A 257,080-nucleotide genomic window follows, 5' to 3' on the forward strand; every position below is an offset into this window, starting at 1 on the left:
TATAAGTTCTTATAACATTATTACAAAATGTAACATATAACAAAATGTTCAAAACAATCTTATGATGGTGTAGCTACTTAAAAAAAAACTATAAACTTTATATAGCCTAACGTTCTAATTATATTCTAAATTATATTCTGGGTGCATTCTACATTATATCCTTACATTATATTTTGCGTGAAAAATGAGTAAAATGTCATAAGAAACATTTTTGTAGTTATAATTACAAGAAAACTGGACATTTCAACATTTTAGAAACATTTCAAAACAATGTTCCGACAGTGATTTAATAAACTGTTATCTGGGATTCTACAGCCTGCACACTTCTATTTGCTATTTAGCACTTGTAATCTTTTTAACTCTTCCTTTTCTTATATTCTGTCAATTAAGTTCTGCAATAAGCCTAATAAAGTAAGTAGGAATCAGTCAAATGGGACGAATATATGATATTATGATTAAACACAAAGTTACAAAAATCATAAAAAGTCCCCCAAAACTATTTTTATGCACCAGACAGATCAGAGATTTGCATGTGAACAAAAGTGCTGTGATCCTCTCATGCATCAGTGTTGGGAGGAACAGCAGACAGACAGAGAGAAAGAAAGAGGAAACAAGAATTTGGTTTCCTGAGGTACAAGTTTTAGTAATTTAGTTGTGTGTATGTGTGTGTGTATATGTGTATATATGTATATATGTATATATAAATACAGAGCCCTCCTTAAGTATTGGGACAGTAAAGACAAAATTTTTCTGTTTGCTGTGGAGTCAAGAAATCTGTAAATATGATTAAAAGATGAATATGAGACAAAACTACAGAATGTCACATTTTATTATTGGGTGATTCAACACAAAGATGTTTTACCAGCTAAGAAGATCAGTACTTTTAGAGTTTCATCTCCCTATCTGATGTGAGCAGAAGTATTGGAACAGTTGCCTCACAGGTCTTTCTAAGTGTTCAGCTGTGTCCTGTTGCATTAATTCTTTAGATATTAATAGCAGGGAATATGTTTTATCAGTTATATCCATTGCTTCTGCATTTTAAGTCCTGAATTCGATGATGAAACAAAAAACAGGGTGAAGAAAAAAGAAAAGAAAAGCAAGCAATTTGAATGCTAAAAGAAAAGAGGAAGTCAATTAGTACAGAACTAGAAACTACTGGCAACATCAGCAACCAACGACGACCTGATCGGTTGAGAAAAACAACAGTAATTGATGACAGACAAATCCTAAAAGCTGTAAAAATGAACCTTAAAATACATTTCTGTAAAATCACTAACAACCTCCAGAAAGCTGGGGTGATGCTCTAACAATCTACAGTCCGCAGGAGAATTTGACACAGGATTACAGAAACTACACAGCAAAATGCAAACCTCTGATCAGCACCAAAAATAGAAAAGGTATTTATAAAAATATAAAGCTAAGTGTCCTCCAAATGCTTATTTCATGTTTACTTTATTTAAATAAACAATTTTATATGAATTTAGTTTAACTTAACTGTAGAGATAAGAGAAGCATGGGCATCAACATTCAAAGGGTGACAACTTCTGAAATAGCTTAAATATGAGATATAGATATGTTTTCGACTTCTTTAACTTTATTGGTCACTACATAATCCATATACTATTATTTGTGTTATTTGTTTTACTTTACTCTTAGTAGGTGTGTCCAGACTTTGAACTGGTGCTAAAGACCAAAACAAAACAAAGACAGCAGGTTACCCAAGACCAGCTGGAGTTGATGGCTTCTTCTCCACTCTGAAATTTCAGGTCACTTCCAGTTTCGTTCTCATCCCTCTCATCCTCTCCCTGCATGGCAGCTGTTCTGATCACGATCTTCTCAGAATATTCAATATGCAAATGTCGCAGAATAATTTAGCCGAAGTTAGAAATAACTGCAGATGATCAGAGAGCAGATCTGTGTTTCAGCATGTTTATGAGAGGTCTTTCTATATTTACGTGCTACACTGGAGTAAACTGTGTGTTTGTGGTAATGTGAGAGGACCAAGTTCATGTGAGACCCTCAAGTTCACAGTCCAAACACACACATAAATTAAATTAACCATTCAAAAGACACAATAAATTATGAATAAAATACATTATAGAAAGAAAAGACAAGTGAAAACCTAAAGTTTATATTTTTGATTATATTTTTTCTAAAGTTTAAATGTCAGATTTTTCCCATGTATTTTTTTTTCGTGAAAAATTAAGCTTAATAAATTATAGACCTAGAAAGTCAGATAGAAAAGAACTTTCAAATCAGCAAAAATATACTGATAATATAAATAATAAACCTAATAAATAAATACATAATAAGAAGTTTTATTTCTACAGTTATTCATAGTGTTATTTATTTGTCTTAAAATACTATTATTTATTTATGCATGTAGCTTGTTGTTGTCGACTGTATATTCTACAGTAAAACAAACGAATAAATAAAAAATAAACAATTAAAAATGAAACGAAAAAAAACATAAAAAATAAGCTTACATAAAAGGAACATGTTGGGTTTTATTTTTATATGAGTACATATGTTACATAAAATAATAAAAAATTTAATTAGAGTCTGAAATTTGATTTTTTTTTTATGTATTGTGATGGGGAAATAAAATATAACTTCAAATAAAAAACTTTCAAATCAGCAAAAGGATAGTGAATATTGGAAATACAAATAATAAACTTAATAAATAAAAGCAATCAAAATAAAAAATATATAATAAACAAAATAAATAATGTAACCAAGTGGGTCAATTAAGAAATACTTTTGAGGAATTAGTCTACCATGTCAACTAATCCTATGCATTAATTATTTATTTTTTTGTTTATTATTAATATCATCATCATCATCATCATCATCATCATCACAATCACCAACGGCTTTTATTTTGAAAGCATGCGGTCTTTTCGTCACCGGATGCGCATCTTTTATCTCTTGTAGTCCGTTTCCGGTGCGGTGGTTTTGTTGTTGTTGTTGAGGCGCTATGGTTTGTCAGCGCGGCCTCAATCTTTTCCCGTGAGTTTTTGTCGTGTTCTGCGGGTTTCATGTTCCGCGCCGCCGAGATCAAGAGCTTCGGTAAAGCGGGAACCGGCTGGTATGTGTCTCATGTGTTTTGCCGTCGGTTTGTTCAGAGCCGATCATGATGTGTTTGATGTGTATCTCTGACCCGAACACACTCGCAATAAACTACGTTAACGTTACCATTGTATTATCACGTAGTTATTATATTTTACTATGCTACTCTTTAAAATGAAATTCCACAGTACATGATTATGGTAATAATTAATTACCGCAACTAACTTACCATGGTATTATGTTTAAAAATCCCTGTCATGTAAAACCTGAAAAAGATTAAAAAAAAAAAAAAAAAAAAACTGAGAAAATTATTTATTTTACTAATTAAAAAAGTGCATTAATAAATAATAAAACATTAATTTAAAAATAAAATGAATAATATGTCACAAAAAATAAATATATTTTTATCACAATAAAATCAAATATACGTTACTGCTGTTAACTCTAACTGACTAGAATTGCTATATTTAATAATCCTTACTCACTCATTATAAATAAATGGTTTTTCAAATGAGTTTTTCTTCATTTGCTCTTTTCTAATTTTTCTCTTAATTTCACTCATTCCGATTAGACATTATTGGGCAGATGATGGAAGAACATGTCCATGACCTGATGTTGGTTAATAAAATAAATAAGTATAAATTAATAAATCATAGAAAAGTTTGAAAATCTAAATTAGTCAAATAAATAATAGAAATTCATAGACAATTATGTAGCTATTGTGTGACATTGGAAATAATTTGAACAAAATCATGGATTTATTTTTTTAAGCAAATAAATATTTTACTGCTGTTTAGCTCTAAAATGATTAATTGACTAGGAATTGGTTTGTTAGAACGATTGCTATTAAATCATATTATATCATTCTAAATTCGGTCATAGTGAAATTCTTTCTTTTATTTTTTTCACCTACATTCACTCACTTTTGCAGACAATGGACCAGCTGGTCCATGCCCTGGTGACCATCCTAAACAAAGTCCCATTAATAATGCATAAATTGCTAGAAATTATTAATGCATAACAAATTTTAAAATCTGAAAACCAATAAAATAAATATCAAAAATCCTTAGAATTGCATTGAAGCTATGTATCGACTTAAAAAATTCCCTGTCATGTAAAACCTGAGAAAATTGTTTTATTTTATTAATTTTATAAGTCATTATGAACTTTCTTTCTATTTTTTTCACCTAAATTCACTCGTTCTGAGCACTTTTGGTAGACCAGCTGGTCCATGCCCTGGTGACCGTCCTAAACAAAGTCCCATTAAATAATACATAAATTACTAGAAAATGTTAATTCATAAGTAATAGAAAACATATAAAAACCAATCAAATAAATATAAAAAAAATCATAAAATATTAGAATAATAAAAATGTATAAACCATTACATGATGCATAATTTAAAAAAAAAAATTATTTATGATAAAGTACATGACTAGAAATTGCTTTGATAGTACAATCTTTAATAAATTATTATTTTAAATTAAAATCCAGTCATTATGACCAAATACATTTTCTTTCTCATTTGTCTCTATGATTTTCTCTTTTTTTCACCTAATTTCACTCTTTTGGACCAGGCACTTTCGGCGGACGATGGACGAGCTGGTCCATGACCTGGTGTCGGCTCTGGAGGAGAGTTCAGAACAAACCCGTGGAGGGTTTGGAGATGGTGGAGATCACGCTCTTGCTGTCAGTTGCCTGTTGAAACGCCAGGCCCGCAAGCGCCGTGGCCGTAAGCGTCGGTCCGATAACCCTCACCCGCCGTGGGACACCTGCCACCTGAGCGAAGGCTCCGAGTCCAGCCTTGAGGAGCAGAAAGACTACCGCTCATCCACGGCAGCAGGGGGCACTCACACCCGCGACAACAACAGCGACTCGGATGAGCAGCTGGGTGCCAAGCGGCGTACACCCCTCACTGACCCCGGCAGGGGGAAGAGGCCGCTGTGGCTGGATGACTTGAGCGGAGCGGATGCTTTGGGAACGCGCAGTTTGCGGAGGCGTCGGAAAGTCAAGCGCATGGCTGTGGACCCACCACTAGATGTCTCCACCATGCTGCTGCCGCCGTCCAGAGCAACCAACAGCAGGGAGGTGGGGTTCAGTCCAGAGGCCAAAGGGAGCGAATCAAACAAAAACAGGGTGAAGAAGAGGAAGTACACAACGCAGAGACTCGCACAGGAAGTGGCGGACGAAGGCGTGGTGGTAGAGAGCGAAGAGCCGGGACAAACGGCCAAAGATAAGATGGACTATGATGAGCAGAAAGGCTCAGATGAGGAGATGAGTGACAGGTGGTTAGTGTTCTTCTCTCCTGTTTAGACCCTCCTCTTCCTGTTTCTCATTCCAGGATCCTCCAATATGTTCTCTTTGCCGAATCTCTTTATCCATTAAGCATGTTTTATTAGATTGTAAATAAAAATAAAATGAATACAATTTTATTACACTAATTACTACACTATTTTATTACACTAATATTTTAATATACTAATATACACATATATTTATATTTACAATATAATATACAATAACAATCTTAATAGGCTTTAAAATAGGGCTTCTTATTGTTTATTCAAAATATATATTTTCTTTCATTTTCTTTTATAACCATGGACATGTTTTTAATGAAATTCACCCTTTTATTTGCCATGAATTGCTTAAAACGCTGTGTAATGTGTGTGATTGTAGTGAGACGAGCAGTGTGAGTAACAGCAGTGATGGGGGCCTGTACACAAACGACGAGGGAAGGCAAGGTGTGTGCACTCATCTCATATATTTTATAATCAGTGTTTATCAGGTCCAGAATGAAGAGCACGTGTTTGAGTGTTGTGTGCATGTTTCAGGCGATGATGAGCACAGTGACTGGTTCTATGAGGGCGAGCCGGGCGGGGCTTGTGGAGTCGCGGGTGTGGTGCCGTGGTGGGAGAAAGACTCTAACCAACTGGACCTCAATGACCCCATGTTCAACAGCATCCTGAGCGGAGCGTTCCCGTTAATGTCACAGGGAGCTCCAAGAGGTGAGAGTTCAGACACACAGTTCACAAGTTTGTCCACCAGAGGACAAAGCTGTACAACCCATAAAATCTTCATCTTATGTGAAAATCTAAATGTAAAAATAATACTTACATTTTATTAAATTTTACTCTGAAGTATTACAGTAGTTATAGTTTCTCATTTTGTTTTTTTTTCTTAATTGTCATTTTTATTTGGTAATAAAAAGGATAAAAGTTACAAAATGTTTCTTTAAAGGGGTGGTTGACTACTTTTTTTCTAGGCTTGGCTCTTATGGGATGCAGTGTATAATGTCTTAATGCTTCGCTTTAAAAAAAAATAATTTTTTTTTATATTTTACCTTCAGTCTATGCTGCTCTCTCTGTTGTTATTTGAACAGCTGGTTGACTTCCTGTTTCTGATACCAATCCCTTCTAAATACGCAGTGGGCTCAGATTGGATTGCTGGCCCAGTGTGTTGTGATTTGTTAACCATGTATTGCATGTTGTCCGGAAACATCACAGCCCTTACCATTACGGGCAATAGCTGCATATGATCCAGTTGAAAAGCTGGGCAACATAGCCTCGCCCCCTTTGTTGCATGTTCTCGGGGGCGGGGTTTATGTTAATTGCAGGGTTTTCTGATGTCACCAATCCATAAAGTAGCTTGTTGTATTTTCTACCAGTCGTTATTGTAGGCATTAAACAGCCTTCTCTTTAAAAGACAATATCTCCATTTGCATTGAACTTTCAGTGTCGTAAATTTGCAGATATTGTTTATGATCAAACAGCAAAAATACACACTAACTAAAGTTAAAAAAGTCAAATCACAATCAAACCACCCCTTTCATACTTGTTTTTTTGAACTGTGAAATTACCAAAGTAATATTTCTTTTGTTTTTATTTAGTAGTAACTTTTTTTTAATACGATTACTAATAGTATTCTTTCTATTATTATTCTCACTATTATAAAAAAAAAATATATATATATATATATATATATATTTTTTTTTCTATATTAAAATATTTATATATATATATATATATATATATATATAAATCTTTAATACTGAACTTTTGGAATACTGGAATACTACTATTATTTATTTTCTTGTTAAATATTGCAATAGTAATATTTCTTATTTGGTTTTTGTTAAGTAACATTTGTTTTTATTTAATATTAATAGTAATAATTATTATTAATTTCACTAGAAAAAATTAAGTTGCACTTTTGTTATCCTTTTTTAATTAACAGTGAATATTAAAATAGTAATATCTCTTATTTTGTTCCTACTTAGTAACTTCTATGTTTTTAATTAGAAAGTCGCAATGACAATTTTTATCAGAATCACAATTATATTTTTCCCCTAAATCGTGCAGCCTTAAAATGTGGTGTCTGGTAATGGTGTCTGTGTTTTAAGGAGGTCTATTATACCTGGAGAAAGTGGTTTATTCCTGTTCATTTAGCGCATGCAAGTTAATCTTTAGGTCTTGTCTCTGACTTGTTTTTAAGTCTAAGTGTTTTTCAGGGTTTCAAGCGCGGCTCGCGCGGCAGGCCTGTCTTCAGCAGTCACAGGTACGTCCACTTATCTAAAGTATGAACTCACTGTTTAATATATATGTATATGTAATAAATGTAATGTTCTTTCCCAAAAGGGAATCTCTCAAATAATTCCTGATCGATTACCGAGAATATCCCAGGCTCCTCATGAGTAAGTCCTGAAGTGTTTGACAGCTCAACATGGCGTTTGGCATTAAGATCATTAGGTTTAGTGTTTTTAAGCTGACTTATTCATTTATTAGAAATAATAAGATTTTTTTTATGCACCCATTGTTATTGTTTTATTTATTTATTTATTTATTTTTTCAATGAAAGATAAAATTGTCAAATTCATAAAGTACTTAAGTTGCTATATTGGCTAAATAAGAAAGATATATTTAATGATTTTTATTTATTTGACTTATTTAAATTACGTTAATTAAAATTAATCATTTTTATTTTAATGCAATGCATTTTTATTGAGTTATTTTTAATATTAATGTACTCAAACAATGATATAATATTTGTGTAATATATCAGTAACTTAATATCAGGCTTGTTTTAAGAGTTTGTTTGTCCTCTGCAGCTCGTGGTTCAGCTCCGGGGCCAGGAGAGACCAAGTAAGACGTGATTTGATAAATCGAAGCTTTATTGACTGTATGTTGAGTTTCAGGCCTTTGTAATAATCTCTTCTTGTCAAAATGTGTCTGACATATCTGCAGTTGCTTTGGGATTCTCGTAGCGACAGAAGCCACAGGAAAAGCTGCTCTTTAAAGACTCCTAGCAGGTAATAATATATATACTATGTAGTAATAAAAAGGCATCAGTTAGATTTTCTGTATCATTTTGCCATAGTCTCATTTCAAAATACATAATTTGAGCATATTTACCTAAGCAGTAAGAATCCTAATCTCTCCCTCTCTCTCTGAAGACAAAATAGTGGTCATCTTGGCTCTTTGTGTACTGGAGATATAAAGAGACGACGGAAAGTTGCGCCTGTGGGAGGCCCGTCATCCTCAGGTAACACAAACACACACACACACATTTGTTTGCCTTCACAGCTGTTGAATGATCTGAAATGTTTCTGTAAAGAGATGTCAGACCCATGTTCTGAATATTAAATGTAAATGGTGCCCTCTTCTTTAACACAAGCGCTTCGTGGAAACATGCGACTCTCGTGTCGTCAGGAAGAGACGGAGGCTTGTCGTTGTGTTAACGGTAAACTCAGTGACTGGATTGGGAGCTGAGCAGAAGATCGGTGCTGATCTCATTTCCTCATTAAAGAACATCATTTCCTGCTGTGATCTGTGATGCAGAGCACATGGCCATGGCCCTCAGGGGTCAGAGGTCACAGAGCTGAGATTACCAATTTCTCAGAAACTTGTTTATGAGGAGCAGGAACTGTGACGTGTAACATCAGGATTATTTGAAACACAACACTGAAGTTATGAGATTTTCAATGCAACCATGTGCAGAAACACTGATTTGCATGTTAACACTTTACAGTAAAGTCTGAGTTTGGATGCCATGAACTAAATATAGACAGCATGTCATGTTTTGGTCAGTCACACTATATTTAAAAAAAATTTTTCATAAATTTTATGGATTTACATAAATCATTACAGTGTAATTCTGATTAACTTGATGTAGTTGCTGTTGTTTTATTTTTAAAGCTGCTGAAAATTGTTATTAACCTAATAATTAATTCTAGAAACGTCATATATGAATACTGTAAAATGACCTGTTGCCACACTATAAGAAAAAATGTTTTAGAAACAATTTTCACTCAGAAATGGTTAGTAAATTTTGCAAATAATTTAAAAAACTTTTTTAATTTATCATGAAAATCTGAGGTAGAAAAACCAAAAAAATATTTTCTTGTAAAACATATTCCAATATTTTTTTGTTTTATTTAACACTTTAACATTAACCAAGATGAATAAATTCTGTGAAGGTATTGTTCTTTATTAGTGCATTTTAGCTATTGCATTAACTAAGATTAATATTTAGAACCTTACTGTAAAGTGTTTACAGTTTAGTTACATTATAAAATCTCTCTTTCTCATTTATATTTTTATATAAATATGAATTTATTTGGGGGGGGGGTCTGTATGTATACATTTATATACTGTATTAAATTCAATATTTACATTTGTATATTTACACTTTTACATTGCACATATCTTTTAAAAAATTGAAAGTTAATATTTTTGATGAACAAAACTTTTTATTGGACATTTGATCCGACAAGGACTGACTCTAGAGCCGCCTCACTGTCGACACACACACACACACCGACTCAATTCAACATGAATGTTAAAGCAAACAAATTACCTTCAGAAAAAAAACATTATTCACCCAAAAAGTATCATTATTTATTTTGTGGGTTTTTGAATGCACTTTACGCATGAGTTCGTCTAAAGATCTTACTTAAGGACTCTTTCAACCCATTAAGTGCATTACAAGAATCAATGAGCTTTACCGTTAATGCAGATTATCCCTTTCTCTCCGTGTCTCTCTCTCTCTCAGGTGTGGTGGGTGAGAGCACTGCTCCTCTGCCCGAGTCAAACGTGGGGAGCCGTATGCTGCAGAGTATGGGCTGGACCCCGGGGTCAGGCCTGGCCCCTGACGGCAGAGGCATCACGGAGCCCATTCGTGCGTCTCAGAGGCCGAAGGGAGCCGGACTGGGTTTCAACTGAGCTTGAGCCGAGAACAGAGAGAACAACTCATGCAGAGACAGCAGCTAGGGCCCACGGGCCGCCTTTCTCTCCGTTAACCTCACTGTTAACAGCAGCCAGCCAGCAGAGGGCAGCACTGAGGTGAAACGATGACTGACAGAATGAAGCCAAATAAGACACCAGCACTGGCCCTGACAAGGACTGACTCTAGAGCCGCCTCACTGCCGACACACACACACACACACACACACCGACTCAATTCAACACGAATGTTAAAGCAAACAAATTACCTTCAGAAAAAAAAACATTATTCACCCAAAAAGTATCATTACAGTCAAGAATTTGCCATTTTTAATGAAAATGTTTCTACAGTATCGGATGAGTTTGAGGAAATATTTAACTGGACAAATCATAGAGTAAATAAATAACAAATTACATTTTGCATAACAAAAAAATGAAGCCTGTATATAGGACCTTTTCATTTCACCTTCTTTCATGCTAATTAAGCACATTTCTCCCAACATTCGTTACTGTAATGCAAAAAAAGATTTTGTTAAAATGAGTTAATTATGTTCAGTATAATAGTGGCTGTCTTTATTTTTTCACATTGCAAAAATTATATGCGCTTAATTGTCATCAAAACTAACAATGGTACTAAAAACAGGCTTCATGCAAAATAGGATTTCTTATTATATTATTTTGATGTTGGTCAGTAATTCAACATCCTGTAGAAGTATTTTAATGAGCCTTTGGGTCCTTATCAGTGATGTCCATTACAAGCCAACAGCCAAACCTTAGCAGTTTTTTCCAAAACAATTTTTTAAAACTTTTACCACATAAAAACCAATGTGTTTTAGCAGAATCGATCAGTCCACATTATCGTCTGTCTCTTGTATTAATTTGATATTTGTACATCTGATGTCGCGGATTACATCATTTGTTTCCTTTTTTGGTAATTTAATTGTTTTTCACTTAATATTTTTTTACGTTTTTGAATCCTTTTTTTTGACATTTATGCAAATATCATGCACTAATAATGAATGTCAATACCTCAGCCAATCACATGCTCATGAAAACTGCATGTATGAAATGCTGAAACGATGCAGACTGCAGCAAGCGACCGCTTCTTTTTTACGTGACTCAACACACGCGTGTTTTAATAATGTTAATTAATGTTTAATAATGAGTCCACTTTGTTTATTTCCAGCGCGTATGATTCGACATTCAGTGAAATGTGTGTATTTCTCAACAGAGTTTGAGTAATGAATAGGATTAATTGACTGAATTGGCTTAGTTGAGATGGAATTAACCGTTCGAAGAGGTGACACACTCACTAATGACGACTGTCGTTTCTGGTTGTCACGAGGTAAAGATTACACCATTGTTGGGTAAACACTTCAATTCCTCTTACGAACAATCCCAGATGATTGGAGATGCTATTATCTTGTCAGAACGTTTAGGAATCCGCTCGCTAATACAGAAAGAGTCTTTGAGCCGAATGTGACATCACTTCCTCTCTGGTGTTTGAGCATTCCCTAAATAAGTGTTTTTTAAATTATGGTTTTGGGGACACTTTGTATTTTTAACCATGTCTACACTCCAAATGTATTCAAGTGGTTGTTGTTGACATGAACGAGGAGCATGTCGGGTTTGTATCTTCCTGTGATCTGTACAACATTCCAAACTCACTAACATGCCACATTTGGTTACACTTGCTCGTTTTTGCCAATTTGCATATTAGGAACCAAGTTGATATGGTCTGTGTGTGTGTTCTGAAGTCAAAGTGACATATTGGTCATATACTGTACAGTATGAAAGCGTTCTCTGTTCAAGGTTGAATCTTTGAATCCTTCCCATGATGCAGAGTTTTTATATCTGACTAGAAACAAAACTATGAAATTTAAGAAATCTAAAGAAATTAAAATAAACTTTAACTGGAATAAAATAAGTTTAATGTATTTTTTTATTATTATTTCAATTGACATTGCAACATCATTAATTTTTATTTTATTTTAGTAGATGTACTAGAATAAAAGAGAAAAAAGGAATAAAAACTAAAGACAAATAAAAATGTCAAAAACAAATTAACAAAATGTAATTAAAGTGACAACTCACAATTTATGTGTTAAAATAAAATTTAAAATAATTCAAATGTATAACATTTATTGCAAAATATTAATAAAAACTAATACTAATATTATCTGGCACTAAAACAATGTTGGTTCATAGTCATTAAAAAAATGTCATTTAAACATACTTTCAAGACGGCAAAAAAACAAAATGTGAAATTAGTCTCAGGATGTGAGGGAATTTTTTAAATAAAAAGGTTAATTATGAAATCATTTTTACAAATATTTTTGAAATGTTTTGTAAAAGTCTTCATTCCCTCCAAAAATCTTGACTCTATTTTAATAGAAAGAGCAGCTTGGACAATCTGTCAAACATCTCCTTTGTTGTTCTAATGCAAGAAGATCAGTCCTGTGGGTTTAAGAGACCATGAGGGGGAGTAGATGAACAACTTGATTAGGAGAATACTCAGTTATCATGCTGATTGTCTTCAGGGATGTGTTTTATGGTAATTATTTCATATTCTGTGTGTGTTTGTTGTGGACAGATCGATACTCTCATCAGTACAGCTGATCTGGAGAGGAATTATAACTCTGCAATCTAGCAGAAAATTAAACCAACAGACTCGATGGCTTTCTGTTCTGCTTAGCAGCTGATATGTAGGAGATTTATTCAAAGTATCCAGAGTCAGTGTGAATAACGGAATCCTGATTAGTTCTAAAATAGAATACAGTTCTTTTTTTTTTCTTTTTGTAAGACCATGCTCAAAATATGAATATTTAAGATATATTTCAGATGCATCGTGCACGTGAGGGTTAAAAAGCTGTGTCATCATCTGTCTGTGTGCGCGTGAGACAAACGAGATGAGAATCGTCTCAGTCAGAGGAAATCCAGCATGTAATCCTGCTCAGCTCATCACTTTGAGACCCGGGTTATGTAACGCTCAGCACACAGGTAACAACCGCCACTGATACTCACACATATCCACACAATTTCATAATAACAGGACGAGAGCATAGAAATGTGACCGTAAAGTACAGTACATCCACTAACCACCTGATGACTGTTGCACAAACCTGGAAAATATTTAGATTTCTTACAGTGTAGTATGATTTGATACATCTTAGGTGAGTAAAGGCATATAGATGATATCAGTCAGTTCGTCTTGAACCAGGGTTGATGCATTGAATGCTTGTGATGAAGACCTAATTACGGGATTTGCCAGGTTAGTGACATTTCATTTTTGAAAGAGGCCTGAGTGCAATGATGAACTGCCTTAAATTAAATTGAGTGTTTATTACTGTCCTTTTGTATACGCACTTTTTTCCCCCCTATTTAATACTGTAAAGCTGCTTTGACACAATCCATATAGTTAAAAGCACTATATAATTGGACTATATATCATTGCAATTATTAGCGAAATTGTATTTCATTAAGAATTTACTAATTTTCTGCTATTTATATGAAAGTAAAGCTTTCTTTACGCTACATAAATGAAGCTTTTTGGTTCACAAGATGTTAACTGATGGACTGGAGTGGTGTGGATAACTTATTGTGATGTTTTTATTAGCTGTTTGGACTCTCATTCTGACGGCACCCATTCAGATCCATTGTTAAGTAATGATAAATGTATCCAAATCTGTTCTCATTAGGAAACAAACATTCATTTCAACAAAAGGTGCTTAAATAAGCGGCTGTGCTCTCATGCAGCTTCCAGGACTTCTTCTATATGGGTTATAAAATGTTTTAAAAGACAGCATCAGTGATGCCATGGAGATATTTGCTCTTTGTGATGTTATGAACTGAGATCTGTGATGCAGTGGTCAGACCTGTCTGTCTGATCTGGATTTAGCTGTGATCTGGAGGGATGAGGAGGATGTTTAATGAGGAGCGTTTCCTGTTGTGTGGTCTGCAATGACAATGATGATGGTGAGAGAGTTGCAGAATCGAGCAAATATCAGACTTATAGACATAGAAAGCGTTGAGATCTTCTTTTGTTTTTCAGCTCAGTGTATGTTTGATCTCGTCACATGAGTGGACAGAGGCTTTTCCAGATAATACCACTGAAAACACTGTCTGTTTACCTCCTGCATAATAGAGGCTTTCTCATTTCAAATACAAAGTTACACTTGATCTCGCATAAACCTTATTGTTTCTTAAAAGTTTGCTGAGCTTTAGGCTAATTGTAGGAGATGATATCTTGTTTTAAACGCAATTTTGAAGACAAGAATTGCAATAATGTTTATAATGGAAATCTTTATGTAGCCTTAAGATCTACATCAGATATACATCAGATGTTTCTAAGCATATATAACGGGGTTGGAAGCTGGTTATAAAACATTAAAATTGTCTACACTAAAATTTCAGTACTGCCTTTAAAATATCACGTGTAGGCTAAATGATTAAAGTCGTTTTCGTGTTTTTCTTTCATTTAACTCTAAAAACTAAAGCTCCATCTCACCTGAGCAAGGTTTATGAATATTCGGTAGAACGCGCTCCGATTGGTCGATTGGCATTGAGGCGGGAACAAAGCTAGACGTGCATTCAATATTCATAAGCAGCACTGCCCAGGGTTTTTAGCGTTTGCGTTCGCTGCAGTCGCAGAAACGCAGTGAGGAGAAACAGACGAGCGTTATTACAGTAACACATCACAGGCGAAAAGAAGAGAGACATTTAGTATTTTTCTCAGGTTATGTTTTCATTATTAGCTGTCTAATGGACCTAGTGCAGTTTTTTCACCCGGAATCTTTTTTCTTTCCTTCTGAACAGAACAAGTAAGTAAATTTTTTATTATTATTATTACTGAATTTATTAACTTAATTTGGCCATCATTTACGCTTTTATATGTACTATCGTGTTGTACTCCTTTTGCTTTGCTGGAACTTAGCTAATTATATATAAAATATTGTAATTAGCCTAAAGTTTCCCCTTTATATATATACATACACACACACACATGCTAGGATATGCTATAATGGCTATAATGTTCTAGGACTGATTAAAATAAGATCTCATATTAATTGATATTATGTAGTAGCAATTATTTCAGTGCAAACTATACATTTTATTTAGGGGACATGTGACTTACATGAGTAACTTATCTACATGACATGTATTTGATTTATCCTATTGATTTATAACGATATGCATGTTGGAATATGATAGAGAGTGAAACCAGACATGTGATCATGAAAGATGTACATAGTCATAGTCATGTGTCATAATAGACACATTTTAAGAAGAAATGTAAATCCCCAGATACATATTCAGTTCAAGATTTATCTTATAATTTGACTATAAAAGATAAAATACTAGATGGATTAAACATGTTGTTCCATTAATAAGCAACTTGTTAATATATTAATAATAAATATTTTAGATGCACATTCCACTTGCAATCATCCGACTAAGATCACGAAGATGAAAGTTTCCAATTAGAACTAAAACTATACAAGAGAACATGTTCCTCAAAGACTTTTTATTATTTAACCTGTTGGTTTCTGGGTTCTTTAAAGCACCAGATGATGATCCTCACGTTTTTTTTAGAAACCATCATGCTTTAAAGGACCCAAAAATCAATATGTTGATTAGAAGAGCGTGTATTGTACCATCAGGTATTGATCAATCTTCATTTTGAATGGAGTAAATGATTACTGTACTGATCTACCCCACACTTTGAAAGAGTTGAGAAATTATGGAAAAACCACGACTATAATCCTACTGTATATTTACGTAAGAATGGAGACAGAGCACTTTAATAAGCACACGTTCTGGCAGCGTTCACCAACCGTCTTACAGCAATAGGATTTGAGATGTGTGATGGAGTCACAGGTAAAAAAAAAAAAACCTGATGGGCTTTAGGATCACGTTACTGGCCTGTGTGTGTGTGTGTGTGTGTGTGTGTGATGGAGTGATAAAACAGGTGTGTTCAGGTGCTGTGTGTGCTGTAAACATTACTTCTGACATAGTGGGAAATTTAGTTGTGCTGATAAAAAGAAAAAACACTAATTTGCTGTTGGAGTTCATTTCAGGGATTCATGCACTGCATGTGAAACAAATCCTAGGAAATTCAGTACAAGTGGTTTGTGGGTTCATCTAAATTGTCTTTTCGTGAACCATGGCTAATAAAAATACAAACATTATAAACATAAACAACTTGTAGAACATGCACAGCGTGACTAGCACAAGGTCAAAACACCATCAGGGTGATACACGTGAGCCTTTTACAGCTATTAATTTTAATGTTTAAACATTAAACAAGAGTTTGGGGTTGGTAAGTTTTTTAAGCTTGGCTGTGATGCCAAGCTGAATTTTCAGCATCGTTACTCTTCAGTGTCACATGATCCTTCAGAAATCGCGTTTCTAAAAATATGCTGATTTGTGTTGAAAACAGCTGTGCTGCTTAAAACAGCCAATCCATTTTTTAATTCTTTGATAAAAAGTAAAAAAATAAATAGTCTTTAAAATTTTAAATATCTCAATTTTTTTGCGCAAACTATGGAAAATATTTTGTTAAAAAAAAGGTAATTTGCTGTAAAATCTGAAATAAAATGACAATAATTCACTATGAAATATATGTATTTTCTTTCACATGGAGTTTAAGTATAAATTATATTGTGCAGTAAAATCATATATTTCTTTATACTATTTATATAGCTAGAGATTTGAATTAAAGTATTTTTTTATTTAGTTTGCTTAGAGTTAACATGTTTTTACTGCAGCATTTTACCTTTCTTTTACAGTGTGGTTGATAATAATCAAATGTATTGTAAAGATAAAGCAGACTTGCATTTGTCTCCTTTCTTAACTCTCATTATTCTCTTGATTTCTAAAGCTTTCTGGACATGATGTCGATCGATGGACACTGTCCTGCCTACATCAAGACGGAGCCATCGAGCCCTTCCTCCCTGACGGACAGTCTGATGCAGCACAGTCCCGGAGCGTCGTCGGACGCCGGGAGCAGCTACAGTTCAGTAGCTAAAGGCAAGCCAACAGGTCTGGACTCTCCCACTTCATACCCTGCGGCTGAGGCGGATCTTAGGCCCCCCGGCGCCCCTTGCAGGCAGCTGGAGGAAACACAGGAGAAGAGAGGATACGGGCTGACCTCGGGCCCCAAACGCCTGTGTCTGGTGTGTGGAGACGTTGCGTCTGGTTTTCACTATGGAGTGGCTTCCTGCGAGGCCTGCAAAGCATTCTTCAAACGCACTATTCAAGGTCAGGACACTAATCAGTTGTGTGTTTGTGTGTCCATCCTTCAGTGTTATTGAGTAGCATTGATATACTGTTATTGATTTGGTTAATACATTTTTTATTTTTGGTTAAAGCTTTAGAAAATGTAGGCTACTGTGTGTTTTTGTCATTTTTATTAGTGCCATTTTGGTGTTTTTATTTTAGTACCTCAACTTATACTAAACTAAAACAATGCTGCCTTGGCATCACGCTGAAATAAAATGATATATAAAGTTAGTTTGAGTTCTTTTGTTTCATTTCAATAAATGATAAATGTTTTTTTTATGGCTTTAGTTTTAGTGAAAGATGAGAACCCTGGTCTGTATTAAATATAATATTTATTGCATAGGAAGTGAAACTTTCTTTTGGTTCATGTTCATCTTGAAGATGTGAACACATTGCTCAGTATCCAGTGTGATGTGCTGCTTTGTTTATATACTACACATTTAGACAAATATAGGAGGTGGTTCATGTGTTTATATGTTTAGGGTCATTCAGTTTCTCAAATAAATGATTCTGTTTCAAATAAATGCATCATAAATGAAAAGTGCATCATGGTTTCCACAAAAATATGAAGCATCACAACTATTTTCAGCACTGATACTAATCAGAAATGTTTCTTGAGCAGTAAATCAGCACATTAGAATGATTTCCGAAGACCATGTTACTCTGAAGACTGGAGGAATGATGCTGGAAATACAGCTGTGCATCACAGGAATAAATTACATTTAAAAATGTATTGTGATTTTACTATATTTTGTTATTAAATAAATACATATTGTCTAGTTAGTTGCACAGGGGAAAGTGTGTCCGTGTGCATTTGGTACACAGTTTTTGCTAGATGAATATTTGGATGCTGATGATGGTCTGATTGTCTCTGTCAGGAAACATCGAGTACAGTTGCTCAGTCAGCAGAGACTGTGAGATCACTAAAAGAAGGAGGAAGTCCTGTCAGGCCTGCCGCTTCACTAAGTGTCTGTCTGTGGGGATGTTGCGAGAAGGTGAGAGCGTGCATGTGTGTGTGTTAATGAATCTCACAAGAAAATGAAGCCTGATTTACTGGATTTTTTTTTTATTTTTAGAACGTTTTTCATATGTTCAAATTGTATAATTTTAGAATAATATTTTTTTTCTGAGAATTGTGGGTGTTAATGTGCCTAATTGTCATAAAATCCTCTTTACTTTTATTTTATTTTTTTTTTTGCCATGTTCTTGACAAGTTTGGTGAGATTTCCTACATGCAGTGCAATAAATAACATGGTTGCACTTTATTTTACAGTACATGTACTTACATGTACTTATAGTGTACTTACAGTGTATTTATCTAAGAAAGTTCTGGTAATACAAGGTAACTACATGGGGTAGGGTTAGGTTTAGGGGTAGGCTCAGGGTTAGTACCTAGTTATTACAGAGTTATTGTAATTACTATAATGAGTACATAGTATGTACATGGGGAACAGGACTGTAAAATAACATGTATAACACTCAATGCAGGTTTTCTTGATGTTTTGCTGTGGAAGTGTCTGAGATTAAGCACACATATATCATGTGCTTTCACAAACACAACCGTCAAAAATAATAATTATACGCAGTCAGCAAATAGGCAAAGAGTGTTATATTATTGCAGGTGTGGAGTCACATTATTGCTGGCCTGATTTTATTTCAGTGCACCTGCTTTTTTTAAAGGTGCTGCCAAAAATGTATAAAATGTCCTGTTTCATGCAGCTGTTTATTTCAGTCAAGCTCTCTCTTTTTTTTTTGGACATAATGAGCAAGTTGTTTTTCTCATCCTAGAAACTATATGTGTGTGTGACTCAGGTGTGCGTTTGGACCGGCTGCGAGGGGGACGGCAGAAATATAAGAGGAGAATCGACTCTGACTCCAGTGTCTTCTTCAGTGTACAGCAACCTCACAGAAAACAACGTAAGAATGACACTGCACCTCAGCCATATACATCTGCGTCTTACTATAGGTGGCCAGAACATGTCCCGGTTTTGCCTATGCTTTCCTTTTTTCATGCACTCACATGCATGTATATATTTCAGAAAAAAAGTCATGTTTTATATAAATACATCTAAATATTTTCTAAATCTATATTGTATTTGTGTGCAAATGTACACAGTACACGCACATATATTATGTAAAAAAAAAATTTTTTTGGATGCAATTATTCGCGATTAATCATTTGACAGTACTACTTATCAACCTTTAAATATAGACCTACTATGTGCTACAAGGTTATTTATTGATGGTGTATTTCTTTTATTGAAGCCATCAGTTTGCATTATTTCAACATGTTTTAAATAATTGTGTTTAACGGTGGAATTCCTGGTAAAAACAAACAAAGAAACTACTTTACCCATGATGCTGTAAAGAAAATTCCACCAATCATCGCAGTTTGAGAACAAACCGCCTCAAAAAAGTGCTGAGCTCCGCCCAATTCAATTAAGCACCAGTAATAATGTAATCAAGTCAGTTTCCTCATGCTCTTTAAAATATAAGTATGTAAAAAAATGATGTGTGTATACTTATATTTTTATAATGTAATTTGCAATGGCTCATGGGATTGTAGTTCTTTCCTATTATTAATGGCGATAAGTAGACAGTCATGTACCTTTGTCTTTTTTTGCTTCAAATAAAAGTATTGTAATATTGTGATTCTCCTTCTAGCTGGTTGGCTTGGTTAATTGCCTATAGCACTTTTTTTTACATCCCAAAGGGAAAAATGAAAGGAAATGTTTTTTTCCAGAACCAGCGGTACTAAAAAAAAAAAAAGTGGGCAGACATTAAAGGGATAGTTCACCCAAAAATGAAAATTATTCCATTAATAACTCACCCTCATGTTGTTCCAAACCCGTGAGACCTCCGTTCATCTTCGGAACACAGTTTAAGATATTTTAGATTTAGTCCGAGAGCTTTCTGTCCCTCCATTGAAACTGTGTGTACGGTATACTGTCCATGTCCAGAAAGGTAAGAAAAACATCATCAAAGTAGTCCATGTGACATCAGAGGGTCAGTTAGAATTTGTTGAAGCATCAAAAATACATTTTGGTCCAAAAATAGCAAAAACTACGACCATCATTGTCTTCTCTTCCATGTCTGTTGTGAGAGAGAGTTCAAAACAAAGCAGTTTGTGGATCTTTTTGAACCAGTTCACCAAATCGAACTGAATCGAGTCAATCTTTTGTTTATTATCTGGCTCGGCTTGGTGTTCATCTTCAGTTCTCTCTTCACAGCAGTTCAGTCAGTGTACTGTTTGAGTAAATGCATTACTCCAGGATATTGGTTTGTTTGAACTCAGAGGGAGTGTCAGCCACATTAAAAAAGTTAACAGCTTAAGTCATTTGTGGATTAATGCGTATTGGAGACGCGAACCGTTTAAAACGATTCAGTTTGATTTGGTGAACTGGTTCAAGAAGATCCGGTTACATCGAGTGATTCGTTCTCGAACCGGATATCACAAACTGCTTTGTTTTGAACTCTCTCACAACAGACACGGAAGAGAAGACAATGCTGAATAAAGTCGTAGTTTTTGCTATTTTTGGAGCAAAATGTATTTCCTATGCTTAAAAAAATTCTAACTGACCCTCTGATGTCACATGGACTACTTTGATGATGTTTTTCTTACCTTTCTGGACATGTACAGTATGCCGTACACACAGTTTCAATGGAGGGACTGAGAGCTATCGGACTAAATCTAAAATATCTTAAACTGTGTTCTGAAGATAAACGGAGGTCTTACAGATTTGGAACGACATGAGGGTGAGTCATTAATGAAATAATTTTCATTTTTGGGTGAACTATCCCTTTAATGCACTCTATTAATACTTGCTGAAGGTAGTGAATGAAAATTTGTTTGACCAATAGCATGCAGGCATTGTACATAATCAACCAATCGTGGTGTTTGAGAAGGTAGGATCTACAGAGAACAAGCAAAGTAATGCAAATTTGTGTATATAATGTATGAGGACTATGGCAAGCATGTCAGAACCTGAACATTTTAGGCAATTTAGAAATCCATCCAGGACATGTCTGGGAAAAGGGATGTATGGTCGCCCTATATGTGTTATTAATATTCTGTGTTTCTTTCTGTTAGCATCCTGCAGCACTCAGGGGGAGAATAAGGTGGTGACCCTGTTGTTGGGGGCGGAGCCAGAGAAGCTGTGTGCCATGCCTGACCCCGCCCTCCCTGACAGTGACATCAAAGCCCTAACGACCCTGTGTGACCTCGCCGACAGAGAGCTGGTGCTCAACATCAGCTGGGCCAAACACATACCAGGTACTACCAGACCAAAGAGAAGTTAATTACACACACACGTAATATCTGCTATTTGTTTTGGATACACAGAGATAAAGTGCTGTTGGTTCGGATGCGTTTCTGTGTAACCTAACAACACAGACAAAGAATCTGTGACACTGGAATGTCAGATGAATTAGATGTTTTAGAGGAATGTGATTATGAAATGTCTTCCTGTACATAAGACATTGGTTCTTTTATCAGCTCTAAACACACACAAGTGTCTCGCTGTGGAGTTTCATTGATTCTTTAAATCAATTAAATCTAAAGTATTTACTACATACTTACTCTAATGTTTGCTTTATTTATTAGTAATTTTTAAAGGATGTCCTCAGTCCTCGTCCTCATAGGTTTCGACAGATTTAGCTAATTTTTACAAATGTATCTCAGTATCCACACACACACACACACACACACACACACACACACACACACACACACACACACACACACACACACACACACACACACTCAGAACTGGCCAGCACCTGTTTTTGTGTTGATACTGACCTCTGTAGTAATGCTTACAAAACAAACCACAAAACCAGGTGTGTGTGATTCTCCATAACATGTGACTGGTTATATGCCATAGTTTTGTGCACTGGATTACAGTATTTGATAAATAAACACAAATTATCGCATTTGAGAGAATGTAAGTGAATATTTCAATTTCATTAAATTATTTAGCTGCACAGATAATGTTTATAAACTTCATGTTTATAAAAGGTTGATCATATTGATCATATTGATTGGGAAATAAATTGTACAACAAAAATGTACACACATAATAATAAAAAAACTTTTCATTTTAGAAAATTTTTGGTCTAACAACCATTCATGTATTTTTTTTTTTTTTTTTTTTTTTTTTTTTTTTTTTTTTACACATATACACATTTTATATTATATATTATTACATATTAAAATAATATGTATATATATTTAATGTAATATATTTATATATTTTTACTACTTATATTTCTATTTTAGATTAATGTTAACTAAACAAACAAGCAACACTTGATTTAAAAAAAATGTAAACCTTTTTTTTTTTTTGGTTTAGTTCACTTCTGCAAACTGTTTTGTACCCAGAATATAATAAATGCTTGTGTGTGTGTGTGTGTGTGTGTGTGTGTGTGTGTGTGTGTGTGTGTGTGTGTGTGTGTGTGTGTGAGTGCGTGAGTGCGTGTCATCCAGATAAACCCTACGTTGTGAGGACCATATGTCCCTACAATGATAGTAAAACTTGAAATTTTTTACCTTTTAAATCATACTAAATAGTGTTTTTGAAAAAAGGTAAAAGATAAAAGTTTTTAGAGAGGCTTGTGTTTAGGGTTAGGGTTAGAAAACACAGTTTGTACAATATAAAAAGAATTATGGTTTTAAAAAGTCCCCACAAAACGTAAACCAACGTGTGTGCAGTTGTGTGTGTTCATGCCAACAGTGTGTGACAGCAGCATTGTCTATTGTATGTCTGAAGCAGGACGTACAATACAAGAGGACATTGCTGATTCAAATGACTCTGGGGTTGTTGTATTTGTGTTGTTTGAGTGTCACAAGGGCCCTTTGATTCCATTAACACGTTCCACAGACGTCGATACGGCTGTGTCTCCGGAGCTCAGCGTGAACAGCGGCGCTGCTTCATTTAGCCCGCGATCGATCAGCGCAGAGATCCAATCAGCTAATGAACGTCACTCAGGAGGAGAGCCAGCGAGAGATACGAGTCATTACGGCTGCTGATAAACATCAGTGAAAAATCTAATCAAAGCTGCTCTACACCCTCGCCACACCAAACTAATCACTGGCTTTTTAATTAAGTGTGAGAGAACGTGAATGAGAGAGATTTGTCCGTCTCTGAACCACAAAAACCTCTGTCACACACACAGAGAAGCTTTCCTTCCTAACAGAGGTCAGAGTTCAGTGTCAAATTAGCTCTAAAATTAGGTGGGTTTTATCTGTCACATTTAAAGGTCATTTTCATTCATCTGCTTCAACATCTCAGAGGCAGTTTGTTGTGCTTATTAGTTGTCTTTATTTAGATATTTGGTTGATTTTTTTTTTATATAGTTAAGTAATTAATTCAATAATTTAGTATTTACTTAACTAAATTTGAAAATTGAACCAGATTATCTTCAGACCATGCTAGCAAGAAGTTATGAAATTCAAGTTGATTTGTCAAACCATTCTTAATTAACATGCGAAAGAATTCCACGAAAAGCACGTAAAAAAAAAGAAAAAAAAAAGAGGCTATATCTCCGCAACGATTAGTCATATTGAGACCAAACTTGGTGTGTGTTATAACAAGCATGACCTGACACTACCTGCAGAGTTTCAGCACTGTGTCACCTAGTGGTCAGGAGATATGAAAAATTCATGTTTTTGCTTCTAACTTCTGAATGGTTGGGCCAAAAATGACAAAACTCTCTTTAGATTCGATTCATCATGCAAAGTTGAATGATCTTGGGCGAATGATATTTTGGGCATCAGCCATTTTGAATTTTGTCATAAAATGCTATAATTTACGAACGCATTGACATATCTTTACGAAGCTCAGTAAGCATCTTTGACACCATGCCCTGATGGTACAAAAAGTTTGAGTTCCTTTTGGTCAAAAGTTGTAATGAAATTTATAAAAATGCGTTTGCTTACATTAGCTTATTGTAATGGGCCTGATGTTGATAAATTCCTTGGATAATGCAGAGAATATTGATTCAACTTTTTGCCATAATTGACTGAACTTCCTGTCCACCATATTGTTTCATGTTGGAAACATACTTTTTCAGACTTCTCCTAGACCATCAGTCCGATTTGCAATAAATTTGACTCGGATCATCTTCAGACCATGCTGGCAAATAGTTTTGGATTTTTAATGTGGCTATACGAAACGGTTCTCGTTTAGCACGTCGTTTAGCACAACAGATGCCAAACTGCATCTGAGGGCTGTATCTCTGCAAAGCTTTGACATGTTTACATCAAACTAAATATGTACCATTGTCACCTCAAACTGATCATGCCACATCAATTTGGTATCAGCAATACCTATTGGTCAAAAGTGATAAGCCAAGAAATCATATTACTAGTGGTTGTATTTATGCTTTTTCAGCCATTTTGACTAAAATAATCTTAAAATGGTTTTAATTACTCATTCCTGCCAATATCTAAATCAGTTTGTTTAGATATTTATGTGATTGGTTATTTATTTAGTTTGTTTATCCTATTGGTTAATGACATTCTTTGTTTCTTTATATTTATGTGATTGGTTATTTATTTAGCTATTTATCTGATTTACTTATTTAGATGTTTACTATTACTTTTATAGTTAAGTACTTAGCTGAAAAGTTGGTTTAGTCATCTGATTATTTACTTATTTAGGTCATGATTAGTTTGTTTAGGAAATTAGTTGTTTGTTTAGATAGTTATGTGATTGGTTATTTATATTGGTTTGTTTATCTTATTAGTTGTTTTGAAAATTCAATATTTAGGTGATAGGTTATTTATTTAACTATTTATTTTTAGTCGTTTAACTGATCATGTACTTATTTAATTGTTTATTTACAAATTTAGGTATTTGGTTATTTGTCAAACTATTTATCTGATTATTTACTTATATAGGTGTTTGGTTTATTTGTGTAGTAGTTATTTATCCATGTTGTTTATTTTTAACATTTATACTTCTATTATTTCTTTAGCCAATTGCATGGATCATAAGTTTATTTAGTTAGTTGTTTTTTAAAGATACAGTTATCTGATCAGTCACTCCATCTCTTCTGTAGGTTTCTCCAGCCTCTGTCTGTCCGATCAGATGAGTCTCCTGCAGAGCGCGTGGATGGAGATCCTCATCCTGCGTGTGGCTTTCCGCTCGCTGCCCTGCGAGGACAAACTGGTGTTTGCAGAGGATTACATCATGGATGCTGAACAGGCCAAATCAGCAGGTCTGCTGGAGCTCCACAAGGCCATATTACAGCTGGTGCGCAGGTACAGGTCCATGAGGCTGGAGAGAGAAGAGTTTGTCACTCTGAAAGCCATCGCTCTCGCCAACTCAGGTAAAGATTGCACAGAACATTTCTGCATGGACTATTTAAAGGAATGGTTCAAAAAAGCCTTGATGCTGGCATGGTGTTGAAAAGTGAATAAATAAATAGATAAATAAAATAAAGGGATAGTTCACTTAAAAATAAAAGTTTCTGAAAATCTACTCACCTTCAGGCCATCCAAGATATAAATGAGTTTTTTTCTTCGTGGGAACAGATTTGGAGTAATTTAGCATTCCACAATTTGTTTGCCAATGGATTCTCTGCAGTGAATGGGTGCCGTCAGAATGAGAGTCCAAACAGCTGATAAAAACATCACAATAACCCACAAGTAATCCACAACACTCCAGTCCATCAGTTATGTTATCAGTTATCAGTGCACTTCTAAGACATTTCTGTCTTATGTTTATGTATTTATGTCTTATGGCTGCCCACTGTTCCATGTGTGTGTTCACCACACTTGGCCACACATCACATCACTCACTTCACTTAAAGTGAAAAGCTGCATGTTCCTAAAAAACAAATCCAGAGTTAAGGTAAAAATATGAGTCCTCTATTCATAATATTGCTTAATATTGAAGTTTGACATTAAAAACATCTTAATGATGAATTTGTTTATTACAAACATGCAGCTTTTCACTTCAGAAGATGTTCACTGATGGACTGGAGTGGTGTGGATTATTGTGATGTTTTTATCAGCTGTTTGGACTCTCATTCTGACGGCACCCATTCACTGCAGAGTATCAGCAACTGAAGTAATGCTACATTTCAACAAATCTTTTCCCACAAAGAAACAAACTCATCCTCATCTTGGATTGCATGAGGTTGAGCAAATTTTCATTATTGGGTGAACTATTCTTTTAAATGTATGTCAGTGCAAAAAATGGCTAATAGCAACTTTAACACATGCAGTATTTACAGTGAGTAGGGTTCAGAATCCAGGGACCTGAATGAGCTGATGTTTTGATTCCCGCTCTCAGACTCAATGCATATAGAAGACGTGGAGGCCGTTCAGGGTCTGCAGGACTCCCTCCATGAAGCTCTTCTGGATTATGAGTGTGTCCATCATGGGGAAGATCCTCGACGGACGGGGAAACTCATCATGACCCTTCCGCTCCTCCGCCAGACCTCTGCCAAAGCCGTGCGGCACTTCTGCAGCATCAGGCAGGACGGACGCGTCCCCATGCACAAACTCTTCCTGGAACTTCTGGAGGCAAATGTCTGATCCTTTACCTGATTGGACCGTCAAATAGAGGTGACACACCACTCCTGCACACGATTGGATGAAGGATTATTCACGAATCCAGGGAAAACAACAGCCGCTTGTCATTGTCATGACACCTAACAATAATACAGCATATTCTCAGACAAATACAGTTTGTTTTATATAGTTGAGGATGATAGATAACCAAAAAATGAAGTATCCAATATACCGTACTGTTCAAAAGTTTTTTTTTTAGGAAATTAGTCATTTTATTCAGCAAGGATGCATTAAATTGATCAAAAGTGTCAGTAAAGACACGCTGCAAAAGATTTATATTTCCGTTCTTTTGAACTTTCTATTCATCAAAGTATCCAAAATGTGTTATGGTTTCCACAAAAATATCATCAGAACATCTGTTTTCAACATAATCATAAATGTTTCTTGAGCTGCAGATCAGCATATTAGAATGATTTCTCAAGGATCACGTGACACTGAAATAGTGATGCTGAAAATTCAGATACAAAACAGTTATTTTAAATTATAATAATCTTTTACAATATTACAGATTTTTCAGTATTTTTGATCAAATAAATGCAGCCTTGGTGAGCATAAAATACTTTTTTATTTTTAAACAAATCACACCAAGCCCAAACATTTATGAGTGAGTGCTGGAAGTGAATAAATATTGTTAAATTATTGGAGAAACTAAATCTCAAGCTCGAAGGTGTTCAGTGTTTGCATTTTATTTATCTAAGTTATTCAAGACTTTTTTATCTTAATTTTTTTAATCAGTTTTCATAAGATTAGGTTTCATAAGTTTTATCACAGTAGAGAGTGTCAGCCTTGCCAAATAATAGTCAGTAATTGCTCCCCTCACACAGATATGAAGAAAAAAGTCTTAAGATCTACTACAGAATTTAAGTTAAAAGGGCTCAGAGGTGCAGTCTAGACACAAATATAACGTATAGATCAACAGCAATTAAGTGTAGAAACATCAGAGGCATACCAAAGCACCTTTATAAAAAAAAGTGACCTGATTAGCATAATAGATAACATACCAGTGAAGGATTTTTTTTTTTTGGTCTCCAGATGCTTATTTAGATCTGCACAACTAAAGCTTTTTGCAGCTTTTATTTATTCCATAATTGCCATGTTTTACCACATGACCCTAGCTCACCAAACTGGAAGGTTTTTGCTACATTTGATTTTACCGATTAACATTTTATCTTACAATTCTAATTTTTCCCTGCAGTTCTGACTTTTTTGTTTTTTAGAATCGCATGACATTAACTCGCAGTTGCATATGGAAAGGTATGAACTGCAAAGTAGAAACTTGCAAAAGTAGTGACTTTTATCAAAACTGGACTCTATAACTTGACAATGCGAGTTTATTTCTCATGATTCTGAGAGATAAAGTATAAACATTATAAATATCACATAATTCTGACTTTAATTAACAGAACTGCGTCTTTTTATCTTGCAGTTGTTTTATTCGCACAGTTCTCGGGGGAATAAAATGACCTTTCTTATTTTTTTTTTATCCTGTGGCGGAAACAGGCTTCCATAGTCATGCTTTTCTATGTTCAGATAATACATTTAATATGTTTACGGTAACAGAGGAAACAGTAGATACAAGTATGTGAGAGACAGAGAAATGTGTCTGTAAATATGAATAACAGAGCAGGCTGATCTCTTCTGTGTGTGATACTCACATTCTTCCTTCAGTCTCTGTGAGGAATTCTGCCTGTTATCTACCGTTCTGTGTGTGTTTTCACCGTTTCTGCTTGTGTAGGTTTGTGGATGTTGTATGACACTCAATTTTGTCTCCTCAGTATCTGTTTGATTATATGCAATAACTTTTTTTTAATAAATGTAAAACATGATAAAAATGTTCAACAATAATGCATTAAACGGCGGACTTCACTTTTATTCTGACGTGTGTGTTTTTCATCTATGATTTAAAGACTTGAGATGTTTTTCCAGCAGGAATTAAAACACTTCTGTTTGGAAAGCAAACAAACAGGGTTAAATTCACAGAAATCAAACTGATTATTCAGCTTATGAGCCGCATCACGTTCATTTGTGTTCAAACACAAAATGTCCAATTATTTATTTTGAAGATTATGGAAGTCTGATTGTTTTCTTCTGAAATCAAGTACTGCATGACAAAATATAAATAAACATACACAAGCATATATTTGACTTCAAACACAGAGATGAGTAAATATTCATGTACCGTAAAATTAATTAAAATAAACAATTACTCTGTTAGATATCATGGGTCCGGTGTGTTTTGGATATGCGCCATGGTGTTAATAGAGTATTTTAGGTGGTTACCAGGGTATTCTGGGTTGTTAACTGGTCTGTAGATCCATCTCAAGTTCCTCTCTCAGTGTATTTCTGAAGATTTTATTTTCTCTGAGAAAGAGAGATCAATGTAATGGCTGTTGTAGCTTTACATCTATGAATAATCAAGCTAATCGATGCAGATAAATTAGCAGGCTGTCAGATCCTCCACCTGCATCATTTCACAGGCCGTCACAAACGATCATCACATTAGTGTCTCCTCACTGAGAGACGCCACATGAGTCATTAATGAGGCTCGGATGAAAGTTGCTTACACTGGAAGAACCCTGCTGGAAGAACAGAATGTGTGTGTGTGTGTGTGTGTGTGTGTGTGGCTTGCAGGACCGATCCTGCTCTGAATTTCTGAAACTATCGCTATCTTTTTGTAGTTAGGATATTTTCTGAAGACTTTGAGTGGTGCATGTCTGTTTCAAAACTCACTGCTTTTAACCTTTTTCAGGCCTGGGACCCTGTTTGGACAAAAAGGCACCCTTGTTAAATGTAAAACTAAGTGTTGCATTTTAAGCATGGCTGATAATATAAAATATGACATTATATAAAGTGTTTACACTAATATGACACTTACAATGCAATTATAATAGACTGAGATGGACACTTGTAAAATAATCTTGGCTAAAGTTTATATATATATATATATATATATATATATATATATATATATAAACTTTAGCCAAGATTATTTTACAAGTGTCCATCTCAGTCTATTATAATTGCATATATATATATATATATATATATATATATATATATATATATATATATATATATATATATATATATATATATATATATATATATATATATATATATATATATATATATATATATATATACATACATTTATACATATACCGGTAAGTAAAGTAGTATTTTGCATGAATTGCATAAAATTTTAGTTTTTTTTTAAGTTTATACAGGCCTACACACACACATATATATAAACTTACAACATTTTTCACATTATCAGTTTATTCACTATAGTTTAGAAAATGGTAATAAAATATGACAGTAACTGTGTCAGACAGTTAAACTGTATCAGAAAAAATTCATCTTGATTATGTCAGATAACATGAATTTGGTTGAAAAGCTGTCAGCTGTTAAATTTTAGTACACAGATCATACCAATTTAGGTCAACCAGTTACCAAGCAATGCTTCGTTTGGTTCAGTCTGTGGTGTCAAAAGGTCACATTAGCAATTAAAGAAAAACACTTAAGCAAAACATGGTCAGGTCAAAGTGTCTGAATAATTTTTGGTCCCAAATTTATCAATTTTACTGGTAGTGCACAGAAGAAGTTTTGGGTATGTCACAGTTTACTTTATTTTGCTATCCTCACTTACATTAACTGTAGTGTCCTGCACCCACTAGTTTAAAAAATATGAAAACTAGAATATGGTATCTGAATAATTTCTGGTTTTACTATATATATATATATATATATATATATATATATATAATTCAGCGGATATCTACATACATAAAGTAGGCTTATTATATGAAATTAAGACCTATAGTTTATGGTCGCTTGCTAAAGTTTTGGCCTAAAAATTACACATGGACTTCATATGTGTGTGTGTCATAGCCTGTATATATATATATATATATATATATATATATATATATATATATATATATATATATATATATATATATATATATACACTCAGGATAATGAAGTCGGTGTATAATTTTTAGGCCAAATATTCAGCGAGCTACACTAAACTGGGTCTTATTTTCATGTAATAGTGCAGTGTTTAAAATCATTTATGCACGTATTTTTTTAGTCATAAATCGAAAACCGCGATTCTTAAAGCCGAACACTGCTGGCTGATTTCGCAAACAGAAGAGGGGAGCTCATCATAGTGCTGCTTTCTGTTTCTGTCAGGCTTTAAGTGAGTCAGTCTGTGATTAATTACATCTGCAGATGATTTTATCCCGGAGTGCATTAATTCACTAATAAAGCCTCGGTGTCTCAAACGCGCTCGAGTGAAACATGAACGCTGAGCCGTGAATTAATGGATTCGCATATATATATAAATGACAAATAATTTTTATATTTTTCATTTTTTAATTTTGGCTGAAGTTTTAGAAACTTTTGTTTTTTACTTTTTTATTTTATTTGTTCATTTTGTGTATTGTTTGTTTTTATTAAGTTTTAGTTTATTTATAGGCTTGGTATTTTAGTACTTTAAACAAAACAAAAAAACTGGCCTTGGCAATTAGCTAAAATTAGCTTTTTTGTATTTTATTATATTTTATTTGTTATTATTTATTTCAAATAATTATTTTTTTAAATGGTTTTAGCAACCAATATTCCTAACCCTATCAATAACCCTGTTTAGCATAAGTCTAACAAGTTGCCGTTTTATTGTCAAACACTTCAATGTTTCTGATTTGCAATGTTTCTTTTTACTTTGTCTTAAAATGTGTGTGTGTGTGTGTGTGTGTGTGTATGTATATATATATATATATATATATATAAATATTGTCAGATGTGGTAAACTGTCACCTGTTCAAACCATGTCTCAAATGTCTTGTGTAATAGTTGCTCTAAGCTTATGCTTCATTTTCATATTTTATGCTTACATAACTTCAGTTAATTTACAATTACAAAGAAAATTCTACAGGTGATGAATGTGGTGAAATGAAAAGATGTCAGCTTAAAAAAAAAATATATATATATATATAATATCTCGAAACGTAAGGTTACAGGGTAAAACTGTTTCTTTAGTGTTTAGAAATCCCATCTGAGGAAGAAAAGTGTGAATGAGACAGAAAGTGTATAGCAGGTAAGAAAAGAGTTTGTGTTCACTGGGTCATATCCTAATGACACTGTTTCACTGCGGTAACTGATCTCTCTGTCACCTTCTGTTACCAGAGCTCTGGAGTACAATTACAGCTGCAGAGACACCTAACACACACACACACACACACACACACACCTTGAAGCAACTGCACAGACCAAACAGCTTCAGTGAAGAAGTGTTTTCTGAACACGCAGCTGTAAAATGTTTAAGGTCAGCAATGACCATTATTTCACAGTTGATGTTTAAAGGAACACACACTTCTGGGGTCCCTGAGCCCCTATGAGAGGAACCACGGACACAGGCACCAGTGAGTAAAACTCCTGTCTCTCTCTGTGACGTTACTCTTATCATAAATTGTGTTTTATGACATGCTGTTCATTTGACCTCTGGGTTTGGACACAGATGAGATGTGTGCAGCTTTATCAAATGATTTATGTGTGTATCTGTTTGCATCAATGAATAAAACATTTTGCACATGTGCTGTGTGTCATTTGGACTAAAATAAAGAGATGAAGACGTCAGTCCATCAGATCCAACCTGGTTTCTGCTAGGAAAGAAAAAATAAAAATAATTGCTACTTTCTGTCTTATTTCTCAGAATTCAGATTTTATGTCTCACAATTCTGAGTTTAAAACTAATAAAAATTCACAGTTATCATTTTATTTATTTGATAACAATTGGTTTCATAAAAATGCTAATAAGCATGATTATGAACAACAGTCTAACATCCTCATCTGGAAGAGAGATCTCATTAAGGAGATCTCTGTCTGTGTGATTACTGCTATGAAAGATCAGGATGGATCCTTAGTGAAACTAGAGAGTCTCTTATCAGCTCTGAATAAAGCACTGCATAAACTTTTAATCACTTGTGTGATTTAGTGTGTTCAAGTCCTCCTGGGAAGCCACAAGGTTTAATTTGGATTTGTTTGTGTTTTTTTTTTAAGTTTTATTGTATGTTTTAGCCGTGATTCCAATCCACTTGCATTATAAGACTAACATATATATATTCCTTTCTTAATGATATTATAAAAGCAATATTCCTTGTAGTCTAGATTCCAGTAAAAATCATTGTACATGATGGTAATTTTACAGTACCATCTGCATCTATTATGATTTCATGATTCCACTTTTTGAAGTACTTTCTTTAGGGAGATAATTTTCATCACAAATGTAAGGAATTTGTTCCCAGTTTAACCCAAGCAGGCCAGATGAAATGCTTCATTATTTTTCAAAACCCTGAATGCTTTATTGAAAATATGCATACATAACACATCTCCTACACAACAATACAAAACAGTTCAATCACTTCTGAAATAACACATTTAATGCAAATGGATGCAGTTATCATGAAGGAAACCTCTCACATGTCTGATTCACAGTCAAACATGAGAGCAACACACCTGCAGTTAGCTGGAAAAGAAAGACCCTCTTGCATATGGTTAGTAGAGTACACAAAGCCCACAGTACAAGAGTAACAATACTACCCCCATCATCATATGCATTACTAATATGTCCACTGCTGTAAGAAGCAGGCTTGTTTTAGTTCTTTAAAACAACGAGGAGTAATAGCCAAATAAAACCTCTCTCAGATCAGCTAAATCGACAGCAAAGATGTGTCACAGTGCACAAGCATTAGCTTTGGTCCGAGCAGCGACCAATTATTGTTGAGATTTTATGCGCTTTTTTTTTTTTGCTTATGGCACAAAATGGTCCTCAAGTAAACAGGCAAAATTCAATGAAAACCAAAACAGGCAGATGTCACTGACCAATTCAAAGCCATTCTAACAGACTGTAACAGTTTGAATGTTAAATATCTCAGTTTGTGTTCTGCTGAAGAAACAAAGTCACCTACATCCTGGATGGCCTGGGGGTAAGCAGATAGACATCTTGTATGCCAGCATGCCTGCATTTTGTATTTACTTGCATTATCTTTGTGTAATATTAAAATTAGTTTGATGATCTAAATATATATATATATATATATATATATATATATATATATATATATATATATATATATATATATACACTTTTTATGTTTTCTCACCGACAGGAACTCAGAAACTCTAGCCTTAAAGAAGATACTGATTTTCTCACTACTAAATGAAACTGTATTTTGTGTGTTGTTCAGCGGATCACTCTCATTCCTGGCTAAAAGTATACTTTTTTTATTTTCGCTCATAACTACTGGAAAGAAATAGCGCAGACACTGAACAAGGCTGAACATTTCTGGTGCGCATTTGTCGAAAGGCAGATCGTTCAGTTGTTCTCATGCACTAAGCGTTCAGGTCATAATGGAAGTATACTGTGCTTTATATCAGATCTAAAGCAGTGCTCTGTTCCGTCTGTGATCTCAGGTGTGGAGGCTCCTGCTGCTGCGGGTGCAGGTGCGAGGGGTTCGCCATTCTACCATGAGCTGTGGTTCATTGTGTTGATGGCTGGAGTCGTGCTATTGCTGCTGGCTCTCATTCTGGTTATAGTTTTACAAAAGGCTCTCAATACAACGCCCTTTACCCGAGAACGGCCGCCCCTCCAGCGCCGCAGCCCACTGGCCGTCTGCTCACCCAGCAACTCCTACCAGGTGAGGCCAGAACATCCCTATATTACACTGTACAGGTTTCAACAGGCATGTGGACAGTGTGCGGAGTAGAAAGCGGAAAGATTCAGAACTACTTTTAGATTACTTTTAACCTACTATTAAATTGATTTAAAATAGGATAATCTTATACCATATTGATATAAAAAATACAGCGTGTAAAAAATATTTTTATAATCAACAACATGAAGTGCATTAAACACTACACTGTAAAATATTTCCAGGATTTCACAGCATGCAACTGTAATATTTCACAGTAAATTGCATTTTTATGAATTTACATGTTTTTACTGTGATATTCACAGTATAATACAGTTTAGCCTATAGGCTATATTACGTCAAGGTTTACCAAACTGGGTTTGTGAAGGAGTTGCAGGGGGTTCATGAGTTTACTTTCAATTATAAAAATGTTAAGTTAAAACAATTTTAAAATGAATAAAAACACATTTATACTAAATATTTTATATGTTTACCTGCATGTCATGTGACCATTAACCAATGTCACAGAACCAATGAACATGCAAATGTGATACCTTTATTTTAAAATCTCATGTGTGCTCCAAGTATATATATATATATATATATATATTAGGTGAAAGAGGTTCAGGTGACAAAAAATGCATTTTAATGTGTTTGGAATGGTCAAATAATGTGACTGATCTCTGTGTGAAGGTCCAGAAAACCAGAAGCCTTTCTGACTGTATAGAAGCAGTGGGCTGCTTTAGAAAGGAAAATTAAAAAGATGAAAAAGAGGAATCAGGAAGACTTAATAAAAAATGCGCTGTATAAATACGTTATATATATATTTTTTTATATAAATATAATTTGAGCACGGACAAGGATGACATTTGTTAATGCACAATTACCATTTATATCAACAAACTGTAGCCTACTGTGTAAGATTTCCATTCAAATTGAAGGCATAAATCCATAGGCTACCTGCTGCCGTTTGTTTTCAAAGCATAATCCAACCCGGAAGTGTCCTTAGGTCATAAACATAATATGGGTGCGACTAACAGAAACAGACTAATCATCAATTTGTCAAGCGTGTGATTTGCACCTATAAGAAGAAGGGTAAGGTGTTTGTCTGTGAAATAACACTGACAGGTTTGTTCCTCACAGTTCGACACGGTTCCAGAAACAGTGGGATCTCCGAACAGCGTCACACTGAAGGCCTTCATGGTGCACGCGGAGGTCAGACACTTATGCCGTAGCGGCGCCTAGTGGGGAAAAATAACCACCACAAATATAAGTTCTCCCTGCATATACAGTAATATGAAAACAGGAAGGGCAATTTTAATGTGCCCCCCCCCCCCCCCCCCCCCCCAATGTACCCCTATAAATTAATATATATATATATATATATATATACTGGTAATGTTTTATTAGATTTTCTTATTTATATTTTTTCATAATTTTGTTGTTTCTATCATTTTTTTCCCAAAATATTTATAGTTTTTCTTAACGTTAATTTTAAGAATTGTTGCCTTACTAACTAAAATAAATTATATATAAAAAATAAAACTATTAAATTTTATTTCAGTCAATGTTTATTTCAGGCAATTAAACTTTTTTTTTTTTTTTTAAGATTTTGTTTTATTTAGCAGTAGCTCTGCTTTAAACATAAACATTTATCAAATAAATATAGATCTAAATTAATGTACATCTAAAATGTATGCGTTTTCAATTAAAAATAATTGTTATAAATATGTGTACTATAGCATGAAATGATACATTTGAAACTCCACTTTGAAAAGGAACAATGAAATAATTGAATAAAGTTTATTTCATTTATTTATTATTATTATTAATTATTATGGGAAAATATTTTATGGATTTAGTTTTAAGGATTACTTTAGGATATAACCATGCATTAAGCATATTTATAAAATAAATACCAGATCTAAATGAACAGAAATGTAAAACTTAAGCTAATTGAATCTTGAATTTTATTTCCATTTTGAAATATTAATATAGTTATAAATGCAAAGCTTTAATTCACGAGCTCCGTCAGAAGATATTGCTCTAACAGTCGTTTAAAGAATTGCTGAAGCCTCTTCTCATGTTGTTCAGGAGGTGATTGAGAGTAAAGTGATGGAGGAGCATCGTTCTGCTGAGGGTGAGGGGGGTTTGGTGACCGTCTCAGGTCTGGACACACGAAACCCTTTACAGCGCAGCGTCAGCCAACTCATCGACAAGAAAGATGAGGAAGCATGGGAGCCGCACTTCAGACGCCTCGACAGTGGCCTGGTGAGAACATCACTTACTTCTGCTGGACAAATGCTTTTTTCCCTGAAATATGATTTTGATAACCTGTCATATGTTTGTCAGTTTGAAGGTGAGGAGTTTGTGGACACCATCAAAGGCTTCAGCACAGTCAGGAAGGAACACACCATGTTCACCGACACCAACTTTTGACCACATCAGCACTTTCTCCAAACATCATCTCAGAACCGCTCTGGGACTCACAGGACTCGTACCTGTGATACCGACAGGAGGAAACCGGACTATACAGCACACAAAAAATAAAAGTTCATTGACTTGAAATGAATAACTCTGTAAGATGGCAAACAAGCATTGTTTAACATTAGCTTAGAAAACTTAAGATCATGACTGGCACTTACAGACAACAGTAAAAAAGTTTTACTCAAAGACACAAATGCGCAGCAGGCTTGATGAACAGATGCTTTTATTTGAAAACTGCCCTGCTACATACAATGCATTGCTTATAAAATACTAATTCAAAAGGACCATTAATGCTGCATTAAAAATAAGGTCAGTTTCAATGTACAAAATTTCATGCATTCAAAAAGGCAACATTTCATTATTGCTTGTATAAATATATAACCTCTAGTTATTATAGTACGTGTACCCTGATTTACTGTGCACTGCTAATGTTTCTCAGAATCAGGCCACGACGGGCCGACGACACCAACAAGAGCTGTAGTCCAACACTTGACGCCAACGTTGTGTCCTACAAAACCATTCCCTTTGAGACCAGTTGAAAGTGCATGCAGCCACTTTTACTTTCTGAACGCTTTACAAACATGAAAACAATTTTGACCCTTTAATCAGAGCATTTGATAATTTCAGCCCACAGAACAGACTGATTTAGAGATATGTGAGATGCTTCAGTCTAAAGGAAAAATTCACTCATGTTCCAAACCTTTATGACTTTATTTTGTGGAATAAAAATAAATGATAAAAAGTGACTGAGCAGATGGATTTGAAATATAGCACATTATCCTTATGGACCCCTTTTATGCAAAGAAGAAATAAAATCATACAGGTTTTCAAGTGAAATAATCCTTTAAATGAAGTTCATCCAAAAATAAAAATTAGCTGAAAATGTACTCAACCTCAGTGCATTTTGATCACTTGCTCACCAGTGGATCCTCTGCAGTGAATGGGTGCCGTCATAATGGGTCCAAACAGCTGATAAAAACATCACAACAATGGACTCTCATTCTGACGGCACCCATTCACTGCAGAGGATCCACTGGTGAGCAAGTGATATAATGCAAAATTTCTCCAAAGCTGTTGTGATGTAGAAAAACTCATCTACATTTTAGATGGCCTGAGGGTGAGGAGATTTATATCAAATTTTCATTTTTGGGTGAATTACCGCTTTAAGGTGGTGCATCTACAAGACTCAACAAAATCTCAAGCTCTCCATCAAAAAGCGACATTCAGTTTACCTTACAGCCACACATACAAAAATATCACCTCCAATCTGTTTCAACAAAAACGAATAAACCAGAGACAATCGTTTAATCTTCTTACAGGACCTTAGTGAGGACAGCCAGACGTGTTTACTGCTGAGATCTCACAGATTTCACTCCAACTGGTAGCAAATACTTGTGCCGTTCAATATTAATACTGTTATAGAGAAAGGTTAGAAAGCTGGTCGAACAGAACAAAACCAGAGTAACTGGCAATGAAATAAATGTTGTGTTTAAATTCCACTAAATATGTTCACCATGACTGAACTATTTCCTTCCGAAATGATAAACGTTTCGATTTTGCAGCTACATAAACTTTTCCTACACAAATATTTGTACCTGCCTTTGCTGAAGAGATTCCTTTTAAATCATCTTATGATTTCCAAAAATCAGCAGTTTAAAACTTCCTAAAATTGCATTTCATCTGATGGAAAGATCGAAAGAGGGAAATCTTGCATCTAGATCTGCGCTGAAACAAACTGAATATGATGCAAAAGTGCATGATTTATGACAGCTGCAGAATCTGACAGTAACGGAAATGTGAACTGCATTAGGAAATAACCTAATACTGCACTCAAGCTCTCACACACAATAACATCGACACAAAACAAACCACATTCAGACAGAGAAATAAATGCCACTGCTGGGTCAGTTCTGTGCATGATTAGACAAGAACACCATCTGGAGAGATGAAGATGATCAGATGTCCGACGTACCGATGATATTAGCTGCTCCAGAATCTCTACGTGGGACACAAAACTGAAACAACAGACAGGAAATGATAGATCAGTAAAAGTCTGAAATGTATTACACGTTTGGGGTCAGCAAGGATGCATTTAATTGTTTAATAGTGACAGTAAAGCCATTTACTGAGCAGCAAATCAGCATATCAGAATGATTTCTGAAGGATCATATGACACTGATGACTGGAGTAGTGATGCTGAAAATTCATCTTGGCATCAAAGGAATAAATCACACTTTACAGTATTCAACAATAGTTATAAATTGTAATAATATTTCATAATATTACTGATTTTACTGTATTTTTCATCAAATAAATGCTGCCTTGGTGAGCAGTAGTTTATATTGTTGGGTTTTGCTGTAAATTATATATTATTACCTTATGAGACAAATGTTCACTAACACACATCACAGAGAAGACAACAAATACTACACACACACACACAGATGACAAAAATCTGTTTTACACACACTTGTGTGTCTAGGTGGGTTTACTTCTCTATGGCCAAAATACAAAATTATCTCCTTTGGGGATGTCTTTATTTGAAATATAATTATTTTAAATTTTTTGTCATTTTAGACTGTAGTCATTATTAGCGATATATTAAAGCAACACACCTGTTCTCTCACACCAGTGCTAGAGGTCAAAGGCAGCGAGAGCAGAAATGAAACACACAGGAGATCAATGAGGCTCAGACTGACAGTGATGGAGACTGACGAGTGATTCGGGAGTCTGATACCTTTGAGGATGTAGTCGGTGAGAAGAGCAGGAACTGTGTCACTGTCCTCACGCATGGCATGAAGAACTACAGAGAAACATAGAGACACAGTTATACATGTACAACACTACACACCCACAGCCTCGATAGTGTTCACATCCATAGTTTTAAACTGATTTAAGAAGCAGTAACATTATTAAACTAAAATAATAATAACAAAGTAATTTATAGAATTCAAATATGCACTACCACTCAAAAGTTTTTTTTTATTTGATCTATATTACAGTTAAAACAGTACTATTGTGAAATATTATTTAAAATAACCGTTTTCTATGTTAAAATCATTTAAAATAACTGTTTTGAAATGTATTCCTGTGTAGCAACAAACATTTCTGATTATTATCGATGTTGAAAAAAGTTTAGCTGATTTTGGAATAATTCTTTGATGAATAGAACGTTTAAAAGAACAGCACTGATTTGAAACAAAAACTCACTTCTGATCAATTTAATGCATCTTTGCTGAAAAGTATTGCTAAAAGTATTGCTTTCTTTCCAAAAACAAAAAAACCTACTGAACCAACTTTTGAACGGTATATTTTAATTGTATATTTAAATAATTCAAAATCAAATGTTTAAATTATTAATTAATATAATGACACAATCATTTATACTGTTCCAAGTTACAATTTGAAAGATTGTGTGAAGTTGCAGTATCTGAAGTTCACACAAGTGGCTGACCAAATTAGACTCAAATTAAAGTACAATTGTTATCAGATGACTGAAGGAATGTAATAGAGTTCATAAACTCACTCTTGGTCAGGATCTGCAGGTCTTCTACAGACGGCGCTCCGCTGCTCCTGTCGTACGGGATCACCGTCGTCAGATACTGAAAAACAGATAAAGGTGATTCGAAACATAAACACGAAGTCCACTTTTTAAAAAATTAGAGAACTTATGTAAAAAAAAAAAATAAAATCTTATTGAACAGATGTGTTTAAAGGGATACTCCACCCCAAAATGAAAATTTTGTCATTAATCCCTTTACCCCCATGTCGTTCCAAACCCGTAAAAGCGTTGTTCATCTTCGGAAAACATTATTTTGAATTATTATTTTGGAAAGGTATTTTGGATGAAAACCGGGAGGCTTGTTACCGTCCCATAGACTGCCAAGTGACTTACACTGTCAAGGTCCAGGAAAGAATGAAAGAAAACGACTTTATTTAACAATTCCTTTGTCAACAGTCTCCTCTGTGTCTCTCTACACAAAGTCATTATTTTAGTTTTCTTTGCTTACAAACAGTATTCTCATCGCTACATAACATTACGGTTGAACCACTGATGGCAGACGGATTATTTTGACGATGTCTTTCATACTTTTCTGGACCATGACAGCGTAACTTACTTAGCAGTCAATGGGACAGTAACAAGCCTCTTGAACGAACGAAGCTTTAACGGGTTTGGAACGACATTGGGGTAAGTGATTAATGACAAAATTTTAAAGCAGTATGAATTCAGCCAAATTATTGGATAGATGAACAGACGAGGGTTTGTGTAGATATTTGAAAATGTTCCAGTTCTAAAGGAATCTATGGAGAATTCTGCGGGTGTAGATTTTTTTTGTGTGGGCTTGCTAATGAGAAATTAGCATCCTTACGGTTCCTGGCACATGCGAGCGGTTGGATCTCTGTTCAGCGCCTGTGCTCTTTATCTTCCTCTTTTTCTTCAGCAGCTCTCGATGTTCTTTCTGTCGGTTCTGCACGTCGATGAGTGCCGAGATGAACGTGTTCTTCACCTCCTTCTCAAAGTCCAGCTCCTCCCTCACCGCCAGCTGATCGATCAGCTCCTCGGAGAAAGCCCGGATCTGCGTCTCCACTTCCTCCAGACGCTCCAGCAGCTCAGACACGCACAGGCCACGCAAGCCTGAGACCGAGACCAGCCAAAAGATCAAAGTCTGAAGTCATTCAAACACACGCTTATTTCCATTTCTACAGCACCGTTATTTCACAACACGCTCATTTCGACACTCCAGTTCTGTGTGAGATATAAAGATACGTGTGAACTTCCAACATAACAGCCCTCAAAGGTACTTAAACAGTTACCATTTTGGCAAAATACACTAGAATAATATCCTAATGCAGGGGTTCCCAAACTTTTTTTGAATCAGCTGAACCTCTCAGACATAAAATATTTACTTGAACATTCTGAGAAGTTATGTTAATAACTTTTCTCTGATGTTAGTTAATGATCAGATGGCATGCAAGTAAACAGATAGAATATATTAATAATTTTATTTATTCGTTTTTAAGTTACCTCCATATGGGGCTGCATGACTTGGCCAAAAATATAGCAATAATTGTTTGTCATATATTGTGACTGCGATTTGAACTGCAGTATGACATTTAACCTCATATGAAAACTATATATCTAAAAGTATAATTATATACATTTTATATCACAATTTTATTTAAGATATTAATTAATTGTGCAGCCTCTTCATTTAAATAAATGTAAGTAATATAATATAATATAAAAAGAACCATTTTAAAATCAATTAAATACTTTTGATCAACCCACAAACCCTCTGCAGCCATTTGGGAAAAATATTAACAGGCTCATATAAGTAACCATTTTATACAATTATTTAAGAAAACGGTCAGGAATAAAGAACTAAAACATATTAAGAGCAGTGAGAGGTTTTCTAGATTTCTATTGTTTTGATGTTTGATCAGTTAGAAAGACTGGCAACCATTACATTATATTTTTGTATCACTTGGATAAAATCCATAATTAATATTTATATATTAATCATTATCTAATTATCTGAGGCAGGGGTTCCCATAGTGGGAGATCATAAAAGAACTTGCAGGGGATTCTGAGTTAAGAATTTATATATTCTTCTTTGGGGAAGTCGTGGCCTAATGGTTAGAGAGTCGGACTCCCAATCGAAAGGTTGTGAGTTTGAGCCCCGGGCCGGCAGGAATTGTGGGTGGGGGGAGTGCATGTACAGTTCTCTCTCCACCTTCAATACCACGACTTAGGTGTCCTTGAGCAAGGCATCGAACCCCCAACTGCTCCCCGGGCGCCGCAGCTTAAATGGCTGCCCACTGCTCCGGGTGTGTGTTCACAGTGTGTGTGTGTGTTCACTGCTCTGTGTGTGTGCATTTCGGATGGGTTAAATGCAGAGCACAAATTCTGAGTATGGGTCACTTCACTATATATATATATATATATATATTAAAAAATATATATATTTAATATTTTTGTATAAAAAATGATTTTATATGATTTGTTATTTTATATATATATATATATATAAAAATAAACATTTTTTTATACAAAAACATTAAATGTAATTTTTTTTTTTTTATAAAAACAAATGAAAATAAAACAACAAAAATATTAAATATTTTATTTATTTACCTGCATGCCACATGACCATTAACCAACATCAGAAAACAAGACAAAAATTGAATTTTTTGAAATATTAATTTAAAGACTACTTCAAGTAAATATTTTAGGTCAAATGGCAAAAGCTGACAAAAGCTGTGAATACACACAGGCAGTACTTACGCTCCTCATAGCTGCTGCTGGATGCGGAGTGTGTGAGTGTGTGTAACTCTTGTGACATCAAGGAGAGGTCAAACTGAGATGGACTCTCGTGATCCTCATCATCTGGAGACTGTTGCATGATTTCTTCAATCTCCTCTATGACCTGATTAACACACAGTGTCAAGGAAAAGGTAATGCAAGTATCATAATGAAAATTATTATTGCATCAATGACTGGCCCTAACTGAAACTGTACCTGTTCTGCAGTGAACAGCGGCTCCTCGTTCACACATGCGATGATGATGGTGTGCATGTCCATCTGATCTCTGAGCTCCTCATCATCAGACACGTCAAGATCATTGACCTCCACACTCTGAAAACACACACACACACACATATACAGTGTGTCTGCACTGACTGATAGAAATGCATGGATGATTGGATGGACAGACGGATCTCACCTCTGGAGGCTGGAGGTTCAGTGTTGGCAGGTGTAGTGAACGTGTATGAGAGGTTTTCCAGTCCACTGGCATCACATTGCCATAGTTCTCTGTCAAAGTGTTCCATATCCTGCAAAATAAAGGAGAAAGACAGCATATACAAGATTTCATAAGGTTCATATATACATATAAAGTTCATATAAAGTTTTTGCTTCATACTCTTAATCCTGTAATAAAGCCTGGCGTGGAATAAAAGTCAGTTCCAAATGGAACAGTTTATTGTAACTTTATCCCAAAAAATAATAATAATAATAAAAAAGTTTGCGAGACATATTTGATGTCATGCTTCTGATATGCAAATATATGCAAATTGATGCAGTTGATGATATGTCTACGCCCAGAAACTGATCTTAAATTCTGATAGCTTGTAATAATGTAATTCACTAAGATTTAGCAAACAGCAAAGCAGACAATTTATGTAAAATATAAATATCAGCTGACACAATTGTATCTCTTAGTAATATGGCATAGTAAGATGATACTAATATTTTTTTTGATACTAATATACTAATATTTCGTTAAGCCCCGTAGTTTAATTTTTTTGTGAAATTAATAGGACCTTTTCAAAATACCCTAACAAAAATGGTACTCCAATGTTTTTCAAAGAATACCATGGTAAACTATGGTACTTGATTGTAGTGTAAATAAAGAATCACTGCCAAGATATGAAACCTTACCACTAATTCTAGCACAACCTCGCGTTATTTACTTTAAGCAATTAAAACTGGAGCAAGTATATTTATACAACCATATTTACTATTTAAAACATATGAAAAAAAATATATATTTTGAGTATGTTTTTGTCACTCACTCGTCATCGCGCAGCAGCTCGCGTTCACTCACTGCGCTCACAGAGACGCTCGTGCACGCGCTGCTGGAGAACGGGAAGCTCGCGCTCAGCGTCTCGTCGAAGGATGCGACGCTTTGAGTCTGCGGTGAATTCTCCGGTCCCACGGTCCAGCTGCTGTGTGAATCAGCCGCTTTGAATTCGTTAAAATCCTCCCAGTCTTCATCAAGCAGAGCCACCGGGGCCGCCATAACTGCGGCGGACGACGGCACACAGAGTACGCGCACGCACTAGAGGGGGGTGGGGCAACGCTGCCACGCAAACACGCGTAATCAAAGCCGCTTTTAAAACTTATTTACGAGGATCTCTTTTAAAACTTTGTACCTGTAAGAAAAAAAAGATATTGAAACTCGGACTGTTTGCTTTTTTCATAAATTTTTTATTTATTTGTTTGCTTATGTATTAATTTGAAAGGATTTTATGTAGCCTATGTGATTTTGCACGTTTTCTTTTTCGCTGTTTATCTCTGGTTTATGAATGAATGGTTTATTTATTTAGTGGTCTGACATCCATGTTCTGTATTAAATGATTACATAAAAAATACGATTTATTTTATTTTTACGGTTTTACTGTAATTATGGTTTTTATGTATGCATTTTAATTATTTGTATTTTTTTTAAATGTTTATTTTTCTAACTATATTAACTTTATTATGTTGTAATTATATCTGAGTTTACATATTATTTTAATAAAAAAAATTCAAATAATAAAAATAATGGAACAGACCAATCTAGAAATGTAATCAACAATAAATAAATACAATTAACTACAGTTTATATATATATATATATATATATATATATATATATATATATATATATATATATATATATATATATATATATATATATATATATTTTACAGTACCATCTGCATCTATTATGATTTCATGATTCCACTTTTTGAAGTACTTTCTTTAGGGAGATAATTTTCATCACAAATGTAAGGAATTTGTTCCCAGTTTAACCCAAGCAGGCCAGATGAAATGCTTCATTATTTTTCAAAACCCTGAATGCTTTATTGAAAATATGCATACATAACACATCTCCTACACAACAATACAAAACAGTTCAATCACTTCTGAAATAACACATTTAATGCAAATGGATGCAGTTATCATGAAGGAAACCTCTCACATGTCTGATTCACAGTCAAACATGAGAGCAACACACCTGCAGTTAGCTGGAAAAGAAAGACCCTCTTGCATATGGTTAGTAGAGTACACAAAGCCCACAGTACAAGAGTAACAATACTACCCCCATCATCATATGCATTACTAATATGTCCACTGCTGTAAGAAGCAGGCTTGTTTTAGTTCTTTAAAACAACGAGGAGTAATAGCCAAATAAAACCTCTCTCAGATCAGCTAAATCGACAGCAAAGATGTGTCACAGTGCACAAGCATTAGCTTTGGTCCGAGCAGCGACCAATTATTGTTGAGATTTTATGCGCTTTTTTTTTTGCTTATGGCACAAAATGGTCCTCAAGTAAACAGGCAAAATTCAATGAAAACCAAAACAGGCAGATGTCACTGACCAATTCAAAGCCATTCTATATCAAAATCCATTTACAAATCTTTAATAAGTGGAAAATCATCAAGTAATTGCTTTTTAGTCGGATTTCCACAAGCGGTCAAGTTGGCGAGGATAAAAATGTCTCTTTAATAAAGTGACCTAACTTTAGAAAAGTTTTTCTGGATACTTTGGATTTCCGATTGAACTTCCACCTGCGAGGCAAAGGCCGGGGTGTTTAGCACCATCTTATAACTGCGGAAAGCACATGTGGATGTCATTAAAACTATGGTTAATGCAACTATTTTTTTAAATGGAAAGAGCGCCAATAATGCTTAAATAAAAGTTTCTTTTAAAAAAGAGGAGACAATTTATCTGGTTATAGTTTAATATAATGATACAGAGAATAAAGTCAACCCCCCCAAAAAAAAGTTGAATAAAATGAAATATTGTAACCAAAGAAAGGAACAAAAACTTCCATAAAAACAGGCAGAAAAGCATTTCTTTTCAAACATTTAATATCAGTCCATAGCAAATATTTATCTCCAAAAATGGGATTCAAAAGCTGGATATTTGGTGTAAACAGCTCAGGGATTGTGACTGAGTGTATATTACTTAACTAGTATACAGGATGAAATGTAGTGCGGTCAGAGACGGTTTATTTTAACGCTGGTATGCCTGCTGCAAGAAACATCACACGGGGCTCTCAGCTCAAACGTTGCTGCATAGGTCATTTATACACTACAAAAATCTGACTGACAGTTTGAGTGTCACAGTATTTTTCTGTTTAAAGCTCAGTCAATTTAATTTTGTACTAATATAACAAAGTCTCTCCCGAACGCCGGTATGTGATGAAAACAAGGAACTTTGCGAACAGCTTTCTTAAAAAAAAAAAAAAAAAAAAGGTTCTCAAGTTTTTGTTCCACAGATGAAGTTCTCCGGCGCTTTGATCAGATTCTGTTTTCTGTTAAAATAAATCGTACGCCTAAACAAGGGACACACTCACGCTGGTGTGAAAACAGTGCCACATGCGAACGTATACCAACTTTAGGCACATTTGAACATTCACATACAAACACACACATACAAACACACACAAACACACACACACGGCTGTGCTACAGGAGGGATGCTGAAGCAGAATTCAGTCAAACATTTAAACTCTCTGTGACCTCTGACCCCTGCTGATGCATGACGTGGGAGTCCATCTGAAACCAATGCATTTGTGTTCTGAAATACAAAAAAAAAACAAAAAAAAAAAAACAACCTACAGCACTCCATCATCATCAACACTAAAGCCCAAGCTGATCAACTGCTAAAGGAACAAAAGAGAGAATTGCTAGGACTAGAATATATATATATTTTTAAAAAGTGCTTCATCCTCTGCTGCTGGAGGATCGAGAGCGAGAGACAGAGAAGAACACAGAGTGTGGGTTTATACACCCACCCGGGCGCTCCAGCTCTCGTCTTCAGGCCTAATGAAAGGGTAATAATGGGAACAGCCACGGGAATCCCGTGGAGGGAAAGAGATCAGATCCATCGGTATGGAAGCGGGTCGGATCAGCGTCAGGTCTCTGCTGCCTCCAGACTCTTGAAAGCCAGGTTCTGGATCTCTTTCGTGTTTGTACTCGTGCGTCGTTGTGGAGGAGGACAATGCTGTAATCGTGTTTTTCTCTGTTGGATTTCGCATTTGCGAAGTCATCTGTTCCAGGGCTGCCATCAACTGTCCATACTACTGCAACTCTCTGAGAAAATCAGAGAAAAATCAACTTTTATTCATCGACAGTGACTGTACAGACATTTATAATGTTACAAAAGATTCATTTCAAATAATGTCATTCTATTGAAGTTTGTATTTGTCAAAAATATGAAGCTGTACAACTGTTTTCAACATTTTAACATGTTTCTTAAGCAGCAAATCAGCACATTAAAATGATTTCTGAAGGATCATGTGACACTGAAGACTGGTGGAATGATGTTGAAAATACAGCTGTGCATCACAGAAATAAATTACATTTTAAAATATACGCAGTACACAACAGTTATATTAAATCGTAATAATAATAGCCATTTTACAGTTTTTTTACTGTATTTTTTTTATAAATACAACCTTGGTGAACACAAGAGACATATATATATATGAAAAAACAACTACAAAATTCTGAACAATAGTTGATCAAATAAGAGGGATTTACACACACACAAAGAAAACAACACCACCACAAAAACACTTTAAGATATGGTTATTAGATTTTTTTCTCCAGACTGTTCCTTAGGAGAGTGTTGTACTAACAAAATAAAAATCTATCCTTTTGTTAAATTATGACTAAGCAGTGCTACTATTCATTGGAACAAAAACTTCAGTCACATCAGAACAGTGAAAAAACTTGTTTGACAACATTTGAGCTTTTGTAAGTCTCATTCTCACTGACAAAATAGTCTCTGTTCCTTATATCAAAGAAGACGCTTGTTTATGCATTCATGACACAATCATACATAATGTTCTACTGGCTGAATGTCCAACAGCCTCAAATAAGATTCAACTGTAACTAAGTAGTTAAATCGTTTTTCAAAAATGTTTAAAGCCAACATAAAGGAGTCACAATCCATTTTATTTCTGTAACATGCATTTCAATATGAAACGGGCCATTCAATTAAATACATTACTTAAATGTAAAAAAAAACATGCAGAATGGTGTTTTCTTATTGCAATTAATTATTGCAAGAAAATTATTTTTTTAAAAATATGAAATAAACCCCCCCCCCCCCCCCCAAAAGTTATAATTTAATTATTTATAAAATGTACTGGAAGTTGTGAAGTTTTATACAGCAGGTGGTTGGAAGTCAGTTTATAAATAATAATACTTAATGACTATTTTCCTAATTTCGTTGCATGCAGGAAATACAATGACAATAAAGGCATTCAATGTATTTTATATTTTCCAAAAAAATAAAAACAAAATCTGTTATCAATTATAATTGTATAATTGTCTATATGACATATTTGGAAGTTAGAAAAATTTAACAAATTAATCTTATTTTCATATTAAAAATGTTTAAATAAGACAATGTTTTTTAATTGCATAATATATGCACAATGAGACCAGGAATGTGAATTAAGTCATGCTGAATTTAAGAACATTATTGAAACTCAATAATAAACTCAACTTAGATTATCCATGTTTGAATTATCATCAATGAATCTGAAGAATGGAACTCTCAGGGTTATTACACTTCCTGTTTGTTCTGTGATTGGATAGCATGTCTGTACCATTGAGGCCGTCCAGCTCTTGTGCTTCCAAGAAGGGTGCAGGTCCCCAGATACGGACTGTGCCATCGTCAGAAGCGCTGGCCATAAGACTGGGAATACAGGGGTTCCAGCTGACACAGTTCACTGTGCGTGTGTGTCCCGTCAACTCCATGATCGGCAGCTCACTGCGCTTGTGCCAGATATATACCTTATGATCTGAGAGACGGCATATATTGAGTGAGAACGATTCATAAGAAATGCACCTGAAGATGCTGAGGAATAAACCAAAGTACCTTCACTGCCGCTAGCGATGAAATCCTCGTTGTGTCCACCGAAGCAGGAGTGAATGGTGTAGAAGCCCTGTGACACACCCTGAAACTTCCTGACCAACACACGGTCCTGTAGGTCCCAGAGATGAACGCCCTGTTACCAACAAACATGACATTTGGTTAGGACAACTGTGTACCACAATGTCATTTATAGATGGTAAATAATGTACAGACAACATTGCAAATCAAATTTTCAAAATGTGAAAAATAATTGTAGGAATTATTCATAATATGTTTTAATTAATTATAAAACATCACACAGTTTGACCTAAAATAATAAATCCCATAAGAGTATCACTGCTGCAATAAAATAACACTATTCTCAAAAATAATTATTCTCCAAAAATAAATCACAATTCAAATAAAATATTATTAAAATTACTTAGAAAAATTAGAAATACAATTTTAATATTTAGCAATTTTTAACAATTATCATTACCAACTATTACACTATTTCAATTAATACTGCTGTAATAAAATAACACCAAATTCCGAATAGTTACGGAAAATTAATGAATTAGAAAAAATTTTAAATATCATTTTAATATCAATAATTTTAAATAATTATACCAAAATGTTTAATTACATAAATTGATTGAAAGGTAGCAAATATATAAGAAAATATAACTGCAGTAAAAAATTTGAAAATAATCAGAAAAATTCAAAATAAAAGTTTCCATTTATTATGTTTTTAAAAAACTATTCTTTTATTAAAAACATTAATAAAAAAATAAAGTAAACATTTTGGATATTGTAATAATAACGATGAAACACGTTTGAGTCACATCTGCTTACCTGATTTGCTACATTTAACAAAGCTAATCTTCCATTCTTAGAAACAGTGAAAGACATTATCGGATGATCCTCCTGAACTCTAGAGTACGAACAGAGAGAAGCGAAAGGTCAGACAGAGTTTTCAAAACTCATGATAATCGAGTTGAAGAGCTGCATACATGTTTCTGTCCGTTAGGTCCTCGAAACTGTATCCACGGATCCTCTGGTGCGTATCAGAGGCGAGAACAGTGCGGCCGTCGGCCATACACCACAGGCACTGCACACGCACGCCTTCCCATGACTCCAACAGGTTTCCTTCAAGATCCTGCCCAATCACATCCAACAAATCATTACTAAGGGTAGCCTGGCAAATCCTGTCAATCCAACCTCTTTAGTCCCGTTCTGAACTTACACACTGGTAAAACTGCCCTCTCTGTCCTCCCGTAACGAAGCGCTTGCCGTCAGGGTTCCAGGCAACGCTGGTCAGGCTGTCCTCATGAGACTGACTCATCTTTGTCCGCAGTTCTCCTGTCTGACCGTCAGGTGGAAAAGAGAGTCAGAGGTCAGTGCTGAGCTAAAGAAAAAAAAATGAAGTCTGTATCTAAAATGCTTGAGTGGAAAATCATGATTAGTGATTAGTAGTCAACCAATAAGGGTGGCCAAATGCCAAAATAAAGCTGATATTTATTACTAGATTTAATTCAAAAATAAAAATAAAAACACAATAGTTATATGAAATAAAAACGTATTTAAATAACTTGAATTTAAAAGAAAACTAAATTAATAATGTAATACAATTTAACAAAAAATAAAATGATTTTAAAAAAATCTAAAACTAATTTTTTATTATTTTTAATAAATATTTCATTACGTTTAAAGAAAATAACTATTGAATTTAAAGACAGCAAATAGGATAACACTGCTGCAATAAATTTAAATATGTTTGAAAATAATTTGGGAATTAATAAATATTTTAATAAAAATGATCATTTTAAAACACATATTTCTAAAACATTTTAATAATTTTTATTAATACATTTATATTCTGTCATGGCTGAAAACTATTTTGGATACTGTATATTGTAATAATAATGACAATTCTCTTAGTCACTTTCAACATACGCTTTTTGCAACACACTGACGAGCAAAGGTTGTGTTTTAAGCACCTAGTAGATGCTTGCCTTTGTCTTTGTCTATGTATTTTATATTTTCCAAGTAGCCACAGTGAATGATAGAAAATGTAAAATGAGCCTCAAATGTGGCTGAACGAGTAGTTTTAAACCTCCTATTATCCTTCCATTTTCTATCATCTTTACACCAATTGTACATCAGTAAACAATACACACTAAATTAGAGTCCACCATTACAATTGATAATACTTTAAAACAATTAAAAACAGGCAGTTTCTACCATGATTCTTCAATTGACAGAATATCCTGAGCTCAAAGAAAATCTGGGTAACTATGTGTTCAATGGGTGCTCTTCATCTTACACAATCATGACTTGAAATCAGCATTAGATCAGTGCAGATTTAGAAAATCTCTTGCTAGAACCCCAAAAATGCATATATCATTAAGTGTTTACCTGAATGTTCCATAGCCAGAGTTCGGAGCAGTCGTCAGGACCGCAGGCGATCAGGTAAACATCATCAGGACTCCAGGCAAGATACGACACACCGTACGCGTGACCCTCCAGAGTCCGTACCAGCTTGAGCTGATGCGAGTCCTGTGTGTGTGAGAGAGCACATTAGTCCATTTATTCGAGATGCTCAAACAAACAGAAAAATGTTCTGCTGCATGTGACAAATGTCTTCACTCACCGGCTCCACCTGCCAGATAATCACAGTCGTGTCTTTTGAGCCGGTGGCGAGTTTAGTGCCGTCGTTAGAAAACTTGCAGAACCAGACTTCATTGCAGTGCTCTGTGAGGATCTGCTGCGTGTAACAGGGAAACTGTTTCCTGCAGACACAAGTGCAGACGATACATGTGAAATCTCTGAGGATGGAAGGGTGCGTTAGACAGAGTAAACGAGGCACACCTGCTGCAGACGTGATCCAGGAGTAAGGACACGGAGTCCAGACTGGAGTCCAGTTTGGTGTTGTGATAAAGACAGCGATCTCTCTGCATCTCCACGGCCTGTCTGAGCAGCGTCTGCAGCCGCCGAGGGGGCAACATTACAGAGGGGGGCAGGTACGCTAAAAACACACACACACACACAATCATAAACACAGACATATGATATGAAATAATAGACAAATGAGTAATTAGCAAAAGACTGTCTATGAACGAGAAAAACTGCCATCACACAGTATGAGCTAAACCTGACAAATTATACATTCTAGGATGTCCTTAAACAATTAAAATTAAGTGAAGTAAAGCTTTCTAAAAATGCAAAACATTTATTTTAGGTGTCTTCATTCATTATAACATTCATAATTATGTCATTTTAATACTAAAAAGTTATAAATATTATATAAATCAGCAGGGAAAGAAAGTGGCAGCAGAAGTACGCTAAATCTGAAAAAAAAAAAAGTAAACCAATCTAAAATGCAAAAAGTTATTTTAAGGTGTCTAAATAGAAGTACTATAAAATAATATTATAAAAATTTGTTAAAATAATAAATTACACAAAAGTAACACAAAAAACTACTTACAATATAATTGTTTATTTATACAAGTTAGCAATAATTGTTTACTCTATATTAATGTGTATTTACATGTACTTATAGTAATAATAATAAATTATGCTTAATTACACGCAACAAACGCAAGAAAAAAAACTATATTAAATACAAATATTTAATTAATATTACTCAGTACTTAAACATTACTTTTGTTAATGGTGAGCAGAGTTGTCTATTTAGTTCAATAAATAATGGTTTAGATATCATGATATTTAGGCTATAAAATTATACATTTGGTTGGTTTGTATTGGTGATTTAATATGTAAATCATATGCATGTAGCCCATGAGACTGGCGCTTAGATCATAGTGCAGCGCAGTGAAAAAAAAAGGTTGAGAACCACTGGTCTAATTATACTCTATAAACGTTGTTTGAAAATAAAGTGTAATCACTATTCTAGATGCTAGAATAGGCAGAAAAATTACAAAGGTGGAAGGATGTGCAACTGGTCATAATCTGTATTGACAGCCTTTGGGTTTCCTGTGTCACCACTTCGTATTTATTTTGATATATTTTGCATCCCTAATAAAATCAATAGCTACGGTCTGCAAGTCTTTGGTATGTCTTGTAAATGTTTGTGTGGTTGCACACTCACTCTGGAGTTTGTCCAGTAATCTGCAGCGTGATCCAGCGCCTTTTCCCTCCCATTCAGCCTTTGCCTTCAGATCCTCAGGATGACTACACATCAGATACCTTAAAACACACAGCCAATCAGAGTGAGCCATTGACAGCTGTCACAGCCAATCACAGAGTGATTACCATTTTCTTTAGAGAACAATAGTAGGAAATTGGAAATAGAAGAGAAATAAATAAACTTTAATAAATCTTTAGCAATAACATATAAACCGTTCAGGATAGAGAAGTTGTTTATGAATATCAATAACGCGAGTATGTTAATGCACATGCATGCATTTGGTACCCGCTGAGCACGTGGATTCGATCGGTGTTGTATTTGAGTGGAGTCAACTCTCCTCTCAAAACCTGCAGAGCTTCCAGAACTTTTCCATCCTCCAAATACTCCAGATACTTCTGCTGTAATAGCAGAAACTTCATCCGCTGGAACCAAAGAGAGAGAGAGAAAAAAAGAATCACTTTCAGTAGCACTTTAGTGACTCATTTATCAAATGTGTGGCTGAATAGTCCACTTTATATTCACACAACAGTTACCATTAAAAACATGGTTAGAACTAAAAAGGCATAACACAGGGACACAGACAGGGTGAAAGCGAAGACAATTGGGTTTCACTTAAATCAACCAGACTCTGGTCTTCACTGAGAACTACAAACACTAATCTGGGCAGACTAGTTTTGACATAAAGGGGCACCAAGTTTAAACCTAAATATGACTTATTTTTTTACTGTTGTTACAAGCTAGCTAGTTAATAACCCTCTAATTACCCTAATTTAAGTGAACAGATGGTGCAACCTTAGCCAGAAAGATTACTACAACACTTGTTCCAGATGAAGCTTTCAGTATTAAAAGTGCACGCGTGTGAGTCCGGTGCTCTTACCACAATAGCGTTGGGTGAATGCATCAATGCTTTCAGCTCGTTGAGGTCGTTTTCAGCCTGTGTCCCACAAAGAAACAAAAGCGTCAGTTCAGCATTTTTTTGGGGGGGGGGGGGGGGGGGGTATCACTATCAACCATATAGGGTTTAGTTAAGTCATTTGAACTTTTTAAAAAATACTTAAAATTAAATTGGCCCCCAAAAGGATCTGGACACTTCAGTAATGCTTTAAATGTCTGAATGTCTTTGCATTAGATTAGAAAACCAAAAAGATCAAAAAGCAAAACACAGATTTGAATTCTAAAATCAATACACATATTGTTTTAACTAATGATGAAACCAATGAAAGTGAGGTAATTTTGACTTTGATTCCTCAATGCGCTATCACTTTAAAACTAATCAGCATTTTCTGAAAAAAGAAAAAGTATGTTTTTAAGTTTGCCTCTATATGCAGTCGAACGGGACAGGACAGGAGCAGAAAACTAGGAACAAATTAGATGGAAAAACAGGATTCAGCTTTGCCACTGTTAGTTCAGGGAGGGAGAAGACAAGGAAAAGTAAAAATAAACCCAAAACCCCGTCAGAAACGGCTGCTTCAGCGGTCCAAACAGCTCTTCGAGACAGAAGCACGATCAACTAAATGTGCAAACAATTTCTAGATTTTATCTTATCCCACCATGAGCTCTGAAAAGCATTTTCCTAAAGGTTGAGCATGATTGTTTTTTCTGCCTTTCATCTTAGAGCTTGGTTTTAATAGTCCAAACTCTCCGAAGTTCAGATGAGAGATGGTCAAATAAAATTGCTTCTTCTTGTATAAAGCATTACATAACTGGATTGTTTTTATTTCCACCAATTTAAATTACACTGCAGTCAGAAATATGAGTCCACTTTTCAAATGGCCCCAGACTCTCTTCTTTTAATTTGGTTATGAAGTAAACAGGAAAAGGAAAGACCTGAAACCATGTTCTGAAAAAATCACACTTGCGGTTAGAGAATAACTGCTGCATTAAAGGATCAACATTTTTAAGATACAGTCTTGGCAAAGCTTTTTCAGAGACAAGAATAAAACTCTATGCATGCAAATCCAGAAGGAATTAAGCTTTTTTTTTTTTACCACTTTCCATCGTACCCTCATTTCTATACACATTTACATGACCTTTGACCTACAGTTCACCCATCACTCAGCATGATCAGATCTTAGTAAACACTACTCATTTAGAACCCTATGCTTTCCACAACAGTATTATTAAAACAGTTTTTTAAGGAATATCACAATTTTCTGAAGTTTTAATTTAAACAATAAACCTCTCTTGGACACCACTTTGTTTGTCAAAAAATGAAAGGAATTAAAATGAAAGGAATTGTTCAAATTTAATTAGATTTTATTACAAAGGATGAATTAGACTAAATTGTTAAAGTTTTATATTAATTTATATTAGCACCATATTTGATAGATTTTGTATTTTATCATACAAAAAAAAGGTTTAAATGCAGGACTTATGGAAAAATATATGGAACTATTAGTGTTAAAATATAATAAATTAAGGAATTGTTAATTTTTATTTATTCAATTGATTATTAAAATTACAAATGACCTGCTTCTTGCGTCAGATAAAGGCTGCTTCTCATTGATGATTTTACTTGATCTTAGTGCAGCGTTTGACACCATAGATCATGACATACTCATAGATAAAACTATACAGGTAATCAAGGGCAGGCTCTAAGATGGTTTAGATCCTACCTGTCCGATCGCTTCCATTTTGTTTATTTAAATGGGGAGTCCTCTCATTTATCACCAGTAAAATATGGAGTGCCACAAGGATCTGTCCTAGGTCCTCTTCTATTTTCAATATACATGTTGCCCCTTGGTAATATTATTAGAAAATACGGGATTAGTTTCCACGGTTATGCTGATGATACTCAACTATATACATCAACAAGACCAGATGAACCTTCTAAATTATCTAAGCTAACAGAGTGTGTTAAAAATGTAAAAGATTGGATGACCAATAATTTTCTCCTACTAAATTCGGATAAGACGGAGATATTACTTATTGGACCTAAAAAAAATAAAAAAATAAATAAAAAAAAACAGTACACAGAATCTCTACAGTTTGCAACTAGACGGATGTACTGTTACTTCCTCTACAGTCAAATCTCTAGGTGTTATATTAGACAGCAACTTGTTTTTTGAAAACCATATTTCCCATGTTACAAAAACAGCATTCCTCCATCTTAGAAACATTGCAAAGCTACGAAATGTTACCCGTTTCTGATGCAGAAATGCTAGTTCATGCATTCATGACCTCTAGACTGGACTATTGTAATGCACTTCTAGGTGGTTGTCCTGCTTCTTCAATAAACAAGCTACAGGTAGTCCAAAATGCAGTGGCTAGAGTCCTTACCAGGTCAAGAAAATATGATCATATTACCCCAATTTTACAGTCTCTGCACTGGCTACTATCAGTAACAAATTATTATTACTTACCTATAAGGTCCTTATGGGCTTAGCTCATGCGTACCTATCTAGCCTTATACCACGTTACAACCCATCACGCTCCCTAAGGTCACAAAACACTCTCTCTGTTTAAATCTAGATTAAAAACGCATCTCTTTCGCCAAGCATTCGAATAATGCAGCACTTAAATTGTGACTGCTGTTGCATCTGATCAAATGTGCATTCTTATTCTTTAGCTTGGGTTAAACTAATTAATTTTACTTTGTTGGAAAAGCAGCTACGCTAATGATGTCTCTATTTGTTTCTCTGTTTTGTAACTTGGATTTACACAAGCTCCAGTCTGGATCCAGAACACCTGAGAAGAGATGATGCTGACCCTCAGAGGACCTCAGATGATGCTAACCCTGAAACAACATACAGAACTAACAAATATTGTTACTTTGCAATCACATTATAACTGTAGTTAATAATGTTCATCGTCTGGTTGACTATGTCTTGTATAATTTGTTTTTGAAAATTCCTGTCATTTGCACATAAACTGATCACCACTTTTAGGCTACTACTAAATATTGTGGAACTTAATTTTCTGTAAAGTTGCTTTGCAATGATTTGTATCGTAAAAAGCGCTATACAAATAAACTTGAATTGAATTGATTATTAAAATGCATTTAATCCAATGAAACAAAATTTTACTAATTAAAATGGTACAATACTAACAGAATTTGGGGGGGGGGGGCTAAATGAAATTTGGGAGATAATATGGATTTCTTAGTGCCCTGTTTATTGTTCTTCAATAATGTGAATATTTCCAAGTGTAGTAAGATATTTAATGAGGTAGAAAAAAGTAGCCACTTCCATTAGGAACTGACTTGATTGGTGAAATTGAAAGAAAAGGAAGTGACCTGTGGCCAAGTATGGTGACCCATACTCAGAATTTGTGCCTTGCATTTAACCCATCCAAGGGCACACATCAGTGAGTAGTGAACAAACACATACACCGTGAAGTGCGTGAACATATGCCCAGAGCAGTGGGCAGCCAATACAGTGGTGCCCAGGGAGCAGTTGAGGGTTCGGTGCCTTGCTCAAGGGTCTCACCTCAGTCGTGGTCCCTGTTGCACCTGAGACTCAAACCCGTGACCTTTGGGTTACAAGCCCAACTCTCTATCCATTAGGCCACTACTGCCCACAAAAGTGTGTTTGTTTATTATTACTTTATTTAGCACCATGCCAACTACCACAAGTAAAAAATAGACAAAGTAAATAAATATCAACACATAAAAAAATATGTCTGGTAAGAAATTATCTTTGATTAAAAATATCTAAAATAAAATCTGGACTCACTTCATCAAAACTGTCAATAAGATCCAAAAAAATTAAAACACTTTTCATAAGAATAGGAAAGTTTGGTTGAAAGTCAGCCAAAAAATAAAGACTAAATTTTCTTTACTATGTGCTGATACAGCATCATGAAAAACAAACCCAAGGAACGCAATTAAGAAAGTACTGGGCATGAAATTGTGTCAACTGTGACCAAAACAGGATAAAAGTGGCATAAACCGACAAAATCAGGACATTATATATGAAGTGTGGCAGGAGCTCACCTTGTCCCATTCGCCTTCCATGACATGGTTCCGGAATTTTGTGGCTGATGGATGCTCCAGTCTACAGCCAGATTCCTGCATCAACAAATCCACCGTCTGACTGGAAAGAGACAATACATGACAGTGCATTCAACACTTATTTTTCGAACCTTTATCAAAAACAGTAACTGAAGCTTGATTGTATGTATTTGTCGTCTTTGAGTAAAACAACAACTAAAAGCTCAAGCGTGCATCCCATCTGACATAAAAAGAAAGTTAAAAGACCAACTATCAACTTTTGAGTTCCTAGCATATGTTTCATAAAATCGATAACACACTCTGTCCTTGCTATATTATGAAAATAATCACAAGATGATAGGGTTCCGGGGGATTTTGTATGTACCTGCATCACTCGGCCACATCCAAACTAATATCAGTACTCTTATGTGTGTCATATTGCTTTATTATGGCGTGTAATGGTCCTATATTCAAAATTTAACATTTCTGTACATATATTTTTAGCTGAACAAAGCCAGGATAACACAGATGAGCTCAAACATACAGATAGAATTGATAGCAGTGATTGGGATGCTACAGACAGATGAAGGCTTCTAAAACAGAGTGAAAGTGTTTTGAATGCAGGGTCTGACAGAATGACGTCATGCTATGATTACAAAAGAGAGAGAGAGAGTGTGTGTGTGTATGTGTGTGAGGGGGAGGGGATGGGTGTTTTCAGTTCCCTTGATGCTTTAGTTTATCTAGTAGTCTAGATCTCGGAGTTGTGTGTTCAAGCACGCATATATGGATTGTTCTGGATTCACGTTTTGTGGTTTGAATCTGAAAAGCAGCTGATGGCTTTAGCAGATCTCCACTCAAATTAGATTCAAGCTTCTTCTAATGTAAACCAGCTGCTGCTACACACACATTCCACAGCCGCCATTAAAAGACAACCACACACAAAATGTCATAATTATTTGATAATGCGTAAACACACATATGTAATAAACCAGCGAATGGATGTTGATTTGTAATGAATTCATCTCTACGTTACTTTTGACACTATTAAAGCTAAAATATGTTTCTGGGCCCGACTAATTCTTGACACAGACGTGCATCTGTGATCGCATCTCTCTTTCATGTGTAACTGTATGATATTCTAGATTAAATTTTTGATATATGTATCTAATTTTCTGGGAGAATAAAGGTTTTGACTGTCACTGAACGCGATTTTTAAATCTCGATGTCGCGAGCTCGCTTCATTGGATCACATAACGGGTGCAAAATCTGGGATCTGTCAAACCAGAAATGACTCGGTCCGGGTGTGTACGACAACACTTACTTCAGCCCTAACCCGTTCAGATGCTGTCCGATGAGGCGGATCACGTCCTCCTCCGCCTGAGACAGACGCTTCTTCTTCTTCAGGGAACCCGAACCAGTCCCGGAGGCCCCCGAAGCCGAGCCTGCGTTGCTCTGGAGGCCGTTGGCATCCCCGTTCTGCGCGCTGGCCGGGTGGTTCTGCTCCTGTCCTGTCCCGTTCGACTGCATGTTGGTGCCGGTTCGGCTGAGGTGGGTCGCTGACGAAAGGCCTGCTGAAGCCCCGGGCTCTCCTACTCCCTCCGCCGCCGAGGATCGGTGCTTCTTCCGCGGGGGCGGCGACGCTCCACCGGTGTCCGAGTCGGAGGAGGAGGAAGCGGAGGCCAGAGTTTCCTCACCGAGAGCGGCCGTGGTTAGAAGCCGGTGAAGCCCGGGGGAGGGGAAAGAGGCCTCGGACTCCCGCGGTCCAGAGCGCGTTCGGTGCGAGGCTCGTTCGGTCGTGTTGTTGTTGTTGTTACTCTCCAAACAGCTGCTGCAGATCGAATGGCGTCCAGACGCTCTGACGTCACCGGACATTCCCCTGCTGCCTCACTTCCGGACGGCGCTCCCGCCAAAAGGGGGCGCACGCATTAAATTACCACCGACTCATAATTCATCAATAATTATGTTAATTTACCATTTATAGAGACTTTAACAGATTATCAGAGCACTGGATATATTCAAAATCTATAAAATTGTTTATGGTTGACAATAGCCCTTACAATCCTTTACTTATTAATGTTATCACATATAGCCACCTATCTATCTATCTATCTATCTATCTATCTATCTATCTATCTATCTATCTATCTATCTATCTATCTATCTATCTATCTATCTATCTATCTATCTATCTATCTATCTATCTATCTATCTATCTATCTATCTATCCTTCAAATGACAAGTGTTTCTACATTTTTCACTATATTACATTCATCACTAGATTTGTTTACTAGACTTCTGGTTACTAGACTTGTGTTGATTATTAAAATTCAATAAGAAGCTACTAAAATCTGTCTGTTTAATGTACATTTTTAGCTTTTTATTGGCTGTTTAATGTGCCCTTTTAGACATTAAATATTTTTTCTCATTCTGTCTAACAATAAAACACTGAGAACAGCATAAAGAGATCCACAATCTACAAATCCACACATAATTATCTGACCTATAACCAAGAGTTTCAAAGAGTAGTTTATACATAAAACATACTGAAAGTCATGAGTGAAAATGTGAGTTTATAAAACAAAAAGCATTAAATATCAGTCAGCTGGCTGGGTTTGAGTTATAGACCTGGATATGGTGATTATAAAAAATGCCACTGAGTAAAAAACTAAACAAAATAAAAAACTTTCTGACTGTATGTAAATTAGAATATTGTCTCAGTGTGATGTTTTCAGGTTAAGCTGTATGAAAAATAAAAATAGAGAATAAAAACTCTTGTCTTCTGTTGATGCTGCCATAGTAAGATATAAAATTATGAATGATATACAAAATTTGTCATGCTCTGTTAAAAGATGTGTATGTCTTTGATCTGATAGAATTTGAGTAGTGTTTTTATCTCCTGGTTGTGTTTGTTTGTGTCCACTTATTATAATAATATTTTCATCATGGTCTGCTTTATACTTTTTATGGGCTTGATATAGCCAACAATAACGTTTTCAATAATTACAGATGTAAATTCATAGTTTACATGGATGCATACATTCTATTAGCATTTTTAAAAAACAGAAAGTGTATAAAAGCATGCAGACCAGATGGTGAATTTTTGATCTGTATCAATGATGGAACATGTGTTAAAAAAAAAAAAAACAAATATTAGAAAATTTGCTGTCTTGTCAATAGAGTTGCTGTCTATTTGTTAGTGCATGTGCTGCAGACTTGTTGAGCTGTAGTGCTCATTTCTCCTTTTTGTGCCTTTTTCATTTAATAAAAAGTGGAAAAAGCCCAAAATAACATAAAATAAAATGTCAATGTCCTTCTCATCTTCAGTCGTCTCAGGATTTGTTTGGTATCTGATGTGGGAGAGAGACTGCAGTTGTCTTTGTGACAGGTTTGTCTTTGCCTTTCATAAAGAAAGTGAGCAGTTCTCCTTTTCCTTTTACATAGATGGGTCCTCTTCTGACAAAACGGAAACCGTACTCCTTCAGGATGTTATAGCAGTCCTCCACCACCTGGGGAGCACCAGCACCAGAAAAACAAAGACGTCTGTATCAGTGCCATTAAGAGATTTTTGAATCATAATATTAGAGCTTTAGGACAGTTCTGTTGCAAAAATTGCATTAGAGGTCTGAAGTTCAATTCAACATTGATTAAAAGATTCATGGGCATCATGACAAATTAAAATGTTCAAACCTGGTCTCCAGGTTTTATTTGATTTATTCTATTTATGTAAATTTAATGTATTTATTAAACATAATTCATAATGTAATTCGTTTATTTTGAATACAAATAAGAAATGTACGTACTGTATATTAATAAAAATTATTTGTATAGTATATAATAAAATATATATCCATCCATCTACTCTCCAAACCACTTATTCTCTATAATGTCATGGATAATAAAAATATAAATGTATATAATTTCTATAAAATTGTATAAATATATATTATTTTAAAAATGAAAATTGCTTTTTACTATATATTTTTATATTGGCTTGGCATATAAATATAATATAAGATAAATAATTATTAAATATCATCTTTCCTTTGTTTTAGTGAGAAATAGCATGGAAAATATTTGTCAAAAAGTTAAATATTTAAAACTTAAAATATTGAATGGGTGAAATATACGAAAAATACTGAGATAATATTGGGAAGTTATTATTATTATTTTTTAAATAAATGTATTCAGCTTATATCACCTGTATGTTACCCATAACCCCAGTGGACTCCATACGACTGGCCACATTTACAGTGTTTCCCCAAATATCGAAATGAGGTTTGCGAGCACCAATCACTCCAGCTAACACACCGCCCTTATTCAGACCTGACAATAAAACACACACAAACAACATGGTCAAAAAACATAAATATAACACATACTCTATTACATTGATATATAAGCAGAAGTAACACAGGTCTGTAGTTCAGGCAGATGTTTGCTGACCTATGCGCAGCATGAAGTTATTGAATGACTGTTTGTTTAGGTTTCCAAGTGTGACTTTCATAGCCAGAGCAAAGTCTGCCAAATCAGCCATAGCCAGAGCAAAGTCTGCCAAATCAGCAAAGTGTTGCCAGCGCTCCAGGATGGACTGATCCTCTAGCTGTATCACAAACACAAAATCAATAACTCAGACTACATTAGTGTAAGTATTACGTGTTATCATGTGTTGTGCAGCTGACCTTGCGCTCGGCGTATCTGTTGGTGTTGCTCTCCGGCGTCACGCCTGATGCAGCCATGTATGTGCTGCCGATGGTCTTGATCTTCGTAATGTGGCGAAACTCTGTGCGGTCCAGAAGCTACTCCGATTAAAATAACACATCATATGATTTTAAAGAGAACCTCTGCTGAACAAATTATGACATAAATGAAGAAATAAAGAACAAAGACAGTTGACACTCACACTGTCAAAGTCAGAGATGATCTCATTCAGGATTCGGAGGCATTCTATTCCTCCATTGTTTATACCCTCCTCCGTGTAAAAGTCAGAGAAGTTGGGAATAGAGGCGAACATCACGCCGATCTCATCATACGACTGACTGTAAAGTTCCTGCAGTAAACAAATTAACTTCAATAATGCACATTTATTAAGGACCGATCTAATTTAAAGATTACTCTTTTAATTCAGATTTTTTTTTTCCAAAAAGCATCTGAACTGTAAGATATAAAATCAAGAAGATTGCGAGAAAATAGTCCGAATTGTGAGATAAAAAGTTGCAATGACCTTTCTTATTTATTATTCCGTGGTGGAAACAAAAAAGTCAGAATTGCAAGATGTTAACACACAATTCTGAGAAAAAAAAAAAAGTCTAAACTGCAAGATGCAAACTTTAAATTCTGGGAAAAAAGTAACAATGAGATGTAAATGCAGAATTCTGAATAATGATGTAAACTTTAAGAGAAAAATGTAAAAATGCAAAATTTACACTTAGAATTCTGAGGAAAAAAGGCAGAATTATGAGATATAAGAAAAGTTATAAACTGATATAAACATGCAATTAAAAAAAAAATCTGAATTACGATATGTAAGCTTAGTATTTAGTGGGCAAAAGTCAAAACTGTGAGACAAACATTTTGCATTCTAAGAAAATTGACAAGATGTAAGCTCAAAATTCCAAGAAAAAAAGTCGGAATTGTGAGATGTACACTGAGAGTTCTGAGAAAAAAGTCAAAATTGCAAAACTTTAACTTAGAATTCTAAGAAAAAAAAAACAGAATTGTGAGATAAAAGAAAAGCTATTGTTCTAAACAGATATAAACTCACAATCCTGAAGTTAAAATTGTTACTCCATGGCAGAAACAAGCTTCCATACTCTACATACCTCATCTCGCATCTTGGTGCCCAGGAAGTGTTTGGCCACGTGTTCAGGAAGCATGTTAGTGACCAGCGCCTCGTTGTACGTTCTCATTTCATACACTTTCTCCTTCTGATCGTGAACCTCAATCTTCCACAGAAACAGTTTACGCGACTGTCTTTCCACCTGAGAGAAAAGAACAAAATTCAAATGAACATATTTGCCAAAAACAGAGTAGAGGAAATAAATGTGAGTTTTTAAAGCTATTGTTGGACATACATGACGTGCGTAGTAGTAGAAACTCATCATCATGATGATAATCATCACAGTCAGCAGATATCTGGTGGGAACCACTGAATAACTAAAGAGTCACAGAAAATAGTTTAACTGGGCAGAAAAGACTCTGTTCTGTATTTAAATTTAAGTCTATTACAAAAATATTAACCAGCACAACTAAAACAAATTAATTTTTCTTGAGCAGCAAATCAGCATATTATCATGTGACACTGAAGACTGAAGTAAATTCAGCTTTGCATCACTGGAATAATTGTAATTGTAAAATATATTCAAATAGAAAATAGTTATTTAAAAATAGAATAATATTTTACATGATTCCTGATTTTATTCTATTTTTGATCAGTTTTTATTCATATCGTCCAAGTACATCTGATGCTTGTCTCACCTGTAGTCCAGGTAGCGAATGAAATCGTAGATATTGTAAATGTACATCCAGCTGTGGATGTTTACGGCACCTGTTGCTATTGTAACCAACAGCATGAGTGCCAGCTTGACCAGATGGCTGAGCTGCACGAGCATGACGGTTGACACGAGCGACAGCACTGAGATGTATCCGTAGTGTTTGGGGTTCTCCGCGCATCCACCGTCTCCCAGAGACTCAAGCGTCACGCCGGACGAGGAGTTCAGCAGCACGAGAGGGGGCTGAACACAGCTCAGCTGAAGAAAAACGACGAGAAATGCAATATAACAGCATTAGAAGTCAGCCTGCATGACATCATACGAACGGAATGATTTACATGGTCAGTAATAATAATTGAAATGTAATGGATCAGTAACGAAAGGTGTGCTGTCTCACCATATCGGCCACCTCAGCCATGGTCAGAACAAATATGGCAGCCATGGCCCATGTGTTACGAGCCCAGCGTGTGCGGTCGATCCACTGCGAGAAAGACACCAGCCTCCGGGGGAAGACCTGATACACACACATCACGAGGTTACACAGACGCTCTCTCTCTCACACACACAGCGTTGCTATTATTAACTAAAACTAAGATTATTAAACGTAGTTTTTGTTAATTGAAAGCTGAAATAAAATAAAATATATATATTAGATAAAAAACTTAAAATTAAATTGATTTGAGTACTACAATGACTAATACTAAAATAAACTGGAATGAAAATAAATTCAAGCTAGCTAAACAGCAATATTTAAAAAACATTAAAATGACAAAAGCACATAGCAAAAATCACCAAAACTTAAATTAAAATTAAATATGCAAATATAAAAAGAACGGCTAATTCAAAATATTAATAAATACTTTAATTATATATAATTAAAATAACATAAAATACTAAATATATAAGATAAACTATGAATTACGCTAAGTAATGAATATAATATTTATTAAAATAAATAAAATACTAAAATAACATTGCTCTCTAATATCAATATGAGATTTAATTATGTGAATCAGATGAGAAACTTTCTAGATCAAAATTGGTCAACACTTAACCCCAAAATAAAAAGAAGTATACTTTACATTTAAATATAAATAATTTATATTTAATATAATAATATATTGTTAAATGAAGTGTGTTTTTAGAATATTAATTAACAAACCACATTACTGTGAAGAAAAAATACAAATTTTGGAAATGTAAAAATGACTGAAATTGTACATTTGTATAAATGCTGTGATTTTGGACTCACTTGAGGAAAGATGGCCGCTAGTGAACACAGAGTCAGAATCAGCAGTAACAGCTCACCAACAGCTAGAGTCACATAATTCACAATCAGCCTGGCAGAAATCAAGCATACATATGACAACATTACACAAGAGAAGTGTTAGTATCACCACTCATAATATCATACAGCAATCCATTTATTATGTTGTATTACAGTTTTTCTCAGTCACTTTGGTGCATTTCTCAAATCAGAAATGAAATTCTCAAAACTACTTGTACAACCTCCACATCATCTAGTCACTTATACACATCATAAAACCAGTTCCTCATTCTTTTGAACAAGTTGCGATTGATTTTGTACATTCATGCAATTGATAGCACACATTTATCTGCGGTTTCCTACATTATCAGTTGTTAATGTCATGTTGCTCAAAATTTATTAAATAGTTTTCTGTGCAATAGTCTTACCCCTCAAAACATCTAGTCTTTAGTTCATCATATAAGTCATTAAATGCAAAAGGGTTAATCTAGTTGTCATAAACTGCCAATCACACTTTTTATTTATATTTTTACACATTACAGTTTTTCTCAGTTGCTTTGGTACATTTCTCGAATCATCCTTGAGATTTGCAAAACAGTAAGTGCATTTCTCAGAACAACTCGTACAAATAGCAAAACACCATGGATTACCTGCAAAAGCCAGTCTCCTGCTCAAAATCCTTAGTTCATCTCTCAAAAATAAATATCTGTGTCAATGAACATGTCAGTGCCATCAGAATGACAAGTCCTTGTGTCATAGTTTATGGATAAGACAGTCAAATTGCTTAGTCATGTTGTCAGTATAACTGATGTATGTTCTGATGTAAACTATTGTATTGAACAGTATGCCATATGCTTATGTTTGCCATATAAAGTATCCATTTCAAAAGTATACATTTACACATAACTGTATGTGGGATATTGATTGAAAGAGACTGGATAGAATTCCCAGTTACACTTTTACTAGTGGTCTGACCAAAAAAATAATAATAATACTGTAAATAAAAAAATAAATCCTTTACAATGTTTTTGTGATATAGAAAAGGAAAAGGAAATATGGGCACAAAAATGAAAATAAGTCAGAATGTGTAACTCTTGTGATGTCCTCTGCCTATACAGTATAAGCTTTCCAACTGAAGATTCATGATATGAACCTTTGAGCTATTTCAGAGAAATGGTTTATCATTGGTTTATCATCTACATTCTCTTCATTAGTAAAGATTCACTTGCACAATTCATGCCAAATTGACAAAAAGTCTAATAATAATGTGTAAAAATAAAAATAAAAAGCGTGCTTGGCAGTTTATGGCAACTAGATTAACCATTTTGCATTTAATGACTTATACAATGAACTGACTATTGCACAGAAAACTAAATAATACATTTTGAGCAACATGACATTAGCAACTGATAATGTAGGAAACCGCAGATAAATGTGCGTAATCAATTGCATGAATGTACAAAAGCAATCACAACTTGTTCAAAAGAATGAAGAACTGGTTTTATGATGTGTATAAATGACTAGATGATGTGGAGGTTGTACAAGTAGTTTTGAGAATTTCATTTCTGTTTTGAAAAATGCACCAAAGTGACTGAGAAAAACTGTATTATTAGACTTTTGGTCAATTTGGCATGAATTGTGCAAGTGAATCTTTACTAATGAGGAGAATGTAGATGATAAACCAATGATAAACCATTTCTCTGAAGTAGCTCAAAGTTCATCTCATGAATCTTCAGTTAGAAAGCTTATACTGTATAGACAGAGGACAACACAAGAGTTACACATTCTGACAATTGACTTATTTTCATCTTTGTGGCCATATTTCTTTTTCGTTTTCTATATCACAATGACATTGTAAAGGTTTTTTTTATTGTTATTTTTTGGGTCAGACCACTAGTACTGTAAAAGTGTAACTGGGAATTATATTCAGCCCTTTCAATCAATATCCCACATACAGTAAAGTGTAAATCTATATGTTTGAAATGGGTATATGGATATATACTGTAAGCATATGGCATACTGTTCAGTACAGTAACTGTCATCCAAGCCAGTTGCCATAGTTTACATCAGAGCATCCCTCCAGAGTACACTGTTATACTGACAACATGACTAAGCAATTTGACTGTCTTATCCGTAAACTATGACACAAGACTTGTCATTCTGATGGCACTGACATGTTCATTGACACAGATATCTATTTTTGAGAAATGAACTAAAGATTTTGAGCAAGATACTGGCTTTTGCAGGTAATCCATTGTGTTTTGCTATTTGTACGAGTTGTTCTGAGAAATGCACTTACTGTTTTGCAAATCTCAAGGATGATTCGAGAAATGTACCAAAGCAACTGAGAAAAACTGTTTTAGTGATGAGTTATTTATGATCTTCACTCACTGTGGGTCTATGAGCATTTCCATGACTGAGGTGAAGATCAGAACGACACAACAACAGCTGAAAGCAACGCCCGTCCGTCTCTCCTTCTCTGCTGAGTAACGAGACTCTAGATCAGAGTCCTCAAACCTCAGAGACAGAACCGACGTCTTCCTCTCCTCCAGACTGAGAGAGAGACGGTGATGTGAGACAGGGCAAAAAGAAACCACTGGGATTGAAGTAAGAATAAATGGTGATTACGTCTCCTCTGTCTCTCTCTCCAGCAGAGCTTTATTCAGCAGCTGGTTTAGATGATCGCCCTCCATCCCTTCATTAGTCGTATTGGCCAAATGCAACTGCTGAGAAACCACACACAGGTCAAAGGTTCGAGACTGATAGACAGACAGACAGATGAATAGACAGAACGATATACAGACAGATGACAACAACAGACAGACAGACAGACAGACAGAGATAGATAGACAGACAGACAGACAGACAGACAGACAATAGATAGATAGATAGATAGATAGATAGATAGATAGATAGATAGATAGATAGACAGACAGACAGACAGACAGACAGACAGACAGACAGAGATAGATAGACAGACAGACAGACAGACAATAGATAGATAGATAGATAGATAGATAGATAGATAGATAGATAGATAGATAGATAGATAGATAGATAGATAGACAGACAGACAGACAGACAGACAGACAGACAGACAGACAATAGATAGATAGATAGATAGATAGATAGATAGATAGATAGATAGATAGATAGACAGACAGACAGACAGACAGACAGACAGACAGACAGACAGATAGATAGATAGATAGATAGATAGATAGATAGATAGATAGATAGATAGATAGATAGATAGATAGATAGATAGATAGATAGAAAGATAGATAGATAGATAGATAGATAGATAGATAGATAGATAGATAGATAGATAGATAGATAGATAGATAGATAGATTTCACCTGTGTTTCTGACTCCTCAGGTATGTTCTTTACTGACGTGTAGCTGCCGCTAGGTTTCGAGGTGTTGATCACCTGAAGAAAGTTTCAGATCAGTTATGAATGAGAACAGCAGATCAGAGAATAAGAAAGAGGATCATGATACGCACTGTGCCGTTGGTCACTCCGTTTGTTTTGGGAGTGTCTTTGGACACAAGCACCAGATACGTTTCGATGCCTTTCTCCAGAAGGTACTCGCAGCGCTCTCCTCCATTGCCCTCCTCCAGCTCAAACTCATCGTGCAAACAGTCCTTTGTGTTCTGAGAGATGTGCACACGCCTGCAGACAAGCAGAGAGAGAGAGAGAGTCAGCTGCACTGCAATTCACAAAGAAGAAACCAATGATTTAAATACAGATTGTAGTTCATCTCACCCCGGGATGCCTCCTGACTCCATCTTGTTTGCCACAGTAACATCAGTGGACCAGACATCAAATTGCCAGCGCCTCTGTCCCAGGACTCCACCCAGTACAGTACCCGTGTGCACACCTACACGCATGTCCACATCTGTCTGAGTTTTTTCACGCACATATCTGAGTACAAGTGAGAAACATATGAGCCAATAGGAATGTCTGCTTTATAGTTGTTCAGTTATTTAACTTAATTATAATATCTATATTCACATTTTGTAAAAAATACTAACAATTTGAATTACATATTTTTAATTACAAATCTGTATATATTATTTTATTTTCATTTTATATAAATGTACATATATATATATATATATATATATATATATATATATATATATATATATATATATATAAACTGTGAAAATTAAAACATAAAAACACATATACACAAAAAAAGTATATTGTATTTATTATATTGTAATTGCATATTTTATATATGTAATTGTATCTTGTATAACATGCAAATGCAATAGTATAAAAATTGTAATTGTGGTTGGAAGTAGGGTGGTTCCAACAGGGGTGAAAAAATATAAAAAATAATAAATGACATTTATTAAGTGTAACAATACAAACAGGTTTTCTGGGTAGGTTTAGGGTTAGGGGATAGAAAATATTGTTTGGTCAGTATAAAAGTAATTAAAGTCTATGGAAAGTCCCCACAATTCACAAAAACTTAACGTGTGTGTGTGTGCGAATAAAATTCATTTTCACAATTATATATATAATTCCCACGAAGCATGAAGAACAGAGGCTGCAGCAGAGAGCTCAAAATCTACTTTTATATCTACACTTTTATATCTAATTTTTAGTTGTGAAAGTGCAGCATTAAACTGATTAAGTGCCCTATTATAATTCATAGTTCAACAAATTCATCATCATAGTGTTTCTGCACATAAAGCTTCTTCCAGTCCCCATTCATTGTAGACCAAGCCCATCCCACTTTGATAAGTTTAGATAAAGCTTCTCACAGATGGTATGAATGAAAGATAAAACCCCTCCCATATGTCTTTTAGATAAAGCCCCACCCAGTGGGCGTGTACTTACGAGATGGCCTCCACCATAGACAGGCCCATCATAATGGAGCAGACCGCATGATCTTCACGGTAATCTGGCAAACCGCAGATACAGTAATAACAGTCTCCCAGAATCTTGATCCTCAGCTGGTGGTGTTGCTGTTAAAACACCATGAGAGTGGAATTTAGTGTTTTTTGTAGCCTTTGTACTGTTTATTTTATGCACAAATCCCCTATAACATATGAATTTGTACTATTTGTAGCCTTTCCTTTACAAGGTGGATGTACATAAATATGTAAAAAATGTGTGTTGGCTATTTTTACTCACTGCTGCTAGTTTATCAAAGCGAGCAAAGAGTTCGTTGAGTAGTTTGACGAGTTCTTTTGGAGTCACGACAGAAGACAGCTGTGTAAAACCTACAATGTCTGCAAAAAGGATACTGAGGAGAGAGTGGAGATGTTAGATCAATACTTCAGTGTGTTCAAAGAGTTTGAACAGCCTTGTTCTAAGTCAACATGAAATTAATGAATGAATCTGTAATGTGTAGTACTGGTATATGAAACATGATATTTAGAAATAAAAAAAGAGTTTAGGATTATCATAAGACACTCACTTTTTGTGATCTACTGGTGCAATGATGTAAATACAGGAAGGTTACATTCAGAAAAATGTATTTATGTATTTGATTTGCATATAAAATACATAACCCCAATTTTAACACAATCACACTAATACATTTAATGTGAAGCATATTTGTCAATCATACATTAATTAAACAGGTAAGAAAAAGGTAAGATTTCTACACTCAAAAAAATCATGGCAGTTTATAAAATACTTTGCGTATGTTTTATTATATTTAATAAAAATGCATTCATACAAATAGCTTAGAATTAGCATAAATCTTTTTATTGTGAAAACAATTGAATTTATTCAGTTAAAAATTATGACTAGCTGTGGAACAATCAAATATTGAACGAGTTAATTCAATTAACCCACCTCCCATTTTTTTATATAGATGTAAAAAGTGCACTTTTCAAACTTAAATTGTTATAATTCATGGATGCTTAGGAATACAGACCTAAGGTTAGACTCTATTTAAGAAGACAATCTGCAGATTATTGCAGGAATCATTTCAAAATATTAAAGTATCAAAAAAAAAGAACTTTAAATTTACTGTTAAGAAATTGCACTATACCATTTTTTTTTATTTTATATATAATAAATTGTTCTAAATATTTTTGAATCCAAAGTTGCTATAAAATGAAAGCCTCATGTCTAAATAAGTTATGTTCCAAATTTGAAGTTGATTTTAAAATTTTTTATTTAGGGTGTTATACCACAAACAGCCACTGGGTGCCATCAAAACTCCACTGAATTCTTTATGCATTTTTCTGTCAAAAATGTCTAAATATCTCTGTCATTATTATCTACCATAAAATAACCACCAAATATGGAATCTTGACACTCAGACCTTTCCAACAACATGTATTTTGTCAAGATTATAAAAAGTTTTGTATTATATTAAAGTACCTTTCCATGGTAATGCAATGTCTGATTTCAAAATGGTTTTCACAGGATGAATTTTGAGGCTTTAAGTTTTCAAATAATATGAAAGTTATGAGTATTACTAAGATATGTAATAGAGAAAAAATACAACGAAAAAAGAGAGCCAACAGCTGGTTGCCAAATGTACAGGTATATATTGAATGAGTAAATGTACAAATCTGAGTGAATCTTTTGGTGAACAGACTCAAAAGAATCACTGGTGAATCAAAATCAAGAAGCACTTAATAATAAATGAAGACAGGATAGCCATGAGTGGAGGACAGTTAGATTGAGTGCATTACCTGACGTTTTCGTGGCGGTACATATACATGGTGTTGAACTGCTGAGCATCTGATTTCTGATTGGCTCCTTTCTTCATTCCCTGAAGCATCTCATCTGCTATGTGCTTCGGCAAGATGGACAACAGCAATTCCTCCTATACATGCACAAAAAACATATAGTATATCAAAATATGTATCTACATGGTTGTGATTATGCACATTTTATCAATAATATAACAAATAAAGAATTGCAATGGCTTACGAATATTCATCAGGGCTAGATTCAAATGTATATTTCTAATTTAGTGGAGCTTCAACAGGTGTATCTAAAGTCTGAAATATTGTCCTGGCTCTAGTTCACAAGCAGAAGAGTGATGTGGGATTTCGGGAGTTTGATCGCAGAGCGCATTTGTCTCTTGATGCCGTTGCCATAGTGAGTTAAACCTGTCATCCCTGCTCTGATTGGCTGGATGCACTCAACTCCCAGAAGCCCCCACTGCTCCTATGGCATTCTGGGATTAATATGGTCTCTGGAGACCAGGTGACAACATGAGAAAGAAAGGGATGCTGACAGAAACTGCTGTACAGATAGATTGGTGTTAGCAAGTAAGGATTCCATTAACACTTAATAGCAAGTCTGCTAAATGCATAAATGTGAACTTCCCAGGGAACACACGTTAGGAGAAAGTTGTTAGCCTGAATGCAATGTAAGTCGCTTTGGATAAAAGAGTCTGCTAAATGCATAAATAAATAAATAAAAATAACTTTAAAGGTGATTTTTTCAGTATTTCGATTTTTTTGCACCCTCAGATTCCAGATTTTCAAATAGTTGTATCTCAGCTAAATATTGTCCTATCATAACAAACCATGCATCAACGGAAGGATTAATTATTCAGCTTTCAGAAGATGTATAAATCTCAATTTTTGTTGACAAGTAGCAGATAGTGGGGCTGCTTTGAAAAACTGTTTCAGAATGGTTAAAGGGTTAATTCACCCAAATAGCAAAATTATGTCATTAATAACTTACCCTCATGTTGTTCCAAACCCGTAAGACCTCCGTTTATCTTGGGAACACAGTTTAAGATATTTTAATTAAGTTATTAAGTAGTAATTTATTAATAGTAAGTTATTAATGACATAATTATGCTATTTGGGTGAACTAACCCTTGCAATTATAATTATAATAATTATAATTGCAATTGTTTGCAATTTTAAAAAGTTTTTAGATTTGTGACGCTATTACAACACTTACACATACACAAACATCACAAAATCCTTTGAAGCATACATCTTGCTATAATGCAGTCAAAGTTCACCAAAACTAACTTAAAATACTTTAACATTAATTCTAATAAAATATAAAAAAATATTAGTTTTAAAAAGCATTATTACTCTTTTTTAGTTTGTTTAATATGTACTAAAATAATAAAACAACAAAAACCAAACATAAATATATTATTTAATATATGTATAGTCTTATGCAGTTATTAAAAAACACTTTAATAAATATATACATTGCTATGCAGCTGTTAAAAAAAGTATGAATTTATAAGTCTTTATGCAGCTCTTAAAATAATTAATAAATGTCTTCATGTAGCTCTTAAATTAATTCATAAATACGTAAGTCTTCAATCATGCATTTGTTAAATAATTTAAGTGTTAATGTATCTGTTAAATAATTATTTTTAAAATATGTCTTCATGCAGCGGTTAAATAATTTGATAAAAATAAGTATTTATGAAGCTATTAAAAATAACTGAATGAACATTTGTACAAAATAATATTAAATTACTTATTTAAGAGCTCTGTAAAGACTTACAGCTGCGTAAAGACTTTTATATTATTTATTAAATGATTTAATATCTGCATAAGGACTTCTATAATTATTAAATCAGTAGTCTTTATGCTCTTAAATAAGTCATTCAATAAGCATTTGTGCATGATATAATATATTATATACGTCTTTGTGCAGACCTCAAATTATTGTTTAGCAAATATATCAGTCTTTATGCAAATCAATGTTACTTTTTGTCAATGTAACTAATGTCTGTATTGCACTTTAGTGATATATGTTTATATATAAAACAGATCATAAAACTAGGTTTAGTATGTACTGTGTGACCAACATAAAATAATGTGTGGTGGCAAATTTGGGCTCTTGGGTCTTTAGTGTTGCTGCTGTCACAATAACAGTAGCCTGGGGATTGACTTCATTACTGCAATAAGAGTGACAACAGAACACCTGCTCTCTCTCTCTGTGTGTGTGTGTGTGTGTGTGTGTGTGTGTACAGTGTGTCCTTGTCTCCAGTTCTGCTCAGATGTGCCAATAACAGGTAACAGGACACAAGGGCCTCAGAGCAGAGCTCCACCACTGAGCCCAATTAGAGCATCTCAGTGCGTTCATTACTCACACACTTCACATGGCACAAAATCCCTACAAAAAGCATCCGGTGCACTTAAAAACCTTTTTCATTCAAAAGAAAATTTGTATTTGGGAATGCATTTGTGCATGTACCTGTTGTTGACTCTGTTCCTTCAGCGTAAGATTGACTTCCAGAGATTGTTTGGCCTCGAGGAACGCTGTGCGGTATACACGGTCGGCCATGAAATATGACATCATGCCCACAAACATGGCAGCAAAATACAGCATCAGATTCGCCACCAGCTATGGGGAACAACACACTCACGTCACTTTTGTTAGAATACACACACTCCAGCCGCACAGAACATGGTCTTATTTACATGGAAAATAGAATGAGTGATGTTTTTGAGTCGTGATTGAGTCTGACCCATGACATCAGTGTGAAATCATCCTATCAGATCCTTCCATGAGCTCAATGTTAATAACCCTCTGCTGTCATGCATTACAGTTTTGGAGACTATCCCTAAAAAATACAGTATAATAATGTGAAATATTATTACAATTAAACATTTTTTGTAATTTAATGTAATTTATTCCTGTGATCAAAGCTGAATTTTCAGCATCATTACTCCAGTCTTCAGTGTCACATGATCCTTCAGAAATCATACTAATATGCTGATTTACTGCTCAAAAAACAATTCTTACTACTGTTGAAAACAGTTTTACTGTTTACTACAGTCAAACTATTGTTTAAGAATTATTGGGGCAGTTGTGGCCTTATGGTTAGAGAGTCTTATAACCCATAGGTTGTGGGTTCGAGTTTCTGTACTGACAGTCTGGTGGGGAGACAATCCCTGCTCCGGGTGTGTGTTCACGGGTTGTGTGTGTGTACTTGGATGGGTGAAATGCAAAGCACAAATTCTGAGTCATATCCTTTCCTTTCCTATTTGAGCATATATCTGAAATATCATTTTTTTGTACCATTATAAATGACTGTACTGTCACTTTTGATGATTTTTTGATGAGTCCTTGCTCAATAAAACTATTCATTTCTTTAAAATAAAAATAAAAAAACTTTCTGACCTGTAGTGCATCTGTAAATTATATATAAAAAAAATCGAATTTAATACGAAATTGAAAATAAAATATTATATGATAATATAATGTAAAATTATATTGTTTAAATATTATATAAAATAGCTACTATCATTGAATAGAACTATTTAATGTACTTGTCTATACTCTCATTTTTTTATTAATTTAATGCATCCCTGCTAAAAAAGTATTAATTTCTTTAAATAAAAACAAAAACCCTGACCAGTAGTGCATAAATAAATTAGAAAGATATCTACAAATTTTACTATAAAATTTAAGTAAAAAATTATATACAAATACAATTAAAAATAAAACACATTCATAAAATATTAAATAAAATACTATTAAAGATATTATAATTAACTCCATTTAAGTATGGTTTTCAGAAATTAAGCTATGGAAAGTCCCCACAATTCACAGAAACACTGTGTGTGTGTTACCTGTCTGATCAGCACTGTTAACTGCAGTTTGTCTTGGTGTCTTTGCGCTACGGTGAATCCCAGCAGTAGCGTGTGCGCGCAGCACGAGAGCGCGCTCAGGAGCGCGATGGTCGCGAGCGGCAGCGGGAGCGTGAGGAAGAAGGAGAAGAGGAAGAATGTCTGCCATCCAACGGTGTCACCGGCCGCGTAAAATCCCGCGAAGTTCAAACTGAAGTAACATAGCACATGGATCGTGATGAGCAGCCAGAGCGCGTACGGCACAAGGACACGGGACACGGAATCCGGCAGCAAACGGAACCGACACAAAATATAGAGCAGAATATCCGACGCGAGCCCACCTGCCGCCACCGCGAGCGTCTTCAGTTTATCATCAGAGTAAACCACCGCGCACATGATGACGACATAACCGTTAAAGAGTGCCGCGAACACGATCAGCACCAGTAACGTCTCCTGCCGCTGCCGCAGAAAATACGTCTGATAAACTTTCTCCAGAGACTCCGGTGCAAACTTAAGACGCATGAAACGCGGCAGAGAGCGCGAGCCGCCACGCACCGCCTTTATCTCGCTCACGCCTCCGCCAGTGTGCGGCTCTGTCACGGTAACCGGCCCGTCCTGAGTCCCGTTCACCGACATACTGAAGCTCTAGTAAAGTTTGACGTGTAATACTGCCGTCTGTAGAAGATCCGTCACGGTTGTCCGAGTTTATTCCGCTCGGGTTTGAGTAGAAACGCACCGGAGAGATTCAGTCTGTCATTCCTTAACGATCCCAGGCTCCTTTTCCATGACGAACACATCCCGAACTGCTCTTCCACATCCTAAAAATGCAACAATAACAGAACAGAAACTAATTAAAGCTCTAGTTTCCTTATTTATTTAATATTTTGTTAAAATTAGAAGATATCAAAACTAGTGCTGTCAAACTATTCATCGCATCCAGTCGCTTATAATATGTAGGCTGTATGTGTAAACTGTACAGGCTTATTAATTATGTAGGCTAAGCCTATATTTAAATACACACACATACGGTATATATTTTAAAACATTGTTTTTTTAATCAACACTTGAATATAAGTAGGTTAAATAAAAAATGAATAATTTTGAGCAAAAAGTTGAGAAAATCGCATTTTATCAAAAACTATCTGTATAATATTCAGTATGATTATCAAAGCATAAATCCAGGGAATCACTTCCATCAGTACCGCATAATTGTTTTATATGCATCTGTTTACATAAGAAATCGCTAATTTCTCTGTCCTGTTCATGTTTGTTTTTGTTCAGGAGGTTTTGTACTCGTTCAGAAGATGTGTAATAGCGCCCCCGAGTGTATAACAGTAAAACATCAAAAAGCCGTAAAACCTCGTCATGGGTAATGTGTGTGTGTGTATGTATGTATGTGTGTATTTATACAAACATAACACATATACACAGTACACACTTATATATTACGTAAACAAAAACATTTATTTTTGATGTGATTAATCACGAATAATCTTTGACAGCACTAAACGTCATACATACATTACATAATGCCTACTGTCAGCAGTCATCTTGAGCAAGCCTACTATAGCTAACACTAAAAAATGATAATGTAAAATAAAATTTATTTGATTAAGTTTATTAATCGATGTGCATATTTTCAAAAACGATTGCCTTCAAAAAGTTCACAAAAAAATAGCATTCGCCTAAACAGGTAACCATAGAAATACAATAGAATGCTGGTTTATGGATTTGTTTTATTTATTGCCTGGTACATTGACCAAATATATATATAGGCTAGGCCAGTGGTTTTCAAAGTGGGGACCGCCATGTGGCGCCGGGGGGCCGCAGCAAGTTGGAAGAAAAAAGCAAAAAAAAAAATTTTTGATATACATATTTTACAAATATTAAAAATATATATTTTTATTATTATTATGAGTATTGTTATGAAATAGCATTCTAATAATTTGTCGATATCTGAACATTAAACTTTTAATGCTAATCTTTCTGATTGGCTGGTACACGTAATCTGTCAGTGTAGCCTTGATAACAACCACCAGTGCTCAGCTATTCAGCTATTTCTTTAGTTAGCTGGCTACCTCTGTCAAACCTCTATCAAAATGGATAGATTTTTAAAAAGGAAAAAACCTGACGAGCCAGCAATCGAAACCTCAGATAAAAAAATAGAAAATTGACGCTGTACCACTCTCTGATAACACTGTGAGCAGACGTATTGGAGACATGGCTGAGGATGTGTCTGCTCAACTGTTGGACCAGATGAGAGCTAGCGAATATTTTGCGCTGCAGCTAGATGAAAGTACAGATGTGGCAAACGCTGCCGAGTTGCTTGTGTACATAAGATTCATTTCCCAAGAAATATTCGTTGAGGAAATACTGTTTTGTAAAGCACTTGAAAGTAGAACCACCCGGGAAAGAGATTTTTCAAGTGCTGAACGAATATATTAATTGAAATGGACTTGACTGGTCTCGTTGCGTGGGTGTGTGTTCTGACGGGGCCGCGGCTATGACTGGGAAGAACAGTAGGGTGACAGCTCTCATCAAACAAGGCCCCGAATGCGGCGTTCACGCACTGTATTTTCCATCGAGAAGCACTGGTGGCTAAACGGTTGGATGATGAGCTTAACCAGGTACTACAGGACGTAATACACGTAGTAAACTTCATTAAAGCACGGCCCTTGAAACAGACTTTTTCATGGGATTTAAAAATGAAATTTGAGACTCTTTCTCTCTCTAACTACTGGATGTATGTAAGAAATGACTTTCCCATCCTAGCTGAGAGTGCTCTGAAATTCCTTCTTCCTTTTGCAACCGTTTATTTGTGTGAGTCTGGTTTTTCAACTTTAAACGTACTTAAAACAAAACACAGAGCACGTCTAAATGTGGAGAGTGACATACGTGTTGCACTGACAGACATAAAGCCCAGGCTGGACTAACTATGTAGAAGCCACCAGGCCCATCCATCCCATTAATATCCTCTCTCTCTCTCAGTGTTGAATGTTGCAACCAGGCCAAGCACTCCCATTGACACACACACGCACACAAACACACACACACTCTCTTTAAGATCTTTCTTTTTCCATTCACTGACTGACACACACAGATACAATGTTGAAATTGCTGTTCCAGATTTTAAGATATTGAAATTACCATATATGATGATCTGACAACATCCACCCCCCCCCCCCCCACACACACACTCTCTCTCTTTAAGATCTGTCTTTTTCCATTCACTGACTGACACACACAGATACAATGTTGAATGATGAAATTACTGTTCCAGATTTGAAGATATTGAAATTACCATATATGATGATCTGACATACAAATGTTGTTATTACAACACTAATAAATGTCAATGGATGTTCACCCAGATGTTTTATTTGTTTATTTATTTACATTTGCCGTAGTAGGTATTGTCGATGGGTTCAATAACACATCATGCAAAAGGGGGGCCTTGGCCAGAATATATATATATATATATATATATATATATATATATATATATATATATATATAAGCATTTTCTGTCATTTTGCATGTCACATATAGCCAATTTTTTTAGTGATTGTCTTCACAGTAGTCTGGCTAACTGCGCCTAAATATATAAATAAATAAATATGACTTTTATCAGATTAAGAAAGCAAGTATAAATTAAACTTACAGTGTTTCACTACTAGACCAACAAAAATATGTTTGTATAAACTGAATTGGTTTGACTCATGCATGAGCTGTTACTTACTGAAATATATGAAGAATTGTTACACAGATATTGCCATACAACAGTAACTACAGCTGTCAAGCTTAATAAATAAATATTAAAAACATAAAATATATAAGTAATCTACATGTTTATTTTCGTGTGAAATCATTCTGATTATAACATTAATGATAAAACACAGTAAATCTTTCAATGTTATAACATTTGACCAATAAAAAATTAATGAACAAATCTGCATCTTACCTGATTTAAGTGGACCCTTGATTTGTAGGCTACCACTGTTATTGTGGCAAAATACAAATATTTCTTTACATTCTTAAAAAAAAAAAGGTTATAAAATTCTAAAGGACTGAAATTAACTGAATATTAAGTGATATTTACAATTACTTCTGTTAAAGGCAGATATTCCATGTTGTAAGTTTGGTAAACAATCCATATATCACCGAAGGCTTTCTAATAACCTTCATGTAAGACTGGCAGTATCCTCACTGAACCTCATCTACAAACAATAACTCCAGCTTTCTCTCTCTCTCTCTCTCTCTTTCTCTCTCTCTCTCTCTTTCTCTCTCTCTCTTTCTCTCTCTCTCTCTCTCTCTGAGACAGTGTTGCCGTAACCAAACATAAACTCTTTCCAGGTTGCTACAGTGTGTTCTCTTGTGAGTAAAAGGTTCATGCCTGAGGGAACTAGAGAAATATATTGTCGCACTAAGTTTTCCATTCTACAATATGTTGAAATGATCCACATATTTAAGGCTACTGTTTATGTTCATTTAATAGTACTGTTTACTCCTGTTTGTTTACAATGTTTTTACATAGAGTCATTATTCAAGCCTCAGTAGTATTTCAAAGGTATTCCTCATTTCCATGCTGGTGGTCTGCTCCCTCTGGTGGCCCTTTTTTCACACTTTATACTTCACAGGTATGTTTCTGTGTCAGCATGAATGGAAATAGTGCTGTTTTGTTTGTATGCAAACATTTAACCTTTATTTCCCAATTGAGAAAGTTAATATCCTCTGCAGGGATGCTGGATGGAGTTGTTGTCCTCAAGGCCACTCATACACATGGGGACAGTAAACTCTTAGAGTCGATTTTTTTAACACAATGTGACCTGTAGGAGGAAAACTTGTAAACAGGAGAATTCAACATAAGATGATTGAATGGATGATTCATTTATATAGATCTTTATTGTGTATTGTTGTACACCCAGAGCAAGGTGCGTGGAGTCTCAAGATCAATATCATTTATTTATCTTTTATATAGCCAGGAAAATCCCATTGAGACATTACAATCTCTTCTTCCAGGGAGACCTGGCCATGATGAAGATGTATATTGTTGTAGACCTATATTGTTTGATGAAACAAATCTTTTTAAAACAATCAATTACTATATGTGATTTAATTTAATCTTTTTTTCCACTGCCTTTGTATTTATAGTATGAGATTTTAGGAAAAAATTGCTGGTCAGAATTTATTTTGAGTTTACGAATAAAATATGGAAAAGGGGAGAGGACAAGAAAATGTGGTCTCAGTTTAATATAGATACTGGATAATTTTTTTTTTTTTAAATTCTAAAAAGATATATTTATTAGGATGACCAAACATACTTGTGCTTTCTAAAAAAAATATTTCATGCATTATATTAGTCTAGAACATGAACCATTTACAAGATTTCTTCATGATAATTAAACAGAGATGACATTACGTTCAAATTCATTGAAAGTGTCTGTATATTTTACACATTTTTGTTTATTTTTTCCACAGTTGATCACAGAAGATCACAGATATAAATTTTCCTTCCTCCACATTTGAGATATAGCCTAGGCTAACGCAGTAGTTTGTACAACTTTAGAATATCCCAAAGGGTTTAGAATAAAAATACTCGCTAGAATTCTGTATAAAGTACATTCAGAATGTTTGACAAATTCAACATCGTAAATGAGTCATAATAGAAAAACATTCACACATAATATCTGTGAACAGGAAAAACAATCAACATCATTTTTCTTAGAATCCAGTCATCTTATAAACATTTCACAGAAATAGAATAAAATAAATGATCATATGAATCAGTAGAGTGGTTTCGAATAAAATCTAAATTAAAAACATTCATTGTGTCATTGCCATGCACCTTTGCAAGTAGCCGACGTTTAACTCTACATATGCTTGCATTTTACAGACATGAGTTTTTGTTCAAGAGCTGGGATTATTTCACTTTAGACAAGAAAAAAACTAAAAATGATATTAAGATATCAGTGCCACAAAAATCATTACATCTGGGGGCTTTTGTTTTTGTTCTCTGATATTCAGTAGATTGTAAGATCACTTCAGTGCCCTCTGATGTCTCTGTTACGTGGTTCATGACTCAAACCAAAGTTCACTGACTGTCGCTCACAGGTGATTCCATGAGGAACTGCGGCGTTCTCTGCAAGTCAGAGCGGGTAGTGGGGCACGCTGATATGCTGGTGAAACGCGCCGTGGTGAGCGCCGTACAGCAGCTCCGAAGACGCACCGCTCAGCCCCGTGCATAGCGGCTCATGGTTGCTCAGGACCGTGGACAGATATTTGGCCTCTTCTGTGAGTCTTTTCACCTCTTTCCTGAGTGCCGCATTTTCCTTCTCCAAATTCTCACTCTCCTAGAGCACGAACAGAAAAGAAAATACATTTAATAATGCACATTTCCTGAAGAATATGTACACAGTAAAAATAAAAAGAAAATCTGTACAATTTTATTTAGCTGTGGTTGCCAGAATTTTACCCTAAAAATTCAGTTGCAACATTTTAGGGTTTACAGATTTAACTTAAATTTACAATTACAGACTGTAATTCATTAACTTATATAATGTTAATATACCAACCTAGTACTGAAGTACTGAAATCTGTTTTGTACCTTTATAATATACACAGATAACTATCAAAATCAGGTGGTGAAGAGAAAGCCACAATGAACTAAAGCTCACCACAAGCAGCTTTTCCACAAGCTGAGAAGCCCAATACTAATAGATTATTAAATATACAGTACAGACCAAAAGTTTGGACACACCTTCTCATTCAAAGAGTTTTCTTTATTTTCATGACTATGAAAATTGTAGAGTCACACTGAAGGCATCAAGGGCTATTTGACCAAGAAGGAGAGAGATGGGGTGCTGCGCCAGATGACCTGGCCTCCACAGTCACCGGACCTGAACCCAATCCAGATGGTTTAGGGGTGAGCTGGACCACAGACTGAAGGCAAAAGGGCCAACAAGTGCTAAGCATCTCTCGGGGAACTCCTTCAAGACTGTTGGAAGACCATTTCAGGTGACTACCTCTTGAAGCTCATCAAGAGAATGCCAAGAGTGTGCAAAGCAGTAATCAAAGCAAAAGGTGGCTACTTTGAAGAATATGACATATTTTCAGTTGTTTCACACTTTTTTGTTATGTATATAATTCCATATATAATTCCACATGTGTTAATTCATAGTTTTGATGCCTTCAGTGTGACTCTACAATTTTCATAGTCATGAAAATAAAGAAAACTCTTTGAATGAGAAGGTGTGTCCAAACTTTTGGTCTGTACTGTATATATATAGAGAGAGTGAGAGAGGGTGCACAATGTCATTCGCACAAACACTAAACACCATAATGAATAAATTATAAATAAATTTTTCACCATATAAATAATTTTTTTTGCAAACCCTGTCATACGTGCACAAACTGACAGTCACCACTTATAAGCTATTACTAAATATTGTAGAAACATAATTTTCTGTAAAATTGCTTTGTAACGATTTGTATTGTAAAAAGCACTATACAAATAAACTTAAAACTTGAATTGAATAATGGTGACATACATGAAACTGAAATATGCAATAAACATTAATATAACAACATTAGATGTAACATACAACCCTACTAAACATAACTGATAAGAAAAAAATAAGAAGAAACATAATATAAAAAATTAAAAAAAAACATCAAATTCGAAAAGCAACGCAGGGAATCTTGGGAATGTCAGTTTACAGGGTTTCACTGTAAATTATAAATTCTTTTTCAACTTTCAAAAATGGTATTTTACCCTAAAAATACATGAAATGTCTATTACAGTGTATATATAGTAGGGGAACTTACTGTTAACCATTTAAAAGGTTTTTACTGTAGCATTGTCACAGTTATTTACCATTAAATACATTATCATTTTTTTTCATTATACATTCCGCAGGACATGGATTTCAAGTTTCGTCCTCTAGAGGTCCTCACAGTTATAAACTCTACAAAAATAGTAGCCTACAATAATCATGGATTACATTAATTTCTACTTTACTTGTGGGCTTTTTATAATCCTCAGTAATCCTGGTTATTGAGTATTCAAGATTTCACGCTGTACATTTGTTAACCGTTAACGTTCCTATTTACATATTTATAAAGTCAATAACACTGATTGGTCGAATAGGCAAGTAGCCTAGTTTAATTATTCATGTTCTCTGTACAGTGACAGAATGTTTCACAAACGTTTCACACACCTTTATCTTTAAGAGACTGAAAGATAAATGGAAATATCAAATGTTATGAAAAATATTTTCACAATTAGGTAAGTAGTTGTTCACGAGTTAAGAACTCTTTGGTTTATGATTGGTCGTCTGTTGTTAAACAACTGACGTTATAACGTTCTTCTTTACCAATTTTTGAGATCATTAACGCTGAATGTTACCCAAAAGAGCCCCCAAGATGTAAAACAAATGAGGAAGAATCCATGACTCATCTGCATTGACCTCTGATATAGCTGCATAAATGTCCAAAGGTAAAATTTCAACTGGCCACATGTCTAATAATAATGGACTTGAAATAGATGAGTGCATACATATGTTTATTGGGCATTTTGTTTAGGTACTCTTGGGGGTCATGATGGTTCCCGCTCAGCGGCGTCACCGGCCTGTATTCTGCAACACGACTAGCTGCACCACTGCCTTCCAGTCACTCTAGGGTGAAAACCCTCTGACAAGCGTCATTCAACTTTATCTGCCCACAGCCCATAGCGACACCTTACCAGAAATGACAGCTGAACACTCCCCCTGACAGCCCACGTTTCTCAGGCAGGCCTCAACTAAAAAACACAGCATGAGAAGACACTACAGGAAACGTGTCATACGGAGGGAAATTTCAGCTTCCTGTTTATCGAGCTAAGCGTGAAGAGCGAAACCACATACTACACTGAGCTCAGAACAGCGAGTCTCCCTTAAACAGAATAGGTGCATGAGTTTCCTCTATAGCCTATTCAACTTTGGACTTGTTTTTGTTTGTCAAAGATATTTCATATCTTTGGATTTGAATAATTAATCGTAAAAATAATCTGTAATGTGGATATATAAAGTGAATTTGCACAAGCACTGAAAAGAATTGTTGTAGAAATAGAAATTGTTAGTAAATTTCACAATTAATCATAAAGAAATTGCAAGTAACACTTTGAGTTAAATGTGAAACTTTGAATTAGACGGACTGAAATAATATTTCTTGATACACATACTACATTAATATTTATTTAACTATTATTTATTTATGACAAAAAAAATTTTTTGACACAAAATTGACATTTTAAACTACGGGGGTTTTCCTTCACTTTTCATTTTAAAATGCAAATAGATTATTATTGTTAACTTAAACAAAAAATAGTTTTTGTTAATTAAAATAAAGCTGAACTCAAATAAAATATGAGTATTTGATAAAAAAGAAACACTTATTTGAATGCTGTCTTACATAAATAAATGTACTCGAATCTAATCAAATAAGAAATATAAAAAAATACAAATGACAAAACCACTAAACTAAATTACTAAAACTAAGAGTATAAAAATAAAATGCTATTCAAAATATTAATACAAACTATAATAATACCAGATACACATAGAGTCATGACCGTTACTTGATAAAATTTTATGTGTTTAATTAAGCATAGTCGGTGTAAGCACTCTCAATATTTATATCTGCTTATGTGTGACCTATATGTGCATTTCTCAATAATTATGCAACCTCAAAATTGAAATGATATGTGTTTCCTGGTAAGTGGTATGTGCCGGTCAGGGCAGCATCTCCCACTCTGTGTTTAACCAATTGAGTTCAAGGGAATTCGCATGAGGTCAATGTGTGTGTGTTTTATCAGATCACTGATGCTAAGAACTGCAGTGGGGGCTGTCAGGAGTCTGACAGCAGGTCAGCTAGCTAATCAAACGTCTTTCTTTCTGTGAGAAAAATGCTTAAGTTTTCTTTGACATCTGTGCATTTTCTGTAAATCAGACCCGATCTCATTCTCAAGCAGAATCCACTCTAATGACTAGTATACACTCTCTCTCTCTCTCTCTCTCTCTCTCTCTCTCTCTCTCAAAAAAAAGCAGACTACGAAGCTGTCAGAGGGGAAGTACACTAATAAAAGCTAATAGCTTATTTTCCTCTAAATAGTACATATTTACCTTAAAGTATAATTTGATTTTTAGCGTATGTGCCCAGACAAATGCACAGCCTTTCAAAATTGACATTTCATATCTTGCACGAAAGGAGTGCTCAGCACATGCACAATGCAAAGATTCATATTTTTTCAGTGTTTGCGCTTTTTCTCTCCATGGGTTATGAGTGAAAAAAATGTCTTTGTACTCGAGCTGAGTGTATATCAGAGAAAAATCCAGCTATATGGAAGGCCAAAGGGGCTAAAAGTCTTTAAACAGAACACTTGAAATTTGACCGTGTCAGTATGCACTGTTCGTTCACGTTAACATGCCAATTTTTAATGTGTTTCTTTTGTAAGTGTAGACATGCACAATGTTATTACAATGCACAGTTGTACCTTGTTTTGCTAAAGTAGCCTTTACATAGTTACATATTAGTACCTAAAGCAGGACTCATCAACCCTAAATCTCTGAATATGTCCTCCGAAACGCATTAGAGCGGACATAAATACGATCACTCATACCACAGGAGGAGTTTTGGGCTGCATTCTAGACGAAACTGGACAAGTGTAAATTTGAAATCACCAAAGAAATCTGACAACAACTTTTGCTCAAAAAGCGTCAAGTTGCATATTTTTTCAGGCTAGATCAACCAGTGCGCATACACAGTCCTAAGCACACATCTCAAAATTTTGACTGTTTCTATAGCATCCAGGACTTTTAAGGGCAGCTGCACTGACTTTACAGATTAGCGATTGGCTCTTTCATTCAGAAAGCAGGGCTTCCTGCGATTGAGTGGCCATATTGAACGTAGCATTTTTTCCCATTCAAAACTATATGAGTGACATGTCTTGGGTATTCTATAGTCTTTGTTAAAAGTATTAAGACAAACTTATCTTTCCAGTGCTGATGCTGCCAGCTCTCCTATTGCAGACTTTGATATTTTAATGAGCTCATAATTAATCAAATGCAACGCTTATCTTTTGATTTCGTTGACGTGAACTGAAATTTAAATATAGTGTGGGAATTGAAAATCTGGTTTATATCCGTTTTGCGATGGCACATTTATGTGGCAAAGTGTAAATGGAAACATTTTAACAAATTAGTTTGATATCAGATCAGTGAAAAAAGCATTAATGGCCAGGTATAAATAGGCCCAAAGTGTATATATTAGTATCTTTTGAAAGGGTATTTTTCCTCAGTTTTGTACTTTTTTTTTGGAGTGTAGAAGTCTGTTGAATTTAAAGGTGTAGTTCACTCCAAACTTAAAATTCATCCCCATTTTGTTTCAAATCTGTTTGATTTTTTAGTGCAACACAAAAGGAGAAATTTTGGAGAATCCAATGCAACAGCCATAGCTGACTCCAAAAACAACATAAAAATTGTGCATCATGTTCGAAACTTATAGACCTAGACCTTGGTCAGGGAATGCCATATTAAATTTTGACATGAATGAAAACAAGGCTGTGAAGGATAGGAGTACAGTGCGTTTAATGAATTGTAGCTTACTGTTGTTTAATGACATACCGATAGTTCAGCTGATGAAGATTTTTAGTAGACAAAAACTCTATAAAACTCTTTTGAAAGTAGTGAATTACGAACATTACAATGATCTTGATCTCATAAAGTCTAAGGCTATCCTTTAAAGCCACATTTTCTTCCATGTTAAATTCAATATGGTGTCTCATCTCACTATAAATAGGTCTTCTGAAGCCAACAACTGAAGTTTTCATTCAATTATTATCTCCTCTCAGCCGCAGCGTTCAAATCTCATATTTTCATATACTCATTTTCAAACTGTGTTTGATGTGTTAACAGGGCTCAAAACGGAACGTGACATTCAAAATTTGAATTTGCAGAAACATGAATGAAAACATCTTGTTTTGTGTTCCAGACAGTCACGCAGGTTTGGAACATGAAAGTGAACAAAGAACTTTAATCGTTGGTTGAATTATACATTTAATTCAACCAAAAATAAAGGTTCTTTATTGGCATTGATGGTTCTATGAAGAACCTTTTATCATCCATGGAGCCTTTCAAATGCACAAAAGGGTCTATAATGTCAAGAAAGTTCTTCAGATGATTCAAATGTTCTTCACACTGAGAAACACATTATTTTTGTTTTAAGATCTGTTCACATAAAGAAGAATCAAAAATGCATCTTCTATGGCATCGCTGTGAAAACCCCCTTTATTTTTAGAAGTATAGGATCTATTCTTGTAGCTGATGTAAAGATGAGCATAACTGCAGTGGCTCTGTTCTGCTGAGTTCCTGGAACAGCATGTGCATCGATCAGAGGAGTGAAAGGACATGAGTAATATCAGAGGGAAACACCCATATAACACAGATGCTGAATGAAAGTGATAGAGGGTTTTGGCTTTGACTAAAAGCCATATGCGATCCAAACGGTTTGACGACTGTTAGACAGGCGTGTGCCTGAATGTACAGAGCGCAGGAATGAATGCACGAATGCAAAGCATCACATTTTTGTAAGAATCAGTCATGCAGATTTGAGGACCGTTGTTGTTGTTTTCTTGATAAATTTCAGAGAATTTACAAGGTGCACGGCTGCTCGATTCAGCTGAGCATTTCACCCACGCAATGTAATTAATGCCAGAATCTGAAGCAAACAAGACCAGAGCCACAACAAGTGTGAAGCACGACAGAAGCCGTGACGCATCACCACATGGTCAGTAAAGTTTCATGTAAATACAGTCAGAGTCGATCCGCATCACACCTGTAACACAGCTGGACGCAGTGATGCTGGATGCTCTTCTATTCTTGGATTTAGCTTTATTTTATTCTCATGTTTCTTAAAATGTTTGCTCGTTTGGTTGTTTTGACTCAAAACTTATTATTTTGATTTGCTAAACCGTTGAAGTCACAGTTTGCAGCACTAAACAATGCAAGTTGGTGGTTAATGAGAACATGATTGTGTATCAGGTGTGTTATGGATGATGATTGTGGATGAAGTTCTCACCAGGTGCAGATTGTCAGCTTTCTGTGTTTGTCTCATTCGGCTCTTCTGCGCCGCGATACGGTTCTTCTCTCTCCTCATCACCTTCCTTACGTCATCCGACGAACCCTGAAAACCAGCACACACAAGTTCATGTGTAAGGCAGCACAAAACTTTCACGACAACAAGAATGACATTTGCAATCCTTTTTATTAGACATTTTCACAGATCCAGTCTTTTTGGCATTCCAGAAAACTTTTCAGGAGGGTTTCTGACCAGGATGTTGAGGCTGAAGGTCAAGTTTATCCTCCAGAGCATCTCCATGTATCCCAAGGTCAATGAATTATACACATACACAACAAACACAACCAAGGGCATGTGCATGTTTCTCCATTAATTTTATTTTACATACTATTAATTAATATCTTTAATTAGCATTTATTTTTTATATTTTCAGGTCATTTGAATTTTAGTAAGTAGTCTTCTTGTGATTTTACTGCAAATTTGTTACATACGTAAATACACATTGGGGTTGTCAAATCGATTAATCGCATCCAAAACAAAAGTTTGTATATGTATCTATATATATATATATATATATATATATATATATATATATATATATAGATATATATAGTACACGCACACACACATACATATATATATATATATATATGTATATATATATAAATATTTTTTGTTTCAACTTCTATTTATCTATGTATTTAATGTTTTTTATTCAGTTTTTTATGTTTATCTAATATTTTTATTTTATTTTAATTACCGAAAACGATTTTAAATGAACGTTAGTTTTAATTAATGACAAATAGCACTGTTCTCCATTAAACAATTCTGTTGCAGAGTTGTTGTTGTTTTTTATCCTAGTAGTTTAAAGAGCATTACTTGGGTTGAAAGCCTCCTCCATACCTGCATGTTTTTCACATGTTGTGGCAGACAGGTGTGACATTTTCAAAGACAGAGGGCAATCTTTTCCCATAACCCCAGCAGCCCCTGAGCTCTGACGTCCTTTACTGAACATCTGAACCCACAAGAATCAGACTGACTTTTTCCATATGACAAATTCCCCACAATAGAGACCCTCCAGAGGTGTGTGAATGTCTATGACTAGCTGTTTCAGGTTAATTCAGGGAAACTTTTGCTGTCAGACCCAGAAGTTCACAGCTGATCTAATTAAGGATAGATTCATCTTTGAAGCATTTAGCATCAGTTTACAGACATGCACTTCTCTAGTATTTGCAATGAATTAACTGGTATTTGGGTTATTTCAGTAGATGAATGAAGTCAGTTTTCCTAAACTCACACATGCTATGAACATCACAGAAACAACGTGTCACAATACTTAATTTTAAACCTATATATATAATATATATATATATATATATATATATACTTTTCAAGCAGCTTCAAAATAAATGGTACTTGTCTTGATATTTTGCTAATGCATTGACATTCATGTGTGGCTTAAGTGTCCAAACATTCTCTGTGGCCACTACTTGTAGATGCATGATGCATGTAAAGAAACTGAAGGAGGACTTTCACAGTTGCCATGTCTGAATCATGCTCTCTCAGTGATAAACATCTCTCGTCCGGTGAGGTTGGAGAGGGTGTAGTGGCCGTTGAAGTCAGATCACCTTCAGCTCGTATAGCCTCGTGCCATCTTAACGGCAGTTTCACAATCACTAACGTTTGTAAGACTCTCTCACAGCATGCTGTCAGTGAGTCAGTTACTCAATGCTAAAGCTGATTACCTTCATTAATATAGAAATAGCATGTGAACGGTTCAGTCAAGAGGTCTCATGACTTCCTCTCAGCAGAATCATAACCGTTCATACACATGTACATAGTGACATTCACACATCGCTGAAGGACAGTGCTGGAAATGCATGTAAAATCTACAAGAAAATAAGTGGATTTAGGTGTTTAGGTGTCGCATTCATATTTAACTTAATGTTAATTTTGTATGTTATATTCCATCTGGTTAGATTCATGTTGCATCATATGATTAATGATATATATAACAATTTTATTTAATTCATTAATTTAATACAAAATCAAAAATAATAAAAATACAGCTGTATTTTATGTTTCTTATATATATATTATATATTTTTACGTTAATAACAAAATATTTTTTAAATTGTGTATATATAAATGTTTATATTTTATACATTTTATAAATATTTTACATTATATAAAAAAAATTATATGCATTTCTTATCTCTTTTATTGTATTTTGAAATAACTTATTACATTTTAAACAAATTTATCTATATTGTTTGTCATTATAACAATGTAAATTAAGTAATGTTTTATTTGCAGGAAATTGGTGAAGTGTGTATGTTTGTATGTGTGTTTGCATGGTGCTGGTTGAGTTCTGTTACCTGTTTATTGCCCGGTGAGGGAGATTTGGTGTAGCTGGAGTCGTTGTTGTCAGAGCCCTGAGCCATGCCACTTCAGTCCCTGTGAAACCTTTGACCTCCTTCAGCGTCTGTCTTCTGACGGTGTCTTTCTATCAGCCTGTTTAACTATCTATCTGTCTGTCTCAGTCTATGTGAGACTGCATGTGTTCAGAAGAGAGATGTGAACTGATCGCGGTCCACTGAAGAATGAGTAAAGACTGCAACACTCGCACTCTTTCTTTTCTTGCTCTGCTTCACTCCCCCTCTCTCTCTCTTCGCCCTGCCTAATTAGCGATGTGTGATGTGGTAGTTAGAAAACCTCTACTGCACTAGACTGGAAGTCACATGCTTCCTGGAAACTTTGCATAAAGCTTCTTATCCGCAGCAAAGCTAAAGAGCTAATGAACCTTCACAAACAGGACAGAAAGATGAATGGAGTATCACATAGTCTCCACATGCACTGCGCACCAAAAAGTGTTTATAAACTTAAGCAACACTCAAAAATATCTGCAGGTCATTGCATTAGATAAGAAAATTGGAAATAAAGTTACAATAACTTTAAACAAAAACTGTTCATCAAAATAAATTGCTTGGGTTTTAAATGATAATACAATAAATATACAGCTGAAGATGAAGATAAAATATATTGTGTGACTTTGTGTTGGTGAAACATTAACGGAGCTGGATAGAAGTAACTTTTAATACATCCGCTAAAAATAACCAAAACATGAACTGATTAAAAGTCATTCAGCTACATATAATTATATAATAATTTATGTAATTAGATATGTACATTTTTATAATTATAAGCTATAAGTTTAATTATAAATAATATTTATGTAATATAATTGATACATTTATTCACTTAGCAGATGCTTTTATCCAAAGCGACTTAAGGCCCATTCACACCAAGCACGATAACTATAAAGATAACGATAAAGATATAGTTCTAAAAATCAATCTCAGTGTTAAAGAATAGCAGAGTGCTTACCACAGCTATAACGATAAAGGCACAGAGAAATAATTTTTTTCCAGTGGATAAAAACATTGAGAGGCAATCAGAATCAATCCTACTATAATGAGCTAGAGAATTTAAAGCAGCAGACGATCATGCCCCTAGAATAAACAGACGATATAATTTGCTGGTGTGGACGCTAATATAGTTATCTTTAAAGTTATAATTTTTGGTGTGAACGGGGCTTTACAGAGGAGAACAATAGAAGCAATCAGAACAACGAGGCAGCAACACTATACAAGTGCTGTGACAAATCAACTGTGGGCGGCAGATCCTTTTTCTATTTGGAGGCTAAACTCTGGAATAACCTACCTAACATTTTTCAGGAGGCAGACATACTCTTGCAGTTTAAATCTAGATTAAAGACCCATCTCTTTAACCTGGCTTACAAATAACACACTAATATGCTTCTACTATCCAAATCCGTTAAAGGATTTTTAGGCTGCATTAATTAGGTAAACCGGAACCGGGAACACTTCCCATAACACCCGATGTACTTGCTACATCATTAGAAGAATGGCATCTATGCTAATATTTGTCAGTTTCTCTCTTATTCCGAGGTCACCGTAGCCACCAGATCCAGTCTGTATCCAGATCAGAGGGTCACTGCAGTCACCCGGATCCAGTACGTATCCAGACCAGATGGTGGATCAGCACCTAGAAAGGACCTCTACATCCCTGAAAGACAGCGGAGACCAGGACAACTAGAGCCCCACAAGACCTTGTCTCAGATGACCACCAGGACAAGACCACAGGAAACAGATGATTCTTCTGCACAATCTGCCTTTGCTGCAGCCTGGTATTGAACTACTGGTTTCTTCTGGTCAGAGGAGAACTGGCCCCCCAACTGAGCCTGGTTTCTCTCAAGGTTGTTTTCTCCATTCTGTCACCGATGGAGTTTCGGTTCCTTGCCGCTGTCGCCTCTGGCTTGCTTAGTTTGGGTCACTTCATCTACAGCGATATCGTTGACTTGATTGCAAATGATTGCACAGATACTGTTTAAAATGAACTGAGATGATGACATTACTGAATTCAATGATGAAGTGCCTTTAACTGTCATTTTGCTTTATTGACACACTGTTTTCCTAATTAATGTTGTTCAGTTGCTTTGACGCAGTCTTTTTTGTTTAAATCGCTATATAAATAAAGGTGACTTGACAAGTCTCAGTCTAGCACAGTACACATACAGTAGCTTTTTTTTATAGAATAGAATAGAATAGAATAGAATAGAATAGAACAGAAGTAAATGCTAGTATTAATTGGTCATCTGCTGGCAGAAAAGATGTGTTTTTAGATGTTTTTTTCTAAATGGCTAATGACTCGGCTGCTCAAATTGAGATAGGCAGGTCATTCAATCAGCTGGGAACAGTCCAGGAAAAGGTCCATGAGAGTGATTTTGTACCTCTTTGGGATGACACCACAAGGCTTCGTTTAGTAGCAGAATGCAAGCTTCTGTTAAAAAGCGCTTAGGTTTAGGTATAACGGTGCAGCGCCAGTTTTTGTCATGAAGGCAAATATCAGTACTTTGAATTTAATACGAGCGGCTTCTGCTAGCCAGTGTAAACTAATGAAGAGGTGTAATGTGAGCTTTTTTCAGCTTGTTAAAGACTACTCTTGTTGCTTGATAATATATGTGGCAAGGCCCGCCAAGAGATCATTACAATAGTCCAGTTTAGAGAGAACAAAAGCTCGGACAAAGAGTTATGCGGCCTGCTCTGATAGGAAGGGTATAATCTTCCTAATGTTGTAAAAGGAAAAATCTGCAGGACCAGGCCGTTGTAGCAATATGGTCTGTGAAACTTAACTGCCCATCAATCACAACTCCAAGATTCCTGGCTGTCCTGAAAGGAATTATGGTTGATGAATCCAACTGTAAAGAGAAGTTGTGATGCAGTGCTGGGTTGGCTGAGACCATGAGCAGTTCTGTCTAAAGCTGGCCACACACTATAGTAGAGATAGGCAAATCCGGTCCTGGAGGACCACTATCCTGCAGAGTTTAGCTCCAACCCTAATTAAACACACCTGAACAAGGCAATCAGTGTTTTCGGGATTACTAGATAGATACAGGCAGGTGAGTTTTTATGAGGGCTGAAGCTAAACTCTGCAGGATAGTGGCCCTCCAGGACCGGAGTTGCTTATCCCTGCACTAGAGGATTTTAAGGCCAATTTTGAGCCTGATTTGCTCCCCCGAATGATCGGGGGATGTGGCCGGATTCGCGGCCTGTTCCTAATGATTATTTGTCCAAAAATCCTCTATTGTGTGGTGTCATTAAGATTATGGAACTACTCTTGATCTTGCTGCCTCTGACCCACGATAGCCAATGAGAGCAAGCAAGTGTCACTTACCAGATGTTGCGTGCTTCTATAGCTGAAACTTGGCAGCTACAAAAATGCCACAAAAGCAGATTACTGAGAAAGATTATTACCAATACACTTTTTTAATACTTTGTTTTTCACTGTACAACAGTATGCGCGCCGGGAGAGCCAGTTGACAACTTTGACTGTTCTCCATTTGTTTTTCTTCTCTAGTCAAGTTTGATCTCGAGTCTCTGTGAGATTTCGTGTGACTCTAAAACCTTTCCTACAATCAACAAGTGTTTTGTCTCTCGGTCTGGTTGAATCGTCTAGTTTGCGTTCAGAGGATTACAAGGCTGAAAAATCATTTGAAACTGTTTTTATGTCCGTGGTCTTTAAATTGAAGGTGATGGTCTTTCATCCAGCTAGAAATGCCTGTCAGACAGGCTGCAATGTAAACAGCTACAGTCAGATCATCTGGTTGCAATGAGAAGTAGAGAGTGTCATCAGCATAGCAGTAATAAGAAAAGCAATGCTTCTGTATGACAGATACTAGTGATGACATGTAGATGGAGAAAATAAGTGGTCCAAGCACTGAGCCTTGAGGAACCCCAGTAGCAAGAAGTTGTGATTTAGAAACTTCACCCTTCCAAGACACCCTGAAAAACCTACCTGAGAGGTAAGACTGGATTTTTATGTGTCTTTATTTTTTTATTTATATGTAATTTTATTATTATATTTATCATTAAAATATTTATAATTTTTAAATGAAGGATATATATATATATATATATATATATATATATTCAGAATGTATGAAGATAACTTTTAATATATCCACAAAAAATCACCAACTAATTACAGATGATTCAGCAAAAATTATGTTTGTAGTCCAAATATGTTTTGGTCCACTATAACATCTATTTAGCTCTTGGAGTTAAATTTAACTCGGTCTAATTTAACTCTATGTGAATTGATTTAATACTGCCAAGTTTGCTGTGTAGTAATTTTGGCAGACTGCATCCCGAACGCCTGTGTGTGTGTTTGTGTGTGATACACAGAGAGACAGACTCATTAGTGCTGTTTACAGAGTGAAGTGTCAGTATTCCTATTGCTCATGATCTGAACAAACCCATAACAGAAGTGTTAAACATTGTTACAGACGTGAATGATTTCTCATAAACATGCTGCTTGTTGACGTGGCGTCTTTTTATAGCAACAATGCTAAAAAACACATTATTAGCTTCTGCACAGCCATAGCATTGAAGTGGCAGGTTTTAATGGGGAAGCACCCCTCAAATTGTCTTAAGAAAATATATGAAAAAAATATATTAAAAAATTTTTTTTAATAAAAGATATATATATATTATTTAAACAAATTAAATTTAAAAAAAAATAATTATATATATATATATATATATACAATTTTATTTAGTTTTTTTTATTTAATTTAATTTGTTTAAATAATAATTTTATAGTAATAAAATAATATACCACTCAAACTTTCATTAGAAAATATATGAAAATAAGTAATTGTTTTTTTAATTATTATTTTTATTCATTTTTATTTTATTGAATTAAACATGATCTTTTTTTATAATAATAGTCATGTTAATAACTTTATAGGATAAAAACTACACAGCAACATTTAAAATATTAAATCAAGAGCAATTTAAGAACAGATATGATATAATTTTGAATAACTTTTAATGTAATATTTGCCCATTGAAGAAAATAAAAAGAATGAACCATAAAAGATTATTGTATTTATTTTAATACTTTATTTTATTTTACTTGTTTAATAATACTTTAAGAGTGATACCTCAGCTGCATAGCAACACAAAATAAAATAAAAACACACTAAAAAAACACTCAAGCTCAGAGAATATGGAAAGGTTTTATTTAACTGATTTTATTTTGTTTTGTTTCCTTTTAATATTTTATTGTTTTACATATTTTTTTTATTCTAGCCTACTTCTATTTCAATTATATTTCTATTCTATTTGTTTTAAAAGTAATGCGAGTTACGTAATCAGATTACTTTTTTCAAGTAACTAGTAAAGTAACGCATTACTTTTTAATTTACAAGAAAGTAGAAATACAATAATGTGCATACGAGGATTTAAGTCTTGAAGATATAAAGTAAATAAATTAGGTGTCATCAGCGCAGAAACTATGATCCACTTACTATACATAATCCATTATTGCAATGTATTTGTTAAGCCCTCGGGGAAGTCGTGGCCTAATGGTTAGAGAGTCGGACTCCCAATCGAAAGGTTGCGAGTTTGAGTCCCGGGCTGGCAGGAATTGTGGGTGGGGGGAGTGCATGTACAGTTCTCTCTCCACCCTCAATACCACGACTTAGGTGCCCTTGAGCAAGGCATCGAACCCCCAACTGCTCCCCGGGCGCCGCAGCATAAATGGCTGCCCACTGCTCCGGGTGTGTGCTCACAGTGTGTGTTTGTGTGTGTTCACTGCTCTGTGTGTGTGCATTTCGGATGGGTTAAATGCAGAGCACAAATTCTGAGTATGGTTCACCATACTTGGCTGAATGTCACTTCACTTTTTTTTTTTTTTTTTTACCCGCGCTAATAACATTAGCACAGAATCAGTTCAGAATCAATCACCAAAAGAACCAGTTCGGTTCAGACGCGCAGTGAGTCAGTCGGCTTCACCCTGAATCACGCATGCGCAGTATCATCAGCTCCTCGGTTCTCGAATCGGACGCGTCCGAGAGAAACGGTTTTCGGTTCAGTGTACTGATGATCCGAAAACCGATGCAACCGGTTCTTGACTCGAGAACGAGAATCTCTCTAACCAGCACGTGCTGCAGTTCAGTTTCATCAGTTGCTCGTGTTCATGTTCTGTTTACTACAAACTCAATTTGTGAAAGTATCATCATTAACTATAAATACAGTAGCCTACAGATATTTCATAAATCATCCTTTATTCCTATTAAAGTCCATAGAGTCTTTAGAGTCTGAATTATTGTCCAACATCCCATCATTTTGGCCTATACCTACAATATACAGATTAGAAACATTCATCTGAAAAAAAAAGCAAAATATAATATAGATATTTTATCTGATGTTTAACAAAATAATAAAAAAATTACACGCATGCGCAGTATCATCAGTTCATCGGTTCTCAAATCGGACGCGTCCACAGTAACGATTCTCGGTTCAGTGTACTCGTGATCCGAAAACCGATGCAACCGGTTCTTGACTCGAGAACGAGAACTGCTCCAGCAGAGGGCGTGTTCGTTCGTTATCTGGCTCAGCTCGGTGTTCATCTCCAGTTCTCTCTTCACAGCAGTTCAGTCAGTGTACTGTTTGAGTCCATGAATTACTCCGGGATATTGGTTTATTCTGACTCAGAGGGAGTGTCAGCCACATTAAAAAAGTTAACATCTTAAGTCATTTGTGGATTAATGCTTATTGGAGACGCGAACCGTTTCAAACGATTCAGTTCGATTTTGTGAACTGGTTCAACCGGTTCACTAAGAAGAATCGGTTAAATTGAACGATTCGTTCACGAATCGGACATTACTACTCCTGTCCCCATACTGGGAGAAATCGGAAGTACAGAAGCGTTGTGTGTGCTGTGTGAACATGATGTAGTTCTAGACTAAATGTGATTGTGCATTAATTCATCCCACTCGCAAAAAAACCTGATTTAGCATCCATCAATTAAAACACTGAAATGCAAACTCAGAATATGATGCAAACCTGCAATAATTAAATATGTTAAATAACACATATGTATCTAATCCCATTTGATTAATTAATGTCTTTTTTGCCGACCTTTGATGATCCAGTTTCAACCATACTAATAAGCAAAAATGACTTTAGATAAACTAACAATTGTGTTTCATTGTTTTTTTATTGCTGAAGAATGTGGAACCTTCTTCCTCTTTACTTTTCCTTCAGCCTGAGGTTTGTTCGTTACACTTTTTGGTGTGAAAGGGCATTTACATTTGCTATGAATAGAACTTCTTAAATTCAAAACAATCAAGCCCTGCTAATTTTTAAAAAGTAGGCTAACGCAAAAGTAACATAACGCATTACTTTCCATAAAAAGTAACTAAGCAATGTAATTAACTTTCCCCAACACTGTTGCTTACATTTAACTTATTTTGCAGTTATCTTTTGTTATGGCAGTAATAAATGGAAAGAAACTGAATTTGAAATTTAATTGATAGGCAGAGAGAGCAACAGAGCGTGTGTGAGAAAGAGAGAGAGGGAAGGAGTGAGAGAGGTGCTTCCCCTTCTACTGTGGACTATTTGAGCAGGTGCACTGATACACTCTATCACTTAAGCTCAAAAATTCCACATGACTTCACCCTCCACATTACCATAAGGTCAACAGCAGCAGAATTTTTTAAGCAGCAGATTTTCATAAACGCCGTTGGTGACAGATCTCCCACCAGAAGTCCGCTGACAATCCAGTGGCGCCAAAAACAGTGCATTTACTGTCAGTGATGCAATTGCCGCCCAGTGCCAAGCAGTGAAAGCAGAGCTCCACATAAACACAGCCTTCCCCAAAATGACACAGAAATTTCAATAAAAGTGGCCTCATGGTTTCTCGCTTTCCTCATCATGAGAAACTGTGTGAACTGCTGGGATTTCTGAGCTGGAGATTGCTTTAAATGCAATGATGGAGGAGGAAACAGAAACTTATTAGCCTTGTTTGCTAAGGCAAGCATAACATTAATATTGCTCTTACAGAACAAACCGCTCGATCTGAAGTGGACATGTATGCTAGTACCTTTCTAAATATAACACAGATAAAACAGCCAAGAAACTCCTAAAACATATTATAAAAACTTACTATTCAGAGCACTGTAGCATTTGCTTCAATAGCACATTTTCATTTATATTTATTTGTCAGACGCTTAGAAATATATAGCGTATATATAGTTTCTATGTTTGTGAAATTAAGACTAAACCACAAAATATCAGCAAAATTTGATATACACTAACATTCAAAAGTTTGGGGCAGTTTAATTTTACTATTATTTTTATACTATAATAGTTTTATTAATATTTTAAATTCACTTTTATTTATATTTGTAGTTTTTTGTTGTAATTATTAATGAATTTGTTTTGTATTTTTTTTTTAGTAACATGCTTTTTTTAGTTTTTATTATTTTTAAATTTTACAATTTATATTTAATTTATATCGATTATGATCATTTATAAATAAATAAGCAAACACATAAATATATATGATAAAATTACACAACTCATAAATATATAATAATGTTATTTATTTATATATTTTTCACTTTTAGTAACATAAATTTGTCATTTTATCATATTTGTTTCTTTGCTTATTCCAGTATGTCAGTGTTTGAATATCCCATGTTTTTCAGTTTACTAACATTACTGTGTTTTTTTGCACCTCAGTGTTTGAATATGTCAAGTGAACTATGATATTTGATGATACTTTTCTGCAGTTAAAAAGCTACCCGTTTATAATTATTGCATGGGAAAAGCAGTGTGTTCTTCTTAAATTTCTCCTGTTGTGTTTCATGAGTAAAATGAGGATGACTAAAAATTGAACTGTCAAGCCTGAGAAAACTATTTCTTTAATTGCTGCCTTTAAGTTGAAAACAAAATCAAAATGATTTTAAGCTTGGAGTGAAAACGATGAGCGCGTCTTTCTGAAGGTTTTAGGGATCTGTGTGGGAAGGCCGCTTGCATCTTTACTGAACACGTTTGTTTGTTTGCCGTTTAACGCCTAATCTTCAGCAGTCATCGTGTATGCTGGGCAGCGTGTGTGAGTAAGATGAGAAGCCACAGAGATGTGAATGGATATTTTGCTATTGTGCTGCACTTACTGGATACTCCACCTACACACACATCACGAATCAGTCAAAGCTTCTTCTCAAGGCCTTGCACTGAATTCTGAAAGATCACTAGTCAACATCCACAGATGCTCATCTGAGCGCTTGCTCCCTCCAGATCAGTTCAGATGCATTCTGCACGCTCAGCATAAGAATACAAACGCTAGCCTTCAAAAATGAGGGGTCAGTGACACTTCCGTTTTGAAAGAAATTAATACTTTTGTTCAGCAAGTATGCATTAAATTTGCCAAAAAGGTTAATAGGTTAAGAGCTGCTGCTGTTGAACGTGATGTAGATCTGATGCTCGTGTGAAATTGAAATTGAAGAGCATGCACTACGAGCAGGACAGGAAGATTAGTGTTTACTGACATATGACAAAATTAGCATGTAAAGACACACACACACACACACACACATACATATATATATATATATATATATATATATATATATATATATATTGCACACACATATATATATATATATATATATATATATATATATATATATATATATTGCACACACATATATATATATATATATATATATATATATATATATATTGCACACACACATATATATATATATATATATATATATATATATATATATATATATATATATATATATATATAGAAATAATGTAGTTGGTATATTTAAAAAATGTTTTAATGTGAAACAGCTGAAAGCAAGGCTGTGAGTGTGGGATGTTCAGTTTTTAGTAAGTCGTACTAAAGGTCATAGGTTAATTTTCTGGAGTTTTTTCTCTTTTTTTACTGGAATTGTAAGGGTCATTAAAAAATTTGGTCAATTTACCAATCAACATCATCCAGACAGACAACAACACAAAAGTCACGCCACGAGTAAACAATCACCTGAATCCAGCTGAGGAATATCAGAGCACTTACCCATGATTCCCAGTGACTGACAGTTCTCTTCCAGCTCGGAATATATATATATATATATATATATATATATATATATATATATATATATATATATATATATATATATATATATATTAATATCCTTATTGATAAATAAAAAAAAATACAAATATAAAATGTCATGTTAATGAGTAACAACAATAAATATACAATAAAATGCAAAAGCAGAAATACTGAAACAATGACATAAAACAATCAGACAGACAAATAAATTAAACTGAAATACAAATAAATTAACATATTCAGATATTGAATTAGGGAATAATTATACATTTTAATAAAAAATTATATTCAAGTACTGTCTTGCCAAAATATAGTAAGTTAATTAGACACTCAATTATGAAATAAATTAAATATTGACATACCAATATATTACATTATTGAATAACCTACCGATATAATGAAAATTAAAATACAAAATAAATGTAATATTTAAACAGACATGCTGAAATAAAAAAAAGAAAAAGAAAAAAGGAAGGAAGGAAGCACTGAAATATAGATGAGTACAAAAACAATGTCATTCAGATTAAATTAATGACTGAATAACCTGATTAAAAAAAATTATTCTGACAACCTGACCTGCATAAATAACCTTTGAAAATAATAAGAACCATAATACGGAATAATAATAATAATAATAAAATAATAAAATAAAAAAAATAATAAAATAATAATAATAATACGGAACCATACAGAATAAATTATTGAAAAACTGAATACTCGACTGAAATACTGAAAAAAAATGCTAAAAGATGCTGAAAAATGGACATTCTAAAATAGTGAAATATGTGAAAGACTCTGGAGAGTTAAATAAGATTAGCTGGATTTGTGATCTCAGTGTAAGAAGTGCTGTTTTTAGGTCACTGCGGTCGCTCTCATGAGTGATTTGGAGCTGTTTGTGTTCAGATCTGCCTGTTGAAATCTCACAGTTCTTGAGGTAGGACTCAGTGGCACTCAACCAACATTTCTTTCCCTCAAGCGCTTGGAGAAACAGGGTGAGGAGCAGATTCTGACAGCCTCCCACGTGAGAAACATGTTCTGCCAAAAAGACGCATTTTAAAAGGCTGGAAACTGCTGAGCAGAAGGTCAGACATTTGATCAAAGCAGCTTTCAGAGCGAGAAAGTCTGAAGCCAGACCTCAAGAAAAGCTGATCAACCCAATTCTGACGTGACAAAAAGAACTAAAGACAGAAAATGAACACTCAAGCCGGCTTTCAGCTGTTTTCATCAAAGAGGCCCTAAATGCAAACTAATCAACACGTACAAAGGCATGAATGTCACTGTGTTCAGCTTTTCCTGCCAAACATTTCACAAATGATAAACCAACAGAGCTGCCATTCAGACTGAACGCTGCAAAAGTATTTGGACACATATATTCATGTCTTAAATGTCCAAATACAATTTGGGGTTATTGTACTATAGTGGAAAAATGCATAAAATAGACTAAATTCTGAAAGGAGAAAACCACAGGATCAGTGGAAAACTCCTGCAAGTCAATGGAAACCTCTGGAAATCACCTGGTTCATTTCTCTGTGACATCTTATTTCCACAAACAAAGTTAACTGAAAAAAAAGAAAGTGAAAGAGGAGAAAAAAAGAAAGTTTTTGAAGAGTGATGCATTACATTTGTTAGATAAAAAGGGTAAATCATCAAATAAAATATAAAATTCATCCATCAATCCATTCTCCAAACCTCATGTCTTCTGTTTGGTCATGGGATGCTTAAGCCTAATAAATAAATAAATAATATATATATTTTTTTATTTAAATAGTTAATAAGTAATTATTTAATAAATAATATAATATATTATATAAGTAACATAACATATAAAATATAGAAAATAATAGTTGTTTAAAATAATAATAATAATAATATAAAATAATATTTCTAAGTAAATTTTAAATAAATTAAAAAATATATATAATGTAATATTTAAATAATTAGAATTATAATATTATTTTAAAGTAATATTTATATTTCAGAATATTAAATAAGTAAATAAATAATTTCTAAATGTTTAAAACAATACTAAGAAGTTATATATAAAAATATTTTTAACAAATAAAAACAAAGAATAGGCTATTTTTTTAAATAAAAATTATAAATAAATATGTAACTAAATACACAATATTTTTTAAATAATATAAAATGTTATTTTATTTTTCTGTAATATAAAATAATAAATCTTTTAAAAAATAAATAATTGTAAAATTATATAAAAAGTATTTTAAAGATCAACCAGTAAAAAAAAATGCAGAACGAAAGAAATCATGAATCAAGTTGTATTTGAAAAATAGGCATTATTTAATGTGGCTTTATGTAATAAAGAAACATTATTTGGTAACAAAAGTGGCCGTTCAACAGACACCCTGGAGATAAAACACATACAATTCACCATATCATGTGATAGCACAATAAAAATGTACATACAATAAATAGTACAATATACAATTGACCGCGTCAACAGTAAACAATCGGTCCGTAGAGACGCCAGCGTCAGTGAACAGTTTATCAGACAGCGCCACCTGCAGGTCGCTGGAGGAGTCGCTCAGATCAACACCTGCCTGTCAAACGTCTTGGAGCTTTTTGGATGATCTCAGGGAGGTTTGTTTTATTGTCAACACAAATCTCCTCCCTTTTTTTCACGTTGAAATTGACTGACAGGATGTTGGTTATTTTTACAAGAAGTCCCCGACTGTTTGGTCTTCTTCCTGTGCTAGTGTCCTGAGTGACAGCAGCTGTGTGTTTGTGGTGTGTTCAGTCGGACTGCTCTTCATGCTGGTCGCTCTCGGGGCTCTTCACGCTGTCTGTGCGGACGATGCAGGTGGGCCGGTGGAGGTTGAGCATCACGATCAGCTGCTGTCTTTCAGATTTCAGCTCCTCGATCTGAGACTTCAGCTCCGAGTTCAGCGTCTCCAAGCGTTCAGACTCCTAGAGCAGCAACCAAAGAGTGTTTGCTTAATCATACTGCCTTATATGATATATGAGAATACTAATAAAGTATGTTTGTACCTGGGCTACTTATTTTTATTACTTATTTTAGGTAGTGGTTATGTCAAGTCCTCTATAATTATAAGTTTTTAAAAGCACAAATATTTAATGTAACCTCTCAATATTTATATATATATATATATATATATATATATATATATAATTAATTTTATTTTTTTTATCTGCACTAATTCATTTTAATTACTCCTCTGTTTTGAAGCACAAATATCCCATGAAATCTAAGCTATCACTAATAATTAAAAGATATGAAGTGAGATGTGAAGTGGTATAATTAATTATTTTTTTTTAAATGGCATACATTATAATTAGGCCTACACAAGCATCATATTTTTTTAAATAGTTTTTTTTATCTTTCAATTAATATAATGAAAATGGTAAAAAATAAAAATAAATAAATAAAAACATTACAATGCCTTGCATAGTTACACAAGTATTAGATTTTAATAAATGTCATTTTAAATATTTTAATAAAATTGTTTTAAAGTTCATTTTAAAATTTTGCATTATAACAAATTAATTATTAAAAGCACAAAATATTCAATATACTTGCTAAATTAATATAATATAAAAGAAAAAGTTGTAACAAGAACACTGCAAAATCAAGTTTTCCTCTTTTTCTTTTCCTTTCCCCTCAGTGACTGATAATAAATCCTCAAACGGGCTTTTGTACATTTTCTAACTCACCTGCTGGAGAAAGTCTGTTCTTTCCTTCTTTCTGTTTCGACAGCGAGCGGCTGCAACTTTATTTTTCTCTCGCCTTCTTTTCCTGCGTTCTTCATCATCACCTGCCTGCGGACAGAACGTTCCAATGTGTTCCTTTAGATATAGGCTTACTCAGTTATTCACAATAAAATTACACTAAAGTGTTTGTCGTTACATTTTTAACTGCTTTATATTTGTTCTTATAATGCACAGTATGTTTATCAGGAATGGTGACTCTTGTGTCCACCAGGTGTCACTCTTGACCAGGCAGTAAAGAGATTTCAAAGAAGCTTCTCAAACAAAAGAACATTGTAATGCTTTCACTTTCTCAGCTATTGCACATATGTTTTGAACTACTTAACCTATCAGCATTTTTTTTAACATGTAACATGCAATCTGCGATTTGACTCACCAGATGCAATCAGAACCTGGCCCTGAATGTCTGTAGGTGCTAAATGTCATGTTTTGTTCTCACCTCACCCTTGATGACGTCGAACGGTCTCTTGGCGTGTCTGTTCAGGATGAGAGGAGACAGAACCGCACCGAGGCTGTAGAGCTCTGCTAGTTTTAGCTGGTCTGTCAGGGTGGTGGCGGGAATGCCAGCCAGAGGACCGACGCTGGGCAGAGAACCGGCTGTCATCAGCAGATCAGGGATTTGACCAGGCATCATTGCTGCTTCAGAAAGAAAGAGAGAGATGTCAGCACTTCTGTTGATCATGCGTAACATTTTAAAATGCATTTACACATACAAGTGCAACTGCAAAGAATATGAATCATTCTTTCCTGAAAGTTACTTGTAAATCACTCATTACGCTAGATTAGATTAAATTTTCTTACAGTTATCACAGGTTTTGCGTTTATTTTCTTTTAGGAAATAATCGATTGTAGGCCTCAGTGATCTGAGCTCATGCACCACAATTTCAGAGTCAAACAAGCATAATTTGTGGATCATTTTGGCAATAATCTATCAAAAAACAGAGGTGCATGAACTCAGATCAATGAGGCATATGAACTACAAAACCTGTGCTAACTGAAAAGAGAAAAAAAACAAGCTGATTGATAAAAATTATTTTATGCAATATTTATATATATATATAAAACTAATATGCCATAACTTATAAGCATTTTCTTGTAGGCCAATCCTGAAAAGTGCAAGAATAATTTTTTAAGCAGATGTTATAGTTAGTTTTAGTCCATAAACTTGAATTTTCAGTGAAAAGAAAACCTTCTCCGGTCAAAATGACTGGACAACTACAAGAGGGTTAAAGAAAACACTAGTAGTGACATTTTTACAAGTTTAAAGAAGAGTTTTTACTTTGGAAGAAGTATAACATGGACTGATAGGTCAAAATGCGTATTGTCTCCAATGGAAAGCCACAGAGAATAATGAAGTTTCCATGAGAGGAACACAAACTGTGTAGATGTGCTTGTAAATCTGCTTCTCACAGAGTTATAGGGAAACTTCAAGATTCCCAAGAGCACAAACAACACCTACACATATTTAAAACCGAGGCTTAAAAGAGTTAGTGAATTGTCTGTAAAGGCCATTACAAGATTATGTAACAGTCAAACGTTTCTATCCTGAAAAACTCCTCAAGCCATTCGCAGTAACTTCTGGCTACATTCTTCAAGGTTCTTCAGAAAAACACATTTTAATGATGAAATCTAAGATTGAAAACAAATTGTTCCTTTTTTTCTTTTTCTGCAACACGTCTGCATGGAGACAATTTAACATTTCTTTTTGCCTGTGACTATTAGAAGTTCAAAAAAGAGCACTTTTCAACATTAAGAAACCATTAGGACGAAATGACGATAATGAATAAATGAAGCCTATATTTCATGAGGTGCAGTAAATGCTCAGTATTTGAAAAAGTTATTAGGTGTTATGCAGCAGACTACAATAGTGTGAAAAAATAATTTCAAAGTACAAATATAACACTGAAATGATAAAAATGCATATATAAATACATAAGTATATGAATATGTTGTTGCATAACTGCAAGACTAACTTATTAAAACCAGGGCTCTCAAAACTCAGGGGCAAAGCAGAGACTCCTGATATAAAAAAGCAAGATTTTTAACTTTCTTTAATAACTTTTCTTTTATATGTATATATTTCCATCTTTTATAATGCGTATAGATCATTATGTATCGAATTTAAAAGTCTCTAATGCACTCCTGGTTGAAACGCTGCGCACAACAATACAGTTAAAGTACAGTACATAATGTACTTCAGAGTGCATTAAATGACCTGGCTGTTACAGAAAATACATTCAGGATATCAGTGATGCATGAATATAATTGAACTCATCCCTAGGTTTTATTAGTAGCCTATATCTCACTGTCAATGCAGTTTTGTCCCTATATAAATAGAAAATCATCTTAAGTGCATCTGTTTATTTGATCCGTATGTTTGACCTTTACAACGCGCCTGATGTAGTCATGTCTAATCCATCTCTAAGATAACAGTGTACATGCATTATAATAGCAGCAGAATAAAGCACTTACTTGTTCGGTGCTGTGAGTTGGCGGCTGCTCGTCCGTTCAGCTCGTCTGCGCGTCTGTTCCCGTTGCATCAGCGCGTTTATGTATGTCTGGGGCTGTGGAATGCGGAACTCTCCGCGCGTGACGCCAGCAGCCGTTCTAAAAAGAATAGATAGGCCCCGCCCCCTAGCAACCAAACAACACACAACACAGCAGCGTGGGACTCCCTGTGTGAAGCCACCGACGCGGGATATCCCATCAAAACACAAACAACACAACACGATGAGCTCATCTGTTTATCTTTCTGTAATGAAGCTTCAGGAAACTCGAGTTTCAGTACGAGACCCACGAGAAAACGAATTAAACTATGTTTAGAAAATGAATTCTATTATGAATTCACTTCCAGTCAAAAGTTTTTCCTTCATAGATCCATATAATATTCTGATTTGCTGCTCAAAAAAAAAAGTATTTTAGCCTACTATGATGAAAACAGCTGAGTAGATTTTTTTTAAATAGATAGTTCAGAAGAACAGCATTTAGCTATCTGAAAAAGAAATATTTTGTAACATTATAAATGCTTTTGCTCAATTTAAAGCATCCTTGCTAAAAAAAATAATTCCTTTCTATAATTTCTAAATAATTAAATAAAATACATTGACACCAAATGTATGTGTATGTTACAAAAGCTTTTTATTTCAGATAAATGCTGATTTTTTGGATCTTTCTATTCATTAAAGAATCCTAAAAAATTTACTTAACTGTTTTAAATACTGATAATAATAACAATAAAATGTTTCTTCAGCAAATCATCATATTAGAATGATTTCTGAAGGATCATGTAACACTGAAGACTGGAGTAATGATGATGAAAATTCAGCTTTGCATCACTGCAATAAATTACATTTTAAAACATATTCAAATAGAAAACAGTTATTTTAAATTGCAGCAATACTTTACATTTTTTTACTGCTTTTGCTGTTTGGATTAAATAAATGCAGGCTTGGTGAGCAGAAGAGACTTCTTTAAAAAAACAAAAAATCTTCCTGTCCAAAAACTTTTGACTGTAGGCTATCTGTAAAATAGCCCTATCATTTGGAAAAAAATTTTGTTTGTATCATGTCATTTTATTACATTTCTTTAAAGTGATTTTATGAACTTGTAAATAAAAGAAAGACTGTAACCCTGCTGAAAACAATAGATAAAACCAGTCTATGCTGGTCTTCCAGCTGGTTTTAACTGGTTAGTCACGTGGTCTCCCAACCTGGTTTGACCAGCTAATGTCCTATATCCTATTAGTTTTTAATTATTTTTTACATTTGTGCAATTTCTGAGTGAAAAGTAAATCCTAGCTTTTTGTTTGTTTTGTTGTTGTTTTTGTTAGGTACTGTATTGTTTTTTTTAATTGCTATGTATGTATTTAATCGTTATTTATTCATTAAGTTTTAATCAAATGTATTTGAGTTATTACCCTGTATTTCTTGGAACATTTTCATGGCCCTCAATTTGAAATCCAAGGCAATGTCACAAAATAAAATATCAATTTTACAAATATTCAGTAAATATGTTTATATTCAAAGTACTATGTAATACAGTACTGAATATTGAATACAGACCGGAAGTCTTTGTATAGCAGAATATCAAACTAATGGCATTTATTTTACAGAAACAATGCACCAGTGCACTTCAAGCAGAAAACTTCTCAAAAGTGATAAAAAACAACTAGTTGTTGAAAATGAAGATAAAATACTCGTGACGGTTTGTGGTTGTGAAGCGCAGGTGTGAACCGCTCCTGTGGTTTATCTGCTAAAACACCTGTTTGAACTTGAGTGAAACTGAGCTCACACTTCAATGTTAAGATGATTAAAAGTAAAACAAATATAATGAAAAGGGTGGGAAAAAGCAAAATGTTTTCGAAAGGTGAAGTTTGTATCAAATGAGCACAGATACAGGAACATTCTTTAGCATTTCTTTCTACAACGACATTCATTTCATGAGTTGCTAAAATGTCTAAATGGAGATATTTGTGCATTTGACAAAGTTGCTTAAACACGTTTTCACACCCTCAAGAGAAAATGACTATAGATAGCTTATCCTGTTGTATAACACTATCGTACAGGTCCAATGAAATACCTACAAGCTGTTACATATAGCAAAAAACCTAGCACTATATGAGTTTATTTCTAACTTTCTTTAAGTTCAAGTGATTAACATGTTACTGCAGATTCAATAAAATCTGCAGCAAAAAAATCATTTTAAGTGGCTTGCAGTATCTGCTTTATTTCATTTGAGTCAGACTTCAAGACTTTTAAGCTGCTTTTCATCTTATTATAAATACTTGGTTTTGATTGATCAGTCATGGCATTCTGTGGTTAAATAAACAGTATAACTGGCCGTTGGTCCCTATAACCGAATGCATCTGAAATAATAAAATAATTTCCACAATTTTGCAATAATGAAAGACTAACTACACAATGTATTTTTGATCGCTCCCACAGAAATCTGTGTAATAAAATTGGCTTTATTTTTTTTTTGGAATCTATAAGTTTATGCGTATTTATGATTAAACAATCCCAACCTGGATATTTTGACATGCACTGAAATATACAGACAGACTGACCGCAGACACAATCACCTCTGTGCCTCACCTCTGACACACAGACTAAGTTCCTCTTCCACATTTATTGTCCGACAGCATTATTGTTTCATCAGAAGAGTCATCGGGATTCATAAGGCCTGGAATTTTCAGTCTTTAGTTACATTTAATTCACAACATGTGTCTTGTTGTAAAGATTTATCACACAAAAGTGCAGAAATGCAAACTTGTCAAGGGAAAAAAGGGTTAAAAAGGCATAAAACGTGATTAGAGATCAATTCCTCCTTCAATGACAGCATGCACACATTCAAATCCGGATGAGTAATGCGGAGTACAACACTTCTGCATTTCACGATCATATTAATAAACTCAAGACAATGATAAACTTAAGCCGAACAGCAACCAGACATTGCTCCAAACACAAGCCCATTTCCGACCCTGGAAATATAATCTAATTGGAAATACAGTCATTTGGAAATGCACAATCACAAATCACTAATGGCCGATGAACATTTATTCACTATTCATGTGCTTAAACAGAAAGCATTGCTGCATTATCAGGAATATGCAGTTATTTTAACCTGCCATATTTATGAAAAGTAGTCTTGATTTTATTAGCAAAAGATTTCCTAGAGCTAAATATGGTGGGTTTATAATGTCTCTGCATACAAGTTGCTGTGTGCATGATACTTGCATTGTGATTCTTTACAAAGAATCAACATTTAATTGTGTTAATTCAAATTAGATTGTGGATTTAAATACAATCTGCACCATGGTAAAAATATTAAGTCAAATGTATGAGAAGAAAAAAAAGGCACCCCAGATATCCAGCTGACTCTAAACTTCACTATATGTTAAAAATGTGCTACCTAAATCATGCACGAAAAGAGGAAGTCCTGCCGGACATAATTTTATTTTGGCAAGTTGAATCATTATCTGGGCACATGTTGACTAATCAAAAGCTGAACGTGAATCGACTGACCATCATCTGTCTGTCTGTCCATCAGGTTCCCTTTTTTATCCTTTTGCACTTTAACGAAATGGCCTACATGAGATATTTACATTGTGTTTGTGCCAAGAACACGCTGTAAACATTGCCAGCAGCAGCGGTGTGTGGATATGAGCAGTGTGTCTCTATATCGAGGTGCTTGTGTGGGGAAACAGAGCTTCACCTGAAGCAGAAGACAGATCTCATTCTGCTCATATTACAGTCTGTCTGAGTGTTGAATTATAGTCTGAGCAATGATATGGGTGAAAACTGAGCCATGTTATAATATAAGCAATTACGGAATAGGCTACTACTAATAATTTATTTAAGAATTATTTGAAAACATAAAGAAATGTGTCATGTGACAGGGTTTAACTGTCTGAGATCATAATGAAATTATATATATATATGTGTGTGTGTGTGTGTGTGTTATTTAAAACTGAACAAAAAATAAAAACTAGAGTATACTAAAACTGCTAATACTCCATATAAACAATGCCAAAGAGAGTGTTTCAGTGCAAATTCTCAATTAAATTGTTGTTCTGATTAAACGTTTTTAATCAAAAATGTTTTAATTTATTATTAATTATTGTTAAACTAGCATTTTCACTTATGGACTTTTGGACTCACTGTATACTGCAAGTAATCACACACACACACACACACACACAAACAGTTAGTTCTTATAAGCTGTGCTTAATTTAATAAACATGAGTTTAAATGCTTAAATGAATAGCAACCAGTGTTTGACATTGCTTCCGCACCCAGTCACTACACTTGTGTGCAAGAGAACCCTCTTAGCCATAACAATAAGTTTTCATCGAAAATATTACAACTTTGCAACAGAGCAGAGGCCCTTTTATAAGAAACGTACAGTTTGTTATATATGAAGGTTCGAAAATGATTAAAATGTACGTTGGAAACCCAAATGAAGTCCTGAAAAATACAAAACAGTTCCCGTAACATACCGAGAGCTCCACTCCTCTCTCTCTCTCTCTCTCTCTCTCTGCCTCTCTCTCTCTCTCTCTCTCTCTCTGCCAGATCTTCCGGGAAAACTTTCTTTGAAACACTATTCTGCTGTTTCCATAGAGGCAGAACAACAGATCGATTTCATTGCCAAATATGGGCACGGAAGTAGAACCGAGAGAAAAAGAAATGCGCGCGTGCAAATACGCAGTGACGTCAGGAGCTTTACGTTGCGTCCCAGGCGTAGCTAGAACGTTCCGACCGTGACAGCTTCCTCGTCGTGGGTGAATGCCGTTTCACAGATACCTTTAGAAATTGATGGATCGCGATATTCATGGAATGATAATAGACGTGGGTGAAATTTTTTAATCGAAACGATGCTTTCATTTTCGTGCATGCAAATGAAAGAAACCCAAGAGGAGCTTTACATTTCTACATTTTTTCATGGATCACTTATAAATAAATAAATACATTAACACGTTTCTTAATTTTGATATTTATTCTTTGTTTATTATAAACATGCCAGACCATTGGAAAGGAAGCAGGAAGAACAAAAAATGCATAAAGGTTTTTTTTTTTTTTGCCAGCATGGTCAGATTTTTATGTATTTATTTATTTTGGACAATAGGCTACCATAAAACAGTTAGTCACACACTAAAGACACGGTGTACAGACTGCACTGTACATTACCACACCAACTGATACATTTACACGTACACTACATGGTACAAAAGTGCATAAAAGCACATCTTTCACAGGATGAACAACATATTCAACAATGTCAACATCTGGAAGAAACAAACAGTGACTTCACTGGATGTAAGGGTCACATTACATCTACTGCACAGCATTCACTAAAAGTTGAACATGTCAGACTCATTTATGAAAGCATTTTTATGAGGGTTTTTCTGTTCATTGATAATATTTCATAACTTACCCTTCTTTATTGGCATTTATGGTTCCATAAAGAACGTTTAACATCCATGAAACCTTTCCACTGCACAAAAAATAATCTTTGAAATATTCAAATCTTCTAATTAAAAAAACAAAACAAAATAATAATAATATATATATATAATATATATATATAAAAAATGTAGAACTGTTAATTAAAAGGTTCTTTTGGGAACCTAAAAGGGTGTTTTCACATTCAGCAAGCAACACTTCAAAATAAAGGTTCATTACTGACATCAACGGTTCTGTGAAGAAACTTGAAAATCCATGGAACCAATCAAATTCAGAAAAGAGCCTTTTTCCACTATAAAAAACCTTTTGTGCAATGTAAAGTTTCCATGGATAGATGTCAACAAAGAACACACTGTTCACTAAAAGGTTCTTTTGCACTTAAAAATAAAGGTTCCAAAGGGGAGGGATGGGTGGGGGGGGGGTTCCACATTCCATATAGAAGAACTATTTTGGGTTCTTCAAAGAACCTTTTATTGAACAGTTATTCATACCATTTGTTCTAAGAGTGAATAAAATGCAATCATCTCAAGAACCATGGTTCTTAATGGAACCATAAAATACCTTGCCATCACTGTGGAAACCCCATTTTGGAACCTTTATTCATAAGAATGATGTGCCAGAAGCCAAGATTTCTTTGGCTGCATTAGATTTGCCCTCTTTCCCACTGTCGTGCTTCTCCACATCTGCATTGTTGAAGCTGAAGATGGGCACAGTGTTGGTGCTGTTACAGGTGGGGCTGCATGTAGGCGAGCTGAGAGGGTCCAACCCACCACCCATTGACATGTACAGGGTTTCCCATTCGCTCAGACCCAGAGAGCTAGTGAGGTCAATATCTGGCACTAACAGATCCATGTCATCGCCACTGTCAATCACCTCGCTGATGTCTTCCATGGACACATCTCGCATATCGATGTACGGTTCCACCTCAGTGGCTCCCAGTTCAGCACTGGAGCACAGAAGGACATCGGAGTCACCAAAGATCGCAGTGCTGGTGGGGTCGACCTGCTGAGGGGAGGTGGGCACCTGTTCTGGAGAGGCGCTGGGAGCTTGAATCTGCTCCTTCTGGGCTTGGGTTTGTTCCTCACTCTCTACCGCAGTCTCCTCTGTGAGTTTACAATGGGGCTTGTGAGCCGAGAGGATGAGTTCGAGTCGTTCTTTCTCCTTTAACAGACTGGCGATCTCAGACTGCAGAGCTGCTTTGTCCTCCTCGAGACTATCGGTTTCCTATACACATGCAGATTATAATCATTTCATGTACAAAGTAATTGTATTTTTTGAAGGCTATTGCCAAATATAGTGGTTTGTAAACTTACAGCTTGGAGGTTGTTGGTCAGCTCTCGTCTGCGATTTCGACATTTGGCGGCTGCGAGTTTATTCCTTTCTCTTCTGATCTTCTTTCTTTCCTCTTCCTCTGGAGAAAGCTAAAATAAAAGAACACATGTACATTTCTATATGTTTTGGAATAATCAAGATTTTTCATGTTTTTTAACAAAGTCTTCTTCTGCTCATCAAGGCACCCTTCATTTTATTAAAAATAAAATAAAAACCGTGATACTGTGAAATATCACAATTTAAATAACCGTTTTCTGTTTGAATGCCTTTCATATTAAAATGTATGAAATACATATATAACCCAAGGTTGTGGGTTTGATTCCCTGGAAAATAGTATTAGTTTTTATAAATCAAAATTAAAATATATTTAGTATAAATGGAATGTGCTTGAGTTTGATTAAAAGTCATATGCATATTGTAAAATAATTATCAATATGTGTTTTTTAATGGCTAATATCTGCGTATGTGAACATAACTGAGTGACAGCATATATACACAAAATTAAGTTATGCATGCATAGATCAGTTTTACTTAAAATTATATATTTTTTAATAATGAGGATGTTTACAGAAGAATCATTTTAGGTTCCCCAAAGAACCCAAAGGTTCTTAAAAGAACCATAAAATAACATTTTAATAATCTGAAGAACCATTTTTCCACTATAAAAAACCTTTTGTGCAGTTGAAAGGTTGGATGTTAAAGGTTCTTAATGGAACCTATAGATCATTGATGTAAATATATGTTTTCTACAGTCATATGAATGTGGATTTCATCAGAAAAGCATTTTAACAAAAATAAAATTTATGTGCTGAGAATATATATATATATATATATATATATATATATATATATATATATATATATATATATATATGTGTGTGTGTGTGTGTGTGTGTGTGTGTGTGTGATATAGGTATTTACTTGATCTTTCACCCCCTTCCTCCGGCCAGTAAAGGTCTTTCGAGCCGGTTTGGCATCTGTGCAGTGAGATGAGCTCTGTGATTTCTCGTGTCTGCAAGGCGACACTGAAGAGATGTCAGTCGACAGGACCATCCACTTGAGATCTGGAGCTGAAGCTACAGCAGTGACCGTTGGAACAAAGGGAGCATCAGCATCCTTCAGAATACCTATTTTCTGAGAACAAGAACGAAAATGTGTTCATCAGATGGTCCATGACAAAATTTTAATACAATTTAAATCAATCATCTGTTTGTATTAAAAAAATGTAAATCATCACATAAACATAAATCATTAATCACAGCTCTTTTAAATAAATAATTTAGGTTACATTCAAGGTAAACATGCAATTGATTGTACCTGCGTATCCTTCATCTCAGAAGCTGATGTGTGCAGCAGCTGTTCTGCAGACACCTGAGAAACACTCGCGTTTTTAGGCATCACTTCTGCTAGATCGCTCCAGGAGATGCTGGGAACCAGATTAATATGTGACTAATGTCACCAAATGCTATTCTTTAGGGTTTAAAAAAAAACTAGATTGAGGTTATTACGCTAGGAGGCACCAGCCATCAACGCTGCTTCTCTTTATAGTGAGGCAGATTTTTATGAATGAAATCTGTGAGACTGTACCACTGATCCGGAGGGGAGACAGTTAAGCATGAGCCAAAAATATATACGGTATTACACAGATATGCCTGACTCAAAACAGCGCTCGTTTTGATTCGACATTATAGGCGTCCGATGCGTAAAGCGATGTTATTTTATATCATTAAATCATATTAACGCCGCGGCTTTCACATGAATGAACAAGATACGTCATTTTACGTGTCTTGTTTGCAGCCTCTCTTTTGCATTCCTGTGTGAGGTTCCGATTTATGAATATTATAGAGATTTATATATCTCTATATAAGATGGTTCATCTGCAACCGTGTGATTGTCCCACTAGGTGTATGATTGAAAGAAATAAACAACAAAAACACACACTGCATTTGACATCTTCAATGTAAGAAAGTGTTGTTCAACGAGCATGTATGAAAAAGGATAAGAGAGAATTTAACAATGAAATAACTGTTGTGATATTCAACCGCGCCCTTTCTATTAAAAACTGTGATTTTTCGTATCCCTTGTCAAATATAATGATGGATCTCCCACTCAGAGCGCTCCAGCAACAACCCTGTCGCTAATGTGAGCAGCCAATCAGAGAGCTGCGTGCCTTGACCATATATGGCACATCCGGTGTGGAGCCTCTGGCTGCAGCGCTACTGCGGCACAGCCTATTTTTACCATATCACACTTAATTCAATGACATTCTTATGACGACATAATCGCCAAGTTGCCAAAATTATCTAAGTATGTGATTTAAGCCTTTTTTTATAATAAAGTTGTCGATTTCATAACTGTCTGCTGGCAGGCATTATTCTGTCTATCATGTTAAGGATCTGCACAAAACCCCAAAGGCTTTCTATGCGTTAATTCTCACTCGGACTGGTAGAAAACGTCGTTGTTCTTCTCCACAACCTGTTTGAAAATCTCCATTCATAGCTAATATTAGGTAATCCTGTTTTCACACGAGGGCGTGTGAGTGGGGCCTCCCTTCTGTCCACAGTCCAAGTGTTTCCCGGCAGACCCGCCTCTGGCTTCTGATCTGTGATTCTCATAAAGGGAAAAGGGCTGGATGTAGGGTCATTCCGCAAAAACAGCACATACCCCCAACCCCCCCCCCCCAATTATTTTAATAAAATTACAAATATTTGACAATTATTATTTAATCAAATCATTATTTAAAAACACATTTTCTACATTTAAAAAACTATATATAAATAATATTTTATATGTTGTAATTGTTTTTTTTTTCTTTGTGATTCTCATAAAGGGAAAAGGGCTGGATGCAGGATCATTCAGCAAAAACAGTACATATTACCCATATATATAAATTATATGTTATATGCTCTAATTGTTTTTTGTTATTTTTCCATGAGGAAGACATTACTTGCCTGTTCTCCTACTTCATAACTAAACACATGATGTCACAGTGACATAATCATCTTTTCAGGATATGAATTCCTCAAGGGAATTTAGCCTACGTGCTTTCTTTTTTTAGCACATCTATTATTACACATGTTAGGTTTGTCACAAGGTGATCAAAAATAATCACAGGTTTCGGTTTCCATGATTTTGCACAGTGGACAATTTATTATTAATAACTGGATAAGTGTTAAGATTAAATTTTATTTCTAAGGACTCACTATGGTCTCATGACCTTGAGCACAAGGCCAGCCATATCTAAATAAATTATAAAACTGTCACCTGGTTAAAGGCATGATTAGCCTATAGCCTATCCCAGTATTTAAGATATTTAGCTGAGATTGACTGTACAGTGTAAAATCTTTTTAACACTATTATTATTATTTTCTGACAGAATGTGTAAAAAAAAAATCACATTTTCAAAATGGAAAAGGTTTCTGTGCAATGACCAAGGAGTACAAGTACAGTATCTCAGACACATTTTTCAGTTTTAATAAAAAGAATGACAGTGACATTTCTAATGAAATAAAGGTTGTTATTTAACTTTTTAAGTACCTTAGAGTGGACAAAATAATTGCATTGTTTATTTACTGTCAAAAAGTGAGAACAGACATTCGTCAGTGAAAGGCGAAACTTCAGAGTAGCCTACATTTGCAGAGGCTCGGGTTGCAGTGACGTGAGTGGGAGGGGCGTCGCTTAGACAACGCGGAAGATCAAACAAAACACGAAGACAGAAGTAGAGCAGAAGTAAATGACATCACATGGGAACGCTGATAGAGCTATTTTCGTTTGTTAATCAATAACAAAACTACCTGCTTCGGTCATGTTTACCCGTAGCTAATGGTGGAAAGTGAATGTACAAAATATATCCAAACCGACCTTGTGCAGCCCAGTTGCTTAAATAAATAAATACAAATATAGGACTAAATAAAAAAAAAAGTATAAGAAATTAAATACCCTCCGAACCCCATATATAGCTATACACACACGCCAACAGACATACGTGTTATTTTATATTTTATTGATATAGGCCTTAAATATTTACATAGCTTATAATTTGAAAACATTTGGCCATTTGAAATCTTAAATAGTGATTATTTGTTTGGTGCAGTGACGCGATACTCACAGATTAAGAAACCAACTCAGCATTTTATTACAAAGGAATCCCTCATTAAACGTGCGAAGGCAGCTCAGACTGTATTAATGACACGCCTTTTATTGCGCAAATGCACGAACACAGCCCGTGGCCATCCATGTTCTGTGCGTCGCAGAAAATATGAAATCTAAGTACATAAAGTGCTAGGTAAACATAGTTTGAACGTGATCTGAAACTAAAAAGCATTTGAAGTTTGGATGAAGTGGTTTTGCATTACATTATATGAATTTAATCTAATTACACTAACTGAATTTATAAAATGAACTACTACGTTGATGCTAAAACTGAAAGAAATTCAGTATTGCTGTAAATATAGTAGTTTATAAGTTGTTATGAAAACAATGAAGACTTCTCGAAGAATCTTTACATAATGCTTTACACTGCACAGAGTGTTTCCCATTAGCACCACGCCTCTTCAGGATGTATTCCATATAAGGTAAATGACGTCTACTGGGATACCCTGCTATGGAACGTCATGTTCCACTCGGTTTTCAGTCAGAATATTAATCTACGACCGTTTTTACAAACATTTTGTTATGTACTAAAAGTTAAAAGTTAAAAGTTTGCATTAGATGTGTATTGGTTATGTATCCAGCAAAAGGCGTTCCTGACGACGTGTTTTCGGAGGTTTCTATGCAAACACTGGGAGCGCGTCGCACCGCCCTTTGACGTCACAAGCTCCTATATAAACTCCGCGAGCGCTGTGGCTCAGCAGTCAAATTTTGGATAGCGACAGAGAGGAGAACAGCAGACGAGCAAGGAGCTAGCAGACCGAGGCTTTTGAAATCTTTCTAACTTTTTGGATATATTAGCTCTTGCTTCTCGACTTTGGACAGGATGATGTTTACCAGCCTTAACACCGACTATGACTCGTCTTCCCGGTGCAGCACAGCGTCGCCGAGCGGCGAGAGCGTCGCGTATTACCCGCTCAACAAGACTCAGGTATTTAAGACAATTGTTATTACTCTTTTGAAACGATTTAACATTTAAAATGAATTATTTTGTTGTTTATTTATTATAGCTAAAGTGTTATATATATATTATATTAGTAGTATGAGTAGTAGACTAGTAATAATTTAAGTATAATGCATAGGTTAATAAGTAATAAAGATTATGATTTAAACATAAACGTTATTCATAAGTAACAAATAAAATATAGTTTAATAATCTACAATATCTGGCATATATTAAATATTATAATATGTGCATTTCAGGAGTTCACAGAGCTGAGTGTCTCAAGTGCCTCTTTCGTGCCGACCGTCACCGCGATCTCCTCATGCCCGGACCTGCAGTGGATGGTCCAGCCCATGATTTCATCTGTGGCGCCCTCCAACGGCGGAGCTCGATCTTACAACCCAAACCCTTACCCTAAAATGAGGGTCACTGGAACCAAGTCCCCAAATTCCAACAAGAGAGCCAGAACTGAGCAGGTAAACAATGCACTGAGTTTGTTTTTAACACCTGGCCATCCAGTGCACCTACTGTATCCGTTTATTAGTTTACACAGTTCAGAAAGTAAAATCTCCATGTTATCGCTTCCACAGCTTTCTCCAGAGGAGGAAGAGAAGAAAAGAGTCCGTCGTGAACGGAATAAGATGGCAGCTGCAAAATGCAGGAACCGAAGGCAAGAGCTCACCGATACGCTGCAAGCTGTAAGTATATCGCAGATCTTTGAGAAGACGCTTTGTATAGCATACTATGTAAGTTAATGTTTAGTGTCTATCAATCTAACAATGTTTGTTTTTTCTAAAACAGGAAACTGACGAACTTGAGGACGAGAAATCTGCTCTTCAAAACGACATCGCCAACCTGCTCAAAGAGAAAGAGAGGTTGGAGTTCATCCTCGCCGCACACAAACCCATCTGCAAGATCCCTTCCAGCTCCGTCTCCCCCGTCCACGCCGCTTCAGTCCCCGAGATCCACAGCATCACTACCTCAGTGGTCTCCTTTGCCAATGCACCAGTAACAACTTCTTCCAACAGCTCGCTGTTCTCCACCACGTCCTCCACCGACAGCTTCAGCTCCACGGTGAAGATCTCAGACCTGGAGCCCACCCTGGAGGAGTCTCTGGAGCTCTTGGCCAAAGCCGAGCTGGAAACGGCTCGCTCGGTCCCAGATGTGGACTTGTCAAGCTCTTTGTACACTCAAGACTGGGAACCGCTCTATACGCCTGCTAACAACGACCTGGAGCCCCTTTGCACGCCCGTCGTCACCTGCACCCCGGCCTGCACCACCTATACGTCCTCCTTTATGTTCACCTACCCAGAAAATGACGACTTCCCCAGCTGTGAGCCTGTGCTCCGGCGGGGGGGCAGCAGCAACAACCAGTCATCCAACTCCTTGAACTCCCTAACCCTCCTCACTCTTTGAGAATTTACTAGAGACACTTAGAATTTCTATTTCTGACACACAACTTGATATAATCTGGTACAGCAGGGCTATGAAATTGACTATATCAAGCAATCGTTATTGCTTCCTATATTTATCTGAACCATACATGCCTGCCAAATGTAGCAAGATAAGCATGGATTAACTGATTTTGCATTAATAATGTTAAGTTAAACTAATAATATAGTTTTTTTTTTTAGTTTAATTGGTGCTAGATTTGAATTGTTGTATTAGTGTGTTCTGAGCAATCGAGAACTGATGTTTTGCCTTTATGGTTGATTTCTAAATGTGTGAATGTTATTTACTCAAATGCGTGCTGCCTAACCATTGCATTAAATGGTCTAATGTCCAATATGAAGTTTTCTGTGAAAACGTAGTCTGTTTAATTTATGGGATTTTTATTTTTGTACTGAAGTGTGAATTTAAGAATTGTTTGCAAAACTAGAAACAATAAATATTAAATGTACCAAAAATGATTTGTTTGTGTTGATGTAAGCTCATTGTGTGTTGATGGAACATATCTCAAGTACATTATTATTCAAAAGTATCATTCATTATCTTTTTTTTTTTATTAAGTAAGAATGCATTGAATTGAATTGAAATTAATTTGACAAGTTTATAAAATTGTACAAAATACAAGTATTCCATACACTTTAGAAAAACTGTCGAGGATAAAAACACAAAGCCCTTGGCTTGTTTCCATTGCGGCCCTCGATGTTAATATAAAGGTTATGTGTACGTGCAGAACAGACTGAACAACAGTATCTCCTAATCATAATTAATCGCATCAATAAAAATCTAATTTTTATCAATATAGTAGAGATAATTCACCAAAACATTAATTGATCAGAAGTGACACTAAAGACATTTATAACTTATAAATATATTTTAGATAGTAACAATATATCATAATTGTACAGTTTGTTGTTTTAAACTGAAGTTAGATTTTTGATTAAAAAAAAAAAAAAAAGCTGTTTTGGTGAGACTTCTTTCAAGAAAATGTATATAGTTCAGGTAGGCTACTACGCTTTCAAGTTTTCATGTTTAACTTTCCGTGGTCATTTGGCCTGCGAATGAACTATATGATTCAAACCACAACTTAATGATGAATGAGGCATTAGGATTTCCTGTTAATGTTTAAACTATGATTCTGCGTGTTTGATGTTTGAGCACATGTACTGATAAACACCAAATCGTGGATCTGTGTAAATCCTAAATGTGTCAACATTCATCTAAACCAATTACCAGAGCCCTTGCGCTTGGTTTGCATTATTTTATCTATAATATATTGCTGCCCTAAGAAAATACAGTGGAAATTATCATGTGCGTAAGAGACTGTGACGCAACCACGCCATTACGCCTAGGTCACTTCCTTCCTGTTTCTTGCTTATCGCGGTTGCACACTTAACAAGTGACTCTTGAAACTAAAGAACGTGAAGATCTTCTTCCTTTTTTTTTATGCTGACACTGTTAAATTCAGTCAGTGGCTATTAAAATTATAAAAATGAAGAACTGAAAGATACTGACAAAACAAAATGCTATCCCAAAAGGCTGAATAAAATGTTAAGCATTGCATTTATAAAGCAAAAGCTCAAAACTACCGCTTTGTAACTCTAACAGCAGACACAGCCAGTGAGGGAGATAGTGGCCCTGACGTTAAATCACGTAGTATGTAATAATTCCCTGTCTATTAATACAATTGGCAGACCCCAGAGAGAGGCAGAGACAGAAATAGCAGGTGCGCTGCCTTCACCATCAGCATCAACAGCAGTAAAATTAGCACACAGTGACGCCGACCTGCGTCGATGCAGCAGCCCAGGGGAGGAAACAGACAGGCAACGTATGCTGGAGAGCTGAGGGAAAAAAAAGCTGGAGAAAAGGGAAAAAAAGGCAGAGAGAATCCAGGCTAAAGATAGACCCTAATGCACTGCTCCCTCACTGATAGAGACACACAGTTGGATCGCCGCCATTTTCTACATCATCTGGTGGATATTTACCAAACTAAGGCACGAGAAAAGTGGCTGATTATTTAGATGAAAACACATTTATAAAAGCTAATTTAGGGTCACTACTAGATATTGATAGTAGGCAGATGTCACACTAATTTTACAGCTGACAACCTTTCACCCAGTGATTAAAGGCAGTAATAAATATGAGCATATGTAACAATCTGTAAGTGTTTCAGTTTGAAATTGTAATTTACAAAAATAATTACATTTTAAACCAGTAAATCAAGGCCACACTGCTAATAAGAATCTGATTCAACATGTACTGACAACAACAAAAAAAATATTGGTAACACACATGAAACTAAAATGATGCAATAAACATTAAGTAAACTACATATTGTGTAACATAAAACACTAACATAGGCCTATATGTGATAAAACTATTAGGAATTCCGGGAATGTCGGTTTACAGGTTTTCACGGTAAATTATAAGATGATTTGTTAATTTTTACTTCGGAAAAAGGTACTTCCAAAAATGTTAATTTTAATTTACACAAATCATTTATTTCAGATCGGAAGAAATAAGAGTAGGTTTGAAAAGTATAGTTTAGCACAAAATAAAAATGTATTTAAAAAAAGTATTTAATATAGCACATATTTATGGGAAGTTAATGCAGGACCGATCTGATGACACGTTTCATATCAAAAGAAACTGGGAACTAGAGTTAAATACTGTAATAGAGGATGAGATGTGGTTAAATATATGTGCTAGCTGTCGTAAGGATATCAGCAGTCAAATGTGGAAGGAATTTGATTCGAAAATGAAAATGAGATTCTTTAGAGTTCCACTGGTGGTTGCCAAATTTGACAGTACTTCGCCATTATCACAATGTTGGAGAGGTTGCGGGATGGTGGGGGACTATGTGCACATATTCTGGGAATGTCCCAAAATACAAGAGTATTGGCAAGGTGTTAAAAGGGAAATCAATAAAGTTTTATAAAGAGATATTCCGATGCATGACATTTTTCAAAAGAGGTGGACACCAATAGAAAATCTGCTGGAAATAAATAGACTTAATATATGTTAATGCTTGAACAATGCAGCGAATGTACTGGTATGTGGTGTATTCTTTGAAGTGCTGTCAAGGATTTGTGTATTTATTTTAACTTTAATTGTTGTTATTTTTTTATTTTTTTGCTGTTGGTAATTTATTTATTTCTTTTATAAAAAAGAAAAACGTTCAATAAAAACACAGTTAAAATTTAAAGTTTAAAGTTAATTACTAACCCTCATGTCATTCCTAACCCTTAAGACCTTCATTTGGAACACAAATTAATTTTAATTTTAATTTTAATAAAAATAAGTTCCAGAAACGTATCAAGGACATCGGTAAAACAGTTCATGTGATATCATGACTCAACTTCAGTTTTGTGAAGCTACAATAATACTTTTTGTGCACAAAGAAAACAAAAATAACGTAATGTATTCAACAATTCTTCTCCCCAAGTTACTATCCTTTATTTTGGAGAGTACCACGATGCATGTGCGCACTTTCCTCAGAACTAAATCAAGGTAATCATCATTGTTTGCTCTCCTGAATGTAATTAAATGCTGATTACGTTGATTTATTCTCATAGCTTCGCAAAACTGAAGTTTAGCCACTGGTGTCACACTGGTATCCTTGCAATGTTTCTGGGACTGGGAACACTGCAGTTGCACAGAGCCGTCACTAGGAATTCTGGGCCCTGTTCACTGAATTTGCTATGAGGCCGAGCAAATCGCTTACAGGTTTGGAACGACATGAGGGTAATTAATGACAGAATATAAATTTTTGGGCAAATTAACCTTTTAAATCACTGTATTAAAGAAATCTCCAAAACCAACACAGGTCTGACTTCTTATTTTTTTCTGATCCTGACCAAATCTCTTCAAAGTCGACTGGAGGTTGATAATATGGCAAAACCTCTCACAAGGAGATAAAACATATAGCACAAAATAATATGAAGTATTTGTACTTTGATGAGAGCACTTTTCTTACCAAAATACACAGTGTTTGTCCATTTTTTCCACATATATCAACTGAATTCATTAATGGGAAGGAAATTAAATGTAAATATTTATCTCTGTTATCTATTAAATAAATAAATAAATAAATACAGAAGTAGTTGTTAATAATGTATGGCCACAATATCATAGCACTTTAAATAAACTTCAGTCGCATTTGTGTCACAGTGCATGTTTTCAATGTTGATTATTTGAGAATTTCCTCATTAAAACACTTTATTCAACATTCAACAACTCACAGCTACAAGCCACTACAGTATCTGCTGAGGCTTTGAATACATGCGCATATTTTCCTTAATTAAAATAGAACATAATAGAACAGAATAGAATAGATAGAATAGAAAAAATATGCACAAAAACGAACTTCACTGGAGCATTATTTTGCCCCCACAAACTGAATACATGTTGCATTCTAAATTAAATTAAATTAAATTTATGCATTTAGCAGACACTTTTATCCAAAGCGACTTACAGTGCATTCAGGCTATCGATTTTTACCCATCATTTATCCTAGCATTTTGTCACTTAATAGGATTATTTTGCCCGAATTCATGGTAAATTTAGGACCTTGCTTCAGACTGCATAAAATGTCTCTAAAAGTAAAATAATAAAACATGTGCAACGTGTTTAGGGAGGCCTGCGCTACTCCCTGCGTCTCCACGAGAAGGCGCTCTAGATTCTCAGAGAGCCGCAGAGACAGTACGCAATCTGCGCATGCGCGGACTCAGAGCGCAGGCGCAGTGCGCAGCTCAATCCGGGCCTGCAGTAGTGGAGCGATCAGCTCGTCATGGCGCGGTTCCGTGTGTTCTCGCTCTCTCTCTCATTGCTGTTTTTGGTTCAGTCGGTCGTATCGATCTCATTCTACCTACCGGTGCGCAGCAGAAAGTGTCTACGGGAGGAGATCCATAAAGACGTGCTCGTTACCGGAGAATACGACATCAGCGAGCAGCCAAACACGAAAACCAACCTGAAGGTGACGTCACGCCACGCATTTACCGGATTAACGATTTAAATATTCGCACAAACAGTCGTTACAGTTGTATTCTCCAGTCACTTTACGTTTGATTTGAGTTTTTAGTTAATCCGTGATGATTGTCGCAGTTCGTTGAGTTTAAACGCAAGGCCTTATGTTAGTGTTACATGGCGCTTCCTGGTTGGACGGCGATTTAACGATTCTTCATAGTTCGTTTTTAATAACATTTAGCTAGTTAAATAAATCAAATGAGTTATGTTAATGACCCTATACATTTATTTAGAAACATAAAGCGTGTAAAGAATAAATGTGAGTGTAGTTTGTTTTTCACCGTGTCTCATTCACTCGAGTTGTAACACGTCACTCTTCCACACACACATACAGAGAAGGTGTAAACGGATTAACATAATTTAATTGAATTATACAATTTTTGGCCTTCCTTGTAATAAACCTAGCTGTTTGGCTGTAACTGAATATCCAATGTTGTGGCCCTGTTAGATCACAGACTCCTCCGGACACATCCTTTATGTGAAAGAAGATGCAACCAAAGGCAAGTTTGCCTTCACCACAGAGGACTATGACATGTTTGAGGTGTGCTTCGAGAGCAAGTCACCTATGGGTGAGTGTTTGACATGTCTGGAGACTTTCTGATAGCACCTTTGCTGACATATGACATGTGATGGTATGATGATACAAATTGATTCTGAATCAGCACCGATATACAATTGATTTTTACTTTTTTTCTTCTATTTAGGAACTGGTAGAGTTCCTGACCAACAGATCAACTTGGACATGAAGCACGGTGTTGAGGCCAAAAATTATGAAGAGGTTTGTTTGCTTTGATTTCCAATGTGCAGACGTTTTCAAAAGTTTGGGGTTGGTTTTAAAAAAAGTTTATTATATGCTCACCAAGCCTGCATTTATCAGATTAAAAATGCAGTAAAAAAATGTAAATTATAAGTACCATTTAAAACAACTCTTCTATGTGCATATAATTTGTGATGCAAAGCTGAATTTTCGGCATAATTTCTCCAATCCTCAATGTCTCATGATCCTTCAGAAATCATTCTAATATGTTAATTTGTTTGTTTTCAGTGTTGAAAACCCTTGTATTGCTTAATGTTTTTGTAGAACACATGATACATTTTTTCTTTTATTAGTCTAAATGCTTACCCCAGACTTTTGAATGGTAGTGTGCATTGCTTTTGGAGATGATCTACATCTACTGTTCCAGGCAGAATTGCAGCTGTTGCTTTGATTGTTTAGTCAGTCTGAAGTTATTCTTCGCTTGTTAAGATTGCCAAGGTTGAAAAACTGAAGCCCCTGGAAGTAGAACTCCGTCGGCTGGAAGATCTTTCAGAATCTGTTGTCAATGACTTTGCCTACATGAAGAAGAGAGAGGAGGAGATGAGAGATACGAATGGTAAGAACCAACAGAACATCCCACTGAAGTTTAATTCCAGCTCAATAAACGTGACTGGTAAACGAGTCACAAGCTCTGATGTTCTGTCGTGTTTTGCAGAGTCCACCAACACACGTGTGTTGTACTTCAGCATCTTCTCCATGTGCTGTCTGATCGGTCTGGCCACGTGGCAGGTCTTCTACCTGCGCCGCTTCTTCAAGGCCAAGAAGCTCATTGAGTAAAATCTGCCTGAACAATCAGGGACCCAGAACTTCTTCCTCACATCAGAACCTCCGGCCCCTGACATTTTGCTTTGCCTCGGCGATTTATTCCAGTCGCCGCGGGTGAACTGAAGTTTATCGGGAGTGGACGTGCATCAAGGAATTCTCTGGGAAGCAATTGATGCCTAGCAGCCAAATTGTTTTCAGTGCGTGTACATTTTTGATACAAGCTTGTTCCGTATCAATTGGAAAAAAACACACCCAGTTTTTCTTTTTTTTTTTGCTTTATTTTCTTGTATTTATACTAAATGACAGCACAAGCCCCTATAACAGATAAAAGATATGCACCTGTGAGAGAAACTTGTGAACTGTGTGTGTGTGTGTGTGTTAATTACTGTAATCAGTTCTGCCTGTTATTTGGAAAGATAGGATGATTGTTTCACATGAGCAGATTGTAGACTGATGTGTTTAGCTGTCTGTATTATTTCTATAAAAACTTATGTTTGGTAATTCAAAGCCATTTTATTAAAATGAAGTCCCACTCACTGCAAGTGAAGAGAGAGCGATCGCACATCAGAGCTTCAAGCTGTCATATATCATTCTGATTTTGAGAAATACTAATTTTTAAGCAGTTTTATTTTGTGGGGCAGCATGTCTTTTTAGTTTGCTTATGGGAAAGTGTGAGTTCATCTATGATTATTGTCGAGTGTTAGTTTCTCCACAAACTGAATAAATGTTCAATCCAACAGAACTCCTGCAGGGAGCATGAGGTTAAAGGTGCATAAATGCCATCACTTCTCCATCAGTTCTGGTTTGTTACAGGATCTACCCGTATTTGACAGATCAAACTAGACTTTGATTTTTCATTTTCTACTTTGCAAATGCTTTTATGGAATAGTGGTTACACATGTCCTGGGTAAAAGGTTTGGATCAGATTCTAATTAATTTTGGTGAAAGTGGATTTCGGAAATATAATTGGCTTGTCGTTCAATAAAAATTGTTAGTAAAGTATTTTGAGTGTTTGTGAGTTATTAAAATTATTTAGTCATTACCATCTTAGAGAATCTGAAAATCATAAATTATAACAAGATGGAAAATATTTCAAGTTTGCATAATATTCTAAAATACCTAAAAACTATTTTTGAAGGATCATGTGACAGTGAAGACTGGGGTAATGATGCTAAAAATAAAACTTTGCATCACAGAAAAAAATCTTATTTAAATCGTAATAATATTTAAAAATATTCTTCTTTTTCCTGTATTTTTGACAGTGAGTGTAAGAGATGACTTACCAACAATTCATTAACTAGCAAGTTTTATATAGCCATAACAGTGCATATATTAAAATTTTGCAAAACATTATTAGGCTACTTCGTGGGTTCTACATGAGGCAATTTGTTTTATATGATCTATTCAAAAGCGTTACAGAAAAGACTTGAGTGAGTGTTGATATGATGGACGGTTGGTGGGGCTGTTACAACACAGTCCTGATCGCCGATGAATAACAGAAGAAGAGCAGGATTCATGAACCGGAGGAGGTTTGTGTCTGGTTCCGCGAGTGTTCAAGCTGTCGAGTGAGTGAAATCAGCGCTTTACTGAGACACTAGTCAAAATGCCTGGCGCTGATAAAGAGATGGATCTGTCCGAGCGCATCGAGTCGTTTCTGTCCGAGCTCAAGCGCTGCGGCAGCGGGGCAGGATCACTCCGGGGCTCCGCGGAAACTGCGCGAGAAACGACCGCTTTACTCCGCAAAATCACCGCGCAGGCCCGCTGGAGCAACGCCGGTGAGTAAGCATTCTATATCGGATCAAAACCAGAGCGTTGTCCGCTGATCTTACTCGGTCTTCTCTACAAATGACTTCACTGTGTCTGGGCTGTTTAGTGGTGCGTGTGTCTGTGGTTTACAGCAGAACTTTTCATATTTCTGAGGGTCCCCACAATTTAAATGATTCCAGTTACAGTTTTTTCATTAGTTACATTCTACTTACTGTAGTACTTTACTGTTATATATATTGTTTTTTTAACACAATTCTATTTTTAATAATTATTTTATTGTAATTATTGTATCTAATCGTTTTAATAGATGTAATTAACTATTTGTTATTTAAATGTTTTAATATTCATTTTATTTTTATATAATTATTTTCTCTCAGACCCTGTAGCACTTCCTTGTGGCCCCATAGGGTTCGGCCCCCAGTATAGAACCCTCTGGTTTAAAAAAAAAAGTGACGTGACATTCAGCCAAGTATGGTGACCCATACTCAGAATTTGTGCTCTGCATTTAACCCATCCGAAGTGCACACACACACACACACACACACACACTGTGAGCACACACCCGGAGCAGTGGGCAGCCATTTATGCTGCGGCACCCAGGGAGCAGTTGGGGGTTCGATGTTGGGGGTTCGATGCCTTGCTCAAGGGCACCTAAGTCGTGGTATTGAAGGTGGAGAGAGAACTGTACATGCACTCCCCCCACCCACAATTCCTGCTGGCTCAAGACTCGAACTCACAACCCTTCGATTGGGAGTCTGACTCTCTAACCATTAGGCCACGACTTCCCTACTGGATCTTACAGGATCTTGTTCTCTGGTGTGTTTTTTCAGGTGAGCTGATGGAAATTATACGGAAGGAGGGCAGAAGGATGACAGCGGCACAGCCGTCTGAGACCACCGTTGGTAACATGGTCCGCAGGGTGCTGAAGATCATACGAGAAGAATATGCCAGGTATCTGAAATCAACCTTATAACTTCATTCCCTGTTCCCTAACACTAATATACAAAACCTGAAGCAGCGAATAAAAACTGTATTTATTAGTATGCATTATATTGATACACTAGCTTGCTAATATTTCCTTTAAATATCACTTAGTCAAAGGAACAAACATAGTATCCAATCAAATTTCAGCATTTTCTCAGTGTGAATGACAGATAAGGTCTGCAATACTAATGTTGTCCAATAGAGGGACATACTTTTTTTTTTTATTAGAGTTGTCAGGACTGATTTACCGGGAAATTACATACTCAAACATAACAACACAAACCGAAAAGAGCTCGCAATCAAAAAGACAAAAAAGCAAACATTAACGTTACCCATAATAAAACTCGAATCAACATAGCCTAGTTTGTATAAGCATCACATCTGCAGTTTACAAAACAATCTTTATATTGGTTTACCATAATATCGCTAAACCATTTACTACTTAGGTATGTTTGCCTAGAAATAGTCTTTCCTAGTTATAATTTCCACCCTTATCTGATATAAATAGCAGTAACGTTAGATATTTTTAACACGCCCAAAACAAAACTCCTCCACAAATAACGTACAATTTTATGGTTCAACCACTAGAGGGCAGAAAGTTAAATACCATAGTTAAGATTTTAAGTTAAAAAAAAGATGAACACCAACAGACTGGTTTTGGAACATGATAGTGAGTAAATAATAACAGAATACACATTTTTAGATGATCAATCTGAATCTCTCTTCAGGTCCAGAGGCAGCAGTGAAGAGACGGATCAACAGGAATCTCTGCACAAGCTGCTGACATCTGGAGGCTCCAGCGAAGACAACTTCAGACAACCCTTCCCTCATCTCAAAGCCAATGTCATTGAAGCCATCAACGAACTGCTGACAGAACTGGGTGAGAATCCATAGATGGCTTCATCCAGCATACTGATCATCAGATTTGGTCTTTTATATATTCTTGTAAAGTTAAATGTGTCTGTGGTTTTTAGAGGGCACCACAGACAACATCTCCATGCAGGCGCTGGAACACATTCACTCTAATGAAGTCATCATGACCATCGGCCGCTCCAGAACAGTGGAGGCTTTCCTGAAAGATGCGGCGAGGAAACGCAAATTTCACGTCATCGTTGCAGAGTGTGCACCCTTCTGTCAAGTGAGTACATATTTGCTACCATTATATTTTACTAAAGCGGCTCTCAGAAACACATCTCATTACTGGCATATAATAAAACCGACAGGCAAAAATGAATAACATGGTCATGTTTAACAATTATGTACTGTTACTGAAATTATCATAATATTATAATTATTAATATTTGTAAATAATAATAGTAAAAGTTCAAATTATTTGAAATGACTATTGTATTTAATAGATTTACATTTTTTACTGTTTATTTTTTACCATTTCATTATTTTTATTATTATTAAGAATACATATAAGATTTTACTATTTCATTTTTAATAATAAGTTAACTACAAATTATACAATAAAATTAAATGAACATTTTATATTAATGTGTATCATTATTAATACATATACTATTACATTTTTATAATCTAATTAAATACAAATATTATGTAGTATTATCTAAATAATAATAATTTCTGTTTTTACTGTATGTATATTAATAGTACTACCGGTATTTTTATATTAGTTTTATATGAATTTAGAATATGAATTTTTTAGGAGTTTAACTTCATATTGGTTTTGGTTTTTAAGTGGTGTTGTAAATTGAGGTTCTTCATAGTAACAACTAAACAACATTTTTTTTTTTGTCCATCAGGGTCATGAAATGGCCACAAGTCTTTGCAAAGAGGACATCGAGACAACGGTTATCCCAGACGCGGCCATTTTCGCTGTGATGTCAAGAGTCAACAAGGTGAAATAATGAATAGATGCATGAACTGGAAATGTCGTTTTAAAACATGTTAGTCATACACAGACTCTAGTTTCTTGATGAATGATTGGAGTGAGATGAATACCTGACTGAATCACGTGCATGTGTTGTTCAGGTGATCATCGGCACACAGACGGTTCTGGCTAACGGGGGTCTGCGGGCGGTTAACGGCACACACACACTGGCTCTGGCTGCCAAACATCATTCGACTCCTCTCATCGTCTGCGCTCCCATGTTCAAGCTCTCGCCGCAGGTATCTGACACCCCTCACACTCACACAAAATTAAAATCAGTAGATACGATCTTGTACATGCATGCTGTTTTTGAGGTTTTATTTGCATCTTTGTTGTTGTAGTTTCCCAATGAGGAGGACACGTTTCATAAATTTGTTTCACCACATGAAGTGCTTCCCTTTACTGAAGGTAACATCACACAGGAACATTTTACTCCTTTTAGCAACCTCAAAACTGAAATTGTCAATAAGAAGTTTAGAAAAACTTATTTGCTTTAAAGTTACTCTCCCTCATGCCATCGAAGATGTCGAAGAGTTTGTTTCTTCATCAGAACAGATTGGCAGAAATGTAGCGTCACGTCACTTGCTCACCAGAGGATCCTCTGCAGTGAATGGGTGCCATCAGAATGAGAGTCCAAACAGTTAATAAAAACATGACAAGTAACCCACACCACTATAATCCATCAATTAACATATTGTGAAAAACTTAATTTAAATATTATAGATAGAGGACTTATATTTTAGCTGGATGCATGAAGTTAAAAATGTCTTGAATTTGTTTGTTATTAACACCCAGCTTTTCACTTCACAAGATATTAACTGATGGACTGGAGTGGTGTTTTTATCAGCTGTTTGGACTCTCATTCTGACGGCACCCATTCACTGCAGTTGATGCAAACCTGTTCTGATGAAGAAACAAACTCTTCTGCATTGTTTACAGACAATCTGTATTTCTACTTTACAAGAACTAGTTTTACTTCCCTAAGTAGTAAAGTCATTTTGTTAAAATCATGAGCAACATTTGTCATGACTGTTTTCTGTTTCCAGGTGAGATCTTGTCTAAGGTCAATGCTCACTGTCCGGTATTCGACTATGTTCCTCCAGAGCTCATCACACTGTTCATCTCAAACATTGGGGGGAACGCTCCGTCATACATTTACCGCTTGATGAGTGAACTTTACCACCCTGAAGATCATGAACTGTAGACCGAAAAATAAAGAATCTTGGACTTGCATGTCTGGGCTTTTAAGATTCTGTGATTGTGAATATTTAAGCTACTGATCCATATATAAAGAGTAAAGACAACATCTGTGTGTGTGTGTGTATTACTGACATTTAATACACCAAAGATATTCAGTAAATAGTTCACAAACTTGCAATTCATGTTTTAAAAATTAGTCAAAAAAAACTTGAAAACACAACAAAATTGATCAGAATGATGCTCGAGACGAAAAGCTCTTCATGCACAGTAGAAACGCTGCAGCTCAGCCGTGATCGTTCACTTGAGTGTTTCTCAACTGTGGGAAAACAAAGAGACAGGTGCTCTTTACAGATATTGGATACACAAGTACATTTCATTGGATTTGCTGCAGTTGTCTGTGAGTTTGTGGCACCTGCTCTGTGTTTTGGTCCATTTCAGAGCACTTCTGGGTGGCACTGCCACCGCTGGATGGTAGAAAGTACAGCCCGCTCGCTTACACTGAGCAGCAAATCTACATGGCTGCGGGAAACAAACAAAAGGAGGAACTTAAACACAAAAATAAAAGAAGACGATTTTGAATTTGTTAACTTGTTAAAATGTTTAAAATCTGACTTTTTGCCATATTTGGGTTTTTAGTTGACATTTCCGAGACTTTTAAGTTCTTAAACTTCACATAAACACAACTGTATCCCTTAAAGTGAAACAGATTGATGCAAGACTCACTTTGGGGTGGTAGAAAGGACAGTCCAGCTTTTTACACTCTGGGAAGAAATGGCACACGGTGCTTGCTGGAGCCGGATCTGCAGGGTCAGAGGTCACAGTTTAAAGGTCAGCGGCCATTTATAACACATCCCAGTGTATTTCATCTTCATCTTACACACCTGCTCTTGTAGGGTTGTTGAGTCTGCAGCTGACGTGTGTGAATGGACAGTCCTTCTTGGTGCACTTAGCATCAAACTTACAGTTTGGATGAATGAACAGACACTTGTTGCCAAATTTACAGTTGGGAAACATTCTGCAAAGGAACCAAAAAAAGACATTTGCATAATATGCATTACTACGTATGACTGAAAAGAAATGTCACAAATTATTAATTTAATATTAATTACTCATTTCCAGCACCACTGATAATGACAAGAAAGAAAAACAGACTATGAAAAATTAAGTAAAAATAAATAAAAATACACCTATATTCAATAGACGGAGCAAAAAAAACAAAAGTGAGCTGTTGCTCATAATTTACTGAATGTATATAAAAAAAATAGAATAGAAAAAACACTGGTCAATTGTTCACTGTTATAAGTTACAAAAAAAGAAAGAAACTAACAACAATAATTCAGTAAATAGAATTGAATGCAAAAATTTGAATAAAAATGTAGACTAGATAATTGTTGATTGCTGTGAAAATATACATTTAATAGAATAAAAGAGGAAAACACTATGAAGACCTATGAAAACATAGTTAAGTATATTATATTGTATTTTTGTCAATAGATCTTTGTAAATATTACACAATGCTCATTTAAAAAAGGTACAAAAAATTAAAAATAAATTGAAAAAAACAACAACAACAACCTGAATAGAATAAATTAGAATTAAAAAAAAAAAAAAAACCACACTGATCAGTTGTTGATCGACTGGTCCAATATGCTGTGTGTGGAGCGGGTTTATAGTGTGAGTTTGTTCAGTCATGGGCTGGTAATATGTTCTCACTTGCACGGTGTGTTGGGGTGATGGTACAGACACTCGTCTCCAATCTTGCACGCAGGCCAAAACTTGCAGCGTTCTGGAAGTTTCTGTCGTGCAGCCTGAAGCGACTCTATGTCCATGGCCTCCGCCTCCACCTCATCTAACTCTCTGTCTGCAGGAGAAACACAGAATGTTAGGAAATAAGAATTCTGCACAGTGAACTGACTGAGATTAAGTAGTCCGCCTGCATAACGGCAAAAAAAGTTTGCATGTTGTTTACGGAGAAATCCATTGGCTCTCCTTAATGGTTTCCAACACTGCAACATAAGCAATTACCCACACCTCCCCGTATCGAAAACGTACCGAACCGTGAGTTTTGTGAACCGTTTCACCCATATAAATAAATAAATAAACGGATAAGTCCTCTAAAGCATTAGGATCTTCATCTTACCACCAGTGTTTAGAAGCTCAGTGCCGAGTCTGAGGTGGACGGCAGGTTTGGGTCCAGTATTTTCGGGAAGGTCAGAGGTCGTATTGAACTCGTCCTCAGGCTCAATCTCCACCTGATCAGTGCAGTTTGCTAACGGACTGGGAACTCCATCTAATGTCACGATGAACTTTGGACTCGCTGCTTCCACGACCTCCGCTCTCTCTCTGCAGAGGAACAGAATGAGAGATGATCATGTGACACTAAAGACTGGAGTAATGATGCTGAAAATCTCAGCAATAAGTTATTTTTGATACTTTACAATAATTATATTTTCACTATGTTTTTTTCTGTTGGTGAACAGTAGAGACTTCTTTCAAACATAAAAAAAAAAAAAAAAAGTATAAAAATATGATTCTCAACATTGTTTTTGCTTGAAACAGGTCTGTCATACCTGGCCTGCACCATTCGGGGTGTGATGGGTGGGTCTTCAGTTTGATTGACAGTGCTAGGCCTGCTGCTCACTGGTGGAGTCTGGTCAAGTACTGGTTTCCTCATGATAAATGAACGAGTGTCCAGAGCGTTGAGTCTCGCCGCCTCCAAAACCTGCAGCTCTGAAAAACAACAACAGTACACTACTGTTCAAAAGTCTGGGGTCGGTAAGATTTCAATTTTTGAAAGAGGCATCTTATGATCAATAAAGCTTGCATAAATTTGTTCAAAAATACAGTAAAAATAGTAATACTGTGAAATATTTTTACAATTTAAAATAAGTCTTTGCTATTGAAACATTTTAACTTATTCCAGTAATGCAAAGCTGTATTTTCAGCATTATTACTCCAGTCTTCAGCTTCACATGATCCTTTGGAAATTATAATTGACGATTCTACCAATGCTGAAAACAGTTGTGCTGATTAATGTTTTTGTGGAAGCTTTTCAAAGATTCTTTGATGATATAAAAAAAAAAAAAAAAAACATTTGAAACAGAACTCTTATAACATTACAAAAGTATTTACTGTAACTTTTGATCAATTTAATGCATCCTTGTTGAATAAGTTAATTTCTTGTAAAAATACAATTGTACTGACCCTAATCTATTTTTAACGATAGTGCATATTCAAATATATTCTAAACGGTCAATTGCTTTACATGTTGATCAGATGGTATCTTACCGTCTGTGTGAGTGTGTGTGTGTCTTTAGTCAAAATTCAGGTTACAAAAGACTATAGAGCATCAGAAAATGTGACTGAATGACTTCCATTTTAACAGCTAAGGCTGATGATACACAGGGCAACTTTTTGAGCAATGGGCATCCAGTTGAAACCCAGGGCCCATGTCCGATCTAAAATATCCAGAAAGAAATTTGTAACCTATTCTCAATGGGAACATGCCCAAGCAACCTTGTTCAAAAAAAAAAAAAGTTGCCTGGCAAAATTGCTAAAACATTTGCCCCGTGTATCATCAGCCTAAGACAGACTTTGTTGTCAGAGGTCAAAATGAGGTCATGTTCCTCACGGATTTCACTGATCTGCTCTCGACTGTCCTCTTCGGGAAGCTCCAACTGCAGACGAGATGCTAAAGCTATGGACTGTGCTGCAAAACACAGAAAAGAAATCAATTTGTAGTTTGATTTCTTGTTCTCTTTGTCAACACAATATTTCTTTAAGCAACAGACACTCACAGTTGTGCAGCGTGTCCTGGGGCGTCAGAGCGTGCAGGTGCTCCTGGACCAATCGGATCGCAGCATTATTCATCTCGTCTCTCGCCAAACGTGTCCGTGGTGCCACAGGAACTGTCTGCCGCTGCTGGGGAACTAGACGTGAGAATACAGAACAAGGGTTAGCATTATTGTCTAAAACTACAGCTTTGGAGACCCCTGTTCTAGTACATCAAGTTACAATAATTAAAATAAATTACTAAATTAAAGCAAACTTATTAAATTACTTAATTGAAATGAGAATCTTTGCCTTGGTAGCTAGCTGAAATACAAATTTTTATGTTTATATTTCAGTTAACGTTCAAGTAATTATTTTTTAAATAGTTCTAATTTTAACGATAATAGCCCTGCATTGTAATAATTTGTTCTCCCATTTTCCTTAATCAAAATGAGAGAACAAATCAGTACTTCATTACAACAATTTCCTAAATAGAAGAAACATTCTTTATTCAAGGCCACAATATTTATTTTTTTTACACGTCACATGAGAGTCTCTGTAATAAACTACACGGTGTTAAACCAATTGATCTTATTATTAATTATAATATTAAATGCATTTGTTGAACCTGTGTATGTAGTGGTTTTATTGATGGATTCCTGAGCTTCTGAGATTGCTTTGAGGATCAGATTTCTGTTGGCTTGTTTGGCCGGTGGGAGAGAAGGTCTGCAAAACACACAAAACATCAAATTAATCTGGTAGGAGTATTAAAAAAAAAAGAAAAGTATATTTTTTTAATAACCATATTTAAAAAAAAAAATCTCTATTTCAAAGAGGAACATACTTGCGTTCAGGTTTCGATGGCAGAGACACTTTGCTGGCAAGACCGTAGTCCTCCTCCTCTTCATCCTCCTCCTCATTCAGATAATCACTCTCCTGTCCGCGTTCATGACCTCTGTGAACCCGAACTACTGAACTGGCTACAGGCGCCTTTCGTTTCCGGGACAATTCCTGCCAGAAGGGTGCCATTCATTGAGGTGATGAGCTACTGCATCATGGACTGAACTGATGCTTTCACAATACCAAAATCCACTCACCCTGCTGCTCTCCGCTGAGCTCCTGGAAACCCGGCCATGGCTGGATCCAGACCTTTCCTGACCTCTAGTGACGTTTGAGGACCTGTAAGCATCCGCAGTTTGTCTCGAAGACTCCAGCGCTGGCCGTGGTCTGTCCAGACTCGAGCGGCTGTATAAAGCCTGAGAGGTCAAGCTCTGCTCCAGGGGGTCGTAGCCAATGAGGTCATCATCCAGATCAGACTTGATGTCAATCACAGCCTCTGACGACGCCTCCATCAGCGGTTTGACAGTTGAAGTGAGTCTGGAGGGTCTTTCAGAAGAGCCTCTCCTGCTAAATAAAGCAAACACTGGTGAGCATGTAATCATCAGTAATCATGGTTAAAGAGATATGGGAGCCAATGATATCCATAGTATGGACAAAAATACTATGAAAATCAATGGCTACCAGCAAATGTTTGGTTACCAACATTTTTCAAAATACTGTATATTCTTTTATGTTCAGCAGAAGAAAGAAACTCAAGAGATTTTCATTTTTGGGTGAGCTATCCCTTTAAGAAAAAATTAGCAGTGATTTGCTGACCCACTCATGGGAATTAAATACCTGGTGCGGTTCTCGTGGGCGGAGCTTGAGACACGTCCCTCCAGCTTATCAGAACGTGAGCTGGAAATAGCAAGAGCACGAGGCTCCGCCCCCCTCCTGGTGTTTTCTGCAGGGATGCTATTCTCTGAGTGCAGAACGGACGGATGGAGGGATGTGGGCTCTGCAAAACAAATAGAAATATTGGTAAACTAAATTAACTGCACTAAAAAAATTAGAAAAGATGCCTTCGCAATTAAATGACAAGTTTAAGTTTAAGAAGTTTAAGCTGAGACACTAAAATGAATGAGAAATCTACAAAAAGAAAAAGACACACAAGAACTAAAAATTACAAAATTAATGCGAATTCAGAATGACTTTTTGATATAATTAAATCTTAAAACTGATGCACATGGAACAACTGACAAATTTTCCAGTCAATAGTCACAATATAATTCAATGTTAAATTACTAAACTGAGTTATGTTGTTATTAACTAATATTGAATGCAAAAAAAACCAAAAAAAAACCATGCACGACAGGATGTAAAGAGTCACATGACATGACTCATGATCTCCAACATAACACACACCAACTGCAACCGATCGGAGCTTGTCCAGAACACCATGTAACCTACAACACACACAAACAGCATTTACTTCATTGTTTTATACTTTATCAGCACAACTGTTTTCAACATGGATAATAATCAAATGTTTCTTGGGCAGCAAATCAGCATATTAGAATGATTTCTAAAGAGTCATGTGACACTGAAGATTAGTAATAATGAGTAGAGTAATTACTAGAGTACTTGCATCACAGAAATAAATTATATTTTAAAATATGTTCAAATATAAAACATTATAAATTATAATAATAATGCTTCACAATATTATTTTTCACTGTATTATTTTAAATAAATAAAACATTGGTTCGCAGAAAGGACTTCTTAAAAAAACAAAAACAATCACTTCCTACCATACGGTGAACTTGATTGTATTGTTGCCTAAAAACAAGGACAGGTCATCTGCCATCTGCTTTGGGTTCTTCTTATTAGCCACCATGACCATGATGTAATCCGGAAGCTCCTCGTCTGACAGAGACACACAGAAACATGTTTAATCTGATCAGTGAACCATCAAATTAATCAAATAATTAATGCAGAAATTGCTTAATAGAGATCCTGTTTCCTATACATCATTTAGACATGCATGAAGACATAAGAATTTACTTCTAATTTAAATTAACCCTGAATAATAATGATTACAACTAATTTGTATAATTTATTCTTATCGTTTAAATAAAATATTGTTTTATTCTACTCTTTTTTTCATGCTAATATGTATCGTATTCAATCTATTGTAATTTTACATTGCACAACATTTTGCAATACAAATATAAAGCTTCTATAAAGCCAGTGAAGGAGCAACAGTGAGAATGTAACTGTTCATCAGCTGTAAGCGTCACTTTGATCGGATTCTTTAACTTCCAGATTTGCAGATGACAAGACTTCTCTCTTACTTTTTTTCTGCAGAAAGCACACTAACAAACTGTTGAAACACAATGCAGTGGATTCAAAATAAATGATGCATATCTGACGTCAGGTCTTACCCACATAAGCGCCGAGCTCTTGCAACTTTCCTTTGATAGCAGTCTGAAAAACAAGAAATTAACATTATCATATGATTATATTTAGCAGACAGACACTAACTAACACATTTAACCTTTACAAAACAGAACCGATTATGGCATCAAATAACAAATCACATGGCACTTAAGTACATATCATGGTCCTGAAAGCTCATGTGACATAATATTCATGGTATTCCCAACGTCCTGTTAAGATTACTATAGTTAATAATTTACTTAGTGACGATCACTGATATTCAAACACACAACAAACAAAACTTTGCACTATATAAAAAACACTCCAAACACATTTAATTAAACAGAAATGCAGATAAAAGGCAAAAAACAAGCAACAGCAGACACTCGCACTTATCAGGAAGCATTCATTCAAGCCCAGCTGTAGGTTAGCGAGCACGCTAAGCATCGTAAAAGACTTACCCTTATTTTCTTGCTGATTTCAGTTCCGATCTCCATATTTTTTTGGTTTGTTGTTTCCCCTCGGAGTCAAGATATTATTTAAATTAACAGGACATTGAGAAAATAAGACAGAAGAACAGTTTGTCGTTGCTAGGCCTCGCGTGCCGCCTCTTTATTCATACTGCGCATGCGCAACCAGTTGAGCACGACAGTCTCAAGGTTTAATTTTATTATTAAAAACAAATACATGATTGCCCAAAATGTACAATAGTTTTTAATTAAAACGTGTTTTAAAATACCCCTCTTTTAAATTGCTATTTTTTATATAAATAAAACTAAATAAGCATGTTTTTTATTGTTTGATAATAAACAAGAATGAAGTATATCATGAATAATAATAGATCATTGCATTATTAAATGATAATATATATATTTTTGATTATTATGATTTGATTATTATTAATTTATTTTCTTGATGATTAGACTAATTAAATTTAAATTTAATTAAATTTAAAATTAAATTAAATTTACATTAAATTTATGCATTTAGCAGACGCTTTTATCCAATTTTTACATATCAATTGAGTCATTAACTAAATCTTTCATATAGAAAATGGTATTAAAACGTGTTTATTATTTTTTTTATCAACATGGATACAAAAATAGCACGTTTTAAACTGTTTTTAAATATTTCGCGTCAGTGAATATTTTTTTAAGTCTACCTATTTTTTCTTTTCTTTTTTATGTGTATTTTGATTTTGTGTATTATTTTATTTTTAAATAATATATCGCTTTGTATAATTTAAATGTTATTTATAGTTTCTAATATGAAAAAGGGTTTCACGTATCGATCACAGCGTCACTCCTCCAGTCCGCCAGGGTGCGCTAATGCACGCGCACAGACACACACGCGCTCTCTCACACAAACACCTATGAGTCTATGACAAACACTCATGACAGAAGCTGTCAAACGGCGTGAGTTTGATGAAAATTGAAATTAGTCTATAAATATATGATCGAGAGTGAGAGGATGAGTCGAAGCTGTGTTTACATCTCTAAATCATGAGAATAAAGAGGAGTAACACGACGGCGAGTTAGATCCGCTCAAAAGAAACGCATGTACTGGTAGCGGAGGATTCAAGGGGATTTTACAGGCGGTAAAAGATGAGCTGGCTCGGCAGGAACGCGGTGATTGGTCTCGGTGTCGGTGTGACGATCAGCACCGGCCTGATCGCGTTATTGATCATTCAAGAAGCTCTTAGGAGAAGAAACCGCCGCCGCCTGCTGCTGCACAACAAAATCGGTATGAACCTAAACACATCACTGCCTACATAATCTGTTTAACGTGTGTGTGACTCTGATGTGTGTGTGTTCAGTAGACGCTGCTGTGAGCGGTTTGTCTCCTGAGCAGCAGGTGGAGCTGAGGAAGACTCTGGACGAGGTGATGAAGAGCGTGTCAGGTCTGAGGAGTGAGATCGCAGAGCTGCGGGACGGTCTGAGGGACATCAGCTCCACCATCGCTGAAGATGTCAAGTGGGTCAACTTCTCCTTGTCATCTCGAATAGGGACATATTAACTTGTGGGAACGTCGTCATGTGTAGTGGCTATGCGATATGTGAAGAAACTTGCGTGTCCATAGCAACCTGGGGTTATCAGAATATTAAAGGGTTTGTTCACCCAAAAATGAAAATGAGGTCATTAATGACTCACCCTCATGTCGTTCCAAACCTGTAAGACCTCCGTTCATCTTCGGAACACAGTTTAAGATATTTTAGATTTAGTCCGAGAGCTTTCTGTCCCTCCATTGAAAATGTGTGTACGGTATACTGTCCATGTCCAGAAAGGTAAGAAAAACATAAAGTAGTCCATGTGACATCAAAGGGTCAGTTAGAATTAATGTCAGATGTCACATGGACTACTTTGATGATGTTTGTATTACCTTATCACTTAAAATGTGTAAAATAATGGATTACGTTACTAGCTATCATCAGTAACAGATTTCAATTTGTAAGTAATCTACCCAGGTCTGATTATGTTATTATATATATATTTTTTATTATCTTAATTTCATGTATCTCTTTACCTTAAAGCCCTTACTAAACCCTAAACCAACTTTTTTTTGTTAATGATCTGTAAGAATGGGGCTTTATTAGTGCTGGTTATTGATTTGAGTAACTTTTTTGACATTTACGCATAAAGTGTTTTAATTCTACGATATATGGTGTAAAAACGTCTGAGTGCTACCCTCTTCAGGTTGAACGGTGGCTACTGTAGATGATTTTTCCTATTGGATGTTTGCGTAAGCAGTTTCCAGCTCACCACACCCCTTGGTACGAGTTACCATGCCCTTGGTAGTATAAAACTATTTTGTCCCATCAAAATCACTGTAGAGAGTCAGGAGTTGGAATTGCAAGTATTGAAAATGATCAGGATAGAGTATTTTAGCATCTATTTAGCATAGCATTTTTATAGTTATTTAGATTATTTCGTGCAGCCTATGTAGTTAATTAGCATAGTTGTTAGTGTAACGTTAGTATTGTTAGAAGCATAGTTAGTTAGTAGCATAGTATTGCATCAGTTAGGATAGCTTCAAGTTGGCGTAGATTTATCTGTATTTAGTACAGTGGTCAGGATGGTACGTATGAGTAGTGTTGCTGGTTGCTACAGCACTGCTGGACTGCATAGTTTTCCACCAGACTTGAAAATTAGGCCCCAGTGGTTGCATGCACTTGGCCTGGAAGACCGCGAGTTCCCCCTACAGCTGGAGTGTGCAAACTGCATTTTACCCGGGATTGCTTCTCCAACACAATGGAGGTGGAAATGGGCTTCTCCACACAGCTCACGCTGAAAAGCGACGCAGTGCCGATCGCGATGCTGGAGTTAAGACCGTAGACCCAGCGGCTTGAATTGATATGGCTCAGGCCCTGGCCCTGTGTCCACAGACACCTCGACATCCTCCACTGCAGGTGAAGGTGGGGGAGTAAAGTCCTCTACTTCAAATGAACGCTCTGTTGTAAAGCTACTTGCGTCACTCTCCATTTTAGCGACTCTGACAGCAGCTGTCAATTAATCCATCACTGCGGTTCTCAGGTTCACGCCCCACCCACTCAGCCCCGCCCTCGGTTCGTCCCCTCTATCTCCGCTGTGCTCTGCCCACTTTTCAGCATTTTTCAAATATTGCCAGTGGGTGGAGTCAGGCTGACCAGGGGTTTAGTTACCCTTTAAGTAAACAACACTAGTTACATCTTTATAATTATTCTTAATATTATAGCCTATTAATGACTAGACAAATTAAAATGAAATGTTGTAGCTTAATATAAATTTTAAATTCCCAAAATGTCATAGTCAAAGCTTTATTGGTATGATTGTTAAGCGTTTATAAAACATATATGGAACATTTATTATTAAAATAGATAACAGATATAGTTAATTGAATAAGAGATACATAAAATGAAGGGGAAAATAAATATGTGACCCTGGAGCACAAAACCTTAAAGTCTTAAGTTGCTGGAGTATATTTTTAGCAATAGCCAAAAAAACATTGTATGGGTCAAAATGATAGATTTTTTCTTTTATGCCAAAAATCATTAGAATATTAAGTAAAGATAATGTTCCATGAAGATATTTTGTAAATTTCCTTCTGTAAATATATAAAAACTTAATTTTTGATTAGTAATATGCATTGTTAAGAACTTCATTTGGACAACTTCAAAGGTGATTTTTTTCAGTATTTAGATATTTTTGCACCCTCAAATTCCAGATTTTCAAATAGTTGTATCGCAGCCAAATATTTTCAGATCCTAACAAACTATACATCAATGGAAAGCTTATTTATTCGACTTACATATGATTTATAAATCTTAATCTCAAGAAATTGACCCTTTTGACTGGTTTTGTGGTCCATAGTCACAAGTACAAAGTACAGAGTATATTATCTCTCTTCTTACCCAGACCTCTTCATCATCTTACCTGGGCATCTCTGTCACCTCAGTCTCTCTTCTGACTCCTCTGAGTGTTCTTCATCTCATCTGCTTCAGTTGTCTCTCTCCTTCCAGGAAGACTGTGGAGGAGAGTCAGAGATCGCGGCGGCGGCGCATGTTCATGCCGAGGGAACGCTCTGAATCCATGAGCTCCAGCTCCATTTACTTCAACGCCAGCGCCGGGGTCGCCAGCCTCTGTGACGACAGCGAGGTCGGGTAAGTCTCGTCTGCCAGGATGCTGTGTAGCTCTCGAGGCAGTGTTCGTTTCAGCAGATGAGCTCTTCACAGGTACTCCACGGCCTATTCCAACGCCGAGTCCGACTACACAGACAGAGAGACGGATAAAGATGGAGAGGATGAAGGGGGGGATTCTGAGGAGGAGAGCTGCGCCACGGTGCTCACGCTGAGACAGGACGAGGAAGAGGATGATGAAGATGCCAGGCTGATGGTGGACTGTTTAGCGGACATTACCAGCCCTGAACTCACCCTCCTGCTCGCCCAGTGTGATCTGCTGCATGCAGGGGATTCTGGGAAAAAGGCAGAGGGCTTCCAGCTGCTGATGGAGAACAGACCTCTGGTGAGATATTTAATGATAACTGAAGAGATATATATGAAATGTTTTTTTTTTCAAATCGCACATTTTCTGATAATATTCAGTGTAATAGCATTACTGTAATATGGTTGTTTTGCTTTTTCACTAACTTTTATTCAGCAAGGATGCATACAATTGATTAAAAGTGACAGTAAATGCAGTTGCACTTTTAAAAATATTTCTATCTCAAATAAATACCGTTCTTGTTAACTTTCTAGTTGTTAAAAATATTAAAAAGCACAACTGTTTTCAACATTGATAATACAAAGAAATGCTTCTCGAGCAGCAAATTACCGTATTGTGACAGCACTGGAGTAATGATGCTGAAAATTCAGCTTTGATCAGAGGAATTACATTTTTATAATATATTTAAATAGAAAACTGTTATTTTAACTTGCAATATTGCAAATGTTCTTTACTGTATTTGAATAAAAAATAAAAAAAACACAACCCTGGTGAAAAAAAAATCTTATCAGCCCCAAACCTTTGAATCATTGTGTATATTTTATTATACTTAAACATTAAGTTTTTAGTTATTGATTTGATATAATTTAATTAATGTAATTTGTATTTTTATTTAGTATTTAATTTATAAATGTAAAATTAAAAACAATAAGTAATAATAACAATAAGAGTGAAATTCTTGAAGCAAGTGACATGCATTTTACAAGACCACAAATAGATACAGAATTCAAAGTAAAGGTAAATCATAAGAACTATAATAACGTAGCATTTCTTTGTGTATGTGTGGTCAGTATGCTGATAACGTGGAGTTTATGTGGCGACTGGCCCGTGCCTGCAGTGACATGTGTGAGACGGCGGACAACAGAGAAGAAAAGAGAAACTACGCTGAGCAAGGTGAGGAGATATCACATAAATAACACACTTCCTAACATCAGGCTTTGAGAAAAACACTGCAACGGCTAGGAAACATTCCCTGCTAAGTCTTGAAGGAGCATTACACACTCCATAAGGACTAGGACACAGCTTATACTGTACTATACCTGCACTGACCTTTGACCTTTTGATACTGAAGGTCATTATGAGGCAGAGGCAGCGCTGACAAGGAATGGACTGAGCGCTGATTGTCACAAGTGGTATGAAAACACCACACACATATTCATCTTTACTGTAAGAGAGGAGGTTTAATGTCTGCAGTTGGTAATATGTCTGCACTCTCAGGTTTGCCATCCTCGCGAGCGTGTCTTCACAGTACGAGAGCATTCACGGAAAACTGAAAAGCGGTCGCGTACTGAAGGTGAGCCTTTGAGGCTTTATGTCAGTGTTGCAGATGAACATGAGTCGTGTGTTTAATGACTGTGTTTGTTCTGGATGTACCGACAGGAGCATTTGGACCGAGCTTTGGCTCTACGTGATGATGATCCCATCTGTTTCTATCTGCTCGGCCGCTGGTGTTTAGAGGTCAGATCTGGCTGCTAAAACAAAGCCAGCAGTCTCTGGAATAATTCATAGTGTTTGTTAATCCTCCCTGGACAAAAAGTCAATAGGATTTTGGATTATTGCAGAAAAAAAGCTCTGTTACTAGCAAAAGTGTTTTGTTCATTAAGATAACTGAACACCACTTAAAGCACTAATAAAGTCAATGGAATTTTATCTGCAAGAGCTTGTCACAATACACATTGTTTTAACATTCTAATGCACTACTGCCATTTTTAACCAACAAAAATGTACTTTTTATTTTTAGAATGGTTTACTTCATCGGAATGGTACAAAACTTTGTACTGGTTTTGGCATTTGCTATGTGAAAACAAAATTCAAAATGGTTAAATGGCCCTGAAAAAATAGTCCAAAAGTGTCTGCATTGGAAATGAATGGGAAACAATTTCATAGTGGAAACGTTTGGTACTGCGCCTAAATAAAATCCTATTGAGATATTAATCTCAGACTTGTTTAGATTTATGGCTTTGAATTTATCTTTCATAATAAAATGTGTTTCAGAAAAATTGCTTTTCATATAAAATTGGAAAATGTAAACTTCTATAACTCACTTAAGCAATTATCTACCCAGTTCCTTCTTTAAAAATAGATCAAACAGTTTAACTTGGAAATTAAATCTATGATCAAAAAGTGGTACAACATGTACAAATTAACTATAAATACTCCATAAATATAATTTAGTACTATAAAATCCCATAAACATACAAAATGTAAAAATAAAAATAAAAACATTATTTAACTAATATATAGTACATTCATTTAACTGAAGTAATAAAAAATAATTCTCTCATTATTGATCTGCAAATAAGAAGCAGGGTTAAAGCAGCTTTACAGAAAATCAGAATGTTCATGTTTATAGTATCTTAATATATCCATGTCTTCTAGTCCCCTTTAGCAGATTAAAGCTAGGCAAATGATAAAGATTACATTTTGTGACAATATGAACAATCACAGAGCCTATGATGAGTTTTGCAGATGAGTTTACCTGTTCAGTGTGATGATGTTTAGTGTCATCAAAAACCTCTTAAGTCCCATTTAGACACTTGTTAGCAACTGCCTTAAAAAAAAAAAAAAAAAAAAAAAAAAATCACAAGTTAGTGTAACTAATGTAATTTCAGAAAAAAACAGGAAAATATATCTTTTAAGCTTTTGTTAACCACAGAAAAAAATCATTTAAAAACCCCCACTGATTTTGGGATCTAACGTGAAAAAAAAAAGTTAACATTAGTGAGATGCAGATGTCTGTGTGTGTGTTGTAGGTGAGCGCTCTGGGTTGGTTGGAGAGGAAAACTGCTGCCACGCTTTATAAAACTCCTCCCACATCCTCCGTGAATGAAGCTCTGGAGAACTTCCTCAAGGTAAAGACGAGTCTTATATACAGCTTCAACAACTGAGGATATTCATTACATTCATGATGTGTCTGATTTTCTGATCTCTAGGCAGAGGAGTTAAATCCAGGCTTCTCCAAAACAGTTCGCCTTTATATCGCCAAGGTAAGTGTATTGTCTATGATGGGTTTATTCTGTTAAACCAAGACAGGTACTACAAGCGAAGAGGGTAATATTAATTTTTTACCTAATAGATGTCACAATTTCCGTCGATTAAAAACAGTATATTAAGAAAATTATTTGATATGAGGTTGTTTGTTTTTTATATGTAAATAATGCATTATCTAATTTAATTCACACCCATTTGTATACATTTCTAGATCATAAATCTAAACTTTGGAGTAAGTCCGGTTTAAAATTAGTTGCATTTCGTTAGAATATTGAAGGGGTTTTGGATATGTATTTTATCACTCCATACCGGTCAACACCTGTCAACAAAATTACATTTAACAATGTTTTTCGGAATCAAATGTTATTAAAATAAGGCAAATGACATATAAACAAACATAGATTGGAACAAAACAAATGTATGAAGGTGTTATGAAGATGAGATTTCTGACTCATTTTCAAGAAACAACTGTATGTAAGGTTTTTTTTTTAACCCTAAAATATCAGTTTCAGGATGATGTCACACTGACTGTTAGTGAGACGAGCTGCTTCTGTATCCTAAACATCTGGGCGAATTGCTTTATGGCAGCAACAAATTTTTGTTTATATCAGGGGGCAGTTTGATGTTTTTATCATATTTTATTGAAGCACCCCTGGGCACCGCCATTGGTTAGCGGACCCCCACCTGCTGTTAGCATTCCATTGACTCCCATTAATTTTTCCGTCACTTTGACATTTAATAACTTTACATCTGAGGCATTTAAAGACTCCATTTGTCCATTCATTATTTCTAAAGAAACACGAAAATGTATAAAAGGCCCCATTACTTTGTATCGTACGTTATGATCCCGTAGAAGCAGGCTAACGATTGCGTCATAACCTGCGACTCTCTGTCGCACAGTAGAGAAATTACCGTATGGACAGGAGAAGCTCGCAGACAATCTTTTACTGTCTATGAGGCTATCGGGGGGACATGGAGGCATAAAGTCAAGGGAGAAGCCCATAAAAGCAATGGGACAAAATTATTCAACAACGTCTGCACATTTGGGTGGGAGATTCAGATTTATCTTGGCACAGCGATTAGAAGACTTGCAATTGCCAGACAGGTTGCTCACGTGACATCTACGTCATCAAGCTCAGTTTGAGTCTGCGCAGTACGCTCGACCCCCAGGAAGTGCGTACTTCTAATTGACTTCACTTGTCTCCGTTGAATCCAATGGGGACGCTGTGTCCATTTCTTTTACTGTCTATGCTTTTTATACAGTCTATGGTGTAGAGCTGTAATATTTACGACAGCGTTTTCCTCTCACTTAACTGTAGGGGGCTCCAAAGTCTCAGAAATAAACAAAACAATGGTTTTGCCTGTTGTATGTTTCCTTAAGGAACTGTTTACACAAAAATGATAATTCTGCCCCTTTTAAAACTTCGTATTGGAAACCGATACATTGTATATCCCTTTGTTTCCAGTGTCATAAGGAGCTAGGAAACATGTCAGAGGCCAGAAATTGGGTCCAGTTAGCTCTGAGCACACCAGCAGGAGCAGAAGAGGTAAACGTGCTCTTCATAGTTCATTGCCGATTTTAAGTTTTGTGTTTAAATTTAATGGTTTTGTTTCTTCAGGATTCGAATAGCGCAGCTTTACAGGAGGAGCTGAAGGCTTTGATTGACAGCACAACTGACCAATCTAATCAGTTTGAATAATTAGGGTGGGGCCTAATGCTAACTGTCATCTAATATTTTTGTTTTACCTAGTATGTGCTCTATTTATTTAATGTTGTTTGCAGATGTGTATTGTTAAAATATATTTCTAGCAGTCTCAAAAAATGTATATTAAAATGTTCTATTTTTCTCATATTTTATTCACAAAACACTTAATTTTATTCCTTACAAAAGATGAAGGTAACTTGGATTATGATTTAAAAATCATTCCTAGTTTTTATATTTAAACATGCTGTGAAATTAAGCATTTAATTGTTTAGATAATTATAAAATGACTGTTTGATTTCGTTTTGACATGATGTGAATTCCTGAAATATGACAATAAAATGGCACAATTATCTTATATTTTGCTGTTTTTTTCAATGGTTTTAACTGATGGCATCATAAAAACAATGCACTTTAATTAGTTTAACAGATAAAACACTTTAATTCTGACTAGTTTCTGTACAAGAAAAAGGTTAATTCCAAACAAAACCGACAGATATTTCAAAAGATAAATATATAACAAATAGTATAGAGGAGGCTGACATTACAGTAAAGAGCAAATAATTACACCAGCTCAGATCATTCAGATCCATCAATCTTCATACATGTAAATAAACCATGAATTTCACTCAGAAGGATTCACTCGCTTTCCAAAATCGTTTCGATTAATTCGAGACATTACACATCCACATTTCACAGGAGTCTTTTCTCTGGCAGATGGTCTCAGATCTCATACTCAGGTGGTCTGTTCGGTATCATTTCAGTCTTTAGCGTCACCCACTCCATCAGCATTAATGGCAAACATTGCCTCTGCCTCGGGCAAACATGGAGAGTCATAGATCTTGCATATCCGTGTCTCTCCTCGACCCTTTCGCAGGTATAATCTACAAGAGAGACGGAGAATTGAAATATTGTTCATCTGTAGCATTTCAGTCAGCAACCATGATCATCAAGTTTTACCGAGTAGTCGAGGCGTGTGCTAGAATATTTCCTCCAATCGGCTTCTTGGGATCTGCTGAAAACATGGCCGCTCCGTCCACCTGTGCCACCACCTGGTTAGTGATGACAACGGCCACACCAAACTACAAACCAGATTAAAAAAATATATTTCCATGAGCTCATATCTTATACAGGTGCATCTCAAATAACTGAATATCGTCAAATTTTTCTTAAAAAAAAAATAATAAATTCAAAAAGGTATGTAGGGATTGCCATTTAATAAAACAAATGTAAATATTCTAATATTTTGAGATACTGGATTTTTGACTTTCATAAGCTGTGAAATCTAATCATCAAAATAAAAAAAAACTTTACATGTATTGTGTTTTAATATACATGTATTGAATATAGAATATATGAAAGTTATATTTTTTGAAGTTACTAAAAAAATAAATAAATAAAAACACGATATTCTCATTTTTTGAGATGCACCTGTATGACATAAGTCGCATATATTGCTTTATACAAGCCACATGCTTTACAAAATACAAAAAGCTTTACAGTAATAAACGGGAAAATAACAGTAATGTTCAATTCTAGCATTCAATTCTACTATAAAGCAGCTCTACAATGACAACAGTGTCATTATTCAACTCAATTAAGATTCACAAAACATACAGGGTTATATTTTCTTAAACCACAAAACAATCCCACCTCTGTTATTCGCAAAAAATAAAAGCATTTTTCTTTTAATCAGCAAGAGCTGGTTCCTAAAGCAAATTTATTTTTAGTTTACCTTAAATATCATTGACCAGAAAGTAGTACAGCATGTGAGAAAATCTTTTAATTTATTAAACATAAAAATGTAAATACTATATACATTGACTACATTTAATGGTTTGCAAATGGGAGAAACCAATGCTGCCTAAATACACAACATGAAGGCCAGCTTTTATTACGTTTTAGAAAATTCAGTTGCATTTTTTTGTCTTGTGGGGACTATATGTAAATATGTTGTGCATCTTCAGAATATTATTTGTATTAATATATTTCATAATATTTCACATTGAATAAGTTTTTAACAACAATCATCTAGATTCTGCAAGGAATCTGTAAACTTCTGAACGGTTCTGATCATAAAACAGCATGTGTGTGATCTCTCATCTTTACCTCGTCAGCGAGACGGAGCAGCATGCGTAGAAACCGCCCCAGATGGCCCTGCCGGGCGGACAGCTCTCCCCGGCCGGAGTAATCTGTCCTGTACAGTGCAGTAGCGCTGTCTACTATCAGCAGAGCGTATCTGGACAGAGATGGGGGATATTTTTAACACATGGAGCTAATGGAGTCAGTTTCTGACTGGATGTGTGTGTTACCTGGACTCTGTCATCATAGCGGAGGCCTGATACAGCAGCTGTGTTTGATGGTCCGTGTTGAAGGCTCTGGCATACGCCACGTTATCCAGCACATCACTGCCCACCAGCCCGTACCTGACACAGAAAACACACGGATCATCTCTGGTGTTGAGCACCCAACAGATAAAAAAAACCATGCGTCTCTACAGTGACTCTGACCTCTCAGCTACAGCCAGCAGTCTCTCTGGACGGAAGGTTCCTTCGGTGTCGATGTACATGGCTTTGCCTTCTCCACCGCCCTGATCTATGGGCAGCTAAAATGCAAAGATTATATTTTAACACTTTAATATGATTTATGGATAATCAAATAAATTTAGGGCTGCTTCATTCTAGTAAATAGTCAAACTGAAATAGAACTAATGATATAAAAGATTTTATTTTGTTTATTTTATAAAAAGTCATTTTATATGTTTTTAAATTCTCTTTTGTTCACCAAAGCTGCTACCCTGTTTATGCTACCAAAACACAGTAAAAACAGTAATATTGTGAAATATTAGTACAATTTAAAATAACTATTTTATATTTGAATACTTTAAATGGATTTTCAAATGTGTTGCAAAGCTGGATTTTCAGTTTCATTACTCCAGTCTTAAGTCTCAAATGATCGTTCAGAAATCATTCTAAAATGATGATCTGCTGCATAAGAAACATTTCTGATTATTTTTAGAACATTCAAAACAGCATTTTACTGAAAAATAAATCTTTGGTAGCATTATAATCCTCTGTATTGTCACTTAGGATCAATTTAATGTGCCGAATAAAAAAAAAACACCAAAAAAAATTATATATATATATATATATTCTTTTTTTTTTGTACCTGGCAGGTAACGGCCAGTGTGTGACACAGCTGCGTCTTTCCTGTGCGAAACTCGCCGAACATCTCGGTTATGGATCCCGTCTCGATTCCTCCTGCACAACACAGACAGCCAAAGATTCAGTCAGGTGATTAAAGCATAAAGCACAAAGTTATCTAACAGACAGTTCAGTGTCGCACCCTGAAGGAGTTTATCAAGCTCTTTGGATCCCGTGGAGATCTGGATGATTTCAGCTCTGCGCTGATGGAACTCGGTCGCTGTGGTGAAGCCCATGGGAACCATCTTCGCCGCCTCCGTCTGTTATTAAAATAATTTGAAGTTTGCTCACATCACCAACACAGAATCAGTGATCGCAATGGGGACCAAGGTCTCACCAGGATCTTATCAGCTTTGGCTTCGCTGATTCCTTTGATGTTCAGCAGCTCTTTCTTGGGCGCATACGCTACGGCCTCCACGGTGTGAAAACCACCTTCTTCCAGCTTTTTAATGTCGCTGCTGCTGATGCCACATTGCTTCAGACAGGTTTACAACATCAGCACCATGAAAAGACATTGAAAGAGTGTTTGTGTTTCTATCTGCAGCGCAGTCGTACCTCCAGACGTGAAACCGGTTGTGGCCCAAAATGTTCTTCCTCTTCAACTTCTGCCTCCACCTCCACCCGGGATGCATTCCTCATAGCCATACTCACTGTTTCATAACACATGACACACTATCAGCTAAACAATTTCAGTTTAAAGTTGGTGGAAACATTTGGGTGGCATATAAACCAAACACTTAACGTACAAGTTAGGTCTAAACGAAATTCATTTAGTGAAAACAAAAAAAATCAGGATTCACAACACTGTAAACAGAGTTATATAAATATAGTTCAGTGATTCACACACTCAGATTGACAATTATTGTTTTATTGACATTTCCAGAGATCATTAGATTAGTTTTTACAATTAAATTAAAATAACGTTAGCTGAACAAAACACGACATTATTCATGTCTGGACATGTAAGTTAGAAAGGTATAATTTGAAACACCAAGGTATATTAATACATTAAAAACCATTACGTTGACGGTATCAGATGGTAATAATACCACAGTATTTTGATATATAACGTTAGCAGAGTTTACTAAGAATACCATGGTACTATTAAAAATACCATGGTTTTACAATCGGACACAGTGTTTTTTTAAGAATCAAAAGGACTATCAGCAAATGAACTAAACCAAAACAACAATCATTAACGGGTTAACTGCTAATAATGTTGGATACTATATTATTAATGAGTCTGATAATGTGTTACAAAACCCGCAGAACACACAAACATGCTAACGATCTCTAATAGTCACAAACACACACAATGTAAAGTCCTCAAACAAGTTCTCACATCAAAAGTCATATGAATGTGTCAAAATAATTATGTAGAAGTGTAATTATTACGTTGATTGAGTCTTTAAAATCGTGATTATTGTTTTGTCACTCACCCGCTAAACTCAGCTGCAGCTCCTCAGTCCAAGTCTTAACTTTCCCGCGTGCCGCCGTCACTCAGGCCACGTCACCGACGTCATCACGTCATCGCGCTTTCATAACCTCACAATCCGTGTAAAAAAATAAAAATAAACATCATAATCTGTATTTATAATAAAGTTCTTCCACCTACATTAACTTAAGGATTGATAACATTGATTCCAAAACCAAGAAAATATCCATTGCTTTTAGACAATTGGAGACCTATTTCACTATTAAACAATGATTCAAAGATTTTTGCCCTGATTTTTGCAATCAGATTAAAATCAGTTATGATTAACACTTACATGTCCCTTATAGATGAGGCCCAATCTGGCTTCTTAAAGAAAATGCATATTTCAAATAACATAAGACGAATTTTAGACTTATTGGATTACTGTCATTTGTGTAGGCTACTGATGATGGATTTATTCTTTTCTTAGATTTTTGTAAAGCCTTTGACAAAGCGGAGCATGCCTTTTTCATCAAGTCATCAAAATGATTTGGGTTTGGAGATTTCTTCTCTAAAGCTTTTTTGAAAATTTTATTTCACTTGGCATAATACGAGTTAGTCAATTATTAAATCAAGAAGGCATGTTACTCTTATTCTGAGTTGTCCATGAAATTCCAGTAACACCAAAAGAGTTTTATTGTCTTGGATGCAATTCCCACAGGAGTCTTAGCATTATTAATACCCAAAACATTATTACACCCCCCTCTGCATTTAATCAATTTAATACTAATATTTGGAAAATTTGTTTTGCCCCTGGAAGTATAAATGTTAATAAAACCATTCGTTCCTTATTTCAAAAATACATTGTTTCTGCTCCAAACTGTATAAATTATTGGAACACAGTTAAAGGTTTATTATGGAAAGCCATTTGGACCTCGCTAAAAAACAAACAAACAAAAAAACCTGTTGGTAAATAAAGTGAAGGAAGAAGCCTTAACATTTTTACACAAGCAGATATTACCCAGTAAATCATTTTCTTTATTGCTTTGAATAGTTATTTATGTAATACGATGACTGAAACTTTGTTTAATTTATTTTGGCATTGCTCTCATGTTAAATTTTTTTGGAAAGACTAGATTTCTAGTTGTAGCATCAACCTACTTTTTCTTTGAGCTAATAACATGTTTTATTTTCATATTCATAAGTGTAAGTACACTAAACAAAAAGCCTTTATTTTAGGTCCTTGAAAAATAAATTAAAATTTATGTGAAAACAATTTATTTACATTAACCATGTATGACTGTCTCCATTTGTGAATTATATTACATATTTACATAATGTTTAGCACTCCCCTGGCTGTATGTGTATTTTGTATAAATATTTAGTAATTTATATTTTAAGTTTTGTTTTAATGTGTATTATTGTAGTCCTTAACTGTACTTTGATTGTGTTTACTGAAGTTTAATAATAAAAAAAAAATCATAATGTGTATTTGTTTTATCTTTGGACTTTACTTTTAAAAATATGTTTGAAAGCCACTTTGTGAGGACATTTAAAATAGTCCTTATAGCCCTTATAGTCCTCCCTATTCAAAAAGTTTTAATCTTTTGCATAACCCCATACTAGGCTATGGTTTTAATACACAATCTTTTAAGGACAATTGTGCATTACATAGTTCGAAACGTCTGTGTAGGTGTAATAAAAACTTAAATGTTCATATAGCTATATTATTACTGAGTTTATGTGACTGGTCATCAGTAAAACACATGTACAAACACAGCTAATGGAAGCACAAGACAAGTTAAACTTGATGAGCTGCTCAGAAACTACTGATTTCAATTAAAGATAGAAAATACACCTACTATCTAGATAAATGAACTGACTAAAAAGTATATAAATCAAATGATATCTGTTAACTTCTAGCAACTTTTCTATCATGATAGAATATACTAAACAGTAATCGGTATTTATTTATGCATTATGTATATATGCATAAAATTATACAGTGTAAAGACAAATACATCAGTAGAATCATATCATGAAATTCAGTTACATTTGTAGCAGTCTTTCCAAGAAAAATTAGTAATTAAAGCTAAATATACAGCAGATTATATTATATAATATTATACATTATTATTAATTATACATCAATATATTTATTCTGTCTCAAACTTGTTTTGGACTAATCCAATTCCTCTGCTTTGAATTTCTTTAAAATGAAATTCAATACAGTTCAAACTCATGAACTGAAAGAGCCCGAATTCTAAAATTCAGAAATTTCAGAAAGCGTTACATTACAGAATTTGCAGTGGATTGACTTACTATAATACAAATGAATATAAAATATCAATAAGACATTTCAAATCCTCAGACATAGAGGTCAGATGGCTTTTCGGGTGTCTTCTGTGGACAGGTCGTCGTATGGATTTTCTGTATTGGTGTCTTCAGTCCTTTTACTCTCTTCTGAAGCTGCTGAGTCTCCAAAGTGGCGGCTTGCTTTCAAGTAATATATGAACAAAAAGAATCCTAGAAAAAATAGATGTGATATTATGCATGTTTTATATTATAACTGTGATGTTTGAATGTCTATTAAAGCCTTTTGTGTCTATTAAAGCCGAGGGTGCATTTATTTGATTAAAAAATACAGTAAAAATTATAATAATGTGAAATATTACAATTTAAAATAACTCTTTACTATTTTAATAAAGAATTGTTTTTTAATTTAATGTTTAAATGAATGTATGTTCAGCATCACTACACAAGTATTCAGTATCACATGATCCTTCGGAAATCATTATAATATGCTGATTTAACGCTCAAGAAACATTTCTAATTATTATCAATGTTGAAAATGAACTACATTTTAAAATATATTCAGTCGATATGCTAGTACATCCCTAAAAGCTGATCAAATGATAAATATGTGCATTTAAAATCAGCTGCCGAAGTGCTCTCACCTTGGAAGGAGTTCAGGATGGTGAATATGTAGTAAGAGGGCAGACGAAGAGCTCCGTAGCCGAAAAAGGCAAAACTCCAGGTGAGTCCCAGCATACAGCAGAGGCCCAGGATGGTGGTGATGTCTGAAGTGGTGGTACTTGAGCGCTGCACCTTTTCAACCTTGTTCAACCGGCTCAGCTTCAGCAAGGAGAGCCATCGCAGCACAACAATGAAGGTGGTAAAAGTGAAGACGAAGATGAAGCAGTAATAACTGATGTTCACATAGTAGTGGATATCGGAGTCCAAAATCCAGCACCTGCAGGGGGATAAAATGCAGACGATTAAAATGAACAAAATGACATATATAGAAATGTATATTCACCCTAGCACCAATTTAGTAATTGTTTCTTTGTAGGAACAGATTTGAAGAAATGTAGCATTACATCACTTGCTCACTGATGGATCATCTGCAGTGATTGGGTGCCGTCAGAATGAGAGTCCAAATAGCTGATAAATAAATACATCACAATAATTCACACCACTCCAATCCATCAATTAACGTGTTAATATTATAAACAGAGGACTCATATTTTGGCCAGAAGTTTAAATTTAAATCACCTTAAAGGGGTTGTTGACTTTTTTTCTAGGCTTGATTGTGTTTATGGGGTGCAGTCTAAGGGGCCGTTCACATATCGCGCCTAAAAACGCGTGGAAAACGCTAGGCACGCCCCCTTCTTTCCAAAGCCTTCGGGAACTTGCGCTCCTGAGGCATCTGTCGTTGCTAAGCAACCATGACCTGCGCTCTCCATGAAGACGCGGAAATTTCAGCAAAGGATAAATGGATTTGCAGCACTAAAAATCGCTTGCAGTAGCTCTGCTACTAAATTTATTTCAAAATGGCAATCCATATACAGCTATGATCAGCTGTTCCTTCATCTTGGCTGAGCTTTCAACATTGTTACGGGAAAGGATTAAGCTGATTGGTTAGTTCTTGTCACATGCCTCGCCGTGCGCTTGCGGCATTCTGAAAAGTTTAGATGTTTTTAACTCGATGCGATGCGGACGCGCCTGGAAAAAACGCTTTCATTATGAGCGCGCATACCGCGTGCCTACATTGGAAATAATGAACTTGAGCGCGCAAAAGACGCGATATGTGAACAGCCCCTAAAATGTGTTAATGCTTCATTTAAAAAAATTAAAATGCATTTAGTTTTTTCACATAATTTACCTTTATTCTACACCCCTCTGTCCTTTCTCTGATAAACGCTCTGATGAGTTCCTGTTTTTATGTAGCCCGTCACTCAGAAATAGGCAATGGGCTCAGATTAGTTAGCTAGTCCAGTGTGTTGTGATTGGCTAAACTGCCTCTAGTGTGAATCTAAACATAATGGCGTCATCAGGCCCAAATGAAATGCAGAGGATATTAGTGAAGAGGATTGCGTAGAACCTGTGCAAGCATGGCTCTTAGAGAGAGATGCAGAGCAGAGTAATGCAAGGAACAGTATTAAGAACCGCTGCTTTAGAACATTTAATTTTAAACTTGTGAATCGATTAGAATCGTTAGAAGACAGATTCGCGATTCATTTATGAATATATTTTTTACATATGAATATATATTCGTGATCCCTTAGTCTTGACGGCATGGCAACAACTCTTCCTTTTCTCTATAGCAGCGCAACATGCCCCTGTTTTTTTGTTGCATGTTCCTGTGGGTGGGGTTTATCAGGGTTTGTGACATCACAAACCCAGGAAGTTGCTCGTTGTAGTCCCTACGAGCCATTTTTGTAGACATTAAACTGCCATGTTTTTAAGAGACTCTGAGATATTCTAAGATATCCCTATTTGCATTAAACTTTCAGCGTTGTATCTTTGCAGATATCGTTTATGCTCAAACATCACCAACTTTAAAAAAGTGAAATCGAATCAACCACCCCTTTAATGATGGATTTGTTTCTTTCAAACATACAACTTTACGCTTCAGTGTTAATAGATGGACTGGAGTGGGGTGGATTATTGTGATGTTTTTATCAGTTGTTAGGACTCTCATTCTGACAGCACCCATCCACTGCAGAGCATCCATTGGTGAACAAGTGAAGTAATACTACATTTCTCCAAATCTGTTCAGATGAACAAACAAATGCTTCTACCTCCTGGAAAGCCGGAGGGTGAGTACATTTCCAGCAGTCTATTTATTTTATTGACTATTTTATGCAGTAAAATACCAAACAAATTCAAAACAAATTTGTTGTTTATTTTCAAAGTTTACTCATCTAATACTTCTTTAATAATGAGTAGAAAAACATACATTTTAATAGTTAATATTAAGTTTTTTCCAGACAATATTTCAATAATTTTGGCTTAAGTAAATATAAATGCAATTATTTAATTTTAAAATACATTTTAAAAACCTAAATAAAGAACAAAGGATCCAAAGGGGATTTTCACAGTGATGCCACAGAAGAACCATTTCTGATTCTCCAAAAAACCTTTCAGTGAATAGTTTTTTTAGTGTGAAAAATATTTTATATTAACAAACTTTTTCCATTATAAAGAACCTTTTGTACATTAAAAAGTTTCCATGGATGTTCTTCATAAAATGGTTTTCAATTCATAAAATGCAGAGGTGGACAGTAATGAAGTACACTTTTTTGGTATCAGTCTGTATTTACAGCAATTCCACTGTCAACTCAGTTCAACTGTGGTTGAATGGCTACACACAGTGAACACACAGCCAGAGCTGTGTGAGAAAACCCTGCTTTTTGGGGGATGGGTAAGGGTGTTTTATATATATACATAACTTACATAGTTACATTGCTTGTGTCCGTTTTTATGGTCTGCTCACCATATTTGCCCAAGACGTAAATGATACTGACAACAAGAGCAGGAGGAGCTGAAACAAATTGTTGACAATGCAATGCAATTATAATATTAGTAAGCAAGAAAGAGCCTTCGAAGTTCTTGGGATTTTTGCCCATTTGATTCTTTAATTGTTGGAGGACTTAGTAAAGTACTTCAGAATGCATATTTAAGATAGTGAACTCACCCCAGCCAACCACAGAGATCTTGATGATGTAATGTTTGATGGTGACTGAATGTTTGGCCATCTGCAGGCAAAGGTGAAAAGCCTCCACTGCAAACCAGGTGAAACTGGATAGCAAGCAGTAGTGCATGAATCCAGCCATGACTTTGCAGGCAGTGATGTCCTCTGCACGTGCTACGTACTCATTCGACAGGAAGGCCACGTTGAGCAGGAACAGCGCCACGAAGAGATTAATCAGCACGTGCATTGAATCAGTGGTCTTCACTTTCCTAAAATGTATATTACAATAACAGTTTTTCTCGATAGCTAAAACACTATAACCAGGCTTTTGAACTACAATTTCAAAACCATAACGCCATTTTTTAAAAAGCACACCCATTTCCGTAAACTATAAACACCATTACCCTTGCTTTGACACATAGAGTACAGTACATTAAATTAAGGGATAATACATGAAAATGCATACATTTGATAAGCCTGTTGTTGTGTTCATCATGTGAAAAGCTTTTTAGTTTTTTTTTTACAAGCAACATAACTTATTACTGGTTTTTGTAGAATTTTTTTTAATTTATCTTAACAGTGTGTAAGATTGTGTTGTAGTGTGTGTGTTTTTGAGGGTTTGTGTGTCATGTGTCTTAAAGGGTTAGTTCACCGAAAAATGAAAATTATGTAATTAATGACTTCACACTGAATCACACATGTGTAGTATCATCAGCTCCTCGGTTCTCGAATCGGACGCGTCTGACAGAAACGGTTCTTGACTTGAGAAAGAGTCAATTGTTCGTTCGTTATCTGGCTCGGCTCGGTGTTCATCTTCAGTTCTCTCTTCACAGCAGTTCAGTCAGTGTACTGTTTGAGTAAATGAATTACTCTGGGATATTGGTTTGTTTTAACTCAGAGGGAGTGTCAGCCACATTGAAAAAGTTAACAGCTTAAGTCATTTGTGGATTAATGCTTATTGGAGACGCGAACAGTTTAAAATGATTCAGTTCGATTTGGTGAATTGGTTCAAGAAGATCTGGTTACATCGAGTGATTCGTTAGCGAACCGGATATCACTACACTGCAGTGAACGCGCTCACAACAGACACGGAAGAGAAGACAATGCTGGATAAAGTCATAGTTTTTGCTATTTTTTGGACCAAAATGTATTTTCGATGCTTCAAAAAAATCTAACTGATTCTCTGATGTCACATGGACTACTTTGAAGATGTTTTTCTTACCTTTCTGGACATGGACAGTATACCGTACACACAGTTTCAATGGAGGGACTGAGAGCTCTCGGACTAAATCTAAAATATCTTAAACTGTGTTCCGAAAATGAACGGAGGTCTTATGGGTTTGGAACGACATGAGGGTGAGTCATTAATGACATAATTTTCATTTTTGGGTGAACTATCCCTTTAAGAGCCAAGTTTGGTTTTTCAGCAAGATTGAGTTGTTTTGAGTGGAGAGCTTCATTTTGACCTGAATATAGGAAGTTCAGGGAATTGAGTTAGAAGTTATGGATTTCTGTGTAGAGTTTCACAAAAAAAGAGGCATAAATGAAATGTGTTTAAGCAATCGAGAAAAACTGTTTTGTATTTTGCATCACCTCAAAATCAAAGAGCCAGCCATTGTGAGTTAAAAATGAAAGGATTAGACTTGATAAATAAAGTTAATTTAAACTTGAAATATTATTTGAAAATAATCAAGGTTACAACCATCATTTTAAACCGCATTTTAATTATTAACCGTAGCGTCACGTTAGTCAAGCATGACTCTCAGCTGATCTCCCATCTATCTATAGGAATACGACACCTATCTAAGCATTCATATTTTAAGGTCCCAGAAGTATTATCAGCAGTTTGAGCATTGCTCAAAAGCTAATTACCCTTTTCCATCCCCAGCTCCTCCTCTCTCAGTCACGATTCAGCCTTCTGATTCTTCTTTGAATCAGACTAATTCTAAAATGTGTACATACAATTGTTGAACTTATATCTGCAATAAATTTATGTTGGTTCTGTTTAAACTGGTGGATTATTGCTTCTCTCTCTGCTCTCATCCAAGCTAGACTGCATGGATGCGCAGGGACTTCCTGCTCAAAACAGATCCATACTGCCAATCCAAACTGTATGCTGATTGTCAATCATTTTTGTCGATAGTGGTCCTAAAAGAAATACAGTTATGTTGCATTCAAATTACACCCATCAATAAAGGAATATTCTGGAGTTTAGTACAAGTCAAGCTTAATCAGTAGCAACTGCGGCACAATGTTGATTGATTCATTTGTGCTTTATTGATCCACTTGATTTTTCCACATTATTTTATTGTATGAAAAAAAAAGTAAATGTTCTAAATGTCTTTTATGCCCACCAAGGCTGCATTTATCTGATAAAAACCCCAGTAGTATTGTGAAATATTATTTGAATTTAATATAACTGTTTTATATTTGATTATTTTTTTAAATATAATTTATTCCTGTGATCAAAGCTGTATTTCAGCATCATTACTCTGGTCTTCAGTGTCATATCCTTTTAATATTTTGATATAATATGCTGATTTGAGGCCAAGAAACATTTCTTATTACCAGGGGTGCTGCAACAGTTTCAACAGCACAAAGCTCCAGCAAGTTGACTCGAGCCACCCTCAGTAGAAATCACATTCCTGGGCCTGGATTATATATATTAATCAAATAACTATTAATAAATATATTAATTAAATAAATTCTTACCTCATGAGGAAGTGCATAAAAAGCCCAATGGACAGGAAAAACAAGGAGAGGCCACAGCCGATGTAGGTGATGTAGGTGAGAGCGTTGAGGTCATTTTGGGAAATGGGTTCTGGAGGGATCTGTATTAAAACCATATTTAGTTACACAGGACAATGGCAAACTTAAAGATTCAGTAACCACATAAAGTCTATTGTGATTTTATATGATTTTATCAACCACAAATTAATGAACATAAATCTGAAGGTTCAAAATACACAATTTCTATTCTCATTCCAACTCAATTTCACAAATTCCAGAAGGAAGCGGAGAACCTACCATGAGCACAGCGAAGAAAGTCAAGTGTTCACATTTACATGTTATATGTTCTCCTTCTGTGAGAGTACTACACCCTTCGGTTGTCCAGTTTGGTTTACTCCCTAAAAAAAAGGAGGGACTGGTTAGTTTTGAGTAGATTTAGAGCGAGTGAATGAAACTGACATTATGCTTTGGTCAGCATCATGGGCCGAAAGATTCAAGCTCTTAACCTGTTGTCTTAATTTTGCTCAAGTACAAATACAACACTGAAATTGAGCTCTCTGTGATACAGAAACTGAACATGCATTATTTTAAAGTGACATTTTTTAAAATATAGAATATTTAAATGTCTGTGCCGTACGAGACGTGAACAAAAATAATCTAATTGGACAAATAAAAAAAAATAAAAAATTAAACATAAGAGCATCACAGACCGTTTCCATCCCATGATTTACAAACAGGAGTTCCAATCGCCTGGTGCAGAGAAATAATTCAGAATTTTACTAAATAAGATTCAGATGCATTAAGACTACTAGAAATACTTTTTCCCCTTTTTTCACATTTGAATACCTGATTCTTTGGAAAGGTTAAGCTGATGTTGTCACTCAGATTGTAAATTTGTGCCCCCATTTCGATTGCATAAACCTCATCATTCAAAACTGGACTGTTCTCTGCATCCTTAAAATAAATATAAAAGAGGCTTGATTAGGTTTGTTTTATTGCTGAGAAACAGAATCAGGCTTCTGTACAGAAACATGATGCAATTTACATCACAAAAATACCCCCCCCCCCCAAAAATCAAATGTTCAGGATATTAAGGATTATCATCCTACTTCATTATTATTTTAAGTCACATTTTTTTATTAATGCAGTTATGTTTTAAAACAACATCTAATTTGAAAAATCACTCAAAAAAAAAAAAAAAAAAACTTTATGTTGTAAACATGCCATTTGATATTTCTTTATACCTTTGTCATGCTGGGAAAGCGGAAAACACCCATAAAAGCCTTTCCTCTGCTTTGGTTGAGTGCTTTCTTAGCGGCTTCCTCTGGAATACTGAAAACATTGGGATAATTTTTCAGTTGATCCAAATCATCTAAGACCTGTAAACATATGGAGATTTAAGTGCTGGGGGTACATTTCATGTTTTAAGATAAACATTTTTGTCTTTTAAATATCACCACCCTAAAAAAATAAAAATAATGTGTGTATGTTTGAAGTCATCTGTCCACTTACTTTGACATCAGTTTCTGAAGAGTAGATGAAGTAGGACATCTTGATTTCAGACTCAGTTGAAATTTTCTTTAAAATTCCTTTAACATTACCCATGGATATAGAGGCAACGGTCAAATTCTCCATCAGAGACAGAATGCTGGAGAGATTTTTCATGGCCTCACTGAACAAGATACAAGATTATTTGTGATAATGTCTCTGATCGAGTAAATGGTTCAATTTACAGCCATTGGGACTGCAGGTAAGACATATAGGGTGAGAAGTGACAGGCCCTGGTATCTCCCTTTTTTATATCTCAATTGTTACAGCATAAAAATATACAGATTTTAAACTCCATAAAAATATTTTCTCTTGTGTATTCATCAAATAGATGAATACATTCAGCAAGTTATTATGAAAACTTTCCAAATAGGGGTTGAAAGTTTTTAATTAAACTAATATTTGTGTAACTATTACCACTAAAAGCCTTTCTAGAATTGAATCACATGTTTGAAAGAATACTTACGCAGCTGTGCCAGCATCTGTTTCTGTTTTATTAGCAATAAATTTATTTGACATTTCTTTGGGTAAGGAGACTTGTTTCACCACTTCAAAAGGACTTCCACACTTAAAACAAGTTGCTTTTCCATTCTGGATCTCAATGTTGTTCATTTTACTTTCTTCACCTGCATTAATAGCTGTGTAAAAACATAAAAATGAAACAAATTAAAAGTAAATATGGAATAATTAAGTTTCAATGGGTTTTAATGATACATTTATTCTGTTCTGAAAGTGAATAAAGCAAACATTCTTACCACTACAATTAGAATTATATTTTGCATTCTGACACGTCTTTGTGGGATTCAGGCAGGTTATGTTACATGCTTACATACACAAAACAAAAAAAAAACAATATTACAAGATATGCAAATAATACAGCCATAATATTATATATATACATACTTTACAAATACTTGATAAGGTTAATGTTAATATTTCTGTTAAATCTGTCAGTGACTGTGTTACACCAGATTGGTTTAACCCTCCACTTACAGTAAAAAACCTCTATCTTATATCACTCAGATTTATTTTATACTGATGTAATACCAAGTAATTTTTGGAATTATACTTACCAACTTTCTCAAAATATTTAGTGGTTTCATTGGTCCACTTAAGGTCTTTAATAAAGAGAACAAAAACAATTTACTAAATATCAGGTATCTGATCTACAAAATGCAGAACTCAAGTATATAGTGAATAAATTGATACTGGACATTTTAAAGAAACCTATCGGTCATATTTTTCTAAAATCACAGGCTACCAAATGCATAATGACAGATCTTTCATTCACCTGTAATCCAGTCTGTCAAAGTGCCATTTTTGCATTTCCCTTCAATTAAGCAGACAAATGTGGGTATAACATATCTGCTTATATTGAGTTTGTATGGTAAATATCTTGACAAAATCACTCCATAGTCTGCAAAACAACAGTTTAGAAAACAAGGTTACCCTGGGCTTAAAATCAATAACAAATCACATTTATTTCTAAAGAAAATCTACTTATTTTCATTATTGATAGTGGCACTAAGCAGTTCATCCAGAAAAAGTGCAAATATGTTTAAACCTACCTTTGCTGTATGTTGGTGAAATGCTATTTGTAAAGGTTGTATTTTCTTCAAATGAAAAAACTGTCAGGTTGAGTAGTTGTTGTGTAGTGTTTACTGAAAGACAAAAAAAAGTTGTTACAATTTTTTTATATGCACATATTTTTTATAATTGTTTTTCAAGGAATGTTTATACACGTGACATAAGTAAAAACTTTCTCTATTTAATGTGCTGTTTGGGCTACATTCTGTTTCTCCTCACCTGAAGATCCATTAGAACAGCTCAGAATACCGGACATGTTCCTTGCAAAATTATTGCCTTTACCCAATTAAAAGACAAATGATAAACAAAGTGGCCACCAAAAAGCAACTTTTATGTTACACAATAACAACATTTACACACTTTGCATTTAGTTTTTTAATAAACACATTTAATTCTCATTCACTTTCATGAACATGTCTAATTTGAATCACCTGTTTTCAAGTATCCCATGAAACCATCTCTACCCAGGATAAACATATCCATAATTCTATCTGAAGCTCTGCCAGTAATAGGACATAAGTTGTTGTAAGTTTTAGTACAGGACTTAAAAGGTCCTACAGATATACAGAAGGGGACAGATAAAATGAGCAGGAGGCCACAAATGTTCCACTGCATTCCTGACGGGTTCTCCAGGTTCCTTGATAATATCTAAAGAGCTAGAAGAAATGTGGAAAAAATTTTTTTTGATTTTAAAACCAGTCTTAAGTGTCAATTTTTTTAAATTGAGATTTATACATAATCTGAAACCTGAATAAATAAGATTTCCATTGATGTATGGTTTATTAGGATCATAATGATTTTGGCATAAAAGAAATATCTATAATTTTGACCCATACAATGTATTTTTGGCTATTGCTAAAAATATACCCCAGTGACTTAAGACTGCTTTTATAGTCCAGGGTCACACATTAGAACAACTGTAAATAACATTTTGGAAAATCCCTAAAATATGGTGCCTGTAAGGTGATTGGTCGGATAATGTTTTCTTAATAACTTCAGTTAAAAATGTCTTAATTCAAAAGAAAATATTAATGAATCTATCTCTGATAATCCCGGTTTGCTATGGTCACACAGGTTTGTTTACGTATTAAACTAATGGCCACAAGAAAAACAAGTCGTTCCCTCAACATAGCATCTCGAGGCCACAACATAAGAATGTCATTACCTCGACAAAATGATCTCGTGGTCACAACATAATATCATGTTCCCATGAGTTAATATGAAAGCCCCACAAATTATTGTCATGGCCACGACAAAACTAAGTAAACCAATCAAGTCACCTTATGGGCACCATACTAAAAGGATTAACTTTTTTATAATTATTATTAGCATGTTTTCCGGTCATTTTTATGTTTAGCTTATGGCATAGCCTATAGAATAACTGGCCACAAGTGTTTCCCAGGTAAGACAAAATCATATAGGGCTTTAGGTGTCATTCATTTCCTGTTATTTTGTCCAAAAACAGTCTGTTATATTGCTTGATATTGCAAACTGGTATTTCTTGTCATAACTGATTTGCAGTGCAAGTGGTTTAAGTGTTTACTGCACTTTGTTATTATTCTAGTTATTTACCTATAGTGGCTAATGTCTCACATATTCACAGAAAATAGCTTATCTTCCCTGACGCAAAATACGTTTTTGAAACAAAAACCAACAACTACTTTTTAGACTGTAAATGAACCACATGTCCACCAGTGATTTCTTAATTTTGATTGATCATATATTAAATTTTTTTGGTCCAAAAAGAAGTGGGAAATGTTCTGGTGCTGCTGACCTAAATATTGTAAACAGCCTGTGGCAACAATGAAAAAGAGGCCCAATTCCATGGGAAAACTGTGGACTTGGCAACACTGTGACGGATAGTAATGTCAACAACGGACTTGAGCACTGTCACTGCTTCGACCACAACAGCTTGATGTTGTCTAATTTAGCCCGGCCAAAGTAGTATTGCTTTCCTCTGTGTATACATTCACTTACAAATACAAATTTAGTTGGATTATTTGTATCCCCTTCAAAATTGCTCTTGAGAAATGTTATTTTTATTGCCCCCCCCCCCCCCCCCAAACTGTTAGATGAAATTTACGCCCCTACATTTACAATTCTTATCTAGCTGATATTGTTATAAAAACTGATTGAAAGAAATGAGGAAAAGCACCCAATTTATCAAAGCAGTGCCACAATGCAGAATCTCAAGACTAAACCAGAGTAGAACAAAAGTGTATAAGTCATTAACTTAATGACAGTTATTTTAGTTTATACAAAATAATTAGCATCTATGTATCCATTAAGAAGCTGTAACTGGACCTTTCCACTTTACAAAAGCGTCTTTGTAGTGGAAAAAGGTAATTTAGATTTTCAAAATTTTCTTCACATTAACAAAATATATATTTTAAGAATTCTGCTCACTGAAAGGTTCTTTGGGGAACCCAAAATGTAAAAAATTATTTGTAGGAATGTACTGAAAAGAAATTCTTACCTGGTGAAGAGTTGTTGAGTCTTGCCAAATCATTCAACTCATCATTTCCTCAGATATAGATGGTACATAATTTTGCATGTAGCATTTCCTCCCTCCCCCTGTGGTTATTCTGTTTTTGTTAATCAAGTTTCTGGATGCAAATAATCTGGAAGAAAACAGTTGGATGAAACACAGTCCCTATGAACAGCCATATTCTTTACTGTTAGATGATTATTCTGTGACCTCAGTAAGCAAAAGAGTTTAGTTTTACTGATCAATCTTTTAAAATGGCCCAGAATAATATTTTTATGCAACCGAACAATAACACACATGTTGAGCAGCGTCAGAAGACACATCATTATATGGACATTTGCATCGAAAAACACCATAAAGAAGCAAACAAGATGATACTGTGAAATATAAATAAAGTTCACAATGTCTTATATGAATGATTAATTAAAATGAAATCTTGGTTATTTAATATTTCTGGAGTTTCATAAATTGTTTTGTGCTTTGTAATACATTTTATAGTTTGCATTTTGTGTTAAATTTACAGCTGAATAATCTGTTATTCTTTGGCAGGTTTGCATTTTACTTGTGCTGCTGGGTCAACATGTTACCTGAACTGATGTGTTTTCCCTTAGTTTTAAAATGAACTTCTCAAAGATTGGGTAAATTACATTTTAAATACAAACTAGGGCTGCAAGATGAATAAACGTCTGATGTGTTTAATCGCAATTGTCTGCACATTTTGTCAGTAAAGCCGGTTCTGTGATTAGTAGTAAATCTCCATCATCTGCTTTCAGGTGCAGCAGCATTTACTACACAGAGCCATGGTTCTCTGATAAGCTATGTAAAATTGCGTTCGTAATTGCAGACTATATAATTGTAGGATTATGAAATTCATGAAATTGTTAGCCATAATGACAGCTGTTCGCGTATCTTCTCAGTGAACTACGGATCTGTGTAGTAAATGCTGGTCCATCTGAGAGCATGTGAAAATACCACATTAATTAACATGTTTCAGTAGAGTGTGTGAGATAATGTGGTTTCTTAAACAGAATAATTAAGGCACACAATATTTCATTGTATTCTAAGCAGTGATAAAGGCTATGTCGATTAGCATTTCACTATAGATATACTTTATTTTAATGAAAATTATAGTAAAATTATAGTGATAATAACTCAGATAAACCATATATTGCCGTAGTCATGTGTTTATTACTCACATTGAATCAAATGAAAGAAGTTAAGTCTTCTGTTTATTTAGCTGCAGCGATTTCCTGGATTTCTTCTTTGGGGCATATTTGGATTTACATCAATAGAGCACACTCTGGCCTTTGGAAGGATATTTACTGCTGATCACAGAACTGTGCTTCACTGAAAAATATGCATGACAATAACAGTATCTGCCTAATCATGATTTATTGCCTTTGCGATTTAATTTCGATTAATTGTGCAGCCCTACTACAAACTATTAAGTTTGTAACTGTAACTAATTTACCCAACATGACATGAAACGTCACTGTTAGTTACAAAAACAGTCATTTTTAACTCTTTAAATGAAAGAATTAAAGTAGAGGTTAAAGTTGGGGTTTAAATGCAGAGCATATGACATCACTGATGTTTTTCCATAACTGCCAGTTTTACAAAGATCAGTACAACTGATCATCACAAATAACAGTTATTTCCTCCTTAGGAAGACAAATAGCCCTTAGAAGCATCTGTTGCTTATCAACACATTAGTAAAACAAGCCCTGTATTCATATCAGTATTTCAGTACAGTAAATAATAATTCATCTGTTTAACAAATGAGTTGTGTCACAGAGGACATCAGCCAAACAAATGAAACCTTGTGAGTTTACAGTAATGTGGATGGACACATTTCAAACGGCTTTGTGCACATATAGTACATATGTAGATGATACAGGAATATTGATGATAATTATGATCATTTACACTATACTGGAGCAGGTACTAGTGTGGAGCTTTTTGCAAAAATATTTTCTTAGAGAAGTATTTTACTTTAACATATGAGTCAGAGTGATTTCAATTTAATCATGTTTGAGAAAATATAAGAAATTCTGTTTAATTATGTTTGCATATTGTCAGTAATTTTGTAGTGATTCAAGACACAGCATGTGTTGTTTTTAATAGCATAATGGATCAGTGCTGGAGAAGATTCAGCTAATCTCATTTTATTTCAAAAATTTCCACCTTCAGGTACTGGATCTTATGGGTCTTTTTTTCTGTGATATGTTTTAATAAACATAACATAGTTTTATATTTTTATTAATATTTTAAGATAAACACTTATTGTACTGAAGCAACAACACAGTGGTGTGATAAAGGTTTTGGCCCCTTCCAGGTTTTTTTTTTTGCATATTTGTCACACTTGAATGATTCTGTCAGGTGTTGGTTTCCATTTAGTTCCAGTTTGCTCCTGTTTAGTTAATCTTCGTTCATTTAGATCACCTGTTCCTGGTTTTAGTTATTTTAGGGGATTAATCTAGTTCTCTATTTAAATAATTCTGACATCGAGTTGGAAGAAGTCAAAAATTCTAAGTTTCCTCATCCAGCCCCCTCTGGAACAAGCCGTGCCTCCCCAGCTCACCTCCCACCAGGAACCCCCACATACCTTGCCAACGGCTCAAACCACCTGCCCAAACCGAGGCATCCTGAAATTCTCCTGGGCTCCACGATAGTCCTCAGCCCAGAAATGCCGACCATTCCTGTGGCAAGCCCGTCGGATGTTAATGTGGCAATCCCGTTGGAAAGCTCTCCTGCGTCTCCGTTGGTCCCATCCAGCTCTCCATCGTTTCCTCCTTAATTTTTGGACACCTTTTTGCGATAGAAATGATAGCTTCTATAATTTCTTCAACAAAAACATGTGGACATCACAACCCTTACAAAAACTAATCCTTGGTTTTACTGAAGTAATTTTTTATGTGTCATTTCTGAATGCTTAAGACTATAAAATCAATCAGACAACTGTATTAGTAAAATCATAGCCATAGGCAACTGTCTACAGTTGTAAGCTGTGAATAATACAATTTAATTACAATTTAGTTATTTACTTTTATATTTTATTCTATTTTGACCACTATAGTAGGTTTTTTTTTTTTTTACTTCCATAATAATTTGAGGAGGAGGCACATCAATATACTTCTTAAGGCACCCATTTGGCCAGCAGCAGCCCTGCAGACATTAACATCTCCAGTGTCTCTCTCACGGGCCACTGCACTTATTCTCAAAAGTAATTTTTTTGCATTTGCTTTTAAGCCCTACTGGTTATTTAAATGTTTTATATATGTGCTGTTCTGACGTGGGTTTTTTTTTTTTTTTTTTTGAGCACACTCAAATTGTGCCACAAAACGAAAAACCGGTCAAACTGTGCGTGATTAATGAATTAAGTTATGTTTTGTGTTAATACTGTCAAAAAACACAAGGTTTTCCACTTTCTTTCAAAACAGAGTTTATGTTTAGCAGAAGAAAGAAACTCATTCAGGTTTAAAATAACTTTTGAGTGATTACATGAAGGTATAAAAAGCAAAACACTAACTAACCCATTTTAATTTTTAGCTGAATTAATGTTAATAAAACACCAAACACAAAGAGAAAAATCACTCAATACTTGACTGAAAAAACTTCAGGTGCACAAAAAAAATTACAGGTGCTTTAATCGGATCCATGTATATTGTGTTTTATCTTTATTTGTTCATTCAATTTTTTTAATGCTCCTGCTAAATACTATTGTACCTGAAAATAAAACACAGTTTATTTTTATTTGTGCATTAAGTTTATTTGTTATGTCTATATTTGGTCTGTATATATATATATATATATATATATATATATATATATATATATATATACACAGTACAGACCAAAAGTTTGGACACACCTTCTCATTCAAAGAGTTTTCTTTATTTTCATGACTATGAAAATTGCAGATTCACACTGAAGGCATCAAAACTATGAATAAACACATGTGGAATTATATACATAACAAAAAAGTGTGAAACAACTGAAAATGTCATTGTAGGTTCTTCAAAGTAGCCACCTTTTGCTTTGATTACTGCTTTGCACACTCTTGGCATTCTCTTGATGAGCTTCAAGAGGTAGTCACCTGAAATGGTTTTCACTTCACAGGTGTGCCCTATCAGGTTTAATAAGTGTAATTTCTTGCCTTATAAATGGGGTTGGGACCATCAGTTGTGTTGTGCAGAAGTCAGGTGGATACACAGCTGATAGTCCTACTGAATAGACTGTTAGAATTTGTATTATGGCAAGAAAAAAGCAGTTAAGTACAGGAAAACGAGTGGCCATCATTACTTTAAGAAATGAAGGTCAGTCAGTCCGAAAAATTGGGAAAACTTTGAAAGTGTACCCAAGTGCAGTCAAAAAAACCATCAAGCGCTACAAAAAAACTGGCTCACATGCGGACCGCCCCAGGAAAGGAAGACCAAGAGTCACCTCTGCTGCGGAGGATAAGTTCATCCGAGTCACCAGCCTCAGAAATCGCAGGTTAACAGCAGCTCAGATTAGAGACCAGGTCAATGGCACACGGAGTTCGAGCAGCAGACACATCTCTAGAACAACTGTTAAGAGGAGTCTGTGTGAATCAGGCCTTCATGGTAGAATATCTGCTAGGAAACCACTGCTAAAGAAAGGCAACAAGCAGAAGAGACTTGTTTGGGCTAAAGAACACAAGGAATGGACATTAGAGCAGTGGAAATCTGTGCTTTGGTCTGATGAGTCCAAATTTGAGATCTTTGGTTCCAACCACCGTGTCTTTGTGCGACGCAGAAAAGGTAAACGGATGGAATCTACATGCCTGGTTCCCACCGTGAAGCATGGAGGAGGAGGTGTGATGGTGTGGGGGTGCTTTGCTGGTGACACTGTTGGGGATTTATTCAAAATTGAAGGCATACTGAACCAGCATGGCTACCACAGCATCTTGCAGCGGCATGCTATTCCATCCGGTTTGCGTTTAGTTGGACCATTTATTTTCCAACAGGACAATGACCCCAAACACACCTCCAGGCTGTGTAATGGCTATTTGACCAAGAAGAAGAGCGATGGGGTGCTGCGCCAGATGACCTGGCCTCCACAGTCACCGGACCTGAACCCAATCGAGATGGTTTGGGGTGAGCTGGACCGCAGACAGAAGGCAAAAGGGCCAACAAGTTCTAAGCATCTCTCGGGGAACTCCTTCAAGACTGTTGGAAGACCATTTCAGGTGACTACCTCTTGAAGCTCATCAAGAGAATGCCAAGAGTGTGCAAAGCAGTAATCAAAGCAAAAGGTGGCTACTTTGAAGAACCTAGAATATGACATATTTTCAGTTGTTTCACACTTTTTTGTTATGTATATGATTCCATATATAATTCCACATGTGTTAATTCATAGTTTTGATGCCGTGTGACTCTACAATTTTCATAGTCATGAAAATAAAGAAAACTCTTTGAATGAGAAGGTGTCCAAACTTTTGGTCTGTACTATATATATATATATATATATATATATATAAAAAAAAAAATTTTTTAATAACAAAGATAAAATGACAGATTTTTATCTTCTCCCATTTTGATATAAATATCTATACTTTTTCATATTTTGTTACCTTAATGCAGGGCTATTCAAATCTTGCCCTGGAGGGCCAGTGCACTGCAGAGTTTAGCTTCATCCCTAATCAAACACACCTGAGCCTGTTAATCAATGTCTTTGGGATGATTAGAATATCACAGGTAGGTGGGTTTGATCAGGGTTGGAGCTAAACTCTGCAGTGCACTCGCCCTCCAGGGCAAGATTTGAATAGCCCTGCCTTTTTGTAACAAGCTTTTTATTTTTTTACAGGGATATTAGTTTGGCTGTAATGCTCAAACAGCTTGCAAAATAGAAAAACTAACATACAAACAATCTTGATAAAATCATGATATAAAAAAAAAAGGACATTTTTTTTTCATATCGCCCACCCGAACAAACCAATACACCCTAGAAACCCCCCCATCACCCACCAAAGCCCCCTCACCCCCCCCCACCCTGGTCTGCAATTGTGCCCTTGTAACGCCGTTTCACCCCTCCAGAGGTCTGTGCACGCCACTGACTGGTTGCAGCAAAAACTGCAATCAAGCATTTGCGATAACTGGCAATAAGTCTTCACCTCGCTGTGGAGGAATTTTGGCAAACTCTTCTTTGCAGAATTTTACATTCAGCCACACTGGAGGGTTTTCGGGCATGAAAGTCCTGTTTAAGTTCATGCCGCAGCATCTCAGTCGGATTAAGTCTGGCCTTTGACTTTGCCACTCCAAAACCTTAATTATGTTTTTCTTGAGTCATTCAGAGGTGGATGGTTCAGAGTCATGGTCTTGCGGCAAATCCCAAGAACATTTAAACTTGGTCACAAACTGACAGCCGGATATTATCCTTCAGGATTTTCTGATAAGAGTGCAGAATTCATGGTTCTGTCAATTATGGCAAGTCATCCAGGTCCTGAAGCTGCAAATACAGTCCCAGACATCACAATCCCAGCATCATGTTTGACTGCTGGTATGTTCTTTTTTTTTTTTTTGGTAAAATGCTGCGTTAGTTTTATGCCAGATGTAAGGGGACAGACACCTTCCAAAAAGTTTGACTTTTGTCTTATCAGTCCACAGAACATTTTCCCAAAAGTCTTGGGGATAATTAAGATATTTTTTGGCAAACCTGAGACGAGCCGTTGTGTTCTTTCTGGTCAGCAGTGGCTTTTGCTTTGTAACTCTCCCATTGATACCGGTTTTGCCCAGTCTCTTTTTTTATTGTTGAATCATGAACACTGACCTTCAGTGAAGCAAGTGAAGCATACAGTTCTTTAAGTCCCCAATATATTTGTTTGCATTCTTTGTTTGGGGGCAAAAAGAAGTTCTAAAATGCTGAGCGACAGTATACTGTTTTCGAACATTCCAACATCCGAGGCAGGGTGTAAATTAATGTAAAAATGTGACGCGTATCCCCTTAAACACAACACAGATCAAATTATGAAGTGTAGGCAATCTAGGTTTGAGACAGGCCCCAATGTTCAGAACATTATAGAGAAAAGAATAATGATTAGCAGCAGTTCAGAGTCGAGTTTCATGTTTGCTATACAAAAGAACCATTCTATTTCCATAATCAGTTCTTTATGGCAAGTGATTCACACTTGTTCATAGTCATAGCTCATAAAATACTGGAGTGAGTTTGTTACTTTATTTTATTAGTGTTAACTGGATAAATTGTTACACCTTTTTATATTTTATGTGGTGTCATGATTTATTTTTGATAAAAACAAAGGTTTTTTATTGTATATTCGTTTGGCATTAAATTTATTGTATACCCTTTAAATTTGCTTATTCAAAGACCAACAGCAGCAGCAGTATGGTGAAACATTAATTTGAAACACATGTATTCGGTACTTGCAACCTTATATCTTTACTCTTTCCTTTCAAGGCTTTGGAAAACTTGTTTTGGATGTTTCTCTACGTCGACACCAAGCTTTTATTGCAAATTCTTTGTAGGAATTAAATGCTTTCACTGAATCTTTAAAGTCTCTCCGCAAGCGATCGTACAGGTGAAGATATATTTGTGCCGTGTATTCAGGAGATGTTCTTCTATTCTCATACCTCCATCAATTGTGTAACCTTCACGGACCAATGGAAGCTCAGAGGTGTTTAGAAACCAAAATGAACCCCAGAAAGTTCGCTTTGGTCAGCTGTTTTGAACTACTAAAACCAACAGAAAATGCAATTTGTTTTGATTTGTTTGAAATGACGTTATATCAGTTCTTTCTTCGATTTCGTTTGAAGTATATTGGGGTCTTTAGATGTTGTTCTGGGTTCTTTTTATGGACTCCTAGATGGGTCGTCGTTGCGCTCTTCGAGTTATTTTGTTAGGCCATCATTAAATTGCATTGCATTATGTTTTGAACCTAAAGCGGTTTGATCACAAAACCAAGCATTTAAATGCCATTTTAAATAGAGATATTATTGGAAGATATAGACTGACAACTAATATTTACAGGTGATATAAGCTACAAGAATTTCATCTTAATTTTTAACCACAGAAATATCAGGATCTTCACTAAATTGCTTTTTTATTTTATTTTTTTGCTCAGTTTAGGCCTCCTAATAAAACTGAGCTCCACATTCTCCTATTTTATACTATATTATGAGCCATAAAAGCATGGTGTATCAAATATGATACTCAAAAACCAAACAACAACAACATTATAGCCGGCATATAGCCGGCAGCCATATCACCCTGGAGCCCAAGACTGGTTTCCCACGGAAGCTAAGCAGGGCTGAGCCTGGTCAGTACCTGGATGGGAGACCTCCTGAGAAAAACTAGGTTGCTGCTGGAAGAGGTGCTAGTGAGGCCAGCAGGGGGTGCTCACCCTGTGGTCTGTGTGGGACCTAGCGCCCCAGTGTAGTAATGGGGACACTATACTGTCAACAAGCACCGTCCTTCGGATGAGACGTTAAACCGAGGTCCTGACTCTCTGTGGTCAGTAAAAATCCCAGGATGTCTTTCGAAAAGAGTAGAGGTGTGACCTCGGCATCCTGGCTAAATTCGCCCATTTGCCTCCGACCATCATGGCCTCCTAACAATCCCCATATCTGCTGATTGGCTTTATCACTCTGTCTCCTCTCCACCAGTAAGCTGGTGTGTGGTGGGTGTTCTGGCGCAATATGGCTGCCGTCGCATCATGGTGCACACTGTTGGTGGATGAGGAGATACCCCCTGTCTATGTAAAGCGCTATATAAATGTAATTAATTATTTATTATTATTATTATTATCATCTAAAAAAAAAAGTATGATTTAAACTAGGATTTTATGTCAGGCTTCTCAGTGTTAAGTTTCCATTAAAAATTGCATTCTTGTTTGTGTTCTGAACATTCCCATTTTTGTTCAGATTGTCAGTCTAAATCTGATTGTTGTGCATATCCGATTGTTATCCAATCATATTTAGCAAGATTGAACAGCAAAAAATAATTTTTTTTTAAAATAAAATAAAAAAATCACATGAAATACAATTTTTACAAATCTGTGTCAACTGTCAAGCCACATTCATATGCGGTTTGAAATGATATTCAAATCCCATTTCTGGTTTCAGTCTGACCGCTCAGATCGGATTTTGCATAGCTATTTGCCTAGGCACTTTATTTCTAATTTAGCAATTAACAATTGATCATCACACACCTGCAGGTAACAGATAGGTGCATAGAAAAAAAAGTAAAAAAAAAAAAAAAAACACCTAAGAAACAAAAGAAAATACCACACATTACAAATACTTTGCAAAAGTATCGAATAATACAATTATAAAAATGTGAAAAATTCTAAATTTGAATTTTCACCGAAACATTGTCAATAAATTATTGTTTTTGATACATTTGCAGGTACGAGTGATTCAAATTTTACATGTATTTTTAAATCTTTGACTTTTCAATTGTAAAAGTTGTGTGGAGCATGGGTCCACAGCATTTTCACAGTACAGACCTTATAATAATGAAGTATATGTAAAGTAAAAATAGACCTTACAGTAATGTCAAAATTTTTTTACATATTGAGTGACGTTTATTTCACAGTCTAGTAAAGCGTAAAAATCAGTCAGCTAAAACCTTTTCTGAATATGATAATATAACATAAATGTAATATTCTATTGATAACTGGAATTAGAATGATTTTCATACTATTATAATATTTATATTAACTTTTTATTTTAATTTTAGTAATGTTTGTGCTTTTGTCATGTTAACTGGGTTTTTAATACCGTAAATCCTCAAATAAAAGCCGGGGTCTTTATTTACCTGAACTGCAAAAGGTAACAGGCTTTTATTTAAAGCAGGCTTTTATTAGAGGCAGGCCTTTATTTCTAATTCCATCTGTTTGATAAGTAATTGTTTTAAATAACCCGTTTGAAATTAAAAGCGATAGCATTCCAGTGGACAGAGATCATAACATTAGCACAGAATCAATTCAGAATCAATCACCAAAAGAACCAGTTCGGTTCAGACGCGCTCTGTGTCAGTCTGCTTCACGCTGAATCACACATGCACAGTATGATCAGCTCCTCTGTTTTCGAATCGGACACGTCCAACAGAAAAACTTATTTCAGTTTTAGTAACTTTAGTTTTCAACTTAAATTTATTAAGTACTAAATGTATTTAATTGCTAAAAAAATAACAATTCAATATTTATTTTTAATTAAATTTTTTTTTAGTTTTTCATAAAATCTTTATTTTTTACATCAGCTTTATTTTTTTAATTACCTTTTTTTTTTGTTTACATTTGCTTCAAGTACTTTATGGTGGATGTCTTTTACAGGCATCCTACACATCTAATCAAAGCTTTATTAATACTGTGGTTAAGAGAAAAGACAGAGTTTTTTTTACAGTAGCTTCCATATAAATAAAAGATTTGGCTTAATATCTGTAGACATCTGCAGCCTTATATTATTGACATTGTGGCTTATAATTAGGTTTAAAAAAGAAAAGAATTACTCTACTCGTTAAACTGATTATATTTATCTAGATCACTGAGACCGATCTTTTCTTTTTGCCAGTTCCTTCAGCTTCAGATTTGACATATTAATCTGTCTTCCCTCAAGCATGATGTCATGCAGTCTTACAGCCATGATGTCACTTCTGATTCATCTTTGGTTATGTTCATTGAGCTGCTGTCGCTCGTCTGGGGACTCATTCTTCGTGCTAGGTGAATCACGCAGCACTCAACATGCATCTAAAGTTTAAACACAACAGGATGATAAGTACACATTGTTTGAATAAAAAGGACTGGCTAGACCTCAAATATGACATTGTAAATGCTAGAATTAGAAAAAAAGTAATATTTTCACCTTAACGGTTTATCCTGTAAATGTCAACAACCAATCTAACAATAACCTAATGTAACTTTGTAAGACTCTGATCACAAGCTGCACAGATATTAGTAGTGAATCTCAGCAAATGCTGTCACAGTTATAGAAAAAAACTTGTGAACAAGCATTAAGATATCACATAGGCCTACTGTGATATTACAACAGTGCAAAAAGTGTGTTAATGTTTGTCATATAGAATACTTCTTACTAAGAGCAGAACGGCAGCAACAACATCATGTTTGGCTAGCACTTGGATGACTGACAGAAGCCTAACCACACCCTGTTTTAGCAGTTTGTGGTTTGTTACTAGGAGTCCACATTGCTGCTCAGCCAATCAGGATGAAGAGAAGTTGACCTTCTGCTGTGGGTGTATCCCTTCAGGGCAGCTGCAAAAACATATGAATGACTGGGAGATCGTCATGAGCAGCCAATCAGGACGCAGCACTGATCTGACCAATCACAGTTGCTGTTCTGCCAGACAGTTACCAAGTCACTGTTACTGCCTGGGTAAGCTGGGGCCGCCTGCCAATGGTTGAAAGTGCTGTGAACTCAGCACCTGATTGGCTGAATAAACACATGCCGTTGCTAGGGAGCTGCACCAATTGCAGCAAGGCCGAAGTCAGCTGTTTGGTTTCTAGGCAGGATTTACTCGCTGAGATGTTTTGGCGGGAGAGCGGGGAGGAAGGAGGGGGCTGTAGAGTGAAGTGGAGCATGTGATGTGTGTGTGTGTGTGTGTTTTGCTCTTCCTCTTGTAGGATCTTTCTGATGCAACATGCCGTCGTGAGGGAGGCGTCTCCTGGGCCTCTTGTGATTTTATTATTTTTTTAACGGGTCTTTACTATGAAACAAGAACCAATGATGTAGCTGTTGCCACGGAGGAAGCGCCAGCACTTGTTTTGCCTCGCTCTCATCTCTCGTACCTCCCCATCCACAGTTACCGTAGAAACAGAGTCACTTTGAATCTATTTCAATCCTCTTCCTCTAGTCAGTGATTTGTGTGTGCCTCATCCTCATCTCAACCATCCCAACATTTTAGCTAACCGAAATCCCTGCCAGCAATGTGTTGGCCTGTACTGACTAGTAAGTATATAGGCTTGAAATAATCTATAACAAAACAAAAACTATTCTTCCTTCATGTCAGTCAACACATTATGTTTTAGAGTTAACTAGCACAATTTTTCACATTTAAATTGGCCATTGCAACCACGCGACTGAGCAGCGCAGCAACCGTGTGCGCAGGAATGCTGAGGCCAACAACTGTCAGAAAGGATGATGTCATCGCAAGTGAGTGAGAACAGGAGGATATTCAGGTGACTCACTGCCCAGTTACAACAAGTGCACTTGAACTGTACACTTGAACTTGAATTCTGCCTCAAGCAGAAAATATGCAAGCAGAAAAATGTGAAAAATGGAAATGTGAACAAATTGATCATAGTAGCCACAAATATCCCTCTGTCCTATCAACTTTAAAAATTTTAACCAAAGGAAAAAGAAAAACATGTCAATGTTCACCCCTGGTGCTAGTGGTGTTTAAAAGAGCACAAAAAAGAGGGGGGAAAAAAGGTGAATACATTTAGATACTCTATCTCGCTTGCTATATATATATATATATATATATATATATATATATATATATATATATATATATATATATATATATATATACACACACACACACACACACACACACACAAACACCATAGTCAACATTTGAAGTGGATCAAAATATTTAATCAAAGTTGTCCTAGGACAAGTCTTGTGGTTTTTGGACAACTTTGATGAAAGGTTTTGATCCAACATTATTTGAAAGATACAAGTCTTTCGAAAATCTTAGTTGTAAACACCCGACATAGCCTAATAACAAATAACGCGCAAACCTGTTGGAAAACGTTCAGTCAGAAATAATGTTACATACTTTAGCTAATTAAGGCTGTCAAGGGAAGCGTGTTTTTTACTAATTTTGAACAGTTTAAAGCACTTTTCAAAGTTTTTCAACAAATCCAACGTCAAAGCTGCATTAAAACGGTTTCTTTTAAATAACGTAGCCACTAACTAACAGTCTGAACCTATTAAAACTGCTTAAACACACCGCTTGTACTCAGAAAGACTTATAGTTTCACCACATAAACCCTAAACTGACCTTTTCCATCCCTCGGGCACCAACAACACGCAGATTCCCGCCTCCCGCGCGAGTAATTACCATATCACGTGAAGACAGGGGCGTGGCTTTCTGCGCGCTCGTGTCCAATACCAACATCTCGAGCGAAAGGAGCAGAATGAAAGCGGAGCGAGTTCGTGTTAGTAAATACAAGCGGAGTGAAGACGGAATAAAAGAGCGCTAACACAAAAGCGGAATAAAAGCAGCACTGACACACACATTCAAGCACTGGCGGTGAGTGTCTCCTGTTTCTGTTTTATTTGCTGCAGTTTCATTGTGTATTTTTTATTTCTGTGGTTAACTATATAAAAGTAAGAACTGAAATGATTCTGCTTTTGTTCTTGAAAAACTAAGTTTCAGTGATTTGATCTGTGAAAGAAAGTGACAAAAAATTTTAATTACAGAATAAACTTTATAGCACACTGAAATATCCCCAACATAATATTCTGATCATCAGAACTTTATAAAACTGAAATATCAAAAAGTGACAATAACATGAAGTCTCGTATTGTCCTGATTTTTTATGCATTGGTTTTTACTATGGTATTACCTAGTGGTATATCCTTTGTTTTGGTTTGCTTTTGAATTCCCTTCTGAAAACAAATTAAACTGGTTTGTTAAATAATAAGAGTGGTTTATGATGGTCTACAATGGTCGTTCAGCTTGGACAAGCTGGTCTACCCCTCTAAAACAAGCCCACAGACCAGGTTAACCAATCTGAGAGACAAGCTAAGACCAGCAAAACATCTTGGGCTGGTTTACAGCAGAGATTAATTCTCATTAATAATCATCTGTCCATATGATAATCTCTCTATTAATAGAATTACACTTTTTTAATGACTATTTGTCACGATGCACTCATGCACTGCGAACAAATTCTGCAAAAAAAGATTTCAAAGCTCTACTTGCAGTTTCTCAGTTTGACTAATTTCACTGCAGCTTCCATGTATTATATGAAACTATTCTCTTTGAAAGCATTTGTACTAATCTGCACCGTAACTCTCAGTTGATCAGATTATTCATGAACACTTCATAAACGGATTTGTTTGTTATGATGGTGCAGATTTTGTTTTTTGGGAAACGGTGGCAGACAGAACCCTTGAGTACAGGCCTGAAACTTCCTCTAATTTGTATGAGACTCCTTTGAAATGTTGCCATTTGACGTTTTGGTGGTTTTGTTTGTGACTAGCCTGTTAGTCATCTCATAGCTGCACTTTCATGCCAGAAGTTGTACTTTATGAGCTGATCTACTGTCAGATTTTAGTTATTCATTTTTAAACCAAATAAAACCCATCGAGTTCAGTCATGGTTGTTTGTTCATGTGAATTTGGGTGAGCTCTCTATGAAATTCAGCACTTGCATCATGGCAAATGTTCCAAAACAACACTGATGGAGAGTGGTGGACTGGAGAACAATGAAAAATGATGCTGAATGCCATACCAATCATATAATTGTGCATAATTTGTGCATAACTGTGTATAAACCTATCAACTTTTCAAAAAACAAAAAAAAAAACCGTTAATGTCCTGAAGCAAAACAACTCCATTAGAAGAGTTTTTTTTTCTTGTAATACAGACCGACCAGCATGTGAATTCTCATATAGTTGCACAGAGTCACCGTCTGTGGTATATTTCAGGGCGGTTTTGCTAACTCCGCCGATGGATGATGAGGAGGATGAACAGCTTCCTCCCTTCTGTGAAACACTGCTAAGAAACAAGAGCTCAGAGAACAGAGACGGCCCACGAGGTGCGCTGGGACAAACGGCTTACAGACACGGACGCTTTGAAGACAGATCGACGCAGACTGCCAGAACTGTTCTGAATTCAGCGAGAGACAGAGATATGGCACCATTTCAGGGTTTAGAGAGAGATGCATCATCTCCCTGCAGAGCTGTGGACGCCAGGACTGCATTTGGGGCTAACTGTGGAACTGGGGGCCTCGCGTCACTGACTATGGCTCCTGGGGCCCCAGAAGGGCAAAGAGCGCTTTTTCATGGTAGGGAAACAATTTGCATTATGAATCAGAACATGCACACCTGGAATGTATTTTTTATTTCTGAAAATGATAAGTATTATAGAAAGTTATATAAATACATAAATATAAAATATGAATGTAAAAATAGAAATTGTGATACACACACACACACACACACACACACACACACACACACACATATATATATATATATAGTGGTATTTTCACTCTGGAGCATTTTAATAAAACTGCAGCTTTAACTACAGCTACAGTTAAAAATTAAGCCAAACTACAAAACTATATTTAGTATTGTTAATTAATTGATAATTAATAGAATATGTAATATTAAAATATAATAATAATAATAATTTTTATTATACAATATTAACATTGTTTTTATTCTAAAGGAAATGCTGGATTTCGTTCACACTTCCCTGCACTGTTCGAACCCGTCCCGGATGGCACACAAAACACAGAAGAGGACGAAGGGAGACCAGAAGAAAAGGAAGACGAACGTGATGTGGGAGTTAGCGTGGAGATTCAGATTGGACGTAAACTGCGTGAAATGGGGGATCAGTTTCAGCTGGAACATCTTCAGCTGGTAAGAATGAGACAAGGCCGATGTGAATCAAATGGGTTAAACAGCTTCACAGGTGTTTGTGCACGGAGTCTGTGGTTTTCATTGCAGTGGTTTCTGTCACGATGTGCAATGACATCATCGTCTGTTATTTCAATGCTGCATATGCAAATGCTCAGTGGGAGAGATGACATCATTTTTGGTTTACCCGTCCTGTTTACTCAACATCTCATAGATGTTATCAAATGTACACCACTAACTTTACAGTAACTGATGGAGTTTGTTTATTGAGTCGTCTTAACTTGTTTTTTTTTTTTCAATTTACAAAACTAAAGTTTGCATAACTATTGAAAACATAATTATTTGGTTTAAATTAAGTTTAATTAAATTTGGTTTTAAGGATTTTTGGGGGGCGGGGCTTACTAACATAATGATAGAATGATTTTGAAAGGTGCCAATGTATCATCTAAATTTGGCCATTGAAGGAATTATATGGTGTTTTTGTTGTAGTTAAAAACTAGAAGGAAAAAAACAACAACAGATCAAGATAAGATGAAGATAAAATTGTCTGGTTAAATCAGGGAACTACACTAACCTTTTCCACTGGTGGCACTTGCGCTACTAACTTTTTCAGTTACTGGCGCAAAACATGATTTGGTCGCACAAATTATTTATAGTAAACTGCTCTGGATAATAATGAACAATAATGAAACTGTATTGCATAGAGATGTGCTTTTTATTTTACTTGCCATCTTTTAAACCACATTCCTTCTTGTTTTATTTCTTACAGTACACATAGTGCATTGCTCTGTCTTGGTACCTTAACCCAGGGCCGCAGTTGGGGTTAGAGGGGCCCTGTTGCAGGTTGTACAGTGGGCCCTGTTTGAAATGGTTTAATTTATATTGTACGTTCGTTCTATTTATTTATTTGTGCTATTTACACAATGGTTACGTTTTTTAAGTTTGTTTTTGTTTATTTAAAATAGCACTGCATAGTCTTCACTGTAAAATAAAATACACAATCAAACCAAAATGTATTCAGACACCTTCAACATTTCTCATATTATCACAGTTTATTTGCTATAGTTTAGAAATTGGTAATAAAATATGACAAGAACTCAGAGTTAAACTGTGTCAGAACAAATTCCTCTTAATAATGTCAGATAACTTTGATAGAAAGATATGTAATGGAATCAACCAAAACTTCAGACAACTGTCAGTATGACAATATTTACACAACTATCAATACTTTGTTGAACAGTTACCAAGCAAGCAATGCTTAATTTTGTTCAGTCTGTGGTGTGAAAAGGTTGCATGATCAATTAAAGAAAGCAAAACATGGTCAGGTCCCTCATTTAATTTCACTGGTAGTCTACAGTATGAAGAATACTGCACTATTACTCACTTACTGCATAAATGAATTAGTGTCCTGCACCCACTAGTAAAACAATATAATCAATTATATCTGATTTTTGGAATGACCGTAGATAAATTCTTGTTAAAACTACAAAGTAATTCAGTCAAGAGCAGTGAGTGATTTACTTTCATTTTCATACATTAAAGACACTGACAGCAGAGCTAGTAAATTAGGCGCGGTCACTTTAAGAGACAGTGCATCCATTATAATGATACACATCCGATTTCTTTCTCAACTCTTTACTTTCACTTAAGACATAACCACAGACTTTTTCGAACACACTTTCCAAGACGGGTATTTTGACATATTTTGTATGTATCTGTTGTCGGCACAAAAGACGACTTTGAGACGTGTCTCTGCGTGTGCCCTGAACACCAGAACACCACGGTGCTGAATTTAGCTCTTTCGCTTTTCGTTCTTTTTTTCTTTTTGTTTAAACTGCGATTTGTATTTGTTCGTTATTCTTAAAATACACATTTCTAATTTAATAAATGCTCATATTAAATCATAGCATAACACATAAGTAGGTAAAAAAATAATCAGCGATACATTTGCGACCCCATAAAAATTAGGGTCGCAATTTCAAAAGGCATTTCAAAAGGTCGCATATGCGACCATTTTGGTCGCAGTGTAGTTCCCTGGGTTAAATATAATGATACTGTGGGTTTTGCTAGAGGTAAACATTTTCCATGAGTTTCCATTTCTATTTATTCATTATTTTATTCAAAGCGACTTTTAACATTTACTATGAGAGAAGAAAATGAACTCATGCCGTCTGAATTATGGTTAACAGGGATAAATTTAGATTTCTCAAAGTTTTCAATATATGCCAGTTGAATTTAGTGTCTGCCAAGGCCGGCTATAGTTTGTGTGTGATCTCAGAAAGAGGATGTGAAGTGTGTTTATACAGCAGGCTAAATTTAGACTCTGACTCAAGATCCACGTCAGCAGACATGTGACCAGCCCACAATCTCAAAAGCTAATGTAACACCTTTAGTAATTCTCTGAATGTGTTATATGCCAACTGAGCCGCTGCAACTGAGCTGTTTTAATGAACATGCAGATTGTAGATCTTATAGACCATGGAATGTGGAAATCAGCTGTCATGAGCTCAGATACTGATCAAAAACTGAAACTTCATCTTCTCACAGATCAAACTGGCTGAATAATTGAAAAAGTTGAAAGATGACTATCCAGCTGAGAATAAATGGGTCAGGATAATTTGAATTAGTTAATCATAATTACAGTTTGCTAACTCTTTTAAATGTAGCATGCTTTCAGTAAGAGAGGCAGCTTATGCAATACACTGCAATAGTCAAGAACTACAACACACGCCCACAACACAGCTGGCCTGACTGCTGATTGGCCGCTTTAACTGTCCATCAGGGAGATTTAAAGGGAAGGGGAGGAGTTTGAAGTGAAGCTTGAGGCCAGTGCGCCACCTAATGGCAAATATATGCCGTTTTGACCCTATTTAGATGCTCCTACTCTTACTGTGCAAGAAAATAATGTTAACCAAATAAATTGCTATTAATTTACGATTGGTATTTTAGATTATCAGCATAAATAATGGAATCTTCGAAAATGACTTTTCACATAGTGGAAGATAAATGGGTTGTGAAAAATTTATTTGGACTTTGTAAATTAAATTGTTTAGAAAATATAGTTTCATAATAGTACCTCTCTTGACTTATAAAATGCAATCTTTTTTAAGCTATGTCAAAAATTTTACCTAATGATCAAATATTTTTGGTTTATTTTTGTGCAGTTCACTCAAAGGGGCCAGATGGGTTTGTTCCAGCTTGTGACAACACTCTATAACTTCCTTTTTCCTCAAGAAAGACCCCAGAATGCAAGAGCCCATAGATGAGAGGCCACGGTGCACCTGTTCAGGACCCAACTGAGTTTAACACAGCACTGTAAGATGTGCAGATCTGGATTTACATGGCTCAAAAAGAAGGTTGCCGCTGGTCGGAGACTTCCCTCCTTTTTCTGAAGAAGCCATTCTCAAAATGGAGCGTGGAGGAAATTTTCTGCAGGTTGCATATCAATCTGAAGATATTAATATTTTGCCTTATATTTCCCCAACACGTTCACATATGAGCGGATCCCAGCGCCTTAATAAAACCCTCAGAAAGAGAAAGAACTGTTTTAATAGGCAACAAGCTGTGAGAATGCTCAAGGTCAACAGCATTTAAGTATTTGACACCTACTGAACTCCGACGCACCCCAGAACAGACTCTTCATCTTTCCCTGCTGGTGTTATCACGGCTTATGCTTGATTCACTGCTGTCAACATGTTATTTGGACAGAGTAAAAAGACATAACGGATGTGATGAGATGCAAGAGGCCAGTAACATCATAGCGGACCGACACAGAACTCAAAAAACTTTGTTCAAATGCAGAAAAACAACTTGAACATCAGGTTTTAATACCTGTATAATAATGATGAGCCATTTTTGAGAACATGGGAGAAAAATATGAATTTTGTGATTTTTAAATTGGTCATTTTTTCTTATTAAGGGAGAATGTACCATAAAATTATTTACAACAATTTTACCCTTCTGAAATATTAGTTTACCTTAATGAATTCAACTGTCATACATCGCAGGCTTTACATAATGACGTGATTTCTCTCAGGCACAGAAGTATTACTTAAGATATCAGTGTTTAACGCATTTCTTAAGTAGTTGGTGACATTCAAAATGTGCTCAAAGAGCAATACACCAAATCATATTTCACAGTACAACTCAAGCGATAAATGCAACCAATAATCTAACCTACAAGTTACCATATAAGAACCTATTAAAGTTCTAACAAGAGTTGTGTTGGTATTTATATGTCAATCAATAGTTATACAGAGGTATTTATTACTGTAAATGTCTTAAGAGGGAAAGTGTCCTCTGGATAGCATAAATATGCTTTAATTAAAGGGTCAGTTCGCACAGAAATTAATATTATGTAAACTGTTACTCACCCTCATGTCATTCCGAGCTTTCCTGTGTTATTTTCTTTCTTCCATGCAAAAAAAAGTTTTTGGTTTTCGTTAGGGTAGCGCCATGTTTAATTTTGGCGGGAATGAAAACGAAGCATTGAGGGATATAGAAGTAGTAACGAAACAAATACAAAAATTTTAACATTTAATTTAGCACATTTTATACAGTACATGCCATCTAAAAACAGTCCATCCCCCAGACTCGTTTTGAGCTGCATAAAATTATAAACGGTGTCTGTCCAGGATAAGTTTTCTCAGTCCCTTATGACGACGAATTTAAGATTTATTTAAGATTTATATTGAATAGTCCAATGAGAAGGCCAGATCGCATCAAGTGACTGGCTAACGATCTGGCGCTGAATATTTAAGAGTTTGTATATGATATGCGATAAACCCGGGTTATTTATTTTTCACACATATATATTTGTAAACTCATATTGTTAAGTGTAATTAATAAAAATATGAGATTAATAATTTAATTTATCGAAAATAGATATCGTTCCATGCTTTTTGTTGTGGTACAATCTACTGGTGCCTGTACTTTTGCGATTTACAATTTTATATAGTTTGCTTGTAAATTATCGATAGTTTAATACACATAATGTCGCCAGTGTAGTGTTAGAGACCACGCAGATGGTGTGAATATAACACAGACTGTCAAGAGTCCACAAAATACACATCATTCCTTTGCAATTATTACGATTTCAGACCATTTCCTCAAGACTTTCCACGAAGGTGATGTTCCAGTGCAGTGATGTGTGCCTCAAATGCTTGTGTATTGGTAAAGATGACACTTGCAGACAATCAAACAGCTGAAGGTGCCTTAGAACAGCAGGCCAATGATGGAGGTTTGGGCTTCAGTCATAGCACCCAAACATGTGGATTATAGATCATAAACGAACACGCATCGCATAAATACCTCCAGCTGAACAACAGGGAGCTCAGACAGACTATCAAAGTGAATCTGAAGTGATTACTTGCAGGAACAGGCTGCTGCTGCCTCATTCATCTGAAATGCCCTTTCAAATGCACTTGTCTCAGAAAGTCGTCAAAGGAGTAAAAATGTCGAGCTGTTTTTACTTTGTTTGGAATGTGCACGGGACGTTACTACTGGTTCTTTTTTTTAATTTTGCTACTTAAAATTATTATACAGTTTGATAAATATATTAAATGCTGTTATAAAATTGTGAAATAAGATGTCTTTTTTACCTATATCATTAATGCTGTCATATAAATGCTGACACTTTTTCTGCAATGTTCACCGCATTAAAATATTTACGGATATTAATTTGAGCTCTATTTGTTATATATATATATATATATATAGCTCTTAATTATGATTTATGATTACCATAAACAGTAATTATGGTTAATTATTATAAAATTATATTATAATTTTTATATTATAAAGTTATTTTAAAATTAAATATGTAAAATACAATTTAAAATAATTAACAATGATTACTATTTATGGTAATAATAATTATTATATAATGATAATATATAATATGAATATTTTATTAAATATTATGTAATATATTATTATACAATAATTATAAAACAGTTATTATAATATTAAATTACATTTGCATTGTAATATATTTTATTTCATTATATATATATATTTTAATTTATATTATAATTGTATATATAATTTCATGAAAATATAGAACTATATAAATATAATTAATTAAAAAAATAATGCAATACTATTAATTGTAATAATAATAATAAGATGAAGAAAAATAAGGGTGTTACTGAAAACCATAGCACTGTATTATTCAGAATCAGGTACAATAGGCAGATAGTATAATACTAAAAACATTTTACAATTTTTTTTTATACATTTAAAAAAAAAAAATTACAACAGTAATGTGGTTTAGATATTAGGTTTATTTTATGTATTTAAATTTATTTTAGATGGTCTTTAGAGAACTTCTGTTAGGGTAAAAAATAAATAAATCAAACAACTATATATAAAGAACAGTATTCAGTATTATTACTGCACAGATTGACACCAACACACACAGTAAATTTAACTGTGTTGAGCTTCGGTTTCAAACAATACTGAAACGCTCCACATTCTTATGGGTTCCATAGTAGAATTTTTTTCAAACTTACAAAAAGAAATTATTTGAAGATATAATACATTTTAAATGTTAACAATAATTTAAATCATCATTTGATAAACTATTGAATATACTTTGAATAAGTCCTACTTTTGATGATTAGTGATCAAGTAAACAAATGATCACACAATACCAACAAACAAACACCTGATCAATCCCTGGCTGTTATAAACACTTGCACACACACACACACACACACACACACACACACACACACACACACACACACACACACACACACACACACACACACACACAAACACAATACAGCGTGATTCAAAAGTCCTAAAGGAAAAATAAATCAAAATTCAAGGCCGGATAAAAACGATAAATGTGCTACATGATCAGTCTCGTGATCACATTAGAGTTTGGCTTCAAAAGCTTGTGCCGGTGACGTTTCCACAGGGACCTGCAAACACAAAATACATAATCAGTAACAGATAGCACAGTAAAACGGTGCTCCCTGCTGGCCACAAACCAGTTTCATGAACACATCTGCCTTAGTATAGGTTAGTGGATTAAATGAAGGTTAAATGTTAGTACACATCAAACATCAAACTACAATGAACACACACGTACAAAGCTCAAAGGTGAAGTGTTCAGACAGAGTAGGCAACAAAATCATGAACATTGGACTATAAAAGAGAATCAAAAGCACATCTGAATCACTTTATAAGGGATAATTAAAATGAGCCTCATCGATCGTGAATCAGAAGTGCTGATCACATGTGACACCCATACCTGAACCACAGTGAGCAATAAAATCAGGCAATGATTGATTGATCACATGTGTGTGGAGGGTAGAGAGACGTCCCACTGTGAACCTGAACGACTGACTTGCCCAAAGCTGCCTGTAGACACACACACACACACACACACACACACACACACACACACACACACACACACACACTGATCTGTAAACATTGGATTTGGACAGATAGGAAACTAGAGTAAATGAGATGATCAGAGGAAGTTGAGTTAAAAACATCCCATTCATCATGAGTGAAAAATAGAACAGAAGAATTGGAAGAATGGAAAGGAAGAACAGGATGCTTTTTTTCAGTTTTTGAAAGAAATTAGTACTTTTATTCACCAAGAACACTGAGAATTGATCAAAAGTGTCATTTACAATGTTACAAAAAAATTATATTTCAAATCAACACTGTTTTTTGACTTCCTATTTTAAAAAAATGATTATGGTTTCCATTAAAATTTTAAGCAGCACAGCTGTATTTAACATTGATGTGTACAATTATTGTCACTCTTATGACAATATTCTTATTTGAATATATACGCACAGGACTAAGTCATTCTACAACATTTACAAATTTGTGTCCCGTTTACGCATTACTTGACCAGTTAAATTTAGAATCAGTCTTTGTATGCATTTGTCCCTCAATAATCTGTTTTTATGTCATAGGTTATTACATTAATTTATGTCATCATGTGTAATTATCTTTTTTCTTTTCTTAATTGTTAATGTGGTTCTGTGTAAAAGCAAAAACACTAAAATAAGTGTTAAAATACTGTGTATTTAACACTGATAATAAGAAATGATCCTTAAGCAGTAAATCAGCATATGAGAATGCTTTCTGAAGGATCATGTGACACTGAAGACTGGAGTAAATCTTAAACTGTAATAATATTTTACAGTATACTGTTTTTATTGCATTTTAATCACATAATCAAATGATCAAATAAATGCAGCCTTGGTGAGCAGGAGAGGCTTCTTTCAAAACCATTTATAAAATTGTACCAACTCCAAACTGTTGAATGATAGTGTGGTGTATATGAGAGGAGAGAGACAATGAAGTGAAAAAGCAGAGCCAGATCATGGGAAAGAGAGAGTGAATGGGATGCTTGGATCAAGAAAACGTGAAATCGCATTTAAAGATGAGCAGGACTGATGGAGAAGAACAGGATGAAATGTGTTTATGGAGCTGGTGTGATTTTCAGAACATTTCCCGTGTGTCATCCAATCACAGTGCTGGAATGTCATAATAAAAAGTTCAAAAGCGCCACAGGATCTGCTTGAGGCCGAAGACCCTCAAGAATCTCCAGGAACACAGAAGCGTTCCTGGTGTGGACGTTTGAAACAACAGCTATCAAACCAATAACACCTTTGAATGAACACTAAAGTTCAGGTTAAAACAAAACAACACAGAAACATGAGATAGAAACAACAGGAGTGTCATTTTCTCTAGTATCTGCAGCACATGTTAGTGGACATGAAATGATTTCTGTTGTATCAATCTGGCAATAAAAAACGAACTTATTGATAGATGGGAAGGTCATGTAAACCTTAATCTGATTTAGATCACCAATATAATGCATATAATGTATAAAGTGTATTTGTAAAGTGCAATTGTGTAAATGTTTTGCTGATAGGTTTGGTTTGATACTTACGGCTGCCAGTGCTTGCTGGTTTGCCAGCTGTCTGCGCAGATCAGACTTAATACATGCTGAAATAAAAGAACAGAAATGCAATGAGGCACACATTATTATATTTAACATGCACCAAACCATCTATAAAGATGACTGTTGCAACCTGTAAGCTCTAGTCTATCTAATCAGTATCTGAATTGTGAATATAAAATCGATGAATCCCTTAAAATACGTCTAGGTCATATTATTAATCTCAAAAATCAAAAGAAACAAATAAAAAACATTTCCATTTTCATGCAGTGTGAAATAATTGTTTATTATAATAACATATTACTACCTTAAAAATGATATAAATATTTAAACCCTAAAAAAAGATATGATGTTTTTTGGGCACAATAATAATAATTACAATAATAATAATAATAATAATAACGTGGAAAATTAATCTGATTAGACTTTTGAGAAGCGAGTCATTGTCAACAGAGAAACAAAGTTTAAAAGTAATTCAACTTTGCACCTCTATGCATAAATGTTATTTGAAGGACTTTATAATTACTCCACATGCTGAATTAGCTGAATATTAACCAGGAACAATCATTTAAATAACTGCAGCCAAAATTAATATTGTAATTATACAAATTATACAAGTTTATGACCATGTGCCAACTAGCCTCAACCTGGCATTAATTAAAAACATGCTTGTCCTGACAACACAGCTGACAATTTGATTAAAATCGACCTTCATTTTAGGTGCTTTTTACATGTACAATTAACTAATGTAAAGAGACACAAAAATGCCATCTGGCTCTGTGTTTGGACCTAGAAGATTTCGTGCTGTAACCGTCCCAAAACAAAGTTGCTTTTTCAGTATTTAGACAACCCAGTGGTTTTTTCCTGTGTTTAATAGCTCATACATTAACTGAAACACCAGAGGACACCGCAGCTTTCATAATGTCAAATGAATATTAATATGCAATGCTTTCCAAGAAGCATTATCATAACCAGGAAGCAAAACATTCAAAAGTAACTAGATCAAGAGTAGGACTAGAGTAAAAAAACAACAGTTTCACAATCCCTCAAGGATAAGCTCTATACTCGATTAAAGAGGAACAAATACTCATGTAGATGAGTATTGACTGATCTGCACCTGTAATCATGGTTCCTATCAGCAGGAAGGCACACAGGAAGAGATTTCCGGCCAGAGTATTAAAAGAGTCCATGATTTTCCCCTGACAGATCGTAAATATGATCCCGAATACCTGCAGTAAAAAAAAATTGCTGGTAATGCCATATAAACTCTCTAAAATAATATAAAACTCAATACAAAATAAGACGCAACTCTTAAAAAACATAATTATCATTAAATATCACACACAAACCTGTGCAGAGCAGTTCAGAAGTCCTGAAGACGTCCCCTCAGACTCTGGGTAAGTCAATTCAACAGCAAACTCAAAACCGAGGGGAAGGTAACCCGTCATGAAGAACCTGCATAAATAACACACAAACAAAACATAGGGCAAACTTATATATACACATTTATTTCTATCTATCTATCTATCTATCTATCTATCTATCTATCTATCTATCTATCTATCTATCTATCTATATAAAGAGAGAGAGAGAGAGGATTTTATTGTAACTCAGATATAAAAAAACAAAACAGAAACAAACTGTAACAACAACAAATAAAGAATAAAAGTAAAATGTTTTCTTTTGAAATCTTGTAGTACCCGAGGGCTCCTGCTGTGATGAAGACCACCCACAGGTGACCCAGATCCAAGGTAAAAGCATAAAGCACCAAACCCACAAGAGACATCAGATACACGGCTAGAGTCGTTTGTCTGTGGAAACATGACATGGGACAGACTAAATCTTTCATCAAGATCCAACATGTAAATCCTGGTATGATTGGGCAAATAAGTTTGATCAGCTGCAAACACATGGAGAACCAGAAAAAACATTTCAGTTCATTTGGTAAATCAGCATCTGCTAAGTCTGAATCTAACATACAGTGTATCTTGGTGTTTCATCAAAACCTTTTGGTTTTGTAGGAAATTATGTTAGATAAATCACAATTTGTGTTCCAAAATATATCAAAAATTTTCATATCATAAACATTTTAATGATTTATGATTGCTTTACTTTTTGTTTAGATTACTGGTTTGAAAATGTAATGTTTTTTCATGGATTTTCATATTTTTTAAACTGAACATCAGGGTTAAGGAGAAGAGGAAAAACAAATCTATACTACTATTCAAAAGTTCTGTACGAAAAAAAAAAACGTATTCAGCAGCAATGCATTATATTTATTAAAAGACATTTAGAATGTTTTAAAATATTTCTATTTCAAACAAATTATGTTCGTTTAAACTTTCTATTCATCATACAGCCCTGAAAAATAAAATATATTACAGTTTTTACAAAATATGAAGCAGCACAACCGTTTTCAACATTGATAATAATGAGAAATGTTTCTTCAGCAGCAAATCAGCACATTAGAATGATTTCTGAAGGATCATGTGACAGAAGACTGGAGTAATGATGCTGAAAATACAGCTTTGCATCACCGGAATAAATTACATTTTAAAAAACATTCAAATATGTTATTTTAATTTGCAATAATATTATAGTTTTTTTTACTTTTTTTATCAAATAAATGCAGCAATGGTGACATAAGTGACCTTACTGACAACAAGCTATACTGAACAGTATAGTGTATACATAAAGAGTATTTGAAAAGTAGCAAAAGTACATATCATTAAACTCCAGTGACACAATATGTCTGAAGTTGAAAGAAACACCCATTAACCATACTATTCATTTGTAATTTCTGCGAAATATTGTGTGTGGAATGTGAATAAAACAAAAGAAACATCACAATGCCCAGGAGTGGAAGGCGTGCTGTGAGGGGTCTAATACACTTAAACAAAAGGTCACGTGGTCTCTAAAATCTAGGTTCATGGGTCAGAGATTCAAACACCTCGACAAACACACTAAACCAAAGCATATGAACAAACCCAAGATAGGGGGTGGGGGACTCAAAAATACACTTATCTTCAAGAAGAAGTGAAGACAAATGTTAATTGAGCACTGACTGTTGTCATCTCAAGAATATTTCAAGTTTAAAGTCCAGCCTCTTACTTGTATGTCTTAGATCGGTCTAACCAGATCCCACAGATGAGGGATCCCACCATGCCAGCGATCACGATGGTGAGGCCGATCCTGCCAGCATTCACCTCCTCTCCCTGTTCAAAGCAGAGCAAATTTTCACATGCATTCTGTTAGACTAAAATGTATTAATATCAGTTCTCTGGATAAACAAATAATATAAGTAATAATGCTCCATCAGTAGTGCAAGTTAAAAAGTAACTGAAGTGATTTCACTGATTTATGTAAACTGCATATAGGTCAGGGGCTTTCGTGATTGGCTGGACAGGAGGTAGGTGGGAGGGACTTACAGGATAGTGTTCAATGATCATTCGGTTGAGAAGCGTACTGACAGCATAGAAACAGCCAACATTTAGCCCTGAAGAAGAACGACAGATGAAGTCAAAAACAGAAATAGACTGAAACAAGCATAAACTTGAAATGAAAAAGTAGCCTGGCAGACAGCTGATACGCTGTGTATATAGTAAGCAGTAAATGTCTTCACATTTCTGAAGCAGCTGTAAAGATATAAAGGGCTGCATTCCTTCAGGATTATTTCGGTCAATGTTCAGCCAGCTTAAATGCAGCTACAGGCTTCTCATGCAAGAGTTGCTCAGGTGTGTGTGTGTGTGTGTGTGTGTGTGTGTGTGTGTGTGTGTGTGGGGATAGATCAAAAACTGTTAATGTAGTTCATGCCAGTCAAGTTATGACTATTTCTGTTTAGTACTTGTTTTATATTTTTTCAGATTAAAAAAGTAATTTTCCATTTACCTCCACAATCTTGCAAATTAAATTACTATAAATTAATCTTCATGCTATCACCAGCTAGTCATATCTAATACATAAATAAATATATACACTAACATTTAAATCTTAATGCTTTTGAAATAATACTCTTATACTCTCCAATGGTGCATTCATTTGATCAAAAATACAGTAAAAACAGCAGTGTCGTAAAATAATAAAATATCTGTTTTCTATTTAAATATATTTTAAAAGGTCATTTATTGCAGTGATGCAAAGCTGAATTTTCAGCATCATTATTCCAGTATTCAGTGTCACATGATCCTTTAGAAATAAATTCTAATATGCTGATTTAATGCTAAAAAAAAGTCTTATTATCAATGTTGAAAACAGTTGTGCTGCATTTTCAGGATTGTTTGATGAATAGAAAGTTCACAAAAACAGAATGTATTTGCAATAGAAATCTTTTGGAGCATTAAATGTCTTTACTGTTGCTTTTGATCAATTTAATGCATCACTATTGAATAAAAATATACATTTATTTAAAAAAAAAAAAAAAATGACCCCTTACTGACCCCAGGCTTTTGAATGGCAGTGTATTTATAAATAATGAAAACATATATTTGAATTTAAATGTATAATATAAAATCCACAGCAATTCATTAAAATATAATTTACGTTTAAAAAAGACTATAGAACTATTCATACTAATGTTTTCAGTAACAAACTACCACTGTGTGTTTGAATGCCAAGCAAGCATAAAGAACCCCAGTTTGAGGTCCTGAATGGATCTGTTGTGTGCAGAGTAAGACATTTACCGTAAGTGATGACGAGAAGGATGAAGGCTTTGTTGCGAAGCAGCCTGTGGATGGATGCTGTATATGAGTAGTTCTCTGGAGAGATCCGCCGAGCTGCGGCCTGAGCGTGGGTGGGAGGGATGTCTGGACGCTCCTGAAACACTGATGAGAACATAAAAACACAAACTCATCCGGTCACCAGTCACATTCATCACAGAGAACTTTCATTTAGAAGCCTCATATATCCATATTTTGACATATTTATTTTATTTCTTCACAAATCAGTGCTACCATTCTTTATGTCTGTAAGTGGGTTTTCCAAATATTTAACCAAATTTAACCAATTAAAAAGAGCTTGTGACTAGGGTTGCAAAAAGTATATATATATATATATATATATATATATATATATATATATATATATATATATATATATATATATATATATATATATATATACAGTATATAATCTAAAATAAAAAGTCAATTATGTCTGTGTGTTAAATACAAGAGGTACAGTTGAGTGGAAATCTTCTTTAATCCACTGTTTTGACATCTGTGAATGTTTGTGTTGGAGTAAAAATTTAGCCTGCTGTCCCCAAAACAGCAGGTGACTGAACTCTATATTTGCTCTTTCAAACAAACACTAGATATTAAAAACGGCAGCAAAATATAAATTGCAGAGCTATTAAGAAACACTAGAATCTTCTGTTCTTGTTCTTTACTAAACTTACATAACCGAGCAAATAAATTGGTTATTTTGAGGGAAATTAGTAGAACATTTTAACCTAAAAAATAACAATTGTCATCATTTAACTCATCAACATGACTTTATTTCTTCCACTGAACATAGAAGGGGATTTTTAGCAGAAAACCAATAGGGAAGAGAACTTGTTTTCCAAAAACAGGCATACATTTTTGTGTAAACTGTCCCTTTACCGGTTTAAAACGTCTTGTGATTTTCTTCTTTAATTGTCTAGACAACATGTTTGCTTGAGAACAGAGCTGAATTCTAGTGAGTGCAGCTCAGAATGCAACAGGATTTTTTGTGGCTGTGTCAAGATTAAAATGAGTGGCTCAGAATTTAAACAAAAAGCATATAGAGTAAAGAGAGAGAAAGCAAAATGGGTTGAAACTGAAAGAAATCTCATTTCCCCTTCTGTCATTTGGGCTAAAGGTCAGACAATCATCAGCACTGATATACTCCATTTGCACTCATACAAGCAGACTTACAAAATAATGGGCATTGTCTGCCAACAAACAATCATTTATATGCTATTATATGTATAAACTATAAGTACAAAACAGTTTATGTACATGCAGGAAGAAGAACAGGGTAAAACTCAACAAAAGAAAAAAAAGCACTAGAAGACATTAACACTAAAGTGAGTGATCTCGCTTCATGCTACCTACATGGACAGCTCCCTTCTAAGATAGCATCATAATCTTCACTGAACCTCTTAAATGACAGAAACTCTCTACATGGGCAGCAACTCCTCATGCCACAAAAAAGAATCACAATCGATTTGATTTAAACATGCTGCCAAGATAGCAAGAAAAACTGTTATCTCTGTGAAAGACATGCAATAATTTGGATAAAAGAAGATTTCACATATAAGGCATCTTAATCAAGTTGCATCTTTTCATATGAACTCTGGAATGACATAGTATAACTGATGTGTGCACTTACCAATGACAACCAATACAAACAGGAAGGTGGCCACTCCCGCCGTGATGTAGAACATGACTCTAATGTGAGCCGCCAACTCGTCCAGATCGTCCGCATTTGGAACCAGTATTGGTGGAACCAGGAAGCCTATTGCGATCCCCAACTGAAAAAAAAAAAAAAAAAAAACGAAACAAAAACAAAACATTTTTGAGGTTACATGAATGCCACATTTCCAGCTAGGCTTGATTTTATACATAACATACATGTGTTTTTAAAACTGCACTCGATTTTTTTCAATCCACTGCCTAGTTTTCTATGTTTTGAATCAGCACACTGTGAATATAAACTTGGGAACAACCAAGGGTCCAATTAATACTGGGATTCTGAAGACTCATAACTGTCATGCAATTGTGTGGTTGCACATGGTATTTACTAACAACACTGTTTAATCCTGTGCTCGTCTTCCTTTAGTCAATCTGGGTTCAAGGGACCAATTTACAAGATAGATAGAACAATAGAGTAATAATAAATAGTAGTAATAATAATAATAACATTTTAAAAATAGTAATATATACATATAAAACATGAAATAAAAAAAATGTTAATAAAAAATGATAAAGCAGCTTAAGGCTAAGAAAAACAAGAGTAAACAGTGTAAAAAAATATTTTAATTTGTTATAATTTAAATTACAAAAGTTATACATTTCAATACTAGTTGGTCAAAAAATATCATGCTTATATATAAGCGAGAGAGTGGAACAACAACAACAACAACAAAAAGAAAGTAAAATAAAATGCTTAAACCGGAATAAAATGCCCAAACACTGGTTCAAAGAATTACGAGCGAGTGTGTTTGCTGACCAATAGCAAATGGGGCGTGTTCAAGATACCTGTGTGGAAACAGTCATTGTTCCCTTTCGAGAGTACTCTCGTACTGCGTAAGCTAGCTTACGCTATGGGAAAAGGTCCCCTTTTCTCGAGAATATGAAGCCAAAAATTATCCTTAATTTTTAAATAATATAAAACGCAGTGCTGCAGCACAGCAGACCCAAGCGAAGCGGCTCGCGCGCTTATTGGCTGTGCTGCGGCAACTGCAGCAACCTATGGTGAGGCGGCGGAGAGTAACGAACCAATGGGGGCGCTTCGCGCCCATTGGACGTCAGAGCGCGCCAAAATAGGCGTGGCTGGAACTATATAAGCCACCGCTTCACCATAGGGATCAGATTTCATCTCCTTCAGCGATCTCACCTGCACTTCGCTGTCTTCTCCGGAGAAGCCTCTACACGCCGTCGAAAAGCCTCTCAGCGGGATAGCACTGCAACGCAGATCTGAGGACGCCGGCTCGTGCTTCATCTCGACGCCGCCTTCAGCACTCGCTTCCTGCTGCGCCATCCGGCGTGACTATATCCTTTTCAAAGCTAGTGTGTTTGCCGCTGCATCACACTTTTTTCCTCCAGAATTCGAGGCGTTGTTTCAAATGCCTCGGGCCTGCGCTTCCTGCCGAGGCCCTCTGCCCAGCGAGGACCGCCACATCATCTGTGTCTCCTGCCTGGGCCGCGAGCATGCTGAGAGCGCACTCTTCAAGGGCGGCTGCCCTGAGTGCGACGACATGGCTATATCGACCCTGCGGGCTCGATTAGCTCAAACCAGCCACGATGCTCCACCCGCTCCGCCTCTTCTCTCTCAAGTGCCGCGTAAGAAACGCCGCGATCAGAGAATGCCTGAGCATACTGCTACACGCGAGCTCACGCCGGAACACTCCCCGCGTGCCTCGCCCGCTCTCTCTCCTTCGCCTGTCCTCTTCGTGGACGAGCAGCGCCAGTCCCTGCTCACCAGCGCCCCCTTCTCCTTCGGAGTGCCTGAGGCGGAAGAGGACAGACACGACAGCCTTTCTCTCGCCGCGTCCAGTAGTGAGGAATGGTCGGGCTCCATTGCGGACCCCCCCCCCCTCTACAGCACCCAGCTGCACCGGACAACGCGCCGATATCGACGCGGAGCTTACTCGCGTGCTTACAAGGGCTGTCAGCGACCTTCAGCTCGACTGGTCTCCTCCAGACGAGCCCGCTAAAAGCAGGCTGGATGAATGGTTCCTGCAGGGGCGCCCTTCGGCCCCTCCGCAAAGAAACGCCCCCTTCTTCCCGGAAGTTCACAATGAACTCACGAAGTCGTGGAAAGCCCCATTCTCCGCACGCTTGAAGACTTCTGTCTCGTCAGCGCTCTCCTCTGTCGACGGCGCCCGAGACCACGGTTACGAGAGCCTCCCCCCTCTCGAGGAGGCTATTGCTGCACACCTCTGCCCGCCCTCAGCCGCTGGATGGCAGTCGAAGCCTGTGCATCCATCCAAGCCGTGCCGCACCACCTCAGCTCTCGCTGGCCGGGCTTACACCTCCGCTGGTCAAGCTGCTTCGGCTCTACACACCATGGCTGTGCTGCAGGTTTTTCAGGCCAGACTTCTCCGTAACCTGGACGAGTCTGCCCCAGATACCTATGACTTTAAAGATCTCCGCAGCGCTACTGATCTAGCCCTGCGTGCGACAAAGACCACAGCACAAGCGATCGGCCGAAGCATGGCAAGCCTCGCTGTTTTAGAGCGACACCTCTGGCTCACGCTCACGGAGATGAAAGACGCCGACAAATCCGCCTTTCTCGACTCTCCTATCTCGCCTTCCGGCCTCTTTGGCCAGTCGGTTAAGGGTTTCGCTGAACGCTTCACTGAGGCTCAGAAAACGTCACAGGCAATGAGACACTTCCTGCCGAAACGCTCTAGCTCTGCTGCGGGACGCCGTAGAAATGCGCCGCCCCCTCAGACCTCGAAGCCATCGCAGCCAGACTTACAGTCTCGCCCAGCGACCAAAACCCAGCACCGCTCTCGCTCTACGAGCCGCAAACCGCCAGAGAGACGGGGACCTCGGCCCAGGATTGTGCTGAACCCCGAGCCTCCGAAGCCCTCCTGACCTTCGGGCTGAAAAGACCGTGGTTAAGTCCCGCTGCGGCCGGACCACCACACAAGAAACCTCACATGCTTCCTCCAATCCCCTCACTAAAGGCGGTTGGAGATGTCTATACTGCAGTAAACGAGCCTGTTACAATGCACGCACGCCTGCACACAAACGCCGTTTTCGCGGCGACCTCAATAAAGCACAAAAGAGCTTTTTCTATGTAGGCAGTGTGCCCACTACACAGTACGCACCCCTACATGTATACACACTCCCCCAAGAGTCACAAAGACTCACTCGGGTCTCCTTTCATGCCCACCTTCCCGCTCGCGCCGGAGGTGCTCTAAATGTAGCGCGCGTGCCCACTTCTCAGTGCGCAACCCTACAAATAAGCGCTGTCACCACAGTGTCACAAGCACAGCATACTCGAGCTACTGGCCCCCTCATAACAGGCGGCCAGTGCCCGAAGCACATTCAACCCATAGCCGCACGAGCCGCTGCATGGCAGGCCATCCCCGGCATATCAAATTGGGTTTTGAATATAATAAAACGAGGTTACTCGCTCCAGTTCGCTCGCAGACCGCCGCGCTTTCGCGCCGTGGTCGAAACGAAAGTGAAAAGCGAAATGACACACGTCCTTCGCGCCGAACTGATAAACCTTCTTGCAAAAGGGGCGATAGAAACTGTCCCCCCTGCGCAGCGCGAGTCAGGCTTTTACAGCCGCTACTTCCTCGTACCAAAAAAGGATGGCGGTCTCAGACCCATCCTAGATCTCAGACGTTTGAACAAAGCGCTTATGACGCGATCGTTCAAAATGTTAACTACCAAACAAATACTCGCGCAAATTCGCCCGAGGGATTGGTTTTTCTCAGTGGATCTGAAAGACGCTTACTTTCACATTCAAATAGCACCCCATCACAGGCCATTCTTGAGATTCGCCTTCGAGGGGCAGACTTATCAGTACATGGTTCTTCCATTCGGCCTCTCCGTAGCGCCCCGTACGTTTACACGGTGCATGGATGCCGCTCTCGCACCCCTGAGAATGCGGGGAGTGCGAGTATTGAACTACCTCGACGACTGGCTAGTTTTAGCCCATTCCGAGGAACTACTGACGACACACAGATCCTGGATCCTCAGCCATTTAGAATACCTGGGTCTCACGATCAACACTGTCAAGAGCGCTCTGTCTCCCAGCCAGAGGATTTCCTTTTTGGGGATAGACATTGTTCCCTTTCGAGAGTACTCTCGTACTGCGTAAGCTAGCTTACGCTATGGGAAAAGGTCCCCTTTTCTCGAGAATATGAAGCCAAAAATTATCCTTAATTTTTAAATAATATAAAACGCAGTGCTGCAGCACAGCAGACCCAAGCGAAGCGGCTCGCGCGCTTATTGGCTGTGCTGCGGCAACTGCAGCAACCTATGGTGAGGCGGCGGAGAGTAACGAACCAATGGTCAACACTGTCAAGAGCGCTCTGTCTCCCAGCCAGAGGATTTCCTTTTTGGGGATAGACATAGACTCTGTGACATGTACAGCGCGTCTGACGTCACAGCGCGCTCTCACTATTCAGCATTTAGCCGTGTCGTTCAAAGCCGGGTCTCTTTACCCGCTCAAACGATTTCAGGAAATGCTAGGTCTGATGGCATCAGCCTCTGCGGTTCTCAAACTGGGCCTGCTGCGCATGCGCCCACTACAGCGCTGGCTGAGAGACCGTGTTCCAGCACGCGCCTGGATTTCCGGCCGCGCGCGCATCAGGGTGACCCACGGCTGCATCACAGCTCTGGCCCCTTGGAAAATAGCCAACTGGTATCAGTTAGGCGTAAGCACGGGCGCTGTCTCGAAATGGAAAGTAGTCTCGACAGATGCATCCAACCTCGGTTGGGGCGCCCTGTACGAGGGCAGGTCTGCCTCCGGCCTCTGGTCGAGCCCGGAGCGACTGTTACACATAAACTGTCTGGAGATGATAGCGGTCGAACTATCCCTGAAAGCTTTCCTCCCATTTTTAAAGGGCCACCACGTTCTGGTCAGATCAGACAGCATGTCAGTGGTGGCCTACATAAATCGCCAGGGTGGTGTCAGGTCAGAAACCTTGCACACCCTGACCGAGCGTCTTCTGACATGGGCACATTACAATCTGCGCTCGCTAAAGGCAGCGCATGTACCTGGCATCCTGAACCGGGGCCCGGACATGCTTTCCAGGGCGAATGTTCCCCCTGGGGAGTGGTCTCTTCACCCACAGACGGTTCAGTTGATGTGGAGCATCTTCGGCAGGGCAGAGGTCGACCTCTTCGCCTCAGAAGACAACGCTCATTGCCCAATATATTTTTCAAAGAGCAGGGACGCGCTGGCCCTCGATTGGCCCAGACGCCCGCTTTATGCCTTCCCACCGGTCGCGATGCTACCGCAGGTCATCGATCGGGTCAGGAAGACCAGATGTGCTATGCTGCTAGTAGCCCCACTCTGGACGACCCAACCTTGGTTCTCCGAGCTGATGCAGCTGTCCAGTACAGCCCCATGGCCAATACCGCTGCGGAAAGATCTCCTCACGCAGCTGAAGGGCGCGCTCTGGCATCCCCACCCCGAACTTTGGGCCCTTCATGTATGGCCCCTCAACGGGTACCCGGGAACCTCCCTGAGGGAGTGTTAAGGACCATTATGGAAGCTAGAGCGCCCTCAACCAGGCGCCTATACGCGCAGTAATGGTCAGTGTTCTCCACCTGGTGCGGGACACGGAACCTAGACCCTCACTTATGTGACGTGACGGAGATACTCTCCTTCCTACAGGAGCGTTTAGATGCGGGCAGATCCCCGTCTACGCTCAAAGTGTATGTGGCAGCCATTGCAGCTTCTCATGCTCCGGTGGCCGGCCTATCACTGGGAAAAAACGAACTGGTCATTCGTTTCCTTAAGGGAGCTCGTCGGATGAACCCTCCCCGACCCCCTTCAATCCCTTCCTGGGACCTGTCTACGGTCCTAGAGGCCTTAAAGGGCCCCCCTTTTGAACCGCTTCAGTCTGTCGATATGAAGCTTCTTTTGTTCAAAACCGCTTTTCTACTGGCTCTGGCCTCAGTCAAGCGAGTGGGGGATTTACATGCGCTATCTGTAAGCGCTGACTGTCTCGAGTTTGGGCCTAATGACTCCAGAGTCATTCTCAGACCAAGACACGGCTATGTCCCCAAGGTGCTCTCAACACCGTTCAGAGCGCAGGTCATCTAGCTGTCAGCCCTTTCCTCGCAAAGCGACGAAAGCAACGCGAGCTTCATCTGCCCCGTCAGGGCTCTTAAAACCTATATTGCGCGCTCCGCCTTATTCAGGAGGTCGGACCAGCTCTTCATATGCTTTGGTGGGCGCACCAGAGGTCTCGCCACCACGAAGCAAAGCCTATCGCGATGGATAGTAGACACTATCTCGCTGGCTTACAAATCTAAGGGCCTTCACTGCCCGTTCGGCATCAGAGCCCATTCCACCCGAGGTATGGCCTCGTCATGGGCGTGGTCCTGCGGGATACCACTGGATGATATCTGTGCGGCGGCAGGCTGGGCCTCTCCGTCCACATTTATTAGATTCTATAATCTGCAAGTCCCTGCCCTGCAGGCCAGGGTACTTTCTATATAGACGTGCTAAGCCTTATCACGTCCCCCTTTTTTCGTTCCCTATATAAAGCTCACTAAGGTTGGCTGTTGGGACTGGGATTTCTCCTGCTATAAAGCCCCGAGCTCTCGCCTCGGGCTGTGACAGGTCGAAGTTCCCGAGCACGCACGGCGTTTTACATTGTGTTCCCATAGCGTAAGTACTAGCTTACGCAGTACGAGAGTACTCTCGAAAGGGAACGTACTCGGTTACTAACGTAACCTCGGTTCCCTGAGATGAGGGAACGAGTACTGCGTAACCTGCCGTGCTATGTGCTCGGACCGGGTGATCGCTTCAGTCGATTTAAAACCTGATCCCTATGGTGAAGCGGTGGCTTATATAGTTCCAGCCACGCCTATTTTGGCGCGCTCTGACGTCCAATGGGCGCAAAGCGCCCCCATTGGTTCGTTACTCTCCGCCGCCTCACCATAGGTTGCTGCAGTTGCCGCAGCACAGCCAATAAGCGCGCGAGCCGCTTCGCTTGGGTCTGCTGTGCTGCAGCACTGCGTTTTACATTATTTAAAAATTAAGGATAATTTTTGGCTTCATATTCTCGAGAAAAGGGGACCTTTTCCCATAGCGTAAGCTAGCTTACGCAGTACTCGTTCCCTCATCTCAGGGAACCGAGGTTACGTTAGTAACCGAGTACGTTTTTACGTTTGATGGCGCTAGTGGAGCAAACATACGGCTACACACTTCAGCTTTAACTTTCACAGTACAGTACATTTAAATGAGCAATGTTATTATTATTATATATATATATATATATATATATATATATATATATATATATTTTTTTTTTTTTTTTTTTTTTTTCTTTTTACTGAAACCCACCTGATTTCCAAAGACCCCGATGGAGCACGCTGTGGACACTTCTTCCGATCCGAACCAGACCGACGCGATGTGCGAGGGCATCCCGAGGATAAACACCTGAGCCACGGAGCACGTGAATTGACCCAAAAATGTGACAGGAAAAAGGTCCGGTCTTGCGCTGGCCACCTTGATCCACGTGCCCGTGCAATTCAGAGCCGCGGCCACGAGCGCGATGACCCTCAACCCTTTCTTATCCAAGAGCCACGAGACGGGGAAAATTAGCGGAATGTACGTCAACATGTAAATCATAGACATCCAGTCAATGGTGAAAGAGTCCACGCTGTAGAAGCGCATGAAGATATTGTTGATGATTCCGTATTGAATCCATTGATAAGAGTTACACAGCGAATACGAGCTGAATAAAAACACTATGACCCATCTCTTTTTATACAAACGCGTTTCCGGCGGCGCGCTTCGACGTTCAAAAGTCACCTCAGCATCAGTCGTGGCTGTTTTCGAGAAATATTTATTATCATTTACCTCTCCGTCCACTGGGTTTGAGTCATAGCTCATTTTCAATCGGTTCAGAATTCCTCCGAGACTCCGAGAAGATTCATTCATTCATGTTGAGGAGAAGCCGGGCAATCTACAGAACTCACTGTAGTACTAACTGTATAACTTGTCAAAGTCTGTTTTAATTAAATAAATACTCCACATATTTATTACATCGATGTATGTTCATCCTCTGCTTGGATTAAATAAAGTCTCCGTTTTCCGCAGAAGAAACTCTTCAAACATTCGTTGAAAGTTTCGCCAGCGTGATGAAGTTCCTGTCATAAAGTAAATAACTGGAAGAGAAATTATAAACAAACCGTGGGCGAAATGGGCGGGGCTTTGTGACAGTCATGTGACATTCCTGAGAAAAGTACAACAACGATAGTGTTACATTATAAATCCAATAGAAAACGTTTCAAAACAAACTTAAAGAATAACAGAAATAAGTAGCTATGTGTGGTTTGATCAAGTAATTTTGGAAAGACCATGAACTTGAAATGTTAATTTCCAGTTTGGAACTCTTTACTTAAAAGAAGCACCTATCAGATTCACACCCGAGCATATGTAACATCATGACAGACCTCTTACAGTACTTAACATTTCACTTGCACTTAATATTTACATTAAAATTATTAGAATAATGAGTTTTTGAATGTGTAGGTTTCATAAATTTAAACCATTTTGAGCAGTTGTGTTCAAAGTCAGGGGAGTTCACAGAACTTCACACTGGTAATATTCAAATACAATTTCTCAAATATTGATAAAAATATATATTCACAAACTGGCTTTTGCTGCAGTTCTTGTAAAAGATTTAAATTTGAAAGAATTTCTACATGTTAAATTAATAAAAAGTGGTTAGACAGGGCTCCATGCTTACTTTTCTTTTAAAATGTAAAAAAAATATATAATTATAATTATGGGAGCACAGTCAAAAATTTCAGGAGCACCTTCTAATCAATGATCAAAAATTCTGATCAAATATTAGACTTCCCGTTACGAGATAAGATTTGACTCCTTATATTATTTACAGGGAATTTAGTTTTGTAATGGCATTTTTCTAACTTTATTAAAAGTATGTAATTTTTTATGTCAATTTCTAAGTAAAACAGCGGAATAAAATCAGTTAGAATAAGAATAAGTTAGCAGTCAAATGAAAAAAATAAATAAATATGCCTTTTATCTATGAAAAAAATTATCTTTATATACTAACTTTAAAGTTGCTGTATGTACGTGTTTTAAAACTGTACTAAAAAATAATAATAATAATAAAATAAAAAATGTATCCTACTACTAGGTTTGGGAATTGTTTTCTGGTTACGGTTCCATTAAAATAATTAAACAACTATTTAAAAATTAGTGGTAAGGAACAATGCACAATACTCAATTACTCAATGCTCAATAGGCCTACTGTTTATTACTTACTGTCAGCTTAATTTAAAGGTTGGCAATGTCAGAATTCAACATATATTACAGTATACAGATCTTTATAAGTATTGGGTATAGTTAGAAATGTTCTGGTTCCGATTTTAGTTCCATTTAAATATACAAATATATAAAAGAACTATTATGTTTTTTCCCCACTATTTTACCTTCATTGAATGTAGTGTTGCTGGAATATAATAAGTAATGATGAGTAATGCTAGTCCATCAATCAGCATGCTTCAAAGTTTTCCTGTTATTTGGTTTGTGACATCGTTAACGGGAAACGACGGTGCAAGGCTGCTCACAGCGCTTGGTCAAGTGTCGCACCAGAACCGTTACGTAACCGAAACTTAGAAATTGTCACCGTTCCGGTTCTTTTAAAAAAACAGAACTGGTTCTGAATAAGAACCTGATTAAGAACCGGTCTTCATTTCACAACACTACCTACTACAAGTGGCTTGAAGGTGTATTTTCAGATGTTTAATAAGGCTCAGTGGTGGCAAGTGTGCAATTAAATTCATGTTTTAAATATAACATATTTAAAAATGAAATATTGAACGAATTAGCTTAAAGGGATTATTTACCCTAAAATGAAAATTATGTCATTAATGACTCACCCTCATGTCGTTCCATGTGTGTTCCGTGAGACCTCCGTTCATCTTCGGAACACAGTTTAAGATATTTTAGATTTAGTCTGAGAGCTTTCTGTCCCTCCATTGAAAACCTATGTACGGTATACTGTCCATGTCCAGAAAGGTAATAAAAACATCTTCAAAGTAGTCCATGTGACGTCAGAGGGTCAGTTAGAATTTGTAACTGTATATAACAAAAACTATGACTTTATTCATCAATGACTTCTCTTCCGTGTCTGTTGTGTGTGCGTTGAAGTGTAGTGATATCCGCTTCACAAATGAATCACTCGATGTAACCGGAGCTTCTTGAACCAGTTCACCAAATCGAGCTGAATCATTTCAAACGGTTCGCGTCTCCAATAAGCATTAATCCACTAATGACTTAAACTGTTAACTAGAACTTTGAACTTTGAAAATAGAACTTTAATCAAATAAAAAAGTAAATGAATAAATTGTATTTTTGACAAATTACTATTGTAGCTCTCGACATTTACCTATATGGCTATAACTTTATTATGACTCTAATTTAATTTATAGTCTCAAGCATTCAGAAATCATGCAAAAGGAAATTAAGCAGTTTTATTATGATAAAACCATGGTTTATTTTTGTAAGGGAATCTTTCACAGGAATGTGCCTGAAAGTGATAAACGGGCCTCGTTTTTACCTAAATGATTTATAATTTATTTTAATATACATTGTAGATCATTCTGGTGAATGATCGTGTTTGCATACTGTATGGACACTAGGAGTCACTGTGCAAAAGGCTCAAGTGATGTGAATATGGACAGAGTATGTACAGCGAGTGTTCGTTCAGACCACGCCTTTTTTCTGACATGTTGCGACATGCCCTGGCTTGTAGAGAACGGCTGTCAGTTTAGTTTCAGTTTCAGTTGAGCTAATCTTCGCATTGTGTTCGTGTGCGTCAGTGACCACAAGTAAGTTGGAACTATATCATATAGATTATAGTTTATATTAGTAATTTATGTTAACGTTGATAGTCATTGACAGCCTTTATATCTGTTGTATGTGTGACTTATATGTTATTCCCATTGTGGTTACGTTTCGGGACATGTTTAGCACTGCTTGTTTAAGTGACTAGAGATAGTTATTCAGTTAACTAAATTGTGTTTATGGAAGTAATATTGATGTTTATTTCCTTTCATTTAGAACCACACCTACACTGTAAAACCATAAGAAATAGTGCCTGTGCATCGCATCTGTATTCCCAAAGTGTGCATCTGTATTCCAGAAGTGATATATCTGTATTCCAAAGTGATATATTAAAGCCTTCAACATATATCTCTGCCTTCCGTGTCCTGACTAGACACCCCATATCGTTGACTAATTTTCATAACCAGAGCCCCATTACAATTTATGGTCCTTCGAGCCGGATAGTGTCAATGATATGGCAACCAGTAAAGAAGGAATCAGCCTCCCTGTTTCGCCAGTGCGCCCCAAACGCTCACTGCAACGCCCAAGATATCTGGATGATTTTTTAGTCGAATATTCAGATCAGCATAGCTTAGCGCAGATGCACAGGCACGAAGAGGAGAGGGAGCTACGCAGTCCTGCTAGAAGCATATCCTCAATGTCACCAATGCATAATGCAAATGAAGCCATTGTTCATCAAGCCTTGGAGACAGCGCGGCAACAGAGTGAAACTGCTAAGAAACAAACAGAGCTTTTGGAGTTTTTCCTGCAGCATCATTCCCCTCGGACCTCAGCTCAGTCGTCAAGGAGGTCATCACGGCATCAGACCCCAGTACGCCAACTCTACCCAGACAGAGGAGGTGAACCACAGCCTTTGCCAACCCTTGTTCCTCACCAACACAGAACTGAGGATCACCCAAGTGTAGCTGCGGAACTAACCCATCAGCTAGAACAAATGACACTTCCTCCGTCTCTCAGCCGAGTCACTCAACCCCCTCAGCATACGCTCGTTCCACGCTATGGCGTTCAAGCTATCAAGCAGGATTCTGAACATGATCCACCAGCTCACCTTCAGCCCAGCTATCCCAGAGAGTCAACCCAGGGTCTACAGCCATCAGTAGGCTTATTAAGAAATGCCACATCATATAGCTCACTCTCGTCCTACCCTATATCGGGTAATTGTGAGCCCAGTGCAGCGGCACCCGGCAGCCAATACGAGAAAGGTAGGGAGCCTCAGTTGGAAAATCCACATCTGGTGCCACCTGAGCCTCATACATCACATCTCTCACATGTGGCTCCTCCCAGATCGCTACATGGAAATCCAGCTTTCGATCAGATGATGCCTTTACCCGTGCACCAGTCAATACCTCAGCCTCCTTATGTACCCCAACCTTTCTACCAAGGGAATCCAGCCATGCTGGCCCATTATCCATCCACTGGATATCAGCATACACCCCCCAATATAGAAGGCCCAACATTTCCTGACTTTACCAAGGAGGACAGAGCTCAATATGTGGAGCTACGCCTTTCCCTTAGTACACTCCTCCATCCTTCTCAGTCCGAGCATTACAAGTATGCCATCTTGCTGAAGCATGTCAAGGTGCCACATGCACATCGCCTAGTGCTAGCTCATGCAGAGTCTAGTATGCCCTACTCTGAAGCTCTGAAAGCACTGGATGAACGCTATGGACGTCCATATCAGTTTGTGCTGAAGGAGATAGAGGACATGGAACGTCTACCCCCCATCCGAGATGATAGAGCTCTCGACGAGTTCTCCATCAGAGTGCAGTCGCTGGTAGGGATGCTGAAAGCTCTCCGAGGTGAAGGCCATGAGGAACTCCACTGCGGCTCCAATGTGAAGCGCCTTCTAAGCAGGCTCCCCAAGCACCAGCAAGAGAGATTTCGTCGTCAACAGTATAGGAAGGACCCGGATAAACTGAAGCTAACGCTCATTGAATTTTCAGAGTGGCTGAAGGCAGAAGTCAGATGCCTGGACATTGAGCCCTCACTTCAAGCTCACAGTGAGAAGGATAAGAGGGAATTTAAGCAGCAGAAGTCCAAGGTTAAGATTACTACGGTTATGCATGGGATAGACAGTTCAAGTAACCATCCATCCGACACGCCCTCTCAAGCAGCTCATTCTATGCGAACCCAAGGGAAGGGTAAGATATCCTGCCCTTACTGTGAGGCAGAACACTACCTCAGCCAATGTGAGAGCTTCGCTAGACTTACCAAATCAGAGATGGTGGGCTGGATTAAAGTCAAGAGGAGGTGCTGGAGATGTGGACGTTCTCACCTAGCTTCTGCTTGTGACCTCAAGAAGCCGTGTCGCCTTTGTAAGTCGAAACACCTCTCTGTCCTTCACGAGGTCAACCAGAGGAGTGGGAACGAGCCCACCATCACATCGACGGCAGAGACTCACTACCTGGATCAGCCAAATAGATATAGCCAGGTGCTGTTAAAGATTGTCAGAGTCAATTTGCAATACCAGGATAAAGTGCTTGACACGTATGCAGTGCTGGATGATGGCTCTGAGAGAACCATTCTGCTTTCGTCTGCAGCACGCCACCTAGGAGTACAGGGTCAAGTAGAAGACCTCACACTCCGTACTATCCGCCAAGACATCAAGATACTGTCAGGCTCACGTGTGTCCTTTACGATCACTCCAGCTTCCCAACCAACAAAAAGGTTCTCCATTCAAGGCGCATTCACAGGTGAACACCTAGGCCTCTCTCAGTACAGTTACCCGGTTACCCAGCTCCAGAGAAGATATCGCCATCTACGAGGTCTGGCAATCCCACCCATCGATGGTGTTCAGCCAACCCTCCTGATTGGATCGGATAATGCTGATCTGATCGTTCCGATTGAGCCAGTGCATCTTGGTCCCCCTGGTGGTCCTGCAGCAGTCAAGACTAAGCTCGGTTGGACACTTCAGGGTCCAGCAAAATACCTGCAGCAACAGCTTCCCCCCACACAGTGCTTGTTCACCACAGTTTCCTCCCCTTCTGCTGAGCTGTTCAGTCAAGTTGAACGGTTGTGGCAGTTAGATACACTACCTTTCAAAAGTGAGAGATTGGTGACCAGATCCAGACAGGACAAGTACTCAGTGGACCTATTAGAGGCCGAGACCATCCGTGTAGAAGTAAACGGAGTGCATCGGTACGCTACACCCCTTCTACGAGTCCCAAACATGCCCAAGCTGCAAGTTTCAAAGGAAGTCGTGATGAAGAACCTGCGAAACACAGAGAAGAGGTTAGTACAAGATCCACTGCGTGCATCTACCTACCAGGAGGAGATCAAGAAACTTGAGATTGCTGGGTACGCCACCAAGATTGACTCCTGTGAGGTGGACTCATCCAAGGAGTCGTGGTTCCTGCCCCATCACATGGTCAGACACAATGGCAAGGAGCGGATTGTTTTCAACTGCAGCTTCCAGCTTGGCAGACAAAGTTTGAATAACTACCTCCTTCCTGGTCCAGCCTTAGGACCCTCACTCCTTGGAGTCCTCCTGCGCTTCAGGGAGCATCGAGTCGCAGTAAGTGGAGACATTAAAGGGATGTTTCACCAGGTCCGCCTGCTGGACAGAGACAAGCCTTTGCTGAGGTTCCTTTGGAGGGATCTAAAAACGGACAAACAGCCATCAGTGTACCAGTGGGAGGTTCTGCCGTTCGGGACGACGTGCAGTCCCTGCTGCGCGATCTTTGCTCTTCAGAAACACATCAATGAGTCAAGTCAACCAGGAGAAAATGTCCGCCACAGTGTGGAACAGTGTTTCTACGTCGACAATTGCCTGCAGAGTCTACCCACCGTAGTAGAAGCCAGGAACCTCGTGACGAAGCTTAGAACCATTCTAGCTGCAGGTGGCTTCGATATTCGTCAATGGGCCAGTAACCAGCCAGAGGTGATTCGCAACTTGCCTAAGGAAGCCAAGTCTGACAGCAGCGAGAGATGGGTTTCTCAGACGTATGGTGAAGCTCAAGAAATGACGCTAGGCCTCAGTTGGCACTTCATGGAGGATACACTCCATTACAGGCATCGCCCGGTTTTCCCAAGCCAGACGACCATGCGAAATATCTATAAGATATTAGCAAGCCAGTATGATCCCCTAGGTCATATCCTGCCTTTCACGACAAGGGCCAAAGTTTTGGTCCAGAGACTGTGGGCCAAAGACCGCGACTGGGACGACCCAAACTTACCGGTCGACCTCCTGCAAGCCTGGACTTCATGGGAAGAAGAGCTCCCTCAGCTCTCAACGGTTAGTCTCACCCGGAGTTACTTCCCACTGGACGTGGATGTAAGTGCCATCACCCTCGAGCTTCATGTATTCTGTGATGCATCAGAGTCCGCCTACGGGTCAGTTGCTTACCTACGTGGTGAGGATCCTCATGGCCAAGTCCATGTAGCCTTTGTGCTGGCACGTTCAAGAGTGGCACCGAAGAAACAACAGTCAATGCCACGCCTTGAGCTCTGTGCCGCCCTTACCGGAGCTCAGCTTGCCCAGATGATCCAGAGAGAGCTCACCCTTCAGTTGAGGGACACAGTGCTGTGGTCTGACTCCACCACAGTACTTGCCTGGATACAGTCAGAGTCCTGCAGATACAAGGTGTTTGTAGGGACTCGTGTATCTGAGATTCAGGAGCTGACGGATCACCGGTCATGGAGGTATGTGGACACACAGAATAACCCCGCGGATGCTATCACCAGAGGGATGACACTATCCGACCTAGCCAAGCCAAACCAATTCAGCCAAGGTCCTGCCTTCCTTCGGCTATCACGTGAAAGATGGCCAGCCACAACTTCTTTCGTGGAGGTCACAGATGAGACAGAGATGAAGAGGTCTGCGTTCTGTGGCATTATGTCAGCCATTACGGCTCCAGAGATCCCAGCCACTGAAGACCACTCTACCTTCGAAGATCTCCTTGAGGCAACGAGTAGGTCACTGCATGGGGCGGCCTCCCAATCAAGCGCCCTCAGTGCAGATGACTACGCAGAAGCAGAACTCAGAATCCTTCAGAGAGCACAATATGATAGCTTTCCAGACGAAGTCAAGTGCCTACAAACAGGGAAAGCACTTCCATCCAGCAGTAGGCTCTTGTCACTTGCTCCAGAGTACGATGTCTCTAGGGGCCTTATCCGAGTAGGTGGTAGGCTGCGCCGTTCTACTAGTCTGGAAGATGATGTCGTACACCCAATTGTGCTGGAACCCAAGCACCATATTACCAAACTTATCATACGACAGTACGACAACAAGTTACACCATTCTGGATCGGAGAGGGTCTTCGCAGAGCTCAGGCGCAAGTTTTGGATCCTCCAAGGCCGAGAAGCTGTGCGTCGTCACCAGAGATCCTGGCCGGAGTGCCAGAAATGGAGAGCAAAGCCTGCGATTCCTAAGATGGCAGATCTGCCCCCTTGTCGTCTCCGCCTCCTGAAGCCTCCATTCTATTCAACAGGAGTAGACTGCTTTGGCCCATTCCAGGTCAAGCGAGGTCGGAGTATGGAAAAGAGATGGGGAATTGTTTTTAAGTGTATGACCACCAGGTGCATTCACCTCGATGTGCTGCCCAACATGGATACCGACTCGTTCCTTATGTCACTCAGAAGGTTCGTGGCTAGACGGGGAACTCCCTTCGAGCTTCTCTCTGACTGTGGGACCAACTTCCGCGGAGGGGAGCACGAGCTCAAGGCAAGTTTTGAGGCCATGTGTGTGGAGCTGCAGACTAAGTTGGCTAAGCACCAGATCCGTTTCCAGTTCAACCCACCAAATGCACCTCACTTTGGTGGAGCCTGGGAGCGGGAAGTCAGATCCATTAAGGCTGCACTCTATGTTACTCTGGGAGCACAGACAGTGACCGAAGAAGTCTTGCAGACAGTCCTGATTGAGGTGGAGGGAATCCTCAACTCCAAGCCACTGGGCTATGTGTCGACAGATGTAGCCGATGTGGATCCCGTGACCCCCAATTACCTCCTCATGGGGCGGCCCGACTCTTCGCTTCCTCAGGTGGTGTACCCTGAGTCTGAGATTCTCAGTCGAAGAAGATGGCGGCACAGTCAGGTGTTAGCTGACCAGTTTTGGACGCATTTCATACGGAACTACTTGCCTTTCTTGCAATCAAGGCAGAAATGGGTAAAGGACACAGAGAACCTCACTGTGGGTACAGTGGTGATGGTAATTGACCAAAGGTTACCTCGTGCATTGTGGCCCGTGGGACGAGTCACAAAGACCATTAGGAGTGTCGATGGGAAAGTGAGGACTGCTGAGGTGCAGGTAGATGGGAGGACCTACACCAGACCAGTGGCCAAGCTCATTGAGCTGCCAGCCATACCGGATAATGCCTCGACAGCAGCTCCTGTGGGTAGTTGAGCCTCTCCAGGAGATAATTCACACCGTGAATTATGGGGCGGCTGTGCAAAAGGCTCAAGTGATGTGAATATGGACAGAGTATGTACAGCGAGTGTTCGTTCAGACCACGCCTTTTTTCTGACATGTTGCGACATGCCCTGGCTTGTAGAGAACGGCTGTCAGTTTAGTTTCAGTTTCAGTTGAGCTAATCTTCGCATTGTGTTCGTGTGCGTCAGTGACCACAAGTAAGTTGGAACTATATCATATAGATTATAGTTTATATTAGTAATTTATGTTAACGTTGATAGTCATTGACAGCCTTTATATCTGTTGTATGTGTGACTTATATGTTATTCCCATTGTGGTTACGTTTCGGGACATGTTTAGCACTGCTTGTTTAAGTGACTAGAGATAGTTATTCAGTTAACTAAATTGTGTTTATGGAAGTAATATTGATGTTTATTTCCTTTCATTTAGAACCACACCTACACTGTAAAACCATAAGAAATAGTGCCTGTGCATCGCATCTGTATTCCCAAAGTGTGCATCTGTATTCCAGAAGTGATATATCTGTATTCCAAAGTGATATATTAAAGCCTTCAACATATATCTCTGCCTTCCGTGTCCTGACTAGACACCCCATATCGTTGACTAATTTTCATAACCAGAGCCCCATTACAGTCACCGTACAGGAGGAAGCGCGCATGCGCATTAGTTCTCCCGCGCTGGGGTATTCCCTCCGCGGAGTTGAAGTTGCTAGTTTAGCATGTTGCCTGTGGCCGTGTAAGTTGATTGTACGCAACAGAGGTTTATATAATAAACATACCTGGCTTGGATTTATGGACTCCTCACTCATTTCTACATGGTGTCAGAAGATGAAACGGATCTATCGCCTGTGAGTTTCACATGCTTTGTTTTCTGTCTCGAGCGGAGAAAACTACTGACGTCGTTAAAGTTACAACTAAAGACGTGATGGTGGATGGATTTCGTAGACCAGACCCCCTCGTTTTCGACGGGAACCTCGCCGAGAATTGGCGGATTTTTGAACAAGAATATGATATCTTCATAGCAGCGGCGCACTCTGACAAGCCTGCCAAAACAAAGGCATATATCCTCCTATATATATATATCTCGCAGGAGCGGAGGCCATCGAACGGGAGCGTTCATTTGTTTACACAGCAGAGGTGAGGGCGCCAGGTGAAGAGGGAGTCGTTGTCGTTCCAGCTGAGTCTAGAGAAGACCCCGAGTGCCTGAAACGAAAATTTCGGGAGGTATGTAACCCTCAACATAATAAAACTATGGAGAGACACAAGTTTCATTCACGAAATCAAAAGCAAGGTGAAAATATTGAATCCTACATCAGTGACTTGAGGATCAAAGCTAACAGTTGTCACTTTGGAAACCTGACAGATGAACTTATATGTGACAGAATAGTATGTGGCATTAGAAATGACAGTATAAGAAAGGCTTTGCTACGTGACAGCGAATTAACTCTAACAAAAGCTATCACAATCTGCTGCATATATGAGATGACTGAGGAAAGTAATAGGACGCTTGCCATGCCCCAAACAGCCACCACTGTCGACGCAATTCAGCCAAATTCCGGCGGGTGGCACCAGAGATCAAAATATAAATCTCAAGCAGGCAAATACGAGACAAAATGTCCATGTCACACCGCAAAGGTGATGAAAGGAAAAGCTATGCAAAGCACAACTACTACAGAAAATCTGTACACCAGTTAGAACTGGAAAAGTCAGACAACAGCACCTGTGATGACACTTTTTATGTGGATGGTGTCGAACTTGATGACAAGTGCATGAATTCCGTTACTCCTCAAACAGAAGGAAAGGATGAAGGAATTGTTACACTGCACATACATAACAAGCCCTTTGAAATGAAAGTAGATACATGTGCTAAGTGTAACGTGATGTCAAAAGATGTCTTTCAACAGCTTGAGCGACCAGTGAAATGCAGCAAAGACACTAACTTAGTGGCTTATGGAGGCAGCAAAATAAAGACTAACGGTATTGTCACACTGCCCTGCTGTTTAGATGGACAGCAACACACACTAACTTTTTTCCTTGTGGACCGAGATGTAGTGCCACTACTGGGTTTTCGTGCATGTGTGCGCTTAGGAATTGTCACAATGAGCCCCCACGTTCATCAGGTCAGCACTGAGAGTGATGCCATTTTCACTAAACAGATATTCGCACAATACAAAGATGTGTTCAGTGATGAGCTCGGAAAACTCCCTATCACATACTCTATGACACTAGATCCAACTGTTCAACCGGTGGTTCGTCCAGCACACCGCATTCCAGTGGCAATGCAGACACGAGTCAAAGCCGAGCTTGACAGCATGCAGAATAAAGGTGTCATAACCACAGTTTCTGAACCTACAGACTGGGTTTCGTCCATGGTAGCAACGCACAAAAAAGACAAACAGGAAATCAGACTGTGTATCAATCCAAAAGACCTCAACACTGCTCTGAAGAGACCCCATTATCCAATGCGCAGCGTTGAGGAAGTTGCCACCCAGATGTCAGGTGCTACAGTGTTCTCTGTGTTAGATGCAAAGAGCTCATTCTGGCAAATATGTCTCGATGACAAGTCATCAATGCTGACCACCTTCAGCACACCTTTCGGGCGCTACAGATTCCTTCGCATGCCATTCGGCATAAGCTCAGCAAGCGAAGTTTTCCAGCGCTCAATGGAACAGCTGTTTGCAGGATATCTGTGTGCTATTATAGTAGACGATATCATCATAGGAGGTCGTGATGCCACTGAACACGACGCCAACCTAAAACAAGTGCTCGACCGGGCCCGAGAGATAAAAATCAGGCTGAACTGTCTCAAATGCAAGTTTCGCCTGGATCAGGTCTGTTTTGTTGGCCACATATTTACAGGGCCTCAAAGCCGACCCTGCCAAGACCGTGGCGATCACAAACATGCCAGTCCCTCAGGACGTCCCAGCTATGCAGCGATTTCTTGGCATGGTGAACTATCTTGGAAAGTTCATCCCAAACTTAAGCGAGACTGCAGCGCCTCTGAGACAGCTCACACACAAAGACACTGCGTGGTGCTGCTTTCCACAACATCAGCAGGCATTCGACCATCTCAAGTCATGCTTATCCAGCGCACCAGTCTTATCCTACTACGATGTGAGAAAACCAGTTACACTGACCTGTGATGCGTCATGTTTCGGACTTGGGGCTGCATGTTTACAGGAAGAGAGACCAGTCGCTTACGCATCTCGCACGCTCACTGACACAGAAACACAGTACGTTCAAATTGAAAAGGAGCTGTTGGCGGTCGTGTTTGCATGCACCAAATTTAAGGATTATGTATATGGAAAGCCCACTGTCATTGAAACCGAACACCAACCTCTGGTCACTATCCTAAAAAAGCCCATCCACACTGCTCCTGCCCGACTGCAAAGGATGTTACTACAGTTACAAGCCTATGACATCACGCTCATCTACAAGAAGGGTAAACACATGTACCTAGCTGACACCCTATCAAGAGCTCCAAACAAAACTGTCTCTCAAAGCCCAGCGCCAAACAGTACATTTGAGGTGATGTCCATCAGCTACATTTCAACTAATAGACTAGAGGAGCTCCGGACCCACACAGCACAGGATCAGGTGCTACAGACTCTCAGCACAATCATTCAATGAGGATGGCCTGACAGAGAACGCAGTGTCCACCCATCCATTCGTTCATTCTTCCCTTACAGAGACGAGCTGGTGGTGGAAGATGGAATATTTATCAAGGGCCATAAAGCAGTAATTCCGCACTCTCTGAACCGAGAATACATCAATATTGTACATAGAGGTCACCCAGGCTTAGAGTCAACCAGACGCAGGGCCAGGAGCACTGTTTTTTGGCCGTCAATGAACAAAGACATTGCAGAAGAACTGATATCATGCTCCGTCTGTAATAGCACCAGACCACATCAGCAAAAGGAACCTTTACAGCCACATCCAGTTCCAGCGCTGCCATGGTCTACAGTGGCAACTGATATGTTTGAGTGGCACGGACAACAGTACCACGTGCTGGTAGACTCGTACTCAGGGTGGTATGAAATCGACCTTCTCAGTGACACAACTTCAGCAGCTGTGATCACAAAGCTGAAAAGGCACTTTTCTGTCCATGGAACACCTCACACCCTCATCAGTGATAATGCGAGGCAATACACAAGCCAACGTTTCAAGGATTTCGCAGAGCAGTGGGACTTCACCCACATTACCAGCAGCCCGGGGTATCCACATTCAAATGGACTGGCAGAGAGAGCAGTCCGCAGTGCCAAACTACTGATGGAAAAATCTCACAGAGATGGAACCAATGTGTATCTCAACCTGCTTAACATAAGAAACATTCCCCGTGACCAAGCATTGGGCTCGCCTGCAGAACGTCTTATGTCACGACAGACACGCTCGACTCTTCCTGTCAGCACCAGACTGCTGGAGACAGCACCAAAGATAACAAAGCGGGTCAATGCCCAACTCAAAAATAAAAGACTCATTCAAAAGCGCTACTATGATGAATCAAGCCGCCCACTACAGCCGCTTGCAGAGGGACAAGTCGTTAGGATGCAGACCATCAAGGGACACGACCACTTGGGCACCGTGAAGGAAGTGTGCAAGGAACCACGCTCCTACATCATCGAGTCCTACGGAGGGACCTACAGGAGAAATCGCCGCCACATCCTCCCCGTCGCTGAGCCACCACCACGACAGGTCGACTCTGCAGACCTTAATTGTCAGTATGCCGATCCAGCTGCACCAGTCAGTCCCCCATACACACCACACACACCTCGAGAGACCAAGGTAGCACCTAGGCCCACCAGTGTGCAGCAGAGGCCTGTCTCCAACGAACGTAACACCAGGTAACACACTGTACGTGACACGCTCGGGTCGCGTCTGTAGGCTTAATCCAAAGTATGAACAATGAATATTTTGCTGTTATGGACTGCAAACCAAAGACATTTAAAGAAGAAATATATATATATAATTATGCAGTAGGCTCTTTGGGACTCTATAGTTCTGGCCATAGCTATGTTGAAAAAAAAAAAGTTCTAGTGAAACTGTTTTCAGTTACCACTCATCAATGCACTGAATTCACATTTGAATGTTGAAATGTTTTGAATGTTAAAAGTAAAATTTCATAACATACAAAATTTAACTGTCATAGTGTTGAAAGTTAATGCCTAGCCTTTTATTCAGTTTGCCGTAGAAAGCACAAACTAAAGAAATGGGATGTAGATCATTCTGGTGAATGATCGTGTTTGCATACTGTATGGACACTATTGTCGCGTTTCCACCGAAATTACCCGGAACATTTGTACCAGGACCTTTTTTTCCCAGGAACTTTTTTCCCCCCAGACCTGTTGCTTTCTGCGTTTCCACCGCGTGTAAAGTACCGGGAAGATTAGACAAATAGACTGGTGACGTAGGTCTGCGTGCGTTTCTCAATACAAAGTGCGCTGATTTTGGACGTGCATCCTCGGTAGTGCGGACTTTGTGCATTCGACTCGGGAGTGTGATGTCCGCGACGACGCAAGTCCAGTAAATCTGCAAACCGCAGCGTACTTGATAACTTCAGTCAGCTGACCATGGCTAGGCCTACTGCTATTTTCCTCTCTGTATATTTACAATAAAACGAAATTGGATATCAAATACCACTGCCTCCTTTCGTTTTCATTTAAGCATAATAACAGCTGCAGAAATGTACTTAGTTCAGGGATATGTGTAGCCTATATACAGCCATTACAATGAAACAAAATATTATATAGATTTGCCTTTTTTATTTTCATTTTAACATATAGATAAATTGAATACAGACCAAAGATAACCTGTTAGATTTACCCAAAACGAATTATATTTTATGTTTAACCACTAAAGAGACATCAGAGCCAGCGGCACATATCAGAAGGTCTAGCCGGGGTGAGGCTGCTCTTGGCGGATACATGAGGACTGAGCTCCCGCTGGTCGCGTCGAGCTGACAGTCTCTGAGATCGGCGAAACACATTTTTAAATAGGCGCTGTCTTTATAAATAAACCACAGATTTGAGTTTTAAAATACTACATTCTCGCCTGAAATACTTTTAAAATTACATTTCATGACACAATTACAGTAATATTTTGAAAATTTTGATCCGAATAAATGGTGGTTAAACTCAACCAATGCTGCGTGAACTCAACCAATCAGGATGTTTAGCGGCCAAGTCCCGCCCCCGAAAGTTCAGGAACTTTGAAAAAGTACCACCTCGCCAGCAGGGACTTTCTGAGGGGCATTTATTTACCCGGAACTTTATTTAGTTCCTGGTTCCTGCGGTGGAAACACACCGAGTACCAGGCCAAAGTCCCTAGTTCCTGGGTAAAGTTCCTGCGGTGGAAACGGGGCATATGAGTCACCGTAAAGGAGGGAGCGCACATGCGCATTATTTCTCCCGCGCTGGGGTCACCCCCCCCCAGTTGCTAGTTGCTAGAGTTGAAGTTGCTAGTTTTGCATGTTGCCTGTGGCCGTGTATGTTGATTGTATGCAACAGAGGTTTATATAATCAACATACCTGGGTTGGATTTATGGACTCTTCACTCATTTCTACATACATTAAAAATGTATAAGGTGTGCATTATAGCTGACACCTAGATGAACAATTACAGTTGTTTTTATGACTGTAAGTCATTCTCCTCAAATGCTACTGATGTTAGAAAAGTGTATACTAATATCGCATGTAACTTTAGAGACGGTCTCTAAATTTGAGACTCTCGAATGTCCAACGTCAAGCCAACTTTATGCCTGTTTTTTTATTTTCATTTCTTTATTTTACTTTCTTTAGTTTTCTTTTCTCTGCACCGGATTTCTGATGTACTTTACATTGGCATAGGGAGCGGCGGTACTGTTTGTAACGATGAGCAGCGTCGGATCACGGTCACGTAGTATCAGTTGTTTTTCTCATAGACAGTAAAAGAAATGGACACAGCGACCCCATTGGAACTCAATTGAGACAAGTGAAGCCCATTTTTAGCGATTTTTAGCACTTCCGTTTCTGACGCGCAGACTCAAACTAAGCTTGATGACGTCAGCAACCTGTCTGACACATGTAAATCTTCTAGTAGCTGTGCGTGCAAACTGCCATCGTTAATCTTGCAGAGACGGCGAGCTTGAGCGGGGAGTTCTTTGGCGTGAGTGAGCAGGAGTAAGTATTCTGATTAATTATTTTGTATAGAATTTTAAAATGCAACGCCAGGGCTTGTATCTATGGGCTTCTCTCTTGACGTCTCCCCGATTGCCTGCAAGCTTCTCCTCCTGTCTGTACGGTAATTTCTCTACTGTGCGACAGAGAGTCGAGTGGTTATGAAGCAATCGTTAGCCTATTTTTACAAAAACGGTTTCTACGGGGCCATAATGTAACATAGAAGGTAATGGAGCCCTTTATACATTGTCGTGTATCTAATGGACAAATGGAGTCTTTAAATGCCTCAGATGTAAAGTTATTCGCTGTCAAAGTGACGCCAAAATGAATGGGAGTCAATGGGATGCTAACGCAAGTGAAGTTCTGCTACAAGATGGCGGCACACGGCCGATTTCAACTTCCGGCCGACTTCCTTCCCGTCTGGTTTTTCTCAGCACTGGAACCATAGGGACGCATGAGATAACAGAGCACATCAATGTACTTAATTATATTACATAGATGACTGGAGTGGATTTCACCTTTTATTCCAGACACCAATCTTAGAAATGAATATGTTTAAAGAATTATCATTGTAGTGTGCAAAGACCCACAAAAACATCCTGAGGTTTGAATGTGACTCAAAGGAGGATTCAACTTTTTGAGCCACCGAGCGCCCCCTAGTGGTGAGAGACATTCATCACACAGACTTGAAACAGTGTACTCGCTTCAGTTTTTATTGATGTTTGTGGCGCATAAGGAAGAGATCTGGCGCCCTCTGCTAGGTTGGAGCTTCTAGTGAAATTTTGGCTCTGTCAGCCTGGGGAACCGGGTGTGTCAAACTCTGTGCCTTTAATAGTTTAAGCTAAATATTATTGTAAAGTATTGTGCACATTTACATCATATTTAACATTTAGGCTATATATTCCTACAAATACCATTTGCCTATATATCATGATATTATATTTACGAAAAGATATTGTTTATCAGTCACAAGCTATGTTTTCAAGCCCAAATTCAATTTTGAGCATAATTTTGTAATATTTGTTGGCTAAACACAATAAATCCACATAGTAGTATACTTTTAGGCAATGGGTAATTGTATTAAAAAGTAGTTTTTAGAAGACCAAAGAGAAAAGAACAAGAATATTATTTATAAATGTCACGTGTTTCATATGTTTTCATTTTAAACAACTCATAAATTTGATTACTTGTTGGCCAAAACAATGCCTAATTAATTAATTAATTAATTAATGTTTCTTTATACAATTTCCGTTAATAGTTTTGTTTCATAATTGTTTTGCTCTTCCAACATTTCTGTTTATAACAAACAAAACTTGAAATATGGCATACAGAAAAAAGAAAATTCCCTCCACTATCAATGTTATACTTGCATGATTGAAAACAATATCCATGTCTTCATAGTCAAGTTTAATATAACATAATAAAATAATGAAGAAAAAGCATTTGCTTTTAGGCAAATCAAGATTTTTTTTTTTATAAACGTTCAGTCTTATATTTAGTGAATTATATTTATTTACAGCACATTCATCAGAGATGAGTCTTTATTAAACACTTGAAATGTGAAAATTAATTTTAAGCTTTTCTGAAACCAGGGATAGAATAAAGCATAAATGATGGGATTAATGGTGGAGTTCAGGAAGAAAACTATTACAACAACATCTCTGACATCAAACAAATCATCACCACTGTATGGAATCACTAAAGAACAAATATAATACGGCAGTAAACACAGAAGAAACACAATGACCAGAATCCCCAGCAGTATCGCAGCTTTTCGTTCTGATTTGTCACTGACTCTGTTTTTGGAGGCTCCTGTGCTGTTGTGAACCTGAAGGGCTCTTATAGCAGTCACATGTCTTTTAGCAATGATAAAAACATGAGTGTATAATAGTATAATGAGTGTACAAGGCATAAGAAACACAACTATGAGATCAATAAATGATGAAATCCCATCTATAATAGCAATACATATTCCTGGACAGGTAACATCAGTGAAGTTTCCATTAACAAACAGAAGAGTGAAGTTATAAATAAGTGAAAACAGCCAGTTAAATAAAGTCATTATGCAGATCACAGTGGGTGAGATTTTCTCTGAGTAAAAAAAAGGAGAACTTAAAGCCAAAAACCGATCAACTGCTATCAGAGCCACAGTATGAACAGACACGCTTGTTGCTTGAAAATTCACTATTTTTAAAGCAGAGCACATCACTGGTCCAGAAGTCCAACATGCCTCAATGACCCAAGACAAATGTAGTGGCATCACAAAAACTCCAACCAGGAGATCAGACACAGCCAAAGAGAGGACGAGGATGTTAGCAGGCGTGTGGAGCTGCTTGAAGTGACTAACAGAGATGATGACCAGCAGGTTTCCACACACGGTCAGCAGAGACACAGCTGCTGCGGCCACATACAGAATCACATAGACAGATAAAGAAACAGATCTCTCTGGACACGAAAATTCCTGACACACATCACTTTGGTTCATTGCTGTAAGATTCATTGTAGAGTATTTGGAAGAATTATCCAAATAGAGTATTGTTCCATATGACTCTCGTTATATAAAGTGCAATATATGCATAACCACAGATAAAGACCTCTGAAGATGTTGTTTCTATCTGCTCCACTGAAACACAATCTTCACTCCTGGAAGTTTCACAATAAAGAGGAGCTTCAGTGAGCTGCTTTTATACACTTGACATGTTGACTCTTTCTTAGACTGGCAGCATCAAGGGAGAAGAACAAACAGCTGGGAGATTAACATGTCACACAGAGCTCATAAAAAAGCATTGTGTATTTAATGTATTTATATGAAATCAAAAACTAAAAGTCAAAAATTCTGAAAAAGACAAAAAGTCATGCATCGTTTTATCTATTAAAAATTATCTTTATATACTAATTTTAAAGTTGCTGTATGTATTTTTTTAACTGTACTAAAGCATTAAAAATACCATCATATGTTTGCAGATATTTAGGAAACATGCTACTTTCATATACTTGTTTCTCCAAAAAACAATGCTAGTCAGTTATTCTATTTTGAAATCTGTGTTCCGTGACGGAATGTTTGTTTTTGTCTGTATTTTTTTTATTGTTTTACTGTACATTATTGTAGGTCCTCTATGCCCCGCCTCTCTCAAATGCATACCCCACTCTCAAATGTATCCCACTCACGTCCGGTGTAGACATGGTGTGAGTTTTTAACAGGTTATGTTATAACCATGCTTGTTTTTAATGTTGTTATGAAATATCTGTATTGACTGCATGATCATATCGCATTATTTACTCCCATGCGAGCCACAAAGTAAAGCTTGGCGAGCCACGCAATGAGAAGGGTTGCCACTCGTCCCTTAAAATACGGAATCGTCCCGTATTTAAAGGTAAAATTATGCATCCCATATCAGATAGATACGGGAAGCAATTTATCCCATATTTGACAAAGGGCAAGAATTTTGCAGGTTGGATAATGCTAATAGCAAAAAAAATGAAATAAATTTCCAGTAGTCCCTCATTAGTCTCACCCTCAGACGTCACAGCTACTGACCGTTGGCTAAACGACTGATGCAAATGGAACACAAAAGTGGAAACACTTCAAAAGTGTCAAAGTCGTCACTGGATTGGTTGAATTCTACAGGATTCCCAGGAGACGTGTGTGTTGCGTTATTTAATGTTCTGTCCAGTAACAAAGATGCTGTGAAACCAAACCACTGTAATGATATTCGCTTTTGCCAACCCAGGGAGATTGGTACTCATGTCACGTTATGATTTTTGGATCATGTGTCACTTAAGGTGTGGTTATGAATACATCACATATGAAAGATTGGTGGGATCTCTAACTTGTAGAACCTCTTCTGTATCATTAACTCAAGGAAGACACAAGTGTAATAAAATAAATTTTATTAACAAAAGATAGACAAGAGTAATCAACATCTACTAAATGAATACCATAAATGAAATGGGAATAAATTGCATAATATACATAAAATGCAAGAGATTATGTTGTGTGTTGCAATGTCAGAGCTCCATTATCTGGAAAAATAGGTGAAGAACCCCATTATGCATCAAACAAATACATTAAATATTTGCTATAAACTGCAATCAGCTATATAATATCTAATGTAAATTAGAGAAATCATATACTGATAATAACTAACATTGCCAGGGTCTTTGGAAGAGGTTTGGATAAGTGATATTTACATTCTCTGTAAATGAGTGAGCAGTTCGGTAGTGGTGATTTCATCCACTGCTTGTGCTGGTAGCAATGCAGTAGGGAAAGGAGCAGGAATCCGTTTCGACAGCATTGAAAATGAAGCGCTGGTGGATGCTGGAACAGCAAAGGGTCCAAAAATCTGGAACACGCAGATGTGGCCCTGGAGTATAGGTGCAGAAGGTCCTTAGCCTGGAACATACAAGCAAAGGTACCTTGGAATTAAGGTTTGCTCCTTGTTGCAGATGTCTGTGTGTCTTCTGCCTCTAGAACTTGGTTTATCCACTTTGTCTCTCTAGGCTGGAAACTCAGGACGTGATGCATCTGTTAAGTCTGAACGTAGATTATCTCGTTCCTCGCAGGCTGGAGGCTCAGAACGTGGTTTTATCTGTTGCATCGAAGCATCGAAACATCAAAGTTGGAGACTTAGGCTTATGTGGTATCTGTTATTGCACTTAGACTTATTTGGTATCTGTTATTGCCTCTTCCCTCACGGACCTGAGACTCAGAATGGAGGTTGATCTGTTACAGTCTCACCTTCACAAGCCAGAGACTTAGAACATTTGTTGATCTGTTAGTGACTCCTGGATGTGTCATATACTCAGAACTTGCTCTGTTAGTGGCTCTCCCTGGCAGGACTCAGAACGAGGAGTGTCTTTTGGCAAGGTACATTTATCTATTTTCGATGAGAAGGAGATTGCAATCTGGTGCTTCTCCATTTCCAGGATGTGATTGGCTGTTTCCATCAGTCCAAACACATATTCATTCAGAAAAGTGTCACTAAAGGTTTACCAGTGTATTTCTCACTTACCAAACCAAAACCATGATACCTTTGGCAATATTACAAACACATTAAGTTTAAACATGATTGAACTAAAATTGAACTATCATGCATGCATTCATTTGTCCATTAACATATGAGTTTGTGTAAGATTCTGCACTTCACGTTGCTGTCACTGAGAATACTTATTTCTCTGAATAAGTATAAGATGTGTGTATTGCAGTTTGCATCAGTTTAAGGTTTGAGAATATAGTTATGAATGGATTTGGATGGGACTCTGTGATTCCTCTTAGTTTAACCCACTGCTGCTGCATCCAGATGTCCCAAGGAATATTCACAGGCCAAAACCTGGGGAATCAGTGTGTTTGGTGGGTGAAGGACAGAAACTGCTTTTTGACCAATATGAAGTCCTGTCCTTCCCGGGCTTTGTACCAAATGTCTTCTTCTTGCCCTCTAAGAGGTGTCTTGCTGTGTTTCTGGCATCTGTATCTGATGGCGTTTGGACAGTTTGCTTATAGTCCACCAAGATCCAATCAAAATGTAGCAAACCATTGTCCACTATTATGGTCAGAGAGAGGCCCCGCCATAAACTGGGCCCTGGAATGTGCTGTCCACTACACCCCTCACGAAAGAAGAAAGCCGTAGTGTTTACAACTGTAACAACAAGCGCTTATCAGGATCAACTAAACATTGGAGATTCAAAAGTATGTGAAATATTTCAAATTTGCGGCACTCATTCAAATACTTCTAAGAGCTTTACACACTGGTCTATTATTGTGGCGACATTTTCATGCCCCGAAATGTGAGGCTGAATGAAACAAACTGTGATTGGTTGTTTGACATGTCAGTCAAACATCCTCATGGACAGCCTTGGCCAATGAAAGCTGCCATGAGTTCCAGACCTTCAGCCATCAGTCTGAAGGTCTGACTACATGAGACTAGCCCCTCACTGCAGAACACATGATCCAGTGGACATGGTTGGATCCACATCTAGGGGATGGATATTGGTAGGTTTAGGAGTGGAGATGGGTGGCCTTAAGAATCAGGGGGTGGAGACGTGTAGGTTTAGGTATGTATAAGGTGGGAGGAGTTGGATCTGGATCCAACCACGCCCCCTGGATCTTGTGTTCTGCAGTGAGGACCATCTCCTTCATGGGACCGCAGCATACGCTGAACCTGCTTGCCTCATGTCTGCCCGGTCCGCCCGGTCCGCCCGGTGTGCCCTTTGAACACAAGAGTCTCTCCAGATATAGGGATGAATTGTCAACTGGTCTGTCCAGTAACTAATTATGAACACATAGTTTGCAGAGAAGCATTCCAGTTGAACATAAAATAAGATACTTTGAAGAATGTGGGTAACCAACCAGTTTCTGATCCCCAACGAATCCAATAGTGTATTTTTTTCCCTACTATGGAAGTTATGGGGGACCAGCAGCTGTTTTACCCACATTCTTTAAAATAGTCTATATTCTTTTCTGTTCAGCAGAAGAAAGAATTTTATGCAGGTTTAGAACAACCTGAGGGAACTATGACTAATTTCATTTTTGTGTGAACCATACCTTTAAAGTGACAGACATATCCATGCTTCTAAAAGTATCTGCCTATTGTTTTATTAAAATTTGGATAGACTGTTAGTATAATAATGGTGTCCCTTATTTTGCCTCGCTGAAGGTGGCAACCATAGCAATGAGTAACACTGTTCTAGAGAAACAACTCTCCAATATTTTCAATTTGGACTGCAGTACTAATTTCAACTGCTAAAAGAAAAGAGAACAGTTTCTAAACTTTAATGAGTCTCATGCACTTATCTACAAAATATAAGGTGTTGGGAAGAAAACAGATTGAACAGACAGACAAGTATAGGAGGTGAATGAATTTAATATGACCCTCTCCATCACTCAAATGGGACTGCCTCGTGCTAAACTTTTCTTTCTTTACAAACACTTCTGTTCTGTCCTTCTGCCACTTTACAATACAAATGACTGCATCAGAAGTTTGGTTGATCTCAGATAGACTTTGTGATTAGACAAAATTGCTATCCCACTCAGAGTAATGTTGTTTTTCAAATTATTTTGAAAATAAGACAATGCAAGATGTCAAAAAAATTCACAAACAAAAGACTCTTATGAGTTGGCTCTTTTAATTAACTGGACAATATGACCCGAGTTATTTGGTTTGAATGATTTTAACAAGTAATTTTAAGAAATATTAAAGGCTCTGAATGTGTCAGAGATTTAAACATGATTATGTCGCTTAATTATTGAAATGAGAACATACTGTAGGCTACCAACATAGATACGGTACATCATTTAAACACATATAAAGTTTTCCTTACCATAGGTTTTGCTATTTTGTCATATTACAGAGGGGAGACTCGAGCCTTTACACATGGGCTACATCTCAATATCTGCAATAATTAAGGAAATATTAAATAGCTGTTTTGTAGTCAAAACTCATGTTTAATGTGAAAAAAATTATGTATATTAACCTAGACAATAAAAAAAAAGAAACAACTGGAAAAATATAGAGGAAGCATTGTATCTTACATTCAATGAGTTACAGCACATTTGTCAGGGATGAGTCTTTATTAAAAACTTTAAATGTGAAAATTAATTTTAAGCTTTTCTGAAACCAGGAATAGAATAAAGCATAAATGATGGGATTAATAGTGGAGTTCAGGAAGAAAAATATTACAGCAACATCTCTGAGATAAAACAAGTCAACATTACTGTATGGAATCACTAAAGAACAAATATAATGTGGCAGTAAACACAGAAGAAACACAATGACCAGAATCCCCAGCAGTATCGCAGCTTTTCGCTCTGATTTGTCACTGACTCTGTTTTTGGAGGCTCCTGTGCTGTTGTGAACCTGAAGGGCTCTTATAGCAGTCACATGTCTTTTAACAATGACAAAAACATGAGTGTATAATATTATAATGAGTGTACATGGCATAAGAAGCACAATCAGAAGATCAATGAGAGATGAAACTCCATCTATAAAATAAAAACATTTTCCTGGACACATGAGATTAGTGAAGTTTCCATTAACAAACAGAAGAGTGAAGTTATAAATGAGTGAAAACAACCAGTTAAATAAAGTCACTATGCAGATCACAGTAAGTGAGATTTTCTCTGAGTAAAGAAAAGGAGAACTTAAAGCCAAAAAACGATCAACTGCTATCAGAGCCACAGTGTGAACAGACACACTTGTTGCTTGAAAAGTCACAAAATTGAAAAATAAACACATCATTGGTCCAGAAGTCCAACATGACTCAATGAGCCGAGACAAAAAAAGAGGCATCACAAAAACTCCAACCAAGAGATCGGACACAGCCAAAGAGAGGATAAGGATGTTAGCAGGTGTGTGGAGCTGATTGAAGTGACTAACAGAGATGATGACCAGCAGGTTTCCACACACGGTCAGCAGAGACACAGTTGCTGCGGCCACATACAGAATCACATAGACAGATAAAGAAACAGATCTCTCTGGACATGAATATTCCTGACAGACATTACTTTGGTTCACTGCTTTTACATTCATTGTAAAGTATTTGGAAGAATCATCCAATCAGAGTATTTTTCCATGTGACCCAAGTCATATGACGTGCGATATAAAGACCTCTGAAGACACTGTTTGATTGAAACACAATCATCACTCCTGGAGGCTCCACAATAAAGATGAGCTTCAACTCACATTGCCTTTTATACTCTTGACATGTTGACTCTTTCCAAGACCTGCAGCATCAAGGGAGAAAAACACTGCTGTATGGTTCATAATTTTATACACTTGACATGTTGACTCTTTCCAAGACCAGCAGCATCAAGGGAGAAAAACATACAGCTGGGAGATCAACTGATTTAGAAAAGTGTCACACAGAGCTTCTACAAAAACATCTGAAATGTAAAAATGAGTAAAATCTCATCATAAAAGCTTTATATAATCATTGCTTTTTTCACAGATCTTTTTGAATATACAGTTTATGCAAAACACATTTTTAATAGGGTACACTTTGCTATCACATGAGGCACAAGAAAGGCTTCATAAATGGCAGGGAAGAAGCATGAATGACAGTTTAAGTAAAATGGCAATGCCAACATAAAAGATGTAAATTTGGATTTGTGTGTATATTAAAGAAATGCATACTTTATTTAAAATATTTTAAATGGTAACAAAATAAGTGCTTTGTCATATAGCACCTACTCTGATAGTAGGCAATTATTTTTTACCTTTACTTGTTTTTTTTTCGGCAATACATCCTGGCTGGCTCGCCAATGTAAGAAAAAGCGAAAAGGATGTTGAAGAGCTTGATGAAGATCGTTATTGCAAACATAGCAACGAAAAAGTGCATGCATTACCTTGGGTTCAACGGAGTCAGAATGAAGCCAGAAAATCCTAAGTTAAAATCTTTTATACACTTTCAGTTTACTACCCTTCATGTTAATGAAGTTGCTCCTGTTGTAACAGCTTAGGTCGCAACGCGTAGGTGTACCTCTCACCATTTTTTAAAAAGCAAGCCAAGAATGTAATAAAGGCTTTTTAATTTTTTCACTGAGATATTCGAGTGCCTTGGAGTTCTTGTCTTCAGAGATTTATTATCCCACAACCAAAGAGCACCGAGACTTCATACCCCATGCAGCACTTTTGTTTTTGCATTACTTTGAAGCTTTAGTCTTTATGTTAGTTTAGTTCTGACACCCCATTGTCTGTTATGGTTCTCAGTTTCCCACATTTGTTCCATTTTACAATTGTTCACCATTTGCTCAGGATGTGGTCATCCCAAATGGTCTACAAACAACATAACTGTTGATTTACTTCTTCTCTATAATAATTAAGCAATTTTGGGAAATGAGCATGATCAAACATATTGTGTAGTGGAAGCTGGGTTGAGGCACACTATAATTTCTTACAGATAGTAGGTTATAATTTTTTTTCAAGTAGCTTCCCACATAGCAAATGTCTTCTGGCCCAGATCCGGGCCAAATAATCATGTCTCCCTAGGCCCAAGTGCCGCAAAGAATGATGGCCCTGAAGTGGCCCAGAACTGGATTAAAGACGAGGGCCACACATGGGCCATAACCGGCCCGAATCTCAGCCAGTTAATTACCCTTAGCTAGCCCTGAACTGGGCCAAAACAGGTTTTATTATTGGTGCTAATTCTCAGCCTTAAGTAAGCCAGAATCCCCCTGAGTCACACCTGACCCAGACAGCAAAATGAATTTGGGCCAGATTTGGGCCAGGTCTTCATTAACATTTGGCCCAGATCCGCTAAACGGACCTGGAACGGGCTCATCCTTTCCAACGGCCCAATGCCGGAACAGGTTGGATTTACGGATCAGAAACAGATCTGGGCCAGAACAGTTGTTAATGCCATGACGTGTGGTGCAGATCTGGGCCAGATCTGCGAATCATATTTTACATCTGGGGCTCATCTGGCCCTGGTCCGTTATTCACATGCTTTTTTGTGTGACCCAAACACCACAATTTGTAATTTTCAAAATAGTTTATTTTAAAAAGGCAAAAGAAACTAACATTTGGTCATATAAAATTTTGTATATACACACTCACGTCTCAATGTCATTGTTATTAATGATATAAGAGTCCAAATCATATCTAAAGACTTAAAGCTCTTTTCACATGGACCTCTAAAACAACTGAAATGCTGTCCTACGCTCTAAATCGAACAACCATCTGTAAAAATCCAGATGCACAAAAAAAAACAATAATCAGTCATTTATTACATTTTGTACGTATATATATATATACATATCATATATATCTATATCATATCTAGAGATTTGAAGCTCTTTTCACATGGACCTGTAAGAAATTAATTTGGAAAAACTCAAACAACCATCCAGTAAACATCCAGATGCACAAAAAAACAAAACAATAATCAGTAATTTATTACATTTTGTATATATATATATATATATATATATATATATATATATATATATATATATATATATATATATATATATATATATAATATATATATATATATATATACACAAAATGTAATAAATGAATGATTATTGTTGTTTTTTTGTATGTATATATATGTATATATATATATATATATATATATCATATCTATATATAGATATATATATATCATATATATCTATATCATATCTATATATAGATATATATATATCATATATATCTATATCATATCTAGATATATATATATATATATATCATATCTAGAGATTTGAAGCTCTTTTCACATGGACCTGTAAGAAACTCATTTGGAAAAACTCAAATGCTGCCCTGTGCTCTCATGAACAACCATCCAGTAAACATCCAGATGCACAAAAAAACAAAACAATAATCAGTCATTTATTACATTTTGTCATATATATCTATATCATATCTAGATATATATATCTATATCATATCTAGATATGTATATCATATATATCTATATCATATCTAGATATGTATATCATATATATCTATATCATACCTAGATATATATTATATATATCTATATCATATCTAGAGACTTGAAGCTCTTTTCACATGGACCTGTAAGAAACTCATTTGGAAAAACTCAAACGCTGCCCTGCGCTCTACAGTAAACATCCAGGTGCACAAAAAAATCAAGTAAAACCTAGTGAACTCTGCGTTCTTATCCAATTTACTGGTCATTAGGTGGATGTGACCGGGCACGGCGGCCACCCCCACGGTCGCATGCAAGATTAAACCACCTGATGGCGTAATGGTTTATTTCAGTGTCTGTAGCTTTGTCGGACAAACGATTTTTCCTCACTGCTCCTGTAAAACGTACAAAAAGCAAAGAAAAATATTAATTATTAGAATCAATATTAAAAAATTATTTATTACATGACATTATAGTAAAATGCTTGTACAAATAAATAATAAATGTGACTAAAGTGTGGAGTGAGTAAACAGGTAAACAGTAGCAAAACTCAAGAGCACACAGATGTGAATTTGAGAACTCGTACAATACATATTCGTACTTGTATGTGAACATTAACACTCACAGCTCCAATGTGAAAACCTGTAAAGTAAAAATCTTAGGTTGAATATTGAAATTTGCACTCGCAGACAATAGACAGAATACAGGTTTGTGACTATTGTATGAAAGTGCAAATTTTAATATTCAACTTCTATTTGACAAGTTTTTTACATTTCAGCTCTGTGAGTGTAAATGTTCACGTACAATGTTCATTGTACAAGTGAGTGAATGGATGAGAGAAGGGGATTGAGTAAAGACTGAGTGAAAGGAATATATATATAATACTTACGAGTCATAATGGCCTTGGTTGCCATCTCACTGAATTTTCTTTTGTTGTTCATCCCTTTCCAATTGATTGATTTGGCTACACTGTCGGCAAAAATGTGTGCCAAAATGTTAAATATTATGTTTTTTGTGTCTCTTCCCCCAATGGAGGCCAGCATCCCCACCTGTGGAAACAAGAGACTAAATTAGTGAGAAGTAAGAGATTGATAAATGATAGAGAGGTATGGGCAACATAGCAATGGGTGCTTAGATGTTATACAAGCATAAATACCAAGTGCTGTTTTTTGGTTGTGTTTCCTGGGTTTTTCAACCATCCTTCGAAATGATCAACCTCCTCGAGGGAGGCTAGGGGCAAAGAGATCTCCTCCGGAATGTCCACAACAGGCTCAGCAGGTGCCATTCTGGCCATGATCACACTCACATTCAGTGAAAGCTGGTTCATCTGTTGTTTCATGGTCTCCATTAGTGTCAGCATGTGGAGGTCAGCAGCTACAAAAGCACCAAATTTAGAGACATGATATTAATTCTAAATGCAACAAAAGCAGATAATGCAGAAAATACTAAATAACTGAATTGAAATAATTTTTAGAAGCATTGTTTTAATGTTCCTGAGTGAGTTTCTCAATGTTAAAATAATTTGGTTTTGTTTAAATGGTTCATGTGATTCAACATTAGCCGCTTTCCGACCAAGTAGTTACAGGCTTAATGTCTCGTTGACCTACATTAATGACAATAAAAAAAGAAGAAAATCTCTTGTTAAACAAGTGTTTGAAGCTGCTTTTGATTTTCACACATGGCAGAGTTGTACATTTAGTCATTTAGCAGACGCTTTTATCCAAAGCGACTTACAAAATTAGGATTAAATTAAGCGAGTCATCGTGACGAGGCAAAAAAAACGCAAGAAGTGCTCAAAACAAAGTGCAGACATTGCTCAGGAACGTATAAGACAGACAAGGAAGGGAGAAGGACAGGTAAGGGAAATGTTTTTTTTCTTCTATGGGGTATAGTGCTTGTGAAAGGTTTTCAATTGTCTTTTGACTGCATTACGGATGACGGTGGGGAGATCATTCCACCAGCATGGAACTGTGAAAGAGAATGTTCTGAAGAGTGATTTTTTGGTTCTTTGTGATGGTACAATGAGTCAACTAAAGACTGTTATTATTAGGCTTAGTGTTAATAGCTATTATAGGGTATACGTTTTGTTAATCTGCTATGAAAACAAAATAGCATACAGACTGCAGGTGTTCCATGTGTGTTTGGTCAATCAGCGTACACAAATGTCGTGGGTAGTTTCTATAGTGCTGGTTTAGACCCTACTCTGAAGTAGGAGTTAAATTAGTTCCTCCAAATGGAGTTCCTAAAACTAATATCGTTCCTAGTTGGCATGTTCGCACCGCAGGAACATCCGGGAACTTTAGCCAATAGTTCTAGGAACTGTGAAAAGGTTCCTCCAGTCGGAAAGCGGCTATTGTGTAAGCATGTTTAATTGCGCAATAATTCACTTACGTGTACAGACGATTGGGTCCTTCCCAGAACGCCCCATGTTCAAGCTGGGCATGAATACTTCAGTTGCTCTTTCTCTATAGCTAGTTGTTAAACCATCAGATGACATCCCAGTAGGTGGATGGCATAGAGACATATCGGTGTTCTGAGAAGAACAGAAGTAAGGAGGTTGGAATGGCTGCTGAATAGGAGGTGTAAAAAATGAGGCGGGCCTTGAAGGAGAGCATGGTGGAGGTGGAGAAAATGAGGATGGCTCTGGAGGGGTGAGTGGTGGAGGTGGAGAACAGGAGGTTGGCCCTGGGGGGGGTGGTAGTGGAGGTTGGGCAAAGTAGGATGGCCCTGGAGCTGGTTGGTTGCTAAACATAAAACATAAGGGAAGGTTATAATGGAGATATTTCAGTGACATTTCAAACAGAAGATTTCTAAAAAAGAATAAGTATTTGAAAAAGCATTAGTTTCATAATAGAGATTGAACTAATAGAGATTGAACAGGCTACTCCAACCCATTTAGCGCGCACACACCAGATAATCCATGTTAGATAGATATACTTACCTCAGAATAACTAGAGTATCTATCTATTGTGGGGATCCAGATTTATTAAAATGTTTAATTTAGGTTTACATTGAATTTAGCATGTTAAGGTTAGGTATAAATTATGATTATCAGAGTTTTCTAGCAAAAGACTCTGGTCAGTCCTGTTTGACTGAAACTCTTGGAGTTTGTGTCTTAGCAAGAAAGTCCAGCCAGTCCTGTACTCGGGTCTCAGTGTTTGAATAGATATGCTGAGTGGATTAGGGTGGGCAATGCTCACAGTCTAAAACCAGTTCCTAAACCTGTCTTTTTCGGTGCCTGCCCATAAATGTATATAATCTGAAAGAACACATTCACGTAAGGCTTGGTGATCGCAGCTGCCGACGGCTGGTGTCTTCAATAAAGAAACCTGCTGAAGGAACAACCAAGTCTCCTGGTCTTTTCGATTCTAAGTTCACAACACTATCCATGATTATTTGGGTTGCTATAATATTAAATTGCTATCATTGTCTCCATGACAGGGACGCCCTGCCACCTCCACCAAACCTTTTTAAGGCCTTAAATTTAAAGTTCAGGATTTAAGACTTTTTAAGACCCCGCGGAAACCCTGATTAGGGATGTCAAGGATTAATCGACAATCGATTAGTTCTCGATAATAAATTAATCTAGATTTTAAAAAAATTATCTATGCCCACCATTTATTAAAAGTTATTTACCATCGTGATGTTAATGAGGGTCCTGAAGAAGGCCGATGTTGAATCGATGATGTGGGTGCTTTCCTAGATGCAGGCTCTCTGTCACTGTCGTCTTCAGTATCACCGTAATGGTGCCTAATTTTTAGGAGACACAATTCACTTAGACTGACACTTGCACTTTCACACAGAACACACCAAAACTACATAAATCATCACATCACTTGGCACTTGCACTTTCACACACTAGCACCTTTAACACTAACACTGTGAACACTTTGCACTTATACTCCCCTCTTTTGCCATTTATAAAAATTACTTTCCTGATCTTTCTTTCTTTCACCCCATGTACACAAAAGTTGAACATTCAAATTCTAATCCAGTACATGTCTAACATTACATTTCTATGTACATGACAAATAAAATCTATGTATTATATCCATTTAAACCTGACAAATATCATAAACATGATTCTCTCTTACAAAGGTTTAGGTGTTCTTTTGCCTCGACCAACTTCCTCATTTTCATCATCGGTGTCTAGCTCCGATGTGTCACATGTCAGTGACTGTTTCATTCCTTGCCAGGCTGACTGGAAGTCACCTAAAAGCACATTTTCATAGGTAAATCATCGGGAAAGACACAGTACAAGGTAATAATAACAACTAGGCGATTAAAAAAATCTATACCATATGTCTTCAATAGTCTGACAGGATGCTTCGACCATTTGTGGCCTGGAACTTCAGCGAACTTCACAGCTTTGTTAATCCTCTCATCGCTTGTGTAATTTGGCCAGAAAGTAAAACCGTCACTGTACCATGATTGAGGCACCACAGACACAGACTTCTTGGCATCAAAATATTGCACAACACAGAACATTCTTTTGAGAGAGAGAGGGAGAGAGAGAGAGAGAGAGAGAGAGAGAGAGAGAAAATGAAAATAGCATTAGCCATTTATGGTGCCTGGATGGTGAATACTTTTCATAAACACTGTATATTGCTGGTGTGTCTGTTGTGTATGCATGTTTATTAACAAAATACATTTTACTGGTGTCATGAAAGTGTACTTACTTACATGTGCATAAAAGAATTGATGTAATGTAGATGAAGAAGCTTAAAACTCAAATCTAACAATTACTAAGATCAGACTATCAGCTGTAGTATCATCCAACCCAAAAATTAAAAACAAGAATTGATCAAACAACTGATCCTACTTCCAAATAAATAAATAAATAAATAATTCAAGCCAACTACTTTATCGTTTCACAGAATGTAGAATTGGTATGGATACAAAACCTCTTCGATGGGGGAGTAATACACATTTATATGCAACTGCACAAATGTTGGCATACATGTATTGTTCTGATAATTGAGAGACACTGTAGATATTCAGAAAGTCTGAACTGAATGGATAGGTAAAAAAGATGGACTTATCAGAAAACCTTCTATAAACCAAGTAGATCCCATCATGACACTCAACAATATTGTCAATCTGACAAATATCACCAGCAATGGCAAATATATTGTTTCCTGTTGAGACTTTGATAGTCCACTTGTTAGAAACCATTTGGCTGTACTGCCCTTTAACCTTTCTAGAGGCAAGCTCATTTGGAACCGGTCCAACAAAATGTGACTTTTTCAAAGAGACCGGTGTTCTATCAATGATTTGATTCTGTTGATTTTGCTCAGACAATTGACGTAGCATTTGGGCAAGGGGGCGTTGGGGTTTTCTGACAAGTTTTTTGAGTTTCTGCAAGTGGTTCTCATACGGAAAAGCTGAAATATTGTCGAGACAACCATGCTTTCTCACATCTTGGGCTAAGTGTACTAGTGAATGCACATTGTACACAATTGCCTCCTTGCCATATATTTCGCCAAAATGTGTCACAAACATATGGAGCAATCTTTCAGCATACTGCCAGTGAATCAAGGGCAAGGTTGGGCTGACTAAAATTGCAATGCTGGAAAACAGCAGCATAAAATTTTTGTAAATATTTGTGTCCAAGTATGAAGGCAGAATGACAGGTCCGATGTACAACAAAAACATCCTTAATTCTGTTGCCTTCCACCTGTCAATGTCCCTCAATGTTCTGGGTTTTCTTGCAAATTCCAAAGGAATGTAGTTGCGTAAGCCTGTTAAACTGTCAGACATCCGGTCAACAATCGAAGCAGGTAAACGGAATCTGAGAGCTCCTCTAAGCCAAATGTTCAGAAGCTTCCTAACGACACCTAAACAAACAGAATGCATATAATCACCTGGAAACTGAGATACCATCCCTACATTCAACCCCTGGAAAGGGTTAGGGCCCTGGTGATGTTCTTCATTATGTTTTTGGGCAAAGGACTCATCTGTCCTGAGTGGGAAAGAGACTAAGGGAAAGGTCATTCTGCCAGACAGATACTCTCCTTTCTGGCCACATTTATCACATCCAAAATATCCATTGTGACTCTTAATGTTTTTTATAAAAGCTCGGGCAGGCGTATCACATATGACAGAATCTAACTTAACAAAAATCTTTTTGCCCTTGAAGTCAATACCGGTCTCCAACTCTTTCAACTCAGAAACAAAATCTTCCAAAAAGACCTCAGCTGGCTTTGGTTTATGTGGTCCACAGAACAATGCAATCACAACAGGTTCTTTAATTGGAAAACTAAGTAAACATCCTAAAATTGGCCACACCTGAATCCCACTACTCTTGAATAAGGGCAATCCGTCTATATTGATTTGGAGTTTTAGTGTGCAGCCATCTGCAAATGACTCAAATGCCTGTTGTAGCTTCTGCTTAAAGGAGGACAGGATGCCAATATAATAATACAGCCCTTCACATTTTCTTTCTATGCTATATGTGGTTGTGGTCTTAAGGAGGGTTCTGGCATCCTTTGGCAGGTCAGGGTGATAGAGTCTCAGCAGGCTAAGAAGAGCTGTAAGAGCCACCAGGGAAACTCCAAAAGTTAATGCCCAGTTGCGTAGACTATCACCAAAGTTACAGGTCTGCTCTGATTCATCAGAATCTTGGTCTGAGTAAGACTCCTCCTCAGATCCAGGCTGATCCATCCTAAAGGACTGCTCATTTGAGGTTTCCTCCTCTCCAATCTCCTCCTCTATCATCTGTTCATTTCCAATTTCCTCTCTCTCTTCCATGTCACCCTGCATATTCTCAAAGACTGTCTCTGCTAGTCTTTCCCTACATCCAGAATGTCCTTCCACTACATTTTCCCCACTACAACATTGGGAAGCAAAACTTTCACTGTGCATATCCCTAATATGTTGAAGCCGCTTCTGAACATCTCTACGCGCTCTCCATCTCATGGCGGCCCCAGAGAGGAGTGTTTCTCTTGAATCCATCCCTCACGAGCTGTAGAAATTTGCAGAAAAAAAATGGGGGAGGGCAAAATTTTGCAATTATGCAAAATTCACTTTTGTATGATGTTTGGACATAAATGTGTGTTGGCAGTGTGTGTACGCAACCACCCTACAGTGATAAAAATCCACTCACTTCCCATAAATCATAAGCAGTCTCACAGACACAGATATTTTTATAGCCGGAGTTTTTCCCTGCTTCGTTTAAAAAAAAAAAAAAAAACAGTGAGTTTGTGCAACTTACTGTGCAACGTACTGTGATGCGTCAGCGGGTAACGTTATATGCGGGGGGGGGGGGGGAAACCGTTAATGGCGGCGGTGTGTCCGATATACACAGCTCTTCTATCTGTTAACACACAATGGAAATTATATTCAGCCATTTTGGTGAAAAATATGCGAAATTGTACTTGTATAATGCACTTACCAATTCCTAAGCAAAGATGGTGTAACCTGCAGTCTCTGATGAGTCAGCGGGTAACGTTATATGCGGAGGAAACCGTTACTGGCGGCGGTGTGTCCGATATACACAGCTCTTCTATCTGTTAACACACAATGGACATGATATTCAGCCATTTTGGTGAAAAATATGCGAAATTGTACTTGTAAAATGCACTTACCAATTCCTAAGCAAAGACGATGTAACCTGCGATCTTCCACTCTGATGCGTCAGCGTGTAACTTAACGTTATATGCGGGGGAAAAAAATTAATGGCGGCGGTGTGTCCGATACTCTCAAGTTAGCAGTTAACACACACAGGATATTCAGCCATTTTGGTAAAAAATATGCAAAGATCACCGATTCAGCATTAAAGCCTATGTTCACATTAGTTGTGGATGTTTTAAAAGACCTATAACGTTGGCTAACTAAGTTAGCCCCTACTAGCTTGTCTGACACATCTCAGAAAGTCAGCGTTTGTAAACTTATTTTTTAATATAATAATTTAACAGACTAAACATGACATCAACACCAGTTTACTTTTATAATGCAGGAACTAAATCGTACTTGTATGAACTTACCAATTCCTTAGCAAAGTACGGTGTAACTGCAGTCTTCCACTCTCTGATGCGTCCGCGGGTATATGCGGGGGGAAAAAACGTTAGGCATCGCCTGCGCGTCCGATATGCGCAGCTGGCACGGATCTCGCACACATCCGCCGTGAGGATTCAATGCAGTTGTGGCGCGTCTGGTCGGCGCAGCTGCCCCGGATCGGCCCCGCACCCGCAGGACGGACTGTCACAGCGTTCGCAACAGACAAGTCTGGCGCAGAGTTGGTGCAGATCTGTATAGTGAGTGCGACTGCTGCGCGAATCTGCTGATTCGAAAACGGATCTGGCACAAATGTAAATGCTGTCTGGGGAGCCATGTATAGCCCAGACCCAACCCAACCCAGCAACATAGTGTTGGCCCAGGTCCAGCCCAGATCTGGCCTGCGTGAAATCCATGCGTTCTGGGCCAAAACTGCTTGCTGTCTGGGAATGTACACACAATCTAAGCCAATAAAGTACATTAAACTGAATAGAAAATCAGACTATGAAAATCCACAAATCATGTAACCATGCAATAAAAAAATGTATTGCATAATATACAGTTAACAGGGTCAAGCTGGCGATCTCTGCACCATGAGGTGAAGAGCTTCCACCTCAGGGCGTACAGTTTCCTCGTAGAGGGAGCTCTGGATTTGAGGAGGGTCCCAACAACCTCGGTTGAGAGACCGGAAGCTATGAACTGTTCCCCCTCAGGGGCCACACCCACAACTTCCACATATCCGGGTGAGGGTGAATTATTTTTCCCTGCGCCTGAGAGAGTATATCTTTCCTGATCGGAATCTCCCATGTAGAGCCATCGAGGAGAGAGATCAGATCTGCGAGCCATAATGGGCCCGACCAGAACGGGGCTAGTAATAGAAGACGGACCCCATCCCGGCGTACTCTCGCAAGAACTCCCGGGAGAAGAGCGATAGGGGGAAAGGCGTACAGATGAAGCATGAGCCTGGTCTGTACCATAGCATCCAGTCCCAGAGGAGCTGGATGAACTAGAGAGAAACAGAGGGGACATTGCGATATCTCTTGAGTCGCAAAGAGGTCCAAAAACTCTCCATATCTACTTCACCACCTCGAGGTGAAGCCCCCCGGGCCTCTGCCCCTGTATCGACAGTATGTCTGCTCACACAGTCAATCTCCCAGGAATATACACTGCTCCGAATGAGAGGAGTTTGTCCTGGGACCACAGAAGGATCTGGTGAGCCAGCTTGTACAAGGGGCGCGAATGGAGATCTCTCTGGTGACTGATATAAGAAATCGCCAATGTGTGCACCAACACATGGTGACCTCTCAGGTCTGGGAGGAAATATTTCAATGCTCGATGCACAGCTAGCATCACTAGACAACTGGTATGCCATGTCAGATGGTGACCGCTCCACAGACCGCGGGCAGGGTGGTCACTCATGACCGCACCCCAACCGGTGAGGGACGCATCTGTCGCTAGCGTTACACGGCGACCAAGAGCTCCCAGCACCGTGCCCTGATTCAAGAACCAAGGTTTCTTCCACATGTCTAAGGCACGAAGGCATCGCCATGTGACCTTGATAGTTCGTAATGGATTCCCCCTCGGGGAAAATCCCTTGGTCTTGAGCCACCACTGTAGGGGTCTCATGTGCAGGAGGCCAAAAGGTATCACGTTGGACACAACTGCCATAAGCCCTAACAGTCTCTGAAACTGTTTGACAGTGAGTGACTGGCCTTCTTTTACTCTCTCGACTGATGTGAGGATCTACTCCAACACTACGCCTAGATAGGTGGTTCTCTGAACTGGAGAAAGTACACTCTTCTTGGCATTTAGTCTCAAACCCAGCTCCCCCATAAGTGCAAGAATGACATCTTGATTTCGAACCATCATTTGCTCTGATTGAGCTAAAATCAACCAATCGTCGATATAGTTCAGAATGCGGATGCCCTGCATACGGAGGGATACCAGAGCCGCATCTACACATATCGTGAACGTGCGGGGTGAGAGTGCAAGGCCGAAGGGAAGTACTCGATATTGGTAGGCTTTGCCCCCGAAAGCGAACCTCAGAAACTTCCTGTGTTGTGGAAGGATGGATATGGAAGTATGCGTCTTTGAGATCTATTGTGACAAACCAGTCCTCTGATCTGATTTGAGCTACAACCTGGTTGACAGTGAGCATTTTGAACTTCAGTGACATTACTGAGAAGTTTAGATGACGTAAGTCTAAGATCGGACGCAACCCCCCATCCTTCTTTGGAACTATGAAATACCGGGGGCGGCAGTGGCTCATTGGTTCATGTAGGTTGTCTACAAACCGGAAGGTTGGTGGTTCGATCCCCGGCTCCACCTGACCAAGTGTCGAGGTGTCCTTGAGCAAGACACCTAACCCCAGCTGCTCCCGACGAGCTGGATGGCGCATTGAATGGCTGACACCGCAGTCAGTGTGTAAATGGGTGAATGTGAGGCAAATTGTAAAGCACTTTGGATGGCCATGTGGTCTGCTGAAAGCGCTATATAAATGCAGTCCATTTACCATTTACCGGCTATAAACCCGGACTCTGTCTAGAGGAGGGACCACCTCGATGGCCTCCTTCCTTAATAGGGTATTCACTTCTTGTTCCATAACCAGAGCCTGCCGGGGGCCGACTATTGTCGGTGTACCCCGTTGAATGTCGGCGGTGGATGGCCAAACTGAATGCGGTAGCCTCTTTCTACTGTGTGCAGGACCCATTGAGATACATTTGGCAGTAGTTTCCACGCTGCTAACTAATGTACTAAGGGAATCAGTCTCTCGAGACTGACCTCTGGTGTAAGAGGCCCCCGAAGGGGCGGCGAGCATCTCAGCTCCGCTACGCTCACGGGCGGAAATAACTGAGAGCAGTGCTCGCTGGAAGCCGCTGCACCCTGAAACTCTGGCAGGGTTGGCAGACCCACCTCCCGAGGGCACTGAGGTGAGACGGGCACCGTGTAATGAGGTGGACACCTTTCTACCCCAGTAGGGGCCGTCCTCTGTAGTCGTGACCGAAATGCGTCATGACTTCTTGGCCGTGGACCTCCCAGCCTGAAGTACGCTCCATTGGATTCGGATTAGAAGTCACTGGCCCAGAGCGTTGCTTCAGCCTCTGGTCCCGAAGTGGCAACGCTCTGTTTGTAAGCGGAGGGGGCTGCTCCCGCCCAGCAGTCCCTCCAGTACATCTAACTTCATGAGTCAAATAACTGTCATTATATTCCTCAGAATTTAATGCAATCAAACAATCAGACAAGTAAATATGGTCTGGATTGTGATACAATAAACATTGAAGTGATATATTGAACTTCGCGAAGTTAGATAACAGTCATTACATTCCTCAGAATCCAATGCAATCCAACAATCAGACAAGCAAACACGGTCTAGATTGTGATAAAGTACACATTGTAGTGATATATTGACTTCTCAAAGTCATCATATTCCTCAGAATTTAAAATAATCAAACAATCAGACAAGTAAACATGGTCTAGATTGTGATACAATACACATTGAAGTGATATATTAACTTCTCAATGTCATTAAATTTCTCAGAATTTAATGTAATCAAACAATCAGACGTAATCAAAGCAATCAAAGTAAACACGGTCTAGAGTGATAAAGTGATAAAGTACACATTGAAGTGATAGAACTAACTACTTATTAAATGGAGTTTAAATAACCAGACACGCGGTCGGGTATGGAAAAATTCACATCAAAACTGAAAATGATGTAATACACACGTTGCTTCTACAGCGCGCGAATAGCTTAGTCACACAAAAAATATTAATCCCCTCGGAGATTAAATAGCTGCTCATTAAAGGGTTAGTTCACCCAAATAGCAAATCTATGTAATTAATAACTTACCCTGATGTTGTTTCAAACCCGTAAAACCTCAGTTTATCTTTGGAACACAGTTTAAGATATTTTAGATTTAGTCAGAGAGCTCTCAGTCCCTCCATTGAAGCTGTGTGTACGATATAATGTCCAGAAAGGTAAGAAAAACATCATCAAAGTAGTCCATGTGACATCAGAGGGTCGGTTAGAATTTTTTGATGCATCGAAAATACATTTTGGTCCAAAAATAGCAAAAACTACGACTTTATTCAGCATTGTCTTCTCTTCCGTGTCTGTTGTGAGAGAGAGTTCAAAACAAAGCAGCTGGATATCCGGTTCGTGAACGAATCATTAAGTTCACCAAATCGAACTGAATCGTTTTAAACGGGTCGCATCTCTAATACGCATTAATCGACAAATGACTTAAGCTGTTAACTTTTTTAATGTGGCTGACACTCCCTCTGAGTTCAAACAAACCAATATCCCAGAGTAATGCATGCACTCAAACAGTACACTGACTGAACTGCTGTGAAGAGAAGACAATGCTGAATAAAGTTGCCATTTTTGCTATTTTTGGACCAAAATGTATTTTCGATGCTTCAAAAAATTCTAACTGACCCTCTGATGTCACAAGGACTACTTTGATGATGAATATCAGTCCATCGCTTCACTCCATATTCATTTATGTGTAACCCACACATTTGACTATCATGTTATAAACACTTATTGTGTATGTCTTTTAATAACTATGGGATAGCTTAACCTTTTCGCACGTAAGTTCTAAAATAGTCAGACCAGCAGTCTGGCGTGAGTTTTTTTCTGCGACCGTTATTTTGCAATCAGTCGCGTTCTAATTTCCATGGAGACGCATGAACCTTGTCATGTGACATTTCAGTCAAAATGGCGCGCACACAATGGATAACCGTCTGCAGGTGAGTAACGTTAGCTTGGATATTTCGCTTTATTTAATTTTTTTATTCAAAACCTCTCAAATAATTTGTTAGCGTGTACCGACTATGGTTGAAATGGTTCTGTTTGCTGCCCCCCCCCTCCCTCCACTGCTGTGAACTTCGCTTGCACATGGTACTTTGCATCTCCCCCAGAAACGCCGCGTGACAATTGTTGCATCTCCCCCAGAAACGCCGCGTGACAATCGGTGCATCTCCCCCAGAAACGCCGCGTGACAATCGGTGCATCTCCCCCAGAACAGCCGCGTGACAATCGGTGCATCTCCCCCAGAAATGCCGCGTGACAATCGGTGAGTATTAGTATTTAGTTGTTAATTTTATTCTGAAGCATCTAGAATTATTTACAAGCATGCAATAAATATGAATAAAGATTTTATGTCATAAAAATTATCTTGTAAAACGGACTGCTCAAAAATGTGGTCGTTCACGTCATTACGATTTGTTTGTCTATTTTGCATAAGTTATTGCAAAAATGTTCCATAATCCGTGCATTCAGGGGGTAAAGTCAGGGTTCAGTTGAATTGATACGTTATACATAACGTGAATATAACAAAGCACATATTTGACGTTAAATCAATTTTCTTGTTTGTTTTAGTATATTGCTCACCGAGTTTTATATCTCTCAATTGCAAAGCAAATCAAAAGATGCCATGTTAAAGCAGAGTAAAGCTACATGGCATGACATTGTTAAATGATATTTTCCTAGCCTACAAAACATTTGAGTAAGCTAATAAGTGAAGTGTGACCATATAGTCTATACAATTATTATATTAATATATGTTCACACACATTTTTTTTTTTGTTGTTGTTTAAAGCGCTATATAAATAAAGGTGACACCTCACTTATCAGCTTGCTCAAATGTTTGTATAGGGAAATATAATTTGATGATGTCATACCATGTAGATTTCATACCATGTAGTGAGAGATATGTATAGCATATGCACAGCTGCACTACTTCCTGAACTTCAGCTAGCTCCTTTGTTTTCTGTCTGCCATTATTGGACAAACTGATTAATCCAGGTGTGCCTGACCTAAGGAATCACAGCAACAATAATCCGACAAACCTGGATTAATCAGTTTGTCCAATAATGACAGACCGGAAACAAAGGAGCTGGCTGAAGTTCAGGAAGTAGTGCAGCTGTGCATATAGCCCAAAAAGAATGTATGTTTTGGGCTTCATGTATGTTTTATTAAAATGTAAGGTAAATGTTTAATACAAACTATTATACAAAAACGTTTATTATTACTATTACAAAACAGAAAACAAATATATTTACAATGACTAACAATTAAAATAGTATCATAAACAAACACAAAATCTGTAAATATACTCTGACTTTTGGTAAATGTTTTTGTTTAAAACAAACTATATTATACATACTGGTACCTTTTATATTTAATAATATTAATTACAATAAATTATAAAGTATCATCATAAATTCATTAATATAGGCTACTCTGACTTTTTACAGGCTTAATAATGCTTCATGAAAACCAGTCATCATATCAGCTTTGTAAACAAATATAAAAACAAATATATGTACAATAAATATTAAACAAAAAACTATAAATATACTGACTTTTAATAAATGGTTTTGTTTAAAGCAAACTATTATACACAATAATATGATTACAATAAATAATAATTAACAATGTATCATCATGAATTAATATACTCGGACTTTTTACAGGCTTAATAATGCTTCAGTGTGTGGTACTCCTCAAAACACGGGACAGCACACAAGGGAGTGTTGCATGGCACACACATGTGCTTGGTGAGGCGCCTCTGCTTGCCCTTGCGTGTGCTGGAGAGGCAGACCTTGCAGTGCCGCCTGGTCTTGCTGCCCTGGGAAGTGGTCTGAGGGACTTCAGATGGGAAATGCCTGGCTGTAAGGCGCAGAGGAGTGTCCAAGGCAGGACGCCCGCCTTTGGTTGGACCTCGCAATGTGCTGTACTCCTCCAGCAGCCCTCTCATCAGGTTGGTCCTGAATTGTAAGGAGGTGATTTCCTTTCCTACTCATAGTAGAGCACATCAATAGGAAGTGAGGAGAAAATAATAGTATGTGACCGTGTGGTCTGTTTATTATTGTGAATTTGTTAACACTTTAAATTACATTAATTAAAAATGTTAGCACTTTTTATCTTGTTTATATTTATTTGTATCCATTTCTCACCAGTAATTTGCCGGTAGACGATGTGGCTGTTGAGTAAAACTGTGTCGAGTACATGAAAAAATACTTTCTTGTACCACTTGGTAGACTTTCTGGTGCATTCATGAAAACCAGTCATCATATCAGCTTTGTCCACTGCACCCATCTTTTTGTTGTACTCCAGCACACAGACTGGCTTCATCATTGGTTGCCCAGTGAGGTGATCCAGCTTGCCTGTGGCTGCCATACCAGTTGGATGGACTGTGGTAAGGACATGAACATCCCTCTTGTCATGCCATTTTACTGCCAACTGTGACCCATTCTCTTCGAATTCCACCTCACCTTTTTTCATCTTGCAGGTGAACTTTGGCATCCCTTTTCTGTTTCCGCGCACAGTCCCACAAGCTCCAGTGCCAAGTGACAAGAGGTGCTGGAAAAGTGTGGGACTACTGTACCAGTTGTCAACATATAGAACATGACATTTGCTTACGTAAGGTGCTAAGAGTGTCATCACAACGGACCCAGAAATCCCAAGTCCTGGGTAATGTTGGATGTCAGTGGAGGATCCGGTGTAAATGATCATGTCCTCCACATAACCAGTTAGCACATCACACAAAACAAAAAACTTGATCCCAAATCTGTGCCGTTTGGATGGAATGAACTGACGAAATGCCAGCCTGCCTTTCCACTTCATCAGAGACTCATCCACACACAGATCCCTGTATGGCACAAAAATGCGACGAAAAGAGGAGGTGAGCGCAGTGAATATGTGTCTAATTTTTTTCAGCGGGTCATTGGAAACTGCTGTCGCATTGTTTGCAAAGTGAAGACAGCGGAGGAGCAGAAGGAAGCGATCCTGTGAGAACAAAGACCCAAAAAATGGGGTCAAGAGCATGGGGTCTGTGCTCCAGTAATCACGAAGTGATGGTTTTTTGATCACACCCATTAAGAGAACTGACACTAAAAATGTGTACATTTCAGGGATATTTGTTGGAACCCATTTAACCAGCTTCCCTTTCATTTCCTTCTCTTGCAAGTCAGAGGCATAGCGGTTTGTTTCCTCCACAATTTCTCCCATGACATCTTCCGTTAGAAACAATTTAAAACAATTTACCTCACTGGGTGATTCTGGTGGATTTTGCACACCACAGTGCTGGTTGTTAAAATTGCCTGGGCCAGGAGGATAAAAAAGGTTGGTTGCCTTCCACAACGAGTTTAACGTTATCTCTTCTGCCTCATTAGGAACTGGTGTCATCTCTTCATCTTCAAAGTTGTCCAGAGCTTCAAGATTTGGGGGAAGATCCTCATCACTGTCACTCTCTGCCTCGCTGTCAAAAATCTCCTCATCAGAATTAAAAAAAATGTCCTCAATTTCCTCATTTGTCAGTTTTCTTCTTTTAAATGTATTATCTGTCATTTTCTCTTATGTTGGTGAGCTGGATTAAAGTTGTGTCTTTAAATTACAACAAAGGCGATTGTGAGGTAACGGTGACGTCAGCTTTACTTCAGTTATCAGCGGGAAAAAAAGACTGCAATCCATGACAGTTAAAATATTTTTATTTTTTATACAAAATATTTACAAACTTGTAGTTATTAACATCGTTAAATATATTTAAGTTAACTCCTAATGTGGTATTAATACTTGGTGAAAAAAAACATCATGTTTGTTGATCGGTAAGTTATCACGTGACGGGCTATTGGCGCCGCCATTATTTGTTTACAACGCTGATGGAGAGTTGGACTTAGAGCCTGCTGGATTTACAACATGCAAGATCATCCATGTTTCCCGGAATAAATGACTGTAACCCCCGCTTCACTGCATCTCACGCGACGCTCCTGCTTGACGCTCACACGCTGCTCCTGGAGTGAATGCACTCATTGATTAACATGCACGCACGTCTGAAAAAATACCCGCTGTTCACGCGTTGCTGACACTTGCGGTGTGAAACAGCTGTTATCTACAAGGTATGTGTTTGACTTGAATAAATATTAATATTACATGTTTAAAATGTTCTTTTACTGTTATAAATATGAGTGTGCAATAACAACCTGTATTTCTGTTATTGTGTAGTGTAATTTAAAGTGAATGAAACATAAAATAAACATTAAAATACACTGAACAGTTGTGATAATAATTGTAGCTGAGCAGTCTGTCTCTGGCTCAGTGCCAGTCAAAGCGGGAAAGCAGTGAAAGCTAAAGTTTGAAATTTTGAATTTAGCAGTTGATCACGTGATTTACTGAACGTTCTAATCACACCGGTGTGATCGTACGCTCCAGGGACCAGCCAAGACTGATCACACCGGTGTGATCGTACGTGTCAAAGGGTTAAAGATGAATATTTGTGTTTAGTGTGTACGTGTTCGAATCTGTTAGCTTGAAACAGTCATGACCATCAGTTATTTGTCAAATGTATCATATTCCTGTTATAGGAATCATGTCCAAAATTAGACCCTGCAAGAGCGGGAAAATAAGATAAGATAAGATAACATATGATTTATGATACCCCGAGCAACAGGCCAGTTTAAATACTTAGGACACCATAAAATCTTGCTTTTAGCTTCTAGCTTTGCTCTGCTATTAGTCATGTATGCTTTTAGTTTTTTAGCTATGCTTCTGCTATTAGTCATGCCTGCTTTTAGTTTTAGCTTTGCTTTTGCTATCAGTATGCTTTTAGCTTTTAGCTTTGCTTCTTAGCTTTAGCTTTTAACCATGCTGTTAGTCATCACGGTTCTTTGATCGCGGTTCCAGCATGTTTCGGCCTGCACGCCTGCTGCTACTTAGCCACAATGAGAAGAAACACCACCTAGTCTCGTCAAACTTTACTTATTTTCTTTTCCGTTTGAGAGTTTCGTGTTCTGAGTTAAGTTTTTGTAACGCCGTGTGTGACCTCGAGTGCCCATTCAACTTCAACCAGCCCACACAACTAGGCATCTTCAGCCAACGCCCAACCACGGGCTTCCCAAGACGTCACTTCAACGACTATTGAACTTCCAGCCAATCAGGGACATCGGGAAAAACCCCTTTCAACGACAACAACGGGAACACAGGCAATGTACCTTCTGACATTTGTACTGGTGTATCTAATATAATTTTAACCTCATTGAGGAACTCAATGCGAGGGTAATTTAAGTGATTGATGGTTGTTCATGTCTATGCAATTTAGCGTATTGCTGTAAACTTGGGATTCCACATTTCCATGCTCTTAAACTCATCTTTCCCTAACTTTCGATCTTCCTGCAACTTGTGTGAATGTGTGAGTGCGTGCGTTCATGTGTTAGATTAGTTTATATGTCTTAGATTTATCTAATAAAACCTTAATTCATATTGAAAAGAGAAGTATCTTGTGTTTTGTGCTTACAAGTTAATGTCTTAAACTGCCTATCTTGTTACTGTGCTAATTGATAGTGTTTCCACTATACTTTGGATATTAATATCCAGCGCAGATTTGATGTTAAACGGCTCGTTCAGTGAATCGCAGGGCGTCTCAGTGATCAGCCATGAAACAGTGATTCTGTTCAAATTCCCTTTAAAATCTTAAATGATTCCCTTTGAGCTAAATTGACCTATTTCCTTTACACTGAATACCTCTAAATTAGTTAGTTTAGCTGATGAGTATACAGAAACTAGATGCAATCTATGCATCTTCCCCCTCTTCCTCCTTATACACGAAATGTACAGGCAAATTTTTATATTTTCAATACATTGGATTTTCCCATACTTGAAGCAAGTCTAGCTGAAGTCCTGGGTGCCCCTATTACCGAAGCAGAGATATTGGTAGCAATTGGGTCCATGCAATCCAATAAATATCCAGGCCCAGATGGCTTTACATTAGAGTTCTATAGAGCGTTTAGATCTTCTCTAACCCCTATATTAGCAGCATTGTATAATGACTCCTTTATAGTAGGCCATCTCCCACCAACTGTTAATGAGGCAACCATTTACCTCATCCTTAAAAAGAAAAGGACTGTACACTATGTGGAAGGTATTGACCAATTTCCCTGTTAAATGTTGACTTTTAAAATTGTATCAAAAATTCTGAGCCTTCATCTCCAGAAGGTCTTACCATATCTAATTTCGCAAGATGAAACAGGTTTTTTTCCAGGGAGACATTCTTTTATTTAATACAAGGAGGCTTCTTAATACTTTGTACTCCCCTCTCTCAGGATCTCCGGAAGTCATTATATCCTGAGATGGTGAGAAAGCCTTTGATAGAGTTGAGTGGGATTATTCTCTTGGATATGGCTCCTTTACACCTCACCTGTCGCCTCGGTTCATACAAATGGTATACAGTCCTCTTCTTTTACTTTATATTGAGGGACATGACAAGGCTGCCCCCTTTCTCATTTTCCCTTTAATTTATCCATAGAGCCTCTGGCAATTTGGCTTCGTAATCTGGAGTCTTTTGAAGGTATCTGTCACACTGTCAGTCTCTGTTTTCCTGGGTGTCCACTAGTGAGCTCACTTCTCCTTAGGCACTTCACCATAGGCACTATAATTCCTCTAGTCTGGTCCTGTCTTTAAAGTAATTGCACTCCAGTTAATCGCACAGGTGCAGCCAATCTATTGTCATTAGTGTCCCTATAAATACCTGTCTTCACTTGTTGTTTGTATGGAGTCCTTACCCTTCGTGTACCTATGTTCTCGTCTCCCGAGACTTCCCCTTACCTTTTCGTTCCTCTGAGTTCCCATTCCGTTTCATCCGGTTCTCTCTTTTTTTTTGTTTGTCTACTTGGACTGTTTGTTTTGTATTACCTTTTTGTGCAATAAACATACCAGCAATTGGATCTTCCCCTCTCCTCGTGTATTCCTGATACACAATCGTCACA

General features: G+C 36.8%; 20 protein-coding genes across 37 annotated transcripts; 8 read left to right on the forward strand and 12 right to left on the reverse strand.

Annotated features, from left to right (window-relative positions):
- The first annotated feature begins 2,928 nt into the window (after nucleotides 1-2,928).
- LOC132106451 (G patch domain-containing protein 2-like) lies at nucleotides 2,929-11,977 on the forward strand. Of its 4 annotated transcripts, none has more exons than XM_059512139.1 (10): nucleotides 2,929-3,088; nucleotides 4,647-5,357; nucleotides 5,749-5,813; nucleotides 5,904-6,077; nucleotides 7,580-7,626; nucleotides 7,707-7,762; nucleotides 8,177-8,210; nucleotides 8,313-8,377; nucleotides 8,522-8,610; nucleotides 10,120-11,977. In XM_059512139.1, the coding sequence occupies exons 1-10, from the start codon at nucleotides 3,039-3,041 to the stop codon at nucleotides 10,287-10,289; spliced, it is 1,461 nt and encodes a 486-aa protein (XP_059368122.1). In that variant the 5' UTR covers nucleotides 2,929-3,038; the 3' UTR covers nucleotides 10,290-11,977. The 4 variants fall into 4 exon arrangements, with proteins under 4 accessions (XP_059368122.1, XP_059368124.1, XP_059368123.1 ...); XM_059512141.1 differs by having other exon boundaries at nucleotides 7,589-7,626; XM_059512140.1 differs by having other exon boundaries at nucleotides 4,647-5,354.
- A 2,859-nt stretch (nucleotides 11,978-14,836) lies between these two features.
- On the forward strand, nucleotides 14,837-27,604 carry LOC132106452 (estrogen-related receptor gamma-like). Its single transcript, XM_059512144.1, has 7 exons — nucleotides 14,837-15,109; nucleotides 17,170-17,549; nucleotides 18,449-18,565; nucleotides 19,383-19,487; nucleotides 21,661-21,843; nucleotides 25,632-25,901; nucleotides 26,870-27,604. Exons 1-7 carry the CDS (start codon nucleotides 15,051-15,053, stop codon nucleotides 27,112-27,114), a joined length of 1,359 nt encoding a protein of 452 aa, XP_059368127.1. The 5' UTR covers nucleotides 14,837-15,050; the 3' UTR covers nucleotides 27,115-27,604.
- Nucleotides 26,525-45,194, reverse strand: fez2b (fasciculation and elongation protein zeta 2b). 2 transcript variants are annotated; one of them, XM_059512146.1, is made up of 10 exons: nucleotides 44,904-45,194; nucleotides 44,054-44,162; nucleotides 43,849-43,965; nucleotides 43,615-43,756; nucleotides 41,699-41,964; nucleotides 40,855-40,930; nucleotides 40,066-40,131; nucleotides 39,944-39,962; nucleotides 38,314-39,343; nucleotides 26,525-26,588 (listed from the first exon to the last, which is right to left on the reverse strand). In XM_059512146.1, exons 1-8 carry the CDS (start codon nucleotides 45,128-45,130, stop codon nucleotides 39,952-39,954), a joined length of 1,014 nt encoding a protein of 337 aa, XP_059368129.1. In that variant the 5' UTR covers nucleotides 45,131-45,194; the 3' UTR covers nucleotides 26,525-26,588; nucleotides 38,314-39,343; nucleotides 39,944-39,951. The 2 variants fall into 2 exon arrangements, with proteins under 2 accessions (XP_059368129.1, XP_059368128.1); XM_059512145.1 differs by lacking the exon at nucleotides 39,944-39,962.
- On the forward strand, nucleotides 32,238-37,317 carry si:ch211-57i17.5 (usherin). 2 transcript variants are annotated; one of them, XM_059513438.1, is made up of 5 exons: nucleotides 32,238-32,573; nucleotides 34,398-34,847; nucleotides 35,985-36,056; nucleotides 36,936-37,112; nucleotides 37,194-37,317. In XM_059513438.1, exons 2-5 carry the CDS (start codon nucleotides 34,701-34,703, stop codon nucleotides 37,278-37,280), a joined length of 483 nt encoding a protein of 160 aa, XP_059369421.1. In that variant the 5' UTR covers nucleotides 32,238-32,573; nucleotides 34,398-34,700; the 3' UTR covers nucleotides 37,281-37,317. The 2 variants fall into 2 exon arrangements, with proteins under 2 accessions (XP_059369421.1, XP_059369422.1); XM_059513439.1 differs by lacking the exon at nucleotides 32,238-32,573 and having other exon boundaries at nucleotides 34,384-34,847.
- Nucleotides 45,195-47,339: 2,145 nt separating the features above from the next.
- Nucleotides 47,340-60,947, reverse strand: LOC132106454 (WD repeat-containing protein 26-like). Its single transcript, XM_059512147.1, has 14 exons — nucleotides 60,371-60,947; nucleotides 59,053-59,152; nucleotides 54,997-55,053; nucleotides 54,405-54,541; nucleotides 54,081-54,178; nucleotides 52,841-52,997; nucleotides 52,623-52,761; nucleotides 52,388-52,528; nucleotides 51,216-51,335; nucleotides 50,983-51,128; nucleotides 50,825-50,903; nucleotides 49,994-50,123; nucleotides 49,722-49,916; nucleotides 47,340-48,195 (listed from the first exon to the last, which is right to left on the reverse strand). The coding sequence occupies exons 1-14, from the start codon at nucleotides 60,919-60,921 to the stop codon at nucleotides 48,170-48,172; spliced, it is 2,076 nt and encodes a 691-aa protein (XP_059368130.1). The 5' UTR covers nucleotides 60,922-60,947; the 3' UTR covers nucleotides 47,340-48,169.
- Nucleotides 60,948-62,239: 1,292 nt separating this feature from the next.
- Nucleotides 62,240-78,279, reverse strand: LOC132107202 (adenylate cyclase type 3-like). The gene is made up of 20 exons (XM_059513440.1): nucleotides 77,351-78,279; nucleotides 75,969-76,118; nucleotides 73,475-73,608; nucleotides 71,955-72,066; nucleotides 71,658-71,785; nucleotides 70,572-70,730; nucleotides 70,310-70,478; nucleotides 70,164-70,235; nucleotides 69,433-69,530; nucleotides 69,196-69,357; nucleotides 66,790-66,877; nucleotides 65,935-66,051; nucleotides 65,524-65,795; nucleotides 65,121-65,202; nucleotides 64,869-65,027; nucleotides 63,950-64,096; nucleotides 63,729-63,845; nucleotides 63,493-63,649; nucleotides 63,248-63,372; nucleotides 62,240-62,555 (listed from the first exon to the last, which is right to left on the reverse strand). The coding sequence occupies exons 1-20, from the start codon at nucleotides 77,981-77,983 to the stop codon at nucleotides 62,379-62,381; spliced, it is 3,258 nt and encodes a 1,085-aa protein (XP_059369423.1). The 5' UTR covers nucleotides 77,984-78,279; the 3' UTR covers nucleotides 62,240-62,378.
- Nucleotides 78,280-82,630: 4,351 nt separating this feature from the next.
- On the reverse strand, nucleotides 82,631-93,358 carry batf (basic leucine zipper transcription factor, ATF-like). The gene is made up of 3 exons (XM_059513442.1): nucleotides 92,836-93,358; nucleotides 90,458-90,562; nucleotides 82,631-83,697 (listed from the first exon to the last, which is right to left on the reverse strand). Exons 1-3 carry the CDS (start codon nucleotides 92,899-92,901, stop codon nucleotides 83,494-83,496), a joined length of 375 nt encoding a protein of 124 aa, XP_059369425.1. The 5' UTR covers nucleotides 92,902-93,358; the 3' UTR covers nucleotides 82,631-83,493.
- Nucleotides 93,359-105,238: 11,880 nt separating this feature from the next.
- Nucleotides 105,239-109,396, reverse strand: jdp2b (Jun dimerization protein 2b). 2 transcript variants are annotated; one of them, XM_059512149.1, is made up of 4 exons: nucleotides 109,181-109,396; nucleotides 107,148-107,344; nucleotides 106,655-106,759; nucleotides 105,239-105,889 (listed from the first exon to the last, which is right to left on the reverse strand). In XM_059512149.1, the coding sequence occupies exons 2-4, from the start codon at nucleotides 107,340-107,342 to the stop codon at nucleotides 105,716-105,718; spliced, it is 474 nt and encodes a 157-aa protein (XP_059368132.1). In that variant the 5' UTR covers nucleotides 107,343-107,344; nucleotides 109,181-109,396; the 3' UTR covers nucleotides 105,239-105,715. The 2 variants fall into 2 exon arrangements, with proteins under 2 accessions (XP_059368132.1, XP_059368131.1); XM_059512148.1 differs by having other exon boundaries at nucleotides 107,148-107,347; nucleotides 109,181-109,393.
- Nucleotides 109,397-114,815: 5,419 nt separating this feature from the next.
- Nucleotides 114,816-118,628, reverse strand: si:ch211-153j24.3 (protein c-Fos). The gene is made up of 4 exons (XM_059512151.1): nucleotides 117,319-118,628; nucleotides 116,923-117,135; nucleotides 115,983-116,090; nucleotides 114,816-115,893 (listed from the first exon to the last, which is right to left on the reverse strand). The coding sequence occupies exons 1-4, from the start codon at nucleotides 117,397-117,399 to the stop codon at nucleotides 115,270-115,272; spliced, it is 1,026 nt and encodes a 341-aa protein (XP_059368134.1). The 5' UTR covers nucleotides 117,400-118,628; the 3' UTR covers nucleotides 114,816-115,269.
- Nucleotides 118,629-120,844: 2,216 nt separating this feature from the next.
- On the forward strand, nucleotides 120,845-123,003 carry fosab (v-fos FBJ murine osteosarcoma viral oncogene homolog Ab). Its single transcript, XM_059512150.1, has 4 exons — nucleotides 120,845-121,081; nucleotides 121,354-121,569; nucleotides 121,684-121,791; nucleotides 121,895-123,003. Exons 1-4 carry the CDS (start codon nucleotides 120,977-120,979, stop codon nucleotides 122,507-122,509), a joined length of 1,044 nt encoding a protein of 347 aa, XP_059368133.1. The 5' UTR covers nucleotides 120,845-120,976; the 3' UTR covers nucleotides 122,510-123,003.
- A 4,258-nt stretch (nucleotides 123,004-127,261) lies between these two features.
- tmed10 (transmembrane p24 trafficking protein 10) lies at nucleotides 127,262-129,928 on the forward strand. The gene is made up of 5 exons (XM_059512152.1): nucleotides 127,262-127,514; nucleotides 128,013-128,133; nucleotides 128,269-128,342; nucleotides 128,811-128,937; nucleotides 129,037-129,928. Exons 1-5 carry the CDS (start codon nucleotides 127,329-127,331, stop codon nucleotides 129,156-129,158), a joined length of 630 nt encoding a protein of 209 aa, XP_059368135.1. The 5' UTR covers nucleotides 127,262-127,328; the 3' UTR covers nucleotides 129,159-129,928.
- Nucleotides 129,929-130,647: 719 nt separating this feature from the next.
- On the forward strand, nucleotides 130,648-135,093 carry eif2b2 (eukaryotic translation initiation factor 2B, subunit 2 beta). Its single transcript, XM_059512156.1, has 8 exons — nucleotides 130,648-130,921; nucleotides 131,744-131,864; nucleotides 132,626-132,777; nucleotides 132,872-133,035; nucleotides 133,667-133,762; nucleotides 133,896-134,033; nucleotides 134,136-134,202; nucleotides 134,841-135,093. The coding sequence occupies exons 1-8, from the start codon at nucleotides 130,750-130,752 to the stop codon at nucleotides 134,996-134,998; spliced, it is 1,068 nt and encodes a 355-aa protein (XP_059368139.1). The 5' UTR covers nucleotides 130,648-130,749; the 3' UTR covers nucleotides 134,999-135,093.
- Nucleotides 135,094-135,406: 313 nt separating this feature from the next.
- Nucleotides 135,407-142,654, reverse strand: LOC132106460 (zinc finger CCCH domain-containing protein 14-like). Of its 2 annotated transcripts, none has more exons than XM_059512155.1 (15): nucleotides 142,485-142,654; nucleotides 142,029-142,071; nucleotides 141,396-141,510; nucleotides 141,010-141,050; nucleotides 140,443-140,602; nucleotides 139,863-140,169; nucleotides 139,610-139,776; nucleotides 139,394-139,491; nucleotides 138,792-138,923; nucleotides 138,626-138,703; nucleotides 137,565-137,724; nucleotides 137,135-137,337; nucleotides 136,708-136,855; nucleotides 135,718-136,009; nucleotides 135,407-135,513 (listed from the first exon to the last, which is right to left on the reverse strand). In XM_059512155.1, exons 1-14 carry the CDS (start codon nucleotides 142,518-142,520, stop codon nucleotides 135,868-135,870), a joined length of 1,830 nt encoding a protein of 609 aa, XP_059368138.1. In that variant the 5' UTR covers nucleotides 142,521-142,654; the 3' UTR covers nucleotides 135,407-135,513; nucleotides 135,718-135,867. The 2 variants fall into 2 exon arrangements, with proteins under 2 accessions (XP_059368138.1, XP_059368136.1); XM_059512153.1 differs by having other exon boundaries at nucleotides 139,863-140,172; nucleotides 142,485-142,653.
- Nucleotides 142,655-143,412: 758 nt separating this feature from the next.
- rmdn3 (regulator of microtubule dynamics 3) lies at nucleotides 143,413-152,051 on the forward strand. 2 transcript variants are annotated; one of them, XM_059512162.1, is made up of 12 exons: nucleotides 143,413-143,766; nucleotides 143,840-143,996; nucleotides 146,519-146,659; nucleotides 146,732-147,020; nucleotides 147,791-147,893; nucleotides 148,072-148,132; nucleotides 148,218-148,293; nucleotides 148,380-148,457; nucleotides 149,753-149,851; nucleotides 149,933-149,986; nucleotides 151,457-151,537; nucleotides 151,610-152,051. In XM_059512162.1, the coding sequence occupies exons 1-12, from the start codon at nucleotides 143,628-143,630 to the stop codon at nucleotides 151,688-151,690; spliced, it is 1,359 nt and encodes a 452-aa protein (XP_059368145.1). In that variant the 5' UTR covers nucleotides 143,413-143,627; the 3' UTR covers nucleotides 151,691-152,051. The 2 variants fall into 2 exon arrangements, with proteins under 2 accessions (XP_059368145.1, XP_059368146.1); XM_059512163.1 differs by having other exon boundaries at nucleotides 143,843-143,996.
- Nucleotides 152,052-152,106: 55 nt separating this feature from the next.
- On the reverse strand, nucleotides 152,107-156,459 carry LOC132106465 (DNA repair protein RAD51 homolog A). Of its 2 annotated transcripts, none has more exons than XM_059512164.1 (10): nucleotides 156,336-156,459; nucleotides 155,452-155,546; nucleotides 155,234-155,371; nucleotides 155,039-155,156; nucleotides 154,862-154,953; nucleotides 154,204-154,298; nucleotides 154,006-154,119; nucleotides 153,803-153,932; nucleotides 152,654-152,775; nucleotides 152,107-152,577 (listed from the first exon to the last, which is right to left on the reverse strand). In XM_059512164.1, exons 2-10 carry the CDS (start codon nucleotides 155,539-155,541, stop codon nucleotides 152,454-152,456), a joined length of 1,023 nt encoding a protein of 340 aa, XP_059368147.1. In that variant the 5' UTR covers nucleotides 155,542-155,546; nucleotides 156,336-156,459; the 3' UTR covers nucleotides 152,107-152,453. The 2 variants fall into 2 exon arrangements, with proteins under 2 accessions (XP_059368147.1, XP_059368148.1); XM_059512165.1 differs by lacking the exon at nucleotides 156,336-156,459 and adding an exon at nucleotides 156,239-156,283.
- A 1,640-nt stretch (nucleotides 156,460-158,099) lies between these two features.
- On the reverse strand, nucleotides 158,100-183,690 carry adgrg11 (adhesion G protein-coupled receptor G11). Of its 5 annotated transcripts, none has more exons than XM_059512160.1 (20): nucleotides 183,640-183,690; nucleotides 181,254-181,363; nucleotides 170,629-170,773; nucleotides 168,584-168,651; nucleotides 168,372-168,428; nucleotides 168,134-168,226; nucleotides 167,857-167,982; nucleotides 167,639-167,683; nucleotides 167,321-167,389; nucleotides 167,032-167,203; nucleotides 166,530-166,689; nucleotides 166,262-166,396; nucleotides 165,864-165,971; nucleotides 165,728-165,767; nucleotides 165,315-165,415; nucleotides 165,000-165,118; nucleotides 162,291-162,556; nucleotides 162,050-162,137; nucleotides 159,268-159,563; nucleotides 158,100-158,836 (listed from the first exon to the last, which is right to left on the reverse strand). In XM_059512160.1, exons 4-20 carry the CDS (start codon nucleotides 168,633-168,635, stop codon nucleotides 158,691-158,693), a joined length of 2,073 nt encoding a protein of 690 aa, XP_059368143.1. In that variant the 5' UTR covers nucleotides 168,636-168,651; nucleotides 170,629-170,773; nucleotides 181,254-181,363; nucleotides 183,640-183,690; the 3' UTR covers nucleotides 158,100-158,690. The 5 variants fall into 5 exon arrangements, with proteins under 5 accessions (XP_059368143.1, XP_059368142.1, XP_059368140.1 ...); XM_059512159.1 differs by having other exon boundaries at nucleotides 167,857-167,895; nucleotides 168,584-168,808; XM_059512157.1 differs by having other exon boundaries at nucleotides 168,584-168,808.
- A 51-nt stretch (nucleotides 183,691-183,741) lies between these two features.
- LOC132106466 (uncharacterized) lies at nucleotides 183,742-190,858 on the forward strand. Its single transcript, XM_059512166.1, has 4 exons — nucleotides 183,742-183,891; nucleotides 185,294-185,652; nucleotides 186,039-186,232; nucleotides 189,394-190,858. The coding sequence occupies exons 2-4, from the start codon at nucleotides 185,316-185,318 to the stop codon at nucleotides 189,493-189,495; spliced, it is 633 nt and encodes a 210-aa protein (XP_059368149.1). The 5' UTR covers nucleotides 183,742-183,891; nucleotides 185,294-185,315; the 3' UTR covers nucleotides 189,496-190,858.
- Nucleotides 190,859-192,493: 1,635 nt separating this feature from the next.
- LOC132106467 (heme transporter FLVCR2-like) lies at nucleotides 192,494-209,719 on the reverse strand. Of its 5 annotated transcripts, XM_059512170.1 has the most exons (11): nucleotides 208,893-209,719; nucleotides 201,516-201,657; nucleotides 199,847-199,987; nucleotides 198,596-198,663; nucleotides 198,279-198,382; nucleotides 196,868-196,978; nucleotides 196,517-196,622; nucleotides 196,285-196,396; nucleotides 195,159-195,214; nucleotides 193,491-193,600; nucleotides 192,494-193,158 (listed from the first exon to the last, which is right to left on the reverse strand). In XM_059512170.1, the coding sequence occupies exons 1-10, from the start codon at nucleotides 209,490-209,492 to the stop codon at nucleotides 193,514-193,516; spliced, it is 1,527 nt and encodes a 508-aa protein (XP_059368153.1). In that variant the 5' UTR covers nucleotides 209,493-209,719; the 3' UTR covers nucleotides 192,494-193,158; nucleotides 193,491-193,513. The 5 variants fall into 5 exon arrangements, with proteins under 5 accessions (XP_059368153.1, XP_059368155.1, XP_059368152.1 ...); XM_059512172.1 differs by lacking the exon at nucleotides 193,491-193,600; XM_059512169.1 differs by having other exon boundaries at nucleotides 192,494-193,600.
- A 17,743-nt stretch (nucleotides 209,720-227,462) lies between these two features.
- LOC132107204 (trace amine-associated receptor 13c-like) lies at nucleotides 227,463-228,449 on the reverse strand. The gene has a single exon (XM_059513443.1). It carries the CDS (start codon nucleotides 228,447-228,449, stop codon nucleotides 227,463-227,465), a length of 987 nt encoding a protein of 328 aa, XP_059369426.1.
- A 4,937-nt stretch (nucleotides 228,450-233,386) lies between these two features.
- On the reverse strand, nucleotides 233,387-234,474 carry LOC132107205 (trace amine-associated receptor 13c-like). Its single transcript, XM_059513444.1, has one exon. It carries the CDS (start codon nucleotides 234,472-234,474, stop codon nucleotides 233,488-233,490), a length of 987 nt encoding a protein of 328 aa, XP_059369427.1. The 3' UTR covers nucleotides 233,387-233,487.
- Nucleotides 234,475-257,080: the final 22,606 nt, after the last annotated feature.

The sequence above is a fragment of the Carassius carassius genome, chromosome 27, assembly GCF_963082965.1.
Source record: "Carassius carassius chromosome 27, fCarCar2.1, whole genome shotgun sequence".
NCBI lineage: Eukaryota > Metazoa > Chordata > Actinopteri > Cypriniformes > Cyprinidae > Carassius > Carassius carassius.

What these genes read in the sequence shown, in the direction of transcription:
- LOC132106451 (XM_059512139.1), top strand. Translation starts at nt 3,039, where the DNA reads ATGTTCCGCGCCGCCGAGATCAAGAGCTTCGGTAAAGCGGGAACCGGC. An exon ending in GAGGAGATGAGTGACAGGTG is followed by an intron (nt 5,358 to 5,748) that starts GTTAGTGTTCTT and finishes GTGTGATTGTAG; the next exon opens with TGAGACGAGCAGTGTGAGTA. An exon ending in CCTGTCTTCAGCAGTCACAG is followed by an intron (nt 7,627 to 7,706) that starts GTACGTCCACTT and finishes CTTTCCCAAAAG; the next exon opens with GGAATCTCTCAAATAATTCC.
- LOC132106452 (XM_059512144.1), top strand. Translation starts at nt 15,051, where the DNA reads ATGGACCTAGTGCAGTTTTTTCACCCGGAATCTTTTTTCTTTCCTTCT. An exon ending in TGTGGGGATGTTGCGAGAAG is followed by an intron (nt 18,566 to 19,382) that starts GTGAGAGCGTGC and finishes TGTGTGACTCAG; the next exon opens with GTGTGCGTTTGGACCGGCTG. An exon ending in CTGGGCCAAACACATACCAG is followed by an intron (nt 21,844 to 25,631) that starts GTACTACCAGAC and finishes TCTCTTCTGTAG; the next exon opens with GTTTCTCCAGCCTCTGTCTG.
- si:ch211-57i17.5 (XM_059513438.1), top strand. Translation starts at nt 34,701, where the DNA reads ATGGCTGGAGTCGTGCTATTGCTGCTGGCTCTCATTCTGGTTATAGTT. An exon ending in CACCCAGCAACTCCTACCAG is followed by an intron (nt 34,848 to 35,984) that starts GTGAGGCCAGAA and finishes TGTTCCTCACAG; the next exon opens with TTCGACACGGTTCCAGAAAC. An exon ending in GACGCCTCGACAGTGGCCTG is followed by an intron (nt 37,113 to 37,193) that starts GTGAGAACATCA and finishes TATGTTTGTCAG; the next exon opens with TTTGAAGGTGAGGAGTTTGT.
- fez2b (XM_059512145.1), bottom strand. Translation starts at nt 45,130, where the DNA reads ATGGCGGCCCCGGTGGCTCTGCTTGATGAAGACTGGGAGGATTTTAAC. An exon ending in CGCTGTTCACTGCAGAACAG is followed by an intron (nt 43,757 to 43,848) that starts GTACAGTTTCAG and finishes TGTGTTAATCAG; the next exon opens with GTCATAGAGGAGATTGAAGA. An exon ending in GCTCGCATGTGCCAGGAACC is followed by an intron (nt 40,931 to 41,698) that starts GTAAGGATGCTA and finishes TCTGTTTTTCAG; the next exon opens with TATCTGACGACGGTGATCCC.
- LOC132106454 (XM_059512147.1), bottom strand. Translation starts at nt 60,921, where the DNA reads ATGTCCGGTGACGTCAGAGCGTCTGGACGCCATTCGATCTGCAGCAGC. An exon ending in ATTCACCCAACGCTATTGTG is followed by an intron (nt 54,542 to 54,996) that starts GTAAGAGCACCG and finishes CTTTGGTTCCAG; the next exon opens with CGGATGAAGTTTCTGCTATT. An exon ending in TGTTAAATGTAGCAAATCAG is followed by an intron (nt 50,124 to 50,824) that starts GTAAGCAGATGT and finishes TGTTGGTAACAG; the next exon opens with GGCGTTCATCTCTGGGACCT.
- LOC132107202 (XM_059513440.1), bottom strand. Translation starts at nt 77,983, where the DNA reads ATGTCGGTGAACGGGACTCAGGACGGGCCGGTTACCGTGACAGAGCCG. An exon ending in CTGAGGAGTCAGAAACACAG is followed by an intron (nt 69,531 to 70,163) that starts GTGAAATCTATC and finishes GTGGTTTCTCAG; the next exon opens with CAGTTGCATTTGGCCAATAC. An exon ending in ACAGATACGCCGAGCGCAAG is followed by an intron (nt 63,650 to 63,728) that starts GTCAGCTGCACA and finishes TTTGTGATACAG; the next exon opens with CTAGAGGATCAGTCCATCCT.
- batf (XM_059513442.1), bottom strand. Translation starts at nt 92,901, where the DNA reads ATGGCTCAGGGCTCTGACAACAACGACTCCAGCTACACCAAATCTCCC. An exon ending in CCTCACCGGGCAATAAACAG is followed by an intron (nt 90,563 to 92,835) that starts GTAACAGAACTC and finishes GCTGGTTTTCAG; the next exon opens with GGTTCGTCGGATGACGTAAG. An exon ending in AAGCTGACAATCTGCACCTG is followed by an intron (nt 83,698 to 90,457) that starts GTGAGAACTTCA and finishes TTCGTGCTCTAG; the next exon opens with GAGAGTGAGAATTTGGAGAA.
- jdp2b (XM_059512149.1), bottom strand. Translation starts at nt 107,342, where the DNA reads ATGATGCCTGGTCAAATCCCTGATCTGCTGATGACAGCCGGTTCTCTG. An exon ending in TCGACGTCATCAAGGGTGAG is followed by an intron (nt 106,760 to 107,147) that starts GTGAGAACAAAA and finishes TTCTGTCCGCAG; the next exon opens with GCAGGTGATGATGAAGAACG. An exon ending in GAACAGACTTTCTCCAGCAG is followed by an intron (nt 105,890 to 106,654) that starts GTGAGTTAGAAA and finishes TTGCTGCTCTAG; the next exon opens with GAGTCTGAACGCTTGGAGAC.
- si:ch211-153j24.3 (XM_059512151.1), bottom strand. Translation starts at nt 117,399, where the DNA reads ATGCCTAAAAACGCGAGTGTTTCTCAGGTGTCTGCAGAACAGCTGCTG. An exon ending in CTGAGATGAAGGATACGCAG is followed by an intron (nt 117,136 to 117,318) that starts GTACAATCAATT and finishes TCTTGTTCTCAG; the next exon opens with AAAATAGGTATTCTGAAGGA. An exon ending in GGAAGGGGGTGAAAGATCAA is followed by an intron (nt 116,091 to 116,922) that starts GTAAATACCTAT and finishes CTTTTATTTTAG; the next exon opens with CTTTCTCCAGAGGAAGAGGA.
- fosab (XM_059512150.1), top strand. Translation starts at nt 120,977, where the DNA reads ATGATGTTTACCAGCCTTAACACCGACTATGACTCGTCTTCCCGGTGC. An exon ending in ACCCGCTCAACAAGACTCAG is followed by an intron (nt 121,082 to 121,353) that starts GTATTTAAGACA and finishes TGTGCATTTCAG; the next exon opens with GAGTTCACAGAGCTGAGTGT. An exon ending in TCACCGATACGCTGCAAGCT is followed by an intron (nt 121,792 to 121,894) that starts GTAAGTATATCG and finishes TTTCTAAAACAG; the next exon opens with GAAACTGACGAACTTGAGGA.
- tmed10 (XM_059512152.1), top strand. Translation starts at nt 127,329, where the DNA reads ATGGCGCGGTTCCGTGTGTTCTCGCTCTCTCTCTCATTGCTGTTTTTG. An exon ending in CGAGAGCAAGTCACCTATGG is followed by an intron (nt 128,134 to 128,268) that starts GTGAGTGTTTGA and finishes TCTTCTATTTAG; the next exon opens with GAACTGGTAGAGTTCCTGAC. An exon ending in AGGCCAAAAATTATGAAGAG is followed by an intron (nt 128,343 to 128,810) that starts GTTTGTTTGCTT and finishes TCGCTTGTTAAG; the next exon opens with ATTGCCAAGGTTGAAAAACT.
- eif2b2 (XM_059512156.1), top strand. Translation starts at nt 130,750, where the DNA reads ATGCCTGGCGCTGATAAAGAGATGGATCTGTCCGAGCGCATCGAGTCG. An exon ending in GGCCCGCTGGAGCAACGCCG is followed by an intron (nt 130,922 to 131,743) that starts GTGAGTAAGCAT and finishes GTGTTTTTTCAG; the next exon opens with GTGAGCTGATGGAAATTATA. An exon ending in TGATGTCAAGAGTCAACAAG is followed by an intron (nt 133,763 to 133,895) that starts GTGAAATAATGA and finishes TGTGTTGTTCAG; the next exon opens with GTGATCATCGGCACACAGAC.
- LOC132106460 (XM_059512153.1), bottom strand. Translation starts at nt 142,520, where the DNA reads ATGGAGATCGGAACTGAAATCAGCAAGAAAATAAGG. An exon ending in GCTCCGATCGGTTGCAGTTG is followed by an intron (nt 140,603 to 141,009) that starts GTGTGTGTTATG and finishes TTTGTTTTGCAG; the next exon opens with AGCCCACATCCCTCCATCCG. An exon ending in TAAAACCACTACATACACAG is followed by an intron (nt 138,924 to 139,393) that starts GTTCAACAAATG and finishes TCTCACGTCTAG; the next exon opens with TTCCCCAGCAGCGGCAGACA.
- rmdn3 (XM_059512162.1), top strand. Translation starts at nt 143,628, where the DNA reads ATGAGCTGGCTCGGCAGGAACGCGGTGATTGGTCTCGGTGTCGGTGTG. An exon ending in GCTGCTGCACAACAAAATCG is followed by an intron (nt 143,767 to 143,839) that starts GTATGAACCTAA and finishes GTGTGTGTTCAG; the next exon opens with TAGACGCTGCTGTGAGCGGT. An exon ending in GAGAAACTACGCTGAGCAAG is followed by an intron (nt 147,894 to 148,071) that starts GTGAGGAGATAT and finishes TTGATACTGAAG; the next exon opens with GTCATTATGAGGCAGAGGCA.
- LOC132106465 (XM_059512164.1), bottom strand. Translation starts at nt 155,541, where the DNA reads ATGGCTATGAGGAATGCATCCCGGGTGGAGGTGGAGGCAGAAGTTGAA. An exon ending in AACCGGTTTCACGTCTGGAG is followed by an intron (nt 155,372 to 155,451) that starts GTACGACTGCGC and finishes ACCTGTCTGAAG; the next exon opens with CAATGTGGCATCAGCAGCAG. An exon ending in TGCTCCGTCTCGCTGACGAG is followed by an intron (nt 152,776 to 153,802) that starts GTAAAGATGAGA and finishes TCTGGTTTGTAG; the next exon opens with TTTGGTGTGGCCGTTGTCAT.
- adgrg11 (XM_059512157.1), bottom strand. Translation starts at nt 168,767, where the DNA reads ATGCAGTGGAACATTTGTGGCCTCCTGCTCATTTTATCTGTCCCCTTC. An exon ending in TTTATGCACTTCCTCATGAG is followed by an intron (nt 162,557 to 164,999) that starts GTAAGAATTTAT and finishes TATACATTTTAG; the next exon opens with GAAAGTGAAGACCACTGATT. An exon ending in GATCTCTGTGGTTGGCTGGG is followed by an intron (nt 162,138 to 162,290) that starts GTGAGTTCACTA and finishes AATTTGTTTCAG; the next exon opens with CTCCTCCTGCTCTTGTTGTC.
- LOC132106466 (XM_059512166.1), top strand. Translation starts at nt 185,316, where the DNA reads ATGGATGATGAGGAGGATGAACAGCTTCCTCCCTTCTGTGAAACACTG. An exon ending in GCAAAGAGCGCTTTTTCATG is followed by an intron (nt 185,653 to 186,038) that starts GTAGGGAAACAA and finishes TTTATTCTAAAG; the next exon opens with GAAATGCTGGATTTCGTTCA. An exon ending in AGCTGGAACATCTTCAGCTG is followed by an intron (nt 186,233 to 189,393) that starts GTAAGAATGAGA and finishes ATTTTTGTGCAG; the next exon opens with TTCACTCAAAGGGGCCAGAT.
- LOC132106467 (XM_059512168.1), bottom strand. Translation starts at nt 209,492, where the DNA reads ATGAATGAATCTTCTCGGAGTCTCGGAGGAATTCTGAACCGATTGAAA. An exon ending in TCGGGGTCTTTGGAAATCAG is followed by an intron (nt 201,658 to 208,892) that starts GTGGGTTTCAGT and finishes TTTTTTTTTCAG; the next exon opens with TTGGGGATCGCAATAGGCTT. An exon ending in TGATCATTGAACACTATCCT is followed by an intron (nt 198,383 to 198,595) that starts GTAAGTCCCTCC and finishes TGCTTTGAACAG; the next exon opens with GGAGAGGAGGTGAATGCTGG.
- LOC132107204 (XM_059513443.1), bottom strand. Translation starts at nt 228,449, where the DNA reads ATGAATCTTACAGCAATGAACCAAAGTGATGTGTGTCAGGAATTTTCG.
- LOC132107205 (XM_059513444.1), bottom strand. Translation starts at nt 234,474, where the DNA reads ATGAATGTAAAAGCAGTGAACCAAAGTAATGTCTGTCAGGAATATTCA.